The sequence below is a fragment of the Pecten maximus genome, chromosome 8, assembly GCF_902652985.1.
Source record: "Pecten maximus chromosome 8, xPecMax1.1, whole genome shotgun sequence".
NCBI lineage: Eukaryota > Metazoa > Mollusca > Bivalvia > Pectinida > Pectinidae > Pecten > Pecten maximus.
In genome coordinates, this window is record NC_047022.1 from 31,704,607 (window position 1) to 31,947,712 (window position 243,106).

Here is a 243,106-nt window from a genome sequence, read left to right on the forward strand (position 1 = left end):
ATGACCTATCTACACTGACGTGGTAAATGTTAACAAGTCTCCTCGTCTACACCATGACCTATCTACACTGACGTGGTAAATGTTAACAAGTCTCCTCGTCCACACCATGACCTATCTACACTGACGTGGTAAATGTTAACAATACTCCTCGTCTATACCATGACCTATCTACACTGACGTGGTAAATGGTTAACAATTCTCCTCGTCTACACCATGACCTATCTACACTGACGTGGTAAAGGTTAACAAGTCTCCTCGTCTACACCATGACCTATCTACACTGACGTGGTAAATGTTAACAATACTCCTCGTCTACACCATGACCTATCTACACTGACGTGGTAAATGTTAACACGTCTCCTCGTCCACACCATGACCTATCTACACTGACGTGGTAAATGTTAACAAGTCTCCTCGTCTACACCATGACCTATCTACACTGACGTGGTAAATGGTTAACAATTCTCCTCGTCTACACCATGACCTATCTACACTGACATGGTAAATGGTTAACAATTATCCTCGTCGACACCATGACCTATCTACACTGACGTGGTAAATGGTTAACAAGTCTCCTCGTCCCCAACATGACCTATCTACACTGACGTGGTAAATGTTAACAATTCTCCTCGTCGACACCATGACCTATCTACACTGACGTGGTAAATGGTTAACAATTCTCCTCGTCTACACCATGACCTATCTACACTGACGTGGTAAATGTTAACAATTCTCCTCGTCGACACCATGACCTATCTACACTGACGTGGTAAATGGTTAACAAGTCTCCTCGTCTACACCATGACCTATCTACACTGACGTGGTAAATGTTAACAAGTCTCCTCGTCGACACCATGACCTATCTACACTGACGTGGTAAATGTTAACAATTCTCCTCGTCGACACCATGACCTATCTACACTGACGTGGTAAATGTTAACAAGTCTCCTCGTCGACACCATGACCTATCTACACTGACGTGGTAAATGTTAACAAGTCAATCCAGCTACTCTTTGTTTATAAACTGGGTATTTGTCTGATGAAGTCAAGGGAGTACGTAGTCGCCGAAAAGTCAAGCTCTTTTTAGAAACTTGTGATTGATACGTCTATTCACTTTTTAATTATGATTTTGATATATCAGGAGAATCGGTCCTTAATTAATACAACAAGACAAACAAATCAGTACAATAAAATATATTTAATAAATTATGGCCTGATGTATGAACACATTTGCATTGGTATTAGTAAAACAATATCCGCCAATTGAATAGAGAAAAGATTAAAATATCACAATAACAGTAAAACGACATTTATTACTTCGTTACCTGATCAAGAAAATACTTACAACGAACCAATATTCCACATTACTACAGATAAACAAATAACAATGCGACCAGTCTATGACAAAGGGGTGACTAGTAATATCAATAAATGGGTGTATTATAGACATTCTGTTCTTACTGTTAACCCGTACTTTATGGAGCTGGAGGACTGTAGATTACATTTTAATGACTTACCCATTTATACGAAATATGTTAGCTGCCAATGTTTATCAAATGCAGAACAGGCGCCTTGGTTTTAACTTCATAATTAAATTATACTATTGAGTTTTCTCATTTTAAGGTACGTGTTAAAATTAGTTTTAGTCTCATCGGCAAAATGTGGCTAGCTGTCAACATTTTAATGTTTTAAATATGAAATAACTTTTTGGTTATAAAGTGATATTGATTTATGGCACTTTTCTTGTCCTATATAAATTGTATCATAACTACATACATGTACATGTATGTCAACATGGGGAAAACAAGGTCACATATATCTATAGGATTGCAATTGGTTAGTGATTACTCTGTGCTATTTTTAGAAACAGCGACCTTATTGGCTTTACAAATGTGTTGCCACTATTATATGTCTTCATTTGAGAATTGACTTGAACATGATTTCAGAATTTAATCTCTATATGGATATAAGAATATTGACGAACGGACAACACATGTACACAGACCGACATGTTTAAAATGATTAAAAAAAGCTTTCTCCATTTTTCACTCCCCTTTGGCAGTTCTTCTTCAAATTAATGAAGTTGGCCAAAACCATATAGACATATAGACATAACCATATATATCATTCATGTATGCATACCGTGAATACTACAAAGTGTAACAAAAATAAGTATATGCAATCCTCGGTAATTATAAGCAATGGCTGCAGCAATGGCTGCTGGGACGTATAATATCTATAATAACATAATATCTATTCTAAGTCTCTGGAAATGGTTATACTATGGAATGTTTAAAATATGATTAATCCCCAACATGACACATACTTATAGACTATGTGTATAAACATACTGATCAATTACATGTATTACAGTTATTATCAAAAGATATATATACCAGCTTCAGATAAACCATATGAGTTCTCTAGATAAAAGAGTATACAAAGTTCATATATATTATTATTATTTTAGTATGAGGAATAAGAAATTTAAAAAAATGTGTGTTAATCCATGACTGGAATTCTAGTGAGATTTAATAATCGTAATATCATTACATTAGTTCTAGTCAAATTTCTCTACTTCCGTCTTTCTTCTAATTCATGTGTTCTATTAACAAGTTTTGACACATAATAATTGCTGTTTTTTTTGTCCCAAACTGAATCGAGGCCTTCTAAATGCACTTAGAAAAGCTCTGTATTAAAACTGTCTTAACAGCCGTAAAATGGATGAAGTAGAACTAGAAACCAAAGCAAACCAATACCAACATCTGACGACACATGCACTGAATCACTAAATACTAAATACTAAAAACAGAAATAGTGATAACAAATGTTATAATTAGTACTGTCATAGACCAAGACGGACGTGTCAACTAATTATTATAAAAAAATGAAGATGTACATCTATGGACTAAGGGGACCTTATTGAGAAAGGGCATGGAAGTATTTCTCTAGAAATAACTGGAAATCACAATGATTGTTAACGGATGGACAACTCACAGACGAAAAGAGATTGGAACCATATACAGAATTTAACTTTGTAAAGGTCATCATGGTATGCACAGTTTGTCTATTTGTATAACATTTTTGCGTATATCTTTATTTCTATTGATGACATATATAAAAAAATTATGTAAATAAACTCTAAAAGATACAAGGGATCAACAAAGGTAAGTATTTGTTCTATTTCAAATGTCACATCCAATAAAAAGCACCATATATCACCAATAAAATATGTCAAAAATTCCGACAATATGTATGAATAAAATCTGCTGTTTGCTACAACCAACATCTTATCGCCATTATGGGATAAAGATCGTAATTTGTTTATGCTCACATTTCAATATTTAATGAATTTATTTAAGAAGCCCAATGACTTACTACATGTAACATTAAATACAGTCAACAAACACACATCAAAGTGACTACCTACCAATTACCAATTAACTTATTTACATGAATTTGAACATACTTAATATGACTCAATCCAACATTACAGGCTACAATGGAAAGTGACTTCACACAGTGATGAGGACAAATCAGTCCCCCAAATTGGTGAAAGGAGCTCAGAAGCATGAACAAAGACTTTATATTTCCTGGTGGATCTATGACCCTGAAATAGCCTATTAAGGTAAATTTCAAAAACATTCCCAGAATACAAAGATTTTGTACAACCTGTAAGTTATTTGATGGTGAATCGCAGTTCTTTTTCCACTGCCCATTAACCAATCATGATCAGTTAGGTCCGATTTCTAGCTCTAGATCTAGATTTCTGATATCTTTAACCCAACCTGATAAGCGATTACACAAATTTTACAAATATCTTGTCGTTGTCAAATACGAAGATCATTCTTTTCGTAGACCTGTTTCTTTATTAAACAGTCATTAGAGCTGAGAAAGATAGGCCTGCATTTAGTTTGATTTAGTATTTCTTATAATTTTCATTGTTATTTCAATTTTGTTCATGTAAGTAAGCTATCAAACTTCAATGATTCAAAGTTAATTTGGAAATTGTCACTTCATCCATTCTTATTTGCAGACGTGCCATTTTATGAGTTTAACCTAAATCTATGTGTTAATGAAGCAAAAGATGCTTTTATTTCCTTTCTGGAAAAAAACTGGACTTACATTTGTTCTTCTTGTACTTTTTCAATAAAAATGAAATAAGAAAATGCCATTCCATCATTTTGTGGTGTTTGCATACTTTGTATCCATTAAGGCAATGAACAGTGGTTTTAATGTTGTTATAGTCGATATGGCAGCAAGATGTATGGTGGGCAAATGACATGGGAATCCGTTAGGGTTACCATGCTACATTTGCCCACCATACATCTTGCTGTCATAACGACTATAACAACACTAAAAACACTGTTCAATACTTATATTTACATTGTCTTACCATTTTCATCAACTTTGAAAAAAAACTAAACCAACACAAAAAAATCCTGCCTTTTTCAATGTCCGAGGCACTTGGTGTTATAGGCGTATGGTGGCAACTACCTCTTAGCATTGTGTCAATGGGGAAATGCGGAGCAAATGTAAATATAACTTGATATTTGATACATCAGTGTGACTTCTGTTCAAACACTCAATGTCAAACAAAATTACTTTCATCTAAATACATGTAGTATATAGTTGTTCTTATAGTTTTTACCAAATTTGACCTTATAGTAACATAATTTAGATTCTGTATTATTTCTGACTAGTAGCACTCACATTTTAACAAATCCCTATTGCCATTTTACTCTCAATATGAAATTGTTCAAAAATAACTTTTTCTTGTTGATGTTGATATCCTGACTTTTATATCATATATTTGTTTGTGTTCATTTCAGGTATAGTATACATGTATATGATTTGTCTCAGTAAATCAATATGTATGAAACAAAGGAAATTAAAAATTAGGATAACATACACGTTATCAAAAAATAAAATTCAGACACATATAGGTCATGACATCCAGCTGACCCTTGCTATTTAGCAATTTCAGAAGTCAATTCTCTATTTCTCAGAAATGTGAAGGGTTAAAACCTAAGTCAAATAGACTTTCTATTGTGTCCTGGATGCCCTGTACATGTAGGTATTGTAGTATAGTATTGGGATATTGCATCCATTTGAGCTTCCAAAACATCAGAAATTAACAACTAAATGTATAACAATTAGCACCATACTAACAAACATATTGGGTATTGCTAAGCAATACAAGTCCCCTATAGCTACCAGCCCTCACTAAAAAAGTGAGTGACCTTCACCCTTTACGGACAAAAATAAGTGTCCGCTGTCCGAATTAGGAAGGTGTCCACTATATACATGATATTCATATAGTGATGTTCATTGGGGATTCCTGAAACTGTCCGTTATGGACAGGTGTTCGCTATATAAAGGTGTCCTATTACAGGTTCGACTGTATGTTATTCCAGTAATATCTTTATTATGGCTAATTTCAACAAATCTATAGTAGCACCATTAAAATGTTAAAGTTCAACTATTCTATTCACTTGTGTTATGTTGCATTTCAGACTTTTTGACACAAACCAGTGTCCCCATTTCTTGGCTCTGGCGATTTTCTTTTTGTTCCCTCTTACCCAATTATTATTGATGATAAGTGGCTTCATTTCTCTTCTATCTTTCTCTGTGAAATCAATATACCATTTTCCATCCACTATTTTCTTATTTGAAAACTCATATAATTTAATCTTTTTTTCTTGTTCCACAATAGTGGAGAAAAATACCTGATCATTTGTTTCATCAGCAACAGTTTCTTTGTCTTTGAGATTTGTTAGACTATTATGAAGCTTATACATTCTCTCTGACAACTTGCCCCACACTTTCAAAGTTGTCTCTTCAGGCATCAGACACATGAACCCACCAAGATAGCCATGCTTGTGTGTTGGCTTGACGACCAAAATGTCATGATTTTTAACTGCCTGAACAATCTCAGGAATAGGGTTATGTATCCATAAACAATCCGTCTCAAAAAGAAGCAGTGGGATTTTGTTTCTGAGCAGTAAGTTTATTGCCTGTGTCCTTAGGTTCATCATCTTTACATACCCTGCTTTACTATATTCCTGGTCACCTTTGAAATCACCAACAGCTAGGTGGATGGTATGAACTTCTGGCCAGTCCCGCTTGAGAAGGTCAGTAGAATTTGTGTCCATGGTAAGTAGAAGGACACTAGCATGGATTCCCATAGGCTTGGTGTTACACAGCCAGCTGTATGTAAATGGAATATAAGCCTCATTCAGCATCCCAAACAACACCACATCTGATTTCTTCATAATATCATGTCCATGTCTTACAATCTCCTGAGAAAATGTTTGTTCTTCAAATCTGTTAAAGTAAATTTCATACGACCTTTCATGCAAGTGTTTGGCCCTGACTAACATACTGGCAGATGTGTTTTCAAGAGTAGCTGGCTGGACTGACCATTGTCTGAAGAATATGTACAATGCCAATACACAGATTACCAGTAATGGCACGATCACTCTCCTCATTTTGAAGTTTATCTTGTTCATATTCATGAACCTGGAAATAAACCAAAAAAAGAAGTAAGTTAATACCAAAATAAAAATACATTTTAATTTGTACTCTTTCGGTCAGCATCATTGTTTTCTTATTATAAAAGTCAAGGAACACTGTTATACAATGTAGCTACGTACTGGAAACCTCTGACTCGGTGAAAACGTCATCATTTAATGTCTGAATTACACATCACAAATACTTTCAATATAAAAGAAATACGTTCACGTTTAGGACAAATTCACTTTTCACAACTATGATCCACTAACATTTATAAAAAGAGTACTGTGAAACACTATATTATGCCTTTACACCAAACGCAAATGTATTATAGTATCAAAATTAATAGGGTCATATACACAGACAGGATTAAAATACTGAAATAAACAAATGGTAATAATGTTTGTAAAAACTAAACAATGAAATTTCTGCTCTGAAAAACACTTGTGTATCATCATTGAATATGTAGCAGATCTCCAAACAAAAAAATTAGTTGTTCTGCAGAACTTATTTGTTTACTGCTTGTGTTATATCACTTTGACAACAGGTAGAAATCCCCCCCCCCCCCCCCCCCCCCCCCCACAAGCTCCAAAAAAACCCCAAAAAAACAAGATTTTCCATCATAAGACCACTGTTCATCGAAGATGTAAAAAAAAAAATTTTAAAGTCATCTCAGCTCAATTTGAAATTAAAATACAAAAATTGTATTTGATAGTTGCAAGCCAGTGTTTTTAAATTCACAACACTGAATTGTTCAAAATATCACAACCACTTAATCTATCAAATGGTTGATATATCATCTTAAAATTGGGAAATCACTGCTCTGCCTCAGCATACTCCAATTCAGGGAATGAATATGAGTTACTTCCCTTTATACACTAATTGACTTGACATTAACAGTTATTATTAATGACATTATCTGACTAATTAAAAATATTATGATTTTATCTTCAAAATTTTACTGAACTACTTAAACTTACCTGGTGATCTGTGTTCACCAAGACATGCATTTATGCAGCAGACTCATCTGAAAATAGAAGTTAATTTCTAATATCAAACTCTGACATAATTACAATTGTATTTATAATTATCAAACAGTAATTATGCAACTGTTTTTCTTATCCTAACCCCGAGATGAAAAACCTTCAACTTAATATAACCCTTAGACTTTCTTATAACTATGTTGATCTTTCAATTGTTTTTATATGTTTTTTTGTCCTCAAAAAATGAATTACATATAACAATTATTTCAATATCTTGATTAGAAAAGTTCAGGGTTAGTGTTGGAAAATTCGATTAGGTTGCATAAAGCCAAAAAGTGCAAAATGCATTTTTAGTAAAGGGTTAAAACTAGACTTAAAAGCTTTCTGAGGAGCTCCCCTAACCCCAAGGGTTATTTTCTGAACATTTACCTTCCCTAGCCCCCATCAAGGACTCGGTGGGCACTGGGGAAAAAAATTGACTATTGGGGTATACATGTATGTCTGAGGGCCAAAGGTCCTTCTGATCGCTACCAATTTTTTTTATGTGTTATTAGATAATTTTTTTTCCCTAGTTCAATTGCATTCAAACTTGTCAGGAAGTTGCTCTGTCTATTGATAAAGAAGTGTGCATAAAATCAAAGCTCTAGCTTTGCTAGTTTTTGAAAAATCGAACAAAAAACTTGCAACCATCTTTTTTGGACATTTTTGGGCCCTTTTTCAAACGTGTTTCGACACAGCCGTATTTTTAAACATTCTTATACCAAATGATACTGCACTATTGTAACATTTCTATCCCTGTCTCGGTAACAATGTAACTTTGGGAAATGAATGTCCTATAATTCTCACATGATTACAGACATATTTACATTTTGTTTATTACAGCCCAATAATGTGTGTTATTCAATTTTTCTGGAATCGTGTGAATAAAAATTGGCTCGCGCCTATGGCGCTTGCGTTATCACTAATTTTCGAAAATCCTGGATCCGCGCATGATCCCGAATGATTGCAAATGTGCTATATTCATTTTCTGGAACCCCCTACCAGGGTGCTACCCTGGACCCGCTGGGCGGCCCCCAGACCACTCGCAAAAAGGAAAAAGAATCGGCTCGCGCCTATGGCACTCGCATTATCACTAAATTACTGGAACCCCCCCCCCCCCCCCTTTTTTGAAAATCCTGGATCCGGGAATCGTGATTCATGTTTTACTATAAATAATATATCCTGATTTGCGTATTTGCGTAAATAACTTATTTTGTACTACATAAATTATCATGGGGATGTTGAAATGATAAGTATTGGCTAATTTTGAGACGGCATACGATTTGTTTAGTGTGTAAACTTTAAGGTTAAAAAAAATATATTGCCTCCCCACACACTTTTTGACGACTTCCTATGCCACTGTATCTGATTATGTTAAAAGTTTGTAGGATCATTTTTATTAATTGTTGGCCTTTGTTTGCAAGATTGAATCATTTTTTACAGCAGTTAGCCTAAGGAGGTGAAAATAAACGAAGAGGATTCTTTTAGAAATCTAGAGTGATTGTTTTGTGTATTATGTAATAAAGTCGTAGGCAAAATGGCTGCTGTCAACTATCGAGAACAGACAAGAGTAGGAAGACATGCTGTCAACTAGCGAGAACGGACAAGAGTAGGAAGACAGAGATATCCAGTAAAATAACAATTTTATCATCATTTACAGTTTTTGCCACAGTTGTCTACCTTTGTATCGATTTTCTGAAAAAAGAATCAATATTGTATCAGGAGATGAGAATCGACAATGCATCAATATTGTTTGTAATGTTACGATGACAGCTCTAGTGTCCCGCGGGAAAGGAGATCTGAATGATTTCTCTCTCGTCGAAACAAAAAACTGAAAGTCAGTTCAAATTACTTAATTCTTGAAATATCCACACAACCCATGTTAAAGCCTCAAAGCCCTCATTCCTTTAAAAGTTACCATTTCTATTTTTCCCTTTGACTGACGAGGTAAACGTATTTGGCAAATTTGATTGGATTGAGATATTTTGTTGGTTACCTAAATCGGAACCCGAATTCAACATCAAAGATTATGCCACTGATTCCTGCGCTTTCTCAGCACATATATTTTAAGAATTTTTCGTCTTCCAGATGTCTGTGAAATATGTAATATTTTAAGGGAAACAATTCAATATCTTCTGTATTTTCTAAGTGAGTATTAGTCTGTATAAACTGCAGTACTTAGTTGTTGCATTTTTTTTATCATAAAATTGTATCAAAACTTGCATTTTATTAATAAAATTTCATAATTAAAAAATCTTACTGTGTCAACCTCTTTACACCTTGACCTTAAATTACTAGATATTATGATTAACAAGGCATCATGATAAAGTTATCATTGTAAAGTGTGTATCAAAACATTTATGTGAATGAGGGCAGGTTCCATTCTGTTTGTATTATAGAACTTTCAAAAATCTATGTGATGTTCTATCTATTACAAACTTCCACATTAGTCATTATAGTTCTCATTGTTTAATTATAGCATACAGTGAGGACGTTAAGTATACCAAAAATTCCCAGGAGTAAACAGATTTTGTAATTTGTTTCTTTGTGTGGAAAATGAAGCCCGTTTTCATTACTTGTCCAATATGCACTGATCACTTCAGATTAAAAACCTGGATGTTTATAACGTATCTCAAATAATAGTCTAAGTGAGTGATTCTGCTTCTTATATCCTTCAACCACAGACTTACATATACATACTGATATTATGTCCGTGCTTCAATAAAAACAAAAACAAAACCTAATTAACACATACAAAATCACAGATAATATGCATATATACGTCGCAACTTTTAATTGTAACTAGTTTATATAGTGATATGATTGTCTTCTAGCTTCGTGCTAGTTCCCTTTAGCTTAGTCGGTAAAGCAGCTGTTCAGTAAAGCCGGGGGCCGCGGGTTCGATCCCGATGGAGGCACACTACTTGCTTTTCTGTTACATTGGTTGACCACTCCAAGTGTAAGCTATGTACATGTATATAGGAAAATGAGAGGCTTCGTTGGGGATAAAACCTCGGTTAATGTGTGTTCGGGATGAACACGTTTGAAAAGTGAGGAATAGTGGGCAGGTTTAAATTGTAAATAGTGTACAAAGTGATATGGTCGCCTTGCTTCTAGTGGGAGATTTACCCTTTATCTCAGTCGGTAGAGCGGCGGACCAGTAAGCAGAGGATCGCGGGCTGGATCCCCTGTGGAGGTACACTATATTGGCTTTCCTGTTATATATATCATGAAAATCTTGTTGTATCGTCTGCACTTTTACGTTGTTACGTAGCATATGAATGTGGCAGTAGAATACTGATGTCATTATGCAGGGCAATCACGGATATGATATGTACGACCATCTGGAATCCGACAATGCAAAGTGAAGACAATGTAAGTCACATCAGGACAAACAATAAGAATTTCAGCCGATATACGTATATAGATGTAATACAATTTCGGAATTTCCAACTCCATTTCGGTCATTACCATATCCGTGTGATACATAGTTTATGTTACAAGGTGTTTTACATGTTAAGATTTTTTTTTTTTTTTTGAAACGGGGGAGGGGGGGGGGGGGTTATAATCTACAGTCTATATGTATTTGGATTAGGAACTACTATTGGCTAGTTCTTATATTTTGCAGAGACGCGGTGTGTTGTTGACTGTTGTACATGCCACATCTGGTAGAAGTTGGAAATAACAAACCGAAGGTGGACAAACCGTCCACCTTCTGATTGCCCTGTCTCACCTTTTCCTCTTCACCTGATTGATGCATGGGGCTTAACGTCCTTGTTCCGGGCCTAAGACACACATTTCCTCTTCACTTCCTGATGCTACAAGGCCTAGTCTAGTTGATGTTGATCAACAAAAATTTCTCAAACATACTAAAGATCCTGATGCGCTTGTTAATTCCACCAAAATATAAACTTAAAGACGAAACCGGAGAACGTGATCCGGAAGAGGCACAGTCAGACCCCTTACTATTTTCATGACGTACTTCATCGCTAATCAGTATAAAAAGATGGTTTACATACGAAAACAAAAGTTACTATGTATTCATGGAATATCATTAATCCAGTTTCTTAACTTTTCATGTTAAATGGGTTTATTTTTACGAGAAGCTATACCAGTATGTTATATGTTTCTGAAGCTATCAAAAAAAAGTTAACAAAAAAGTACACTGGTATTAAAAAGAAATATTTAAATGAAAGCAAATTAAAGGGACACTTAGCGTTGGTAATGAGAACTTTCGCAAGATTCTAGTGTTTTATTACATACTTATCGACGGGATATCAATAAATCGATTTATGGATATCAATAATCATTTTTTTATTTCCATAAATAAATTATGGAAATCAAAAAATAATTATTGATATCCATAAATGAATTGTGGAATTCCATAATTCGATTTATGGATATCAATAAATTTATATTTTTAGAAATCAATAAATAGGCACATTTGTTAATATCAATAAATGATTAGTCTAATTGATATCAGAAAATGATTTATGCAAATCCAAAAATGAATTATTTTATTACAAAGCAACTAGAATGATCCAACACAGCCTTGAATAGAAAATTTTGTTCTTGGTATAGCCAGAGACGTATATATATATATCTGATATATACGTCTCTTGTATAGCGGGAGGTCTCTATTTCTTGCATTGCATATTTTTTTTTTCATTCATGCTATTAAAGACCACATAATTTGTGATTAGATAGTTTCTTATTTATTAAGTTTAGTATACTACTAGTATCTAATACATGTACATTGTATATGAATCGTGGACTAGGAACCTTCACCTGTACTCTATCTAACCTCGAGTATGCCAATGTTTAACATCAGTGTGGGAAGGGAGATAGCAGTTATCTCCCTTCCCACACTGATGTTACAGGTGAAGGTTCCTAGTCCACGATTCATATATATGTATTAGATACTACATGTATAGTATATCTTTTCCTAAACAGGTTTTCCCCGAAACGTCTCCCCTGACACTGCCTCACTCTTTACCATATGTTTGGAGGTTCGCTTTTGTGATGAAGGTAATTATTGGTTCTGTATTGTACGGTATACAGGTAAATCATACTTCGCACATTGTTAGGATAATGTAACCGGTTTTGTGCAAGTGTGACATTTCAGTATGACAGCACTATAAATCACATCCATCAGTGACATTATGATTCGTCGATAACGTCCTTAAATGAACTTAAAGTTTAATTAATAGGAGGCAAACCAATACAAAATCAAATTAAACCAAACACACACTCCCTGTAAGGAAAGTCATGTTAGTCAAAAGACATGATTACAGTAGGTAAACTTTGAGCCGGGATTGACCGGATGTGACTCTCACACACAGCCGGTTTGTTTCTATAATGTACAAACATAAGAGGACACCGATATCAAACAAGAAAAGCCTTCTATGTATATTTACTGTATAATTCCAACTTGGAACAGGAAAGTAACCCGATATAACAACGAAGACACATTTATTCCATGTTGATATCAATCCAGACATGAAATCAATGAATGAGTGAAAGGTACAACATGGATTTATCACCGAGAACGTTTTCTTTTCTCAATACAACAATTAGTTTTGGATTTGGTAGTGCATGACTGGGGATTTTATGAGAATACAGTGCACAGGTAAGGCACTCTGTAACAAAGCCGCCCTTTCGTAATACCATACACACATTGCACGTGCACAATGTGAGCACCAAAGATACGACCATTCGCTCCGTTGTCCTAGACATACACATGAACTTTTTGCGTTTGACATTTCCCTAAAGGCCACAGAGCTGTCATTTTCAAGGCGGATTTACTTTCCTTTAAAAAGTAATTTTGGTTCTTTTTAGATAACAGGGAAAGGGATTTGAATACGTATCCAGCTCTTTACTGAAGCAATCTACCAAAATATCTAAACGTCATTTTTGTTTAAAATAACAGAAATTAATTTAGACTATTACTCATAAACGATCTTATACCAGAATGATATTTGTGGATGTTTTTCACTCCCGTGTCTGTCTTACAGCTCGCAAAGGGACTACTTTAGCAGACATACCTAAAGAATTACTAAAAAACAAAAACAGAAAAACTCAGAGACGGAAGAATGCTATCAAAATATTTCTTAAAGATAACCAACATTCGTGTATAGTGCACAAGTGTCTCATCAGCGTTCAATTTTCTTTCTCGACTGAGTTGATCTCCTGGCCAACAATCAGTGTCATATTGAGGCGGAGTATTCTTGGTGCAGAAAGTGCTTACATCACTGAAAAATATACGAGAGGCCAGACGTAATCTATCAGAGAAATTGGTTTGAAGTATCCTGCCTGAGGACACCATAACAACAGAACAAGGCCACAACAATAGAAAATGACAACAACCACACAACCGGACAGCACCACACACCAGGACAGCAACCACGGAACAGGACAACAACCACAGAACAGGACAACATCCACAAAACAGGACAACAACCACGGAACAGGACAACAACCACAGAACAGGAAAACAACCACAGAACAGGACAACAACCATATGAACAACAACCACGGAACAGGAGAAAACAACAGAACAGGACAACATCTACGAAACAGGACGACAACTATGGAACAGTACAACAACCAAAGAACAGGACAACAACAAAAAAAAAAAAAAAACCAGGACAACAACCACAGAACAGGACAACAGCCACGGAACAGGATAACAACCAAAAAACAGGACAACAACCAAAAAACAGGACAACAACCACAGAACAGGACAACAACCAAAAAACAGGACAACAACCACAGAACAGGACAACAGCCACGGAACAGTACAACAACCAAAGAACAGGACAACAACCACAGAACAGGACAACAACCACAGAATAGGACAACAACCAAAAAACAGGACAACAACCACAGAACAGGACATCAACTATGGAACAGGACAACAAACACAGAATAGTACAACAACCACAGAACAGGACAACAACCACAGAACAGGACAACAACCATAGAACAGGACAACAGCCACGGAACAGTACAACAACCACGGAACAGGACAACAACCATAGAACAGGACAACAACCACAGAACAGGACAACAACTATGAAACAGGACAACAACCACGGAACAGGACAAAAACCACGGAACAGGACAACAACCACAGAACAAGACAACAACCACAGAACAAGACAACAACCACAGAACAGGTCAACAAACACAGAACAGTACAACAACCACAGAACAGGTCAACAAACACAGAACAGGACAACAACCACAGAACAAGACAACAACCACAGAACAGGTCAACAAACACAGAACAAGACAACAACAACAGAACAGATCAACAAACACAGAACAGGACAACAACCATATGAACAACAACCACGGAACAGGAGAAAACAACAGAACAGGACAACATCTACGAAACAGGACGACAACTATGGAACAGTACAACAACCAAAGAACAGGACAACAACCAAAAAAAAAAAAAAACCAGGACAACAACCACAGAACAGGACAACAGCCACGGAACAGGATAACAACCAAAAAACAGGACAACAACCAAAAAACAGGACAACAACCACAGAACAGGACAACAACCAAAAAACAGGACAACAACCACAGAACAGGACAACAGCCACGGAACAGTACAACAACCAAAGAACAGGACAACAACCACAGAACAGGACAACAACCACAGAATAGGACAACAACCAAAAAACAGGACAACAACCACAGAACAGGACATCAACTATGGAACAGGACAACAAACACAGAATAGTACAACAACCACAGAACAGGACAACAACCACAGAACAGGACAACAACCATAGAACAGGACAACAGCCACGGAACAGTACAACAACCACGGAACAGGACAACAACCATAGAACAGGACAACAACCAAAAACAGGACAACAACCACAGAACAGGACATCAACTATGGAACAGGACAACAAACACAGAACATGACAACAACCACAGAACAGGACAACAACTATGAAACAGGACAACAACCACGGAACAGGACAAAAACCACGGAACAGGACAACAACCACAGAACAAGACAACAACCACAGAACAAGACAACAACCACAGAACAGGTCAACAAACACAGAACAAGTACAAACAACCACAGAACAGTCAAACAAACACAGAACAGGACAACAACCACAGAACAAGACAACAACACAGAACAGTACACAAACACAGAACAGGCAAACAACACAGAACAAGACAACAACCACAGACAAGACAACAACCATAGAACAGGAAACAACCACAGAACAGGACAACAACCACAGAACAAGACAAACAAACCACAGAACAAGACAACAACCACAGAACAAGACAACAACCATAGAACAGGACAACAACCACAGAACAGGACAACAACCACGGAACAGGACAACAACCACAGAACAAGACAACAACCACAGAACAGGACAACAACCACAGAACAGGACAACAACCACAGAACAGGACAACAGGAACAGGACAACAACCCAAGAACAGGACAAACCCACAGAACAGACAACAACCATAGAACCGGCCAACAACACGGAACAGACAACAACCACAGAACAATGACAACAACAAGAACAGGACAACAACCACAGAACAGGACACCAAACCACAGGACAGAGACAACAACACAGTAACACCCAGACAAACAACCACGCAACAGGAAACAACCACAAAACAGGTAGAACCAACCACAGAAACAGGACAACTACCACAGAACAATGACAACAACCATAGACAGGACAACAAACACAGAACAAGACAACAACCACAGAACAGAGTCAACAACACAGAACAGCTACAACAACCACAGAACAGACAACAACCACAGAACAGGACAACAACCACGGAACAGGACAACATCCACGGAACAGGACAACAACCACGGAACAGGACAACAATCACAGAACAGGACAACAACCACAGAACAGGACAACAACCACAGAACAGGACAACAATCACAGAACAGGACAACAACCATAGAACAGGACAACAACCACAGAACAGGACAACAACCACAGAAGAAGACAACAACCACAGAACAAGACAACAACAACAGAACAGGTCAACAAACACAGAACATGACAACAACCACAGAACAAGACAACAACCATAGAACAGGACAACAACCACAGAACAGGACAACAACCACGCAACAGGACAACAACCACAAAACAGGACAACAACCACAGAACAGGACAACAACCACAGAACAGGACAACAACCATAGAACAGGACAACAAACACAGAACAAGACAACAACCACAGAACAGGTCAACAAACACAGAACAGTACAACAACCACAGAACAGGACAACAACCACAGAACAGGACAACAACCACGGAACAGGACAACATCCACGGAACAGGACAACAACCACGGAACAGGACAACAATCACAGAACAGGACAACAACCACAGAACAGGACAACAACCACAGAACAGGACAACAATCACAGAACAGGACAACAACCACAGAACAAGACAATATCCACGGAACAGGTCAACAAACACAGAACAGGACAACAACCACAGAACAAGACAACAACCATAGAACAGGACAACAACCACAGAACAGGAAAACAACCACGGAACAGGACAACAACCATAGAACAGGACAACAACCACAGAACAGGAAAACAACCACGGAACAGGACAACAACCACAAAACAGGACAACAACCAAAAAACAGAACAACAACCACAGAACAGGACAACAACCACAGAACAAGACAACAACCATAGAACAGGACAACAACCACAGAACAGGAAAACAACCACGGAACAGGACAACAACCATAGAACAGGTCAACAAACACAGAACAGGACAACAACCACAGAACAAGACAACAACCATAGAACAGGTCAACAAACACAGAACAAGACAACAACAACAGAACAGATCAACAAACACAGAACAGGACAACAACTACAGAACAAGACAACAACCATAGAACAGGACAACAACCACAGAACAGGACAACAACCACAGAACAGGACAACAACCACAGAACAAGACAACAACCATAGAACAGGACAACAACCACAGAACAGGACAACAACCACAGAACAGGACAACAACTATGAAACAGGACAACAACCACGGAACAGGACAACAACCATAGAACAGGACAACAACCACAGAAGAAGACAACAATCACAGAACAAGACAACAACAACAGAACAGGTCAACAAACACAGAACATGACAACAACCACAGAACAAGACAACAACCATAGAACAGGACAACAACCACAGAACAGGACAACAACCACGCAACAGGACAACAACCACAAAACAGGACAACAACCACAGAACAGGACAACAACCACAGAACAGGACAACAACCATAGAACAGGACAACAAACACAGAACAAGACAACAACCACAGAACAGGTCAACAAACACAGAACAGTACAACAACCACAGAACAGGACAACAACCACAGAACAGGACAACAACCACGGAACAGGACAACAACCACGGAACAGGACAACAACCACGGAACAGGACAACAATCACAGAACAGGACAACAACCACAGAACAGGACAACAACCACAGAACAGGACAACAATCACAGAACAGGACAACAACCACAGAACAAGACAATATCCACGGAACAGGTCAACAAACACAGAACAAGACAACAACCATAGAACAGGACAACAACCACAGAACAGGAAAACAACCACGGAACAGGACAACAACCATAGAACAGGACAACAACCATAGAACAGGACAACAACCACAGAACAGGAAAACAACCACGGAACAGGACAACAACCACAAAACAGGACAACAACCAAAAAACAGAACAACAACCACAGAACAGGACAACAACCACAGAACAAGACAACAACCATAGAACAGGACAACAACCACAGAACAGGAAAACAACCACGGAACAGGACAACAACCATAGAACAGGACAACAACCACAGAACAGGAAAACAACCACGGAACAGGACAACAACCACAAAACAGGACAACAACCAAAAAACAGAACAACAACCACAGAACAGGACAACAACCACAGAACAAGACAACAACCACAGAACTAGACAACAGCTACAAAACAGAACAACTACTACGGAACAAGGCTTTCTAAGATCTGAGTTCTCCAAGATTACAACAGTAACCCTCTTGAACATTTCCAACTTACGAACATTTCCAACTTACGAACCACATCTGAATACCTTGTTATGGGTTTCAACTTAATATGACTATTTTGGAGACGGTCTACAAAAACATGGAAGCTACGTGTATTAGTGAGATAATTACTGGCTGAAATACCTTATTGTTACCGACAATTTCAAGCTTATTGGGATAAGTCAAAGCACAGTAATATCTGTGTGTGTTGGCCATCCGTGTATGACCAAAAGACTACATTTAACAATACCTCGTACCCTATATATTGAACTGCTGCTTATAGTCACTTTTGAAAAAGTTTGATCAAGCACATCGTGTTATAATGTTCCAAAAGGATGTATCTGTAAGGAGGGGACTACAATACACAATATTAACTCCTAATTATCCTACAATAATGCAGGAGACCTGGGACATTTACATTTAAGTAAAACAAAAGGCGTGTACTTTACCAAATCCAGTACAGGTATAAACTTGTTAACAACCTCTTCTGACAAAACAAGTTTTTAGATGATGCTGTTGCTTTTGTAAATAACTGTATGTTCGTGAAAGTAATTAAAACATTTCCTGGTCATTACAATGTATAAATGTAAATGGATGCGATTCGGTTCAGACACGACACCTTCTGTCGCTGTATGTTGATTATCAGGGGAAGAGGGTCATGTAGTTGATATTTATTCAATTTTAATGGTACTATGCACAGGCAGGACCAGGTGTATGTAAGTGTTGGAACATTATCACAAATTAATTACAAATGGAAAGTAAACCCGATCACCTTTAGTGTTATTATTCTTTATTTACCCAGATTTTAGTTCATTACATCAGCTTTAACGACATTGAGTTAGCAGCACGCGCCAATTTGTGCATTGTCAATAAATTTTAGTGTAAGATAAACAAAAACCCTTTGAATATTCATCATATCAAATCTAAATCTATAGCACGAGCTACAGTCGTAATTTGTTTCAAATATACTATAAGTACTACATGATTTTTAAAATGAAATAAAGAAAAAAAAAAAAAAAACTACAACAACAAAACTGGACAATGTAAGAGGTATAATCTCGAAAAACATAACATCACTACTCTCTCCTATTTTCGTAGGTGACACAATCTTCTGCCTTTTCATACTCTCTCACTCAAGTGATCATGTTTTCTGTTATTTTTACAAAGCCTAAAGAGGGAAACCAGATCCGGAGATCCGGAACACACAATATCAAATCAAATAATAAAAAAATCATAGAGGGGATTAACACAGGGACAAGTAAACACTAAACAATAGAGGGGATTAACACAGGGATAAATAAACACTAAATCATAGAGAGGATTAACACAGGGAAAAATAAATACTAAATCATAGAGGGGATTAATACAGGGGAAAGTAAACACTAAATCATAGAGGGGATTATTAACACAGGGAAAATAAACACTAAATCTTAGAGGGGATTAACACAGGGAAAATAAACACTAAATCATAGAGGGGTTAACACAGGGAAAATAAACACTTAATCATAGGGGGATTAACACAGGGAAAAAGTAAAACCCAAAATTATAGATAGTATTAACATCTGGTATAGGAAACGTATCACAAAGCGAGAGACAAAACTTTGAACAGGGAAAGCAAAAGAAGGATAATTAAAAATGAATAAATAAAAGGACCATAAGCGCCACAGAAAGTCACAGTACCTGAAACAGTTAACATGGCATCAAAGGAGACAATAAAGGAGACCAAATAGGGATACTACATCTACTATGTATAGACACGAACTACACGTGTACTCTAACAGGGCAACATGGAGTCGGAATACAAAACTTATCTGACACGCAGCTGAACAGGGAACATAAAATATAATGGACACATGAATCTGGAACAGGGAACATAAAATCTAATGGACACAGGAATCTTGAACCCGGAACATAAAATCTAATTGACACAGGAATCTAGAACAGGGAACATAAAATAAGGGGAACAGCAGCTTCAATGTAAGACCTACCAAAGAATAACGGATGGATTAAAGATGGAAATACGTCATCAACAAACTCTGGAACATCCAGCCAAAGGCAGAAACACTATACAGAATAGGGGACATCGAGCGGACATGATTGACATTGAGCGGACATGATTGACATCGAACGGACATGATTGAGATTGAGCGGACATGATTGACATTGAGCGGACATGATTGACATCGAACGGACATGATTGAGATTGAGCGGACATGATTGACATTGAGCGGACATGATTGACATCGAGCGGACATGATTGACATCGAGCGGACATGATTGACATTGAGCGGACATGATTGACATTGAGCGGATATGATTGAAATCGAGCGGACATGATTGACATTGAGCGGACATGATTGACATCGAGCGGACATGATTGACATCGAGCGGACATGATTGACATTGAGCGGACTTATTAACAGACATCTAAAACATGACACCACATAAAGGACGACAGTGAAACGGCCGCTCGTAAGAGCTGCAAATGTACATATTTTAGTGGTAATCCTATTTTAACGCTTTTTACGCTTAAATATATTCCGTTATATTATTGTGGTCCTTATTGTCATTTATTTATATTATTTTCTACGGCAAACACTGTGAACGCACCATTTTATAATCATTAATCTATCTAAATTCACTTATGATCGAAAAAAAAAGGATTCGGCAAAATAACGGTTTGGCAAACAACTAAAACAGGATAGGAATATTAACCTCATTATAAAATCAAATCTAATGACCAATAATGACATTCATACGTCAATAATTAAGATATTAATTTGAGGAAAATTAAGTATATGCTAAAGCGTGAAGCTCTATTAAGAATTTATAAATCATTTATATTACCTATCCTGGAATATGCGTGTGAGGTTTGGGACGGTTGCTCTCTGGTAGATTCAGAAAAGTAAGAGCGGACTCAGCGCGAAGCAGCTATAATGATAACTGGTTTACCTTGTTATGCGAAAAATGAATCTTTATATATTGAATCAGGACTGATAGAAGGGCCAGAAGAAAACTACAATTATTATACAAGATGAATAGTTATTTGACTACAAGATATCAATTAAATTTATTTATAATATGTTCAAAGTCAAACGTCAAAGTCAAGTCATAAGTCAATAATGATAATATTGCATCTTCCGGTTTTTTGTTTTTGTTTTTATTGTTTTTTTGTTTACTTTTTTGTTTCCTTTTTTGTTTCCTTTTCTTTTGTTTGTTTGCTTGTTTTTTCTAATTGAACTCTGTGGACAACCCGGTAATGTTGAAATCTGGTCATGTTGGTGTTTTTCATCAGATAAGACTGCATGATGTAAATTTTATGGCATTTTAACAGTTTCACTTCACATGTATTGAAGATAAGATCAGACATGTTAAGACAACGAGATATATCTTAATCCGAGAATTACGTGACTTGATTACGTTTTATATATTAGTAGGGAACTAACAAATCCATCCATGGAGTCCAGACTAAAGATAATCTAAGGTGTTAGAATATTGATTAATGCTTATTTTGATCAAGACTGGGTGAATGATTTTATGTTTTTTATCATGTTTTAAATTATTTATGGTATCGTTTGTTTGGAGTTTGAAGGGAAAACACTTATCGGATCAGTGCTAAGAGACCTGCATTGAAAGTTCGGGATTTAACAATGAATGGACTGGTAATCAATATATAGTACACCTGTCACCGTTGCATACAAGAGTATTGGTGATCGATGTTGACACACAAGATCAAACATCATACTGAAAACTGTGCTTAATGTAAAGGGTGGCCACACTTGTCACCTGTGGGTCAGATGACGGTCACTGTTTCTATATATATAACTTGAGGCACGTGCTAGAAAACGTTTATATGGATCTTCTTTCAAAAGAGTTTCGAACTATGAACCGCGTGTATTGGAGGTTAAGAATTTAGTCACATCATCTACAACAAGACACACCCCACTGTATCACAAGTTAGACTGATATACCTTAATGCCAGGACAACGACAGGATTTTGCAGACTTACCTAATGTCATTAATATTTGAGGAACATTTGGACGGACTGTTAAGTACATGTACAGTATATTGATTTCTGTTGTCTCAACGATGCTTGCGTTAATATGTCGTTTAAACCGAGAACATTATGGACAGATAAGGTTCAGATAGAGTAATTAAACACACAGCTTCTTCCCAAAGAGAGGATCACATCAAATTAATAACTTTCAATGGAATATGCTCCAGACTTATAATATCGTAAAAAAAAAAACCTATTGGATTCTGACATATGTTTAATTCCCCAAGGCGTAGTTTTTCATTTTTTTGGGAACCGTCTAATTCTCTGATTCTTCATGTTGTAAAACACGCAAGTCTGATCAGTATGAAATATAAGTAGTAACATGGAGACGATCCGGAAACCAATCAGTTCTATTGTTTACATACATCGACATCTGACTTACCGTTATAACTGCAAGCTACAATCAAGCTGTCTTAATATCTTATGTATGTGATGTATATCTTATCCCGACCAACAGATGTTGATATTTTGAACTTATTCCTTTTCTGATATTTCCGTTTTCTCCCCCAGATATCAATAGTTGCTGGAACATATGCTGTATCGAAACACAATTCCCAGCTGAACATTTCACCTTTCTCCTTCTAGGTTGTGAAGTGGTTTTCATGGAAATCAAATTTGTATACAGACTAAGATTTGCCTATTTGCTTTGTTTTTTATATTGATATCCCAAATTTACTTGGTTTTCTTGTCATGTTGCGCGCTCCTATTTTTTTCCTAACAGTTTGGTGCTTTCCTTATAAATATTTTGATATGGTCCCTCAACAATGTCCTCTTTGCAACCATCTCAGAAAATGGCGCCTTTAAAATGCCATCTTGTTATCGGGGACGTAAACTAAGAATATTGTCACGTTCGTGTGGACATGAAAACAAAGATGAAATAAAGAAACAAATTAGCTTCATCCATTACAAAAACACAAAGAATACTGAATATTAACGACACTTAAATGGATAAAGGGAGAGCAACATCTGTACAAAAATATATATTTCCATGGAGACCGTGATAAAATACTGGGATAATGAGACCAGGTATTCCGGAAATACTGTGGTATTCCTATTGACCTTAACCCGGTCGCTTTAGTGAAAGACAAATGTGCTATACACACGCCATTCACAGCCTTCAAAACAATCTTGACACCAGGACCACACATACATGTTTCCTGTTTGATAAACAAATCACCACAAACCAACCAATGATTTCCCTTATATCATCTCGCATTTGTCTCTTTTTCTGATACAACACTACAGCAACCACCCTGGCAGTGTGTGAGCCATCAGTATACGGTAAACCATTACGGTTGCATATTTCTGCCATCGAACAAGCTCAATTTTCTTTACTGTATTATGTTGCTTTATTGGGCAATTGTCACGTCAGATAGACGAATACATTGTTTTATTGTTTAGTGACGAAATGAGGATAGTATGTGTGTAATCTTATAAAATTAAGCTGGACTTGATGACGTGTACAGACGGTGAAATTAATGCGGAAACGCGTAATCATTATAAATCTCAAGGGCATTCATTGAAATTGATTGCAATTAGGAAACACGTTCACATATAGTACGTAACATCGCACGTGCTGTTTCATGTAAACTGGTGAACTGATGTAATTACAATTAAATTTCCTTGGAAACATCAATGAATATACGTTATTGAGAGAGACCCTAACCATGACGCAAATTACTGTCTGTCCTTGATTGTTGATGGCCTTCTGATATCGGTGTGTGAGCGAGGCACATTAAGCGGATTGTACAAGAAGCTCATCGATTTTGTTATTTGTTAGGTTTCACATTTAAAACATATTATTCTCTATATAAATATGGATATTTCTTTGATATGAGCATTTATTCATTAATTATCACATTCAATTGTCCACATAAAATTTGTAGATCAGTTCATGCGAGCACACTTAATACTATCAAGGGGGAAGGAAGCGCTTGATTTGATAATTTTAAACGTCACAATATCAATCGGTACAGGTAATAAACATTTTCAAAAAACACACAAGAAAACACCTTTCAATACAGTTTGTGAGTTAGATATAGTATAGTCGAAAATAAATAAACTGCATCACAAAGCTGTTTCGTCCCTCTAGGACTCATCGGAGATTTACTGTCCACTCAAATAAGATTAAAAGAAAAAAAGACACAGAGGTGCATAAACCGCTATTCTACCATGTTTGCTATGTAACGCCGGTTTTGATTGGATTAAAACCATGTATTATTTTCCAATAACCCACGCTCGTGCCAATAATACACGGCCGTGAGTCACGGCTGTCACAATTTTAAATATCTAATATTCACCCGTTTCATAAAAGGTTACTATAGCCGAGTGGGCTAATGGGATAGTCTTTCAATATACTTTTATCACGACGCGAGTTCGAATCCTACGGAGGCCCTCCTTTTTTTCTTTTTCTTTTCTTTTTTTTATCCCTTTTTTTTTTAATTTTCAAAATCAATGCCATATGATAGATACTCTTGATCGTAGTACTGTATTGTCTGTATATTTCATCAACAAATAATACAATACTCAAGAAATAAGGTTTTCCCGGGGTTTCTTTGCTGTTTTTCTATTAGAAAGAGGTCGATCTCAGAACTAAACAGTACATTGTAGAATAGAAATAATCAACTTTGACTCGTGTATTGTTGCAGGATATACAACTCGGACTCGGATATTTTGCAATTTTAATTAATAACTCAAGTCTGCGGCCTTCGTTATTAATTTAATTGCAAACTATCCTCGTCCTCGCTGTATATCCTGCAATAATACACGAATCATCGTTAATTATTTCTTAAATAACGTACAGAACATGCGTATAATTATGACTTAGAAAGCAAACATATGTTATTGGCATTTGTGTTTGTAACAGGTGCGAGGATCTAGCGAGAAAATGGCGTCTTAGAAATAATATACATACGAGTCCTTGACCTTACTGATGAATTACCATGAAGTCCATTAAGGGCAGTTTAAATCTGTGCTATATTTAGACTGTCGTAAAGTCACATAAGAAATATACACACTGCCTTACCGACTCCGTGTAAGGCCTAAAGTGACCATTTAACTAGGCATAAAAAAACATGTTTGAAAGGGTGATGCAACGCTTAGTTCTTAGTGTATTCATAGCGAACGTGATACAGGGCTTGTCAGCAAAGACCGTAATTACGACAATGACATACACGCACTCAGATTTTAAAACGTCTGTACCGAGGTTACGTAAATGATGGATTCCCCTAAATGTGATTTTCTAGAGCGTAGTAAATACCTGTAAAGCAGAGAAACATGTTTTTTGTTAGCAAACCATTATGATTTTACATTGTAAATATCAATGTTTAAATAAAACATATTGTATGTATTTTTCATAGAAATAAGGTAAGCGACTGGTTTAATATTTGGACTTGTTTCAAAGTCTGAAATCCTGTAAATACCGGTACTGAAATAACTTCATCATGGAAAGAGGACAAATCAAAACTGATGGGGCACACGTCACATAATTTCCAATAGATCTGCTTAAGCGAAAACTATTTTGACAGCAACTTAACGTCAAAGATTGTTAACTTGAAAGGAGATTATGGAAGTATATGATGAAGAGAAAACAGTATTTCCACACAACCCAGTAAAACATCTATAAACCGGAATTAGATAAACTGACTCAAATATGATAATTAGATTGGACAGTTATTATCTAATGTCCAGAACTTTACCAGATCTTTTAATTGTGGTATAAATATAACTCCTTCTTTATATATATATCTTCAAGATTCCACTCTCCCTTCCTTCTGGACTTGTATATGTTTGGTCCCTACATCACTGATGCGTCCTAGGCTGATCAATCAATTATATCGTGTAGATTTATGTATTATTAGGCATATCCTTTATATATTACTTAATATATATATAAAGGCCTGTTTAATTGAATGTATTTTGTATAGAAACCGTATATTCTTATATTACGAAATATGAGGTAGAAAGAAGACGATGAAATATAGATCAGTTCATGATAAAAAAAAAGGAGACAAAGTCCTGTCTGCTGTACATATGAGTATTCAATGTGTTGGGGAATGCTATGAAGGACAGCATAAGCCTGATTGACTGATCGCCTGATGGAGACCATTAAACACCGATATATCAAATGCTCAATGGTCAGTTTCAATGAATACACCGATACAAACACTTCTTAATTTGATGTATATGCACCTTACTGTAATAAGCACTATAGCAAATATAGTTGGCATCTATTTATGTAGCAATCTGGATAAAGTGTTCAATTTAAATTATTTTATTAGATGTATGATATAATGCATATATCATATCTTATATTTTTGTTTACTAAGTATGTTATATAATACTTTTCTGTTATAAATATTATTGTATGATTATATTTTTTCTTCATAAGATATCTCAGCTTTCTCATTAAAGATCAATATACAGGTATACAATACATTTGTGGGGATTTGAAAACAATTACTGACAATAATCATTACGTTCGATTTCAATTATCTTATCAAAAATATTCTTTTGGACATAGAGAATATTTTAGTTTAATAAATAAATAAGCTATCATATTACAATTATACATCTTTTAAAGTTTATATTCTTTTTTATCATTGACTGATGTATATACTATAACCGGGGTCTGTATTATAATAGTCTAACAACAGGTCAGTTGTCCATCAAACATGTGTGCCGTCAGACAATTACATGTGTTATAGGAATCCACAATGACTATCAAACAAGGTAACCCCCCTATGCTGTTGTCGAATTCTGTGTGTAATAACAGAATTCCTCTCCTCGTAGAATTTTTAATGTGTACACAAATCACAAATGTAGCTATAAAAAGATTTAATGTGAGTAAAGCTGAACTGTAGTGCTATCAATATAAGGTCTCTAAACTCCCGTGTAGTTCAAACTGATTAAAACCTGCATGTACTAATCAGTATTGGGCGGTAGTTCTTTAGGAGTGTTTGGGTTGATTGACACTGCCTGCAGTAATTAATCCCACTCGCCTTACAGATCATACGGTTTCAGTCGTGTGTACTCTCTGGGTTTTTTTTAATTTGTTTACGAATTGGTGTGATTTTGTAGCAATGGTTTTTATTTTCAATTCTTGCTATCCGTTTCTGAAACAATATACGCTGAATAGGTACCATGCTTGTAGTAAAGGGAAAAGGATAATGAATCGGTTAAGATGTATTTTTAAGTATTAAGTGTTTAGATACATATTATAGGACTAAAATCAGGTCGATGGCAAAAAGGAACGTGAACAAGTTAAGAAACTGCTAATCGACATCGTACAACTCCAGAAACCTTAGTTACACTCGAGGGCTATTGTTTTGCACTGGATATGGCAGAGTATAAACGAGGTTTTGAATATGATGATTTTGACACGGAATAGAAAATATACTCGGAATAACCTCGTAAACATGCAACGTGTTACCGTAACCATAGTAACATATCAAACAATAGACCGAGTGGAGGCCGTATTTGTCGGGGTCATTACAATTGTTCTTTTACATTCGAATTCGATTTTATCGAGCAGGATTTCTTCTCTAAATGCTGACGATTCAAGCAGGAAAAAATGTTATTCGATCTTTACTTGACTGGTTGAAACAATACATTTTCTTTAAATGATAAATTGAGGTGAAAGGATTTGAAAATAAGCAAATCGATTACGTAAAACAACTCCAGTTCAACTAAAGATTTAGTTTTGTTTGCATATCTTGTCTTCTGGTGCCACGTGAAATGTCACTCCTCTGGTAGAAGTCGGCTTTGTAACCAATACCAAACATGCATGATAGCTTCCGCTCTGTGTTGATATTTCACCTTGAACAATTCCCCTTAAATCTAAAATCACCTGAATAAACAAGTTCTGAGGCCGAGCTGTGATATTAGCCAGGTTTGTGGGGATTATATTATCTGAACTGTCTTTTTACTGTTAATCAGTAAAGACTTTAAGTTAAAATTTCTTTGTATCAATTCATCAAACTATTCATGTTTCAATAAAGTTGCCTGTTGTTAATATTTGACTGGAAATATTGAAAAGCCATCATATATAAATGATAATAACAGAGTAAAATAATGCCCGCTACGTTGCCTTCTATAAAAGCGACTTAATACAGGAATATGAATTATGACACCATAACAGTGAAAACATTGCATGCCCAGTATCTAATCCATTACGGAGGGAAAGAATTAAAATGGCATTTGGGTCATTGTAATAATAGGGGATTCATATGAATTTGATAATCGTTTATTTAACATTACATGAACGTTCGGTTAGATCCTCTTTGTGTCATAGGGACTTGACCTTTAGTATGCTCTTATACTTATTTCATATACCAAAAAAGGAAATATGACGTTACACCCTTAAACATTGGCCTACAGCAACAAAATATGATAGTGGTGCTATCTGTCAACAATTCTAGTTAAAACTATCTTTGTTAGGTGGCTATATCTCCCAACGCGTCATTGTCATACATATTGGAATTACTCCCTTTCTTGGTCAACCTGTTTCTGTTTTATTACACGAAGCAAAATACCTTAGGAGCCAAAACATTTAAGCGTCCTATAATTCCACTGTTGCTGATATACAAAATGTATATGAAATCACGGACACAACAGGGTTTTCTACATCAGCTACTTAATTCCTTTTAATTTCAAATTAAACAGCAATATTAAGGACAGTTATCTATTAAGCATGACGAATATATTCGCCCTTCTTTCCATTTCTTGCTAGTAACATCCCTACTCTCTCAGCCCACGTGAGTATTGCCCGGATTTGGCACAGATTTGCCTGATGTCTTCGATGAAGTAAATGACGATTATATTTTTACATTTCTATTTCAAGATTCTCATATATGTAAATCATAATGTTAAAATATTCCGCGTTTCGTGGCTTTTAAGTTAGAATCATGATCAAAGAAGAAAGTCGCCGGGACTCTAAAGAAATTTCACCAAAATATTCCTGCGACTTTTTCCACTCTCTAATTTTCTATGAGAATGACCTTGCTTTTATCGTCGGCTACCGTCCATATATGGTTACTGGTCACAGCTATATTTTCTATGGAAGTGGGTTGACAGCCATCAGTCCATAGAGGCTGGCCCCACATTTATTTTTCACAGAGATGTAATCTCTGGTATTGATGTTTTATTTTCATTTGATTAGGAACAGTATGCTGTTGATGTTTATAGTGATCAATATCTTTACGTAAGCTTATTGACATCACGCGCTTGTGTATCGTCGGCAACAATATAATTTCCTTACCTCTTGTCTACCATAATATAAACTTCTGTCATCTATCGAGGATTTACAAATTGTAAATAAACGTTATCTCCTGACAATGGTATCGTGTATTTGATATCACCTAGAGCAAAGACAGTCAATTCTCATAGATTTATGACAGAACTAGCCCAGTTCTCAATATCTGTATGTGGCCTGTATTCAATATGACGACAAAGGCCGCCGATAAGTCTTATGTATATTTATTCTTTGTGTGCAATATGTCGGCTTTGAAATGAGAGTTTAAGAACACGGCTTACAAAGGTGCAACTGATCTGACCTTCTAACTCTATATATAATTAACATTTATATAAAGATAATTGTTTGTATACAATGTTTCTTTGCAAACAGGATGGGAAGGTCGAGTTTGTGATGTGAAGCCCTTAGCTTTTGGGTCTCTAGGTAATACATGGGGTTATATTGGAAATACCAGCCTTGCTTTTTGTCGTGTATGTCTGCATTGTGAATATCTGTAAAAGTAATGACGGTGTTAACAAATATAACATATATGTTTGACAATCCATGACCACACCTTACATGCTCTCAGAGTCCATGTTAAGCAGTCACTGGTAATACCTATGGTTTGAACAGCCAGGGTCATTTAAGGACGTACCAGGTTTTCGAGGTGGAGGGAGGCCGGGGAACCCGGAGAAAAATCACCAACATACGGTCAGTACCAGGCAACTGCCCCACTTAGTTTTCGAACTCGCAACCCAAAGGGCTAGTGATAAAGTGTCGAGACACCTTATCCACTCGACCAACATTTCACGCAATAACATTCCTAAATTATCTAGCCATAACATCTGCATTTTACTTTAGTTTATTATGTTTTACTGTTTACTGTTACAGTGGTCAACTGTTGTTTACTGTTGTTTACTCTAGTCTGCTGTGGTTTACTGTTGTAAACTGATGTTTACTGTTGTTTACTGCACTCTGCTATGGGTGATCTCTGGTTTATTAGAGTGGATTCGATAATCTAAAAAGTTGGCTGAATATCATGACTTTTGTTACGAATACCTTACTTGTAAGTAGAGATTTGTTTACTACGTTACTCATGGTGTCCATCCTTCCTGCATTGTTTCTCAGAGAGTACCAGTTCTATTTTAATGTATTACTACACACTGTGATGATGTCAGTAAAGTTATGAAAGGATTTTACAAAAGACATACTAGAACCATTTTAAACACAAAAGAGAGTTTGATACAGAAGAGCCAAAACTACTGCCCAATACAGCTGGTTTGTCCTTCTCGGACTCGTGGAGGAAAGCCGGAGTACCCGGAGAAAAACGGTCAGTACCTGGCAACTGCCCCACGTAGGTTTCGAACTCGCAGCCCAGAGGTGGAGGGCTAGTGATAAAGTGTCGGGACACCTTAACCACTCGGCCACCGCGGCCCCTGTAAAGTGGTAAGGCGCTGATGTACGTAGGAAAACATCAATTTATTCATTCCTTGTTTTATGTCATAGTTTGTATATACTATGAATCTTCTTGTTTGTTCGGAAATCGAAAATTAAGTCTCTTCATTTAATTCTATTATGGATTTTATTTAACATTTATTCGAGTGCAATCAAAGCAAAATATAACTGGGATTTTGACCTTTTCTGACCCGGAATTTTAAAAATACTCCTAATATGACTCATCACCGATTGCAATAATTTGAATGACTTTAAACTACGTCATGGAATTTGATAAAAGTCGCCTGTAAATACGATAATCCATCATGTACATGTATCTATAAAAAAACATCGATAAGAATCACGGAAGATTTAAAACAAAACCCATAGTTACCTAGCTGACATGGTGGTAGACCGGAAGTGAACTGTCACTCAGAGTCACCAGTTGCCGAAATGTTGCCGAACACTTATGTCGCGAGGATCGTCACAAGCTGTCAAATCAGCAGGCTTTTCCCTCTCATGATATCCTTATCGATCTGAAGGGCCCCTTAACCAAGGAGATTAGATATAGTGTACAGGTACAGTAGATAGCCAAAGTCATACCGCCAGACACATCACAGACTCATCAAAGATTATTAACTGATACATTTTTAGTTTTTTCTAACTCTTTAATATACACTATCTGATTTATTAGATACATCGGATACTTAATTGTCTATATATCTACTGTTGTGATGTTTATGTTGAACTCCACACGAAGGGCTACATTAATGGTGAGGGGTGTCCGCCGACCTGTCACATGTGGACATCACTTTGACCAAGCCGATGTGTTTGACAGGAATATACTTGTCTGTACATATCAGTTAGAATGTGGTGATTTTTGATGATCAAACATATATCATTGGCTGTCAGCCCCATGGACAGTATAACGACAGCTTAAATCAGCTGACAATTAACAGCTTGAACCCTCAGACAATTGACAGATATGATAGCAGTGTATACTATTGTACCACTTAAAATAACAGTTTCACAACTGGAATACGGTTATTTGTGACAAGTCCATCTCACACACTCTAGTTACATGATTTCCTACTTACTTTGGGCCAAACTCACCCAGTCAGTTAGGAGGGGGCGGTCTTCTCAAAGTCAACACCCGAATTCGCGACACCTAACCGATAACCTCCCGCTTGCTGTCTACTTTGGCCTCCATTCGAAGGTCTGTTTTGACGTACGTCTGGTATCTTTTCAATTTTTATCTTTTTCAATAACAGAGAAATACTTGCTGTCGCATTTTTGGAGGTTTGTTATCACTCCCTGTGTGAAGGTGTTTGTGACGGCCTAGTACGTTACTGTTGTGACTTAACACTAGTGCGCTGGTCGGTTCTGAGGTGTCGCGAGCATTTGACTTGCATATTTATATTTAAATGGCCTTTGAGAGACTTCAAACAAAATGTCCATCCCGCTAGTCTATCAATCACACACAAACTGTCTCAACTTGTGCGCTTAAATTACAGGACACAGATTAGTGAGGCACAGGTGACACTGTATTGCTACATTCTGGTGGAGGAAGGGTACTGATAACGAAGTTTGTTATTAGCCGGAAGGAAATCGTATCACTCAAAACATGTAACAATTATATATTATTACATACAGAAAATAGCTGGCTAACATATAATGACCTACAATTAACATTTGGACTACCATAACAGGATCTACAAACTCTGTATATCGCCGATAAGTGGTAAGTAATTTACTGTTATTTAACACATTTATTTTTCATTCGAATATAAACAAATTGTTTCGATTATCATGTAATCAGAACCTAACATTAATTCACAGGTAGTGTACGTGAATTGAGTAACACTTTAATCTGAAGCTGTCAGAATCCTGTCTACCCCCAGTAAACATTTTATTATCAGACTGTGATACATGTTAAGTGACATTTGCGATGGGATTGTAATAATGTCAGTTATTAGTAATTAGAGAACTTTACCAAGTATCGGTAAACATTGTGTTGCTTTAAAAAGAAGTATTGCTACATGTATTGTCAAAGATCGGTGTGAGTACAAGGTATCCAGTTTACTCTGTGACTCTTCTGTTGTTACTTCTAATAAGCCTGTACCTTTTATGTTGTTATTTCTAATAAGCCTGTACCTATTCTGTTGTTAATTCTAATAAGCCTGTATCTATTCTGTTGTTAATTCTAATAAGCCTGTACCTATTCTGTTGTTAATTCTAATAAGCCTGTATCTATTCTGTTGTTAATTCTAATAAGCCTGTATCTATTCTGTTGTTACTTCTAATAAGCCTGTATCTATTCTGTTGTTAATTCTAATAAGCATGTTATCTATTCTGTTGTTAATTCTAATAAGCCTGTATCTATTCTGTTGTTAATTCTAATAAGCCTGTACCTATTCTGTTGTTAATTCTAATAAGCCTGTACCTATTCTGTTGTTAATTCTAATAAGCCTGTATCTATTCTGTTGTTAATTCTAATAAGCCTGTATCTATTCTGTTGTTACTTCTAATAAGCCTGTATCTATTCTGTTGTTAATTCTAATAAGCATGTTATCTATTCTGTTGTTAATTCTAATAAGCCTGTATCTATTCTGTTGTTAATTCTAATAAGCCTGTACCTATTCTTTTGTTAATTCTAATAAGCCTGTACCTATTCTTTTGTTAATTTTAAGAACTTGAAACAATCAAATTAAGGAAGTGACTTTATGATGTTAACTTTCTCAAGTTTAATATTGGCTCATAAGAGCTATAAAAACGCTATATGACCAGAGAGTACCGCTTATAAATACTTATTGAAATTTCAAACACCTACAATTCAAATTGTACATGTAATATGACCATTACTAAAATAGTATTTGAAATACTCCAAATCTACCATCCTCATTTGTTTTAAACCTTTTACACCTATAATACCAAATAGTTATGATATTAAGCGATGGACGCAGTCAACATTTGTGATACTTGCTGTGAACATGTAAACCTCCCATAGCTAACTGTCGCCCACCGCTGTGTATCACACACGCGAGTATATCTATCAATCTGCGTGACATACGACAGACACACATCAGATCGGTAAATGTCGAAGTTGAGCTGTTGCAGTATTGTCCCAAGGTCTCGATCTATGATGATTGATATTCCCGCTAATCCACTAGTCAGCGTCCCGAACGAGAATCTACTTACCTCTGTATCACTGTCCACAGTCAGTGTACAAACCTCTGTACCAGTCTCCACTGTCTCTATACAAACCTCTGTACCGGTCTCCACTGTCTCTGTACAAACCTCTGTACCAGTCTCCACTGTCTCTGTACCGGTCTCCACTGTCTCTATACAAACCCCTGTACCAGTCTCCACTGTCTCTGTACAAACCTCTGTACCAGTCTCCACTGTCTCTGTACAAACCTCTGTACCAGTCTCCACTGTCTCTATACAAACCCCTGTACCAGTCTCCACTGTCAGTGTACAAACCCCTGTACCAGTCTCCACTGTCAGTGTACAAACCTCTGTACCAGTCTCCACTGTCTCTATACAAACCTCTGTACCAGTCTCCACTGTCTCTATACAAACCTCTGTACCAGTCTCCACTGTCTCTGTACAAACCTCTGTACTAGTCTCCACTGTCTCTGTACCAGTCTCCACTGTCTCTGTACCAGTCTCCATTGTCTCTGTACAAACCTCTGTACCAGTGTCCACTGTCTCTGTACCAGTCTCCACTGTCTCTATACAAACCTCTGTACCAGTCTCCACTGTCTCTGTACAAACCTCTGTACCAGTCTCCACTGTCTCTGTACAAACCTCTGTACCAGTCTCCATTGTTTCTATACAAACCTCTGTACCAGTCTCCAGTGTCTCTGTACCAGTCTCCACTGTCTCTGTACAAACCTCTGTACCAGTCTCCACTGTCTCTATACCAGTCTCCACTGTCTCTATACAAACCTCTGTACCAGTCTCCACTGTCTCTGTACCAGTCTCCACTGTCTCTGTACAAACCTCTGTACCAGTCTCCACTGTCTCTATACCAGTCTCCACTGTCTCTGTACCAGTCTCCACTGTCAGTGTACAAACCTCTGTACCAGTCTCCACTGTCTCTGTACAAACCTCTGTACCAGTCTCCACTGTCAGTGTACAAATCTCTGTACCAGTCTCCATTGTTTCTATACAAACCTCTGTACCAGTCTCCATTGTCTCTATACAAACCTCTGTACCAGTCTCCATTGTCTCTATACAAACCTCTGTACCAGTCTCCACTGTCTCTGTACCAGTCTTCACTGTCTCTGTAGAAACCTCTGTACCAGTCTCCACTGTCTCTGTACCAGTCTCCACTGTCTCTATACAAACCTCTGTACCAGTCTCCACTGTCTCTGTACAAACCTCTGTACCAATCTCCACTGTCTCTGTACCAGTCTCCACTGTCTCTGTACCAGTCTCCACTGTTTCTGTACCAGTCTCCACTGTCTTTGTACCAGTCTCCACTGTCTGTATACAAACCTCTGTACCAGTCTCCACTGTCTCTTTACCAGTCTCCACTGTCTCTATACAAACCTCTGTACCAGTCTCCACTGTCTCTGTACAAACCTCTGTACCAGTCTCCACTGTCTCTGTACAAACCTCTGTACCAGTCTCCACTGTCTCTGTACGAACTTCTGTACCAGTCTCCACTGTCTCTATAAAAACCTCTGTACCAGTCTCCACTGTCTCTGTACCAGTCTCCACTGTCTCTATACAAACCTCTGTACCAGTCTCCACTGTCTCTGTACAAACCTCTGTACCAGTCTCCACTGTCTCTGTACCAGTCTCCACTGTCTCTGTACAAACCTCTGTACCAGTCTCCACTGTCTCTGTACAAACCTCTGTACCAGTCTCCACTGTCTCTATACAAACCTCTGTACCATTCTCCACTGTCTCTGTGCAAACCTCTGTACCAGTCCTCACTGTCTCTATACAAACCTCTGTACCAGTCTCCACTGTCTCTGTACCAGTCTCCACTGTCTCTGTACCAGTCTCCACTGTCTCTGTACAAACCTCTGTACCAGTCTCCGTGGTCTCTGTACAAACCTCTGTACCAGTCTCCACTGTCAGTGTACAAACCCCTGTACCAGTCTCCACTGTCAGTGTACAAACCTCTGTACCAGTCTCCACTGTCTCTATACAAACCTCTGTACCAGTCTCCACTGTCTCTATACAAACCTCTGTACCAGTCTCCACTGTCTCTGTACAAACCTCTGTACTAGTCTCCACTGTCTCTGTACCAGTCTCCACTGTCTCTGTACCAGTCTCCATTGTCTCTGTACAAACCTCTGTACCAGTGTCCACTGTCTCTGTACCAGTCTCCACTGTCTCTATACAAACCTCTGTACCAGTCTCCACTGTCTCTGTACAAACCTCTGTACCAGTCTCCACTGTCTCTGTACAAACCTCTGTACCAGTCTCCATTGTTTCTATACAAACCTCTGTACCAGTCTCCAGTGTCTCTGTACCAGTCTCCACTGTCTCTGTACAAACCTCTGTACCAGTCTCCACTGTCTCTATACCAGTCTCCACTGTCTCTATACAAACCTCTGTACCAGTCTCCACTGTCTCTGTACCAGTCTCCACTGTCTCTGTACAAACCTCTGTACCAGTCTCCACTGTCTCTATGCCAGTCTCCACTGTCTCTGTACCAGTCTCCACTGTCAGTGTACAAACCTCTGTACCAGTCTCCACTGTCTCTGTACAAACCTCTGTACCAGTCTCCACTGTCAGTGTACAAATCTCTGTACCAGTCTCCATTGTTTCTATACAAACCTCTGTACCAGTCTCCATTGTCTCTATACAAACCTCTGTACCAGTCTCCATTGTCTCTATACAAACCTCTGTACCAGTCTCCACTGTCTCTGTACCAGTCTTCACTGTCTCTGTACAAACCTCTGTACCAGTCTCCACTGTCTCTGTACCAGTCTCCACTGTCTCTGTACCAGTCTCCACTGTCTCTATACAAACCTCTGTACCAGTCTCCACTGTCTCTGTACAAACCTCTGTACCAATCTCCACTGTCTCTGTACCAGTCTCCACTGTCTCTGTACCAGTCTCCACTGTTTCTGTACCAGTCTCCACTGTCTTTGTACCAGTCTCCACTGTCTGTATACAAACCTCTGTACCAGTCTCCACTGTCTCTTTACCAGTCTCCACTGTCTCTATACAAACCTCTGTACCAGTCTCCACTGTCTCTGTACAAACCTCTGTACCAGTCTCCACTGTCTCTGTACAAACCTCTGTACCAGTCTCCACTGTCTCTGTACGAACTTCTGTACCAGTCTCCACTGTCTCTATAAAAACCTCTGTACCAGTCTCCACTGTCTCTGTACCAGTCTCCACTGTCTCTATACAAACCTCTGTACCAGTCTCCACTGTCTCTGTACAAACCTCTGTACCAGTCTCCACTGTCTCTGTACCAGTCTCCACTGTCTCTGTACAAACCTCTGTACCAGTCTCCACTGTCTCTGTACAAACCTCTGTACCAGTCTCCACTGTCTCTATACAAACCTCTGTACCATTCTCCACTGTCTCTGTGCAAACCTCTGTACCAGTCCTCACTGTCTCTATACAAACCTCTGTACCAGTCTCCACTGTCTCTGTACCAGTCTCCACTGTCTCTGTACCAGTCTCCACTGTCTCTGTACAAACCTCTGTACCAGTCTCCGTGGTCTCTGTACAAACCTCTGTACCAGTCTCCACTGTCTCTATACAAACCTCTGTACCAGTCTCCACTGTCTCTGTACAAACCTCTGTACCAGTCTCCACTGTCTCTGTACCAGTCTCCACTGTCTCTGTACAAACCTCTGTACCAGTCCCCACTGTCTCTATACGAACCTCTGTACCAGTCTCCACTGTCTCTGTACAAACCTCTGTACCAGTCTCCACTGTCTCTATACAAACCTCTGTACCAGTCTCCACTGTCTCTGTACCAGTCTCCACTGTCTCTATACAAACCTCTGTACCAGTCTCCACTGTCTCTGTACCAGTCTCCACTGTCTCTGTACAAACGCCTGTACCAGTCTCCACTGTCTTTGTACAAACCTCTGTACCAGTCTCCACTGTCTCTATACAAACCCCTGTACCAGTCTCCACTGTCTCTGTACCAGTCTCCACTGTCTTTGTACAAACCTCTGTACCAGTCTCCACTGTCTCTATACAAACCCCTGTACCAGTCTCCACTGTCTCTGTACCAGTTTCCACTATCTCTATACAAACCTCTGTACCAGTCTCCACTGTCTTTGTACAAACCTCTGTACCAGTCTCCACTGTCTCTATACAAACCCCTGTACCAGTCTCCACTGTATCTGTACCAGTCTCCACTGTCTCTGTACAAACCCCTGTACCAGTCTCCACTGTCTCTATACAAACCCCTGTACCAGTCTCCACTGTCTCTGTACAAACCTCTGTACCAGTCTCCACTGTCTCTATACGAACCTCTGTACCAGTCTCCACTGTCTCTATACAAACCCCTGTACCAGTCTCCACTGTCTCTGTACCAGTCTCCACTGTCTCTATACAAACCTCTGTACCAGTCTCCACTGTCTCTGTACCGGTCTCCACTGTCTCTATACCAGTCTCCACTGTCTCTGTACCAGTCCCCACTGTCTCTGTACAAACCTCTGTACCAGTCTCCACTGTCTCTGTACCAGTCTCCACTGTCTCTATACAAACCTCTGTACCAGTCTCCACTGTCTTTGTACAAACCTCTGTACCAGTCTCCACTGTCTCTGTACAAACCTCTGTACCAGTCTCCACTGTCTCTGTACAAACCTCTGTACCAGTCTCCACTGTCTCTATACAAACCTCTGTACCAGTCTCCACTGTCTCTGTACGAACTTCTGTACCAGTCTCCACTGTCTCTTTACAAATCTCTGTACCAGTCTCCACTGTCTCTATACAAACCCCTGTACCAGTCTCCACTGTCTCTGTACAAACCCCTGTACCAGTCTCCACTGTCTCTGTACAAACCCCTGTACCAGTCTCCACTGTCTCTGTACCAGTCTCCACTGTCTCTGTACAAACCCCTGTACCAGTCTCCACTGTCTCTATACAAACCCCTGTACCAGTCTCCACTGTCTCTGTACAAACCTCTGTACCAGTCTCCACTGTCTCTATACAAACCTCTGTACCAGTCTCCACTGTCTCTGTACAAACCTCTGTACCAGTCTCCACTGTCTCTGTACCAGTCTCCACTGTCTCTATACAAACCTCTGTACCAGTCTCCACTGTCTCTGTACAAACCTCTGTACCAGTCCTCACTGTCTCTATACAAACCTCTGTACCAGTCTCCACTGTCTCTGTACCAGTCTCCACTGTCTCTGTACCAGTCTCCACTGTCTCTATACAAACCTCTGTACCAGTCTCCGTGGTCTCTGTACAAACCTCTGTACCAGTCTCCACTGTCTCTGTACAAACCTCTGTACCAGTCTCCACTGTATCTGTACAAACCCCTGTACCAGTCTCCACTGTCTCTATACGAACCTCTGTACCAGTCTCCACTGTCTCTGTACAAACCTCTGTACCAGTCTCCACTGTCTCTGTACCAGTCTCCACTGTCTCTGTACAAACCTCTGTACCAGTCTCCACTGTCTCTATACAAACCTCTGTACCAGTCTCCACTGTCTCTATACAAACCCCTGTACCAGTCTCCACTGTCTCTGTACAAACCTCTGTACCAGTCTCCACTGTCTCTGTACCAGTCTCAACTGTCTCTGTACCAGTCTCCACTGACCCTGTACAAACCTCTGTACCAGTCTCCGCTGTCTCTGTACCAGTCTCCACTGTCTCTGTAACAGTCTCCACTGTCTCTATACAAACCTCTGTACAAGTCTCCACTGTCTCTGTACAAACCTCTGTACCAGTCTCCACTGTCTCTATACAAACCTCTGTACCAGTCTCCACTGCCTCTATACAAACCTCTGTACCAGTCTCCACTGTCTCTGTACAAACCTCTGTACCAGTCTCCACTGTCGTTGTACAAACCTCTGTACCAGTCTCCACTGTCTCTGTACAAACCTCTGTACCAGTCTCCACTGTCCCTGAACAAACCTCTGTACCAGTCTCCGCTGTCTCTGTACCAGTCTCCACTGTCTCTGTACCAGTCTCCACTGTCTCTGTACAAACCTCTGTACCAGTCTCCACTGTCTTTGTACAAACCTCTGTACCAGTCTCCACTGTCTCTATACAAACCTCTGTACCAGTCTCCACTATCTCTATACAAACCTCTGTACCAGTCTCCACTGTCTCTATACAAACCTCTGTACCGGTCTCCACTGTCTCTATACAAACCTCTGTACCAGTCTCCACTGTCTCTGTACCAGTCTCCACTGTCTCTATACAAACCTCTGTACCAGTCTCCACTGTCTCTGTACAAACCTCTGTACCAGTCTCCACTGTCTCTGTACCAGTCTCCACTGTCTCTGTACAAACCTCTGTACCAGTCTCCGTGGTCTCTGTACAAACCTCTGTACCAGTCTCCACTGTCTCTGTACAAACCTCTGTACCAGTCTCCACTGTCTCTGTACAAACCCCTGTACCAGTCTCCACTGTCTCTATACAAACCTCTGTACCAGTCTCCACTGTCTCTATACGAACCTCTGTACCAGTCTCCACTGTCTCTGTACAAACCTCTGTACCAGTCTCCACTGTCTCTGTACCAGTCTCCACTGTCTCTATACGAACCTCTGTACCAGTCTCCACTGTCTCTATACAAACCTCTGTACCAGTCTCCACTGTCTCTGTACCAGTCTCCACTGTCTCTATACAAACCTTTGTACCAGTCTCCACTGTCTCTGTACAAACCTCTGTACCAGTCTCCACTGTCTCTGTACCAGTCTCCACTGTCTCTATACAAACCTCTGTACCAGTGTCCGTGGTCTCTGTACAAACCTCTGTACCAGTCTCCACTGTCTCTGTACAAACCTCTGTACCAGTCTCCACTGTCTCTATACAAACCTCTGTACCAGTCTCCACTATCTCTATACAAACCTCTGTACCAGTCTCCACTGTCTCTATACAAACCTCTGTACCGGTCTCCACTGTCTCTATACAAACCTCTGTACCAGTCTCCACTGTCTCTGTACCAGTCTCCACTGTCTCTATACAAACCTCTGTACCAGTCTCCGTGGTCTCTGTACAAACCTCTGTACCAGTCTCCACTGTCTCTGTACAAACCTCTGTACCAGTCTCCACTGTCTCTGTACAAACCCCTGTACCAGTCTCCACTGTCTCTATACAAACCTCTGTACCAGTCTCCACTGTCTCTATACGAACCTCTGTACCAGTCTCCACTGTCTCTGTACAAACCTCTGTACCAGTCTCCACTGTCTCTGTACCAGTCTCCACTCTCTCTGTACCAGTCTCCACTCTCTCTGTACAAACCTCTGTACCAGTCTCCATTGTTTCTATACAAACCTCTGTACCAGTCTCCATTGTCTCTATACAAACCTCTGTACCAGTCTCCATTGTCTCTATACAAACCTCTGTACCAGTCTCCACTGTCTCTGTACAAACCTCTGTACCAGTCTCCACTGTCTCTGTACAAACCTCCGTACTAGTCTCCACTGTCGTTGTACAAACCTCTGTACCAGTCTCCACTGTCTCTGTACAAACCTCTGTACCAGTCTCCACTGTCGTTGTACAAACCTCTGTACCAACCTCCACTGTCTCTATACAAACCCCTGTACCAGTCTCCACTGTCTCTGTACAAACCCCTGTACCAGTCTCCACTGTCTCTGAACCAGTCTCCACTGTCTCTGTACAAACCTCTGTACCAGACTCCACTGTCTCTATACAAACCTCTGTACCAGTCTCCACTGTCGTTGTACAAACCTCTGTACCAGTCTCCACTGTCTCTGTACCAGTCTCCACTGTCTCTGTACAAACCTCTGTACCAGTCTCCACTGTCTCTATACAAATCTCTGTACCAGTCTCCACTGTCTCTGTACAAACTTCTGTACCAGTCTCCACTGTCTCTATACAAACCTCTGTACCAGTCTCCACTGTCTCTGTACCAGTCTCCACTGTCTCTGTACCAGTCTCCACTGTCTCTGTACAAACCTCTGTACCAGTCTCCACTGACCCTGTACAAACCTCTGTACCAGTCTCCGCTGTCTCTGTACCAGTCTCCACTGTCTCTGTACCAGTCTCCACTGTCTCTATACAAACCTCTGTACCAGTCTCCACTGTCTCTGTACAAACCTCTGTACCAGTCTCCACTGTCTCTATACAAACCTCTGTACCAGTCTCCACTGCCTCTATACAAACCTCTGTACCAGTCTCCACTGTCTCTGTACAAACCTCTGTACCAGTCTCCATTGTTTCTATACAAACCTCTGTACCAGTCTCCATTGTCTCTATACAAACCTCTGTACCAGTCTCCATTGTCTCTATACAAACCTCTGTACCAGTCTCCACTGTCTCTGTACCAGTCTCCACTGTCTCTGTACAAACCTCTGTACCAGTCTCCACTGTCTCTGTACAAACCTCCGTACTAGTCTCCACTGTCGTTGTACAAACCTCTGTACCAGTCTCCACTGTCTCTGTACAAACCTCTGTACCAGTCTCCACTGTCGTTGTACAAACCTCTGTACCAACCTCCACTGTCTCTGTACCAGTCTCCACTGTCGTTGTACAAACCTCTGTACCAGTCTCCACTGTCTCTATACAAACCCCTGTACCAGTCTCCACTGTCTCTGTACCAGTCTCCACTGTCTCTGTACAAACCTCTGTACCAGTCTCCACTGTCTCTATACAAACCTCTGTACCAGTCTCCACTGTCGTTGTACAAACCTCTGTACCAGTCTCCACTGTCTCTGTACCAGTCTCCACTGTCTCTGTACAAACCTCTGTACCAGTCTCCACTGTCTCTATACAAATCTCTGTACCAGTCTCCACTGTCTCTGTACAAACTTCTGTACCAGTCTCCACTGTCTCTATACAAACCTCTGTACCAGTCTCCACTGTCTCTGTACCAGTCTCCACTGTCTCTGTACAAACCTCTGTACCAGTCTCCACTGACCCTGTACAAACCTCTGTACCAGTCTCCGCTGTCTCTGTACCAGTCTCCACTGTCTCTGTACCAGTCTCCACTGTCTCTATACAAACCTCTGTACCAGTCTCCACTGTCTCTGTACAAACCTCTGTACCAGTCTCCACTGTCTCTATACAAACCTCTGTACCAGTCTCCACTGCCTCTATACAAACCTCTGTACCAGTCTCCGCTGTCTCTGTACAAACCTCTGTACCAGTCTCCACTGTCGTTGTACAAACCTCTGTACCAGTCTCCACTGTCTCTGTACAAACCTCTGTACCAGTCTCCACTGTCCCTGTACAAACCTCTGTACCAGTCTCCGCTGTCTCTGTACCAGTCTCCACTGTCTCTGTACCAGTCTCCACTGTCTCTGTACAAACCTCTGTACCAGTCTCCACTGTCTTTGTACAAACCTCTGTACCAGTCTCCACTGTCTCTATACAAACCTCTGTACCAGTCTCCACTATCTCTATACAAACCTCTGTACCGGTCTCCACTGTCTCTATACAAACCTCTGTACCAGTCTCCACTGTCTCTGTACCAGTCTCCACTGTCTCTATACAAACCTCTGTACCAGTCTCCACTGTCTCTGTACAAACCTCTGTACCAGTCTCCACTGTCTCTGTACAAACCTCTGTACCAGTCTCCGTGGTCTCTGTACAAACCTCTGTACCAGTCTCCACTGTCTCTGTACAAACCTCTGTACCAGTCTCCACTGTCTCTGTACAAACCCCTGTACCAGTCTCCACTGTCTCTATACAAACCTCTGTACCAGTCTCCACTGTCTCTATACGAACCTCTGTACCAGTCTCCACTGTCTCTGTACAAACCTCTGTACCAGTCTCCACTGTCTCTGTACCAGTCTCCACTGTCTCTGTACCAGTCTCCACTCTCTCTGTACAAACCTCTGTACCAGTCTCCATTGTTTCTATACAAACCTCTGTACCAGTCTCCATTGTCTCTATACAAACCTCTGTACCAGTCTCCATTGTCTCTATACAAACCTCTGTACCAGTCTCCACTGTCTCTGTACAAACCTCTGTACCAGTCTCCACTGTCTCTGTACAAACCTCCGTACCAGTCTCCACTGTCGTTGTACAAACCTCTGTACCAGTCTCCACTGTCTCTGTACAAACCTCTGTACCAGTCTCCACTGTCGTTGTACAAACCTCTGTACCAACCTCCACTGTCTCTGTACCAGTCTCCACTGTCGTTGTACAAACCTCTGTACCAGTCTCCACTGTCTCTATACAAACCCCTGTACCAGTCTCCACTGTCTCTGTACAAACCCCTGTACCAGTCTCCACTGTCTCTGTACAAACCCCTGTACCAGTCTCCACTGTCTCTGTACAAACCTCTGTACCAGTCTCCACTGTCTCTATACAAACCTCTGTACCAGTCTCCACTGTCGTTGTACAAACCTCTGTACCAGTCTCCACTGTCTCTGTACCAGTCTCCACTGTCTCTGTACAAACCTCTGTACCAGTCTCCACTGTCTCTATTCAAACCTCTGTACCAGTCTCCACTGTCTCTGTACCAGTCTCCACTGTCTCTGTACAAACCTCTGTACCAGTCTCCACTGTCTCTATACAAATCTCTGTACCAGTCTCCACTGTCTCTGTACAAACTTCTGTACCAGTCTCCACTGTCTATATACAAACCTCTGTACCAGTCTCCACTGTCTCTGTACCAGTCTCCACTGTCTCTGTACCAGTCTCCACTGTCTCTGTACAAACCTCTGTACCAGTCTCCACTGACCCTGTACAAACCTCTGTACCAGTCTCCGCTGTCTCTGTACCAGTCTCCACTGTCTCTGTACCAGTCTCCACTGTCTCTATACAAACCTCTGTACCAGTCTCCACTGTCTCTGTACAAACCTCTGTACCAGTCTCCACTGTCTCTATACAAACCTCTGTACCAGTCTCCACTGCCTCTATACAAACCTCTGTACCAGTCTCCACTGTCTCTGTACAAACCTCTGTACCAGTCTCCACTGTCGTTGTACAAACCTCTGTACCAGTCTCCACTGCCTCTATACAAACCTCTGTACCAGTCTCCACTGTCTCTATACAAACCTCTGTACCAGTCTCCACTGTCTCTATACGAACCTCTGTACCAGTCTCCACTGTCTCTGTACAAACCTCTGTACCAGTCTCCACTGTCTCTGTACCAGTCTCCACTCTCTCTGTACCAGTCTCCACTCTCTCTGTACAAACCTCTGTACCAGTCTCCATTGTTTCTATACAAACCTCTGTACCAGTCTCCATTGTCTCTATACAAACCTCTGTACCAGTCTCCATTGTCTCTATACAAACCTCTGTACCAGTCTCCACTGTCTCTGTACCAGTCTCCACTGTCTCTGTACAAACCTCTGTACCAGTCTCCACTGTCTCTGTACAAACCTCCGTACTAGTCTCCACTGTCGTTGTACAAACCTCTGTACCAGTCTCCACTGTCTCTGTACAAACCTCTGTACCAGTCTCCACTGTCGTTGTACAAACCTCTGTACCAACCTCCACTGTCTCTGTACCGGTCTCCACTGTCGTTGTACAAACCTCTGTACCAGTCTCCACTGTCTCTATACAAACCCCTGTACCAGTCTCCACTGTCTCTGTACAAACCCCTGTACCAGTCTCCACTGTCTCTGTACCAGTCTCCACTGTCTCTGTACAAACCTCTGTACCAGTCTCCACTGTCTCTATACAAACCTCTGTACCAGTCTCCACTGTCGTTGTACAAACCTCTGTACCAGTCTCCACTGTCTCTGTACCAGTCTCCACTGTCTCTGTACAAACCTCTGTACCAGTCTCCACTGTCTCTATACAAATCTCTGTACCAGTCTCCACTGTCTCTGTACAAACTTCTGTACCAGTCTCCACTGTCTCTATACAAACCTCTGTACCAGTCTCCACTGTCTCTGTACCAGTCTCCACTGTCTCTGTACAAACCTCTGTACCAGTCTCCACTGACCCTGTACAAACCTCTGTACCAGTCTCCGCTGTCTCTGTACCAGTCTCCACTGTCTCTGTACCAGTCTCCACTGTCTCTATACAAACCTCTGTACCAGTCTCCACTGTCTCTGTACAAACCTCTGTACCAGTCTCCACTGTCTCTATACAAACCTCTGTACCAGTCTCCACTGCCTCTATACAAACCTCTGTACCAGTCTCCACTGTCTCTGTACAAACCTCTGTACCAGTCTCCACTGTCGTTGTACAAACCTCTGTACCAGTCTCCACTGTCTCTGTACAAACCTCTGTACCAGTCTCCCCTGTCCCTGTACAAACCTCTGTACCAGTGTCCGCTGTCTCTGTACCAGTCTCCACTGTCTCTGTACCAGTCTCCACTGTCTCTGTACAAACCTCTGTACCAGTCTCCACTGTCTTTGTACAAACCTCTGTACCAGTCTCCACTGTCTCTATACAAACCTCTGTACCAGTCTCCACTATCTCTATACAAACCTCTGTACCGGTCTCCACTGTCTCTATACAAACCTCTGTACCAGTCTCCACTGTCTCTATACAAACCTCTGTACCAGTCTCCACTGTCTCTGTACAAACCTCTGTACCAGTCTCCACTGTCTCTGTACAAACCTCTGTACCAGTCTCCGTGGTCTCTGTACAAACCTCTGTACCAGTCTCCACTGTCTCTGTACAAACCTCTGTACCAGTCTCCACTGTCTCTGTACAAACCCCTGTACCAGTCTCCACTGTCTCTATACAAACCTCTGTACCAGTCTCCACTGTCTCTATACGAACCTCTGTACCAGTCTCCACTGTCTCTGTACAAACCTCTGTACCAGTCTCCACTGTCTCTGTACCAGTCTCCACTGTCTCTGTACCAGTCTCCACTCTCTCTGTACAAACCTCTGTACCAGTCTCCATTGTTTCTATACAAACCTCTGTACCAGTCTCCATTGTCTCTATACAAACCTCTGTACCAGTCTCCATTGTCTCTATACAAACCTCTGTACCAGTCTCCACTGTCTCTGTACAAACCTCTGTACCAGTCTCCACTGTCTCTGTACAAACCTCCGTACCAGTCTCCACTGTCGTTGTACAAACCTCTGTACCAGTCTCCACTGTCTCTGTACAAACCTCTGTACCAGTCTCCACTGTCGTTGTACAAACCTCTGTACCAACCTCCACTGTCTCTGTACCAGTCTCCACTGTCGTTGTACAAACCTCTGTACCAGTCTCCACTGTCTCTATACAAACCCCTGTACCAGTCTCCACTGTCTCTGTACAAACCCCTGTACCAGTCTCCACTGTCTCTGTACCAGTCTCCACTGTCTCTGTACAAACCTCTGTACCAGTCTCCACTGTCTCTATACAAACCTCTGTACCAGTCTCCACTGTCGTTGTACAAACCTCTGTACCAGTCTCCACTGTCTCTGTACCAGTCTCCACTGTCTCTGTACAAACCTCTGTACCAGTCTCCACTGTCTCTATACAAACCTCTGTACCAGTCTCCACTGTCTCTGTACAAACTTCTGTACCAGTCTCCACTGTCTCTATACAAACCTCTGTACCAGTCTCCACTGTCTCTGTACCAGTCTCCACTGTCTCTATACAAACCTCTGTACCAGTCTCCACTGTCGTTGTACAAACCTCTGTACCTAGTCTCCACTGTCTCTGTACAAACCTCTATACCAGTCTCCACTGTCTCTATACAAACCTCTGTACCAGTATCCACTGTCTCTATACAAACCTCTGTACCACACCCATTTTGCTTTCAGTCTCTGTACGCCTAACAGCACCGACCCAACTTTGTAGAAGATTGATGCCACTATATCATTAGTGTTTGAACACGAGGACTGACATCTTAGAGGGGTATATCACATGTACTGTAAAATGTTCACCGACAATTGATGGTTATTTATTGTTCAATTTGTTGTTTCTAGACGGTGTTCTCTGATCTCAAATATTTGACCATTTTAGACGCCTATACTGTTTTAATACCAAGCTGGGTTTTAATATAAATTGAAGATCTGGTTTTTATCCTCTTGGTTTAATATTGGTGACGTTTATATGACTTACATCAAGCTACTACTCGCGATGGACATTATCAAAAACAGTAAGACCACTTGTATCAAAGATGTTACTGGCATGCCATAAATATTATAGTTGTTTTGGAACCAGTAAATAAGAGGAATATATCATTATCGTCTCATTGTTAAAACTTGTTAAATATTGTTACAGAAATTGTATCCTTTTATTATATTAATGTGCTCGTATTAAAACGTATCGCAAGGTTGAATTCGAATGCTATATACAATCAATACGTAAGCTATATTAACTTCAGTAAAACTCGAACACAACGAACTCGGCTTTGACGAATTTTCGCGTATAACGTAATAAAAACCAATCCCCCAACAGCAGCACTATATAATATTAATAATAGAACCACTTGTACAACCAATTTTACATAACAAGTTTTTTTTATTGTTCAAAATTGCAAACACGTATAACGAAAGTTGTGTCAATATTTTTCCATTCGTTTTATCGATTAACGAACTACTAGTATAGCAAATTAAATTTCCAGGTCCCTTGAAATTCGTTATAAACGAGTTTTACGGTATATGGAACTAATGAAGGTAAAATAAATATATTAATAACCCATCCACATTTATTGCCGTAGGTTTAACATAACTTTGTGTTTTGTAATGATTTTAAACATATATGAGGAAGTCACCTAATTAATTCCTACGAAAACATAATTAATTATAAACGCGCATATGTACATGTATGTTATTTAGCTGGTGAGAGGCTAACCTTCATGTGACTAGTAGTCTCTAACTATAAAATAACAAATCTTCTACTAATCCTGCTAGTTCACATTTATACACGGGCGTTCATAAACTTGTGTTTGAGTGCTAGTCCTATAATTACATACACTAGAGAGGCCCTATGGACTCACTAAATTGTTATTAGAATTTAACTTGGTCTGTTGGTTTAGGGGCGCATGACAGCACTCCAGGGCACGGTATCTAGACAATATTTGGTTTTAGAGGGTTTAATAGACCCCGGTGACTTATACGGCAGTCTGCAATGAAGAGTAAAACTGTTGATATCTCAGAGATCTTGTTTAATTCTCAGTTTCAGTAGAATCCAGACTCTCATTTTCCTCACTGCGCTGAAGAACTTAAGACATAGAACAGTTCTCCATGTGAATCGTTAACATGGTTCAATGATAGAATAAAACAGAACAAATATCCTAAACCATGTTCGTGTCTCTGGAACACCTTGTCTTCACCTTTTACACTGGGTTCTAGGTAAATCAGTCATATGTTGCCTCCAGTCAACTATATATTTAAGGGGTTAAAAGCGGAATGACTCGGGGTGACGAATTCTTAGTCATCATCATATTTTTATATATATGGTTCTCCGATATGTCATTATAGATAATCCCAGTAAAATGGTAAAAAAATAAATTGAAATATCTCCAAATCTATTTACTGGCTTGTAATTGAGAAACTGTATTTTTGTATAAACACGCTGGATATTGCTGACCTATTACGGAATTTCAATAAAGGGGAATTGTTGTAAAGATATCTGTTTGCCGATGCTGGCGACAAAACGTTCTAGGAAAAATAGATTTCTTTCGGTGATCTCGACTAGAAATCTAGAAGAGAGATGTTTGCCAGTGAAGGTGACAGACATTCCAGGAAAGATAGATTTCTTCTGGTGATCTCAACTAGAAATCTAGAAGAGAGAGAGGTTTGCCGGTGCTGGCGACAAGGCATTCTAGCAAAGAGAAATGTTTGCCGGTGCTGGCGACAAGGCATTCTAGCAAAGAGAGATGTTTGCCGGTGCTGGCGACAAGGCATTCTAGCAAAGAGAGATGTTTTCCGAGTTTTAAAACGAGTTATCAGGAACATACGACTAGAATTCCCTTTAAATCCAATAATTATTAATTCTAAATAAAACAGTTATCTCCGACTGACGAGCCAAGTTCATAAACGGGGAAAACATGACTGTTACTACTAAGAAAATGTAAGTTTGCGACCGTAAAATAAAAAATTATATGTTTGTTAAAGGGCTGTTTAATAAGACAACAATTTCTCAAGTCTTGAGTATAAAATCAGTTTGGTCAACACACTTGATAGAGTTTAGAATGTGTCTACCAAGAAAACAATATCACTAACTGTCTTTCCTCTTGTCGTGGTTCATGATGTTGCCGTATCGACTTCGAGTTCTTTTTGATGCGACATTTGTGGTTTGTTTACTTTTGCAATCAAACGCACAGGGTTTTAACTAAGTCATGATGATTTTGCTGCGAACGGTTTAATTGATCCAGATTATGTATTATCGTAGAAAATACAATATATTGTTTACAAATGAACAGCTGGATCAAATAATGTACAGTTTCTACCTTGCCTCAATGGAGACAACAACTATTTATAGATTAGGTACTTATATACAGACTGCACACACGCAGAGGAAATGGGAGATTTTGTGATATTACATTGAACACACAGTACATGTCGAGAGTGTTGACATTCACTACTGGAATGCTTTTAAATATGTAACAGGAAACATATTTAATGCGTTCACTATTCCGACTGATTCTCCCTTAATTCCATTAGCCATCCAGTAAAATCAAACCCATCGCAAGAATTGATCTCTCTCATACTAGATTTAATATTCACGCGTTTGACTTTGATACAGATGAACAGATAGCACATCAGAATGAATTATATAAGGTATTGCATGACGTACAGCGTTACGGACACCTGCACGAAGAGGGTCTGACACGGGGGACTTACAGCACGCCGTCACGCACGACACGTGTGAATGCGCGTGTTAGGAAGAGTAAAGACGGTGTAAACATTACTGTAGGTTTTGATGTCCCGACGGATGTTTGGTACTTTTGTCCTGTTGACTCTTGTGTACATCCATATAATAATTGTAGTACCCAGACTGCTTCTTCTCATGGAGGTTCAATTACGCCGTCTGGAGTAAAAAAAACTCACAGAATATACAAACATCTTAAATGGGGTCATATTGTTTAACTTCTAATTAACTATTGATTTTACTTACTCTACCAATTCAATTAGATTCAGGAAAACTATAGAAATCACAATTTGTTTACGTCAAACGTCCAAAACACGAGCTCCGTACTAATTATTTACAATGTACCTGATATTAGTCTCTCCCTGTACGAGTCAATACGAGTAGCACTCTTCAAATGGTGTTTCGCAATAACGGTATGTTGAGAAATGAAATCTTGGAAAAATGCACAATATCCCAAAACTACAAATTAATTTGACTAGACGCAATGTGTGACTTTAGCAGAATGAAATCGTTATAAAAACAGAAATAGCAGATTTACACAATATATCTGACTGATCATATTAATTATGTTTGCGGCATTTCAATATGGACAGATGATTATACTGAAAATATATATATACAGTTTAGGTAATAGAAAAAAAATATTTGTAACGACTCCCTGCTGTACGGGAATGTGGCTCTTAAATATCTTTTTTTGTCAAATGTCCGACACATACTGATGTACGTCGTCAAGATTCGATCAAGTAAATGTAGATTATAAATGACGTATTTGAACAAAAACTTAGGCGTTAACACTAAATAAAATGTGATAAATGTCATATCCGTATTTAATTTGAAACTGATAGGACGAAATACTTGTTGTCAATAAGAAACTGTACGCGTAAAATATGGGGCGCCGTTTTACTATTTATTCCCTTTTGGTGATATCACCTATTCGAATAGGTGATATCACTGATTGAATAGGTGATATCACCAAAGTAAAAGGCTTTGTGAGCTGTTAGTAGCTATATATATATAGGCCTTGTATCGGTACATTGGTCAGCATCATGTGTGTAAATTTGTCTTTTCTTCTCACCAATAAAGAAGAAAATAACATTATCAGTATCTAAGTCCTAGGAGATTAAAGTAACGTTTCATTCAATGTACTGGATTCTAAACATTTATCATTACAGATAAACATTCTGTGTCTGATATGAACATTACTTGCTGACGTTTTGTTAGTTTGTATATGTTTTTAGTTATTTATTATTTTAATATTTATTTACGATTTTTAATAATTAAATAATCATTTGATTAATTTAGTAATAAATTTGTATCATCCCTCAGATAATTCCCTACACACACTACCTTACCTAATCCCAGTATATGATACATGATACAGTATATTTCAATAACCGACAGGAATTTTTATTTAATCACTGGGGTTTAACCCTATTTGTTTTCTGTAGTCGATAACTAGGTGCATGACACATTCTGTAAACATAAAATGACGTCAGCATTCTGGGCGGAAATAAGTTTCGTTCACGAAATCAAATATATTCCTATATGAGCAATGTTGCCTGGGGATAGTTCTAAAATGGCCGATGACCTTGCCATTGCACTTGATTGACTAAATCACGTGACTGTGTATACATAAGATGTAGTCACACTGACATTTAACAAAGTACATATCTCTGCTAGGTGTTCTTTTGACTGTTGTGTGGGAAAAAAACATGTTAGTATACTTTACTTGTTGATGTTTTGTTAGTTTGTATACGTTTTTAGTTATCTAATATTTTCATATTTATTTAAGACTTTTTTTCACTATTTTTCGTTTCATAATTCAGCGCATTAGGCATCAATGAACATGTTGTAAACAAACTAAAAATAAAAAAAGAGATATCATGCTTCATTTGATTTATCATAAACTACGTGGTGTCACACAGAAACAGACATCCCAGTCAGCTGAAAACGTAAATTCTTTTGAATAGTGGCACAGCTCAGAATGTACATTTGCATATATAATTCTTTTAACTGTAGCTAATATCTAAACTTTACTAATGGATTAAATAATGGGGTAAGTGACCCTCCCATTCTGAATTTTGTTTTGACCTGAGTTTCCGTCTTGATTTCCACATATATGCTCCCTGTCATCACTGCCGAGTCTTAGAATGACGGAACAGCTCAAGGGCTATTCCTATTATCACTGCGGAGTCCTAGAAGGACGAAACAGCCGTATGATAGTTTCATATCACTCCATTAAATTATTAATATGGTATTCGTTTGTGTGTATTTTGCAAAATCTCTATACAGAAGTGGTTTCTGAAAATGATTAGACGACCATACTGGCCACAGAAATTTGTTTCATGGAGCCATAATGTTTTGGGCAAAGTTACTGTGCTATCAATCTATTTAAGACGTTTTGACAATTGACTAAGTTATTAGATGAAGACAAATATGTTTTGACATTAGACTTTGGTATTAGATGAAGACAAAAACGTTAGCACTATCTACCTATATTTCAACTTTGATTGCGTTGTTCATATAGAAGGTCAAAGATATTTGTTAAATATGACGAAATATTACTATTGACCTTGGAAATTACGTAACAATAGGTGGCGAACTGTTAAAAACTCGTCAATGACCTACTTAGCACAGTTAAAGCATAATTATTTATTGCGTTAGTGTCAAGCACTATAAACTTATACCTATCGATCAGAATTGACAATGATTACAAAGGGATATAGACTACGTTTGTACATGGACCAGCGGATAGGTTATGAAGCCGAACCATTTAATACACATTTAAAACTGGCCCCGTGGTGACTTAAGAGCAGAGCGAAACCCACAACCAGGAGAGATGCATCCGGCGACATTAAGAGCAGAGCGAAACCCACAATCAGGAGAGACGCACCTTGGTGACATTCAGAGTAGAGCGAAACCCACAATCAGGAGAGACGCACCTTGGTGACATTCAGAGTAGATCGAACCCCACAAGCAGTAGAGACGCACCTTGGCGACATAAGAGTAGAGCGAAACCAACAAGCAGGAGAGACGCACCTTGGCGACATAAGAGTAGAGCGAAACCCACAAGCAGGAGAGACGCATCTTGGCAACATTAAGAGTAGAGCGAAACCCACAAGCAGGAGAGACGTACCTTGGCGACATAAGAGTAGAGCGAAACCCACAAGCAGGAGAGACGCATCTTGGCAACATTAAGAGTAGAGCGAAACCCACAAGCAGGAGAGACGCACCTTGGCGACATTCAGAGTAGAGCGAAACCCACAAGCAGGAGAGACGCATCTTGGCAACATTAAGAGTAGAGCGAAACCCACAATCAGGAGAGACGCACCTTGAATATATCAGAGCAGAGCGAAATCCATATTTAGAAGAAAAGCACAAAGGTCGAAATATTAAAGTACACTAAATCATGTTACTTATAGAAAGGATTGTACAAAAAGAACACAAGTGAATTTTACTTTCACGTATTTATTAAGTACTAATACATTATATTACGAACTATGAGAACAACAACGACGTACCTCCTCATCTTTCTGGGTCTCGTCGGTGAGGGCCATAAGTCTAGAGGAGGGACAGTCTTTAAAATACCGAGAGGAATGTCACTACCACATTAGTCACTTTATTAAGATATGGATATTGGATAACTTTGAAATATCGAAATGCTGGGTACATGAATGAAGACATGTTTATGTGTCTGTATAAAGATCAATACTACTTCTGTGGGGTCATCACTCTTCATGAGAGACAGAACCACAATCATAGGTGATAGATTTATATAAGTGTCTATGACACTTGTTTCTATTTCTATTAATTTTTTATTGTATGCAATGTACTTATCTATTTGAATAAAAGAAAGTTTAAGCTAAGCAACAATCGAAATGCTAACTTAGAACCGTTGAGAAAGTCTGGATTGTAGACGGCTTAGGTTGGTTGATTTATTCAAAAACTTGAAACGTCAAAAGAAACTGAGCTTACCCTACCATACCATACCGTACATAAGTCGGAAGTCTTTTCTTAATTCAACTATATGGACTGGACATATATGTATATTTGTGTATAACGAAGCACTCCAGAAGCTAAAATTGCACAAGGATGCAGGTGTCTAGTATAAGAATACACAAATGAATAGTTGTTATTATTTTTATAGATACACTCATGTGACGTTAATAGGAACACTGAGACAGACGTCATAGAGCGAAACATGACATCTCCCTCGGTAAATATTAGATTACCTGATTAACGAAATATCTTGTTATCTGTAAAGGAAGGATGATTTTATTAGTATCGTAGGTAATATGTCTTTAGCTAACGAACGCGTATACAGCAAGGGAATATACCCTATCCATAGTCCGCTCCCAAATGGACGACCTACACCACCTTATCTGGTCTGCACAGTTCTAGGAGGAAACGCCGCTTTAAAATGAATCAGTTACATAAGACAAAGAGATTACAGCAATTCGAACGAAAGCTTAGGTCTAACTCAAATTCGATAAAAGGAGATTGAGGTATATGAACAGATATATAAACAAATATATGAACAAATATATAAAAATGGAAAATTGACGGAAGAAGATGCTATATCATGCACTAATGTTTTCATTGTATTGGGTCCTCAGCTGCATGGTAATATACACATACACACACATCTGTATGTATATATTTATATAAAAACCAGTGAAAAAGAACAAAGACCAGACGTTCTGGAAGAGTATGCGTCTCTGCTTCATCAACCTTATCCGCCTTGAAATCTGCAAATTGACTTTACACCGGAACAATGATTAACAATAGCAGATTTCATAACCATTTCAGATTAAGGACTACTTAGTGAATGTTTGATCCTTTTATTTATTATCATTATTGACATAAACAAAATGTTCACACAAATAGGTAACTTAGCAAATATCGGAGAAGCTATTCGAAACTCAACATTACATTAAGTAATATACATGTATCAATGTCTTTTGGAAAATTACGGTCATATAGTCACTATACCAACCACGCTGGTGAAAGTATGACATTGAGGCTAATATCATATACTCGCTGGCGAATGTTACTATCATAAAAGCGCTGGTGAAAACATAATAATGCTAATGATATCAATTGGTGCTGGTGAAAATGATGATAACGTGATTATGAAAATATCAAAATCGATTTGATCAATGTGTTTGAAAGAGAAGACTGTCAATTTGTGTTTTACAAGTGGTTGTTTTATAAACTTCATTCTACGTAAGCTAGTGGTCAGAATGGAGAGAATTCAGATGGGAAATACAATATTATTATTAGGGACATACATTTAGCGTTTAATATCTGCATGGAATTGTATATTTTCTTCAATGACAATACCGCGCCTAAGTTTTGCATGCGTGATAGTTGAAGCGAGACGGATTGAGTGGGAGTCTTTTTTAACATCCTCGCCATTATGACTTGCCGATTCTCGATAGCGATGTTACACACTATTGAAAGTCATCGTCAGTGAATGTTGTTTTCACTGTCCAGAAAGCCATCAACACAACGGCATTAAATACATTAGGAGATACCAGATGGCCTCAAAACGATATTTTACAGAACCGTGAATTATATTAAAGTCAATAATCGGATTCCATCCATTATAAATCAGAGGCAATGGTTCAATCTGAGGTCATCAGTTGACCTCCCTCTTGTAGAATGCATTGACACTGACGTAATCCGTAGGAATGCTAATTTTAACATCCGTTATTTGCCACAGGTGTTTGGTTGTACAATGTACAACACAGATGTCCTCGAGATTCCATATAAACAGTAACCACAATTGACTAATCTGGCCAAAGTCCACCACGGATGACCGATTTTGTCACTTTTGAATGACCTGTCACTTCTTTTAATCGATTTTTTATGTCATAATTTTCCAATACTTTGCAGCGTAAAAATACCGCCTAAGAATTAAGTATTAGTAGATTAGTATTATTTATGTGATGTTGAGCCTCCGTCTGACTTTATAATCGATAATTTGTCTGGCCGTTTGCCTGTTACAAATTTCTTTACAAATAAGCAAGATAATGCATAACTTTAATTAATTACTAGACTAAAAAAAATAATGCATACATCGATACACTTGTGACAGACATTGATTTCCTTAGCCTTTGATATATCACATTTGGTCTATAATGAATCAGATTGGCGAGGACTGTTTGAAGAAGGAAATCTCAATATATCCTTATCAATAGGCCGTTGTTTATTCTTGCATATACGTAAAGACTTATCTACTTAGCTAGGCGTCTGAACATTGATATTTCCCTGGTTAAACGTAGTGTGTCTGTGCGGTTCACACCCCTTGTACTTCAATCTGTGCTCCGCAAAATTAATCCTTTGCATTGTAATTCGAGATCCCTGTCTGTTTTCTATCCTGTAATCGGACACCATAGCATTTCAGTCATATATACCATTATAAAGAAAAAAATAAATGCATTTTGTTTATAATGTTTAAGATGTGCTAGCGTGACAATTTTTTTTTTTTTTATTTCGTATATTTTATTCAATTAATAATGAATGTCTGGCAGTGTGTGATCCGAATTTATACGGAGCTCGTTATCATTATACTTTAATTAGTAGCTATCTGCTAAATATCTCCCAACATCGCCTTTTCTTCAATCACGCTATTCCACAATACGATCATTGAAAAAAGGGGAAAAGTCCATACGTTCCGGAAGGGTAAGTGTATGCTGATTTAGCGATGACAAAAGACACAAGCAAGTTTATAATATGCAAAATAAGAACTGATGAATGCTGTTTATTTGTATCTACTTGGTATATCTTAATTTGTGTTGGGACGCTCTTTTGATTATGAGTCTACATCCCAGGAACAATGAAACTATTCTTTCGTACTGCCGTGATTCCCTCATACCGAAATTATAACACCAATAAGTGGGTACTTCCTTTATTCACTGTTCAATATCCCCTTTTAGCTTTGTTTTACAATACGATTTAAGATAGACGAATTTGACTATAACAACAAACTAGATCTCCAAACCTACGAGATATGAACAGCGAATGACTGCAAACCCAGCAACCATTGGCATAACAGATCCGTTGGCGATAACATTATTTGCACAAGTTCGTATTTTATTGTAATTAAATATCAGATCATGAATATGATTTTTCTTTATCATTATGATTAGGAAACGGCGTGATAACGAAATTCAACGTTCCGTGAACCATAATTTAAGTATCGTACCGGATAAGCAATAGATTCACGTGAGTTTCAAAACGACATGCACAAATGTAGTATTTTCTCAAATCAATAACCTAAATCTTTGATCAATTGACTTCTTTAATTTGCGGTCGATAAGTCAATATGTTGTTTTTTTTTGCCGGACAGGCGCACTAGTCTTGTCTCGCTCGTGCTAGCCATAACATACATTTACAACAGAAGTTAATGGTGGTCGCTCTATCAGGGTCCCGGTCACCGAATACTAACTTTAAACAATACATATGACGCGTGGTACCTCTGTATGTGATCGCACCTCTCGCCACCAGACTTTCGATGGACAATGGTATTTGACCACTCGAAACGCAGACAGGGAACTAAGTGTTTTTATTGTTATAGATTAAACCTCCATAAATGCAGAGCATATCTGTATTCAGGTTGGGCGCGTTCGGTTTGTGTGCCCGTTGCTAACTGATGAAAAGATTTATGAAATTAATAGAAAGAAAACACTCGAACCTTAATGACGAAAATAGAAACTTTATTATCAATTCCGTGCAATTCAATAAGTTTACCGGGCAAACATTGATCTCTTGTCCTCATTCCTTACACTCGACAGCGATAGATAACCTGTCCATTTGAAGTTTGTTGTAAAGCTGTCCAAGCCATGATAAATATGTGTTTAACATGCCAATTGTCGAGTGACGTATCTTAATCTCTACCTAGTTAGCTGTGAAATTCGTAACTAATCTCCGAAACACACTTCCTAATCTAGTACCTTCGCGTTCACGTCCAGTCCTGATCCTCGAAGTGCTTGTACACGCACAGGTCTTGTCAGTAGCTTATTAATAGTCCACATGCATTGTTTACCGGACCTGCCTCATCAACAGTGACGTCACGAGTTGTTTTTTGAAAATAATTAAACGCCACCAGAGTGTCGTCTCCTATACAATTGTTACATAGCATACTCTATAAATAAGTTTTTTGCTGAATTTTCCCTTGGTGTACTAACCTTACTCACCAGTATACGTGAAAGGTCGGAAAGGTCAAAATGTCTTTTTCTATCATGTGTACATTCAGGAAGTGAAATGCATTTGTTTCGGGTACAGTATAGATTTTTCTATTTATGTAATTTTAAAGGCTACGGATAAAAAAATAAGAATCAATGGTAAGAATTGACCTTTCCTACATGCATCATTAAAACACACAATAAAAACTCAAAATCGATTAAGTAAGGGCAAAATATAAACAACAATATACATCTGCATTTACACTCCTGAAAATGTTCGAGATGAACAAGAGCAGGTGCTACGGTGTATTTCCTATCCTCCAAACGTATACTTACAAGGTACGTGTAACTTAGAATAGCCTCGCTAATATTTCCAGACTTTTCACCTCAACGACATGAACCTATGTTCAAACTCAATACATTCTATGACGTAATGTCCAGTACATGTCTTTCTAGTTGCCTTGTTCTTGTTTCATTTCTCTTTACGTAGAAAATGCTAGCAATGTTTGAAATTTCAATTCAAGTCTGCTGCTATGAAAGAAAGAACCAAAGACGCAGATGGAGATAGCACATTTAAACGTCAATGTGTGACTCGAACTGCATTGAACGAACTGTTGTTTTTGTCATTCACTGGGACAGTTTGCACTCTTCACCAAACGTGTGGTAGTCCTCAAGGGTAATTAGGAAAAATCGAAGTAGGCCTGTTAAATGTTAAATTAAAGAAGGCGAGGTTTATTGATATCCTAGTTTGGTAATGTTTGTGTGAACTTTTGGCTTCATCGTCCTTACCCTTCCGAAACACCTGGTCTTTTTCTTGTACTTTTCAGGGGTCTCCATGCAAGTCTATATTTTGTGTTCGTAGTTTTTCTCGGGTTTTTTCTTCTTCTTTTTTTAGTTTGAATTAAATTTCGTTATTATGTTGGTAAACTTTATTGGTTATATCAATCGTGTATTTGGCTCTTCATTTAAAATTAAAATAACTAGTGATTCGATTGGCTGCTTTGGTATTGAAGTTTCTGAAAATGTTTATGTACGGGGTTGCAAATGTAAATAGTTCGGCGTTGTGGTAGTTTCATGTCATACAAGCTCAATGTTGACATTTAAGCAACGAGTATAACAACAATTTGTAATATGGTACTATAACGCACATTGCCATTACTGTCTCATTACATAAACCTCGGCCACAGTATTCTCATTTTAGTCGACCGAATTTTAGGTACTAAATGTTTGACCCTTAGCACCACTGACGAGTCCTAGAAGGACGAAACAGCTGCATGATGCAGTTTAGTTTATTAACTCCAGAGAATCTAATTTTCAATTTGTATCTTTTGAGTTTTTGTATAATCCTCTGATAAGGCTGTTATCAGGTCCTGATATGATCTTTTCATGTTATAATAGTATTCGCTACTGATATATAATTTGTAGAATTATATCATGTTTCGATTAGTTATTTTATTCTCCTGATGTCTGAGGTTGTTGTTATCAGTCTAATGTGTGTGGTCACCATGTGATATCTAAGTCTACCTAAACCTACCACAAACACCACATTGGTATTCATCACAATGGGTTTGGTTTGTTTTTGTTTAACGTCCTATTAACAGCCAGGGTCATTTAAGGACTTGCCAAGTTTTGGAGGTGGAGGAAAGCCGGAGTACCCGGAGACTACGGTCAGTACCTGGCAACTGCCCCACGTAGGTTTCGAACTCACAACCCAGAGGTGGAGGGCTAGTGATAAAGTGTCGGTACACCTTAGCCACTCGGCCACCGCGGCCCCTTCTCACAATGGAAAAAGCAGAGCAAATTGTTCAAAATAAATGTGCATAAAATTCTAAATTACATAATAGCTTTTGGAAACCCAGCTAAATGTCTGCTTTATTACAGATATAGCTAGGTAACAAGTAGCTTGATCCATATTTGAATTTTAGTATCAAATACTACAAGGATTTGTGAATATAGAAATGGATGCGGACATCGTAATAAGCAGTATCATGTAACTTGCTAGCAACGTGGCATTGACTGTGTCAACAACAGCGGGGAAATGGACGCTACAAAAATTAGGGACATCACATAGATGGTGAGAAAAATACAAGAGATATAAAAGGTACTGATATCCAATAACGGAGTCATGGAGGTTACCAGAATAACGAAGAAATAAAAGGTTCAAAAACAAGAGGAACATGGAAAGATTCAAGCTAAGAGCACACGAGGGACATCCAGTAGCGGAAACATGGAAGTTGCCAGGATAACAGAAACATTAAAAACAATCCTAGGTAACGGGAACATAGAGAGTGCCAGAACAACGGGCCAGGTAAATCAATAAATCGTGTGAATTTACAGAGGGTGCCAACACAATATCAATAAGGAACTATCAAACCAACGGAAACATGGATGATGCAAAACCAACAAATACATGAATGATGCGAAAACAACGGAAACATGGATGCTGCAAAAACAACGGAAACATTGATGCTGCAAAAACAAGGGAAACATTGATATTGTAAAATCAACGGAAACATGAATACCGCAAAAATTAAAAAACAAAATTAAACAAAAAACAAAACAAAAAAAAAACGGGGACGTTACAAAATAACTAGAAAATTGAAAGTACCAAAGTAAAGGCGGTAGGGGTGTACTAAAGGTGCCAAAAGAACATCGGTTTGAAAGATACAAAGACAACTGGAACTGTATCTATTATGGTATAGTTCTCTGTTACGGCCTATTCTTATTATTGTGTATATGCTTGAGTGAATAATAATTTGACATATTTTAAATTATTCTACAGCAGAGTCGTGCAGGCTATTATATTCCATAAATTTGATCTTTCTCTTTCTCCAAAACGTGTGGTGCTTTGGTTTGCTGTCAGTCCGGGTTTAAAGTGAATGGCGAATGAATTGTGTAGATTTTAAGAGGTCAGAAGCTGGGACGTACAATATTCTAAAGCAAAGTATACAGACAAGCAGCATCAATAGAAATACTTCTGATGTCTAAAACACCATAGCAACAAAAGGCCAATTTCTATGCACTCTTTATGCCCGCGCACTCTGGCAGTCCGGTATCGTTAGCGTACTTTTCATTAAGACCGCCAGACTCCATCATTTGTATTTAGACAGCTCGCTCCACACATTTGACAGGCCCTCAAGGTTACAGTTTATATATTACTCACGTAAAACTCTTATTAGATACAGTTCGTAACTGGGCACCAAAGTCCGACTGAATTCTTCCTACTGTTAGACGTACGGTGTAGGTTGGTAACGAATACTGCCTAATACCAGATTACTTTCGAAGGTTTTAAACGAAAACGTTTTGTTGGTCTTCATATACTAAAAGTTACGTAGAATTGCAATCAATCATGATTGTTCTCTTTTGGTTCAAATTTCGTCAGCCATTTGCGTTTTGTCCTAGAATAATATATAAACGACCTTAATCAATATTATATATTTTTCTAATTTAATACAAGTGTCGGTGCGTCCGTAATTGTAAGATTATCATTTAATTTAATGAATAAGGAACTAATTGCTTCCTTCGTGCTCGTTATTGCCTGGTGGCTGGTGATATGTGTATTGGGCAGACCTATTGACAAGTGGATGTGTTTATGTACGACATTGGTGTGATGTTAACATATTCCGGTCTGTAATTCTAACGACAGTGTCTCCGGATGTCTCGCTAACACCCTCCGCGAGGCGCTACTTTGACAGACGTGTTATTGGTTCGACAATAAATCAATATTTAAGTCCGGCAAATGCTGTCTCCCAAGCTGATTGACGGGAATGGCTGATACGTAAACATAGGTAACTCCCTGTCCGGACACCAGAGCCGTATTATGGAAATGTTTCACACCTATCCGTTAAATATAGGGGTTAAATCGAGGTCACCCTTAACTAAATTTTACCAGACGTATTGAGTGGTCGGCTACCAACAGACAAAATAAATTACGTCAACCAACAATTAGCAATTTATTTTTCGTAAGCCCCCATAGCAATCGCACTTTAAAATGTGTATATTGTACTTTGTGGTGAGGACAGAATTTGTTCAAAGTGTTTAAAGTGTACAATATAGTTCATTATGGTTAAAATACTGGTGTATAACACTCTTAGAAGCAAATTTGTGTATTTTGGAGGTTTTTTTTGGTATTGTTTTGTTTAAAAAAAATATTTGTACTTGTTCTACCGTAACTAGACTTTTCGTTTAAAGAGAATTTGTTTTATTAATATGTTCACAACACCACCGTTTTATAAATATAACGTCCCTGTGTTATAAGTATGATGGATATTATACTTTTATGGACGGCCGGATGGCACAGCGGTAACGAACGAACTTGCCTTTTTTTCACTACAATTTTGTCTATTATCGTCCAAAACAGAATGTTACTTTATTTTCAAAATATTTTGAAAACTCCAATCCATTTGTTCATGTTTTTGGGTCTGAGGTGAGAATACTACTGTGGTTTCTATTGTCTAAATGAATTGATGACTTATAAGAACTTGAACGATAAAATGATCGGGTTAATAATATATCTTAGTCATATGTTAATGGACTATTATATTGTTTAATCTAATCATTTAATTAATTACTTAAGTATTGTATACTTATTAATCAATTTGTCTTGACTGTTGTTGATATGTAGCTTTTACAAAGCGTATGTTACATTCAATCTGATTGGCTGAAATTCTGATAGCAAAATGTGATGAAGTCAATCAAATAACCCCTATTAAAACGATGAATTTTCACTTAGTTTCCCACGGGTGATAGGTGTAGCGTAACATACTGAAATCAACCGTGAGTATCCGACGATGACGATGCAACAACAATAATATAACAATATTACATACATTAACATTCATTGTATTTATATCAATGGTTCAAAAACAACCACAAAAACAGCGAAATTTTATGCAAAACGTTCCATTTTTATAGTATTTATTGAATGGAATTGATAATTTAGTTGTGATACACTATACCACTGCTGTGAACCTAAGCAATTATTGAGTTTCAGGCCTATATATCTTTTGGTGATGTCTCTTAAGTGTTTGATTATGTTCTCTAAGAAGAGAAACCCGTAATATAAAATGTATAACATTGTGACCTTGGTAAACTGATTGTTTGGTTGTCTTATATCACATGACAACACACTCACACATCATTCTCGTACGTGTAACATGTATCTATCAGTAAACCTCACCAACTGGTTCATCTTCTAAGACACGTACTTATTCAAGCTTACGTAATTAGACTTATTTAATTACAGAAGAAAATCATTCGGAGACTAAATAAATAATGACTAACGAAAAGATGTGGGTGGAAACGGTTTGGCATGGCTTTAACTCTGAAAAATACACGAAGTGAACCTTTCTCCGTGTGTTATATATTGCGCTACGAGAGTTACCTTTGTCTTACATGTAGTTCAGTCCGGATTAGTGACAAAAGATGCCTATAGGTAGTATGTCTCCACTTTCGTTGTCATATAAGTACTTTCCAGAAACATTACCGTAGTCACTCAGCAACACAGGTTACGTTTTCACCAACTTAAGGAAACCCCTTTACAAAAAATTGTCACAGGAAAGCATTTTTGCAGTAAAGAAAATAACATGATAGTAAAGGAAACTTCCTTTTATTACATTTTTACCAGTGAAATATCGAATAGTATTCATTCTATGAAAAAAAACATACCCTTTGAGCCAAAATATCTTCTTTTTCTTATGTGACCGGTCAAAACACTTCTTACAAACGACAATGGAGAAAATTGAAGCTGACCCGGTATATTTTGCTATAAAATGTAATAAACAGAATATCTAACAGTTTCTTCACTAATACCCTATATATTCCCTCGTGTAGCTGATATTTTGATATTTTCCACTCATGCTGCGCCGTAGTGAAAAATAGCAAAGTATTAACCCCACTCGTGAAATATATTTGGTATTACTGAAGACTATAGTTTATGTAGTGCCTTCCTATGGACAATTTTAAGTTAAACAAATTCCTTAATTAAAGGAACATTGTTGAAACTAGGACTGGATTTCTTAACACATTAGCACCATACCCATTTCTGTTATGATCTTGACACCATACTAGTACTTGCTCTTTAAATGACCTTCACATTCCCCCGGTAAGATCTTTGCCAAACCTTGTTACTACAGTAAAAAATATTAAGATTAAGTGTCAAAGAGGCCGATGTCAACGATCTCATGGAGACATGTAATAATCATCCAGCAAAGCGTATAGCTCAGATACATCAACTGATGACAAAGATGTTAATCATCATTTATGAAAGTCATATGTTTTATTTATATCCCCCGTTTATTTGCGTTAATTTGAAAGGAAATCTATGTTAAAGTACGTATAAGACCGATGTACGACCTAATGTACGTCTAACGCCACCCTGACACGACAAGGGGACGGATAAAACTGATAGGAAAACAGACGAGATATACATAATACATAAACGCCAATAGGCACGACATCCTAGATGTAAAATGGAGAACCACGCACAGATCTGACCCGGATGTACGTTTGACAGAAAAAGAATGGGACAAAATCAGGTCAATAGAGCTGCAATGGAGGCAACGTATTTGACTTCATTGTCAATGGAGGCAACGTATTATCTTCATTGTCATTGGGGGCAACGTATTATCTCCATTGTCAATGAGGGCAACATATTTATTGTCAATGGGGCAACGTATTATCTTCATTGTCAATGGGGGCAACATAGTTATTGTCAATGGGGGCAACTTATTATATTTATTGTCAATGGGGGCAACATATTTATTGTCAATGGGGGCAACGTATTATCTTCATTGTCAATGGGGGAAACAATTTGTCTTCATTGTCAACGTAACAAGAAAACCCTCGTCCTTTTAGTCGCATCTCACGATCAAGCTTTTTGATGTTGAATACTGATACTGCTATCATTAATATGTCTAATTAATTTTCAACCATTATTCGCCAACATCTACATTATTGTCTGTGTGGTCAGTACGGAATATCAATAGAACTACTACCAACGTACAGCCCGCACGTGTCGAATCCCAGATCGATCCGCGAACATGTGCTGCACTGACTTCTGCTAACAATATATAATTCAATATATATAACTCATAAACAATTTTAAGTCGAATAGATCTGGCCTTTGAACGTCTAACGTAAATCACAGTAATGAGTATTACAATCAAGGTTTGATAATACTAATCCACTTACTTCTAAGATATTCCATAAACATTCACCTCCCGCTTAGAAGAAAATATTGATCAAAAATTGTATCTGTCTTTATGTACAAGTGTTTTTCAATAACTTTACTGAATAATATATGTCTACTGTTTTTAGATACGGACACGAGGTCTGGCACAAGAGTTTCAGTGTACACAGCTGGTGTAATAATATATACACACACACGTATCGTATAGGATTTACAAATGTAACAATGTTACATACTGTACATAGTTAATGATAAAATAGTAGTATTATATAACATTGTTAGGTGTATGATGAAACCAAATCATATATTTACATTTACACTACAGCCCCACTATATAACTTTACCAAGCTCACTTGGAAGTTATGAGTCCATAACTTCCAAATCTTTAATATGACGTCATTATTATAGTGACGTCATAATTGTCACGTCGGCGATAACGAAATATGGCTGTTGAAAAGGCTGTTCCGTCTTTGACGATAATAATTTGTTCATTCATTATCAGAGTAAAATTCCTGGATATAGTCTTTCATATTCGTTGTCAAATGTAAATATAAGCATTGAACTGCTTTCATTTGGAAGTTATGGGCTGATGAATGCCAACTGGACAAAGGCAAATTCAACATGAAGCGCTAGCGCGCTTCATTAAATTTGCCTTTGTCCAGTTGGCATTCATCAGCCCATAACTTCCAAATGAAAGCAGTTCAATCCTTAGATAAATGCGCCGACTGTTGAATATATATATTTTATATTCCGGTCGTTTGATTGGTCAAGAATTCGAACTTTGACCAGAGCTGTAATTGTTATCAACGTCATCAATAATGGAATGAAGTCACATCACCGGGTCTCGGCCGTCACCTGTACACCTTATTTGCATACGCGAAACAAGACTTGGCCACGTTTCCCTTTGATTCAAACCGATATTATTGTGGTAGAAACAGGTCACACGACTCGTGATGTTTTGGATATGGAATTCATTTCAAACTATTATTTTTTTTCAAGATATTTCTTTTTAAATTACAAAAAAAATGGTGTTTTTTGAAACTTAAAAAAAGCTTTCCCCAGTGAAATAAATTCCATATCCAACAACCCCTATTTATATACTGTAAAATATATGGTCAAGTGTATGAAAATGTATTATTGCATGGTTAAACACGCACAAATTGAAATAACACTTTGTGTTATGCTTTTTAACTAAGGGTGTTCTAGACGGTTACCAATAAGGAAAACATAATTGTAACAAGAAGAATCAAAAGTAAGAATTTCAGACTACTTTCATGAAGTTTTATTTGTCTTTCTCATACCTGATGTACCAAAATAACTAGATTTTGTTGGTGTATCATAATACCTTTGAATGTTCTCTGGGTAAAAGTGTGGTCATAAACGTCCTTCTGATAAAGAACCCTTACTTTTCACATATGGTTAACGAACTCTGAAATCAATAACAACCCTACTAAAATATATTTTTAACAATTGTTCTTTCTTTTCATTTCCCTATTTTTAATATTTATTGCCGAAATATTACAAGGGAAATAGCCATAATATATTACAACTTGTAGATGCTCCACAAAAAGGAACTTTAACTTTGATTACGCAGCTGGCTACCAATGTAATTGTCATGTGTATTTATAGTGACGCAATGCGTGTAACAGACTTGACGAACGCACTGTTCAACGCTAATCAACACTGGAGAGAATCTATCAACTGGTCGAGGTAAAGCGCCAGTTATCGTTATCTATAGAAATTCTAAATCAGACGAATGTCTGATCGATCAAAGGGATGAATTTTAACAAATTTCAAGGGAAGATCAAGACCTCAAGGTGGAATGTATAATTGTTCAATCGTGTGCACAAGCACGCCTCGTTAACAATACAAGTGTCGTTTGTCACAGTTCCACGAAATACAAAGACATGGGTGACATTGAAAAATACTATCCAAGACATTGTTCAACCACATTGTGGTAGTTTTTTTACCAAGCTGTAGAAATCACCTATATATTCTGAACATACACAGGAACATCTAGAGTACTGTTACTTTCTAATTATGATAAACATAGAACTGTGGAATCACCATATTGTATTGTTAGTATCACGCCGGTGAATATCACGTCTTGGCCATATACCAATCAATATATTTTTTCAACTGTTCACTTGACCATTTTAAATCGGAAATGAACAGGATCTGCATTAGATAACTTATTTTCAGCCAGCACTTATCCATGGTACATTTATTATGACACCTGCCGCCATTTTACTTGTGTTTTATCGTCCTGCATACACATCACGCCTCTTTATCATGATATTATATATATAAATCTTACACGAGAAGCCTGCAGAAGGGCGAAAGCAGCTCGTAAGTTACTCGTCGAAGGTATTTTTTTCTATATGTATACGTTTGTTTTAATTTTACAACATTGTGTTCAATTCTGTTATTGGTCCTTTGGGTCTGTTGATATGAAGCTGAAATAAATAAATAAATGAAATAGATAAAATCTATTGTAAATTAATCAGTTATAGGATGATGTAAACGGCGAAAAATAGATAAACTGCATCATACAATGTTCGTCGATAACGAATCGCCTTGTTGTCAGAGGCAAAATGTTGGAGAATCTACAAGGGTCGAAATAGACATTAAAAGTTTATCGTTATAGACGACCACATTGAATCTCATTCATTTACTCTTCTAAGATACATCTGTAGGCTTGCAGGTTAGAAACACTATTGATTCTCTACCAGAGATTAGTACCTCTGGTCCTTCTGCTGCTGGCCAGTATTACTAGGGACCTGTTGATAACTAGGAGACAACAGCGAAAACTCAAAACAGATCACAAGAAATGTCAAATCCGGGGAGGTTTAATAGCCCTATAACTCAATATATTTCATAAAGATAATTTTTCAATTTGAAAAAATATCAAACTGAAACGTGAAATTTATTTCTAAGGAATCAAACGAGACACGCATGGTTTGCTATTGTACCGATTAATTTTGCAGGTTATATATTATTCTACAGTAATTACTTGTCAAACTATAAAAGAAAAAAAGTATCTCAAAATATTATAAATTATTGTATTTAGTTAACATGCAACACTTTACCTCCCCTTCCCTATTATAATGTACAAGTGTATGATTGCAATTTACTGGTTGTGATGACTTAGATTGGTCTCCATTTCCAATATCTTTCTTTTGTCTTTAACACATGCTGAAATTAAAATTTAAGAAATGGAATTGAAGAGTAGAAAACATTACTGTTGGTACTGTTGGCCTGATGCCGACATATCATTAGGGGCTAGCTACACACTGTTTATCTGGATTGTTTTCTCTATCAGCATGAAAAAAGAGAATAAATGTAGCATAATTGTATTACCGTTTAATGTTGATTTACGATCATTACTTAAATTGTTCGTCCATTTATAACAAATCATTTAATTGTTATCTGCATCTCATCATCAGGAAAATGTAATTAAACCTGTCGGGTCAAAACTCCGTGCAAAAACAATTTCTTCATACCCTTTACTGTCCGTGTACCTACTGGTATGGGTTGTTGTGTCTTCAACAGTCTCTAAACAGCCTACTCTAAGCTCTATGTTATGGTAGGACTGCTGAATATATTAAAGGAGATTACGTCCCTACTCATAATAGGTAATACCATACCTATCTACATGTAACCTACTGTGTGCCTAAGGACTATTGGTATTCCTATCAATGAAGTACAGCTCGGAATTACTGATCGTGGGTCGTCCAACGCAGAAATCATTCACTTTGAAATGATGTCTTTTCTTCATGACGTTTTATATAAATTGTCCACATGTCGAATCCAGGTCGTTCGTGAAAGGTACGTGCATCACTGTCAGAGCAAGAGAATAGTAATAATGGTGTACAGTGGTGTACAATGTCGATTCCAGCGTCATAGCTCCGCCATTTCACTTACTAATTAGTGTATCAGTTTAAAATTCAGTGTCGCTCTCAATGACTTATCATCGGCCGCCATCGAGACAGATGTCAGATCGACGCTTTATTAGGAATACGTTTACCCTTATCTTCAAATCTTGAATATGAGCAGGCCAATTAAATAAATACGTTTATGATAGAGGAACAGGCTACTCCGAATAAGCGTCCGGTATTTTTTTATAAAAAATAATTGATCAATTTAATCGTTAAAGTCATAAAACAAATACATTATGTAGACACAAAGCCTTGCTTTTATAGATACATGTATAAAAAAAATTAAAGATTTTTTTTTAAATGATGGACACTGAGAAACTATGACGCTTTTCAACGAATTAGGAGTTAGTATTTTGGGTTTGCTATTAATCTTAAAACAGGATAGCAGTTGTATGTTTGTAGATGTTGGAGTAGATATGAGCTAGATAGGCTCGAGATATAAGCGATTCCAAAATAATGAGAGTCTGACTAAGGGAAATAGCTCTATATTCTGATCTTGTTCAAATTAATAGAAACGCCAACTTTCCACTACACTAAGTGTTTCATGCCTAAAATATTTCTCTCTTTATCATACAATATAATCTATGAATCATTGTGTGATGTGGTGACGTCGTCGTTTAGAATCTTGGATAGAACACAAGTTTTAAGTATTTGATATAGGATCCCATTAATACAGTGGTAACGTATTACCATGCTAAAGTGTTATCTTGGTCAGACCCAAACATGGTATCTGCTTTAACTTATCTGTGACCATGGGGCTTCACTCCTGCCGGCTAGCCGTAAATCTCGAAGAATCCATCCCTTTTGTCACGAGAGAGAAATTCTATTCTGACAAGATTGGTGAAATAAATAAAACGTGATAGTCGGCAAAATTGACGAATAAAGTTTATGAATTGTCAATGTCAATTCACATTCGTACCGTCATCTGTAACAAAACATTGAAAATTATCTTGTGTAGTTCTTTGACTGATAGAATACGACGTCGATTTTAGTACAAAGGGAACTCTTCATGCATGTTAGGGACTTTAAGCTGTAAAGGCCGGTCAACGCAGTTCAACAGTATGGTCTTATGTGTGTAGGGGTTTATGGAATGGCGATTTTCGTCTTTGAAGGTTTGGAATTCACAATAGGGCGTCTTGTCCGTGAAAATAGTTGAGTGGTATCGTTGGTGAATATCATGCATCTATCTCCGGGGGTTTCGTCTGCGAAGGTTTGGATATATATCAACGTTTGACTATGCATATTTGTTGTTTTCCTCATCCCCTTACTATTGGCGCTAAAGGAATCTCAAGTCGCCCTCTTTATCCCCTACGCTACTTGTCTGCTATCATCGGTTAGTTGTTGTTAGACTGTTCCAGTGTGTCCAAGTTCTTACGTTTTGTTGGGCGGCTCGGTATCCATCACACAAGTGTTATAAAGGAATATTTGTTCTACGTATCGAGGGTAGATGAAAACAGGCTTCAACACTGTCTACCTGATGTGGAAAAAGTAATGTTACTAAACAAATTGATAAAGATGAGACTATGAATGTGATACTGCATTGTAACATATTCAGATTGTGAATGTTTCCTATATCGTGATGTTTATACATACCTTTCTTCGAGAACAAGGTGACCCTTTATCTTGCATTTTACCTACATTTAAATTCGGTGTCATTGTAGAAGGAAAGGGCGCTTAACCTCTCGAAACGCATGTGCATGGTCTTATTTCTTTGTAATGTCTCAAGACACTATGAGTCAAGTATTTGTTCATGCTTTACTCTAAATTTCATCCATTTTAATTTTAATTTGTTCATACTCTGGTATTCTCTCATTGTCTGTCCGTTTCATTTAGCATTTTTCTCACACTTAGTATATTGAATACTGTGAACAGAAATAAATCTCACAAGTATGATTTTACTAACGAGATTTAGACGTATCACTCTTTTGATAAAATCGTTAGTTCTCAAGTTGTATATAAGGGCAGATAAAGTCCACGTGATCTGATGAATGACTACAGCACAACCCTCCAGGCCACTAACCCATCTTTTATCATCAATTTAACTTGGTGATGCGTTTCCCAAAATCGAAAATATAACGACTACAGCATACACCAGCTGCCTGTGCACATCCTAAGATTCTTTATTCTTATTACATAGATAACAGTACATCAAATACCTTTAATACACTGACACTATCTTTGTTCCTAAAACCAGTGTACATTGGTGGTCAATGAAAGAGTGCAACGCCCTTCAGCATGCATGTATGACCGTCACTAGCGTTACTGTGTTGAGGAACCGTTAACCATTGAAACATATATCTTCATTTGGAGACCCCCTTGTCTGTAGGCTAAGCTTCAGTTATACAAATAAATGTGTCTCTGTGACAATTTTCGTTGCCTGTTGCACAACAGGTATTGAATTTTTGTCGCCACCTATTTTGATTAAAGCTGCAGTAGTGATACACGTCACAGCTATAGGTATATAACCTACCATCCGTACACTTAATTAAACATGCTTTCAAGTTCTAGTACAAACCCCACCGACCGACTACAGTCGTAACCAACGCTAGCGGCCGCCATTATTCATTTTCGGTCTGTGAAATTGCCAAATAAAGACTAAACGCCAAGAGTGCAATCAATTCTGTCAAAAGGCTGTAGCAGTGTTTCTGTAGGTGACCATGTAGGTCTTGTTTCTGTAATAAAGTCACGTCGGACAAATTCAATATCCAACCGTGCCTGTCTTTCATCACATCCCATAATTCCTGATAAATTAGTTAACCTTTGATCTTTGACATTGTAGATACCCGGATATCGATAAACTAACCGCCAAACCCGGGATTATTTGCCATGTGATAGGAAATGAAGATTTTCGTGGTAAGTACCCTACTATTCATTTTTTGTTTTGTATTTGTTAACTAAATGTCACGTGATAAAAATACATATGCATGGAGACATCATTCCGACAAACGGTATCTACATTTTCTTTATCACTTTACAGTCCCTGAGGAAGAATGTTGTTTTGTCATTTATCTGTTCTGTATTGAACACGTGCTATAAGTGTAATATACGTCTATGTGACATTCATCTTTTCTTTTTGTTTTCTTGGTTTTTTTTTTTTTCTCTTAACATAACACAAGCATCATAGCAGGATATGTAAATAGTGTTCTACATTGTACACATATATGTACAGAAATTAATTACGCTTACTCATCCAGGTCCTGTACATTTGATCGTTTCAAGGCAACATGATAATGTCAAAATTATGTACATCACATCTCAATTCCTTTCTTTACCTTCAGCAAATTAAAAAACACCATATGTGGATTAAAGGAACACAAGTCCACTGATACATATGTTGTATAATATCAAAGCAGATGCCAGATAATTCCAAATTTTATGAACTTCCCTATTTTGATAATACTACTGTATATATATATATATGTGCGGTGTCTATTATACTAAAGTATTGATTTACATTTTACACACCGATATGTGTCAATACAACATCCATATGTAAGTATTAGCAGTCTTCCCGTGGGAGGTCGATGACTTTTGTTTTGGTTAATTACAAAATACGTATCCCAGTATTGGCATTTATGAAATCAAGTTGTGTTCTTAAATGGCTTAAACATTTGACAAACAATTTTAGACATGTTTTGTAGACAAATAAAATCTGACGTACAAAATAACGTCTACGCTCTTAAAGATTCAATCATTGGAATATACAAAACCTGAATGTCCTTCCTCGTATGATTTGTAGTAGTGGTCTACACTGGTGGTGTTGATGTTTTGGACATATGCTCATCATCAGAACACAATACGTGTTAGCTGAATGAAGATGTGTTAAAGGTGTGTATCTCTTGAGTGTTATTGGAATATAAACACTATTAGGATTTCCCTTCAATTACTAAATTATTCATGTGCAATTCGATGTTCAGAATATGAAAATTTCATCACTGAAAATGCACAGGATTATCTAATTTCATTAATAAACTATACATAAGGTATTAATATTTCATTTGATAAAATAAAATGTGTGTACAAAATATAATCATTTTATCAATAGAATATACACAGAATATAATCATTTCATCGATAAAATACACACAGAATGTAATCATTTCATTAATAGAATATACACAGAATATAATCATTTTAATGGTAGAATATATACACAATATGCACAGAATGTAATCATTTCATTAATAGAATATGCACAAAATATAATCATTTCATTAATAGACTATAGACAGAATGTAATAATCTAATTGATAGAGTATACACAGAAAATGAACATTAATATAATATCCCCCGCGAACCTGTATCAAGGGGCCGCGATAGCTCAGTTGGTTAAAACGCGGCCACGATATCTCAGGTGATAATCTGAGGTTTGTAAACTGGACAAATAAATGTTTTGTAAATTATGTACCCTACTATTATGACGCCATAAAACAATGACGTCATAAAATGATGTACCGAATAAAATTCTTAATCCCCTGAAGAGCGGCACGATATAGCCGCGAAAGTACTAGGGAGACAGCAGATCTGTGTTTGACTTTTTATTTTATTATTATTTACCGTCACATGGATATCGCGCGTGGGTTGTAGCAATCATGAGCAAAACAACACGCGCATTGACGTCAGTTTTAATGTTGATAATTATTATGGTCTACAGATATATTTATCACAAATTATCTCTAAATACTGATTTCTAAAAACATAAACATTCGCTTAGCATCCATCATAATGTCGCTAATACAACAACATTTACACGTGTAAGTTGATAATTTTAGAATGAAAGATTCAAGGATATGTGGGGTGAGGAATCCGAGTAAATTAAGGCTATATAAGCAGGATAGGGTGTAAATCAGCACGTGTATAATGGTACAGTATATCCTAGAGCACGTCACAGGGACATAGCCTAGTCGACATATGTCATAAATGACTAACTCATGAAACCAGTGACCAATTTGTGAACGCTTGTTTGAAAATATATCATAAGGTTGGATTAACGATCGGAAACATATATAAAACACAATTTTAAAAACACTTTTATTGTTTTTAGAGTTTTCTCTTCTGGTGAGTTACTACCCTTGATACAGTATACGTTGTAATATACGGGGCCGTGATGGCCGAGTGGTTAAGGTGTCCCGACACTTTATCACTAGCCTTCCACCTCTGGGTTGCGAGTTCGAAACCTACGTGGGGCAGTTGCCAGGTACTGACCGTAGGCCGGTGGTTTTTCTCCGGGTACTCCGGCTTTCCTCCACCTCCAAACCTGGCACGTCCTTAAATGACCCTGGCTGTTAATAGGACGTTAAACAAAAAACAAAAAAAACGTTTAAATATATATGATACCTGTTTCAATGGATGATGGGTTGCCAAGTCCTTGTTGGGTAAACATGTTCATTTGGTTTACACTCCATCAGAACAACTGACATGTACCTATATGGTCTGCTGGAACGTTTACTAAGCTATGTACCATTGTAATGATAGAAACGTACTACATATAAAGGTTTGGCTTATATCAGAATAAGGAGATATATCGGTATTTCATTCGGTAAAATTTAAAACGGAACATTGCCATAGAAATATTACCCTTAGAATAGAAAACGTCTTCTTTGCATTCTGTATAACCTATATATCCGTAACATCACATTTTACACGTATAATCAGATTTTTGAGGGTTGAAATCAGCCCGGAGTAAAAACGGGTTGAAATAACACATTAAAGAATATTTTCTCTGAGTAAATTAACATAACAAAAAGAATACGAGGGAAATCCCAATCCTGATATTTACATGAATGACGTGAACCGCTTATTGAGTGGTCTGATAACACACAAGTATGCAATGATCAATAATACAGCCGCATCATCTGATATTTTTTTAAATATATCATATAAAAATCGAAACAAAGAGAAACATTATAACCATATACTGTAAACGTGGTTATTTTCGCGGTGGGTTAATTTCGCGATTTCGAAAGTGTAAACTATACGCGTGGGGGTGTTTTTCGCGATCGATCCACCTTCGTTTGTAGTTCGAGATAACGCAAACTGATTGGCGGTTAATAATAAGCGTGGGGGAAATTTTCGCGATCATAAGGACTCCACTTAATTAGCGTAAATTCCCCACTCGCGTAAATGTCCACGTTTGCAGTACGTTTCATATATACACTTGCATATTAAATCCCACTTGGTGTTCAGACGTAACGTAAGTTTTCAAGCAAATGCCAAAAGTAATTTGCTTTGGAAATTGCATAAATAAATTAATAATCCCACCAAGCTTAATCGAGTCACGCTTGTTCAATGTTCAATGTTTATCAACCTTAAGCCTTGCGGCTCATAAGTATTACATTTATACAATTGGTTTAACGTCCTATCAACAACATAATATATACAACACACATTAATATACAGTTAATTAAAGAAATGGTGAACTAAAAAAAGTATACGTGTAATTAGCAAGCTTCTATCTAAGAATTAAGACGGGCAATTGATTGCTACTATACCTAATAACGGCAAATGCGACAGAATTGTAAAGAAAAAAGCATATGTATATCATTATGATCTCTAATAAGGCTGAAAAATTAAAATCAATGTGACATAGAGAAGCCGGTTTTTACATTAGCAGGAATTGACCGACTTAATACATTTGAAAATTACGTTAATCATGATGCGTAAAAATGTAAAGTGAAACTAAGTTTTAGATATTTGCCTCAGTTGCAAAGGTCCTTTTTATTTTGAACAGTTAATAATTTAACCAGTGTATAAGATGATGGCCGATTCCAGTGATACTTCAAAATATATTTTTAAGTAAATCATGATAAAGAGGACAAATAAACATGACATAAAATTCATCTTCTAACAAATGTTGATTACAGTGAATGAAATGTTGATTCAGTGAATGAAATGTTGATTACAGTGAATGCAAAATCTGCCCTCTCTTGGAATATTTAAGGATCTGTCTTATTCATTGTGATGTTCATCTCTAACTCAAACATTTTACTTTGACTTAGGTTGACCAGCAATGAGGACTACTGTGAGAGGGATCGTTATCTAATCTCTCTGTTTTAAGAGATTAATAAGAATACTGTTTGTCTTCGCATAACGTTAGATATCGGATGGCAAAGAAATCATACATTAATTAAAACTGTGGATTTGAATTATTTCCTGTATGCATGACAGGAAGTACGTGCACTCTTACGTATTGGACGTACCCTTTTACGACTGAAAGCTGTGATCGAGGTAGGCGAAGAGATGACCTTTATCCCGCCCCTTGGCGAATGTTGTACCTCTGGTGCCAGGGGGTTAACAAGGTTGGACAAGCTCCCTATAAATGACTTGGTACGTCATACTCGAGGGTCGTCGGCCCGCATTCCTATCATTCTTCTTTTGTCCGACGCCGCTGCCGTCTGTTCGACTCTTACTTTATTTAGTTGATTAGTTACTGTTTACCAACAATGTAACTCCGCCTTTTACTAGGTTTCGTCTTACCGACTATATTCAATATTCTGTCGGCGTACTACTTTTAGTAACGTAGATACATTTGGTAGTCCATGTGACCACTGGAGTCTCGCGAGATCTGTTGACGACCTGTAGATCGACATGTCTGCTACCCGAGGGACGTAAATGTCATCACCTGGAAAGGACTTGCACTAGAGTGTACGTTATCGACCTGTCTCGGTCTGGTCGGTAACATGTAAAATAGAAAAAAAAACTTGCGCAACCAAGATTTTTAATTAACATGTAAGAGGATTGGTCTCCAACGTATATAGAATGCTTAAACTTTGATAAAGCATAAACGTTATTCGGACTCAGAGAACGGTCAACTTAGGGTACCGATATTTGTGTCAAAAATATTTGTGTTTTTCTCAATATTCTCAGTAATACTCTGTATTGAATACAGACATTTGTTTTACAGAGACTTACAGAAGTCCAGACAGTTCTTGATGGATAATTCGGCATTCAGTTTATTCCCCTGGTTTATTCGAGATAATTGGAAATTCTCTGTCGTAAATTGTATACTCGAGCAATATAACACATATAAACAGTGTTAGGGGGCAACATAAAAACAGGAAAAATCTGTTTCAGGGCAATATATATCGTCCACACTATATTATTGAAAGGATTCCTGCTGAGAAATGATGAGGAAAACGTTGTCGTAGACGAGTTCTTTGCTGAAATGAAAAGCGCGCTTTTATATGAACATATTGTGGAACTTCAGAGTTTAATACTTTTACATGTTCCCTTTTTTCACTGACAGCCTATTATTAAGAACAAACAAGATTACGTTAATTTGTCATTAGGTGAGGAGTCGATACAAGTTAATCCTGAAGAGTTACGATGTATCTAGTACCTTACACGTGTCGGTACAGGTAGGCAATTTCACACGTTCGTGTCGTGACGACTGACGCTGTTCCGAACGTCGAGTTACGACGTTGTCTGTTAATTACCCTCACGAAATACCCATAGGAACTGTACTTTAGCGCCAACGTTTACCACCTCGGACGCTCCGTAGTACTCTTACCTGCCTCACAAGTGCACGTGCTAAAAACAGCCAATAAACTCAATTATCATTACTTTGTATTTTCGTCACAGACCATATGTAATCTAAACAAGGCATACACAACGTACACTACTTTCTCTTTTTATTACTACTTTTAGAAATATGTTTTTTTAGATTTTTATTTTCAGTTTGAACTGAACAATGTTTTTGTTCATTCCTTATAAATGTCTAAGAATCATCTTCTGTTTGAAATAATGCCTTCTCCTTAGGGGTGTTCTGCAAATCGATGCACTCAGGACGCGCCCTCTGTCGGAGATAACAGGGGTTAAATGTACAGAGTACAAGCCTGTGTCACGTGCTCCCCCTCTCAGTTTCTCTAGTTTTATTTGTGATTAGAATAAGAGATTAGTGAAAAAAAAAACAAGCAGTAGGAAATTCCTACAAGCCACCAACATTATTTATCTGACATTGGTTGCCATGCCTTCGCCAAGGGAGAAGATAAAATACTGCTCATCGTATTTTATCGAATTTCTATGGATTTGTCTTGCGGGGGTATCACACTCCCAATGTCACATGGTTGTCATTGATGTCCCCTTTAGTCCGGACATACCTATGATAACGGGTTGATTTCTTGTCACAAAGTGCATTCTATTCACTGAGATAAACCTCTAAGTATCGTGCTGTTCTTTTAGTCGTGGCCGTCGATTTCATTTTAACCAATTTTATTGACATTTGATGGTATTTGTCAAAAGGATTAAATTACAGACCAAGCCTACAAATGTATATAAATTCTCTCCTATGGTGGCAAGTGGATTGTCTAAATATAAAATTAGATATATAAATTTACTATGAAATGAAAAAAATACATGTATAACTAACATTTAAGGGAGGTAACTCAAACATTCACACATCATTCGTACATTTTGATTATATATACATGTATACATAATATTTGATAATGAAATATTTGATATGAACTATATCTATAAGAATCATTCATTGACAGGCATTGACCAAAAGTCCATGTGCATGTATGCACAGGTCGTGCATGTCAATACTTAAGCGAAAATAATATATATAAATGTAAGATATTATATTATAAATTTTCAGAGAAATTACCAATCAAAATGTTTAACAGACGCTATACTTAACATATATACAAGACTTAGCATACTCAACTGATGACACATGTGACCAATGAGGATGGAGGGATCTTTCAGGACATGTATACTTATGCATTTTTTAGTTAGAAAATGCAACAAAAAATGAATGTATAAAATTACTATATAATATACTATATTATATCATATATACCTTATATTTTATAAAAATATAAGGTATCTATAATATAACACAGTACAATATAATATAATAATATATAATATCATGGCTTATATATCTAAAGCATATAGAGATTAAAGCGTCACGATTTACCAATGAACAATTGAACGTCATTTGGTATTTGTATATTTACAAGTTTATCACAGTTAGGGCAACCTTGCAATTAAGTGTTAATATTAGAATGATTATGATTTGCATAACTATATATAAACTATCTACTGAAGTAAACAGAGAATGTCTAATATCATTATACCTAGGACATTCAAAGAAATAATGTGAAGCACTTTCATTTTCAATATCAAAGGCACAGGTGGGAGAGTTTAATAAATGATCATTAAATAAATCAAACTTTAAATTGCTACATGAATTTCTAAGCTGACAGATAATGATATTGGCCTTTCTATTTCCTTCAAATTTGAAAATTTGCAGTGAGTCACATTCAGCATTAATATGATTAAGTTTGCATTTAAAAGCTGCTAGAGAAGAAGAGTTGAAGAGGTCAGGATTAGCATTGTTAGTTGTTCGGCACATTTGGGGGAAGAAACTGTCAAAGAACTGTTAGCTCTGTATAGAGGAGGATTGAATAGTCGTGATTGTCTTAGGGGATACGGGTTATCATTTTGGTTGTTTGTAAAAGGAATAAGGATATCTTGCAAGTATTGGGGTGATTAGTCCATGAAGTATTTTGTACATCATTATGTGTTTGTGTTTATTTCTTCTATCTGACGGAGATTCCCAGCCAATTTCTTCATATAATTTAGTGTGTGATGTTCCTGATCCGAGTCCTGTAATGATTCTGGCTGCTTCTAATTGAACAGATTCTAATAATTGTTTTGATTGTGTGCAGTTATCCCAGATTATGTCTGCATTTTCTAAAATTGGTCTTTTAAATGCTGTGTATATTTTGATTAAAGACTTACGATTCACTTTAAATTTTATATATCGAAGAATATTTAATCTACTGTAGGCTTTTCTATATATATTAAGGATATGTTGCGTCTTCTTTTAGTGTAAGTCCCAAGATGTTTGTGAGATGCTGTGTCTGTAATTTGTCTATTTTGGAAAGTTATTTGAGGATGATTTTTGTTGTGTTTTCTTGAAAAGATTACTGATTTAGTTTTGTTAGGGTTAAAATTAATGTCCCAAATGGCCATCGATACCCCCTCCAGTCCGGACATACCTCTCAGTACCGAGTTTATTTTTAGTCATTGTCATCGATATTCCCTCTAGTCCGGACATACCTCTTAGTACCGAGTTTAATATTAGTCATTGCCATCGATACCCCCTCTAGTCCGGATATACCTCTTAGTACCGAGTTTATTTTTAGTCATTGTCATCGATACCCCCTCTAGTCCGGACATAGTTCTCAGTACAGAGTTTGTTTTTAATTATGGCCATCGATAACCCCTCTAGTCCGGACATACCTCTCAGTGCCGAGTTTATTTTTAGTCATTGTCATCGATATTCCCTCTAGTCCGGACATACCTCTCAGTACCGAGTTTGATTTTAGTCATTGTCATCGATATCCCCTCTAGTCCGGACATACCTCTCAGTAACAAGTTTATTTATGGTCATGGTTATCTAATCGATATCCCCTCTAGTCCGCATGCACCTCTATCGAGTTTATTTAGTCACGGTAATCGATATCCCTTTAGTCACATAGGGTTTGTTTTTATTGATATTCCTTTTAATCCGGATACACCTCTCAGTGATAGATTTATATTTTTGTAGTTGTCACCGATATCACCTTTACTCCGGTTGTATTTACATTCTGTGTTGCATTTGTCTATACCAAATTGCATTAATGAGACTGTATACTACAATTTACAGTGATTCGGTCAGAGCAGGAATACAGCTCCAGGTGTTGTAGGTTAAACAATGGCCGCCAGTTACTTTCGGTCTAGACAGCTTTGGAATGCTAGCATTTACAGCAACGTCACAAGTTATGAGAGTATTATTTTATGATTAGAAAAATGTAGTCAACACGAAATTACTATAAGTGCCATTCCTGATCTATACGAAATATGATCAAATTGTCAATGTCGTCACACTCACAGGGGCTCGTTCCGAATTTTCAGAAGTGCAAGACACGACAACAATAAAAGTAAAGAATTTATAAAAAAAAATATCGGGAGTATCGACATGGTTTCCGGTTGTATATGTGTAGGCCTACTGGATTTTAGTTTTGTGGCTATTAACTGATGTCAAAGGCCTACGTTACAAAATCGAGCCCCTGTGAAGTTGAAAATCGTCTGCTAAGTTAGCGACACTGAGTTGACCGGTTAGACTGGAATCTGTTTCGAACGAAATATCCTTGGAATCGTTTTCCCCTACTGTCAAGACGACTTTCATTTAGAATTGAAGAGCTGATATTCTTCTTAAAATAACGTAAATCCAGTCGATAGAAACATAAGTGTTTCCGAGGAATCGAGTCTGTCCTGGGCAACGCCCGTTCAACGCCGCATCACTTCTAAATGTTAACTGTATGTCATTGCGCAGAAAAAAAAAACGGTTTCGATTTTTAAACAATCAGAAATTATGCAACTGTGAACAAGTTGACGATACCTACAAACGTATATGAAATAAAAAAATAAATCCAAATTTGTACAAAAACGATCGTATGTGCTTGCTATTAATAACGTCATCAGGGACTATATTATTCCTTCTGGAAATTTCGGCTGTTCTGGTATTTGAACTTGATGACGTCAGTGATAGGGTAAGCGGCAAATTTAAACGCGTCATAACCTACAGTAAATTTAAAATCTTTATGAATGTAAATATAAGCATTTAACTGTTACCAAATTGTAGTATACAGTCGATATGAATACAATTTGGGTGACAGATAAATAGAGTGTTAGGGCGACATGAAATATTGATCTGTCACCCAAATTGTATTCATATCGACTGTATACTACCATTTGGTAACAGTTCAATGCTTAAGTATCTCCAATTGTTGCCATTTCCTGTAATCCAGAGGTACCTAGCTCTTTGTAAGCGATTGATTAAAGCATATTTAAGGGTCTAAAAACAACGACAAACAACAGAGTAACCTTTTAATTTCGAAAATACCAAAGTTGTCATCGATATCCCCTCTCCCAAAGATGAACCCTGTGGCAATTGGATCATTTATTCTATATAATCCAGATATTTCATTGGTACATATATATATCGATTTCAGTACACCCAATATTTCACCTGCGTGCAAATAATGTCCGTAAGGGGAAAGTACGGTCATCTTACGTCCGTAAAAAGAAAGTACACGTACGTGTATCTAACCTTCGTTCGGAGAAAGTACGTGTATCTTACGTCCGTTAAGAGAAAGTACGTGTATCTAATGTCCGTAAGGAGAAAGTACGTGTATCTAACGTCCGTTTGGAGAAAGTACGTGTATCTTACGTCCGTAAGGGGAAAGTACGTGTATCTAACCTCCGTCAGGAGAAAGTACGTGTATCTTACGTCCGTAAGGGAAAAGTACGTGTATCTTACGTCCGTTAGGAGAAAGTACGTGTATCTTACGTCCGTAAGGGGAAAGTACGTGTATCTTATGTCCGTTAGGAGAAAGTACGTGTATCTTACGTCCGTAAGGGGAAAGTACGTTTATCTAACCTCCGTTAGGAGAAAGTACGTGTATCTTACGTCCGTAAGGGCAAAGTACGTGTATCTTACGTCCGTACGGGGAAAGTACGTGTATCTTACGTCCGTCAGGAGAAAGTACGTGTATCTTCCGTCCGTCAGGAGAAAGTACGTGTATCTTACGTCCGTTAGGGGAAAGTACGTGTATCTTACGTCCGTTAGGGGAAAGTACGTGTATCTTACGTCCGTTAGGAAAAAGTACGTGTATCTTACGTCCGTAAGGAGAAAACATGTGTATCTTTCGTCCGTAAGGGGAAAAGAAGGGAAAGTACGTGTATCTTACGTCCGTTAGAAAAAAAGTACGTGTATCTTACGTCCGTCAGGAGAAAGTACATGTAACTTACGTCCGTAAGCAGAAAGTACGTGTATCTTACGTCCGTAAGGAGAAAACACGTGTATCTTACGTCCGTAAGGGGAAAATACGTGTATCTTTCGTCCGTAAGGAGAAAACACGTGTATCTTACGTCCGTAAGGGGAAAGTACGTGTATCTTTCGTCCGTAAAGGGAAAGTACGTGTATGTTACGTCCGTTAGGAGAAAGTACGTGTATGTTACGTCCGTAAAAAGAAAGTACGTGTATCTTACGTCCGTTAGGAGAAAGTACGTGTATCTAACGTCCGTTAGGAGAAAGTACGTGTATCTTACGTCCGTTAGGGGAAAGTTCGTGTATCTTACGTCCGTTAGGGGAAAGTACGTGTATCTAACGTCCGTAAGGAGAAACCACGTGTATCTTTCGTCCGTTAGGGGAAAGTACGTGTATCTTACGTCCGTGATGGGAAAGTACGTGTATCCTACGTCCGTTAGGGGAAAGTACGGGTATCTTACGTCCGTTAGGGGAAAGTACGTGTATCTTACGTCCGTAAGGAGAAAACACGTGTATCTTACGTCCGTAAGGGAAAAGTACGTGTATCTTACGTCCGTAAGGAGAAAACACGTGTATCTTACGTCCGTAAGGGGAAAGTACGTGTATCTTACGTCCGTAAAGGGAAAGTACGTGTATCTTACATCCGTTAGGAGAAAGTACGTGTATCTTACGTCCGTTAGGGGAAAGTACGTGTATCTTACGTCCGTTAGGAGAAAGTACGTGTATCTTACGTCCGTCAGGAGAAAGTACGTGTAATTTACGTCCGTAAGCAGAAAGTACGCGTATCTTACGTCCGTTAGGGGAAAGTACGTTTATCTTACGTCCGTAAGGGGAAAGCACGTGTATCTTACGTCCGTTAGGGGAAAGTACGTGTATCTTACGTCCGTAAGGGGAAAGTACGTGTATCTTACGTCCGTTAGGAGAAAGTACGTGTATCTTACGTCCGTTAGGAGAAAGTACGTGTATCTTACGTCCGTAAGGAGAAAGCACGTGTATCTTACGTCCGTTAGGGGAAAGTACGTGTATCTTACGTCCGTTAGGAGAAAGTACGTGTATCTTACGTCCGTTTGGGGAAAGTACGTGTATCTAACGCAATTAAGTCTGTCTTGTTTGGAAATAAATACCTTCAGTGTTCTTCAAGACAATAAATACACTTATTTGAAAAAAAAGTATTCCAAAATCGTTTAGAACGATGAAAAAAAACTGTTAAATATGTAAAGACCAAATTGATATTGGATGACTAGGCAAACAATTAGTAGAACATGTACTAATTAAAAGCTTTAAAGTAAGAGCGAATTGTGTGTGTATTACGTGGGAGCAAGGGCACGGAAATTGACAAGTGCGGCAGTGATATCGATTTGAGAGAGCAGGCTTACATGGTAATACTATACACACCTAAACCATCTGTCTCGTGTTGACATAGGGGTCCACACTAGTCCGCGGTATGTTTATACCGCAATACTAACCAGCGTTTATGTCCCGACAAATACTGCTGCCGCATCTCTTGACTTATCCCAAGTTTTATTAAAGAGACACACGTCTTCCGGAAGCTTCCGGATGACGTACACGACAATGATTCGCGGGTTGGACATGGGTTGGCGTTATTATATAGACATACCCACTTAACTTCCTGTCCAATATAAGTGTATATACATCTAAACCACATTCTTGCTCGACTGTATATGTGTCAGAAGTCTTTGAACATTAAAGTAAGTCCTTGAACAATAGATTTGAACTTCCGAACTAACACAACAGTGTTTGTATAATGACACCTTTCTAAATGTTAGCTTCCGGTGTCATACTTGTGACGTGTGGCGCCCCCTATTATGTCCAGTCATTGTCAGCTGTAGTGTGAAGACAGCGGCACACCTCAGTTCACAAGTTATACTTTTTTCGTTTTTAATCAGCGGATGATGAATCTTATATCAATCGGTACACGTCCGTCTCAGTAAGTGTTTTCTCTACCAGAAACGGACATGCGCATGCCTTATATAGCTCTGCCATGACAATATTACACAAACATACGCGTATACACTCTTATTTTAATGGCGTGTCAATGGAAGTATTTGTTCGTTAAGTTTTTAAATGTCTTTTTAAGGTAGTTTTCCTGATAAAACATGACTTGTGTTGCTATATGTTACATGCCAACAGCGAAAACCCGCGTGGGTCTGGGCGTGGTCTTGAACGACCAGTTTGGTGGGGGGGGGGGGGGGGGGGGGGGGGGGGGGGGGGGGGGGGGGGGTTGTGGAATGCTCAGTGAGAACCTACAGAAAAGTGTTTTTCTTCTTTTTTTTTAAAATGTATTTTATATATTGTATATTCTTTTAAATTGTGATTATCGAGATCATTCTGCTGCTCCATGCAACATTTGGTACATGTACATAAGTATGTGTATATATTGATGCTTCCCCCCTTTCTTTCAAGTCCAGTGTTATGTCTGCGTTTTGTTTGCTCCTTCGATGTCTCGGAGAGACCCGTCCTCAAATGACCTTGGCTATTTCGAGGAAACCATAGATAAACATATATCTGACATACCCATTCAATTTATCAGCAGTATATAACATACACTGCGTACAAACGAAGACTATACATTCTGTAATTCAATGCAAAGTACAAACGCCTTAGAGACATTACTATTAGAATGCTCATTTCCTCGTCTTTACCTACATAACGCCATCTCTTTTAAAAACAAAACCGGTTTTATTTGTTTGTACAACCTACATAAAGCTTATGAACAGTATGTAAATCGTGCACTAATGTAGCTAAACAAACATTCATCTTACCTTTTTATTTAATTATGACAAATTGAATTATGACGTAGACTCAATCTTACCGACCTACTTCGGCCTAAATGTGTTCTATAGGTACGCATACCCGCCACTCATTTATCGTTACAAATTTTGAAGAACTATTTGCACTTTCACTAGTCAGTAAAATTAATTGTGTCGATATTGTTGTATAGCTATATTTGTCCATTACTTATGTATGATAACTTTATACGCTTTTAATTTCAGAATTCTATCAATAACGTCATAAACATATTCCCTTACAGAACAGAATCGCAATTTGTATGAAAACTTCTGGTAGCAATGACCCTGCCACCCCTATTATCGTTCAAGGGACTCTGTATTCAACTGATCCCGAGCAGTTCAATAATAAATATGGGTTCGGCAGAAGTTAACATTCGGTCTCGATTGAAAGTGGCTCACTGGAGCTTTTTGATGAATTGGATAGGATTTACGAGGGTTTTACGGTGTTCGTTATCTAAGGGGGGTGTAAGCACGCCCTCGAGAATACCTCTCTTACTTCTGTTGGTATCTATAAAAGGCAGGAATTCCATGTATGTAAGTACTATATATACACGTATATCCCGGATATGACGCCTTCATTTAGACAGACCTTGGGTGGATGTCTTATTGGGGCTCTAGGCTATCACATTCCACACCTCAAGGTCACACAAAGGGCCACACCCTGCGCGTTCTACTTACAAATGTGAATTACCCTACAAGGAGAAGTCTAATATTACGGACTTTTCTCGTGTTCTGATAATATTACAGACCAGTCATTATCTATACAAGCATGGTTTTACACAAGACATTATCAAATGACAGTGAGTTTTACTTCCGCTGCTATAAGAGGCGCTTGCCCGTATATACAGGTCTTTTATTTCTAACTTTCTTTTTCTTGCATTTTACGTGGATTCCCAATATGGAATGGACATTCAAACTGCGTGACATACTTGGAACTTTTTCATGCCGGAAAATAATGTTCAGTATCCGGATAGTCACACTGGCGGGTCCGGTTTTGTAACCAAAATCTTTTCTCGTACACTTCTTTTGACCCCATACTATAATTATTTTTTCTGTCATGTTCTACCAAAGGAAAATGAAAATGAACATATTCAAAAACATTCCTGAAGTCTGGATGTAAAGATATTTCAACGGAAGACACATTGATTTAAAATGTAGCATTCAAAAAGAATTTCTTATTTAAATGTCACCGTACCACTATACCATGGGGAAAACCGGGAAAATGTCAAACATCATCACAAATGCCATGTAACTCATTATATCCTACCGCATAAACATAAATGTAAATTATGTTGAAAAACAATTTACATCAATATATGTACATATCTGGATATAGCTAATTTAGTCACGATAAATAGTTAAGTCTCTTTTTAGATATACATGTAATGTATAAAGTAGACATAATAGAAATAAAGATGATATTTATGTTAAAACGATATACTATTATTATTTTTTTTTTAATTTTAATCCATGAGAATATAAATTGAACATGTATACTGCATATATATCTTTAAAAAAAAAATAGCAGTAAACAGAACATAGCAAGCAGTAAACGGTTAACATAGAACACTGTCGTTTACATTGTAATTCGCACCAATAATCAAATGCAAGTGAAGCGTCACAGTGAAATGATGAAAATGTCGTCATAACCAAATATATGTAGTCACGTGTTATATGTTAAAAAGTCTCTCAACAATAACAAATATTATCACTTGACGAGCAGTGTACAGATAACCACGTGTTAGTCTGTGTGTCAGTGTAGCTGGTTATCATTTTACGACATTAAGCGTCTCGTCTACCCAGGTAACTGTTCCCTCATCACCTACAACATGTAGACCTCAGGGCTACTCAGCATTACCTGTACAGGTACGTGTGTCTTTAACATGTCAGTGATCAACATCGTTCTCTCTATAACGTTTAATCTTTCATTCATTTTAAACTTTTATTTAAAAATTAACAAAATATCTCCCTGTTTTAACAGTGATCTACAGCTATAATACAATGAATATATTATTTGCGCATATGAATTGGTGACATTATTTCTGTGATCGAGTGTAGTACACCAGATACGACATCTCCAGAATAAAGGAGTACATTGTATAATCATTAAACTGTTGTACTCCAAATAATCCCGATTTTCACCTGACCTCAACACCGACTTGTGTCAATGCTTAACGTTTAATACATTTGTACCTCGTACCTAAGTTCAGAGCAATAGTTAAAGAACATATGACGTCAAACTGACTTTGAGCTAACAATATCCCGATCAATGATGATTTACCAGTTATTCTACCATGTTTGGTATGCAACGCCAGTTTTGATTGGTTTAAAACCATGTATTATTTTCCAATAACACACGTTCGTGCCAATAATACACGCTCGTGAGTCACGGCTGTTACAATTTTATATATCTAATTTTCACTCATTTCATTTAAGGTTACTATAGCCGAGTGGGCTAATGAGTTAGTCTTTTAATAAATTTTTATCACGACACGAGTTCGAATCCTACGGAGGCCCCCTTTTTTTCTTTTTTTCTTTTTATCCTTTTTTTTTTAAATTTTCAAAATCAATGCCATATGATGGATGCTCTTGATCGTAGTACTGTAGTGCCTGTAAAGAAATGTATATTTCATCAACAAACAATGCAATACTCAAGGAATAGATTATAAGGTTTTCCTGGGGTTTCTCTGCTGTTTTTCTATAAGAAAGAGGTCGATCTCAGAACTAAACAGTACAAGGTAGAATAGAAATAATCAACTTTGACTCGTGTATTGTTGCAGGATATACAACTCGGACTCGGATATTTTTCAATTTTAATTAATAACTCAGGCCTGAGGCCTTCGTTATTAATTTAATTGCAAAATATCCTCGTCCTCGTCATCCAACAACAATAAACTTGGAAGTCTACCTTTAACAAGCTGTATTTGTGACTCGTGTAAACAAAATGTCGATGACATTGTTATACATTTATTAATAGACTGCCGTGTATATTAGTAGGAAAGAGACATACTTCAAACTTCAATTGTGAATGATGATGAAAAACTTGTAAATTTTCTTCTTGGAGGAGATAATGATACGCTTGATATCAGTCCTGACCATTGGAAACTGTTGATGATCGAGTCCCCAAAGACATTCTTTCAAATGAAATCAGCCCTTGTACATTGGCTATCCCGCCTGTAGTGTTCTATCACAAGATTGGCGAACTGTGTTAAACAATAATCAGCTCATATGACTTCGGCGAATTTCAGTCCATGTACTGAGTTTCGATATTAATCTAATACATACATAATATCAAATTAATGTCTATTTAATCAATGTACATATGTTCTCATTTTCATATTTTCAATATTGTCGAATTGATCTTCACACGTTGGAGGAAATAAAGATATTCAATTCAATTCAATGCAATTCAATTCAATTTAATTCAATTCATTCATTCAATTCAATTCAATTCAATTCATGTATCAGAGAGGGAAGGCTATTTATGATTACCTCCCCTGTTTTCTTATTGTTTGTAAAACAGTTTGTTTGTTTGTTTGTTTGTTTATGTTTAACGTCCTATTAACAGTCAGGGTCATTTAAGGACGTGCCAGGTTTTGGAGGTGAAGGAAAACCACCGGCCTACGGTCAGTACCTGGCAACTGCCCCACGTAGGTTTCGAACTCGCAACCCAGAGGTGGAGGGCTAGTGTTAAAGTGTCAGGACACATTAACCACTCGGCCACCGCGGCCCATTTTGTAAAACAGAGTAGGAGGTTGTAAGTAGGTAGTAATTTTATTGTCCTGATAACACAATAAATCAGCGACTTCTCGTACAAATACGATAGCATTGTATTTTACAGCGAGTCATATAAATAATTGGAAAACAGCTCGATGTTTACTTGAGGTGTATAAACTACGTATATTTCATAGTTACACAAGTAGTTAGGCTTAAGATGGGCGACATTTCTTTATAAGATATCTTATCTCTATATACTTACACTTATATATGTCGTGTAATCAGAGGGCGTGTTCCGATTGATATCATTAGTATAGAAACAATTGGAATTTATGACTGTATTTGAAATTAAAATTTGAATTCGACATCGATACAGCACAACAACATAACCCGATGAAATGTCAATTGAACGATATCAATCTTTTTCTTAAATAATAGCATGATCCATATTCAGATTCTTTTATTTCTTTGTGTTTTTCAACACATCAGAGAGAAGACATTACAAACATAATACAATGTAATATAGTATGACACAATACAATGTAATATAGACACAATACACAATTACAAAACAATACAATGTAATATAGACACAATACACAATTACAAAACAATACAATGTAATATAGTATGACACAATACACAATTACAAAACAATACAATGTAATATAGTATGACACAATACAATGTAATATAGTATGACACAATACAATGTAATATAGACACAATACACAATTACAAAACAATACAATGTAATATAGTATGACACAATACACAATTACAAAATTACATGTACATTACGCTTAATAGTCTAATATACACATATACATGATGTATGTATACGTACACTTGCATGTAAGTATTACTATATGTTATAAAAATGAACATAACGTCATTATGACAGCACACAATAGTTCATGTACATTATAAATAGCCTAACATATAGTAAATTAAACAATTAAATGGCGTTATTACGTTGTTTTGTCGCTAAATTAAGAAATTTCCCTAGCTTATTCAATTCCGAAACATTTTGAACACTTAATAATTGTATAGTTAGTAGTCTAAATATTAATAAAATAATAATAACATAAATAATAACACAAATCATAATATTTAAAAAAAAAAAATACCATAATTAATATCATAAATAACTAATATTAATAAAAATATAGATAAAAACATAAATTATAACATAAATAATAACATAAAAACCAAGGTAGATCTAGGTGTCCCGGGAGGGTAAGCATGTCCTGTGTTCACCAGGTAGTCTCATATAGGAGAAGTGTTCATACGTTTTTTTTTCAGGAATAGAACGGGCCTACGTGACAATCGTTAAGTAGGTCCTAATGCAGATTGAACTCGTTCTTGTAGTTATATTAACCATTGAATAAATGAATTGCTATCGCAATTTCTTACTAAGGGTAGAAAATTAGCAAGTATGTCACTTTAAAGGGACCAGCAGTTGAAGATTTACAAATCAAAGTTTGTTTGGTGGATGGACGACATTACGAAGTTTAAAAAGAATCGTTTGTCGTGATATGGACATACAACGTGATACCGTGTTTCTATTTTTACATAAAAACGTGAAAGAATGGTTAAACAATGTATCCAACCATACCATGCATGGGCACGTGTATCAAATGTGTTCGTTTAGGAGGTGAAGACAACTATAACAACATTCCATAGAACGCCCCCTGTCGGCCAGACTAAATGTACACTGATCTATATTTAGACCAGGCGGGGATTAGGTTAATCCCTTTTGGGATGTCGGGGCTGTATTTTATCAGGGTGGGAGAACACATATTCGTTTTGCATGCCGATGTAAACAAACACTAAAATAATTTCAGTGACACAGACCGTCACCTGTATACGATCTACAGAAGGAAGCCTTTTATCTGTTTGATTAAAATTTGTTTAATCCTGCTCTGAAATGGCTATGTCGCGACCAATGGTAAGAGACTCGTATGATTATGACAAGATTGGAGTCGTTTTATCTTGTTCATTGTCACTGTTTCAAAATCTGATACGATTACAAATCGTTCAAAGTAATACGACATGTCGAAGTAATAACAGATCACGTGATCCTGGTCATTCCTGTCCTCCGCATACTGCCTATTGGAACATCCCACTTCCGGTTTCAGTATCCTCACTGTTGCAGTACATTGTAGATGCACTCACTGGTTTGTCCGTTCGTCCGAGATACTAGTCCAGACTATAACCTTTGTCTCGCAGAAGAGTCTACCAATTTGAGTTCCGTGTTCAAATTCATGTTCATGTTGTCATGGAAATAATTTCTGATTCGGCGAACGTCAATGGATCACACAATTTGACTCCTTTGTGCATGTTGCGTATATGCACTTTTCATTTTCTTTTCCTTAAATGCTTAATTTATCATTTTCATGAGTAAAATCCATGTAACATTCAAAGAGATAAGATATCAAAACAATGAGCGTTGTTTATTTTATAATTCAAAACTAATGAAACATCACCATACTTATCTGCTATAGACAGGCATTATATAAGTTTGATAACTTGTGCCCAAATCCCATGTATATATTAAGATACAATAAAATATGTTTTAATCAAATAGACAGGCATTCATCACCAACCAGGTACAGTCACGTGATGTAGAGTTAGAATGTCACCTTCATGTTTATCGTGTGGTTTTGATTGTTGTTATTTATGATAAACGACAATTCTGATAGATTGCAATGTGACATCTAAAAATAACCAGGTAATGAGCATGAACATGATGCACACACAGTACAATTAAAAGTAATTCGGAATTAATGTAAAGATCGGAAATTGGAATGATTCGGAGTAATTCGACTCTCCGCCAGAGCTGCGCTCCGCTGCAACGTTAGGAAGGTAACCGAGGAGAGCGGCAGTGAACTGAATTGTGCCGAGAACGGTTTGTGTAAAGAGTGCACGTCGGTTTTTCGTCACTATACATCGGTTGATCGGTAGATCAATGTATAGTCTACAAGTTGTTCAATCCTTAGTATTTCGCTTTAAAACGAAACTTGAAAACTTCTATTACGAAAATAGTATAATCAACAATCAGTGTTTTAACAATGGCGGCAGTCGAAGGAATATCTTCATTTTAATATCTAGTATGGTGTCCGGATTACAGCATAACAAACGACATGTGAATGGCCAACAATTATTTTTGAAAAATATTTGAAAGATATAAGCAGACGATCGCATTTAAAACATTTTTAAAAACTAATGTGTCTTTACAGACAACTATCCGTTATGTTCTGACGTCATCAAGACACAAGTGTCGATCCATCATGGAAAATACATTTTAAATAAACCAGTGAGAGTAAAAAAAACCACATAACAAACAAAATTAACACTTATTACATACATATATTATATATATTTAATACAATATATATATAACATAGTAACACAAATGACGAAGGAAGACAACTTTTTGACTCGTGCCCTTACCGGGCCTCGAACTTACGGTCTACGGCACCCAATCGCCTACATAATAAACACTAATTGAGTCAGAACAAAAAAATACTACACATTTTCATAAATAAAAACCCAAAGATATTTGAGTTTCGATCCAAATGTACATTATACATTGGCATATTGTAGGGTACAAGTGTCACTGAGTGAGATTACGATAAGATCTTTACTAAATTGTGTAGACATTCAGTATGGCCTTGGAAATCAAAGCATCAAAATCATAACAAGTAACACTTCGTTAAGTACAGAGATACAGATTTCTGTTAACCAGCAGGTAATCAGTCAGGGTTATTAGTTTACACCCGCAGGTAATCAGTCAGGGTTATTAGTTTACACCAGCAGGTAATCAGCCAGGGTTATTAGTTTACACCAGCAGGTAATCAGCCAGGGTTATTAATTTACACCAGCAGGTAATCAGCTAGGGTTATTAGTTTACACCGGCAGGTTATCAGCCAGGGTTATTAGTTTACACCAGCAGGTAATCAGCCATGGTTATTAGTTTACACCAGCAGGTAATCAGCCAGGGTTATTAATTTACACCAGCAGGTAATCAGCCAGGGTTATTAGTTTACACCAGCAGGTAATCAGCCAGGGTTATTAGTTTACACCAGCAGGTAATCAGCCAGGGTTATTAGTTTACACCAGCAGGTAATCAGCCAGGGTTATTAGTTTACACCAGCAGGTAATCAGCCAGGGTTATTAGTTTACACCAGCAGGTAATCAGCCAGGGTTATTAGTTTACACCAGCAGGTAATCAGCCAGAGTTATTAATTTACACCAGCAGGTAATCAGCCAGAGTTATTAGTTTACACCGGCAGGTTATCAGCCAGGGTTATTAATTTACACCAGCAGGTAATCAGCCGGGGTTATTAGTTTACACCAGTAGGTAATCAGCGAGGGTTATTAGTTTACACCAGCAGGTAATCAGTCAGGGTTATTAGTTTACACCAGCAGGTAATCAGCCAGGCTTATTAGTTTACACCAGCAGGTAATCAGCCAGGGTTATTAGTTTACACCGGCAGGTCATCAGTCAGGGTTATTAGTTTACACCAGCAGGTTATCAGCCATGGTTATTAGTTTACACCAGCAGGTCATCAGCCATGGTTATTAGTTTACACCAGCAGGTTATCAGCCATGGTTATTAGTTTACACCAGCAGGTAATCAGTCAGGGTTATTAGTTTACACCAGCAGGTAATCAGCCATGGTTATTAGTTTACACCAGCAGGTTATCAGTCAGGGTTATTAGTTTACACCAGCAGGTTATCAGCCAGGGTTATTAGTTTACACCAGCAGGTAATCAGTCAGGGTTATTAGTTTACACCAGCAGGTTATCAGCCAGGGTTATTAGTTTACACCAGCAGGTAATCAGTCAAGGTTATTAGTTTACACCAGCAGGTAATCAGTCAGGGTTATTAGTTTACACCAGCAGGTAATCAGTCAGGGTTATTAGTTTACACCAGCAAGTAATCAGCCAGGGTTATTAGTTTACACCAGCAGGTAATCAGCCAAGGTTATTAGTTTACACCAGCAGGTAATCAGCCAAGGTTATTAGTTTACACCAGCAGGTAATCAGCCAGGGTTATTAGTTTACACCAGTAGGTAATCAGCCAGGGTTGTTAGTTTACACCAGCAGGTAATCAGCCGGGGTTATTAGTTTTACGTCTGATACAAATATCTGGAATATAATCACTTATCGCATGCTGGTATTTTAAAAAATAATTGTGATTTCAAACATTCATTGTCGGGTCGAGCCCAAGGGGTTGGGGACCTGAGGGTTGGGGACCTGAGGGTTGGGGGCCGGAGGGTTGGGTAACCGAGTGTTGTATCTGTGTAGATTCACGTCTACATCAGTACATGTATGTTTAGGTGTCACATGTTAACACATGTAATGATGTTTATATCTCTATTGAACTTTCTACTGAAATATTTAGATTCGTTTCAAGGCAGTTCTCCAGATCTTTTTACGATCGGTCGAATATATACTGAATCCTCGACCAATCAAAACGCATGACTGACATGCGCCAAAAGGGCGTTAAGAGGACCTCTTTCAGAAACAATGGAATTTCGCCCACGAACCAATTTGACAAAAACTAGATGTTCTTTGTTGCAATATTAGAGACAACACACGATGAATTTTTAAAAAAAAAAAAACAATCAAAAGGTGCCGCGTGGTCTCGTGCTTTGGCCTACTAAGTGTTGCCCATCAAAAGTGATGACACGGCTCACTTTCTTTTACATTCTCAGATAAAAAGTAAATTCATTCACATTAAGTCCAAATACATTGTATAACAAATCGAAAATTCGATTGGATATTGAAGTTCCTTATCTCAAAACCGTTCTCTTCATTTCATGTCAATGTATTAGTATAATCTTATTACGAAAAGACATAAATATCAATAACGTTACATCACGTTTTCACAATACAACATGTTTGAATAGGGAAACATCGATTTACAACTGCCGTCATGAAGTTCTTTACACTCCGACCTGCTCCCATATGCCTTGAGGTACCATTGACATACTCGTGTACGCTCCCTGTGGCTTGAGGTACCATTGACATACTCGTGTACGCTCCCCTGTGGCTTGAGGTACCATTGACATACTCGTGTACGCTCCCTGTGGCTTGAGGTACAATGTACCATTGACATACTCGTGTACGCTCCCTTGTGCCTTGAGGTACCATTGACATACTCGTGTACGCTCCCTGTGACTTGAGGTACCATTGACATACTCGTGTACGCTCCCCTGTGCCTTGAGGTACCATTGACATACTCGTGTACGCTCCCCTGTGACTTGAGGTACCATTGACATACTCGTGTACGCTCCCCTATGACTTGAGGTACCATTGACATACTCGTGTACGCTCCCCTGTGGCTTGAGGTACCATTGACATACTCGTGTACGCTCCCCTGTTCCTTGAGGTACCATTGACATACTCGTGTACGCTCCCCTGTGGCTTGAGGTGCCATTGATATACTCGTGTACGTTCCCCTGTGACTTGAGGTACCATTGACATACTCGTGTACGCTCCCCTGTGGCTTGAGGTACCATTGACATACTCGTGTACGCTCCCTGTGGCTTGAGGTACCATTGACATACTCGTGTACGCTCCCTGTGGCTTGAGGTACCATTGACATACTCGTGTACGCTCCCTGTGACTTGAGGTACCATTGACATACTCGTGTACGCTCCCCTGTGGCTTGAGGTACCCTTGACATACTCGTGTACGCTCCCCTGTGGCTTGAGGTACCATTGACATACTCGTGTACGCTCCCTGTGACTTGAGGTACCATTAACATACTCGTGTACGCTCCCCTGTGGCTTGAGGTACCATTGACATACTCGTGTACGCTCCCTGTGGCTTGAGGTAACCTGGGATTGGAGAGTAGTCTTCGTACCCAATTACCAAACCAGATGAATACGTTCATCTCGCAATCAATTCGACTTTAACGAAATTTTGTCTAATAAGCCATGTTAAAACATTTTGTAATTATTTCTGTATGTTTTATGGCCACAAAGGATTGGTTGGTATATCTTTCCGTAATTCTGACGAATGTTTTCAAAAACAATTTTGATTTGATATATTTTAACTTCTGATGCGATGAGACCTCTGTTATATTTACGGTTTTAGGAAGTATGTCCATTTGAAAACGCTATCATGTTGATTGGGTACTGCTTATTAGAATACACTATCAAATTAAATAAACTGCTATGTTCAAATCATTTATTGTATGGAACGCACTCTTATACTCGCATTACAATTAAAATCTTCTCTACGCTTCTATACGTTACGATGACTCTCTCCCCTATTCTGCATTACAACGACCTTCTGTCCTTTTCAACGTCACAATGACCCTCTCCTCTCTTCTACGTCACAATGACCTTCTCCGCTTTTCTACGTTACAATGACCTTTTCCCCTTTTCTACGTCACAATGACCTTCTCCGCTCTTCTACGTCACAATGACCCTCTCCCCTTTACTACGTCACAATGACCTTCTCCGCTCTTCTACGTCACAATGACCCTCTCCCCTTTACTACGTCACAATGACCCTCTCCCCCTTTTTTACGTCACAATGACCTTCTCCGCTCTTCTACGTCACAATGACCCTTTCCCCTTTACTACGTCACAATGACTCCCTCCCCTTTTCTTCGTCACAATGACCTTCTCCGCTTTTCTACGTCACAATGACCCTCTCCCCTTTTCTACGTCACAATTACCTTCTCCGCTCTTCTACGTCACAATGACCCTCTCCCCTTTACTACGTCACAATGACCTTCTCCCCTTTTCTACGTCACAATGACCTTCTCCCATTTTCTACGTCACAATGACCCTCTCCCCTTTTCTACGTCACATTGATCCTTTCCCCTACGTATCGATAATTTGCCAGAATTTACGCTACAATGGCCTCCCCCCCCCCCCTCCCCCCCCCCCCCCCCCCCCCCCCCCCCCCCCTCTCTCTCTCTCTCTCTCTCTCTCTCTCTCTCTCTCTCTCTCTCTCTCTCTCTCTCTCTCTCTCTCTCTCTCTCTCTCTCTCTCTTTATACGTTACAACAAGCACGGCCCCGAAACGTTTAGCACCATATCACATGATAATTTTACATTGCTGTTCGCAAGATTCGTTATATAATTACTTGATGTATTATATCCATTAGTAAACACATCTCTATATAGATGCTGGCTCCCAGGTTCACATTTGTAAATATCACTTTGTCAATGAGTTTTTTCATTAATTGACCAATAACAACTGTTTTAATAAGACGCATGTACAAATGCACCCTTAAATAAAGTTATGAAAAGTGCATTATTTAATATATGGTAGCTATCTAATTACCATAGCCAGGTATTCCTTGTTTAATTCGTAAATAACACCAGGATGAAAGTGGTATTAGTTACCATACGTAGGGCTGCATGGTAACGTATTGTCCGGATTTATGGTCCGCAAACAAAATCAAATTATACCCTTCTTACAAACCGGAAGAAATATTTTATTGAGGATATTGGGTTTGTGTAGCGAGCGACAGTTGGAGAGTCTTGTAGTCGAGATGTCGACGTGACGTCATGACCTATGAACGCCTTCTTGCTAAATTAAGTGCTAATGAAAGCCAATCGAAAGCTTAGTCGTCATTTCGACAAAGTTATTGTTCTTTTATTGATTGAAAGTGAAGCTTTGTACCCAATAATGTTTGGATTGTCTTTTAACGAGAACAGGATGTAAATACCCTATACGAAATGCTCCTTGATCAAGTCTTTTGATTTTAAACAGTGTGCCAATCTTGTTGAACTACCGATAAACAAATACGCAGTAGATATGTACATGTATTTTTTCGCAAAGACAGTCTTTTTTTCGAATTATTGCATAAACTTTGCAGTAGTAAAGTAATATATTCATATTATTCTATGGTACATCAATTCAGTTACTTCCAAAATTGTTTACAAATAAATAAAAAAGAGGCTTCGTGTACTTATTGCATCATATCGTAGAGGAGCGGAAATTGTAAAGCATGCCTAATTCCCGGAATAATATACGGTTTGTAGAGGAACTTCATTATTTCATATCTGATACTAATTGAATTCAGTCAGTGAAATCTACTAAAACCAAGTGAACTTAATGAGAAACAAAACGTCTGGCAAGTAGGGCTTATCACACGCTATCTAGAGCGCCTCCCAATAAATTATATTCAGCAAGCTTATCCTTTTTGAAGATAAAGATAAACCAGTTCAATCAGACAGTTTTTTTTATATTAATTCACAGAGTAATACTGTACATCAGTAAAATCCCGAGCATACAATGAATATTTCATTCATGATTCTCCATCAAGTGCCGTAAAGGATTTTTATTACTGTCCACAAGTACCGATTACGACAATCGTAAAACAAACCGCCTGTTTCCACATCGATCTACCTTAGTCGAAACTCCTATGTGATTTACGACACTCAATCGGCAACTCGAAGTTTACGACATCCCCGATATTGCTCTCATTCTCCTCCCTACCTGAGTATCTTTGAAATCCCCCTAACTCTCTGGTCTTGCTGCTAGGAAGCACATAACATCAAATTAACGTCATACGAATAAAGCATCCCATGATCACGTGTTAATTACTCTGACTGACTTCTCATCACCCTCGAGAACGTGCGTGATTTGACAATGAAACAGTATGAAGACCCTATGCTGACTCTCAATTAGTTGCAGTGTTTGCTGTTGGTGCTTGTCCCGACAAGCTTCGTCGTAAACTAAGCCATCACAGCAATTGTCAGCGGAGACGAGGTTTTATTATCGACAGTTTGGATTGTCAGACAGTCTTTTACATTATATTTACTTGTTACCTAAAATGACACCACTTGTTGACTGAGTATTTAAACATAACGAACAGCTGATGCCCAGGTACGGTGTAGCATTATGACAACTGATGCTACAGACTGTCTGGATAACACGTGCCGCTTTCCATGTAGGGCACTTGCTCTATGACACTATAAGTGCCTGTGGATAAGGGTTATCTAACTTTCATATAATCACCATATCTGGTCGCTCTTACAAAATATGTATATCTTGTAAACAAAGCTATAGACCACGTGAACGTCAAATGGTATGGTTTATACATCTATATATTCATTTCCATTTAAACCGTGCAAATTTACTTTTTATTCAAAACCAGTATAAGTTATACTCGAAGAAAGCTTGATTTGACATAAATATGTTTTCAAATAAAGAGGTTATTGATACTTTGAATTCACCTTATTTTCACTACATATTTATATTTATACTGCAGTGTTGTGTTACATCATCATTGATCACACCTATCCAACATGGCTGCCAGACAGGCCAATGGCAGCAATATGTTCGGCAATGCTTATTTCGTCCCCGTCATTTCTCAAAGCCACTGGATATATTTTTCAACACAATATCATATCCATGTAAGGTTTTGGTCCATTATATGATATTAAATATAAACCATTCCTTGATATGAAGCTGTTTTATTGTGTATTAAAACAGCGTAAGGAGAAAACTAAACATGTGTAATGCTTGGTGGATTGTTTGGGTGCTGACGGAGATAAGGATGTTATCTGAAATACACACGATTTATTTGATTTCTAAATAGTACGTTTACAAATGTTGCGTTAGGAATGACGCACAAAGATGTTACCAAGTTAAATTAGAAAATTGAATATATTGTATATTTAGGTACAATTGATGCACTCAAAGCATATCGCTTAGACACTTCTCGAGTGATACATTAACCAGACAAATTCTCAGGTGAGAAAACACGTTACACGTGACAATAGTTATCACATGTGTTTGATCAAATACTCGGTAATGTGTTTGTAAAAAAGTTTCTTCAATTTTCTTTTCTTTTAAAATAAACACAATTTTAAGTTTGATCTATTTTTCTTAAATTATCTCCATCCATTGATGGCTGGATACGAGGGTCGATTGATAGGTGTATATTTGATACTGAAAGGGGGTTATGTTGAAAAATAATACAATATGTCCGGCAAAATCAAAATCCTTCAATATGAGGCTCACAACTTATCGATCAGCCCTGGTAACACATTTTTTGTAAGAAATTACTTAAGGTTAAAAAATCAACAAATGATGTAACAGTTTACTGGGAACTTGGTCGTTTGCCCTTAGAATATACACGCAGATATAGAATTATTAAATATTGGTTCAAACTACTCGACACAAAAAACTGTATTTTGAATACTGCATATGTTTTTTTATTAAGTAAAAACACTGGTTTATGTTTTAATTGGGTACACGGTGTAAAGGAGTTATTATGCTCTTTAGGTTTCGGCGAAATATGGTTCTGTCAATCATCAAATAACTCTGAAACTATTTTACCTTGTATACGACAAAGAATTTTTGACCAAGCCCAACAGTATTTGAGAGATGCATTAGAAAAGTCCTCGAAATGTGTTTTATATAAACACATTGTGGATAATTTTTCTATTCAGTTTTATTTAACTAAGTATATACCTATGAAATTCAGAATATGTTTATCAAAACTACGCATGTCTGCGCATTCCTTAGCAATCGAAACTGGCCGCTTTAACAATATTGATCGAAATTTGAGACACTGTTTAATTTGTAAATCAACGACTGAGATAGAAGATGAATACCATTTTGTATTAATATGTAATAAGTATACCAATTTAAGAAGACGCCTCATTAAGAAATGCTATTGGCAAAAGCCTTCAATGTTCAAATTAATACAGTTATTAAGTGTACAAAATATCAAAGAATTAAGTCGCTTAGGCAAATTTATATTTGAAGCAAACAAAATCCGATCTTTATATCTTTAATCCGTACTCCACTTTGTATTTGTACTGTAGCATTGCTGTTCAATGCCATTATCATGTATTGTTTTGTTTATAATATGTACTTATGGGCCGTATGGCCTACAGTCAATAGATCAATTGAAATTGAAATTGAACACAGGAAAGTTGAATTTTTTGCTTGAATGTATGCTCACCACGAAAAGATAATAGTTCATTGTACTCCTGTAAGGTCATTGTTCTCCTGTAAGGTCAATGTACTCCTGTTAGATCATTGTTCTCCTGTAAGGTCATTGTACTCCTGTTAGGTCATTGTACTCCTGTTAGGTCATTGTTCTCCTGCAAGGTCATTGTTCTCCTGTTAGATCATTGTTCTCCTGTAAGGTCATTGTTCTCCTGTAAGGTCATTGTTCTCCTGTTAGGTCATTGTACTCCTGTAATGTCATTGTACTCCTGTAAGGTCATTGTTCTCCTGTTAGGTCATTGTTCTCCTGTTAGATCATTGTTCTCCTGTAAGGTCATTGTACTCCTGTAAGGTCATTGTACTCCTGTTAGGTCATTGTACTCCTGTTAGGTCATTGTTCTCCTGTAAGGTCATTGTACTCCTGTAAGGTCATTGTACTCCTGTTATGTCATTGTACTGTAAGGTCATTGTACTCCTGTTAGGTCATTGTACTCCTGTTAGGTCATTGTTCTCCTGTAATGTCATTGTACTCCTGTTAGGTCATTGTACTCCTGTTAGGTCATTGTTCTCCTGTAAGGTCATTGTACTCCTGTAAGTTCATTGTACTCCTGTTATATCATTGTACTCCTGTAATGTCATTGTACTCCTGTTATGTCATTGTACTCCTGCTAGGTCATTGTTCTCCTGTTAGGTCATTGTTCTCCTGTTAGGTCATTGTACTCCTGTTAGATCATTGTACTCCTGTTATATCATTGTACTCCTGTAATGTCATTGTACTCCTGTTATGTCATTGTACTCCTGTTATATCATTGTACTCCTGTTAGGTCATTGTACTCCTGTAATGTCATTATACTCCTGTTAGATCATTGTTCTCCTGTTAGGTCATTGTACTCCTGTTAGGTCATTGTACTCCTGTTAGGTCATTGTTCTCCTGTTAGGTCATTGTTCTCCTGTTAGGTCATTGTACTCCTGTTAGATCATTGTACTCCTGTTATATCATTGTACTCCTGTAATGTCATTGTACTCCTGTTATGTCATTGTACTCCTGTTATATCATTGTACTCCTGTTAGGTCATTGTACTCCTGTAATGTCATTATACTCCTGTTAGATCATTGTTCTCCTGTTAGGTCATTGTACTCCTGTTAGGTCATTGTACTCCTGTTAGGTCATTGTTCTCCTGTTAGGTCATTGTTCTCCTGTTAGGTCATTGTACTCCTGTTAGATCATTGTTCTCCTGTTAGATCATTGTTCTCCTGTTAGGTCATTGTACTCGTGTTAGGTCATTGTACTCCTGTTAGGTCATTGTACTCCTGTTAGGTCATTGTTCTCCTGTTAGATCATTGTTCTCCTGTCAGATCATTGTTCTCCTGTTAGGTCATTGTACTCGTGTTAGATCATTGTACTCCTGTAACGTCATTGTACTCATGTTAGATCATTGTACTCCTGTTAGATCATTGTACTCCTGTTAGGTCATTGTACTCCTGTTAGATCATTGTTCTCCTGTAAGGTCATTGTTCTCCTGTAAGGTCATTGTACTCCTGTAAGGTCATTGTACTCCTGTTAGGTCATTGTACTCCTGTTAGGTCATTGTTCTCCTGTTAGGTCATTGTACTCCTGTTAGGTCATTGTTCTCCTGTAAGGTCATTGTACTCCTGTAAGGTCATTGTTCTCCTGCTAGGTCAATGTTCTCCTGTTAGGTCATTGTTCTCCTGTTAGGTCATTATACTCCTGTTAGGTCATTGTTCTCCTGTTAGGTCATTGTTCTCCTGTTAGGTCATTGTTCTCCTGTTAAGTCATTGTTTTCCTGTTAGGTCATTGTTCTCCTGTTAGGTCATTGTTCTCCTGTTAGGTCATTGTTCTCCTGTAAGGTCTTTGTAAACCTGTTAGGTCATTGTACTCCTGTTAGGTTATTGTTCTCCTGTTAGGTCATTGTTCTCCTGTAATGTCATTGTACTCCTGTTAGGTCATTGTACTCCTGTAAGGTCTTTGTAAACCTGTTAGGTCATTGTTCTCCTGTAATGTCATTGTACTCCTGTTAGGTCATTGTTCTCCTGTAAGGTCTTTGTAAACCTGTTAGGTTATTGTTCTCCTGTTAGGTTCGTTCTCCTGTTAGGTCATTGTTCTCCTGTTAGGTCATTGTACTCCTGTTAGGTCATTGTACTCCTGTAATGTCATTGTACTCCTGTAATGTCATTGTTCTCCTGTTAGTTCATTGTACTCCTGTTAGGTCATTGTTCTCCTGTAAGGTCATTGTTCTCCTGTTAGGTCATTGTTCTCCTGTTAGTTCATTGTTCTCCTGTAAGGTCATTGTTCTCCTGTTAGGTCATTGTACTACTGTTAGGTCATTGTACTCCTGTTAGGTCATTGTTCTCCTGTTAGGTCATTGTTCTCCTGTAAAGTCATTGTTCTCCTGTTAGGTCATTGTTCTCCTGTAATGTCATTGTACTCCTGTTAGATCATTGTACTCCTGTAAGGTCATTGTACTCCTGTTAGGTCATTGTTCTCCTGTTAGGTCATTGTTCTCCTGTTAGGTCATTGTTCTCCTGTAAGGTCATTGTTCTCCTGTTAGGTCATTGTACTGCTGTAAGGTTATTGTACTCCTGTTAGATCATTGTTCTCCTGTTAGTTCATTGTACTCCTGTAAGGTCATTGTACTCCTGTTACGTCATTGTTCTCCTGTTAGGTCATTGTACTGTTAGGTCATTGTTCTCCTGTTAGGTCATTGTACTCCTGTTAGATCATTGTACTCCTGTTACGTCATTGTTATCCTGTTAGGTCATTGTACTCCTGTAAGGTCATTGTACTCCTGTTACATCATTGTTCTCCTGTAAGGTCATTGTTCTCCTGTAAGGTCATTGTACTTCTGTAAGGTCATTGTTCTCCTGTTAGATCATTGTCTCCTGTTAGGTCATTGTACTCCTGTTAGATCATTGTACTCCTGTTAGGTCATTGTACTTCTGTTAGGTCATTGTACTCCTGTAAGATCATTGTACTCCTGTTAGATCATTGTCTCCTGTTAGGTCATTGTACTCCTGTTAGATCATTGTTCTCCTGTAAGGTCATTGTTCTCCTGTAAGGTCATTGTACTCCTGTAAGGTCATTGTACTCCTGTTAGGTCATTGTACTCCTGTTAGGTCATTGTTCTCCTGTAAGGTCATTGTTCTCCTGTTAGGTCATTGTACTCCTGTTAGGTCATTGTTCTCCTGTAAGGTCATTGTACTCCTGTAAGGTCATTGTTCTCCTGCTAGGTCAATGTTCTCCTATTAGGTCATTGTACTCCTGTTAGGTCATTGTTCTCCTGTAAGGTCATTGTTCTCCTGTAAGGTCATTGTTCTCCTGCTAGGTCAATGTTCTCCTATTAGGTCATTGTACTCCTGTTAGGTCATTGTTCTCCTGTAAGGTCATTGTTCTCCTGTTAGGTCATTGTACTCCTGTTAGGTCATTGTTCTCCTGTAAGGTCATTGTACTCCTGTAAGGTCATTGTTCTCCTGCTAGGTCAATGTTCTCCTATTAGGTCATTGTACTCCTGTTAGGTCATTGTTCTCCTGTAAGGTCATTGTTCTCCTGTTAGGTCATTGTTCTCCTGTAAGGTCATTTTACTCCTGTTACGTCATTGTTCTCCTGTAAGGTCATTGTTCTCCTGTTAGGTCATTGTACTCCTGTTAGGTCATTGTTCTCCTGTTAGGTCATTGTTCTCCTGTTAGGTCATTGTACTCCTGTTAGGTCATTGTTCTCCTGTTAGATCATTGTTCTCCTGTTAGGTCATTGTACTCGTGTTAGGTCATTGTACTCCTGTTAGGTCATTGTACTCCTGTTAGGTTATTGTTCTCCTGTTAGGTCATTGTTCTCCTGTAATGTCATTGTACTCCTGTTAGGTCATTGTACTCCTGTAAGGTCTTTGTAAACCTGTTAGGTCATTGTACTCCTGTTAGGTTATTGTTCTCCTGTTAGGTCATTGTTCTCCTGTAATGTCATTGTACTCCTGTTAGGTCATTGTACTCCTGTAAGGTCTTTGTAAACCTGTTAGGTCATTGTTCTCCTGTAATGTCATTGTACTCCTGTTAGGTCATTGTTCTCCTGTAAGGTCTTTGTAAACCTGTTAGGTTATTGTTCTCCTGTTAGGTTCGTTCTCCTGTTAGGTCATTGTTCTCCTGTTAGGTCATTGTACTCCTGTTAGGTCATTGTACTCCTGTAATGTCATTGTACTCCTGTAATGTCATTGTTCTCCTGTTAGTTCATTGTACTCCTGTTAGGTCATTGTTCTCCTGTAAGGTCATTGTTCTCCTGTTAGGTCATTGTTCTCCTGTTAGTTCATTGTTCTCCTGTAAGGTCATTGTTCTCCTGTTAGGTCATTGTTCTCCTGTTAGGTCATTGTACTCCTGTTAGGTCATTGTACTCCTGTTAGGTCATTGTTCTCCTGTAAGGTCATTGTTCTCCTGTTAGGTCATTGTTCTCCTGTAATGTCATTGTACTCCTGTTAGATCATTGTACTCCTGTAAGGTCATTGTACTCCTGTTAGGTCATTGTTCTCCTGTTAGGTCATTGTTCTCCTGTTAGGTCATTGTTCTCCTGTAAGGTCATTGTTCTCCTGTTAGGTCATTGTACTGCTGTAAGGTTATTGTACTCCTGTTAGATCATTGTTCTCCTGTTAGTTCATTGTACTCCTGTAAGGTCATTGTACTCCTGTTACGTCATTGTTCTCCTGTTAGGTCATTGTACTGTTAGGTCATTGTTCTCCTGCTAGGTCATTGTTCTCCTATTAGGTCATTGTACTCCTGTTAGGTCATTGTTCTCCTGTAAGGTCATTGTTCTCCTGTTAGGTCATTGTTCTCCTGTAAGGTCATTTTACTCCTGTTACGTCATTGTTCTCCTGTTAGGTCATTGTACTCATGTTAGGTCATTGTTCTCCTGTAAGGTCATTGTTCTCCTGTTAGGTCAATGTTCTCCTGTTAGGTCAATGTTCTCCTGTTAGGTCATTGTACTCCTGTTAGGTCATTGTTCTCCTGTTAGGTCATTGTTCTCCTGTTAGGTCATTGTACTCCTGTTAGGTCATTGTTCTCCTGTTAGATCATTGTTCTCCTGTTAGGTCATTGTACTCGTGTTAGGTCATTGTACTCCTGTTAGGTCATTGTACTCCTGTTAGGTCATTGTTCTCCTGTTAGATAATTGTTCTCCTGTTAGGTCATTTTACTCCTGTTAGGTCATTGTACTCCTGTTAGGTCATTGTTCTCCTGTTAGATTTTTGTTCTCCTGTTAGGTCATTGTACTCCTGTTAGGTCATTGTACACCTGTTAGGTCATTGTACTCCTGTTAGGTCATTGTACTCCTGTTAGGTCATTGTACTCCTGTTAGATCATTGTTCTCCTGTTAGGTCATTGTTCTCCTGTAATGTCATTGTTCTCCTGTTAGGTCATTGTTCTCCTGTAATGTCATTGTTCTCCTGTTAGGTCTTTGTACTCCTGTAAGGTCATTGTTCTGTTAGGTCACTGTTCTCCTGTAAGGTCATTGTTCTGTTAGGTCATTGTACTCCTGTAAGGTCATTGTACTCCTGTAAGGTCATTGTTCTGTTAGGTCATTGTACTCCTGTAAGGTCATTGTTCAGTTAGGTCATTGTTCTGTTAGGTCATTGTACTCCTGTTAGGTCATTGTACTCCTGTTAGGTCATTGTACTCCTGTTAGGTCATTGTACTCCTGTTAGGTCATTGTACTCCTGTTAGGTCATTGTACTCCTGTTAGGTCATTGTACTCCTGTTAGGTCATTGTTCTCCTGTTAGGTCATTGTTCTTCTGTTAGGTCATTGTTCTCCTGTTAGGTCATTGTTCTCCTGTAAGGTCATTGTTCTCCTGTTAGGTCATTGTTCTCCTGTTAGGTCATTGTTCTCCTGTAAGGTCATTGTTCTCCTGTTAGGTCATTGTTCTCCTGTAAGGTCATTGTTCTCCTGTTAGGTCTTTGTACTCATGTTAGGTCATTGTACTCCTGTTACGTCATTGTTTTCCTGTTAGGTCATTGTTCTCCTGTTAGGTCATTGTTCTCCTGTTAGGTCATTGTTCTCCTGTAAGGTCATTGTTCTCCTGTTAGGTCATTGTTCTCCTGTTAGGTCATTGTTCTCCTGTTAGGTCATTGTTCTCCTGTAAGGTCATTGTTCTCCTGTTAGGTCTTTGTACTCATGTTAGGTCACTGTAATCCTGTTAGGTCATTGTTCTCCTGTTAGGTCATTGTTCTCCTGTTAGGTCATTGTTCTCCTGTAAGGTCATTGTTCTCCTGTTAGGTCACTGTACTCCTGTTAGGTCATTGTACTCCGGTTAGGTCATTGTTCTCCTGTAAAGTCATTGTTCTCCTGTAAGGTCATTGTTCTCCTGTAAGGTCATTGTTCTCCTGTTAGGTCTTTGTACTCATGTTAGGTCACTGTAATCCTGTTAGGTCATTGTTCTCCTATTAGGTCATTGTTCTCCTGTTAGGTCATTGTACTCCTGTTAGGTCATTGTACTCCTGCTAGGTCATTGTACTCCTGTTAGATCATTGTACTCCTGTTAGGTCATTGTACTCCTGTTAGGTCATTGTACTCCTGTTAGGTCATTGTACTCCTGTTAGGTCATTGTACTCCTGTTAGGTCATTGTTCTCCTGTTAGGTCATTGTTCTTCTGTTAGGTCACTGTTCTCCTGTTAGGTCATTGTTCTGTTAGATCATTGTACTCCTGTTAGGTCATTGTTCTCCTGTTAGGTCGTTGTACTCCTGTAAGGTCATTGTACTCCTGTTAGGTCATTGTACTCCTGTAAGGTCATTGTACTCCTGTAAGGTCATTGTACTCCTGTTAGGTCATTGTACTCCTGTTAGGTCATTGTTCTCCTGTTAGGTCATTGTTCTCCTGTTAGGTCATTGTTCTCCTGTTAGGTCATTGTTCTCCTGTAAGGTCATTGTTCTCCTGTTAGGTCATTGTTCTCCTGTTAGGTCATTGTTCTCCTGTAAGGTCATTGTTCTCCTGTTAGGTCATTGTTCTCCTGTAAGGTCATTGTTCTCCTGTTAGGTCTTTGTACTCATGTTAGGTCACTGTAATCCTGTTAGGTCATTGTTCTCCTGTTAGGTCATTGTTCTCCTGTTAGGTCATTGTTCTCCTGTTAGGTCATTGTTCTCCTGTAAGGTCATTGTTCTCCTGTTAGGTCACTGTACTCCTGTTAGGTCATTGTACCCCTGTTAGGTCATTGTTCTCCTGTAAAGTCATTGTTCTCCTGTAAGGTCATTGTTCTCCTGTAAGGTCATTGTTCTCCTGTTAGGTCATTGTTCTCCTGTTAGGTCATTGTTCTCCTGTAAAGTCATTGTTCTCCTGTAAGGTCATTGTTCTCCTGTAAAGTCATTGTTCTCCTGTAAGGTCATTGTTCTCCTGTTAGATCATTGTACTCCTGTTAGGTCATTGTTCTCCTGTTAGGTCATTGTTCTCCTGTTAGGTTATTGTACTCCTGTTAGGTCATTGTACTCCTGTTAGGTCATTGTTCTCATGTACTGTCATTGTACTCATGTAAGGTCTTTGTACTCCTGTTTGACCTCTGTCAAACTTCTCATGCTCTGATATTTTCTTCACTCTTGTTTTATAACAGTTAAACAAACAAAATGTTGAAGTAGTTAATAAATTATATAACTCTGATATAAAATGGAGCGAAACCGGATTTCATATTTGTGTTCCACACTCAATCTTCCAGGTATATCTATATCAGGTATTGACCAAAACGTGCGATATATCGATATGTAAAACCAACAACACATAACATACAGTAAATATATATACTGAAACAAATTGTAAATCGTTATACATAGAACTACTTCAACAATAGAATTCCAGTTTCCAAACATTGAGCATGTCGCTGTATCATAAGACACGGTTACTAAAGTCTGTTACCTTTCAGTTGTCGTTACTTGACCAATATTAGACAGGACAGAAAATACTATACAGGTGTTTTCAGGAGCACGACAATAGTGAAAACCATTATGTTGACTTTAGAATGGAATCGCTGTCTAATATCAATGCATATGGCTTCGATCGTCGGTGTAACACAATACTTAAATGATACGAGAACGGCTAAATTAGTTTGGGTGGGAACCTCCAATGGGGTAGATACATTGTAAGTCACCGATAATAACCCTTCCTCTCCCACAGGTAACCAATTATATAGAGCTGATGAAATACAATTGTATAACAGGTGTGTAAAGTGAACGCAATCCTTAATTCCTCCTGTAAAAGGTACACAATATAGCACAATACATCCTTAAGAAGAGGTTGCCACAAAAACTCACTCGAAATACAAGACATATAAGTAACGATCACAACGATCACAATAACTGAGTGAGTGAGTAAATGTACTCTTTTCGCGTCTCAATTGCTTACTTAACGTACTTCCATCTGTAACAAATAAATATTTACCGTCGTTTTGTGAATTTATTTCCTTTGAAATGATGGATTTGTTACGAAGGTCTGTATGTGATGATTGATGTGATCACGGCATACCTAGCATGCATATCTAACATAGCTTATATCACATTGAGTTTTCTAATAATTATACAGTTAATCATTTATATCATTTGTTATATATATCTTTAATGTTTCATTTATTTACAAATATATATATAATTTACATAAATAATGTATATTCAAATTACCTAGAAATGCTCACATACATATATTCACCCTTGCGTTTTAGATTGTACGAAACTCGTTTAATCATAAGAATCGTTCCATCCGTTATCTGTTTTATGTTAGGGTTTATCAGCATACGTTTGTCGATAGTCTGTGGATGTCAGTCCGTCCGAAATACATGTACAGTATGCAGACTTCCGTCCGTTCGTCCGTAATATGTAAATGCTCAAGAGTCCGTCCGTAGTTTCTGTGTTTATAAATAGTAACAATACACCTATACATAGAATCCTCTATATTTAATTAAGTTGGCAGACAACTACATGTACATGTAACAGAGACACGAACTATGTAGATACATAGCCGTATCTTTATCCATCAACTTTCATTGTCGCTTTCATAATTGAAGTGTTACATATATGTCTGTTGTAATGAACAGGAATTGATTCTTTGATGAATTCTTTTCCATATCATTTGAACTAATCTGTATGATGTCACGGTTTATTTTCACCTAATGATATCATTCTAATGTATATGATAAGCTAACTGGTAATTTTTATATAAGTAACTTCTTTCGTCGTCTATCTATTATGTATTAATATCTAGAACAATGTTCTCTCGCTCACCAATAACGACCTCAGCAGCAGCGTTATAAGTAGGGGGCGTGTTCGTTACGATTTCTTACAATTCTCTAGGACTGGTCGTATTCGAACACAACGGAAAATGTGTCGCTGCTACCATAAATACAACCATGGATTGGCTGTATATTAACTATGTTTAAACCCAATGACTGTGTGTTCTATGGACGCCGACTAAAACCGTCGTCGACATCATTCCATTGATTGTATTGGACCAGTTTACTCGGATTTAATTATTGATAAAACCAGCTCCCAGTCACTGGTATTAGCGGTGTCAGAGTACTTGGGTGGAACCTTGAGTCAGATGGTTCAGCAGTACTCGGGTAGACTCTGGGAACAGATGCTGTGACTTCATAGTCAAAGAGGACACGGAGACTTATGAACACTGTGAAGTAAGCTTCAACAAAAAATCAGAAGACGCATTTATTTATGGGATTTTAATTCGTCCCGGAGAGATGAAATTAAGTTGTGCAAGCGCAGCACTAAGAATGTTGTCTTTTAAAAGTATGTCAAATTGGACATATTCAAACCTCTTCGGTGAGCATCGAGACCATTTCGTGTCGGCTAAAAAGGCAAGAATGTCCAAATTACTGTGTGCAATGCTTACTCTAAAACATATGTCTTCATTATTTCATGATACGGATAAACGCTCCGGTACATCGGGTATAATGGGAAGTGCTGCATACTCCGTGTTCGGTACTCCTCGGGAAGTACGATAGGCGGAACATACTCTGTGTTCGGTACTCCTCGGGTAGTACGATAGGCGGAACATACTCCGTGTTCGGTACTCCTCGGGTAGTACGATAGGCGGAACATATTCCCTGTTCGGTACTCCTCGGGTAGTACGATAGGCGGAACATACTCCGTGTTCGGTACTCCTCGGGTAGTACGATAGGCGGAACATATTCCGTGTTCGGTACGCATCGGGTAGGACGATAGGCGGAACATACTCCGTGTTCGGTACGCATCGGTTAGAACGGTAGGCGGCATATACGCCGTGTTCGGTACGCCTCTGTCTGTTAGGTCGGTATACGAAACATAGTTAGTGTCCAGTACACCTTGGAGAGAACGTTAGGCGGGACATGCCTCATGTTCGGTGCACCTCGGACAAAACGGTAGCCGAAACACATCTCGTGTCCGGTACACCTCGGAAAAAAACGGTAAGCGGAATATTCCTCGTACCCGGTACATCTCGGGAAGAACGATTGGCGGAACATATCTTGTATTCAGTAGACCTCGGAAAAAACGGTAGGCGGGGCATCCCTCATGTTCGGAACACCTTTGGTAGAACGTTAGGTGCATTATATACTGCGTATTCGGTACACCTCGGTAGAACGGTAAGGCGAATATACTGTATATTCGGTATATCTCGGGTAGAACGGTAAGCGAGACATGCCTCGTATTCGGTATATCTCGGGTAGAACGGTTGGCGAAATATTCTGATTATTCGGTACACCTCGGGTAGAACGCTAGGCGGCATATAAGTCGTGTTCGGCACACCTCGAGGAGTACGGCATGCGACTCAATACTCAACGGCGTTAATTAAAGAATACAGGATTGTACAAACAATGTAATCGTATGATAACTATCCCGTACCTACCTCTAAAATGATAGTAGGTTATAGTGTTAGTTGTCTCGATTCATGCTTACCCTTGTGTATCTCGGACCTATTATTAATAGGTAGGTGTATTTAGAACAATCGTGTGTAATTTCATTCAGAACACCTCGAATAGGACCTGCGCGGTATGGTCACATTAGTGATAAATGAACGAGGACACTAAGCAACGAATAAAGACAATACACTCGCGCATAATGAGGCAGTTATTAAACCATTGTAATCAAATGGGCCCAGCGCATTACATACTGTCACCGCGGGGAAGCTGTGAGCAATCACGCTCTCTTACTTAACTTAGGACTTACTAGCAGTCACTGTTCAATAAACAACGTGACTTGTGTAACGTTTCCGGTATAACGACAGTTCTGCCCTGGTATTACAAGACCAGCCATACTAGTATAGTTATAGACAGAGAAAAAGTAGACAAGTATTTTACTTTTACCTATATATCGCCGCACGTGGTGATGAGTCGATAAGAAATCGTTTCATTGACAGTAGTGATACGTAGTGGGCATCCCTCACGCGCTGTGTCCTCGCGTGATTATTCATTAGTGTAAGTATGCAGGTGATGTTGCGGACACTCAGTATGAGGGTTTTCTTTTTCGTTTCTTCCAGGATAGAATGTCAGAGGACGTGGAACCATATCTGTAAACAACTGATGGAAACATATTAACTAGTGTTTTTTTCGCGTGAAGAGGAAAGATATTTTATTTGACATTTTCCCACCAATCTACATTTCTGGACGGGTTGATTCTTTCATTTAAAGGTAAGTCAAAGTTCGTTTGTAAAGCCTTATGTTTCTCTTATATATAACTGTGTGATATGAATGTGATTAACCACTGGAGGGAAGATAATTTCATGGTAAACCCCTGATACTGGACCTACACCATACAGATGTTTTGGTACGTTTTATAAGTAAACAAGGCCGTTTTACGGTGGAAACATAGTTTTATATTTATGTTATCTACAACAGTTGTTTCAACAAACAAAAAACATCAACAGGCAAATACAAACAACCGCTTCCTTACAAACACGCAATACTCGTAATTACAACTAACGTGGCCAGAACGGCCCGTATCGCACAAATGTAAAAGAATGGTATTAATCAGCGATTTATTTCTCCATAACTGCTGGTTTCATTGGCGATATGTAAAGGTATGTTGTGTTTCTCTAGACTACAGAATGCTACTCTCGCTCAATAACAGACACACCAACAATCGCCTGGCATCATAAAAGGTGCGCGTGTGTAGTGTGAAAATCATGATGAGAGATCTGGCGGTTGACGGGAATTTAAACTCTACCAGGTGCTTTATATTAAATCAAATTTGTGATGTTACAACTGTGTTTTATTTTTACAATTTCGTGATCATAGATCAGTTTTTCCGTTTTAACGACATCAAGTTCGCCATGTCCGCTAATCCTTTGTATAAGTAAGTTACATGTAGTAATGAATGCAATTTACTACATTTATAAATAATGAATGTATGAACGAGGTTATTTCCTTCCACGTTTTCTTCACATCGGACCAGCATGTACAGTGCACGTTCTCATGCGCGTGGGAATACGGCAAAGAAAACAAATAATGGACATGCACGTGTTGTTTTTAGGTCGTTTCACTACAACATCGTATGAACTTATGAAGTATCGGCTGTTTATAATTCACTCACTCTAGGTCTAAGATACAAATGCTCATAATTAGATTAAAATTCATCTAGGTTCAATGAGTTGCCATCCGCATTTTTTTATGACGATAACACCGATGAATAGATTTTTGATTGACATTTACGTGATACACGATTTATAAACAAAAGTTGTATAACTTTTGCCCAATCCCCTTGCTATGAAAAGGCAATAAAATATGTTTAAATCAAATGAAATTAAACAAAAAAATCCGCCTCGGGGAAGTTCGAGATTATTGTCACATTTTGAAATAAACACCAATAAGAAATCTGGTGTTATAGATATATTGTAATGATATATATATATTGATCATACTTGTTATAATACATGTAGCTTGTATTAAAAACAATCTATCATGTTCTCAGTGATCAAAGTCAGAAAACAATCCGTTATATTAACAGTCATCAAACTAGTAGCTTCGAAATGTTTATCAGGTATGCCTTCCGCCCACTATCCACGATAATCCAATAAATTTCAATCCTCCTTAGGAAACGAATACATATAATATGATTTCTCATTTAAATAGTCTGCGGAAAAAGGGATTATTATAAAAAAAAATAATAAAAGGTTTGCGTCGAATCCCTAAGGATTTCTTGTTTTGAAAATAGAATAATACGACGTAAAAATATGATTTAACTAAAGTTGGGTATGTATGGGTGCAATCTGTACAGTAAAGTATGGCATTTCAATTTCAATCTCGACTGAGTTGTTAAATATATTTCATGAACACGGGTCACGCTTTGGAGGCCGGTGATGGGTTGTGGTCCCCCTGACCCCATGGGCGGTGTTTAGTACACGAGGAAATGCATTAGCGGTTGTCGTCTAGGTGATAGATTCGATATTACTAACAAGTATCATAACGGTACTTTGATGTAGGAAACATATTAAGCGTTGAAATAGATTACGTTATCTCAGTAAATGACTTATTGAAAAGGATAACTTATTTATTTTTTTTTTTTTTTTCGGAGAATTAAGTATGATAAAATCTCTCGGTGCCGGGTTTGAGGATGGTCTGACTGGACTTTCATGGAATTTATGATATCGTGAAACATTATTTTTGACCAGACATGTTCTATGGAAAAATAAGTACATTTTATAACAAAAGATCAGCTGTAGTTGTAGAAAACAGGCCGGATTTTATACATGATGTGAAATCCAGCAACTGAAGTTTGTTTCTATTGAAAATCATTACTTCATGTTATTAATTACTCCAGAAATATTCAACAACGAAATACGTTAGGAATTCTCTCCAACAAAATACTCCGGAAATACTTTCCAACGTAATACTCAAGAAATACTCTCAAACGAATTACTCTAGAAAAACTCTCCAAACGAATTAATCTAGATATACTCTCCAACAAATTACTCTAGATATACTCTCCAACGAAATACTCCAGGAATACTCTCCAACGAAATACTCTCCAACGAATTACTCTAGAAATACTCTCCAACAAATTACTCTAGAAATACTCTCCAATGAATTACTCTAGAGATACTCTCCAAAAAATTACTCTAGAAATACTCTCCAACAAATTACTCTAGAAATACTCTCCAACGAATTACTCTAGAAATACTCTCCAACAAATTACTCTAGAAATACTCTCCAACGAATTACTCTAGAAATACTCTCAAACGAATTAATCTAGAAATACTCTCTAACAGAAGAACTGGGACTTACTTTATTCTGATTATACACATATTAACTTCATATAACAAACAAGGTTCTAACATAATATCAACCTCTTCATGTTACCAGAGACATACATACATCTATATATGTCTCTGATGTTACTTAGCTGACGAATAATCGTTCTGTAATTACAACCCACTCTCCTTGCCTTACCCTTAAGTTAATTGCTAATGGTTGGACAAATAAAAAACACTGTTTGGGTTTAGAAAAGAGTTTATTAATACACTGCAGAAATGATAGCATGCTAGTTTATATTTGTAATGTTGATATATTTCTTCTATAACACATTTTAGATCTGAAAGAATATTGAGAAGCATTTGTTTTAATTAATACATTTATCCATACACATGTATTGTATTAATACTACACAGTTGATTAAATGAAATACATTTTATAACATATCAATTGAGATACTTTAATTAAAAAAAAATCTTCAAACTGTCGTGTTAACTCGCATCACGTAACCTTTCTGTGTGCGACAGCAAGTTTAACTAATAAACAAGCCAAACATAGCTCCCCGGAAGTGACGTAATTGTTTGTGGAAGTGGACACTTGACACGAAGTGGTGTCATTTATTCATAGGCCCACCTTTCCGATCATTATCTCTTCTCGACAGATTTTATCTCGATAAAATACTGTTTTCTCCAGTACACAACTGATCACCGTTAGCTTATGTGTGTACAGTTGTCAGCTCATTGTACCAAACGTCACTTTGGAGTCCAATGTTCGCCACAACATGGAGTGTCGTTCGACAATTTCAAACGGCTTGTTACTTTGCAGTGGTAATAGACACTTCTGAATCAACCCAATCGTCGGTCGCTTTGAAGACAGAAGATTTACTTTTTTATCATAAAGTAGCCTCTTTGCGGAAGACTAGATTGATCCAATTCAATGGATGACTTGCTGCTTTGTGCAGTGACCTGATTAATTTGTCGCCAGCGTAAACACAAAAAACTATTATAAGCTAACTATTTGCGCTTTGTGATGACAGATATGTTCTATACCGATTTTTGTTATCACTTTGCGGAGTTAGGAAATTATGACCGAGACAATCGTTGGTCGCTTTGAAGTCAATTCGTTTTAACGGTTTCGTAAAGTTTAACAACAGTTCAGAATAAATCGGTTACCGCCATGTACGTTTTTTATGCGCCTGTTCATTTTAAACGTGGTACTCCCGAGGCCATATTGCTAGTCGAATTACGCAATTCATCGAAGGCGGATGACACCACTGTGGGTCCTTACGAAAATGGTTGATTTCCCTAACCGTCACCAATTCTCCCCCTGATTCAGTTAAAATTGAAATATGTTGGAAATTGTTGTTGTATAAAACACTTGTGTTCATTATTGCTGCCTGTGATAGAACCACTTGGCGCTGATTGGTTGTTTAGCGGTTAGTATAAATGGTATGATGTGTTCCAAGCGTCCTAACGCAGGTCGATATTAAAAAAACATAAATTCAATTCTACATTTTTATTACTTGTTTAAGTGACGTCTTGCCCCGAAGCTTGCCATTTTAATAGTGGATAGAAATTTCGATAATGTAGACATGCTCTTTAAGGTTTTGACTTTTGTGTCACACTTAAGGGGAAAATGTTTCTGCCACACAACACTAAATACAACAAGGGCACATTCATCACGTCGTAAATTCAATAATTTGTCTAAAACTTAAAAGTGTATGACTAACAAGCAATCCCTTTATCTAATATTTGAAGCTAAAATAATAACACAATTTATCCCTGTTCAAGCTCCAGGATATCAAACCCTGCATTACAGTGAGAGCCGTAATGATCGAGATGCCACAATGATGGTTGATATTCACGTTACGTTACGGATAGTATAGTAGGCGCCTACGTGGCTGACGATATAAATTCAATTTTCGGTTCTTATGTATCTCGCTCTTACCTTGTATTGGAATGTACCAATACTTTGTGTGTGTCTCTCTTATAACCAATTGATCAACCCTATTTTATTTTCTAAAAGTTCGTTTATCTGAGAAAAACTTGTGATTTCTTACAGCAATACTTGATATTTCTCTTTAACGGTATACATCTTACGAACTACTCATTGTTATTACGAGTTCGACTGTCAAGGCGATCAAATATTCGCCCCACCCCTTCCAGACAGAAAGGGTAAAGAACGGTACATTAGTGGGTAAAGAGCCGTACATGGATGGGTAATGGCCATACACGAGGGTTAAGGACCGTGCATGGGAGTGAATGGCCGTACAGGAGGGTAAATGGCCGTACATGAGGGTGGCTGGCCGTACATGAGGGTAAATGGCCGTACATGAGGGTGGCTGGCCGTACATGAGGGTGAATGGTCGTACATTAGGGTAAATGGCCGTACATGAGGGTAAATGGCCGTACATGAGGGTAAATGGCCGTACATGAGGGTGAATGGCCGTACATGAGGGTGAATGGCCGTACATGAGGGTGAATGGCCGTACATGAGGGTGAATGGCCGAACATGAGGGTGAATTGCCGTACATGAGGGTAAATGGCCGTACATGAGGGTGGATGGCCGTACATGAGGGTAAATGGCCGTACATGAGGGTGGATGGCCGTACATGAGGGTAAATGGCCGTACATGAGGGTAAATGGCTGTACATGGGGTAAATGGCCGTACATGAGGGTAAATGGCCGTACATGAGGGTGAATGGCCGTACATGGGGTGGATGGCCGTACATGAGGGTAAATGGCTGTACATGAGGGTAAATGGCTGTACATGGGGTAAATGGCCGTACATGAGGGTGAATGGCCGTACATGGGGTGAATGGCCGTGCATGAGGGTGAAAGGCCGTACATGAGGGTAAATGGCCGTACGTTGCTTGTATATGGCCGTACGTTGGTGGGTAAACGGCCGTACATGGGGTAAATGGCTGTACATGGGGGTAAATGGCCGTACATGAGGGTGAGTGGCCGTACATGGGGTGAATGGCCGTACATGAGGGTGAAAGGCCGTACATGAGGGTAAATGGCCGTACGTTGTTTTGTATATGGCCGTACGTTGGTGGGTAAACGGCCGTACATGGGGGTTAAGGATCGTGAGTGGATATGCGTTTTAAGGCTGTCTTTACACTGATAAAAGCTTACACAGGCTTGTCTCTGATTGGATATGTACTTACACAGGCTTGTCTCTGATTGGATATGTACTTACACAGGCTTGTCTCTGATTGGATATGTACTTACCAGGCTTGTCTCTGATTGGATATACACAGGCTTGTCTCTGATTGGATATGTACTTACACAGGCTTGTCTCTGATTGGATACATACTTACACAGGTTTGTCTCTGATTGGATATGTACTTACACAGGCTTGCCTCTGATTGGATATGTACTTACACAGGCTTGTCTCTGATTGGATATGTACTTACACAGGCTTGTCTCTGATTGGATACATACTTACACAGGTTTGTCTCTGATTGGATATGTACTTACACAGGCTTGTCTCTGATTGGATATGTACTTACACAGGCTTGTCTCTGATTGGATACATACTTACACAGGTTTGTCTCTGATTGGATACATACTTACACAGGTTTGTCTCTGATTGGATATGTACTTACATAGCCTTGTCTCTGATTGGATATGTACTTACACAGGCTTGTCTCCGATTATGTATATACTATTGGATGTTTTAAGAATCATATGTCTTATTTTGAATTCCTGACGAGTTTATCATTTATATTAAAGATTGTCAACATTAGGTGTCGTTTTTAATAGTCATATGATCATCATCATTGAGAGTTGAACGCAGTTACAAATGCAGTTTCAATAATCAACTGGAATATTTTGTTCTCCAGAACTATTCATGTAGCAGACTATTGTATTCATGTTTTCTTGGTAAAACGTGATATTTAACGAAACAGGACACCTTCAAATGACAACTACATAATCATGTACTACTTGTGATGATCAATATCACATATCATTAATTATTGGGTCGCTCGGCACCTTCGAGGACCTTTATATAGCACGTGATATAAACGATTAAAAGAATCTCTAGGGATTAATCATCAACTCATCACTACTATTATAAAATGTGTCATCATTGATGACATCAGATTTGTTTAATATCATCTCTAGTCTCTGATGATTTAACTTTTCGTTTTGACCGACTTTTCTGTGAAAGCGGTTACTTTGCTGCATATTTATTGCATATTTACTGCATACCACCCCGGTATGCTGCGGGGTTTAACCTAATGCATAACTGATATCACTTTTGTATCTGACATTACCAGTCACGTTGGAAATGAGCAGTCCTTTCAAAAGGGCATTGTCTTGTTGTCAAATTCAACGGCAGTAGTTTGTGGGTTTCTATTTTTTATTTATTTATTTATTCATTTATTCATTAATTTTTGTCTCTTATGTCCAAATATGATTGTTTCTTGTTGAATATCAAATATCTAAACCGTAGACATGGTGGAGCGAAAGACGCCTACTCTTCCCAAACGTCTGGTCTTGTTTTATTGCGATGCTGTACGTGTAAATCAATGTCAATTTTGAATTACGGATCGGCATTTTATGGTTTCTTGTACTAAAACAATATATTCAGGATATTTTCTCAAATACTTTAACCTATCACAGAAATCTAAGTTATTGATACTGTACATTCTTTTTCATGTCTTGAAGAAAATCAAGGTTATCGATGTTGTTTTTAAATTAAACAACATCATTTTAAAAAATTTCCTGTCAATGTAATTGACTCATGCAACGCAAGGTTGGTCATACGTGGGAGTCGCATACTAGGACACAGCTAGTTCTTAACCAGCCAACCACTTGAGCGCCAAGTTAGACCAAGTAACACTTCTTAATTACCGTGTTCGTTTAAGAATGCCAATGCTAATTTGAGTGTGCTATCGATTCTGGGTGAACGACAAGGATCCGTTTGTTTACCAATATGTTGTGAGTAAGGGGCGCGTATCGGGGTCATATACACGTGTTGACATAGCAAGGAACATACATACAATCTCAATCGGCGCCCATTGATCATACCACATGGCGCTATTTAATTTACCTTTTGTCAAATCGTTGTCGAGGCGTTTACAAAATTAAATGTGTTCAGCGCTAATCATTTTCTCACGACAAAGGCTCTCTTCATCGGGTATGGACGAAATGACGGATGCTCAAAGGGTCTTATGGAACTCGGAACTCTTTCATCATTTGTAGGACCCTTATGTCATAAAAGAACCTGTTTTGCAAACATGAATAATTTATCGTCTACTTATAAAACTTTTTGTTACAATTGTAAAAGAAAAAGTCAACATATGTTCTTAATGTGTCTTGATTGAAAAGTAATGAAGAAATGTCAGGCTAATGCCTGTATGTGAGAGATGTATCCGGCTACAAGTGCTGTTGTAACTATTTCAGCCTATAAGTAGGTAAACTTACTGCTATATCCCTTTCATAAAAAGAGGTTTTGTAGCTTTGAAATTAAAATTAATTATGTTTTACATCAAAATGTCTCCTCCACAACTCTCAAGCGAAAGTGATGACGATAACAACCATGAATACATTTAGAAACCCAAGCATTTCCTTCACCACATGTGACACCAGGCTTGATGTCTCATGTCACCACATGTGACACCAGGCCTGATGTCTCCCTTCACCACATCTGACACCAGTCCTGATGTCTCCCTTCACCACATCTGACACCAGTCCTGATGTCTCCCTTCACCACATCTGACACCAGTCCTGATGTCTCCCATCACCACATCTGACACCAGTCCTGATGTCTCCCTTCACTACATCTGACACCAGTCCTGATGTCTCCCTTCACCACATCTGACACCAGTCCTGATGTCTCCCGCCACCACATCTGACACCAGTCCTGATGTCTCCCGCCACCACATGTGACACCAGTCCTGATGTCTCCCTTCACTACATGTGACACCAGTCCTGATATCTCCCGCCACCACATCTGACACCAGTCCTGATGTCTCCCGCCACCACATCTGACACCAGTCCTGATGTCTCCCGCCACCACATCTGACACCAGTCCTGATGTCTCCTTCACCACATCTGACACCAGTCCTGATGTCTCCCTTCACCACATCTGATACCAGTCCTGATGTCTCCTTCACCACATCTGACACCAGTACTGATGTCTCCCTTCACCACATGTGACACCAGTACTGATGCCTCCCGCTACCACATCTGACACCAGTCCTGATGTCTCCCATCACCACATCTGACACCAGTCCTGATGTCTCCCTTCACCACATCTGACACCAGTCCTGATGTCTCCCGCCACCACATCTGACACCAGTCCTGATGTCTCCCGCCACCACATCTGACACCAGTCCTGATGTCTCCCTTCACTACATGTGACACCAGTACTGATGTCTCCCTTCACTACATCTGACACCAGTCCTGATGTCTCCCATCACCACATCTGACACCAGTCCTGATGTCTCCCTTCACCACATCTGACACCAGTCCTGATGTCTCCCGCCACCACATCTGACACCAGTCCTGATGTCTCCCGCCACCACATCTGACACCAGTACTGATGTCTCCCTTCACCACATCTGACACCAGTCCTGATGTCCCCCTTCACTACATCTGACACCAGTCCTGATGTCTCCCATCACCACATCTGACACCAGTACTGATGTCTCCCTTCACCACATCTGACACCAGTCCTGATGTCTCCCATCACCACATCTGACACCAGTCCTGATGTCTCCCATCACCACATCTGACACCAGTCCTGATGTCTCCCATCACCACATCTGACACCAGTACTGATGTCTCCCTTCACCACATCTGACACCAGTACTGATGTCTCCCATCACCACATCTGACACCAGTACTGATGTCTCCCTTCACTACATCTGACACCAGTCCTGATGTCTCCCATCACCACATCTGACACCAGTCCTGATGTCTCCCGCCACCACATCTGACACCAGTCCTGATGTCTCCCTTCACTACATCTGACACCAGTCCTGATGTCTCCCTTCACCACATCTGACACCAGTCCTGATGTCTCCCGCCACCACATCTGACACCAGTCCTGATGTCTCCCATCACCACATCTGACACCAGTCCTGATGTCCCCCTTCACTACATCTGACACCAGTCCTGATGTCTCCCATCACCACATCTGACACCAGTCCTGATATCTCCCGCCACCACATCTGACACCAGTCCTGATGTCTCCCGCCACCACATCTGACACCAGTCCTGATGTCTCCCGCCACCACATCTGACACCAGTACTGATGTCTCCCTTCACCACATCTGACACCAGTCCTGATGTCTCCCTTCACTACATCTGACACCAGTCCTGATGTCTCCCTTCACCACATCTGACACCAGTCCTGATGTCTCCCTTCACTACATCTGACACCAGTCCTGATGTCTCCCTTCACTACATCTGACACCAGTCCTGATGTCTCCCATCAACACATGTGACACCTATACTAGTGTCTTCCGGCATAACATACATGGCAGCCATAATGTCTGCTGTCACCACATATGTCAGCCATTATATGGTACCCATCATCCATACTGATCTGTCATAGAAAGACACGTGATAGGTTTAGTTTAGTTTAAACATTTTTTTGGACATTTAAAATGACAAAGGGATAAGTAAGTTTTTCCTTGTTGGTACCTATATGTGTGGTAGTGTGGTCACGTGTTTGGAGTTATACAACACTTATTTAAGCATTGAACTGTTACCAAATGATAGTATACAGTCGATATGAATACAATTTGGGTGATAGATAAATAGAATGTCGCCCGTTAAACTTCACAGGGACTCGATTTTGTAAGGTAGGCCTTTGACACCAGTGAATAACCACAAAGCTAAAATCCAGTATACATTCACAACCGGAAACTATGTCGATACTCCCGATTTTTTTTACAATTTTTTTTTTTTTTTTTTTTCTAAATACATGACTTTTAATGTTGTCGTGTCTTGCATTTCTGTAAATTCGGAAACGAGACCCTGTGAGTGTGACGACATTGACAGTTTGATCACCTAATTTCATGTTGACTACCTTTTTTTTATAATTATAAAATTATAATCTCGTAATTTGTGACGTTGCTTTATTTTTCGATGTGGCTTCTGTATATACATACTAGCATTCGAAAGCTCTCTAGGCCAAAAGTAACTGGCGGTCATTGTTTAACCTACAACACTTGGAGCTGTATTCCTACACTGACCGAATCACTGTAAATTGTAGTATACAGTCTCATGAATACAATTTGGTTTATTAACGACTTAAAGACAAATGCAACACAGAATGTAAATATGGCTATGGTCATGTTGGGTGATATATTGTGGTTGGTCGGGTGTTGTGTTATATATGGGTAGGCTATGGTCATGTTGGGTGATATATATTGTGGTTGGTCGGGTGTTGTGTTATATATGGGTAGGCTATGGTTATGTTGGGTGATATATACTGTGGTTGGTCGGGTTTGGGTTATATATGGGTAGGCTATGGTTATGTTGGGTGATATATACTGTGGTTGGTCGGGTTTGGGTTATATATGGGTAGGCTATGGTTATGTTGGGTGATATATATTGTGGTCGTGGTCGGTGTTGGGTTATATATGGGTAGGCTATGGTCATGTTGGGTGATATATATTGTGGTTGTGGTCGGTGTTGGGTTATATATGGGTAGGCTATGGTAATGTTGGGTGATATATATTGTGGTTGTGGTCGGGTGTTGGGTTATATAAGGGTAGGCTATGGTAATGTTGGGTGATATATATTGTGGTTGGTCGGGTGTTGGGTTATATATGGGTAGGCTATGGTTATGTTGGGTGGTATATATTGTGGTTGTGGTCGGGTGTTGTGTTATATATGGGTAGGCTATGGTTATGTTGGGTGATATATATTGTGGTTGGTCGGGTGTTGGGTTATATATGGGTAGGCTATGGTCATGTTGGGTGATATATATTGTGGTTGTGGTCGGTGTTGGGTTATATATGGGTAGGCTATGGTTATGTTGGGTGATATATATTGTGGTTGGTCGGGTGTTGAGTTATATGTGGGTAGGCTATGGTTATGTTGGGTGATATATATTGTAGTTGGTCAGGTGTTGAGTTATATATGGGTAGGCTATGGTTATGTTGGGTGATATATACTGTGGTTGTGGTCGGTGTTGGGTTATATATGGGTAGGCTATGGTCATGTTGGGTGATATATATTGTGGTTGTGGTCGGGTGTTGGGTTATATATGGGTAGGCCATGGTTATGTTGGGTGATATATATTGTGGTTGGTCGGGTGTTGGGTTATATATGGGTAGGCCATGGTTATGTTGGGTGATATATATTGTGGTTGTGGTCGGGTGTTGGGTTATATATGGGTAGACTATGGTTATGTTGGGTGGTATATATTGTGGTCGTGGTCGGGTGTTGGGTTATATATGGGTAGGCCATGGTCATGTTGGGTGATATATATTGTGATTGGTCGGGTGTTGGGTTATATATGGGTAGGCCATGGTCATGTTGGGTGATATATATTGTGGTTGTGGTCGGTGTTGGGTTATATATGGGTAGGCCATGGTTATGTTGGGTGGTATATATTGTGTACCTGGCTAGCACAGAGACATTCCTCCGCCTGTGTTTCCTGGCAGTGCTCGGCTCTGTGATAATTACCCGTATTATCAATACACAATCCACCCAATTGAATCGCTACAATTACATCAGCGTGACCCGTTTTATCAAACCATTCGATTGCTCTCCTGTTCGCTAATTATGGAACGCTCATTTAAAATACCTGATTTTTTTCGATGTTATCTGGAAAATTCGAAAGTTAATCCCACTTTCGTTTACCTTAAACAATTACAAAACATCTATTTTGATAGTGAGATTTTATCAGCAGGAAGTCAGAGGAAACGAATGATTTTTTTTCATTGAAATATTGACTTTTACGAAATAATTTTGCCGTTTCTGATTGACATCTCGCCGGTGTGCTCACTGCCAGAGTTTATCGACCCCCTCGTCTCTGGTCAGAGAAGGCTGCCATCAAGGTCTGTTGAACTTTTATAATATTTGTGACACAGGCCCTGGTGTAGCCGGATGATCTGTAATACTTCCTTGGGGGACCTTTTAAGTTAAGAAATGTCCTTAGCTAATGAACGTTGATGAAACTGAAGCCAGGTGTTATTGATTTCCCCTAACCTGTAAACCTGGTCAAATTAGGAAACAGTTTCTGAATCGTCGCAATACCCAATAATTATGGCAGCCCCAGCATACACACCCAAATGTACAAGTACCGTAGCTTGTTAGGATTCCTATCAAATGTACAAGTACCGTAGCTTGTTAGGATTCCTATCCTATATCCAGTTTTGTAAAATAATGTCCATTACATAAAAAGACACCTATCGTACATCTTTGTTACATATCTGAAAAATTGACCAGCTGTGATGGCGGCTTTTCGTTGTTTATAACCGATACTTATGGGTCAGGAAAAGCTGTTGCCAATGTGTTTCTTGAGAATGCGAATTAAATGACATTCATCTTCTTCTTTTTTTTTTTTTTTTTTTTCTTTTTTTTAAATAATTGATGTTCTGTAGCATTAGTATTAAAACAAACTATGTTAGTTATCTACACAGTTATGAATGTAAAATATCATATACTGTTGTGTCATTAAAGAAAAAAAACGCCACCGATGTTAGGATGGTGTGAAAGCTAGGAGGAAATACATTAAATCAAAATGACCAATATTATTTTTATTAAAAGAGGAGTTGTATTATACCGAGAAAAACAACCGTCCATTTACAGTTGTTTGCCCCAGATTGACTTACTGGTAGGTAACAACCATTACTGTATACACGTGCTGCTCCTCAAGGGGCGGTACAGTCTAAAGTAGGACATGGTCAAAATTAAACGTGAAATCTTCTTCATCTCTGCTCTCGTCAAAATCTTGATATAATTTCAAATAAAACAAATGTAAATCAAAATGGATGACGTCATTATAATTCATACTACTTTGTACTACTTAATGGTTATCTGTGTGCTATTTTACATGCTTCATATTTCTGGAAATATCACTGGTTGATTCTCTATTTTACATGCTTCATATTTCGGGAAATATCACTGGTTGATTCTCTATTTTACATGCTCAATATTTTTTGAAGTACAATTCTTTGAGATAGATTTATAGATCTTTCATTGTTAATTTAGGAGATCAAGATTTCGACAAAAAATCATTCTGAATAAAATCTCGGAAATGATTACTGTTAGTTTACAGTATATGCTATTGAGAACGAACAATGTTCACTACAATATTATTCAGGTGTTATGACAGCAGAAGGCTGTCAAACTTTCTCGTCACACTAATCCCCTACCAGCTGTTGGCAGCGTTAAGTAGGGAAAACTTATCAACAGTTATATCGCTTATTTATATCTAGGCTATCAGCTCTAGTAATCTAAGTATATAGTGTTTCCAATATACGCCTTTACGTTTCCCTAGATCGAATATTGCCTGCAGATCTGGAAAGTTCAGCCCCGAGAGAACCATAAACACCAAAGCAGCTATGATTGTCTTGATAAATTATTTATAATAATCGTCCTTAGTTAGGCTTGAGGCTTTCATAATTCATACTTCTTTACACATAAATTGCTATTCTATTCGTACATCATATTCACACCTCTGACAGGTAAAAATGAAGAGATACCCGTCCTCGGATAGTATTCGTAGTGTTTATACGATTGATATCTTTACTTTTGATAAATGAGGTTATCATAAAAATTAGCATTGTGTTACGATAATTCTCCTGATGACCAGACCCGCGTTTTCGGGAATATCGAATCCGTCCAGACTACTTTGGCAAATTAAGGCATGTTGGTTTCGTCTTTCATTGACATGATGAGGAGAACATCCAGGCATCAATACAATAAGGTTTTGTATGATACATGTGTAGCACAATACCCACAACGGCCAATCAATGCACAGCATGTATGCATGTTCTGGGCCAGAAGACAATTAAGTCATAAATGGTCACATGTACTTGGAATATACTGGCAAACCAACATATGGATAAGGTCACAGAGGGTCAAAGAGGGTCACTTAAATACCAAACCTACATAATAGTAAGGACATGGGTATTCAAACATGATTATGGTATCAGCATATAAGAACAGTATATCAATGCCATACAGGGCTGTACTAGGTAATGTACCAAATAAGGTCGTACAGGCCCACATAGGGTAATGTCATACGTACAAAATAATGGCCACACAGGGCCACACTTATTAATTCAAAGGGCACACCATTACTATGACACGGTCATACATGTCAACATATAACATAAATAAGAGCATACAGGGCCACACATGGCCCTGTTGACACATCCACCCAAAGTAAGGTCATACGGAGTCACACAAGGTAATCTTTTCGACATGCCAGGACAGTGATGATACTGAAGTTCGCTACTGGTTACTATTGGACAGGAGTGATACCTCGCCTCTTCCTTATTGGTGTCACTGGACAGGAGTGAGACCTCGCCTCTTCCCTACTGGTGTCACTAGACAGGAGTGAGACCTCGCCTCTTCCTTACTGTGTCACTAGACAGGAGTGAGACCTCGCCTCTTCCTTACTGGTGTCACTAGACAGGAGTGAGACCTCGCCTCTTCCTTACTGTGTCACTAGACAGGAGTGAGACCTCGCCTCTTCCTTACTGGTGTCACTGGACAGGAGTGAGACCTCGCCTCTTCCTTACTGTGTCACTAGACAGGAGTGAGACCTCGCCTCTTCCTTACTGTGTCACTAGACAGGATTGAGACCTCGCCTCTTCCTTACTGGTGTCACTGGACAGGAGTGAGACCTCGCCTCTTCCTTACTGTGTCACTAGACAGGAGTGAGACCTCGCCTCTTCCTTACTGGTGTCACTAGACAGGAGTGAGACCTCGCCTCTTCCTTACTGTGTCACTAGACAGGAGTGAGACCTCGCCTCTTCCTTACTGGTGTCACAGGACAGGATTGAGACCTCGCCTCTTCCTTACTGGTGTCACTGGACAGGAGTGAGACCTCGCCTCTTCCTTACTGGTGTCACTAGACAGGAGTGAGACCTCGCCTCTTCCTTACTGTGTCACTAGACAGGAGTGAGACCTCGCCTCTTCCTTACTGGTGTCACTGGACAGGAGTGAGACCTCGCCTCTTCCTTACTGGTGTCACTGGACAGGAGTGAGACCTCGCCTCTTCCTTACTGTGTCACTAGACAGGAGTGAGACCTCGCCTCTTCCTTACTGGTGTCACTAGACAGGAGTGAGACCTCGCCTCTTCCTTACTGTGTCACTAGACAGGAGTGAGACCTCGCCTCTTCCTTACTGGTGTCACTGGACAGGAGTGAGACCTCGCCTCTTCCTTACTGGTGTCACTAGACAGGAGTGAGACCTCGCCTCTTCCTTACTGGTGTCACTGGACAGGAGTGAGACCTCGCCTCTTCCTTACTGGTGTCACTGGACAGGAGTGAGACCTCGCCTCTTCCTTACTGTGTCACTAGATAGGAGTGAGACCTCGCCTCTTCCTTACTGGTGTCACTAGACAGGAGTGAGACCTCGCCTCTTCCTTACTGTGTCACTAGACAGGATTGGGACCTCGCCTCTTCCTTACTGTGTCACTAGACAGGATTGAGACCTCGCCTCTTCCTTACTGTGTCACTAGACAGGAGTGAGACCTCGCCTCTTCCTTACTGGTGTCACTAGACAGGAGTGAGACCTCGCCTCTTTCTTACTGTGTCACTAGACAGGAGTGATACCTCGCCTCTTCCTTACTGTGTCACTAGATAGGAGTGAGACCTCGCCTCTTCCTTACTGGTGTCACTAGACAGGAGTGAGACCTCGCCTCTTCCTTACTGGTGTCACTAGATAGGAGTGAGACCTCGCCTCTTCCTTACTGGTGTCACTAGACAGGAGTGAGACCTCGCCTCTTTCTTACTGTGTCACTAGACAGGAGTGAGACCTCGCCTCTTCCTTACTGTGTCACTAGATAGGAGTGAGACCTCGCCTCTTCCTTACTGTGTCACTAGACAGGAGTGAGACCTCGCCACTTTCTTACTGTGTCACTAGACAGGAGTGAGACCTCGCCTCTTCCTTTCTGTGTCACTAGACAGGAGTGAGACCTCGCCTCTTCCTTACTGGTGTCACTAGACAGGAGTGAGACCTCGCCACTTCCTTACTGGTGTCACTAGACAGGAGTGAGACCTCGCCACTTCCTTTCTGTGTCACTAGACAGGAGTGAGACCTCGCCTCTTCCTTACTGTGTCACTAGACAGGAGTGAGACCTCGCCTCTTCCTTACTGTGTCACTAGACAGGAGTGAGACCTCGCCTCTTCCTTACTGGTGTCACTAGACAGGAGTGAGACCTCGCCTCTTCCTTACTGGTGTCACTAGACAGGAGTGAGACCTCGCCACTTCCTTACTGGTGTCACTAGACAGGAGTGAGACCTCGCCACTTCCTTTCTGTGTCACTAGACAGGAGTGAGACCTCGCCTCTTCCTTACTGGTGTCACTAGACAGGAGTGAGACCTCGCCACTTCCTTACTGGTGTCACTAGACAGGAGTTAGACCTCGCCTCTTCCTTTCTGTGTCACTAGACAGGAGTGAGACATCGCCTCTTCCTTACTGTGTCACTAGACAGGAGTGAGACCTCGCCTCTTCCTTACTGTGTCACTAGACAGGATTGAGACCTCGCCTCTTCCTTACTGTGTCACTAGACAGGATTGAGACCTCGCCACTTCCTTACTGTGTCACTAGACAGGAGTGAGACATCGCCTCTTCCTTACTGTGTCACTAGACAGGATTGAGACCTCGCCTCTTCCTTACTGTGTCACTAGACAGGAGTGAGACCTCGCCTCTTCCTTACCGTGTCACTAGACAGGAGTGAGACCTCGCCTCTTCCTTACCGTGTCACTAGACAGGAGTGAGACCTCGCCTCTTCCTTATTGGTGTCACTGGATCCTTACTGGTGTCACTGTACAGGAGTGAGACCTCGCCTCTTCCTTACTGGTGCCTCACGATCTGTGTTGGAATGTGTTCGGCTTCGTTGGCCTGTTAGTACTTGTGCTAGACCTAGTCTGTCCTTGCTGGTTATACTTAACCGAATACAAATCAGGAGGTTTTTTACTATGATATACCCCGTGATCAACTGCGTCGGCCGACGTACCGAGTACACCAACTAGCCGGAATGTTGTTTTAAAGATATTGGAGAAGGTCAGCCTTCAATGTATACGATGTCGAAATATTATAATTGTAAATAGATATCGCTGCCAGTTATTTTGCCAGTGTTTCAAAGACCGTTTCGAGTAGTACATTTTTACTGCATTCTACACTTGTGTTATTCAATGAGAGGCTTTTATTGAAACATAATACAGTTGTTAACATTGAACGGACGTTGATGTAGTGAACAGATGTAATTTAATGCCCGTACTTGATAGAATGTTTACATATTAAGCAAGGAATTCATTAAAGACCTTATCAAATTGCTCGAGAGGTAACCTCAAAACAAATGCCCAACGTTAGCCTCTTAGTCTATACAGTGTTTTAAAACATAGAACTGGTTCGTGTAACATTTTATTGATTTTCAAGCAGGTTATTTAACAAAGAGAAAGAGTCAATTTAATTCACACATCATGGCTTACCAAGACGTTTTGATGGTAACTTGACCTCAGAAATAACATCCTTGATTGTAATGATGTGTACCGTCATTATACAATTACAGAGACAGTTCTATTGTAGACGGAGTTAAGAGGGTGAGTGGAGATTCGGTTAGGAATTCGAACGAAATTGGAGATTCTTACAATTAATTATCTGAAAACACACAAAAAACTGAAAATGAGTGAACGATAGTGGAAGATACTGCGTCCGTATTGACCCAGGGCTAAGTACATGGATAAGCAGCGCTTTCTCTTTTTTCTGTGTCGATTTTAATTGCTTAAGAAAGGTTTGTCTGTTTGTCACGGTCGAGTCAGCTCCATTCCACCCCTCAGCGTCAGTAACAAGTACCCCAGCAGTACCATCAACTCATACAATCCTATTGACGTGTTCCATCCCATTGTTCCGATCTCCTCAGTCATACTTCGCTCCCTTGGTGGACGATTGGTATGCAAATATCAATGAAAAAGAGAAAAGATAAAACGCCAGCAGAGACGAGTGCTGCCCATGTATGCTTAGATTGTGTTCCCAAAAAATTGTCGAGTAGGAGCATATGGACTTTTATTTACAGACATATTGTTTCCTAATATGGTTTTCGCATTCTTACTTCTGGTATCGTTTTTCAGAAACACTGATTACGGCGCAAAATGTCGCTCGTCCAAAACCAAGAGTTAGGTATGATGAAGACGGAAACAAAGTTCATTAATTGATTTTGATGTTATGCTATCGACAGTTTCGACTAGGCCTAACAAATGTCTCACGTGTGTGACTTCAATTAAGTAATTCCCTAATTCATTTATCCTTGAGGACGGGACAAGCTTGTTTACCTCCTCACATCAGGGAAATGTAAATAACATTTACTCTAATGAAACAGGTGCTAGACTCTCGTGTTACTGTAGCTGTTCGATGTTACTCGCGTTTTATTGGTGATCACTCACAAATTTGCATGATCCTGACAAAATTATAAATAAGCATTGCAAGCTTCAAAATCCGGTTTCAAACTGTCGCAATGGTAGGAAGAGTCGTGATTAGGATGATTGGAGTGACGCGAAACAAATTTATCGACGTCGGTATTATCTCTTAAGGACGGAAACTACATACATTTTTCAAGAAATACATAAGTATTTATAGAGGCGGTATATTAACCTGGTACGATACAGAACAGACATGCATGACATAGGTCATACCACGCGACATGCGTGTCTTCCCTCACAAACACGCACGTGCACACAGGGGATCTCAATCAGAGAGATAACCCTTGCACGCTCCAGGTTTCAAAGAACACGTGCCCCGTAAAACAGCCGTATCGTCCGCTTTTACCGTATCATGAGTGTGTCAACACTTAAACTCCACCCTGAGGATTTCTAGCCATACGCATATAAGATCGTCCCCCGCACTACCAAGACAAGGACGGAGCACGTACCGTCGGAATTTGTTCTGTCTAATGGATAGGAGTACGCGGAACTGTCGCGGACCGCAAAGTTATGTCCTAGATAAAGGAGCGTCCGGATTATCTTCAAATGGCTGATAGTCTAGCTCTACACGTCATCCCAGGCACCAATCGCTGCTTTTGAAAGTTCCGATTCCTGGGAAACTTATCTCTAACCTGTAAATGGTATCGAGTTTTCTGAAGGCTGCCTATAAGCAACCACGAGTTGGACATGTGAATAATCTGTAACAATGATCAGATAACTTTGGATGACAAATCGAAAATTAAGTTGGAGACAGTATCGTACGGTGTTGCCTACTCTTTGAACGCATACGCGAAATACGGTAAATGTACATTTACTTGTCGGAATCAAAGTTTCCATCTTTAGGAGTAATTCTGATTCCTGACAGACGAGATGTACTTGATATGGGATTTCAGTTTAAAAAAAACGGTTTAAGATATATAAAATACGCCTTAAATCAAAGGATTTTTGATGAGGCAGATAGATGGTTCTATAGAAGAAAAAGCATATTGATGAAAGAGACGAAGTCATCTTTCTTTAATTTTTTCTTTACATTTTTGTTGTAACAACCATGTATCGACGGAAATTAAAATTATATAATTGCTTTAATACTATTCTTGATGTTGTTGAAGATGGGGGAATGGGGATGGGTTGCTTGAAAGAAAAAATTAAATAGTAATACTTCATACTAATTTGTTTCAAGAAAACCAATTTAAGTTGATGACCGAGTCGAATATAAAAGTAGGAAAATGATTCTATCACAAATCACACGTGTATTGTAATATGGATATATACGTGGACAGTATTGTGTACATTTAGTTATTGGCCATCTAAGTACACTGGATAAATGGCATACCTGGATAACAGTGTTACACTGATAGTAGATAACATTGTTTTTCCCTGTCTCCCGTCCTCCAAATGTCGCTGAATACCATTTCTGTACAGTGGTCAGGTGGCATAGTGGCAACACATTTGCCTTTCACTTAGCGGACCGGGGATCGATACCTAGGTCTGATGCGAAAAGGTACTGGGTCACCTGCCAACAACGTGGGCCCCCTGGTACTCCCTGTTTCCTCCCACACTAAATCCTCTCGCGCGCGTCCATCCAGGCCAACAAGCGTGACTGATATAGGTTGATGGTATAACATCTATCGCATTTTTTGAAAGATAAATTAAGTTAATTAATTTACCACTTCTGTGCACTAAAATTATAGAATTCATGTATATATGCGTGACAAGAAAGAAAGATAAAATCTAGAAATTGTTTCATCCAATTCTTAAAGAGAATAGCGTCAAAAACCGTGTGTTCATTTCTAACTGTCAGGTAAGATCTAAAGAGTTCGACAGCTGTACGCCCAGTTGTTAGTCGTATCTTCATCGAGATGTTGTCAACACACTCTTCGGAAAGATTAGAACCTAGGTTAGACAATGACTTCGCCATCTTTTTGTTGTTTTTGACAAACACGTGAAGAAGGATATTTAATAGTTCGTAAATTTGACTTATTTGGATATTGCCTGCAAAAGAACAAGAGTGTCCACGAAATAAACCAAACTTCTTCAAACAAAAAAAATCTGTTTTCGTTAAACTAAACATATCATTGACAGCAAAACATGACAATCCTCGCCAGCATAGGATCAAAACCTTAACTCCTTCATGTTTACTCGAGCTATCTTCAACCTAGCCTAAACCTTGTTATGTGCCATCGAGGAACCACATTCACACCTTTGAGTTGAAAAAAATAAAGATTGAAAGCTGACAGCTCATCATTTTGGATCTTGGAAAGCAATGAGGAATATGTTTCTAGAGAATACCATCTGTCTCCTTGGTGGAAAATTCGACTTTCATAAAATGCCGAGTTGCTGAACAGATAGGCACAAGAATTGTCCGTCATCATCAATAGTTCCATGGCGTCAAAAATCACCAAAAGCAATCTTGTGAGATATTCGAAGTATAAACAGAGAAAACCAACACAAAATAGGTCAAAATATACAAATAAGCCAGTAGCTCTTGGTTGAATCCTGTGGGAACACATGAATTGATAGAACCACTCAAGATAAAACATGTATACTTCCATCACGTCAATTAGCGAGGGAATAAGTGTGGCCTTGTCCGTCTAGGCCTACCAACATCTATTATCCTCAATCGTAGCTCATATTTTAACTATAACGAACAGGAAGGAATTATTCCGTTTGTCAAATCCCACTTCACACCAGACACTTAATTCTCTTATTTGTGTTACACTGACACGCCTCTGTCTAAACATGTTTTGTTTATATATTCACAAAACAAAATATCTCTCTTTAATGTGTGAATGTAGTATATATGTTGACCCACATTTAAAGATTAATTCATCTTTGTAGGAGAGACGACAGATTGTGAATGAAATCCTGTTGTCTCGATGGTGTCTCCGAGGACGTAAGTCTTGACTTCAGGTGTCAACTATGGTACCCCAATTGTATACCGTCAATAGAAGATGTTTGTATTGTCACAGTATTCTTGGAATGAATGATTAACGTCAGTGTTAAATGTGTTTCCAATACGTTTGAAGTAAAGGACAAAACGGAAAAAATACACCTGGCGAATTGTCCTTTACTTTGGTTGGGGCTAGGGTGTTCTATGTTTGAGGTTTTTTTTATTATTTTGTGTGCCACTTGTTTGTATGTAATGTCAATACAAAGATGTAAGCTTCGTGAATACTGGTTACATCTTACTACAGCAAGACATTGGTCTGTGTTTTGGATACGTTGGTTAATGGTATCGTCCCGGGTATACGTTTACTGATGGGCATATTAGACTACATTAAATTTGTATATTTTCTACATTATTGCGGAAAGGGCGATTATTTTAGTTGCAATAACTTGTGCCCAATTCTTTTGTTAAATCTTATACAATAAAATATCTTTAAACTTAAGTACTTTCCAAGGACTATCTCGTATACCTCGAGCAGCCATATTGTATATAATACTTTCCGAAAATACCGCTTATCAGATGACAGATTGGCGCCTTAATTAATTAAATACAATTACAAACCATACCTATTAAAATCGTTCTTTTAACCAATCATTACACCATTATTGAAAAGATTTTTTTAAATTAACATTTATGAAAAACATACGTTAAACGTGATATGTGATGATGCTTTCCAATGCCTCAAATATCCATTTCCCGCTTATTTACCTATTTTAATTGTAGATTGTATTTTATTGAAGCTTATTTAATTATTGTTTAAATTGTTACAGATTTCAGGAATTGCGTTGTCGTCGTCAATATTATCCCTATCGTAATACAATCGTCCCAACAAGCTCAATCTGATACAGTAGTGGGAAGTGTTTTAATTAAGTCAAATACCGAATTACCTATCTATGTTTTCAGTAAATATCGGGTGAGGCAGACACAGACTATCACAATTAGTAGCGAGTACATTACATTCCGTGAAATGGAGTTAATATGGAAAAAACTTATACACAATAAATATTCAGATCCAGTTTCCCTACTCCATGTTTTGAACATGGCTCGGAAGTATCTTTCGCTACACATAGCAAATCTAATAATTAAGTGTTTTAACGTTTAATCCATATTGATAACTCTAATATCGAAATCTGATGTTTAATACAACTTGTCCAACCAGGGACTCGATGACATTGTGCCAGAATCACCATTACCAGCGTAACCGCCTTCCTCAAGGGACAGATAAGATGGCGGAACAGTGGCGCAACTATTGACTCTAACAAAAGAGAGTGCTGTGGTGGTTACCGACCCTGGGTTATGGACGTTTTAAGTCATTTTTCTATAAATGGGAATTAACAAAAAACTGATTAATCTTTTAAAGTGTGTGGCATTTCATCTCCAATCCAACTCCCTTGTTGAGTGTAAATTACCATCTTAAGTGAACTCGGCCTAATATCAGCCAGGAACATAATACATATCCAGATCGGCTGTCTGCCGGTTTTTATTCTGTGTGACTACATCCTGTATTGGCAACAGAGAATTTAAAAACCGGCATACATGAGTTATACCTAATTGATGTGTTATAGATATCTCAGAGATTAATTCATCACTCCTACTTTATATGTCCCTTCTGTACAAAAAGCTGCACTATGTTGGACCCGTAAAAATTCATTTTACGCCCAAGCGGCCTTATGCATCCTAATGAAAGTTCGCTATTCAATAAATATGTTCATCAATTATTGTATAATATGGGTGTTGTACAAGAACAACGAAGTTGTTTTTCTTCAGAGTGTTGAAATTTTCACTCAAGATATAGGGCTATGTCTTCTCTGACTAGAAACAACTACGAGCTTGTAATATTTTCTCAACTTGTGTGCGTTGCAAAAGTCTTTACTTGAAATACTGGAGCGGTAGTGTAGCGGAACTGGACCAGGCCGACCATCGGCAAACAGGTAGCTCAATTGGTAGATCATCTCGCTAGAGTTCGGAGGTCCCTGGGTTCGAACCCCGGTCTGGCCATGCATTTTTCAACTCCTACTATATTTGGTGCATTTGACCAGTCCTTGTTTTAAGTGAGGTGAATACTTGACAAGGGGATACCCGAACCCGGGTAGTGAGTTTTAAAGTCTTCGGGGTCGTAGACTTTAAAAGGAAGGGAAGGATGTAGCGGAACTGGACCGGGTCGATCATCGGCGACTAGGTAGCTCAATTGGTAGACAATCTGGCTAGTGTTCAGAGGTCTCGGGTTCGAATACGGTCTGGCCGTGCATTTTCCCACTCCTACTACAGTAGTAACTGTATATTCATTACGAGAGGGTGGTGGTGGGGGAGGGGATTGTTAAAATGAAGATGCGTTATTTGTGAACTCATGCTAACTATAATTTTTTGATTTTCAGGAAATACTCGATAGTGAATGTCCGTCCATGAAATGCTCAATAATAAACGTCCGTCCATAGCACTTGATTGTGAATACCTGCCTATTCGTTATCATTGTCTGTTTCTAGAAATATTTGATGGCGGATGTCCTTTCAAAATCGATATCCTCCGGAGAATATTTAAGCCATTGATAAAAGTTTAAACAATACTTAAATTGTTTCAAACCTGAAAAGTACTGTTGTAACACGTCGGCAATAAAAACAAGTAACTAGATCGTGATAATGTAATGTTTTCTAGTGAAAAGCGTATATCAGTTCAACTTAAAATTATTCTGTCCATAAAAATATGGGTCGCCCGATTAAAAATACACACACACCTCCTCACAAACACATATACATTTTGTGTATGTATATATATATTGTGAAAACTAGTCGATTGGATTTAGACAATGATAACTAAATACCATCGTTAAAACGGACTGATATATATCTAAATATAAGTAAATTGATTAATATGACCTTGGTGATCCTTTTGATATGTATTCAGCCAATCACCTCATCCATCTTGTATTACAATGAAAGCATTGCTTTTTATGTTAATATAGTACAGAATTCCGTGTTCTTTAACCAGGTGAACTAAATAGAGCTACCAGATCGTAGATGATGAAATACGTATTGGGAGGTTAGAAAGTTAAATGTCAGATATTGTTGATGAGCTATTTTATTATAGTGAGTATCTCAACGCCTTAGCGAGAGTACCGAACCGAACACTTTAACGAGAGTACCGAACACTTTAACGAGAGTACCGAATATTTTAGGGAGAGTACCGAACACTTTAACGAGAGTACCGAACACTTTAACGAGAGTACCGAACACCTTAGCGAGAGAACCGAACACTTTGACGAGAGTACCGATCATTTTAGCGAGAGTATCGATCAGATTAACGAGAGTTCAGATCAATAAACTAGAATACCGAACACTTTAGCGAGAGTACCGAACACTTTAACGAGAGTACCGAACACTTTGACGAGAGTACCGAACACTTTAACGAGAGTACCGAACACTTTGACGAGAGTACCGAACATTTTAGCGAGAGTATCGAACAGTTTAACGAGAGTTCAGATCACTTAACTAGAATACCGAACACTTTAGCGTGAGTACCGAACACTTTAGCGAAAATACCGAACATTTAACACTTTAGATATAGTGCCGAATACTTAAAACAAGAGTACCGAGCATTTAGCGGAGGTACCGAACACTTTAACGAGAGTAACAAACACTTTGGCGGGAGTACTGGACACTTTAGTGAGAGTAGCGGACACTTTAGTGAGAGTAGCGGACACTTTAGTGAGAGTAGCAGACACTTTAGTGAGAGTAGCGGACACTTTAGTGAGAGTAGCGGACACTTTAGTGAGAGTAGCAGACACTTTAGTGAGAGTAGCGGACACTTTAGTGAGTGTAGCGGACACTTTAGTGAGTGTAGCGGACACTTGGGCGAGAGTAGCGGACACTTTAGCGAGAGTAACAAAGACTTTAGCGAGATTACCAATTCTTAACACTTTAACGAGAATACCGAAAATGTAACGAGAGTACCTTTAGAATTCACGTAGTAAGCGTTAGATAAAATAATTATGATGTCTGGAATCATTAAAATGTTAAGACAGGGACATATGAACACACCGATTTGAAATATTTAGTTGGGAAACTGCGGACATCCGAAATATATTTTCTTAATTTTATTGAATGATTTTGAAGTGAATGCCCTACCCTGAAAGATCTGTAGAAAGCAATGCGTCAAACACGACGATTTGGAAACACTGTTGTATCAGGAAATAGTTTCACTATTAATTTCATACAGGAAATTATCAATCATTTTTCGAAATATTCAAACATCTAAATAGACTATTCACTAATTAATTCTAGTGACTATTACCCCTACCCGACAAATTTCCGTTTTGATCTCTGAAATAACCTTTGATGAAAAAAATTGTGTTAGTTAAATAGTACCTCGGTTCAATCTAGAAATAATGTGTTGATATAACTACCCGATCAACACTGCCCGATGTTTACCCTAAGTATTTGTTATTAAACTTAGTGGCTTACGTGGGCAGATAACATTTCCACAAATATTGAAATTGGCCATTTTTGGTCGTGTCACTTTGATTAGTGCGGTCACTACAAACTACCTGTACATAGACAATCAGCCAAACCAAATTCACAATGCTTGTGTCTACAACACTGCCTACTTACCGTCATCAACGCCACAAAATTGACTGAAAATTGCAAGCAAACACATCCATCTGCTGTTCTCCTGAAGGTCACGTGATCACGTCATGCCACAGATATCGTCAGCTTAACATTCTACAGGAAATAGTTTTTGTATGGTATTGAACTGGCGAAATAAGGTATTGGTAGATAATAGAAAACTGTATGGATTCTGATGTTGGTATCTTTTGTATAAATGGATAAATTGTGATAAAGATGACTTAGAAAAATAATTTCAAATCTGACATAAACATTTATGGTTTAACTTAGATACACACATAGCTTTTGTGTTAGAGGACTCCTATGTTAGAGGACTCCAATGTTCGACCATAGGGATATATAACATTCCATTCGGTGATAAAATTAAAGATCTTAAGCCCCCGATACCTATCCAAACAAACCCTGGTAGGGAAGTCATGTAACAGGGCAAACTCTTCTTAATTTCGTCTCCGACAAATTGGATTTTAATTACGTCGTTTCGCAGAAGTGCCCGTCGTCCACACAGGGTTCCCCTGTAACGAGTACTTGATCAGTAGTTGTAATTAAATGGTGATGTATCTCCACGCTGGTTTAAGGCTGATGTACGATAGGGGGCGCTGTTCCTCTTGACAACGTCTATAGAGTAGATCGTAATGTTTCTAGTCATATACATTGAAAACAACAAATTATAAAAACGGTGTAATTTTAAGATGTATTTCAAATTATATTTGATTAGTATAACCTGAATAATTACGGCGCATAAATAATTTATCAAACTATACAATTCTCTGACATTTATCAATAAAGATATTTGAATTTCTTTAAATTTCTCAGGACTGAATATTTACATGTATTTCATGAAATCGGAGATAATAAATGTAAATGAACACATCTATAACATTAACATTGTTGTCGTATTGGTACAGTTGGCTCTATGATTAATGAGTACTGTTTAGAAACAATTCGTGTAAACGTCATTTAAATGTTTCAGACATTCTATCAAAGGTCAGGTCATATATACTGGAATATAGATGGCGCTGACGCATACAGAATAAATCGCGTGCACATTTTGTAGCCGTAATTTGTTGTTATTTATAGTGCTCACATCGTACCTTATCAGATTTTATTGTGAACATGATTATAGTTAATAAATTACGTCGTTTACATAAGCGATAACATGGCGTCGCTTGTATAATTCATAATTCAAAAATAAATGACTCCATCAACAGCTCAGAAATGTTTGAATGGCAGGGTGTGTGGAGGTTAATCTATAAAAATTTCGTTGTGTGATGAAGTACCTCGTTAGTACGATCTCTCTGTGTGTATATGTACAATACCATCGTCACTCTGCACTTTATAACAAAAATGTCTCAAGTAAGCTTTAAAATGGTAGCGAAGTACTTCTGCTTCCAATTCTAAGTTCATGTATAATATGGAATTTGCATTTTTAGCAATTAATCACACGTACAAATGAAGAAATGATGACATTCTTGATAGTCGTCTAGCAAACATTAACCTGGATACAGCACTCCTATAACCATTCAGGTCTGATGCCAGAAATATTCACTTACAACAATTCTTCCATAATTCTATGATCATTCGTGCTATTAATAGACAATTCTATATAGGTTGCATTAATATACTTCCGAATTCCTGCTTCCGCCTAATTTCCTTAATTTCACGGTAGTTGCTCCACTACTGCTCTCGAGATAAGGTGGTTCACTGCGGACACAATACACACAACGCCATTCAATCTACATGCCATCTCAATTCAGTAACATTATACAAGCATTGTAAAGCATTAAAAAAACTTACAAACAGAATAAAAGACAGCAGCGTGTTGTATCCCTAAGTACATTTGGCCACCTAACCAACCTCGTCTTCTATATCTAAATACTTTTTTTTAGGATTTAGATTTTCCCGGTTTACCTTCTTGATCTGTATTATTTTTGTCCCGACTAAGCTGTACGGTGTCGCTTACATCACTTACGAGTCATAACAGGACAAAACAGCTGTATGATGTCCCTAACATCACTGACAAGTCCTAGAAGGACGAGACAGTTGTTTGATGCAGTTTTGTTTCCAATATTCGGTATTTACTGCATCCATACTGTACCATCGATACATATGGTCAAATTGTAGAAAACCAGCATTATCTAATTTAGAAGTGTTGCCATGGAAATCAAAATAGAACCATCACCAGAGATATCACATATGAAAGCGAAGTATAAACTTTAATTGTACCGCACGTGTCAAACGTAGTGCGCGTGCATTGTCTGCAATGCCTGATGTCCATTTCGTAGACTGCTGATCTGTTAAGTGACAAACCAGGACATATCTGTCTCGTACATATGGTAATGCAACGCATTTGTAAACATTTTGGTATTTGTTTTACAGAACGTATTTGCTTGACTTAAGAACACTGGAAGAACAATCAATTTCGATAATAGTTTTTAAATTAAATACATTTAACAGGTAGATTAATTACAATAGTGATTTCTTTTTGTGATGTATAGAAGCTCACAAAAACCCGGAAACAAACACGGGTATCTGGGCGACGTATCAAATAGGCCTGTTTAATATGGTCACACACGCAAACACTCGCCTAGTGCTTTCAATAATGGATTAAATAGTTTCCTTTTAAATCAATACCATTTTGTACATGATTGGAAATCTCGGAATCGAGAAATAAAACAGAGGGGAGTAGTGAAGGGAAAAATGTAGATTATGTTGGAGTTAATTGTGTATCAATTATTCCTGGACTAATTATCGTAATCAATGATAATTAACAATGGCTTATTGGTGCGGTGTATAATCACCCTGAAGGAATTTTTTTAGCAAAGTGCCATTTCATCTGTCTATTTTTGATTAAGGGAGTTTTATCTAGATAACAGCTACCTGCTTTTAATTATCAGTGTTTATTTAGGTTTAATTTAAGACTGAAAAGTGTTTCTATTGTTTAAATATGCATTGTGTTTTATTTATTTGATAATGTATACATAATGTATAGTATGCTCCCCCTCGATTTATGATATTGTATATTATAATATATATGCATATAATTATGTTCGTTGTCAAATAAAAAGAATTAGTAGAAGCACAACAGAAAACAATGTAAAAGATCAAATTGAATAATGTATAAGACAGAAATTAATAAAGGATATCTGAAATAGAAGATACAATATCTGAGTAAAAAAATAGATAATAACACTGATTTAAATACATCATTGAGTATAGATAATGTTATTTTTAAATATAATCATTAGACAATTAAACGGTTTGGTAAATTAAAACAATAATACATAGAAACATGGATCACATGCTATAGCATAATAAAACAAAATTAGGTACATTTAAATAGAAACATTTATGTATCCAATTTCATACAAGTAACGCATGTGTCGAAGTGCCAACAGGAGATTTTTAAAGGTGAATTTAACTGTTGGCACCGAGACTAATTTTAGAAAAAGTCCATAATCCCTATTAAAGCAAACTGCCCTCCAGGGAAATCAAAAATGTTGGCCCCCGTCTCTCTAGCAGTTTGCCTGTATCTGATCGCTCCTTACTCACACTAGCTAGTGTGTCAAAACGTTACCCATGTGTCTGTTTTACTACATTGATTACAACAACGGGTAAATAGGTACAAATAGGATTAACGCTTGTAAGATTTTACATTAAATTCATTAATTGACACAAAATAGATAACAAAAATGATTGTCATTAAACATGTAGCATGTAACACTGTCAGTGTTAGGGCGATATTATCGGTGATATCCGATGAATCAGCCTGCCAAACTTCATCAGCTGTCCATACTGACGTCTGTAATGAGAGTTTACCAATATACGCTGTAAAATATAATAAAATATTATGATTAGGTGTTTAATCAACGAAACAAGCATTTCACTTTAGCTGTCAATCAGTATCCGGAAACAATAAGTATAGTTTAAAGAAACGCCAATAATGTTTAAATCACAAATAATATAAATTTGACACACACCTTTTAATATTGAAGTAATTAGCACATCTCCCTATATGGCTAATTGGATTATTGGCAGCTGTCAAAATGTTACACTATATATCTATATATCTTATTTGAGTGCTGTTCTCCACACCGCCCCTCTCTTAAGTACTTTCATGGTAATATAAACACACCTATCATGTCGATACACACTCACTCACCATTTGTGTAACCAAACAAACAACACAATATAATGTATCTGTGTGGGATTTGAATGCGACCACATTTTGGCAAATCTATGTCGATATTTTTCTGTGTTTTTTTTTTAATTGATAAATGATATTTCTTTCAGAGTATATCTAACACATGATTAGCCAGAGTTAACGACTTACTCAAATGAGAAATTATCAATGGACGTCTTTAAAATGGAATTATGTGGTCTGAGATCATTAAACAAAGAAAGGAATTGAAGAAACATAGAAACCCAAATTTCATAATGTAACACTCTACCTCCAAAACATAAACCATAAATCAGCACCAAACACCGATCGATAGCATTGTTATTCCAGAAGTATCTGTCTACGGAATTGATAACTTGAAACAGCTGTAGCATAGAATAACATAAAAGAAAACTCTTTTTTTGTGTGCCATTGGAAGACACTCTGTCTTATGCAGTAATTTATCTCGCGGCTATCGCGTTATTAAGATTTTTCAGATGCAGTTTCTTTATTAACTGAAAGCCCTTAAGCTAAGAGGTCTGTGTTGTACATATATAATGCACATAATGCGATAAGGTAGATGGCCAAGCGAGCGACATACCAAAATATGTTACTCCATATAATTACTACCTGGGAACAGCAATAGACATTATTACCATAATTGATTATGGACGTACCTAATTCGTTCTATACAAACAATTAAGTCATCAATCACGTCTGTTTGATTTTAGATATAGGTATTTACCTAGATTGGATGGCTCGCTAACATTATGTATATTTAAAAGGTAATTTTTTTTAACATACAGTCTACTCTAACGCTAGTAGTATTGTTTGGGAAATATTTATCAATCTCAAATCACTATAAAATGGACATATGAAAAAATGGAGTTCTTCGTTTCCGGTTCTCAAAGTACATTTGATACCTATTCTGTTTCTGAGTACAATGTTTTGATGTCTACCCACTTCTTTATTCACATGAAATGACAATCCAGATTCGGGGACACAATATTACTTTAGTATGTCAGTTGCGGTTTGACATAGCGTCCTGTAAGCTTGGAGCCGACAGCCATATTCGCATGCTGTTTTCATGAAAGATAAGGGATATGCAAGAAAATGGTGCTACTGAAGGCTTGAAATGTATCTGAAAAGTAATTACACCATCTTAAAATCAATTTTTCACAAGTATTCACCTCAACCATGTTCGTTTCGATTGAGATGAATAGAAATCAGTAGAATCAAATAGATTGAACACATCCCTATATACTTTCATCAATCTTACATGAAATATCATAACGTCCAATAAACATTATTTAAGGAATGAAATTTATCTTTTCAACATTCATGAGGTCATCACAACATTGGCTTTCTGGACATATATACCTATTTGTTCCTATTTCTGTAAATATTCCAGAAAGCCAATGTTGTTGTTGCCTCATGAATGTCGAAAACATAAATTTCATTCCTTATATTTACTTGATGTTTATTTTCTATTTTATCTGTTAAAGCATCCAATGATAAAAAAACACACCATTTATTCTTGTTTTTACCTGGGAGTGACGTCGGAGAGAGAACTGCCATTTTCGCAGGAAAGTGTCAGACAGTCCTTGGCATGGTCTTAGCAAACGAAACAACAACATTTTTTTTTTGAGTTATTTTTTTCATATATAAATATATATATTTTGAACATTTAGGAGACCGTAACAACATTGGATATATGTCAATATAACATGCATCGTGTTTATTTAAAAGAACACGAGAAGAAACAAAAATGAGGCCAATGTTGTTATGAAAAATGAATACAATTTTCGCCAATGCATTCAAGCATATTGAATGTAAATTCAAAGAATTGAGTGAGGAAAATAAAGCAGAGAAGCAATGAATTTTTGAAATGACCGCCTGTACGTTTAACCAGACTGTTTATGAAACGCAGATACATGGAATGTATATAAGTATCTATGAATTATATAAGTACCTTAATATGTTATATTAGTACCGAAATGGGTTATGTAAGTGTCAATATAAGTATCTTAATGGATTATAAAAGAATCTAAATGGGTTATGTAAGAACCTAAATGGATTATACAAGTACCTAAAAGGGTTATATAAATACCTAAATGGGTTATATAAGTACCTAAATGGGTTATATAAGTACCTAAAATGGTTATATAAGTACCTAAAATGGTTATATAAGTACCTAAAATGGGTTATATAAGTACCTAAAATGGTTATATAAATACCTAAATGGGTTATATAAGTACCTAAAAGGGTTATATAAATACCTAAATGGGTTATATAAGTGCCTAAAATGGGTTATATAAGTACCTAAAATGGTTATATAAGTACCTAAATGGGTTATATAAGTACCTAAAATGGTTATATAAGTACCTAAAATGGTTATATAAGTACCTAAAATGGGTTATATAAGTACCTAAAATGGGTTATATAAGTACCTAAAATGGTTATATAAGTACCTAAAATGGTTATATAAGTACCTAAAATGGTTATATAAGTACCTAAATGGGTTATATAAGTACCTAAAATGGGTTATATAAGTACCTAAAATGGTTATATAAGTACCTAAAATGGGTTATATAAGTACCTAAAATGGTTATATAAGTACCTAAAATGGTTATATAAGTACCTAAAATGGTTATATAAGTACCTAAAATGGTTATATAAGTACATAAAATGGTTATATAAGTACCTAAAATGGTTATATAAGTAACTAAATGGGTTATATATGTACCTAAATAGGTTATATAAGTACCTAAAATGGATATATAAGTAACTAAATGGGTTAGTAGGTAGCTAAAATGGTTATATAAGTACCGAATTGGGTTATATAAACTTAAAGTGGAAACATTAGTACTTCAATTGGTTGTATAAGTATTTTACTTGGATATTTAAGTTACGCGCTATGAACTATGTATCTGTATATCAGTTAATGCAAGGAGGAGAGTATAGGAGTTATCGTTCTTCGGTCAATGACATTCAACACGTGCGTCACATTGCCAGTATATAAAAAAGTGGTAATCTCGTCCCGGGTGTTGTCTGTATATACATGTAACTTATCCCCCCTACCGTTATGTACAATGTTGTCTGTATATAACTTATCCCTCCCTACCTTTATTTACAATGTTGTCTGTATATAACTTATCCCTCCCTACCGTTATGTACAATGTTGTCTGTATATAACTTATCCCTCCCTACCGTTATTTACAATGTTGTCTGTATATAACTTATCCCTCCCTACCGTTATTTACAATGTTGTCTGTATATAACTTATCCCTCCCTACCGTTATTTACAATGTTGTCTGTATATAACTTATCCCTCCCTACCGTTATTTACAATGTTGTCTGTGTATAACTTATCCCTCCCTACCGTTATTTACAATGTTGTCTGTGTATAACTTATCCCTCCCTACCGTTATTTACAATGTTGTCTGTGTATAACTTATCCCTCCCTACCGTTATTTACAATATTATCGAGCATAGTACAGGTGTGGTAGGGTAGACGATTAATGATTTCCAACATATGTCTGACAGCTGTGTATCAAAAATACCGGACTTATACCATGCATGTATGTATACAGCTTCACGTATATCTGATTTAGCATTGCTATTCTATTTCTGGCTACATTCTACATTTCGTAGTTTTATCTTATTTAGCATTAATTTTGTTTTTCTGGATACATTCTACATATCCTAGTTTTATCTGATTAAGCATTTCTATTCTATTTCTGGATACATTCTACATATCCTAGTTTTTATTTTATTTAGCATTGCTATTCTATTTCTGGATACATTCTACATATCCTAGTTTTTATATGATTTAGCATTGCTATTCTATTTCTGGCTACATTCTCCATATCCTAGTTTTTATCTGTTCATCTGTCATAATGAGGAAAAACCGTGTGACAATGATATTAAAACTACAAAAACATAAACTTCACAACTGGTTATTTAAGAAAAGTTTGTGATTTTCTGACATGTTTTAATATTTATCATTATCAACATTAGATTAATGAATTTTGAAAAATGTACAGGAAAGCTTCAATAATATTAAAAGGTCATCTGTTATTTTACAAATGTTTACATATACCCAGCGTATTTTGCTTTGATTAATTACTTTTCTTTCCCCCTTGTTTGAGACAGAACACTGTATTCGGTAATACTGTTACGTCTGCCTCAAGTAAAGGTATTTCGTAATCAGGTTTAGATATATCGGCATTTATAATCCCACCTATATAGAACGTGTATAGTGATCAGTTGTTTAATCTTTAGGGCTATCTACATTCGTTTTTTATGGAATTGTAGGGAAATATACGTTTATTTATCAATGTTACGTTCTACACTGTGTTTACAGTGAAGGGCACCCGTGGGGTGACTATAGGGCATTGAGTGTATCGGGTAACGTGGCGCGAGGTGCACGTCCTTTACCTGTGATACATGTGCAGTAAGCGGTAGTCTAGACACAGTGTGTTGAGTTTTATTTGATAATAATTTATGTTCGTTTGAACTGGTGAATTAGAACATAAAGATAGAAAAAAATAAGTTTATATACATATACAGTGGACCCTCGATAATCCGAACACCTTCGTTCCCAGTCCAAACCGTCCGGATTACGAGTTTTCCGGACTGCCGAATTTCGTGTACCAGGTCAAAAAAATTGTCGTGTAAGAGTTATCTCCCTTGATTATATACCATCCGGGACGTTTCATAAACACGTCTAATTGTCAGACTTTTTAACAATAAATATACTTATGTTTCTGATATGATTCTTTTTGTTTTGTTTTGTAGAAAGTAAAAAATAAACTGTTTTTAAAAGAACATGTAAAGTGAAAGTTGTTTTATTTATAGCGGGCATATGTGACCTACAAACAACACACATGTGTCACGTCCCGGAGGTTCACAAACAAGTAGAAATTACAAACGTTAAATTTTTAATGATTTTTACGTACCAGAAACCCCAAGCTATCTATTTAAAAGTACGCGACACCAGCGAGAACTACCCAAGATGTCCGATAATTATTCAACCCGTATTCACTTAACAATGTGACTCTTAGTTAAGTATCAGAAGACTATTGACTAATTTATGTGTAAATTTATGAGTTTTCCGGACTATCGGCGTCCGGATTATCGCGGGTCCACTGTATGTATAGAGATAGGAAAATATAAGTTAATATACATTTACATATGTAAGTTTATATACATTTACATATATAAGTTTATATACATATATGTATAGAGATAGGAAAATATAAGTTAATATACATTTACATATGTAAGTTTATATACATTTACATATATAAGTTTATATACATATATACGTATGTAGATAGGAAAACTATATCACATTGTCTGATATAATTTGTATTGAATCAGTTTTTCTCGATTGACAGGTCCTGGTGTATTTTGTCTCGGACACCAGCTAGAGTTGTTCCCCCTTCTTCAGTTCTTTTTATGCTGTTATATCAGCATTATGTTCAAAATATATGTTTCACAGTATTATGATCATTTACATAAATGTATAAATGACACAGCTAAAAAAGATGCATTTCATTTTTTATTGTTATTCCTGATCAATCTTTAAAACAAATAGTAGCAATGATAATCTATAAGTGATTAAAAAAAACTATACTTCTGTGAGACTGTCTATAAGTTAATCTATAGGTGATATTAAAGATTCAGATTCGTTATAAAAAAAATAGACGGTGTTTGGCCTCGGGAAACAGTTCAACAGGATGGTCCCAACACCGTGAGGGAGAGTTTTGACTGTTGACTGATAAAGCATGACACAACTGTTTTGTTACATGAATAATCCAAAAGAATCAGATATAGGCTATTTTATTAAGCTGAGCTCTGTGTAAAAAATCGTCAGTAAACTGTTAATTCCAGTTTTGGTGCATTTTCGAACTCCAAAGATGGTTTCCCTTTGGCCTCGCAGTATGCTGTAACAAATATTACAGACTATGCTATGACATTCCGTGGAAGCCGAATCCCTGTTTCCTGACAAATCAACAAACCTTGATCGGGTATTTCTTCAAACCTTTCTGACTTGGAATAAGCAGCCATCGCTAGGCATTGCTAGAGAAATTGTTTACAAACCACGATAAGGAAGACGCTTCATCGTAACCATTTAGGTGTTTAGGCGCGTGCTGGCGTTCCTCGCGTGAACAGTTAAAGTATTGACCGGTCAACAGCCGAATATACTTAATTTACATTTACATAGAGAGTCAGGTAACAACATTATATATATTCCCCCTTCCATGGATTGTTTTTTTTTTTTTTTTTTTTGTAGAAAATAAATATAAATACAATACATCTTCTCTCATTGTAGGTTTTCGCCATAAAATATATTGCTTTCCGATAATTATCATTGGAATTTGTCATAATGCAGACCAACCAAGTGATTAAATGTGATTGACGTTCCGCGTCAGAAGAGGTTCCCCCAACTGTCTTTTAAAGTAGATAATCAGCTACATTCAACAGGCAATCTACCAAATTGCTTTACACGTGAACATATTCTGATACAGTCACTGTGCATACAGTTTATGAAGTCAGAAATTTTACAAATCAGCTGTTTACCGCCAGTTTTGTCCCAGGGCAAATATTTTGAACACTAATTGTGTATGTGAGTTTATAGAAGACCTCGCTGATATGATTTTGTGAAACAAGGCCGTCTACGCTTCCCATCATAACACTCGAAACAAAACGGAGATTTCTCTTCGCAAAAAGAATTAACGCCCGTTCATTGGTCGTGTACAAACGTAATGGAACGGAAAATAAATAGCGTATCCCCAATTGAAAACATAACTGTGTTCTAAATCGTATTACGGAATAATAGTAAAAACTACTGACAAAGCCGACAGGCATCCGTTGTCCACGTATCGGGCCAGCAGTGTGATCGATCCGGGCTTTAGTGTTGGCCGGGCGGGCTTCCATTCGACCCTAGGCTCCTTGACGTATTTAGCGCCCCCTAATCTTGTTTTCCACCTCATACATTTGAGTAAGTGTGTTTCACTTGTCTATGCTCATCTCACCATAAAAATGGATCTCAATGTTTCTTAATAAAACAGTCAGAGGTTTGTCAAAAAGGATTGTTGTCGCGACAATTCAAGCCAGTTGCGATGTTTGTCCCTGGAGTAATTCTAGCTAATATTAGTTTTTAATGACATGGAGATCACATCTCAGCCACGGTAAGTACCATTTTCCTTGGTAACATCTCAGTAGAAGAGTATGTGGTATTTCATGGTCTCCATCAATTTATTTCGGAACTGCAAACCACTGATTATGATACTCGTAATACAGAAAACGATATAACGTTAATTATAATCTATGTTGAGATAACTTCAACAATACACGATATCCGATTTATATGCTGGAACTGGTGATATACCTACGTAAAGACAACAATGGAAGATATATAAAAGGATATATGAGAGGATACTAAGTCACACGAATTTTACAGACTATCATCAGGCGCGGATCCAGGAATTTGAAAAGGGGGGTCAGTAATGTATAGTGGTAATGCGAGCGAGCGAATTTTTTTCGCGAGGGGTCTGGGGGCCAAAATTTCGGGAAATGAAATAATTACAGGACCCCCACCCTAACCCCTTGATCCGCTAGTGATCATATCCCAGCAAAAAGGTATTGCTAATTGGATTCTAACACGCATATTGGTCAGAAGATTTTGCATCAAGTTCATTCCAAGATAATATTTTATTGTTTAGTTTGAAGTTTGAAGAACACCTATATATAGGTTATTGGTTTGGTGTAGTTTGAAGTTTTAAGAACCAGATATATAGGTTATTGGTTTGGTGTAGTTTTAAGAATACAGATATATAGGTTATTGGTTTGGTGTAGTTTGAAGAACACAGATATATAGGTTATTGGTTTGGTGTAGTTTGAAGTTTTAAGAACCAGATATACAGGTTATTGGTTTGGTGTTTCATGTTCGGTGTTTAGAAATATATCTCATCGTTAAATTAAAACCTGGATTTTATTAGGTTCATAATTATTATTTATGAAATTATTTTTGTATTTTGATCCTTTCTAAGTTGTAAAAATCCTGTCCCGAGACTCAGAATTTTTATGTAGTTAGCAATTAAATCGGTGCTTCATTTATTAATTTTTGAGCTCAAGAAACTTAACTTAACATTGTTTTCGTAAAAGCAGGAAGAGATAATTGGACTTGTTTTTAAATGTGGAAAGATGGAAAGACTAACCGATCATTTATAACGCTTAATTGTCATGACACGCCAAAAATAGCAACCCGGTTTAGGATATGAGTCATGCTGTTGTTACAACAAAACATCATTTCTTAACACGCAACACGCGTCTCTAGAAATATCATGTTTAGTTCTAATATAACCAATTGGTTTCATATGAAGATGTCAAGCTTTTTAGAAGACATTTTAATCATCGCGGATGTGTGGTTGACACAGAGCCACACACTTGTTCAGTACAGTACGTCGGTCAGTTGGCCAGCATTATAAAGTAGTAATGACCGACTTACGTAATTTCTTTCGAGGTAAATATAGCTTATGTTTTACTAAATTATTCGGCTGTGCCAAAACTAACTGATATTTTTATAAACTTATTGTCGAACATCTGTTTATCTCTCCAACTGCATTCCGTGGATCGGTAACCATATTTGATGTCTGTGACATCTGGTCAGTGTTTGTTAGTAATACTTAGTATTACCTAATCTATACTGATGCTGTATTAGTTTGGTAACCGGAGTATCGTTCGCTGTTTTCTGCACGTGAAATGTACACCCGATATCGGCTACGGAACCGCCTATCATATATCAGACAAAGAATTAACTTAACTTTATAAATGCTTTTTTTAATTCTATTGATTTTCAGGAGATTATGTTTGTCAATATTTAAGGTATCTGACATATATCTGTAAAGTGATATTGGATGACACGAACATGGTAACAATATACAACAAGCAGTTGTAATCAAATAAAATGTTGTCTTGAATCCGCAACCAGTCGATGATGGATTTCAAATTATTCTTAGTTTAGACAGAGACATATATAGACAAGTGGTGGCTCCCTTTATTCGTGACCACTCAAGCATATCCCTTATCGAGAGCGCCTTGTCCCCTATCAAACACACGCGAGCACAGGTAAATCGGGCTTTGCGCATGGGTGTATCGATGTACTGGAACTTATTCGACATGTTCTGGTTAATCCGCCATTACGTCAGACCAAAACATCGTCAATTTTCAAATACACACAAAAAGCACTTAAGCATTGATGTCATTTTTTTTAGTTTCATCGGGGTATGAAACAAATTTTGTTTGCAAACTGTATGAATCCGCGTAGCGGATTCTTGCAGAAGTTCGCAAACAAAATTTGTTTCATACCCGATGAAACCAGAGACGTGTATATCTGGTATATACGTCTCTGATGAAACTAAAAAATAATTGACATCAACGCTTATAATTAATTTTTGAAAATGATTTTCTAATTTAAAACATGTTTTATGTACAATTTTAAACGCACACACAAAGCACATCGTTTTATTTAGGCCACTACAAAAGTTACTACATTATCCAAAAACTATCATACTTATGGGATATGGTCTTGTTTATCATGCACATTGTTGTCATTTATCCGTATTCTCGAAAACCCCATAGGGACCATTCGGAAATTGGAGATTCCCGCCGATCTTTCCCTGTGGTGTGATTGACTTTCATACTCAAAATACAAACACTTGGACAGCAAATTGTGATATATTTCATATTGATGACACTTCTGCACTTTGATATTAATAAAATTAAAACACATCATTGGATCTTGGTGATGATTTCAAATAGAAATTATCGATAATTATGTGTCTGGTTTTCAAGTTTTCTCCAATATGGCGTCAGGAGAAGACTGAACCGAGCGACCGCAAAGGATTGTGGGAAGGTCAGGGGCCACCACGTAGACATAAGGGCAAATAGAGAGCTACCAATCTCTCTATATATGTCTCTGGTTTAGAGGACAACCGGCTCTAACAAGTAGTAGCAAACATTTGTCCTGCGCCTGATTAGTATTTGTAAAGGATTAGCCCCTACTCCTACCATATCATAATGGAAATTGGGTGTGAGCTTCGATTCAGTTTGATTTTAAGTTCATTCCGACTAAAATATCAAACACAAAATTCAGTAACGTACCTTGATTTAGAATCTTTAACTGTCAATGCATGTTACACTTTTTCGTGTGACAATGGTTTAAAGATGAGAAAATGGACCAAACGCAATCGTGATAGCTGAAGACGACTGTAGAACGGAAGTATTCTCTATATTTTGGAGAGGTTTTGCAACGGACAATCTGATTGGTCGACAGCTCTGTGAACAATACTAACTATGATTGTCGATCAATCAAATTGTTCGTTTAAAAACCAGTCCTAAGATATAGTAAGAGTTTAGGGGATACTTTTTTTTTACTATAAATAGTAAATCCTCACCAGATGCAGACGCCTGTGGTCAAAGTGTACAGTTTCAAACAGCAAGAAGCCGGGTTGTAAGTGAAGATACTATCTGGCAAAATGCTTAATTGACTCGTAAGTCCATACCTTACTATAGATTCATTTAAAGCGACTATAGTGGGGTTTCATACTCTTTAAACGGCGATTTCTTTTTTAAAATACTGAATTTAGTTGAAGATACAGCTATGCACGAGCATATACAGTAAAAATGTTCTATAAATATGTGTTTACGAGTTATAAAACACTGTTTCCTTCGGTTGACGATTGTAAAGTATATACGAGTATGTTACACGGAGAAAGCCGAACAGAGTCACGTGGTGCGATTTCAGATTTCAGATTTATTTATTTACACTCAGACACATGACAATGTGTTACATGAGGTACATTTATAATGAAATTCTTTGACATGACAGGATGGACAGATATAATATATAAATTATTACACTTTTATAGTTACAAATAGCAGTGAAATGCTGCAGAAGCTTATATTGCAATACACATGAGGTACATTTATAACGAAATTCTTTGACATGACAGGATGGACAGATATAATATATAAATTATTACGCTTTTATAGTTACAAATAGCAGTGAAATGCTGCAGAAACTTATATTGCAATACACATGATGTATATGTTTCCTTAATTACCAGTAACAACTTATTAATATGATAGAGAGGACACATATAATATACATGTTGTATAAATCTTTCATAGTCCAAGTCAACACTTTACGATAGTTACATATATTACAGCAAAATAATACAATCACTTATACACATACGGTTTGTTAAAGCTTCATAATAAAAGAGATATTTTTTTAAGAAAAATGGACAATCCGTTTAGAGCTCGTTTGTTACATACTGACAATAGGCCTTTCATTTTCATCTCATTTGGATTTGTACGAAAATAATTTGGAATATATTTATTTTGCAGATTTTTAACTAGCTCATTTTTACAAGAAAACAGATAGTGATATTCATCTCCAATACTTTCTAAACATAGGTTACATATTCTTTCTTCTTTCGGGATTCTTTGCCATCTACCCGTTTCAATAGGGAATTTAAAATTGCATGTACGTATTTTAGTTATATATAGTCTATTATTTTCTGACAATGCTGTCAAATATTTTTCAAGACCAAATTGAGATTTACATATTGAGTAAAAATCGCCTCTTGAAGAGTTATCTATTTCTGAGAACCACTTTTGGATCAATTGATCTTGGAGTCTCTGTTTCAGTTGATTTTTAAAGAACAATTTATTCATGCTATATCTATTTTCAAAAATAAATGAAAAACCAGATTCATCATATATGTTTTTAACTTTGTTGATCCATTTAAAAGAAAGAGTTCCGGCGTCATGCAGTTTAATTGCTAATTTAAGTAGAATACTACTAAGTTTATTTTCATTACAAAGAAGACTGTTCCAAAAACGAGCCATTCTAAGTTTAATATTCAGTTCTAGTGGGAAACGACCCAGTTCACCATATACCATAAATGATGGAGTACTTGATCTCACTTTTAGCACTCTTTTGCAAAATTTGAGATGGATTTGTTCCAATGCACGCAAGTTTTCAAATCCCCATACTTCGGATCCGTATAACAAGATTGGTTCAATTACAGTGTCAAAAATATGGAGTTGTATATCAATAGGAATAGCATGATTACGAATTTTTTTATACAATGCATACAATGACTTTTGTGCTTGTTCAAGTAATTTATCCCTTGCTTTTGCAAAATTTCCATTATAATTAACTACTACACCAAGATATGAAAAACTATCTACAATTTCAAGTGTTGCATCCTTCAGACGAAATTCAAGGTTTTGGTTACATTTGCGTTTACTGAAAATCATGACTTTTGTTTTGTCAACATTTGCTTTCAGTTTCCAAATTTCACAATATCTCTGGAAAATATCCAGTGCTTTTTGTAGCCCTTCTGGAGTTTCTGCAAAGATTATGGTATCATCAGCGTATAGGAGTACAAAAATTTCAACAAAAAGATGTAATTCATTTGAAATTTCATCTGCGATTTTGTGTAACGGATCACTTTTCATAGATTTAAAAAACATTTCTAAATCATTTATAAACATAGAAAATAATATGGGGGAAAGATTTTCCCCTTGTCGTACCCCAATTAAACAAGGGAAATATTCTGATATTTTTCCATTGTATTTAACACAAGACTTGATATTTTGATACATATTTTTTATAACTTTAAGGCATTTACCTTTAATATGACATTTTTGCAATTTCGTCCATAGCCCAGCTCTCCAAATTGTGTCAAACGCTTTTCTGAGATCAATAAAAGCACAGTAGAGTTTCTTACCACTATTCAGGTATAATGTAATCAACATATGTAAAATAAAAATATTGTCAATTGTTGAATGATTTTTCCGGAATCCAGCTTGGCTAATTGAGAGTACATGATTATGTTTAACAAAATTATTTAACCGATTATTTATAATAGATGTAAATAGTTTCCCTAAAGAACTTATAAGGGTAATTGCTCTATAGTTATCGGGATCTTTTGGATTCCCCTTTTTTTTGTAAATTGGTTTGATTATACCAATTGTCCAGTTTTCTGGGATAATTCCCGTATCCATGACAATATTAAAAAGTTTACAATATATAGAAATCAACTCTGGGGATGAGTGTTTCAAGTATTCATTTAATATATTATCTATTCCTGGCGCTTTACCATTTTTCAGTTGTTTAATTGTTTTTCTAACTTCATCTTCTGTAATTACGCTATTTAATAAATCATCATCATCATCATCATCATCATCATCATCATCATCATCATCATCGTTTAAATCATCATCATCATCATCATCATCATTCAGAGCCTTGAAATACTGGTACAGTGAATCTAATGGTATATCAACCGTCTTATTCTTCACTGATGAGAATTTGTTAATAGTTTTCCAAAATTCTGTAGAGTTGTTTTTTGACAAAGAACGAAGTTTCTTACAACACTTTTCTTGGAATTTCCTATAGCTTATTCGAAGCTGTTTTCTGTACTCGCTACCTTTTTTATTCATATCAGTTTTATTAATGGCTGACTTGTTAGTCTTATATTTATTCCTACTTTTGTTAAAAGCAGTTCGTGTCAATCCACATTCTTTATCAAACCAGGGTTTACTCCTGTTTGTTTTTTGTTTATGTCTTATCGTCTGAGACAGAAAAACTTTGTTGGCCGCCCCTGTCAGAACTTGACAAATACCGGTGACCACATCATTGATTTGGTCAATATCAACCTCATCATTGATAACCAACTGGTCTATAGAATTTTGAACTGCACGCAAATTTACATTTTCATTCAAATTTAAGGCTTCTACAAATTCGTCTTTTTTAGATAAATCAAATTTAACATTTTTAACTGTGTAATACATATCAGTATCATTTACTATCGCATTGGCTAAGCACGACATATTCAGAATACAATGGATTTGGTTATGTACATCTGAAAATAAAGGATTAAAGTCACATATTACAAATTCAGAGACTAATCTGAAGGCCTGACTACTTAATAGGAGATAATCAACTACACTTATGTCCTTACATGTCACTCGGCCTACGTGTTTATCTTTACCTATTCGACCATTGGCAATATAAAGAGACGATCTTTTACAGAGTTCAATTAAGAGATTACCATATCTATTTGGTCTGGCCTTGTCTTCACTATATCTTTGTAAGGAAATATTTTGTTCAATCAATTCGTGTGCAGAGTACAAATTATCTACATCATCGGTTCTCTCCATTACATTTAAAATATCAAATAATCCTTCATCAGGTAATATATAATCAGGTATTGTAGAAGTTCTACCATTAAAATCTCCAAACAACATCACATTGTTTTTACCATTCCCATAATTAAGAAGCTCTTCTTCAATTTCTGTAAAGGCAGTTTCTGATGAATAAACAGTATTTTCCGGTGGAATATACGTACAACCGATTAAAATATTTGAGCTAACATTTGCTATCTGTTGAGTTATTTCACACCATTGAACAAATTCAGAATCAGATTGATAAAATTGTAAAATATTTGACAAGCTGGATTTATATATTATTACAATACCACCGGACTTTTTCTTACATTTCTGTCTGTGTTTAGCATGGAACATATAACCATCTGGTAAGTTAATATCATCAAATACATCAGTTTTGGATTCAACACATAATATTAAATCATATTCAGAAATTAAGTTGTGAAAATCTGGATTAAGTAATTTAGATTTTAAACCACACACATTTAAGAAGCATAAACTTAATTGTTTATCATTAATTGGTTCCTTAAGAACAGTGCCTGAGTGACTGTCCTATTCACGATTTACTGGCGGTCGAGGGTCGTGGTATGGTCGAGGCGCGTAGTGGGGGACATTGTTTATATATAGCGTATCGTAGATCAGTTTTGCTTTTTCACCCCTACGTTTAGCTTCCCTTAGCTGTGGAGTCAACGCAGATCTTCTCTCGACGATCTCAGGAGGAAATTGTTGAAACACCATGAAATGTCGTTTATCGCGGAGTTTCTCGGGTACGGCCCTCAGCACGCGCTCGCGATCTGAGTACTTGGAAAACCTGGCGATTATCCCCGGGGGTTTACCGTCGTTTCTCCTCCTCAACCTATGGACATTTTGAAGTGGAATGGTCCCCGCGTCATCTATCCCCAGTTCCTGATTTATAAAAGTTTTTAAGACCTGCTCGGTGTCTTCAGGTTCATTGCACACGATCCCATTAAAAATCAAATTATACTTCATCGAGTGCGTTTTTAATTTAAGGAAATCTTCCTTCAAATGGTCGTTCTCTTCCATTAGTTCCCTGTTTCTATGTTCAAGGGCAGTGACTCTATTTTCGATGTCATAATGGTGGCTTTCCTCCTTTTCCAGTACACAATCATGTTTTTTGACAGTTTCTTTTAACGAGTCACTTGCGACATAATGGTTTCAATTTTCCTTTCCAAATTCACAAATTTGCCATTTATAGACTCCAAAAGATCAAGTTTGGGTAATTTTTCCCCTATAAATGAGTCCATTTTACAAATTTTGTCACTCAGAATGTTAATATGTGTAGTCATCATCTGGAAAGCTAGGTTTGGAATTTGAACAGGGGCGGGAGCTGGAGGCACCGCCGCTGAAGCAGACTGTGGAGGGGGTGGGGACGGGAAAGGTGGGGGAGCAGGACACCCCGGTATCATGTTCCCCGGTACTGCGAGTGACGAGTCCGTACAGCGTTCCGCTTACGAGCGGTAACTTATGCATTCTTACTACCGAGTTACAATGTTATTGCTTTGTACTGATTGGGGTGTTAACAACACATGATTACAGTACTTTAAAGTTTTATTATATATATATATAAATATTGCGCCTGGTGATATTTTTCAACTGCTCTGTAGCTTTAATGTTAATTTTTGTGAAGACGAGTATATGTTTCAAACCAATACAGTGTGCCTCTCTGCCGCCCGTTCTCATCCAACTCAACCAATCCAGGGGGCTCCTTAATTGTAATATCGCGTGATGTATTATATCACTATGTATCATATTGTCTATTGTATACTTTGATATGCACTTAGAAATCAATGACACTTCAGATTTAGCTGTATGCTAAGAGAATGATGTCTTCAATTTACCAGATATCAATTTTACATTTCTTGTTAATAGCATCCCTACTTCTACAACCTACACTTGATAGGAAAATCGAGGGCTTGTTCTCAAGTAATATATGGCTATTAAATCTCGTAATGAAGAGGTATATTTCCTTGTGTGATGTTGACTCTTCAGGAAGACATGTTCATATTCGCTTTTACTTTTTTTTATAAACATCTCCGTGCAAATATTTTATTCATATTTTGACCTCATTTTATAGAATCTGAGTAAGTTTACCAGTCATGATTTTATCCGAGTTAAAACCTTACACTGTTGTACAGTGATTACCGTACGATAACCAAGACTACGTATTGCATTATGCACTTTTATTACTTATTGCATTTACTGTTGCCATGGCTACTTATACATGTAATCTTTAACTGTATCCATAAAAGCTGTTATGTGTTGTATTGATGATAAACTATTACAGGAACTACTGATTACAGTACAATGTTTCCATGGTTACATGTATTAGTTAACTCGTACAATGCTTGTTGAAGTAGATCATTACCAGTTTGTGGTTGGTGTTTTAGTCAGTGACAGCTATAATGATACCACTAAGGGTCATTCAAACAGACATAATTCTTTATTATCTTATAATGGTATAGCTGAAACGCCTTTTCAACTATCATGATATTATAACTTTTAAACTAGAGTCTTATATTTGGACTGCAATGAAAATACTATCAAAGTAAATATAGAGCAGTTGATAATTATCATTACGGAAAAAAAATCAAAGATTACTACAATGAGTAAATACAAAAGTCAGAATTAACGTCAAAACTTCCTAATGACTAGAGAGAACATATATATCTTTCCGTTTTGGTAGGTGGATAAGGGTTTTCACATCAGGCGGAAACCGTAACGTTTTTACTCGAGTTTGCAACTCATTGTAGCGCAGTGAACACTGACGTGCATTGTATATGGGTATTCTGAAATAGGGAATATGACTGAGTCACGTACTGTACTTTCGATGACCTCGTCTGACCTTCCATTGTCGCGACTAACATTGACTTGTCATGTCTGACCTTGTCCTAAACCTTGTGACGTAATTCAGATGATCGATAGACTTGCCTTCCAAGATGATAAATTAGAGAAAATCATAATTCGATTAGTAGTAATCAATTCCACCAATCAAAACGATGCCCTCCAGTTAGTCTACGACAACTAGTAATTTTAATGATTGGAGTGTTGTCGTGATAGGGCCCCGAAAGATCATTTTACTTGACTGTTAGCGAGTAGTTTTGATGTTACCAATACGATATTTCAAATGTTAATCGTGACAAAGTGGGTTTGTGTACAAAATAAAGTCCATCAGGTTTCCAAATTTATCAAAAGTATTCACATTTCACCATACAGGTATTTACGTATCGATGTACAGTTTGTCGTTAATTGGATTTTATCTACTCTAAGAAAAAGTAGCGTTACTGACCATAATGTCTGTCCTCGCGTTGTTGGAATAATCTGATACGAAAATAATAGTACACGGACCGATAGGTCGAGGTAAACACGGGTCAAAGGTCACACTGACGCTGACAGACGTAATTGCATCAGTGTGGTGGGACAATCAGACCTCTGTATGCTGTGTGTTTACCCTGAATATCAATGCAATTATTGCGGTGACATATCATATTGACAAATATTTGCTAATTAGGGAGTTTATTGTAATAAATGAATATGCACCTCTTAACAAATTGGACCTGTCGTGTGTAATATTGAACTGTGTCGCCTCATACTTGTCCTCAACAGACACCATACTATCACTCGGCTCCTGAGTTAACTTTGTTCCATACTATTTATGTTTAGTATTGATAACTTAATGAAACAGTAACATGACGGAGTCGGTACCATATGTTTACAGAATAAACGTAATTATATGTGATTCTATCAAAATCATAAGTTTACGATGTTTAATCGAATTTCAATATTCAACAAGGACTCCAGTAATTTCTATTGAACACGGACTTTGATTTGTACAGAGTAACAATGCCTTCGGTAGTTTTTAACTGAACAGTTTGTGATTCAATTCACTCATCAGTATGTGAACGCGTTAGCTGCCTCTTTATAAATTACAAACATGCTGAGGAATGTGATGGTATCCTATGTATCAGTGAATGGGGTTCCGAAAGGTACAAACATTCAAGTGAGTTTGATGTAGATTTTTTTCCTTTTCTGTACACACAAACAATAAGTTTGTTTCCAGTACAACCTGATTATGGTTCAAACGCACATTTTCTCTGTTAAAGTACAAACAGTCTAGAGAGCTTGATGTTCTTGTATCAGTATAATCGTACAAATCTATCGAATACAGCTTCGATCTGGTCAGTGGTGACGTCACGATTGACCGGATATTGATTGTCAGGAGTCTTAGTCTAATAAGAGTGTGTTGTTATGTCCATAAAAAATTTACACAAGTTACACAGATGTGATCCAAAGGAAACGTCAGTGAAAGTTGAGATCTCGTTCTTTTTTATTGATATAAGTCCACGTGTAGAAAAAGATCGGTTCGCTTAACCGCCATCTTTGAGTGAGTACAATTAACGATAAGCTCGAGATTATTGATAGTATATTCGTGATCACTAAAACGATTGATGACTCTCACGAGCCAAGAACGTCTTTGTGACCAGGACTAACTAACGCATTCCGTATCTGAAAAAATTGAACGCTATTGGTCCTTTCCATTTTGTGGACATATGAATAGACAATTCCGTACCAGCTCAAATTCTCATGGTACATGTATACCCATCGGGATCATATATAGTAACAACCATGAAGTATAGCCCAAATTATCATAAAGGGTGTCCTGATAGCTCAGTGGTAACGCGCTTGCCTTTCAACTAGGCGGCTGGGGCTCGATTCCCCGATCGGATGTAAAAAGGTTTGGGGTCACCTGCCCGACCACGTGGGTTTCCCAAGGGTACTCCAGTTTTCCCCCACAGTAAGATCCCTCGCGCGCTTGCAACCGGGCCATCAAGAGTGATTAATCTAAGTTAGTATGATTTGTTCCGCAATTGTTGTAAAATAAAGTTTACATTTCAACGAAAACTTTCATCTCTCACAGAGAAAGCACCATGCAATTGGGAATTTAAATTCATTAAACCTTATTTTTCATGCTAATGTTGGGAACAAACATCCAGTTTCCACATTGTCTATATATATGTTTTGTTAACAAATAACATTACATCATCGGTTACATCTACATGTGAAACTCGTCTATACGTTCAGCGTCATATCAAAATAAAAATAAAAAGCAGAAATCATGTCGACTCAGTCGCATCGTCATAGATAGTGTTCATTGGTATGTCAAAAACAATAATCTTTAATGGGCTGATAATCCTTACAATTCCGTGCTGGGTATACCTCATTTCTATCTAAGTCACTAGAAATACTTGAGCACACACACACACTCCGCTTAGAAACACAAATGACGAAGGAAGACAACTTTTTGACTCGTGCCCTGACCGGGCCTCGAACTCACGATCTACGGCACCCAATCGCCTAGCCAGAAATATCCGCAGCCTATACCGCTGCGTTCTTAAAAAAAAGAACGTTTCAATGGCGCAGTGATGGTCGGCCCGATACCCTATATATATATATATATATATAGTTTATAGCAATATAATCATATCGACGTCGGTTTCCTTAGAAGAAACTCTCTCGTTACTAGATATGATGCGTCATTCGAGCTAGGGAAGTGAGCGTAACAGTCAATTGTTCTTGTAACATATACGGGTGTATCGTGAACAGATGGTTGCAATTGATTATAAATGAACATATCTTTTCATTTCTTCAAAATCCTTTGTTGAAACAATTATTTCAGTTCTGAAGTAATTAAGCGTGAACTTGAATACATTTTTGTGCGTGTGTGTTATAGCTCTATTACATAAAGATATCTTCACAAAAAATCTTAATATGAAAACAGGCATTGTCTGAAACTAGCACAGCGTCTACAATACACGCGTAGAAAAAGTACAGCGAAGTTGTCTTTTTAAATAACACTATATAAACTATTACATGTATTTATCTTATAAGTTTTACCACGGAATTATCGATCAAACAGTTCGGTGTAAAACAAATAGTTATTAGAATACATAATGTATAAGCATTCGAATGAATTATGCATTTCAGAGGAAATACAAATTCTTTTGGACCCGTTTGTGGCCTCCGCGTACAGAAACGTCATTGAATAGTAAGGCCCAGCTAAGAAACTTCATATTTAAATGTATTGTTTATCGAACATAATCTATACTATTAAAATTTAAGTCTATCGGTAATCAAATTTCGGTTATTTATACCGTCATGGTATAAGTAGAATCGGAGTAGCCGTTATATATCATGATTTCAAGACGATTTGGGGGTTTACTCCCGGTTCGGACAGTGAGAAGTTTGGGGGGGGGGGGGGGGGGGGGGTGGGTTGATGTTTTTTTAGGATGCATAGATTTTACATATCATCAGTAAAAAACACATACAGCAGAGATTTTCTTTCGAAAGTGTGGTAAGGTTTTTAAGCATTGTAAAATTAGGATCGCGGAAATGCTAAACGCCCGCTATTTCCGTGACAAAAGATTTTGGAAGCATAGTATTTCGCCGCTAATATGATTACAATTGTTCGTATATGTTACCGGAAAAGACCATTACAAATAGTTTAATTTACTATATACAATCTCTATGGAAGTCCACTTTTATGGACGGACTCTTTTCTGTTAGAAATTATTACGCCGATATATCAGCCAGTCAAAAGCGACGTGTCAAACGGCGTCTTGTTTACGTTAATGACTGGTAACACGGACTAGCCAATGGAAATGCTTGTTACAAGCAAAATTGAATCATTCACAATATAGCTTTTACCTAGATTTATAATGCGAATGGCAATGAGAAGTTTGTATGCATAAGGCTTAGTTGCACTACCGGTGAAAATAACATTTCTACGTGGTTTATAACAGTTTGTAAAGTTTGAGAATCCTTCCTCTTTAGTTATCCACAGAACACAGTTCTTTTTACGAGCAAGTTGAACTACTAAATGTTGGCAAGCAGACAATGGAAAGTTGCCTGCCTTTTCTGTCTATACAGCAACAAACTTTTGTTTTGTTATCGGACTAAAGATACAACAAGCTCTTTTCCGGATTTGTAGCCGTTTCTGTTCAGGGTAATGAACCTATGCATCTTATCCATTCTTAAAGGAACCCAATGTAGCATGCTGTCGTTTTCCCCGAGATCTGGTTTATACATAAGAATCTTTCATTACAACCTGAGAGTTGTTTCGTCCTTCTAGGAAATTTAGTACTTGTTGTATCTATCTGGTATATCATTACATTGATAACTGGTATGTTTTGAACATGGATAACAATAGTAAATCGATATTTATTTTGAATTCTCCTTTGTCAGTCTGAGCTACTCAGTTGTATTTTATGTACAGAGAAAGAAGTTGCCTTGCTACTACAGTTTGATGGTTTATATCCGTGATTTTCACGAAGTTTGGTGGATCTTTATTATGTATCTTATGATCACAATATCGTGTCTAATATGCTTTTTTTTCTTCCTTTTCCCCCTCTAGGTTCTTTTATTTAGCTCTTATGCATATACATAATGTATGTTAGAAAAGTGTGATCCTATGTTAATGTTTGTAAATAAAGCAATTGGACTTGATTGAATTATCTAAAGTGTGAATAAAGAGGACATAGTTACTTTACTTTTTCCGGGACTGCCCATAGCCTCCACAGAGACACCAGTACCTATAATCAGTGTACAGTGTACTAAGTGGAGATGTTTTCTATGATAGTACAGGTTTTCTAGAATATTTACAGCCAGTATAGAGGGATCCGAGAGGTTTAATGATGCATTGTACCAATTATTGACTGTTTTTGGTTCATTGCAGAACGATGACACTCGCTTGTTCTCGTGACTGTATTCGTCAACATATATCCCTCCACATAGCACAGACTCGATACCATACACAACAACCGGGGAGTTTAACATGTACAGAAAAATGTTCTAGTTCGTAAAGTAGCATAAGAGGTTATCATTTTCAACAGGTATTGCGATAGGAATTCCTCATTAGCAAATGATAAATCAAGATATGTCCGATATTTAAAACAAATGGGTAGGATCGATTTTCAATGGTGTCGCCTATACATAGTCAAAGCTTTTTTTTAAGAGAAATATACATTATCATATCAGAACTTCGAACAGTTTCAGATATATTTTCTTAAAGACAATACTCATCTCACAGCTTAACACAACACCATAGGTATGAATAGTCGATTATTCGATCATGTTTGCAACACAACAATATTCCTTATTCGCAGACGTATGTTTAATGTATAGATGGATTTGTGTACATAACAAACAAATGATTATACATTCTTAAGAAACTAAGCAAAGTATGAATGTAATACGTATAACCGTATCATACAAATTGATTCGGTCACTATTTTAATTATCCTCTTTGTTCTAAGTAGTTCTCGTTGCACGGCCCTTACTACCTGATAAAGTCGCATGTCTACTGTAGCCAGACATCAATAGCATTGTATTATCTATGTCTACAAAACAAGTTTCTATACTTTAATGTTATCCCAGAAACATGTTTGAAAGACTAATTAAGCAAATGCTCATCAAATGATTTTGAAAATTGCATCAAAATGCTCAACATCACTTGAAGCCCTGACCGAAAGTAATAAACATCCCTAAACTTAACCCCTGCTGTTTGTTATAACACTTTAACATCACACACACACAAGTCTACTGAAACAAAACTGGTATACACACAGATTTGATATAAACCTAACTACATGGTGATTATCTACTAAATAATATGTGGCACTACATAATCAGCATAACAGTTTTAAACACAGAACAACACGTCCCGTGAAGAGTGTACTCGTTAACCTGACCAGTTACGCACCGGACTCGTGTTGATATGAATGTATCGTTAATTGTCAGAAATATGAGGTTACGTGTTACATCCATTCTGATTACGATAGAAAATATACCGAGGGTAACGTTCCCGTTTCCATGCCTACCGATACATGCGTCGTACCAGTACACGTGTAGAAAAACGGAATAATACCTCACTTTAAAGTCTTTTAGTTTGAATCGCCTCTTTGGTTTTGCTTGTTGCGAAATAAGTGAAGCAGTCATTTCATATCTCCCATTCGACTTTATTCTTTTATTTATGTTGTTCGAAACAATATACTTCTCAAAGGCATTCCAATCAGTTAATTTTATACGTGAAATGTTGAGTGGTTCCCCGTAATTCATAAAACGGTGTACGCCCGATAGAAAATAGAAACCCTATCTACACAGGCTTGTGATCATCGAGAAGGATAATCTTCACATATTGTTCATTTTCGTTTCGTTTAAACACATATTTTGTAAATTCGTCAAACCATTGATTAGCTTGGATTGTGGGAGGTTGTAAGAACATTAAAAGGATATTTATTCTCATATTCCGTCTATAAAACAAATACCGCGCTTTTCAATAATGCATGCATAGACTACACAGATTCATGTTTATAGTAGGGTCGTGGTGCCTATGTTTATCGAATGGGGATTTTAAATGTCTGTAGGGGTGGGATGGGGGTAGGCGTTGTTGTGCCGGGGTTTCTAATAACAACTAGTTCCTAGTTTTCTTTAATTTGCCCTAAGAACAATAGCAATTAAGAAGAATAGATAAATGTGTGTTTTTATTGTTCGTTGGTATGAGAAAGCAAATCAACAACCTGTTTTAATTATGAAAATAAACACTCGTTATCTAACCTACGCAGAGTTTTATAGGTAGTATAGAGATCTCTGACCTACGTACGTGTACGTGTTATTGAAGAACATACACTTAATGTAAACTTTATTTATTTTACAACAATTGTGAAACAAGTCATATCAACTTATATTAATCACTGTTGTTGGCCCGGATAGAAGTGTGTTACCACTGTGCCGTCCGACCACCTTACATACACTTGTATACGTGGTAGCTATATATGTACAGGATACCGGCGCTGTAAATTAGGGCCGGTAATTGGTGTACTTCACTATGGTTCATGAAAGTGACGGTGATATGATATTAATCTGATTAACTTTGATAACATACCAGTCTTGTAGTCTAATTTGACTTTTTATTAGTGAATTGTTATTTAAAAAAAAGGATTGATGTGTAAACTGTCGATGAAACAATGTCAGCCATATGTAATAAGTAACATAATTATCAAGGTTTACAGATTGATATAAAAATATGTTCGTGCTCCAAAACACAGAATTATTGATTGATTGATTGGTTGGTTGGTGTACACCTAGACTCCCTAAGTCAACAGGAATAGTCTTACCTGTACATCTAGACATCCCTGGATAAACAGGAATAGTCTTACCTGTACATCTAGACCTCCCTGGATAAACAGGAATAGTCTTACCTGTACATCTAGACATCCCTGGATAAACAGGAATAGTCTTACCTGTACAGCTAGACATCCCTGGATAAACAGGAATAGTCTTACCTGTACATCTAGACATCCCTGGATAAACAGGAATAGTCTTACCTGTACACCTAGACATACCTGGATAAACAGGAATAGTCTTACCTGTACATCTAGACATCCCTGGATAAACAGGAATAGTCTTACCTGTACACCTAGACATACCTGGATAAACAGGAATAGTCTTACCTGTACATCTAGACATCCCTGGATAAACAGGAATAGTCTTACCTGTACATCTAGACATCCCTGGATAAACAGGAATAGTCTTACCTGTACATCTAGACATCCCTGGATAAACAGGAATAGTCTTACCTGTACACCAAGACATCCCCGGATAAACAGGAATAGTCTTACCTGTACAGCTAGACATCCCTGGATAAACAGGAATAGTCTTACCTGTACAACAAGACATACCTGGATAAACAGGAATAGTCTTACCTGTACATCTAGACATCCCTGGATCATCAGGAATAGTAAATAGTTTTACATGCAGAAATAGACATCTCTGGATCAACAGGAATAGTAAATAGTTTTACATGCAGAAATAGACATCTCTGGATCAACAAGAAATATTTACACACGGGATAAAGTGTTAGCCCTTTGATACAGTTCTGTCAGTTTTTAACATTACTCTAACCTGTTACATTTTGCGATTTGCACTTTAAAGAAAGTTTCTGATTACAACCAAGATTCTCGTGTATACAATTAATAGATTGTACAGATAGTTAATTACCTCACCAGTCGCGTTCTATTTTACGTGACCAACTCTGTACGTCTATCATCTCCCAGTTCCCATACGACAATTTGTACGTACACACACCGCCATAGATCGCGTCTCGCGTGTGAGTACTCGTGTAAAATGGCGTGTCGTTACGTGATAGAACGATGGGAGATGGGCAGCGACACGAATAAGCTCTCTGGTTTGTCCTATCTACATACATGTACGTATTTACGGGCGAAGACATTGTCTGGTTGAGACAGGCAACACTTTGCCAATTGGTCTAAACGTGCAAATTCATATAAAATTAAAATACATTTGTATTGTGTATTATTTATGTAAGCCTGTGAATATGACTCTGCTATAAAACAAAATGTCACACGAGTGAATTTCAATATACAAAATGTAATATCAATTCTATAATGTGTTGAAAGCACAAACATTGTCTGCCCTGCAGGTAGGGCGTACGAATTGTACCTGCTGCCCCCATTGCATGATCGTAAGAGGCGACTAAATTAGGGATCTTATCTTTTCTCTTCTTTCTTAACAACTTTTTTCTTCCTAACGTCTCCCTTGACACTGCCTCACTTTTGGCCTTTAGTTGAGCGTTCGCCCCTGTGAGGAAGGGTTTGGATTCTGACCCCTGGCCGAGACATACATGTACCAGAGTCTTTAAAAATGGTAGTTGCTGCTCCTGCTTAGCGCTCAGCATACAAGGAGTGGGACGACTGGTTCGCCCGTTGTCAGTATAATGTGACCGGGTGGGGTGTCCTGCTTGGTGTCTTCGGCAGTATGCTTCAGTGAGGAGGCACTATAAATTGGCAAAAGTTCCGACCTATCACAAGGAGACTTAACACGAACATACCGCAGCCTCACAAAACACACTACGCACTCACCACACTCATGCATGTCGCACGCACGAGAGGCCGTCCTTAAATGACCTTAGCTGTTAATAGGACGTTAAACAAAATAAACCAAACCAAACCAAGCACAAACATTGTTCCTTAAGTGCAAAGGCTCAATCACTCAACACAGATATAAAGGAACCGTTGCACTTGTAACATACATGTTCATGTTTTGAAAAACGAAAGCTTATTCTTCGATTTTAAAGGTTGAATAAATATGTTTGCATGTTTGGTGACTAGCTTTATGAAGAGATTTTTGAAAAAATGAAAGAAAAAAGGCGTCATTAATATACAATAAAATGATATCTTATGTAGATAGTCGTGTGGAAAAGTGGCCAGTAGTACTGATATATAAAACATAGAGACATGGTACAATTCTCAAATAATAATCAATGGATATGTACATATATATTAACCGGGGGTCGGGCATCTATACCAAGGTCCTGTGATTTTTCTATAGATTGTGCTGCTAAGATAGTTAATTAGAGGTGAGAGTTATAAAGAAAGTTATATTCAACCTCAACAAGCGCATTGCATTCCTTTGTTTGCGCCGTGACCATAATAAAGAGGGGAGTAGGTGAAGGAGGATGGGGGGGGGGGGGGGGGGGGGGAGGCAAATGGTTCTACCCATCCATGTCCTCCCGTTCCGTCGTTTACTGTCTCGTTCATATTCTGGTGATCATAAGTCAAGGTCAAAGGGTCAAAGGTGCCAATTGACCTCTTTTGTGATCTTCGACACCCTCTATACAATGGCACGGTGTTCTGTCCCGTTCCTATTCAATGTCGTATCTTGGGAAACTCTCAACACGCTTGGTTCGTGTTTACACAATAGCATCATAACACAATAGAATCAGGACCATTCATGTCTAACAGACCTTTGTTAGTTTCTGCATTTTTTCACTATGACAAATGTACAATCGCCTATCATTGTATTTCATACCCTGAAGACAAAGTTAGAATATTGTGACAACGACAAAACAGATTGGTATTTTTTTCTTATATACTTCTGTCTTAATATAATTTAGATAAATGGGTCATGTTTTAATGATCTGTGATGTGAAGCTGTATTATTTTTTGATTTCTAACTAATTTTCTATTCCTGAATACATCAGTCAATACCTGCCCCCAGGTTTAACACTGTCTATCTATTTCAATTTTTGTAATCCTGGAAAAGAGCTTGATGGATGTAAAGGGTAAATTTCTAATGCGAAGCTATCCTGTTATAGCCCATGCACACGCTATAAAGAGACGGCAGTCTGTCACTGGCTTCTCCGTGTCAGCCTTGGTACTGACGTCTACTTAGCAGCAATTACATATACAGTTACTTCCGTACTGCTGTACAGAGGGATCAGCGATTTCCGTACTGCTGTACAGAGAGATCGGCGATTTCCGTACTGCTGTACAGAGAGATCGGCGATTTCCGTACAGCGGTACAGAGAGATCGGCGATTTCCGTACTGCTGTACAGAGAGATCGGCGATTTCCGTACAGCGGTACAGAGAGATCGGCGATTTCCGTACTGCTGTACAGAGATATCGGCGATTTCCGTACAGCTGTACAAAGAGATCAGCGATTTCCGTATCGCTATACAGAAAGATCGGTGACTTCCGTATCGCTTTACAGAAATATCGGTGACTTCCGTATCGCTATAGAATGATAGAAATCTTACGTATCACTACAGATAAATCGGTAGCTTCTCTTTACCGTTAAGGTAAACAGTGATTGCTATCTTCATCATCCGTACAATATATACATATATCCGATATAAATATCTATGATAGATATGATAGGTATGCTAGGTACACAGTGATTGCTATCTTTCTCATCCGTACAATATATACATATATCCGATATAAATATCTATGATAGATATGATAGGTATGCTAGGTACACAGTGATTGCTATCTTCCTCATCCGTACAATATATACATATAGCCGATATAAATATCTATGATAGATATGATAGGTATGCTAGGTACACAGTGATTGCTATATTCCTCATCCGTACAATATATACATATAGCCGATATAAATATCTATGATAGATATGATAGGTATGCTAGGTACACAGTGATTGCTATCTTCCTCATCCGTTCAATGTATACATATATCAATATCTATGAATGGATTTTCAGGCTTTTTTCTTTGGCATTCATAGGTCTGTACAGAGAATGCAGCGTTACGTTTATGGAAATCGACATAATCCTTGTTGGTTTCTTAGAGATTATCGTAGAGAAATAAGAGTGATCCATATGCTTCAACATTTCTCATAGACATGTTCAAAATATTGTTTTAACTAAGCCAATACCACTCCTGTATAGCACATGCTTAGAGCATTCAGTGGATTTCCGAATTGTTCCCCGCACTGTTGGTTTTTTTTTTATTTTTCGTTTGTTTTCGTCCACCATGCCTAGGGGATCAAGTCTTTCCCATAAAAAGACTCTCTATTTCGGCACTCGGCAAAAAGTCTGAACTATTTTGACGGCTTTCGTTTAAGAATAGCCAGAACCTATTGGCGTAGATATATATAACGAGTTGGGGTTGGGTAGTAACAAATAAGCGTTATTAAGTTAAAGGTGTGAAATGGTACATAGATGTATTGGCGAAATGGCATATATGACAAGTTCTTTAATCTTTGACATCAACCGAACTGGTCATAATTACATTTGCTGTTAGGCCAAAGGGGGATTGTTTGGAACATTTCTTCTACGTCACAACCGGGCATATAAAGGCAAGATCGGGCCAGTGACTGTTGGAGTTTGACCGACGGAAATCCACAGACGTCCTCATTGGACTTTCCCATATAATAATACATGTCATGACGACACCCGCCTGCCGACATGTCTTGGAATTTTCTCCTATTCATAAAATGTTATTAACAATACTTGTTTCTGGATTATCGTTTACATTACTACGTGGTGTACACATCGCTTTATAGTGTAAGTACGCGGAATTGGACATCGAAGAATTTCAAAAGTGACATAAATAAAATAATCCCGCATATATAAATAATACACCATTGTCCAGAGTGTGGATTATCGCGAGGCAAACTTTATTCAATCATCCGCTTTTGTGATTATTGCGAAATATTGTGTCATTACATTGAGTTCACTAGATGTACCCTATTCTTGTACAATGCGCTCATTTTACTTTGACCAGGTTTGATTAAGACATTTTCAAACTCCACGTGTTTTGTGTTTGCCAATATTGAATACTTATTGTGGAAATTGTAGAGGATTCTAAAACACCAGTCACTTTTTGATTGGCAAGGTAGTGATATAGTCTAACAAACATCTAATTGTTCATGTCGGTGACTGCTAATATATTATCGGACGTATTATTATTCATATTTTTTCATCAAATCACTTTAATGAAGACTGTGAAGAATTAATATGATCTTAATATATTACTGTATTGTATGTCAGTATATTACTGTATGTTAGTATATTACTGTATTGTATGTTAGAATATTACTGTATTGTATGTTAGTATATTACTGTATTGTATGTCAGTATATTACTGTACTGTATGTTAGTATATTACTGTACTGTATGTTAGTATATTACTGTATTGTATGTCAGTATATTACTGTACTGTATGTTAGTATATTACTGTACTGTATGTTAGTATATTACTGTACTGTATGTTAGTATATTACTGTATTGTATGTCAGTATATTACTGTACTATATGTCAGTATATTACTGTACTGTATGTTAGTATATTACTGTGTTGTATGTTACTATATTACTGTATTGTATGTCAGTATATTACTGTATTGTATGTCAGTATATTACTGTACTATATGTCAGTATATTACTGTACTGTATGTTAGTATATTACTGTATTGTATGTCAGTATATTACTATACTGTATGTCAGTATATTACTGTACTGTATGTTAGTATATTACTGTACTGTATGTTAGTATATTACTGTATTGTATGTCAGTATATTACTGTATTATATGTCAGTATATTACTGTACTGTATGTCAGTATATTACTCTATTGTATGTCAGTATATTACTGTACTGTATGTCAGTATATTACTGTACTGTATGTTAGTATATTACTGTATTGTATGTTAGTATATCACTGTACTGTATGTCAGTATATTACTGTATGTTAGTATATTACTGTACTGTATGTTAGTATATTACTGTATGTTAGTATATTACTGTATGTTAGTATATTACTGTACTGTATGTTAGTATATTACTGTACTGTATGTCAGTATATTACTGTACTGTATGTCAGTATATTCTGTATTGTATGTTAGTATGTTACTGTATTGTATGTTAGAATATTACTGTATTGTATGTCAGTATATTACTGTATTGTATGTTAGTATATCACTGTACTGTATGTCAGTATATTACTGTATGTTAGTATATTACTGTACTGTATGTTAGTATATTACTGTATTGTATGTCAGTATATTACTGTACTGTATGTCAGTATATTACTGTACTGTATGTCAGTATATTACTGTATGTCAGTATATCACTGTATTGTACGTTAGTATATAACTGTACTGTATGTCAGTATATTACTGTACTGTATGTCAGTATATTACTGTATTGTATGTTAGTATATTACTGTATTATATGTCAGTATATTACTGTACTGTATGTCAGTATATTACTGTATTGTATGTCAGTATATTACTGTATTGTATGTCAGTATATTACTGTACTGTATGTCAGTATATTACTGTACTCTATGTCAATATATTACTGTATTGTATGTTAGTATATTACTGTACTGTATGTTAGTATATTACTGTATTGTATGTTAGTATATTACTGTACTGTATGTCAGTATATTACTGTATTGTATGTTAGTATATTACTGTATTGTATGTCAGTATATTACTGTACTGTATGTCAGTATATTACTGTACTGTATGTCAGTATATTACTGTACTGTATGTTAGTATATTACTGTATTGTATGTTAGTATATTACTGTACTGTATGTTAGTATATTACTGTATGGTATGTTAGTATATTACTGTACTGTATGTTAGTATATTACTGTATTGTATGTCAGTATATTACTGTATTGTATGTCAGTATATTACTGTACTGTATGTCAGTATATTACTGTATTGTATGTCAGTATATTACTGTATTGTATGTCAGTATATTACTGTACTGTATGTTAGTATATTACTGTATTGTATGTCAGTATATTTCTGTATTGTATGTTAGTATATTACTGTTTGTCAGTATATTACTGTACTGTATGTCAGTATATTACTGTACTGTATGTCAGTATATTACTGTACTGTATGTTAGTATATTACTGTACTGTATGTTAGTATATTACTGTACTGTATGTTAGTATATTACTGTACTCTATGTCAGTATATTACTGTACTCTTTGTCAGTATATTACTGTATTGTATGTTAGTATATTACTGTATTGTATGTTAGTATATTACTGTATTGTATGTCAGTATATTACTGTACTGTATGTCAGTATATTACTGTACTCTATGTCAGTATATTACTGTATTGTATGTTAGTATATTACTGTACTGTATGTTAGTATATTACTGTATTGTATGTCAGTATATTACTGTACTGTATGTTAGTATATTACTGTATTGTATGTCAGTATATTACTGTATTGTATGTTAGTATATTACTGTACTGTATGTCAGTATATTACTGTACTCTATGTCAGTATATTACTGTGTTGTATGTTAGTATATTACTATACTTTAATTTGTTTATTAAGTATTTATATGCTTTACGTATATTGGTCCTTTAAATGTTGTCCTTTCTCTGTTACAGACAAAGTTATGGCTGACTTGACTGGACTCAGCCAATCATGCTGTGTATAGTGATTAGTGACGGTACCTGGTGTAAGGAAAGAAATTAATCGTACGTAAATATAACACCAACAATGGAAACCGATTTACCCAACCGCATTCGAGTTAAACTTTTTAAACGTCACGAGGATGGCCTAGGGTTTCTGATCAAGCCCCGCACACAGAAACCGTTTGTGGCAGTATCGGCGTTGGTAGCTGGGGGGCTAGCCGAACAGAGCGGATTGGTCCATATAGGTGATACCGTTATACGTGTTAATGAAATCGACATATCGGAAAAGAGTTATGATGACGCTGTTGAGTTATTGAAGGCTCTTCCCGTTGACGCCCCCGTTGCATTGATACTTCGTGGTCCTGATGGCTATTCTACCCACCTAGAAACTACCTTCCGCGAGAACGGTGTGCCGAGAACGATCCGAGTCACTCGGAAGATTGTCAACAATGACTCTATTGTAAGCAGAATCAGGCGGACCTTCTCTAGAGCATCGTCTGCTTCGCCGAATAGGAATGATCAGCGAAGCGTCAGTCCGTGCCGGAATAGGACCAGACGGTTAGAGGATAAACGTACAGAAGGGTGCTTTGTTGATAACCAGTGCTGCATTTGTGATATTGACCAAAATTTCCCAATTGTTCCAAACTGCAATGGTACGTCGCACAAAAATCAGAAATTCCAGGTGAAAGACGCGGAATCGCAAACAAAATCAAACTCGCCAACAATTATGAGTAAGAATAACTCCAATCAATGTGATCACTCCCCAACCATCGTGGTTACTCGTCCTGCGAGCCAAGGCGACTCGGACGTTACGGACGCTGACGTCAAATTACGCGGCAGATTATCGAACACGGACCGGCCAACGACGGCGGTGACATCTGGTGGCCATATCGACCAGCATGATAATAAAAAGATTGAAATTCGTCAAAATACTGAGAAAATTACGGTGGTGGTGAAGGAGAACGGGGATCTGAGTAAAAACCACAAGGGAAGTATGTCTACCGGTAAGGAAAATGGCGTGATTGAAAATAACAAATTACTGAATAGTGTAGTGGATAACAAGTCCACATTGATAACAAATGGAGAGCATATTGAGGACCGAGCCAAGCAAAGGAGGGACAGTTTCAGCAATATCAACTTATACAGTCCTACATCTCAAAGGAGGCGTTCATCCATGGCCGCGGTCAGTCCCAAAAAATACGTAAAACTGAGAAATTACGCTGATGAAAAACAAGTATTCAATGATACACTCCACACCAAAGTATCCCAGGTAAGTAAGGCTTATTTTTGGATAATGTCCACACAATATGTTGTGTACGTTAAGTTAGTTTGATAAATATGATATGTATATAACAGTTGTAACACGGGGACTGCGTTCGATACCTATAATCCCCTTTGACATATCAGCTTTAGAGCTACATCATTGAGTATATGTGTTATATACATAAGAATGTGAGAGTCGATAATATATGTTAATATGAATTGCTTTCGATTTCGTTGAGGCTGTAGAATTAATTTACAAGTTCCAAATCGAAACTTGTTGTTTTACACAAGCTACTTTAGATATCATGTAAATTTGAATCGTTTATACACAAGACTAGGTATATAACTTATAGTTCATTTAGGTTGGTCTCTACGACGATCACAAATAACTGCTAACATAATTCGATATTTGCCGGAATCTTTAGACCGGTCGCTGGTGCCTCATTTGTAAATGACTTATAGGAAAATATCCAAATTCCCCGATTATAGTTAAGTGTAACAGATGCTCCCAGGAGTTAAAAGCATGGGTTACAAATACATGTACACAGGTAATGAACTGTAAAGGGCATTGTGTACACGTGAGAAACTGCACGTACAGGTACAACAGACGATATCAACATAATATCAAACAAAAATAAAGTATGTAAGTCAGTCCCTGTGTCAAAGTTGAGACCCGATTCCTGATCAGGAGCACCGAGATGACCTAAAATTGTGACTAATCCAATCATTCCGATAACAATAAAACATTTCCACGGGCTCAGCTCTCTGTTTTGGCTTTTGGGAAAACTATGACCATATTCAGTAAGATTTTTTTTTATACAATTGATATTTTGTAATATCTTTCGTTGTACAATTGGTGTTTAGTTTACGTAATATGGATAAAAATGTGAACTTGAGGTAAAATGATTTTCAATAAGAAAATCATTTGATCGGTATAATGTTTTGCTTTAAAGTTTCATTTTTTTTTCTTTTAAACTATTGCCCTATAGGTGTTAAATCTTCACTGACTTCTGTAGCCCTTGTATGTATTGGTGTTTCCATATATGTAAATGGTACATTCTGTAGTTTGTATCTAATATCTACAGAGGACATAGTTAAGAAGCTTTTATGAAAATGAAATTTATGCAATATAATACAATAATACAAAAGTCCTATTCCAGCAGCAGGTCAACTATCAACAGTACACAGCTGTTATATAATTATAGTTAATTAGGTTTAATGTGTCTAGTTTAGATCTGTGTGACTCAGTACATGTACGTCCATTTACGTAGACAACGATTTATGATCAATATACCTGTAATACAATGTTTATGCAGTAGAGAGTCAAAGTAGCAAAATTATTATAAAAGGTAATGAAAAACAATAAATGAAGATAAATAAGTTACTGATGACTATAGATAGACGTTTCGCGGGCTGTAGGACGCTCGGTACCCTCTGTAAGACAATGAAAACGAACACATTTCTGTCATTGTTGTTACACGTAACATTGATTAATTTCCATATTTTTAATTTCATTTTACATCATTATCCTTGCAAATAACTAAATAAATCGCATTATGGACGAAAATCGATGAACAGACAAGCCTTCCTCAAAGAATTTCACATCCAACAGTACAGGTGTAGCTATCACAACATTACGACAATCTAGGTCATGTTACACCTGGTTCTAATAAAATATTAGAGAAAACAACTTTCATTGTCTCTGTCTCTGTACCTACAGTACAACCTTCACTGTGATAACAACCTCAATATATTACCGAAAGTACAACCTTCACTGTCATAACAACCTCAATATATTACCGAAAGTACAACCTTCACCGAGTCGGTCACGACAACCTCAATATATTACCGAAAGTACAACCTTCACTGTCATAACAACCTCAATATATTACCGAAAGTACAACCTTCACCGAGTCGGTCACGACAACCTCAATATATTACCGAAAGTACAACCTTCACTGTCATAACAACCTCGATATATTACCGAAAGTACAACCTTCACCGAGTCGGTCATAACAACCTCAATATATTACAGAAAGTACAACCTTCACTGTCACAACAACCTCAATATATTACCGACAGTACAACCTTCACTGTCATAACAACCTCAATATATTACCGAAAGTACATCCTTCACTGTCATAACAACCTCAATATATTACCGAAAGTACAACCTTCACTGTCATAACAACCTCAATATATTACCGAAAGTACAACCTTCACTGTCACGACAACCTCAATATATTACCGAAAGTACAACCTTCACCGTCATAACAACCTCAATATATTACCGAAAGTACAACCTTCACCGAGTCGGTCATAACAACCTCAATATATTACCGAAAGTACAACCTTCACTGTCATAACAACCTCAATATATTACCGAAAGTACAACCTTCACTGTGACGGTCACGACAACCTCAATATATTACCGAAAGTACAACCTTCACTGTCATAACAACCTCAATATATTACCGAAAGTACAACCTTCACCGTCATAACAACCTCAATATATTACCGAAAGTACAACCTTCACTGTCATAACAACCTCAATATATTACCGAAAGTACAACCTTCACCGTCATAACAACCTCAATATATTACCGAAAGTACAACCTTCACTGTCATAACAACCTCAATATATTACCGAAAGTGCAACCTTCACCGTCATAACAACCTCAATATATTACCGAAAGTGCAACCTTCACCGTCATAACAACCTCAATATATTACCGAAAGTGCAACCTTCACCGTCACAACAACCTCAATATATTACCGAAAGTGCAACCTTCACCGTCATAACAACCTCAATATATTACCGAAAGTGCAACCTTCACTGTTACAACAACCTCAATATATTACCGAAAGTACAACCTTCACCGTCATAACAACCTCAATATATTACCGAAAGTACAACCTTCACCGTCATAACAACCTCAATATATTACCGAAAGTACAACCTTCACTGTCTGTCATAACAACCTCAATATATTACCGAAAGTACAACCTTCACCGTCATAACAACCTCAATATATTACCGAAAGTGCAACCTTCACCGTCATAACAACCTCAATATATTACCGAAAGTACAACCTTCACTGTCTGTCATAACAACCTCAATATATTACCGAAAGTACAACCTTCACCGTCATAACAACCTCCATATATTACCGAAAGTACAACCTTCACTGTCACAGCAACCTCAATATATTACCGAAAGTACAACCTTCACTGTCATAACAACCTCAATATATTACCGAAAGTACAACCTTCACTGTCCCAACAACCTCAATATATTACCGAAAGTACAACCTTCACCGAGTCTGTCATAACAACCTCAATATATTACCGAAAGTACAACCTTCACCGAGTCTGTCATAACAACCTCAATATATTACCGAAAGTACAACCTTCACCGAGTCTGTCATAACAACCTCAATATATTACCGAAAGTACAACCTTCACCGAGTCTGTCATAACAACCTCAATATATTACCGAAAGTACAACCTTCACCGAGTCTGTCATAACAACCTCAATATATTACCGAAAGTACAACCTTCACCGAGTCTGTCATAACAACCTCAATATATTACCGAAAGTACAACCTTCACCGTCATAACAACCTCAATATATTACCGAAAGTACAACCTTCACTGTCCCAACAACCTCAATATATTACCGAAAGTACAACATTCACCGTCACAACAACCTCAATATATTACCGAAAGTACAACCTTCACCGTCATAACAACCTCAATATATTACCGAAAGTACAACCTTCACTGTCATAACAACCTCAATATATTACCGAAAGTGCAACCTTCACCGTCATAACAACCTCAATATATTACCGAAAGTGCAACCTTCACCGTCATAACAACCTCAATATATTACCGAAAGTGCAACCTTCACCGTCACAACAACCTCAATATATTACCGAAAGTGCAACCTTCACCGTCATAACAACCTCAATATATTACCGAAAGTGCAACCTTCACTGTTACAACAACCTCAATATATTACCGAAAGTACAACCTTCACCGTCATAACAACCTCAATATATTACCGAAAGTGCAACCTTCACCGTCATAACAACCTCAATATATTACCGAAAGTACAACCTTCACTGTCTGTCATAACAACCTCAATATATTACCGAAAGTACAACCTTCACCGTCATAACAACCTCAATATATTACCGAAAGTGCAACCTTCACCGTCATAACAACCTCAATATATTACCGAAAGTACAACCTTCACTGTCTGTCATAACAACCTCAATATATTACCGAAAGTACAACCTTCACCGTCATAACAACCTCCATATATTACCGAAAGTACAACCTTCACTGTCACAGCAACCTCAATATATTACCGAAAGTACAACCTTCACTGTCATAACAACCTCAATATATTACCGAAAGTACAACCTTCACTGTCATAACAACCTCAATATATTACCGAAAGTACAACCTTCACTGTCCCAACAACCTCAATATATTACCGAAAGTACAACCTTCACTGTCATAACAACCTCAATATATTACCGAAAGTACAACCTTCACCGAGTCTGTCATAACAACCTCAATATATTACCGAAAGTACAACCTTCACCGAGTCTGTCATAACAACCTCAATATATTACCGAAAGTACAACCTTCACCGAGTCTGTCATAACAACCTCAATATATTACCGAAAGTACAACCTTCACCGAGTCTGTCATAACAACCTCAATATATTACCGAAAGTACAACCTTCACCGAGTCTGTCATAACAACCTCAATATATTACCGAAAGTACAACCTTCACCGAGTCTGTCATAACAACCTCAATATATTACCGAAAGTACAACCTTCACCGAGTCTGTCATAACAACCTCAATATATTACCGAAAGTACAACCTTCACCGTCATAACAACCTCAATATATTACCGAAAGTACAACCTTCACTGTCCCAACAACCTCAATATATTACCGAAAGTACAACATTCACTAACCTATATAAACTTCCAATTGTGTGTCTGGTTGTGTGTAATCAACATTTTTGAATACTGACGCGGAATTCCTTCTGTTGCGCAGAATCAGATCATCTCTTGTCGTTGAGAAGCATAATGGATTTGTTTCCAATTTATTTCGTTTAAGAAGAACAGGAAACGATTGATATAACTTAATATGAATCAGAGAATAGCGAAAACTTTCTGGTTGAGGTAAATATTTCCATATTTTGTTTAATTCGTTACAGAACACCTAATATCATGCCATGGCATGCCACAGTGTTGAGCCATTGTGTAAGCGTGCGAGGGGATTAACAGGGCATTTTTTATTCTACATTTCAGAGATAAAAATGTTCGGTATTTCGCTAATTAGGTCGTTTTCGTCAATGTATACATTATACAGCGTTAAACACACCTGCAGTAGTGGTATTGTAGACCGGGTATTCAGATACAATGTTAAATGTTTCGATGGTATTCTATGAATATGTGATAAAGTATTTTGGTGTTAATTCCAACTTCAAAACAAAGGAGTTTTATTGAAAGCATAATCTTAAACAAAGTAGATAGTCACATTCATCGACGTTAATTTCCCGTTTGAATGGAAATCAATTTTAAAAAAAAAATTTAAATACATGCACTGAGCTATATGTAAAACCATAAAATTTGGTAGTATTCGCCATTGCTTATTCCGGAAATACAGAGAAAAATCAAAATATTTGTAAAAGGATAAAATTCGGAAAAACGAATTGTCTTTGTGCATATTAGTTATTTTAAAGGTTTATAGTTAGCGATAAAGAAAGAGGCTTCAGATATAAAAATATCGGGCATTAATAATATAAATATTGCCTGATTATTACTGTCCGTTTGAATTGAAGGTCTTGACCCCAGCGCGTGACGCGATAGAAACACTAATATAATTATCTTATATATGTTTATAAAAGCAGTGCACGTCTCCCTGATAAACGTACCCATACAAAGTGAATAAACTCGGTTTTCAAATGAAATAAATACATACGTATACCGAAATGCTTTACGTAATCATTACTTTTATATACATGTATGTACTTTGACCCAACAGTTTGTAAGGAAGCCCATCAGCTGACTCAATCAACATAACGCCATCACCGATTGATAAAAATGATGGCTGGTCTAAATCCTTGATAAACTGTCACAGGGAATGACGGATGTAAAATTGTACAAAAGTATACATTAGACTATTTTAAGCTATACATTTTAACTCAACCGGAAATACACAAAAGTCAATATCATATCAACTGTTTAACACTCACACAAACCTTTTGAATCCCTTTCTACTTTTTAAGAGCACATACTCTCGTTAGACATAACTCCACCCATTATTGAATTTCGTCCGATTTAACCTGATGTATACAACAATCGAGTATAGCCCAGAGTGATAAGATATTAGGTGTATAATTATACCAAACGTACAACCGTGACGTAAATGGGATATCACCGATCCTCTGAAGCAAAAGAGTGTTATTTTCTTACTGACTTAAAAGTAGATGAAGTGATTTAAAAATACAACGAAATGCCAAGTTTGTTCAAATATCGTCATTTGTAAAATATTTCCGTGCACAAAGCGTCAAATTCAAATTTTGAACTGAATTAAGTTTAAAAGGAATGAGGCCAACTTCCGGAAATCGTAGAAAGCAGGACTAGTTATCAGTTCAGACAATGACATTTTCTTATACAATTAGACCAATTCTGATTTCAAATACGTATATTGAAACAGAAACAAAGATTCACTGCCATAACATAGAAGGGGGTACAGATTTTATAGAAAATGAATGTACAACAGTAGTAGGAAGATAATCGAAAAATCTTGGTTGCCAACTTATAATAAAGTTGTCCTAAATAAGTCATTACTGCCCAAATCAAGTTATGACTTAAGGCTCTTTAATTAAAAAAAAACGAAACACGACAATCATGTGGATGATTTCCTTGTAGGATACGAGGTGAGACACACAATCGTGATTGTCGAAGGCGGTGCGTGCTACTTTCCTTGACAAAACGTCTTGCGTTTTGAAATTCAAAGAACCCATATGTAGTTTTCATTGTGCGAGCATTTAGTTTGTATTGGATTTTAAAAATCGTTTATTCTACAAATGTTGAATTAAGCGCTAGTAACAAATGCATGTTTGACAATTGACTTTACCAGAAGAGAACAGCGACATGTACAAGGAACACTAATTTATAAGGACAATATGTATAAACCAAACACATATTTACACGGAGGTCCTTGAAAAACAGCAGAAGGATAAGTAAACCAGGCTTTTCGTGCCCCCAAGCGTTTTCTACTTCATTAAAAGCAAAATATATGGAAAGAATCCATAAGATTTAGGTATCATCATGTTCTTAAAATGGGAACCGTGTGTATTACATGTTAAGAGTATCAGATACCACAAAGGCTTGCACAAAAGACATAAAATATTAACACCTTTCTAAACAAATGAATTAATAGATACATGCACATTAGAGCCAAAATGAATTAAGCTGCACCATACAGCTTTGTATTGTTCCGAGGACTCGTCAGTGATACAAACGGCCTGAAATTGAACTGTTGATCACAGGAGTCGACCAAACAAATCGAAATATGTCGAAACAAATGTCAAAATTTGGATTGGGATATACTAAAGACCATATCAATTAAATAAATTTCATAATTCTAAATACTTCAGAAGAAAGTTAGATACAGGTTCCAGTTGATTATATTGTACATTTTAAAAAAATATTCAAGTAAATGTGGAAAAGAAAATGTATAGTGACCTATATTTCATCTTAATGATATCCTATTGACATGATTTTGTTTTGCAAAGACAATATATTTAAAAATGACACGGCAACATCTTGGTTACCTGTTCTGATACATTAAAGCAAAAATGTCGTCCCAGAAAAGTACACAGTTATCTACCACTAATTAAGCCAATACTATGTTGGAGGATCTTGCCATCAAGCACAGTAAATGGATTGTCTTCCAAAATTCAATCATGCCCACAATAGCACTATGTTATGACAATGTATATCGTAGTTATACAATGCAGTACATTATGCATGCTACTTTTGCTCAATTCTGAAATACATTACGATTCGACATTGTATTGTAACATTGTACAGAAAGGAACCACCAAACCATTATACTAGTAGATAAATATAGGAAATTATAATCGATTAGAGGGCCCGTTAAATTATTGTTTTATCACTCGTATCACCGATAACAATGGTCGTGGCCAGTCTGATAACCTACTTGCCACGACATTGTGGAGTTTTACTAAAGAACGGCGAGAGCATGAAAACTCTAGTTTACGGCTTCATTTGGCTAGCCAATGGAGTGTCTCGTGCTGTTTGTAACCCAGACCGGCCAGGTTAGACTTGAGGGGATACTGCACAGGAGATTTTATTCATGACCTGTCCTTTACTTAATTGTCAACTATCGGTGTGATCCCGACCTCAAACTCATACATTTCGCTCTTGAATTAGTAATTACCGGTTTGTTATGAATTAAATATGTACATGTCAAACAAGGAAACATCTCACTCGGATGTCCTGTTGATTAATTACGATCTAGGGAATACAATTTTTGAAGTAATTAGTACCGCTCCCGTTTATTTTGATTATGCGTCACACGAAGGCGTTGAAGAGAGCAACCTCTGTCAGACCGGATAAAACTGAACAAACACCTAAAACCCAAATGGAAATTGAATACCAGCTTACATTGAACATACTGGAAGGATAGGGAAAGGGTCAAATGTGTAAACAGGAAGTTAGTGATAGAGCCAATGTGTAAACCGGAAGTTAGTGATACGGTCAAATGTGTAAACCGAGAGTTAGTGATATAGTCAAATATGTAAACCGGAAGTTAATGATAGAGTCAAATGGGTAAACCGGAAGTTAGTGATATAGTCAAATGTGTAAACCAGAAGTGAGTGATAGAGCCAAATGTTAAAACCGGAAGTTGATATGTATTGGGCCTGAGCCATTTTATTATTATTATAAAAGAAATTGTTCAAACGGAAGTGTATAAAAGAACAACATTCTTACCTAAGTGAGATATTTCTCAAAAGAACAATACCTTGATAAACGGTTATTTATAGACACAATTTGTCATGAAACAAATCTTTGAATCTATTCATTTAAGTTGTTGAAAAGTTGAGATAGTACAATTGCGAATGTCATATGATTGCTACCTTCGTTTCTACCCAATAAAACCATAGAAAGCAAAAGCCGGATTAGTTACAACGGCAGTTTACTGAAGTCATATGTCTTAATAACGTCGAGTATTATCCCGCTGTCCAATGAACATTTAAATGTTAATCTAGGGGTGAGAAAGTGCACCAATAAGTAACATACATTGTAGTAGAAAGGACGTGTTGTAGGTACGTCGTTATCTTATAACACACGGCTTACCATAGTTAATTCCAGACCATAGGCTGTTCTAACCGGCATTATTAACATGATGACAGGGAAACGAAAAGCAATTTATAAGGTTTCGAAAATATTGACGTACTAACTTGGCCCTCCACACCTATCAATTACTTGTAATTGTTGTTCCAACACTAATCCATGTACACCAAAGATAATTGATAATGTTGATATTTAAAAGATGACGTTTGTAGCATTTAAATAGTTAGATTGGTACAATATATATAAGTAACTGTTAAGTAAATATTGTTTTTTAATTAAGTATACATTCTATGTATAGTATGTAATGAGCTAAAGGATTGAAGGTTGCTTTTGTAGATTTCATGCGGTAATAAAGGCGAGAGGGCTAGAGATCAATTTAATTAACTTCAAGTTTTGGGAAGTTTCTTAAGACGAAATCAATTAATTGCCCAGCAAAATCGACCAAATATCACTTTTATCTAGAGATTGTGTTTACTTGTACATTTAAATATATTGCATACCATTGTTCACTTAACACTGAGGCTTGTGCAAATCTCTCAAATCAAAAGTAAAGTGCTTGCTGTGAAGTTTTTTTTTTTACCTAACAGGTGTTATGAATATAGCCTGACTGGTGTTATAAGAATTGTTGACCTGACCGGTGTTATAAGAATTGTTGACCTGACTAGTGTTATAAGAATTGCTGACCTGACTGGTGTTATAATAATTGTTGACCTGACAGGTTTTATAATAATTGTTGACCTGACCGGTTTTATAATAATTGTTGACCTGACTGGTGTTATAAGAATTGATGACCTGACTGGTGTTATAAGAATTGATGACCTGACTGGTTTTATAATAATTGTTGACCTGACTGGTTTTATAAGAATTGTTGACCTGACTGGTGCTATAAGAATTGTTGACCTGACTGGTGTTATAAGAATTGATGACCTGACTGGTGTTATAAGAATTGTTGACCTGACTGGTTTTATAAGAATTGTTGACCTGACTGGTGTTATAAGAATTGTTGACCTGACTGGTGTTATAAGAATTGTTGACCTGACTGGTTTTATAAGAATTGTTGACCTGACTGGTTTTATAAGAATTGTTGACCTGACTGGTGTTATAAGAATTGTTGACCTGACTGGTGTTATAAGAATTGTTGACCTGACTGGTTTTATAAGAATTGTTGACCTGACTGGTTTTATAAGAATTGTTGACCTGACTGGTGTTATAAGAATTGTTGACCTGACTAGTGTTATAAGAATTGTTGACCTGACTGGTTTTATAAGAATTGTTGACCTGACCGGTGTTATAAGTATTGTTGACCTGACTGGTGTTATAAGAATTGTTGACCTGACCGGTGCTATAAGAATTGTTGACCTGACTGGTTTTATAAGAATTGTTGATCTGACTGGTGTTATAAGAATTGTTGACCTGACTGGTTTTATAAGAATTGTTGACATGACTGGTTTTATAAGTATTGTTGACCTGACTGGTTTTATAAGAATTGTTGACCTGACTGGTTTTATAAGAATTGATGACCTGACTGGTTTTATAAGTATTGTTGACCTGACTGGTGTTATAAGAATTGTTGACCTGACTGGTTTTATAAGAATTGTTGACATGACTGGTTTTATAAGTATTGTTGACCTGACTGGTTTTATAAGAATTGTTGACCTGACTGGTTTTATAAGTATTGTTGACCTGACTGGTGTTATCAGAATTGTTGACCTGACTAGTGTTATAAGAATTGATGACCTGACTGGTGTTATAAGAATTGATGACATGACTAGTGCTATAAGAATTGTTGACCTGACTGGTGCTATAAGAATTGTTGACCTGACTAGTTTTATAAGAATTGTTGACCTGACTAGTTTTATAAGAATTGTTGACCTGACTGGTTTTATAAGAATTGTTGACCTGACTAGTTTTATAAGAATTGTTGACCTGACTGGTGTTATAAGAATTGTTGACCTGACTGGTGTTATAAGAATTGTTGACCTGACTGGTGTTATAAGAATTGTTGACCTGACTGGTTTTATAAGAATTGTTGACCTGACTGGTGTTATAAGAATTGTTGACCTGACTGGTGTTATAAGAATTGTTGACCTGACTGGTTTTATAAGAGTTGTTGACCTGACTGGTGCTATAAGAATTGTTGACCTGACTGGTGTTATAAGAATTGTTGACCTGACTGGTGTTATAAGTATTGTTGACCTGACTGGTGTTATAAGAATTGATGACCTGACTGGTTTTATAAGAATTGTTGACCTGTCTGGTGCTATAAGAATTGTTGACCTGACTAGTGTTATAAGAATTGTTGACCTGACTGGTGTTATAAGAATTGATGACCTGACTGGTTTTATAAGTATTGTTTACCTGACTGGTGTTATAAGAATTGTTGACATGACTGGTTTTATAAGAATTGTTGACCTGACTGGTGTTATAAGAATTGTTGACCTGACTAGTTTTATAAGCATTGTTGACCTGACTGGTGTTATAAGAATTGTTGACCTGACTGGTGTTATAAGAATTGTTGACCTGACTGGTGTTATAAGAATTGTTGACCTGACTGGTGCTATAAGAATTGTTGACCTGACTAGTTTTATAAGAATTGTTGACCTGACTGGTTTTATAAGAATTGTTGACCTGACTGGTGTTATAAGACTTGTTGACCTGACTGGTGTTATAAGTATTGTTGACCTGACTGGTTTTATAAGAATTGTTGACCTGACTGGTGTTATAAGAATTGTTGACCTGACTGGTGTTATAATAATTGTTGACCTGACCGGTTTTATAAGAATTGTTGACCTGACTGGTGTTATAAGAATTGTTGACCTGACTGGTGTTATAAGAATTGTTGACCTGACCGGTTTTATAATAATTGTTGACCTGACTGGTGTTATAAGAATTGATGACCTGACTGGTGTTATAAGAATTGATGACCTGACTGGTTTTATAATAATTGTTGACCTGACTGGTGTTATAAGAATTGTTGACCTGACTAGTTTTATAAGAATTGATGACCTGACTGGTGTTATAAGAATTGTTGACCTGACTGGTTTTATAAGAATTGTTGACCTGACTAGTGTTATAAGAATTGTTGACCTGACTGGTGTTATAAGAATTGTTGACCTGACTGGTGTTATAAGAATTGTTGACCTGACTGGTGTTATAAGAATTGTTGACCTGACCGGTGCTATAAGAATTGTTGACCTGACTGGTTTTATAAGAATTGTTGACATGACTGGTGTTATAAGAATTGTTGACCTGACTGGTGTTATAAGAATTGTTGACCTGACTGGTTTTATAAGAATTGTTGACATGACTGGTTTTATAAGTATTGTTGACCTGACTGGTTTTATAAGAATTATTGACCTGACTGGTTTTATAAGAATTGATGACCTGACTGGTTTTATAAGTATTGTTGACCTGACTGGTTTTATAAGAATTGTTGACCTGACTGGTGTTATAAGAATTGTTGACCTGACTGGTGTTATAATAATTGTTGACCTGACTGGTTTTATAAGAGTTGTTGACCTGACTGGTGTTATAAGAATTGTTGACCTGACTGGTGTTATAAGAATTGTTGACCTGACTGGTTTTATAAGAATTGTTGACCTGACTGGTGTTATAAGAATTGTTGACCTGACTGGTGTTATAATAATTGTTGACCTGACTGGTTTTATAAGAGTTGTTGACCTGACTGGTGTTATAAGAATTGTTGACCTGACTGGTTTTATAAGAATTGTTGACCTGACTGGTGTTATAAGAATTGATGACCTGACTGGTTTTATAAGAACTGTTGACCTGACTGGTGTTATAAGAATTGTTAATCTCGCTGCTGTTAAGAAGTGGACACCGGATACTTGTCAGAATTGTTAATTTGACTTGCCTTATTAGTATTGTAACTTGACTGATGTTATGGAAATTGTAAACTTGACGTCCGTTATAAAAATTGTTAACCTCGCTGCTGAAGTGGAAACCGGACACCTGTAAGAATTCAGTTAGAATTGTTAATCTGACTTGTCTTATTAGAATTTGTAACCTGACTGGATCAGTAAGAATTGTTATCCAAGGTTGTGTTATCGACAACCTTTGTTGTATCACATCTTCGTGATAACATTTACTGTGACGAAAGCCTTGAGACATTGGTATTTAGGGTGATCAGTAACTGATGCGATTTGCGTTATATATAGAGATCCTATCTGATTTGAAAGTAAATTACGGTAAAGAGTGCCCTGGCAACCGAGCAGGTACACAGCACATGACATCGACTTGAGTGTTTATTGACTCTGGTAGGGAGACTCTGGGAATAATAGTATGGATAGCTACAGGGGACTTAGGGACGTTCGCCATAATCTTCGTAATGCTTCAGCAAGCCTCTTCTCATCGTTACATAATAATTAAATCTTAAAAAATTAAAACTATCGACAAAGAAAAATGACGATATTTCTGCCATGTTGTCGCGTGGACGTTTCATCAATGCTAATATGACGTAAAAACAAACACAACATTTAAATATATAAGTCATTCTTGACATTGGCGCTTCACGTCCCTGCAACTGCAGTGGTCTTACGAAGACGATTGGTCACATGGACAATAAAACCACGCATAGAGAACAAAGAAAGGGAAGGATTAAATAATGCTATTAGAGACAGCAGTCATATTTTAGTCTCTTCAGTAACTCATGTTTGACCCTACCACACCAATGTTGATTATGTCATGTTTAGACTAGCGTTTTCATGCTTGGTAGAGATAATGTACTTTTTGAGAGAGACACGCGCTTTCGTCCCTGATGTACTAACTTTTGCATGATATGAAGTCGGACGTGTTTGATGTTTCCTGATATACCGGTAGGTTCCGTTGTCATCATCCTAATTCCTATTTTGATAATGTGACCTTTTCCAGAATTTTACCTAGCTTATACATGGCGGGTGTCGACAGTGAGGCAGAATACACTTCCGGAATTCCTGGTCCTATTCTGCTTGACCTTTTATCATGGTCTGATCTGTTTGATCTTGGCCCCGGGATTTTTGAGTCAGACTTACGGTGTCATTAACATGTCGGTATTCCCCGACGTGTATGTGCTGATTGGTGTATTGTGTGACGATCTGTTACGATACCAACATTTACAGGTATTGAAGTATCATTGTGCTTGCTGGCCTTGACTCTTACTTATAGTATTGTCAAATATATCATTGAAGTTTACACTCTGTAGAAATAGTAAGAAGGAATGTGTCAGTGACTGTATTTTACAGGATACCATATATTATTATCTAAGTTTAAACTGCGAAACATTACCGATTTCGTGTACTGTATGTTCTCACTTCCTCTTTAAGTCAGTGATCCTTTTCTGAAATGCTAGTAAATGTATTGCAATTAAACATACGTATTTCATACAGCTTTACAATTGATCTATGTATAATTACTTATAGATACCACTATAAACATATCTTACGTTCGTTCCATGTGCATTGTTGTTCGGCTGGCGCCGGCAGCAGAAACATCATTTTGTTCGTACTATTGGTAAAAAAGATGAAACAAGCACCTGTTAACGAACACGTTAAAACACTTAATTGTTTACTGCAGTGAATCAGTTGAAGTATATTGTGGTTATTTATTTATAAGCCTTCTCCGGAACGAGTTCCACATTGCTATAAAGAGGGCCGACTTTGTGATCATGGCATCAATAATAAAAAAGAAGTACAGTAACACAGACAACCTTTCCAGCTTCGTAATAGCAAAAACGCATGGGGTACAGAGGATCAGCACTCAGATTTACAAACCAAAATCCGACAAACCTTCTGGATTATAAATAATAAACTACTCCTACAATGAACATTGTATTTTGATCCCATCTGATTCCAATATAGATTATTTGTGGACATGTATTTTGACCAAATCTGATTCCAATATAGATTATCAATTCACATGTATTTTGACCAAATCTGATTCCAATATAGATTATCAATTCACATGTATTTTGACCAAATCTGATTTCAATATAGATTATCAATTCACATGTATTTTGACCAAATCTGATTCCAATATAGATTATCAATTCACATGTATTTTGACCAGATCTGATTCCAATATAGATTATCAATTAATTCACATGGATTTTGACCAGATCTGATTCCAATATAGATTATCAATTAATTCACATGGATTTTGACCAGATCTGATTCCAATATAAATTATCAATTAATTCACATGTATTTTGACCTTATTCCAATATAGATTATCAATTGACTTGTATTTTGACCTTATTCCAATATACATGTAGATTATCTTAGGACTATGTAGCTAAAAGATCAAGCTGTGGAAGAGATTTTAGCTGTTAATAATATATAAAATACGTTTGTGATCAGATTGTGACGAAAAGACAAATTTACACGAAGGAAGAGACAAATGATATTCATAAAGTATTATGTACAGATATGTATTTGTTTACCTGAGAGGATGCGTGGGTGCAGGGTGTGTTTGTGTGTGCTTTCATGCATTTCCCACAAGAACGGATTTTTAGTTTTGAAAAGAAAACGTGAATCCCATTCGATGGGAGTATTAATCTGATAAACAGATAATGACAACATAATATGCGCACAATATTAAATCATGGACTGTTTTGATAATGGATTAGAGTACATCAGTTGGTGATATAAAACACATTACATTGTTTTACGTAATATATACTAATATGAGTAGATCTTATCTACAACATACTTATTATCACATTTAATAACCGTGTATGTAACGGAGATATGTAAGTGTCAACACAACTACACATCTGTAGTACAGCGAGAGAGCATCATCTCTAAACAAAACAAGGGGCAACACAAACTAACCATCTGTAGTACAGCGAGACACCCGTCATCTCCAAACAAAACCAAGGCAACATAAACTACACATCTGTAGTACAGCGAGACACCCGTCATCTCTAAACAAAACAAGGGGCAACACAAACTAACCATCTGTAGTACAGCGAGACACCCGTCATCTCTAAACAAAACAAGGGGCAACACAAACTAACCATCTGTAGTACAGCGAGACATCCGTCATCTCCAAACAAAACAAGGGGCAACACAAACTATACATCTGTAGTACAGCGTGACACCCGTCATCTCTAAACAAAACAAGGGGCAACACAAACTACACATCTGTAGTACAGCGAGACACCCGTCATCTCTAAACAAAACAAGGGGCAACACAAAAGTAACCATCTGTAGTACAGCGAGACATCCGTCATCTCTAAACAAAACAAGGGGCAACACAAAAGTAACCATCTGTAGTACAGCGAGACACCCGTCATCTCTAAACAAAACAAGGGGCAACACAAACTACACATCTGTAGTACAGCGAGACACCCGTCATCTCCAAACAAAACCAGGGGCAACACAAACTACACATCTGTAGTACAGCGAGACACCCGTCATCTCTAAACAAAACAAGGGGCAACACAAACTAACCATCTGTAGTACAGCGAGACATCCGTCATCTCCAAACAAAACAAGGGGCAACACAAACTATACATCTGTAGTACAGCGTGACACCCGTCATCTCTAAACAAAACAAGGGGCAACACAAACTACACATCTGTAGTACAGCGAGACACCCGTCATCTCTAAACAAAACAAGGGGCAACACAAAAGTAACCATCTGTAGTACAGCGAGACATCCGTCATCTCTAAACAAAACAAGGGGCAACACAAAAGTAACCATCTGTAGTACAGCGAGACACCCGTCATCTCTAAACAAAACAAGGGGCAACACAAACTACACATCTGTAGTACAGCGAGACACCCGTCATCTCCAAACAAAACCAGGGGCAACACAAACTACACATCTGTAGTACAGCGAGACACCCGTCATCTCCAAACAAAACAAGGGGCAACACAAACTACACATCTGTAGTACAGCGAGACATCCGTCATCTCTAAACAAAACAAGGGGCAACACAATCTACACATCTGTAGTACAGCGAGACATCCGTCATCTCTAAACAAAACAAGGGGCAACACAAACTAACCATCTGTAGTACAGCGAGACACCCGTCATCTCCAAACAAAACCAGGGGCAACACAAACTACACATCTGTAGTACAGCGAGACACCCGTCATCTCCAAACAAAACAAGGGGCAACACAAACTACACATCTGTAGTACAGCGAGACACCCGTCATCTCTAAACAAAACAAGGGGCAACACAAAAGTAACCATCTGTAGTACAGCGAGACACCCGTCATCTCTAAACAAAACAAGGGGCAACACAAACTACACATCTGTAGTACAGCGAGACATCCGTCATCTCTAAACAAAACAAGGGGCAACACAAACTACACATCTGTAGTACAGCGAGACATCCGTCATCTCTAAACAAAACAAGGGGCAACACAAACTACACATCTGTAGTACAGCTAGACACCCGTCATCTCTAAACAAAACAAGGGGCAACACAAACTACACATCTGTAGTACAGCGAGACATCCGTCATCTCTAAACAAAACAAGGGGCAACACAAACTACACATCTGTAGTACAGCGAGACATCTGTCATCTCTTAACAAAACAGGGGGCAACACAAACTAACCATCTGTAGTACAGCGAGACACCCGTCATCTCTAAACAAAACAAGGGGCAAAACAAACTACACATCTGTAGTACAGCGAGACATCCGTCATCTCTAAACAAAACAAGGGGCAACACAAACTACACATTTGTAGTACAGCTAGACACCCGTCATCTCTAAACAAAACAAGGGGCAACACAAATTACACATCTGTAGTACAGCGAGACACCCGTCATCACTAAACAAAACAAGTGGAGAAACTGTCCCATTTAAATGCTGCCTCATCGCCATTCTGTAAAATCGACGTATTCGCCTGATCGAACTGGTCAACAGATATTACGCCCGAGAGAACTGTTCGACTGATCCATGTATTACCCCGTTCCCACAAATGTGGCCTTAATATTTTATACAATTTGATAGAATTATCTGTATAAATAGTCGAAAAAAACACACTGGAACATAATATTCCTTTTTTAAACATATTGAACTTGTCTTTTAATCATATATGTATTATTCGTACTCTATTCAAATGCATATCCGGACTTGGCTATATCTTACTCTCCAATGGGCATGCGTGGTGGGGCCTGCGGTCGGCCAGATTAATCCCTATATACCCAGGGGGTTACCGGGAACGGGGGAAATTTTATTCATGACCCAACCTTATGCTTAGTCATGACGTTTTGGCAGAAAACCTTTCCCTCGTGAATTCACTTTACGCTCTAATTGACAATTATGTTATGAATTATATATATTCATGGCAAAACAATAATGTTCCAACACGGATGCTTGGTTGAAATATCGCTATCTTGAGAGTACATTTTAAAAGCAATTAACACCATTCGAATATATTTTGTAGGCGTGGCTGAGAGCGATATCTGTCAGGCCGAATAATGTGGCCAACACCTTAGTAAAACAATAATGGAAATAAAATGTGAAATAATATGAAAATATAGAGAGTAGAGATATACAGTGACATGATTAAACTGGAAATATATATAATTTGATATATTGCAAACATATACAGACCTTTATAATATTGATTGGAATTAAGTGTACCCTGGACGAAAATTATATTTAAATATGTTATTGGTATTGGTTAATAAACAAGAATGCAGAAAACAGCATCAAAACCGGCCGACCCATTACCGAGTTATTGTGATTTTTCTCGAAAACACACCTGAAGCCCAAAGCCGAATACCTCGTCTTGGTGACCTTTGACCTGTGACGTCACAGGTTGAACACGATCGGAGCCGCCATATAGGAAATATATAGAAACAAACGTGAACACGTGTCTGTAATTAATGCGAATAAGACAACAAAAATGGAAAGTGCTGAATAAACTCTCTGAGTTATATTTGTGAATTAGTTAATAGCAAGTGCTACCGAAACCAGGGACATATAATTTTCTTTTTAAACGGTGCCATATATAACATGTAGCATCTCACTAATTTTCTCTCATAACGAGCCATATACAACATGTAACATCTTACTAATTTTCTATTATATCGGGCCAAATACAACGTGTATCATCTTATTTATTTTCTATTATAACAGGTCGTATATAACAGGTATATTAAAATATTTTATTTGTATTTTTTATTTTAACGGTTCGTTGTAACATGTATGACATTTGAATAACGGGCCGTTTATAACGACTTACATCATATAGCCTTTATTATGGGGGCATGACAGGTTTGTTACATACAAATGTACCAGTATTGATTTCGGTTATAATACTTCTAGTAATACAAGTTTAAAATGCAATTCATTGAAGATGTGAAAAAAATGCTAATCATTTTGATATTTTTATTAGCCTAAACAGAAATTATACCGTCATTTGTGATTTTTGGGTAATTGTCCGCAATTGATAAAACGTGTCCATGAAAGATCAGTAACTCCCAGACAAGATTCATAGAGTAAATTTTCAACATCATGGGTATATATATATGAATGAAGTAATTTAGGTTAATTATTCTATAGACAAACCTTTGAGATATGATTTTTTTCGTTTGTATGGAAAACGAAACTCACTGAATTCCAAAAATAATGTGTTTGATTTCAACAACTTGAAAATGTATTCCCTATAGTATAAACGCAATTCTTAATAAAATTCAAGCTCAATTTATGTACAACCTGTAAAAGCATGTCTTCGGAACTCCTTTGAAATGCACAGAAACCAAACGCATGAACTCACAAGCAATTATCGGCGTGTGCCGATTAGAACACCCGAAATCACGGACACCTGTGGTGCAGTGACAGGTGTGACGAGCTTATGGACCGTAATTTCACACCTGGTAATTGTTTAGCGGTATACCAGAGACATATATACACTGGTATTCATACGGGAGAGAGATTTAGTATACGGTAGATCATGATGATTATAATATATTACTTTCTAAATTAAGTGTCCTTCATGACTAAAGCGGGTTTTGTATAGAATATAACGCATAAATTTACTGTACGCGTGTTCGTCTTTTCTCACAAACCAGAGCATCCAGAACTGTTGTATTGTTGGTATGTTTATTTGAATATTAATTTGCGAATGAAATGGCACATTATTTTAGTTAAAAATGTTGATGCTATGTTCCTTTCTTTGGTAACGAGTAAGAAATGGTAAACACATAACTAATATACATTTATTGGTGATTGACCGATTATTGCACCAGTCTGTGTTAATCAAGCGGTCATTTTCAGAGTCAATTTCACTATGTTATTTTTTTTTTTTAACTCAAACTTATATTGTTGAATTCCGACTTCTCGTCGGCAATATTCGCCAAATTCAACATCCTCAAATCTCATGTCCAGATCGCATTCAAACATATTTGTGCTGATACTGTTCACACTGTCCTCTATGCTACTGGCCACCATACCAGTCACTCTGTTCAACCTGTGACGTCATAGACTGAAGAGTTCCAAATCAGCGTGACTGACTTCATGACCGATACGCTGATTAGCAGTCGACCGACAGGTGCAAATCGCGTACTTCGATGTGCGATATCTCGGCACTCGGCCAACCGATTTTGATGCGGTTTGCGACATTCTTCTTTGGTGGTTACTAAGAATAACATATTTGATTATCGTTTTTCGTTCAGGGTACACTTTAAGACATATTGAATAAAGAAAGAGTTGTTCACTGAACAAAGATTTAAATCAATGGGGAGATGGAAACTAAAATGGGAGAGATATCTGTATACTCCTGAATCCTTCATACGTATGTGTTCAATAAAGGCAATGTACGACGAGGAGAAGTAAAATGCACGGTTTCTGGTGTTTGATCACTATATAGTTTTGTAGAATAGCAATAAAGTCAAAATCCATTTTAACATCCAACGATTTTCTCTCGATTACCATTATAAGTCTGAAATCCGGTTTTAATTGCGAAACTATCTCTATAGACTTCTATCTCTAACACCACTAACGATATTGTGTATATACTACACATCATAAAGGTACGTTACATCAGGGGTAGACATTAACTCCGTCACCTTGACACTGGCCTGCAAGGTGTTGAATGAGGCAGCATAGACTGACTTAAGCATCCAGACAGGGGGATCAGGGAGCATGTTCTTTCAAACCCTAACCCCAGCATTGGGAAAAGGTTTAAGAATTCTTGTATTCCGGTTCTTTCTGGGCATTATATATCAAATCTCACAGTATGGGGTTATTGTTAAAAGGTTTTGGAAAATAACATTATTGAAGTAAAGGAAGAAAACTGGGCTGCTGGTCTGGACATTCTGGCAGCACGACCAGATTCCAGGCAGTCCAGAGCTGTCGGGCTACCATTAGTGTCTTAATTGATATTTAACGTTTGTCACATTAAAAAAATTATGGAATAAGGCAATAGCTGAACTTGTGAACCTCTACATTCAATAAGTTTTCATTTAAGTAAATACCAAATGCAACTGTTAAACTTTGGGAAGACAACACAGAAATATGTTGGTTAGAGTGACTGAGGTTGTGTTTGAGATATATAGACATTGATAAGATGGTTTGGGTATTTAAAATGACGGATGTAAGTCACCCTGACCATATAGGAAACTCAATATATATACACGTGTACTATGGCTTAGATCAGACATGATGAGTGAATATTCCGGTCAAAAATATCACAACTACTTTTCATTATGTACATATGTATTTCTATGGACCATTTCTATAAACTAATCATGTTTTCCTCGTCTATTTACAAATTATCAGCTGACGGACAAGTGTAGACAGTAATTCACCGTTGTAGTTGTGTATAGCTTCTATTCATCGCCTCTATAATTTGTAGTAACGGTTGATTGATTATTGATTGAATACGGTTAAGGGAGAGAGAACTTATTCACATTTCATTTTATGACGGTACATCAATTAGGAACTTACATTCAAGCCTGAAAACCAACATTATGACACACCAACACTTTATGATTTGGAAAAAACATTTACGTAGAAATGATTTGAATCCTAATGAGGCAAATTATTTTTCGGTTTTGTGTCTATACAAAGAGGATTTATTTAATGATGACTTGCAGAATAAACATAAATGAAATTAATAATGGCCTTACGTTTATGAGCTTAATGATAGATGCATGATTCTGAATTATATCTGTACATTCCACAGAAGACAATATACTGACCCTTTGTTACTGTACATGTATGTGGAATGGAAAACAATAAAGAATACCGACCTAATAACCAAACCATAATACTTACTCAATATCTATATAACGATATCAACAAAATTATGCGAAATTGCATGGAAACATTGGAAAAGTACTAAGATGATAGGGCCAAGGGCCCCGGAGGAGTAAGCGCCTTCTGCTCCATCGACGAAACCCGCCATATAAACTTAGGTCTAATTCGGCCTATGGCCACAGTCTCAAAATGAGAACTATTGTTGTGAAAACAATATCTCGTCAAGTATTGGTGATAAAAACACACAAAGAGGATAATCCCTTATCTCATGGGTGTGATACTTAAATCTTTAATGGCAAATACTAACCAATTGAATTATCTCGTAAAGGACGGGCGGTGGTTGTGAGATTGATCACCTTTACGGCCAGGTACAGAGGCTTTGTTATCTAGATCGTCACCGTGGGAAGGTCCTAACCATCCTGAATCGTCACACCAATGAGAGTTACAATCTTACTCGTCACCACTGCTTTATGCTGCCGAGTGTCGTTTTGTTTAGTCCCAGTTGATTAAAGCTGCAGTCACTTCTGTCGCCTGTCACTCGTTTTTCAGTACAGATTGCCCTGTGTCAGTCCGGTATAACCGTCCATTATATCAACAACACAATCCATTATGTCAACAAAACAAACAATGTCAACATTTCAATTATAACAAATGCAGCTGACCTACTACGAGTTTAGAATAGAAGAACATTAAATGATATGCCTTGAAGCGTTCTTGAAAACAAATTGAGCGTCCTATATTTAAAATCGAGCAATAAGTGGTAATGTTTACGGCGTATTAGACAACAAAGGCGCCGTCTCATTAATATTATTGTTAAATCGCGTCTTATGTCTGAAATGTTTGTTATCATTACTACGGGCTGGTTGGTGGTAGCTATGTTAATCGGATTTAACATTTTCTGATCACATTTGTCAACAAACAAATACACCACCTTAAACCATGCACTTTATCAATGGTACATGGAATGATAAGATTTTTTTTTAATTCTCGAAGTTCATGAAATAGAATTTGTGTTAATGCAATTACATACGGAGTAGGGTTTATAGGGTTTGAATATCCCCATCCTTACATGACCTAACATCCTTACATGACCTAACATCGTTACATGACCTAACATCCTTACATGACCTTACATGACCTAACATCCTTACATGACCTTACATGACCTAACATCCTTACATGACCTTACATCCTTACATGACCTAACATCCTTACATGACCTAACATCCTTACATGACCTAACATGACCTAACATGACCTTACATGACCTAACATCCTTACATGACCTAACATCCTTACATGACCTTACATGACCTTACATGACCTAACATCCTTACATAACCTAACATCCTTACATTACATAGTCTCTTAATATCACCGACGATTTAATATAATTCGCCGGGATAACTGCTGGAAGAAATCGGAATGTTTTCAATAAATCTTCTCATTTTCTGGTTGGAGCCTTAAATGTTTACTGACGCATCATACTTTCTATTTCAATTCTCTTCAAAATGTTACTTCTATCGTCCCTGTTTTATAGTATTTTTAAGTAAAATTGCATTTAAATAACTTTTTCAGGACTGTGGAGATGTTGACAATTAGTAATAGGTTTCCCTTTCTTTCCACAGTCAGTACCATGTGGAAACTCCAGATGTTTAGGTTCTATAATGACCCATCCGCCCAGTCGACCCATCGGAGAACCTCGTCCACAGGAGGAGCTGTTGGCGCAGGCAAAGGAATTTATCGACGAATACTACACGTCCATCAAAAGGTTTACTTTGAATTGTGTTATTAATTCAATAATCTCATTAATGTTTTACTTTGTTTGTGTTATCTTGTCCATGTTTGTCTGTACTGGACAGGGATTCCGTCATCAAAGCGAATTTGATCTCGTGATCAACTATTTGACATTGAACAGTTAAGAACATTCAAATGGAAATTACCATCAAATTAATTAATTATTTTGGAGGATGGTTATAATGTGTTTGATTCAATTTTAATTGTTAGTTTTTTTTTTTTGATACAGTGTGTTTATGTTATATATAGAGAGGCGCTCAAACTTGTCACTGGCGTTTCTAATACACATGCTGCAGTAGCAGTTGATACGATTGTCTAGTGTATATAATTAAAAGGAAACCTATTTCAAAGAGAATTACTAAACAATTTGTCTCTTTTCTTTAAGATGACATTTCCTTGGCATTCATTTTGCAAATAAAAATAATAGCCTATCTTTCGAGCAAACACAAAAAGAACTAAACACAAAAATATCATTAATGCTACTCACCGTTTTCATACTTGGTTTAATATGTACACTTTTTAAAAAGAGATTTAATCAATCTGCAATCAGCTAAGCGAGTTTCCATGGTAACGTGTCAGGGAGATGACACCGGGTGATGTCATCGGTAACCATATCATCGGGCAAGTTGTCAGAAAACAACAAATAACAGTTTAAGGTTACTGAACTAAGTCAACAAATAATGTTGATTAAACCAATTGCCACACAATCGTGTTATTTGGAGAAATAACGTTCCGAGCAGTTGGAAAAGTGACAACAGACAGACATTGCCGTTCGTTACCTCACAATGTATCGTGTTATATATTCAATACAGTATCCTTACGTACTGACAGTAAATACAAAAGTAAAATCGTTACCTTACTGTTCTTTGTTTTTGTATCACGTGACACTAATCGTATGACGTATCTGCATGAGTGTCTGGTGAGACACGGGAAACAACAGGATTGAGATTCCAAAAACTACTTCAGTTAGAAAACTCTAATAGCCTGTAAATTTTTCAAGATGTCGTATAGGGATTTATTAGAAAACACGAGACAACAGAAATATATCTATCTTCTGATTCCGAATTCGGCTGTTACCATGAACTTCAATCTTAGTTATATCTCGTAGTTTTTTTTTATTCTGACTTGTGTGTTTAAATTATTCACAGAGTCCGGGATACTAGCCATTTCACAGATAATTTGGATTTATACCTGGAAAACCATCACCCCCGCAAATCACAGACCATTAAACAGCCCGTTGATGAATATTTTATATTTTACATCTGCCTATAAAAGCATGACATGAGATCAAGTTCATGGTGAAAATAGGCAGCTATGATAGAAATAACAGATATTTGGCTTTCTAAAACAAAAGAATTCCGAAACTAACCCGCAATTATAAGTAAAGACGAGAAATCATGTATCATCATTTTATGGTTTTACGGAGATATAAAAGAATGCTTGATAAAATCTGAAATTTTGCATTAAAGACATAGAGAAAAGTGAGGCATCAGGTGTGAAGGCATTGAGAATTGTAATAGTCGTTATTTTCAAATACTATTAATCTGTCTGTAAAGTTTCTATTCAGTAGTCTTTAGGTTTTTTACCATAAGAAAGCGAATAACAGCTCGATAAACAACCATCGACTCCTTTTAGTAAACGATTATCGTTGTTGAAATTGTCATGAAAAGCGACATTTCTGTGTTGCCTCCCATAAATTATACATGTTGATATACTGAAATATGTTCTGGAAATCAGATTAAACACAGAGGCCCACCAGAAACGATGGCAGGAGGTGGAGTCGAGTATAGAGAAAAGGGGCACATATGAACTGGCTACAAACGAGTTAACATATGGAGCGAAGACTGCATGGAGGAATGAGGCCAGGTGTATTGGGCGCATCCAGTGGAATAAATTACAGGTGGGCCAAGTTTATGAGTACATTCGACGAATGAAGAGAAATAAAGTACAGCTAGGTCAATATGCATAATGAATTCATTGAAGTATATTTACCATTGTATGGCACTGCCACTATATAACCCTACCAATTCAGTTGCGAGTTCACCAGCTTATGAACTGCTAACTGAAATTTGAATTTGAAAATTTCAAAAAAAAATCGCACGACAAATAAAAAATCGGAGATGGTAAATATAAGCATTGAACGGCTTTCAGTTGGCATTCATAGTCAATATGAATGCCAACTGGACAGAGGCAAATTCAACATGAAGCGCGCTAATATGAATGCCAACTGAAAGCCGTTCAATGCTTAAATATTACTGGATAAATTATATAACTATACAAACAATATGAACGTTAATTGTTAGTGACATATTATTAAAGAAAGTTTTTTTTCCTAGATTGACTAGAATTATGCATGGTTATATTGTTTGGTATTTTAGGTATTTGACGCACGTCACATAACAACGGCACGTGGAATGTTTGAGGCTATCTGTAACCACATCAAATACGGCAATAACAAAGGCAATATCAGGTCAGTCAAGACGATTGGATAATTTTACTCCACAAATCATTTGATTGGTTGGTTGACTTTACTAGACTATCTGTGTTGGTCCTTTCCGTTACTTATTACCCTGTCCTTACGTTAGTTGTATATTTCTTATTCAACACGTGACTTCGATTAAATGTATTTATTTTATTATGGAACTTTTGTAACAGTGATATTCCTTCTTTTATCAAATTTTGCTGAATAACCCGAATAGCAATATTTCAGCATTGTTTTGAAGACATTTCGGACAACAGATGCCTCTGCTGTCGCTAAATATATGAACTGCTTTTTTAATACTATTTTTTTTTTATTGCACATCAGACAAAATCCAACCTGTATATCGATATTGACATTTCCGTCCTTCAAGTACAATATTAATTGTAAATAGTGCTGTATATTACGTAGATCGTGATCTATCTCGCAGTCACCAGGTTCTCCGTTTGACACTCCATTTCAACTGCTGCTAAAGCAGTACTACTCCCGCGTTTAACATGAAATTTCTTAGTCATTGTTGTTTTTATTTAAAGCCGTTTAATCATTTACAGAGAGATGGTGTTAAAGGGTCACGTCTCCCATTGTTGATAAATGTCAGAAATGAATTATTATTATGTCTTTAAGAATTTGATGTCCCTTTTCTTCAGAAATTGATTAAATTTCTTCCACGCTTTAGATCGGCCATCACTATTTTCCCGGCCCGGACAGACGGTAAACACGACTTCCGGGTGTGGAATTCCCAGTTGATCCGGTATGCGGGCTACAAGGAGGCTGACGGGTCTGTGATAGGAGATCCAGCAAGCGTCGAGTTCACAGAGGTATTTCCGGTACCATTTGACCGGTTTCAGTTTGTGCTGTAGTGATTGGATAATAATAGTGTGGGGATGTGAGGGAATGCGTTAGATGTGTTATCGCGAGGTGTTATGTTTGCAGAGATAGGGATATAGATACAAGTGGTATGTAAGGTTTGAATAAATGGTGCAAAACTGGGTAGACGTCACGCACTACGAGATATGAGTATAAGTGTTTTGAATAAAGCGGTTTGGTAAAATTCTTAATGAACTTATTGTATCAAGTGGCTTAGTATTGCTTATTTGTTGGTTGTGACTTATTCAGCTACAAGTCATTAGGTTACGACTAGACTTCCTTGTTCTGCCGCAGAAAACGATTTTTAACTCACAGACATTATTTTCCTGGATTATTGATGAAATATTTAGCGAAATGCCATAATCTAATCAGTTAGATTGAGGCCCGTAATGGCCTATGGCTATGTTTAAATCCAGCTATTACTATTGACAGTGTACCATCGTGTTGTCATTCTAGAACCAATTATAATGAGAACACAAAGTTAATGACTGTATAGTATGTTTTATAATTTGATTTCACCTACACGTAAAGGTTGTACAAATATGAGAGACAAGTTAAATGATTTAAGTCGTCATTTAGTTTTACGTTATGTCGATTAATTCATAAAATATTTCTGGATCGGCTTTTCGTTTTTTGGTTTTGTGTAGCGTTAAGGAATACATGTGTTATTGTTAACATTTCCCTTGGCATTGTATACTATTGTTTAACAGTATGTGTTAAATCATACTGCAAATGTCTTTGAAGTTTTTATCGGTATATAGCTAAGTAATTTTTGTTCAACACTGTGTTAGAATTCAAACGTTCTGTATATAGAATTATATTATCACCAGTCGCATTTTGTCTGCTAGGTGTGCCAGAAGATGGGATGGAAGGGCAGAAATGGCATGTTTGACGTCCTGCCTTTAGTACTTCAAGCTAATGGACTCGACCCAGAGTTGTTCGAAATTCCTCAGGACCTTGTTATGGAAGTTAATCTTAAACATCCCAAGTATGAAATATTCAGATTGATCAAATCCTAATATCTTTTATCCTCAGCCTATCCTTATGCTATATGTCTCAAAGTTAAAAGCTTCAATGTTTTACTAGGATCTTTTATTATCCGAGAAATGTTTGGCCTCATCAATATAATCAGAAATTAAATAAAATTGATTGTTTTGAATGGTTTTTTATATGAAATCCCCTTAATAAAACGTGTTTTCATATGACTTTATGTATAATTTACAAAAATTATATATTTGATTATGGCATTATACTCTGCGCAGGTTCCCGTGGTTTGCCGACATGGGTCTGAAATGGTACGGGTTGCCTGCCGTTAGTTCCTTACTGTTTGACTGTGGTGGGTTGGAGTTTACAGGCGCACCATTCAATGGCTGGTACATGGGCACAGAGATCGGAGCAAGGGATTTCTGTGATGCTCAAAGATATAACATGCTTGAGGTAACATTACACTATATGATGTTGTAGTATTTTGTTTTTGGTGAAAATTTAATTATACATGTATTCCTTTTCTCTTCTAAAGGACTGGATGAAAAAACATAAATAAGTCCCATTAGTATCAGCTGCCATAATATGAAATGCTTTGTTTTATAAAAGCTTTGATGCAGGCCTCCTGGGTATTTTACTGTGTGAGGCACAGAAATATAACAACATTTGTGGGTTTGGTTTGGTTAAGTATTGTTGAACGTCCTATCAACAGCTCTGGTCGTTTAAGGACGGCCTATCCTATGTGTGCGTGTTTTGAGATGCTGCGGTATGTGTTTGTTATTGTCTCCTTGAGAAATGCAGAATGCTAAGCAGGAATAGAAATTGAATCGGCTTGAAAGCAGCGCAAAGCCTTCCTCACAAGGGGGAAATCTCAACCAAAGGCCAAAAGTGAGGCAGTGTCAAGCAGACATTAGGAAGAAGAAAGATATGAAGAAAAAAAGAGAAAAGATAATATCCTAGATTAAATTTAGTCACCTTTTACGATCATGCAATGGGGGCAGCAGGTACAATTCTTACCTCCGGGGGAGAAAACATGGCTGTATGATATATCTATCCTTTATTCTCTTCATAAAGTCAATTTACACTGAGATACAGAGAACAAAGGAACAACACATGCATTAACTAAATCATGTTTCGGTCCATAGGTTATTGCGACCAAAATGGGCCTGGACATACGTAAGAGTTCCTCGCTGTGGAAGGACAGGGCCCTCGTGGAGATGAACATATCTGTTCTTCATAGCTTCCAGGTAAGCAGGGAGATGGCGAAATGTGTTTTTTATTGATTAATTATCTGAAACATAAACTAATACATTTCCCTGACCTGTAAATAATTAATTAGCAAACCAATGCCTTTAGTCTTTGTTATTCATGATAATGCCTTAAAAAGGAACGTTAGCATGTTCTTTTCTACAATAATTTGCGTTATCTGTCGTGTATGTAACATGATCGTAATTTCTGTATTATCAGAGTATCGGGTGTTAACATACCGTGTAAACGTAATGTATGTCCCTGTGTTATAAGTTCCGTGTGTAAACGTAATGTATGTCCCTGTGTTATAAGTTCCGTGTGTAAACGTAATGTATGTCCCTGTTTTATAAGTTCCGTGTGTAAACGTAATGTATGTCCCTGTGTTATAAGTTCCGGGTATAAACGTACTGTTTGTCCCTGTTTTATCAGTTCCGGATGTAAACGTGTTGTTTATCCTAGTAATTGTCCTGGCATTTCAGTATTATCAGCTCCAGGTGTAAGCGGACTGTATGTCCCTGTAATATTAGTTCCGGGTGAACTCAATATACATTGTAGCATGTATACATATGTATCATATTCTAATTCCAGTCCCAGGGTGTTACCATCACTGACCATCATGCTGCTTCAGAGTCGTTCGTAAAGTTCATGGAGAATGAACAAAAGAACCGAGGTGGCTGTCCGGCGGACTGGGTGTGGATCATACCTCCGATGAGTGGGAGCATCACTCCTGTATTTCACCAAGAGATGCTGCGCTATAAAATCAAACCCTCTTACGAGCCCATGGTACATTTGCATCAAAGTTAAACATAAATTGAAACAAAGAATTTCTATGACAATAGTGTAATTTTGTTACATATTACTTGTAAATTAATAAGCATACCCCAACTCATTCCCTCATTATCAAATTTTGTTTATCTATAGTTTACGTTTTCCTGACTTTCATTGTAGAAATTACTTAAGTCGGATTCAACGGTGTCTAAATACTAATATACAATGTTTCCCAAATAAAAACATATCGTACGTAATTCTGAAAAAAAAATCACCTAATCAAGCAATTCAATTTTTATTACTTCAACCATTGGATATTGGATCATTTCAATAGAAAAAATAAACGTGTTTTGAAACATCTTGTAGTTGCCTTTTTATGCCAATAACACTGATATATGTATTTAGTTTAGACGTCGTATCCGGCTTATATATCAGTGTCACGTGATGTCGCCTCATCATTATGTCTTTTGATGTGAGTTAGATTGTAATCATAACACAGCCATACTTTCTTTTCCGTGTATATAACAGGAAGATCCCTGGAAAACATATGTCTGGAAAAAGGACCGGGACAAAACAAAATCTCTAGACCGACCAAAGAGGAAATTCGGATTCAAAGAACTCGCACGGTAAGTACTAGTATTATATAAGGACAATTGTAAAACAGCTCCTTTCTGCTATTGTTTCACCTGTTGTATCACGGGGCTTATATTTTGCGGATGTTAAACCAAGTAAAACCAATGTCACTTATAGCTTGATAAAGTAGAGGCATGGCCCATTCAATAATTTGAGTCGTTCGCTGTTCTTGAACAAACGTGGAGGTGAAAAGCATAAAAATGGACAACTTATGGCGACCTCAATGAAGTCAATATTCATATGGTACAACATGACAAAGCTTATATCTGTACCAGATAATGTACGAGCACGGGACACCAAAGTCAATATCGGTATAAAAAGTAAAGATATCCTCGTGTAATACATTGTTAATTTTAGTGTAAATTGATATCACTCTACCTTTGAATGTCATGAAGGCGACGAAATGTCAACAGCGTTATTTAAACAACTGACATTAATTGATCAAGCCTGTCGCAAACTGTAGTGTTGAAAGATGAGACAATTGTCAATACCGCCATCATCAGAACAACCCGGGCGCTCTCATTATCGGCATATTTTGACCTGTCAAGTGGTATTGGTTCTGTACCTGATAGGTTACCGTTAGGGCGCTCTGTCTGAGTGGCTGCAGTGATAGGTTACCGTTAGGGCACTCTGTCTGAGTGACTGCAGTGATGGGTTACGCTCTGTCTGAGTGACTGCAGTGATAGGTTACCGTTAGGGCGCTCTGTCTGAGTGTCTGTGGTGATAGGTTACCGTTAGGGCGCTCTGTCTGAGTGACTGCAGTGATAGGTTACCGTTAGGGCACTCTGTCTTAGTGGCTGCAGTGATAGGTTACCGTTAGGGCACTCTGTCTGAGTGACTGCAGTGATAGGTTACCGTTAGGGCACTCTGTCTGAGTGACTGCAGTGATAGGTTACCGTTAGGGCACTCTGTCTGAGTGACTGCAGCGATAGGTTACCGTTAGGGCGCACTGTCTGAGTGACTGCAGTGATAGGTTACGCTCTGTATGAGTGGATGCGGTGATGTTACTGTTAGGGCGCTCTGTCTGAGTGACTGCAGTGATAGGTTACCGTTAGGGCACTCTGTCTGAGTGACTGCAGTGATAGGTTACCATTAGGGCACTCTGTCTGAGTGACTGCAGTGATAGGTTACCGTTAGGGCGCTCTGTCTGAGTGACTGCGGTGATATGTTACCGTTAGGGCGCTCTGTCTGAGTGACTGCAGTGATAGGTTACGCTCTGTCTGAGTGACTGCAGTGATAGGTTACGCTCTGTCTGAGTGACTGCAGTGATATGTTACCGTTAGGGCGCTCTGTCTGAGTGACTGCAGTGATAGGTTACGCTCTGTCTGAGTGTCTGTGGTGATAGGTTACCGTTAGGGCGCTCTGTCTGAGTGGCTGCAGTGATAGGTTACCGTTAGGGCGCTCTGTCTGAGTGACTGCAGTGATAGGTTACCGTTAGGGCACTCTGTCTGAGTGACTGCAGTGATAGGTTACCATTAGGGCGCTCTGTCTGAGTGATTGCAGTGATAGGTTACCGTTAGGGCACTCTGTCTTGGTGGCTGCAGTGATAGGTTACCGTTAGGGCGCTCTGTCTGAGTGACTGCGGTGATAGGTTACCGTTAGGGCACTCTGTCTGAGTGACTGCAGTGATGGGTTACCGTTAGGGCGCTCTGTCTGAGTGACTGCAGTGATGGGTTACCGTTAGGGCGCTCTGTCTGAGTGACTGCAGTGATAGGTTACGCTCTATCTGAGTAACTGCAGTGATAGGTTACCGTTAGGGCGCTCTGTCTGAGTGACTGCAGTGATATGTTACCGTTAGGGCACTCTGAGTGTCTGCGGTGATAGGTTGCTGTATTAACATGCTCTGTCTGAGAAAAAGTGTAATAAGGTTACCACAAATGCGCTTTTTGAGAAGTTCTTGTGGGAAAGTTTACCAAGATGTCGGTTTCCGTCTAAGTGGTTCTTGTTGCGGTAGAATTATCATGAGGTTAATATCGCTGTTGTTGTGATTATAGATAACCATAAGATAGATAACCATAAGATAGATAACCATAAGAGCACCTTGTGTCTGATTAGTACTTGTGGGACTCTGATATCATACAGATTTCTGTTTTGAGTAGGGGGTAGGTTGCTATCTGTCTAGACAATTCTGATGAGGGTAGGACTACCTTATGCGTGTTTCCTACCGTGGGTTAATCTAGTGTGATTCTATGGGGGCTTCCATTGGTAGTTCTACTACATTGGTAGTCTTTACTCCATTGCGTTTTAAATGATTTGTGTTGGTATGTGGGCGAGGAGTAAGTAATAGGTTTTCCGTAAGATCGAGCGTCCTTCATGTAATGATACCTTTAGGGGAATCTGAGCAATCCTTACTAACAGTTAACCCTGACGAATTCCTCTATGTATGAAGCAGGGGGGAGGGTAAATAAAAAAAGGAAAAGATATTCAGATGAATTATATTTCATATAGAAAACGGGTGGCATAGTATTTACCTGCATAAAGGCTATGACCTACTGATAAAGGCAATCATATACATTTTGATGTGTAAAACTGTACGTTTGAGCCATTTACAGCAACGAGTTATTATGACTTTAATAAATGATTCTTGCTTGCCCAAATAAAACTGAGTACTATTCCGAGTATCATGAACAAACCCACGTGGTCAAGCAGGTGAACCTCATTGCTTTTCACGTCTCATCGGGGAATCGAACCCCAGTCTCCTAGGTGAGAAGTGAGTGTGTTACAACAGCGCCAACCTACCACCCCACCGAATCGATAATATATATTACTTAGTAACTTACAACGTAGTGTTTTAAGTACCGGCACAAAGACGATATTGATCATTTGTATATCGGAGACAAGCTGCAAACTAACATGGGAACGTGATTATAAGACTTCATATTGACGTAATTAACGTATATGTAACGTCATCCTATGAAAGAGCAGACCTTCCAGAATAAACATTGTGAAGTAATAGCATTAATTGCACTCTGTACTTGATAGGAAATCGTGAGTTTACTTGTTCTACCAGTTAAGTCTACACCCTACCTAATAACGATTATAACGGCCAGTGTGGACTTGTTTGAAATAGTGATTTCATACCATATCGACCATACGTTGAATAATTAAACATTGCATTGTTCTTTTCTTGTAGAGCTGTGAAGTTTTCAGCCAAATTAATGAATAAGGCACTCGCACGGCGTGTGAAGTGTACCATATTGTACGCTACCGAAACGGGTAAATCCGAAAGGTTTGCAAACACCCTGTGTGAGATCTTCAAACATGGATTCGATGCTAAGGTAGGGCATTGATTTCTTTAACATCATTATTTGTAGTGTTCCTAAAACAATGGGCTTGGAAATCTCTCCACTTATCGGGAAGGTCATTGTTCTATGTGTATACCAGGTTATTACTGTAAAGATCCAGTGGTATGTCTTGAGAGTGTCTATGTTGAGATTTCTGTAATGATTAGAGATCTTGTGGTACGTGTTGAGAGAGTGTCTATGTTGATATTTCTGTAATGATAAGAGATCTTGTGGTACGTGTTGAGAGAGTGTCTATGTTGAGATTTCTGTAATGATTATAGATCTTGTACGTCTTGAGAGGGTCTATGCTGAGATTTCTGTAATGATTAGAGATCTTGTGGTACGTGTTGAGAGAGTGTCTATATTGACGTAACTAACGAATGGTTAACTATTAATATCGTTGTTTTTTTTTTATCTAAAATTGAAATGTCAATCAACTGGAATAAAAGTTTACCTCCACTGCTAATCTGGATGTTATACCTTAACACATATTAAGATAGACATTTTCAAAAGTTTCCTATATCATAACCACACCACACACATTGAATTCGTATATTAAACATTTTAAATGTTAGGTACATGTACATTGTATGTCTCAGCCAAACCATACCCATTTATGTATCCTAACTATTCTAACCACATGTTACGTATATGATACATCTTAACAAAATCTTACACATTATATATCAACAAATGTTTAGAGTAGTAGTACAAAGTTCATCGCTAATTACAAACTTACAAGCAATCACAAAAATGCAAAAAAAAAGACCTACAGAAAAACGGAACAAAAACAAAACAAACAAAAAAACAGAAAAAATATGGGGTTTAAAGGACAACTTACTCTTTCCAATGTAAGAAGAGTATTTTTATTCAAAAACGACTTTGTTAAAGAAATGCATTAAACTGATTGATATATTACAATAGGTTATTGTATTGTTCTAACCGCAGGTCCTCAGTATGGATGCGTACGACATCATTGACCTCGAACACGAAGCACTTGTCCTATTTGTCTCTAGCACATTTGGTAACGGCGATCCTCCTGAAAATGGAGAGGTAATATGCTTATACTTATTGTCTTAATTTAAATAACATAATTATATCATCCTCATTTTATACATACTTTTGGTTTAAACAATTAAATACCGGGATTCTACAACAAGAGTACTCTCTTATTTTAAGCCATCTCCCTGCAGTAAATGAGTTGCGAATGTGTCGTACAAATTAGTTAGTCTAATATATGAAAAAGATACAATAAACATTAAGATTATAAGATTATATAACAAGACCAACTAAAATAAGTATGGTGATATTGATATTTGTAGTTAAAGAGATGAAAAAAGTATTTATTTCATATAGATACTTTAGATACTTTTCAACTTTTCATTTGTATAATTTTTATATAATGACCATACAATACAATCATACAAGTCGGGTAGGTATGTATCGAATACCGAAAGATGTTCGATAACTCTATTATGATTCTCTTTCATCGTTTTCCTCAAATTGACAGTCGTTTGCCAAGAACCTGCACGACCTCAAGAGCCCAAAGAACACAAAGAAGTAAGTGTCGTGTTCATTAGAAATAGTTTCAATTTAACACGAAAATAAAGAACTACTGGACAGAAATAATACCTACATCTTGTATTAAATTTATTTAAGATGACGGGTTGTTTAACCAGCCGTTTATTTCAAACGAGAAAAAATCCATCATATTAGCATGGTTGCTTGCATTGTAGTGAAGTTATTGTTCCACGTCATCCATACCCAGGGACACATTCAATGTTAATAATAAAGCCTAATTAGAACAAACTAAAGACAGCTAAAGAATAAAAGAAATGAGTTCCTCCTCAATACAAACCGGTTAAAACCAGTCATGGTGTAGTTGTATGTATACCGGTAATGGTAGAAATACGGTGTCTATGGCGACAATAAAAAATGATAACACTGCCTTATAAAGAATAGTTATAAACATGCTGAAAAAATGCTTACTTGAGAACAACTTATTCGCAGTGGAGAGAGTGTGTCCATGTCCTACTTCCGGATGAGCACGGCTAGCGACTCGGAATCGCCGATCGAAAACAAAGAGAAAGAAGATGATGATGATAATTTGAATGCAGAGACAGGTCCTCTCAGCAACTTACGTTACTCTGTGTTCGGGCTGGGATCTCGGGCCTATCCAAACTTCTGTGCATTCGCTCACTTTGTTGACAATATGCTTAATGCCCTTGGAGGCGAACGGATCAGTAAGATGGGAGAGGGTGACGAGCTCTGTGGACAAGAGGAGTCCTTCAAACTGTGGGCACAAGATACATTCAAGGTTTGTGATAAACAGATTGTCTCTAGTTTTATATTTATGTACGGAACTTTAACTTTGAGATGTAGATGTTTTAAGATAGGTATGATTTATTGTGGCACAGAAATATATTGATTTTAAAGTTTAAATGACTGTATATTTGTAAGATACTAAGCAACAAATGAATTTGTAACTATATTGCTCAATCTGAAAGACTTTTTATCATGTCACTTCAAATATAAGTGTGATTTTAATCAAATTTTCAAAACACAGTACGACTGCCTTGATTCTACTGAACTCAGAACGGAAAGATTCAAACAAAAATTAGCATAAACTATGTTTTTCGTATTGGTCACATTATCATGATTTCGAATGCAATATATTTATAGATGGCATGCGAAACATTCTGTGTTGGCGACGCTAATGCCATCCAGGAAGCGACAGGTGCTCTGTCCAATACAGACTTTTCGTGGTCCCCTGGCAAGTTCCGACTGACACCGGAGGATAATGACAAAGAGATAGACATCACCGGATGTAAGACATTGTCTTACTGTTGTAATTTACATTAGTCCAGATCTAAACAATTTTGTAAAGATTTTAGTAGCAAAATCTTCTGAAAATAGTTTTAATAAATGTATTTCTATGACAGCAAAATTTTCAATTTTATCAAAATGCAGCATTTATTACTAGATATTACAGTAGATTTTAATTACATTTATTTTTGTCTTGATATTTAGATTTTATGATATAAAAGTATACTATAGTGCTAGGTAAACACTTGTCTTGTGTGGTTCGTTTTGGTTCCTTGTGTGGTTCCTTGTGTGGTTCCTTGTTTGGTCCGTTGTGTGGTTCCTTGTGTGGTTCCTTGTGTTGTTCCTTGTGTGGTTCCTTGTGTGGTTCCTTGTGTTGTTCCTTGTGTGGTTCCTTGTGTGGTTCCTTGTGTGGTTCCTTGTTTGGTTCCTTGTGTGGTTCCTTGTGTGGTTCCTTGTGTTGTTCATTGTGTTATTCCTTGTGTGGTTCCTTGTGTGGTTCCTTGTGTGGTTCCTTGTGTTGTCCCTTGTGCGATTCCTTGTGTTGTTCCTTGTGTGGTTCCTTGTGTGGTTCATTGTGTGGTTCCTTGTGTTGTCCCTTGTGTTGTTCCTTGTGTGGTTCCTTGTGTTGTTCCTTGTGTGGTTCTTTGTGTTGTTCCTTGTGTGGTTCCTTGTGTGGTTCCTTGTGTTGTCCCTTGTGCGATTCCTTGTGTGGTTCCTTGTGTTGTTCCTTGTGTGGTTCCTTATGTTCTTCCTTGTGTGGTTCCTTATGTGGTTCCTTGTGTGGTTCCTTGTGTGTTCCTTATGTGTTCCTTGTGTTGTTCCTTGTGTGGTTCATTGTGTGGTTCCTTGTGTGTTCCTTGTGTGGTTCCTTGTGTGGTTCGTTTTGGTTCCTTGTGTGGTTCCTTGTGTGGTTCCTTGTGTTGTTCCTTGTGTGGTTCGTTTTGGTTCCTTGTGTGGTTCCTTGTGTCGTTCCTTGTGTTGTTCCTTGTGTTGTTCCTTGTGTGGTTCCTTGTGTTGTTCCTTGTGTGGTTCCTTGTGTCGTTCCTTGAACCAAATAACTGATACAGCTTCGTGTTCTTTTTGCAGCGTTGACAAAGCTACACGGCAGACAAGTACAATCGTGTAAACTGATATCGACAGAACAACTACAGTCCAAGGACTCCAGGTATGACGTAGTCAAGTTTTCTTAGTCAAATTGCTATCCCATGGTTAGATTAACAACTACGATGAGTCATCTCAGACGGTGCTTTTTTATTCTGTGAAAATATTTCGATGTTAGTATATCTGTATCGGAGTAGCTTACCAAAATACTCAATTTAAAAGAATTACTTCAATGATCCGAATATGTTTCTGTTCGATTTACATCATATACAGAACGAAAAGTAAAATACTGATTAATTCTTAACATTTGATTATTACTTATTTGAAATCTTTCATCAAAAGTCTTTTAATAAGAAATAATCAATGATGATGTATTCACATATAATAAGCGAATGTGTATTGTTCTTCAGTCGGGAGACCATGCTCATTAGGTTAGACACTATGGGTGCAGAGGACCTCAACTATGCTCCCGGGGACCACATTGCAATATTCCCTGCTAATTCCACGAAGCTGGTGGACGGGGTACTGTCCAGGCTACACAATGCTCCCCCTCCCGATCAGCTGATTAAGTTGGAGGTTCTTCAGGAGAGAACCACACCACTAGGTACATATAATGCTATTATTGGCTGGTTGGTCACGTATGTAAGTCGACGTGTTCAATATTGAAATTATATTATTTAATTCCAGACAAATAATGACATCGCTGCATATCATACAAACGCAGTCGTGTTCTGTGACAATGATCCAATACCCAGAAAATACTAACCTCGTCAAATCATGAGTTAACGCACACTACCCCTCCCCCATAAACAATCCAACAACCCCATACCACCCCATCCGTTTTTTGTTTTAAATATTTGTTTAGACCAATTTGTATTGCCACTCTTCATCTTTTCATCACGACTGAGTCCTACAGAGAAGAAACAGCCGTCTGATGCAGTTTCTTTTTCTTTATTTGGTCTATAATTTGTCATTTTCTAAAGACACATTTAAAGTCGACAATAACTGACCTGTGTGTAGTTCACTGACATCTAGCACTATGATACTACATGTACCAAAACACTACGATACGGATGTTTCAGGAACTACGAAGAGTTGGTGTCACTTTGAAAGGATCCCCGTGTGTACGATGCGCACAGCCTTTGCACACTTCCTTGACATAACCACGCCCCCGTCCCAGGCGTTCCTGCACCTGCTGGCCACACAGTCGTCTCGAGACGTAGATAGGATCAAACTGGAAAACCTAGCTAATGTAAGCATTATGCATATACCAGACAGACTATTTGAGTAAAATCGGTGTAGTGTCATATTTCGGTAAAGACTGCTTTAAGTTATCAACGGTAAAATATTTTTGTGATCAGGATGATTGCATCGATTGGTATCAAATGCATTCAAAAACAAATTCTGAAACATCTGGAAATTAAACTAGGTATTCAATATGATAACACAAAAGTATTAAATTCGAAGTCCTCCAAACCATTCAACAAGATATAACTTCTATCTTGCTGTTTATTGATGTGAAGGTTAGAAACATCATCCACCTTTGTTTACGCGGAATTGAATCCTAATTAAGTGTTATAGCGTCCAGTTTGAAGGACGAGTAAGGCCTTGTTGTTGCAGTCAAACAACTTAATAGCATATTACGTCTAATTAACGACGCATGTATTACTATTAATTCATGTTTGTGAGATACAAACCTTCCAAGTGTCAAAGGAAGATTCATTTGTTGTATGTACGCAGGATATCCACGCTTACGAGGACTGGAAGGCGGATACTCAGCCAAACCTGGTGGAGATTCTAGAGGAGTTCCCTTCGGTCAAGGTCAACCCGTCCTTACTGATGACACAGATGCCTCTGCTACAGCAGCGCTTCTACAGCATCAGCTCGTCCCCACAGGCTTACCCCGGGGAAATCCACGCCACAGTCGCCATTGTTAGATACCAGACAATGGGTACGTTTACAACTACAATTCATTGAAACCTTACCGTATATCAATGCAATGCATATATACAGTGAAAATCATATTGCATTTGCATGCAAACTCCAACGCCAAGGCAAGACTCTTTTCATTATCTCAGCTTTTGAATAGAAAAATAATATTATATTACTTGTATTGTACAAGGTTTGAGTGTTTAGTATTTTATTACTTATCTTTAACAAACTATTTCAACGTACTAAGGGAGACAACTTCATGAAGAGTAAATATACACTTTCACACCCAATACAATATTACTTCGTTCAGCATAACATATTAACTGTTTTAATTTAATAGAACATGATGATATTAATCGATACAGGTGGCGTCGGACCGGAACACGAGGGGGTGTGTTCCACGTGGCTTAGCAGACTACAAGTAGGGGATATCGTGCCTTGTCTCGTTAGAACGTAAGTACTCCTGACCAATAGATTCAGATCTTACCCAACACAGTTCTCTCCCTTGTACAGTATCTGTTCAAAGTCCTACAGTTTTCACCCATGCACTACCATTTATACCAAGCAGACTTTGTTCCACTGACCTGCTGTAAGATGTGAAGCCTTAGGATAAGTTCAGATACTGTATTACATGGGAGGTTCGTGTGTACTTTCTTTCGAGGTTCGGATCTTTATTATTTCGTGGTTAGCTCATGCAGCAATGATATAACAATAATATATATATATACTGTATATATTCATCTCAGTACAACTACGACAGGAAATTAAAAATTTTATCTTTGGATCACCAACACATAATGTATATGATACATTGTCATAATAAATAGATATATAACATAGTAACACAACTGACGAAGGAAGACAACGTTATGACTCGTTCCCTGACCGGGCCTCGAACTCACGATACCCGCAGCTTATACCACTGCGCCAAATCGACGTTCGTAAAAAGAACGTTTCAATGGTCGACCCGATATCCTGACATGATAATAGTGGAAGTCGTCTATAAGATGATATGAATTCCTGGATCGCAATGTATTTACATACATGGATGCAAATTGTACACATATTATAAATATTCATCACAGTACAACTACGACATATATATATGGGACAAAGAAGTAATTCTAACAGCGAGGACAATGAAAAATGGCAAATTTTCGATATATAACAATATTCGTTGCATTCAAATTCGTGGTTCCTTACTAACCACGCAACACATGAAAGTTTATGCACATGCAAAAACATTAAAAAGGACACATACCGCTGGACAAGCTTGATATTAAATATAATATGACTATACAGTTACTAGAAACTGGAATACAATCTAGTATCCCTAATGATTTGTAAATAACAACCAAACCATTAACACACCCATTCTGTTTACAGATATAGATACATGACAAACTGTAATATCTTTGTTCCATAGCTTATCTTTCTGATTCTAACAAATCAAATCTATCGGGGGCTCTATCATCTCAATGTAATCAGGATTTCATTTCAGTTTCATAGCCGATGCTCTCTGATTCACTTAACTTGTAACTTCTTTACAATGTTACGATTTCTTAAGACTTTTCAAAAGTACACAAATTACCTTCATTTATTTGATGATCAGGGCCCCTCAGTTCCACCTGCCGGAGGATGCCACACTGCCGACCATCATGATAGGACCCGGTACCGGAATAGCGCCGTTCAGGAGCTTCTGGCAACAGCGGAAGATTGACCGGGATATGCTGCCGGAACCAACACGTATGGCCTGTTGTGTAATGTTACATTTGTTGATTCTTTTCCACGCATTTCCAATCAGTGTTATGAAAAGCTGTTTTCTCGCAGTATCTATTATTGTAAAATAGATAAGGTTTACATTAAGATACCGATGTTCATGTTACAGATGGAGAGAAGAAAGGATGGGGAGACATATACCTTTACTTTGGGTGTAGGCAGAACAACGTGGACCATATCTACAAATCAGAGTTAACCCAGGCGGAAAAAGACAAATCTATCACCAATGTGTACACAGCACTGTCCCGGGAGCCGGGGGTACCAAAGGTAAGTAAGTCGTTACAATGTCCCGGGAGCCGGGGGTACCAAAGGTAAGTAAGTCGTTACAATGTCCCAGATCCGGGGGTACCAAAGGTACGTAAGTTCATTACAATGTCCCGGGCACGAGGGGTACCAAAGGTCAGTAAGTCGTTACAATGTCCCGGGAGCCGGGGATACCAAAGGTCAGTTTGTCGTTACAATGTCCCGGGAGCCGGGGGTACCAAAGGTAAGTAAGTCGTTACAATGTCCCAGATCCGGGGGTACCAAAGGTACGTAAGTTCATTACAATGTCCCGGGCACTCGGGGTACCAAAGGTCAGTAAGTCGTTACAATGTCCCGGGAGCCGGGGATACCAAAGGTCAGTTTGTCGTTACAATGTCCCGGGAGCCGGGGGTACCAAAGGTAAGTAAGTCGTTACAATGTCCCGGGAGCCGGGGGTACCAAAGGTAAGTAAGTCGTTACAATGTCCCAGATCCGGGGGTACCAAAGGTAAGTAAGTTCATTACAATGTCCCGGGCCGAGGGGTACCAAAGGTCAGTAAGTCGTTACAATGTCCTGCGAGCCGGGGGTACCAAAGGTAAGTAAGTTCATTACAATGTCCCGGGCACGAGGGGTACCAAAGGTAAGTAAGTCGTTACAATGTCCCGATCCGGGGTTACCAAAGGTAACAATTGTTACATGTCCGATCCGGGGGGGGTACCAAAGTACGTAAGTTCATAACATGTCCCTGGCCGAGGGTACCAAATGGTAACGTAAGTCATACAATGGTCCGCGAGCGGGTACAAAGGTCAGTTTGTCATTACAATGTCCCGGGAGCCGGGAGTACCAAAGGTCAGTAAGTCGTTACAATGTCCCAGGGGCCGGGGTACCAAGGGTAAGTAAATCATTACAATGTCCCGGGCACGAGGGGTACCAAAGGTCAATAAGTCGTTACAATGTCCCGGGCACGAGGGGTACCAAAGGTCAGTAAGTCGTTACAATGTCCCGGGCACGAGGGGTACCAAAGGTCAGTAAGTCATTACAATGTCCCGGGAGCCAGGGATACCAAAGGTAAGTAAATTATTATAATGTCCCAGGGGCCGGGGGTTCCAAATGTCAGTAAGTCATTACAATGTCCCAGGGGCCAGGGGTTCCAAAGTTCAGTAAGTCATTACAATGTCCCGGGAACCAGGGGTACCAAAGGTCAGTAAGTCGTTGCAATGTCCCAGGAGCCGGGGGTACCAAAGGTAAGTAAGTCATTATAATGCCCCGTTTATTATAACCATGTCACAGTTTGGGGGGGGGGGGGGGGGTACCAAAAGTACATTAATCAAAGCAATTCTCCTGCCTCTGACAACCAAATGGTAACATGTCGCAAGAATGGCCGTCAGCTGGAAAAGCATTGAATCCTCAAGTGGGAAGCCGGGGGAGGGGCGCGGGAGTGGTCGCGTGATCTACAATAGATCTAAGGCTTTTGTATTCTATCTAACAGGTGTACGTCCAAGATGTGCTGAAACAGAACGGGAAGGAGGTGTTTGAGCAAATCCTTCGTCGTGGAGGGCACGTGTATGTATGTGGTGATGTGCAGATGGCGAACGACGTCTCAACAACACTTTGTAAAATCATACAAGAGTATGGGAAATTATCGGCGGAAGATGCGAAATTCGTCATGCTGAAATTAAGGGTAAGTTATGTAGAATAAAGCTGGTGAGTATTTTATTATCAGAGTCAGATAACTATATATCACAACTTCCATAATAATCCTGAAAAATGAATTCGACCAATAAAAATGGTATTGGTTAGGATGACAACTTCGCCACTAATTGGGCCGTTTTACATTTATCGCGGTACAATCGGTTGGATTGGTTGGACCGGAGTAGTTCGTCTACGAAATTATGACGGACCTGGTGATTTTATGATGCTTTGGGAAGTCTTATATTAACATCTGCAGGTCTGTCAAGATTTATATTTGAAATGTTACAATTAAACACGAACAGGCCAAAGCTGTTTCATATCAAATTAAACGTTCTAAATCAACCGTTAAATTAGTCGACCGGATCGAGAAAGTGGGTTAAGAGTCGGGAGACGGCTGTACACGCTGTACACACATGATCAAACGATACTGGTTTCTTTGGTCCTCGCTTCAAGAAAGAGTAATTTATTCAAGAGTCATGATAACCATGATTTACGACAGTGGATAAGTTCATTATTGTCTATTTCATGGTTGATAAAACATTCTGGTTGTCCCAGTACTTATCCAGCCGGGCCTCAAATATTCTCAGTGTCGATGATGTGACGACATCATTGGGTAGAGACTTCCAATATCTGACAATTCTTTCTTTAACTGCGTATTTCCGTACGTTAAGTTTATGCGTTCCTTTCTCATGTTGTAGACTATGACTTCTGGTTATTTTGTTAACATTTATATTGAGGAATCCTTCCGTTACAGGAGTGCCGTTGTACCCGTGTGTTAGTTTATATGCTTGTATCATTTCCACCCTCTGTGCTTCAGCGTTGGTAACTTTAGTTTCCTTAATCTGTTCTCATAGCTTGATTCCTCTTATCCAAGTATTTGTTTTGTTGCTCTGTGTTAAACTTTTTCAATATTGTTAATATCTTTTTGTGTGAACGGATTCCATATGCTTGCTCCAAAATCCAGGTGTGGCCTAACAAGTGCTGTATGCAAGTAGCTACATATAAAAGTATTTTCATCTAAATACGTGTATGTTCTAAATGTTCCCATTATCCTGTTGGCTTTATTGACTGTTTCATATATGTTGTCCGTAAATTCAAGTCTTACATAGATGAAATTTCATTACAGAACAAAATAACGCCTACGTTTGCACCATATGTACATGTAAAAACAAATCTTCGCGTCAGTCATCATATTTCGTCTTTAACCCTTATCAATTTACTTGTAAAGTCATATTCTTTTAATTTCGAAATACAATATATACATGTATATTAATGATTAAGTATATTTGTAATCCAAATACTTGCCAGATGTGCCAAGAGTATGCGTGTGTCTAAAGATCAGTTTCGACTCTCTTTATCAATATCTGACTCAACAGTTTTATTTTATAAAGTACATGTATCTGTGTCGTTGGTTAAAGTGACATTGTTAAATGTTAATTAGATTATCGAAAAACAGAAAATGTTCTGATATGATGATTTAAAATGGTCAAAAAATCATACATTGATCAGTCGATGTCGTGATCGAAAATCAAAGTGCAGTCCTTACGTGAAGTGGTTTATGGTTTATTCCGAATGTATTGAGGTATTCGGTCTATAATCTATTATCTCGGCAAAAGTTCAAATAAAGCCCGGTCATGCGAGATTTGTTTGATAATGTGTCTATATTAACTTTTGCTTTGAAAATGAAATATTTATCATACATCTGCACAAATCAAAAATTGTTTAAACAGAAATATTACAAGGACCAAGTTAAATTGTTTATGTTACTTTGAGGTACGGTGGTAGGACGCAGGGCTACATAGCCGAAAAGTCACTAGTTGGAGTCCCGATTCGGGCACTATGTTGTATCGTTGAACAAAGTACTTTACTGCGTATGTTTCAGTCGGCTGTAAATGAATACATTGTAGGGCAGTGTAAGAAATGTTGTGTGTAAGCTGTTAGATGTTTTACGTGGTAGGGCAGTGTAAGAAATGTTGTGTGTAAGCTATTAGATGTTTTACGTGGTAGGGCAGTGTAAGAAATGTTGTGTGTACGCTATTAGATGTTTTACGTGGTAGGGCAGTGTAAGAAATGTTGTGTGTAAGCTATTAGATGTTTTACGTGGTAGGGTAGTGTAAGAAATGTTGTGTGTAAGCTGTTAGATGTTTTACGTGGTAGGGCAGTGTAAGAAATGTTGTGTGTAAGCTATTAGATGTTTTACGTGGTAGGGCAGTGTAAGAAATGTTGTGTGTAAGCTGTTAGATGTTTTACGTGGTAGGGCAGTGTAAGAAATGTTGTGTGTAAGCTGTTAGATATTTTACGTGGTAGGGCAGTGTAAGAAATGCCGTGGCTGTTAACGCCGAAATGGCAGGTCCGGGTGTATGTTTCCATGGTGATGAGAAAGACATTGACTGGTTACTAAAGGCCCAATAACCACGGATAAAAGATTTGTAAACCGCTTTGAGACGGCCATGTTGCTGTGATATAGCGGCATGTAAAACTAATTAAAGTATTAATTATCATTATTGACTGTTTCATATATATTGTCCGTAAAGTCAAGTCTTACATAGATGAAATATCATTACAGAACAAAATAACGCCTACGTGTGCACCATGTGTTCACGTTAAAAACAAATAAAAACAAATCTTCGCGTCAGTCATCATATTTCGTCTTTAATCCTTATTAATTTACTTGTAAAGTCATATTCTTTTACTTTCGAAATACAATATATACATGTATATTAATGATTAAGTATATTTGTAATCCAAATACTTGCCAGATGTGCCAAGAGTATGCGTGTGTCTAAAGATCAGTTTCGACTCTCTTTATCAATATATGACTCAACAGTTTTTTTTGGGGTTTTTTTTTATAAAGTACATGTATCTGTGTCGTTAGTTAAAGTGATATTGTTAAATGTTAATCAGATTATCGAAAAACAGAAAATGTTCCAGTATGACGATTTAAAATTGACAAAAAACCAAACATTGATCAGTGGATATAGAGATCGAAAATCAAAGCGCAGTCCTTACATGAAGTGGTTTATGGTTTATTCCGAATGTATTGAGGTATTCGGTCTATAATATATTGTCTCGGCAAAAGTTCAAATCAAGCCCGGTCATGCGAGATCTTTTAGATAATGTGTCTATATTAACGTTTGCTTTGAAAATAAAATGTATCATACATCCGCATAAATCAAAAATTGTTCAAACAGAATTAATTAGTACCAAGAACAAGTTAATTGTTTATGCTAGTTTGAGGTACGCTGATAGGATGCAGGGCTACGTGGCCGAAAAGTCACTAGTTCGAGTCTCGACTCGGGGACTGTGTTGTCTCTGCAACATACATTTTTGTTTGTTAATTGTAGGAGGCCAATCGGTTCCATGAAGACATCTTTGGTGTGGGCGTTAAGTCAGAGGCTACGGCTCGTGACCAGGCTAAACGCGCGTGGAAATACATCAACGCTGCGAGCAAGCCGACGTCAAACAAAGAAGTAGCCTCCCCGATACCTGCCGCTGTAAGTAAAAACAATTTGTAAGCTAACCCAATTTAAATGTTTTAACATATATTGACCTTTTATCTTAAATTATTTAAAGCATGTTGTTTTATACTTTACAAAATATATTTATTAATGTGTTTACAGTTTTAACACAATCCCTTGTCAACCTTGTGATGTTATACCATGAAATTGCTTTTAAACAAACGCATATAGAATCTAAAAAATATGCATCGTCCGTTTTAATTGATGTAAACATAAAATGTGTAGTGAAAACGTATGAACTTTCTTTTTACCTTGTATATTACACGAGAAATGCGACTTTTGTATGTTGAAAATCGATAGGTATTTATGAAGGTAAGATAATAATGGGATGGCGGAAATCATTCGTCAATATCCCCTTAATTAGATGATGAGATTGAAAACAATCAATTTAAGGCATGTTTTTAATTCATTTATTCAGCTTGAAAGTCTTGTCCCTTAAAAGCGGACACATGTTTTTCACATAAATATCGTAGATCTTATGACTTTAATGTTTCTAGATCAGACGTCCATCCAACAGAGCAAAGTTGCAAAGTGTTTAACTAACTCGTAACGTGTCAGTGATTGTTTAAGTATACTTATCACAGGACTAACCAACTAACTGAGCAAATTAACAATAAGATAATTACGTATCCTATCTATACACAAACATAATATGATGATCTAGAACATAACAGCCCTACTAAAACATATGTCAATTGAACTTAAAAAGATCGGCTGGTTCACATGGATGGTCGGAATTTGAGGATATAAGTAGGGAAATTCACACCTGTCAGGACATTGTTGTTTAGTTACGTAATTCAAAGGAACAATGCAATTAGATCAAACGGCTGGCCGTTTGTGTCTTCGTTTTTCCCGTTTAAATGGAAAGATACGTTATTAATGGATTTCATTAAGTATTGAATTTGTGAAAGAAGACATCAACACCGGTGTAAGCATAGTTAAACCAAAGTGAATATGTAACTTCAGTAAGTTCCCTGGTTATTCAGTTTTGTCTGCTTGCTATTTAAAGCCTACAATTGTGAATTACACTGGTGTAAGGGTCCAATACTAACATTCAACTTGGTATGAGTGCGCCTTGTTTTGGTTTAATTGTTCCAGCTTAGAAATGTGATCACGTGATCCCTAGAAAACACTTCACCGAATCATATAAAATTCCTACCAATTACATAACGATACACTTTGCTCGAAACACACGAAGTTAAGGAAGTATTTTGAATGTATCAAGCAATAATTAATATTTCAATTTTCAGGGCATATGTTGTTTATTCCCGTTTTTGAAAACAAGGTTGTATAGCACGATATTCAGGATTGTACCAATTCTTCACCATATAGCTATGCTGACTGTATACAATATATTGTGACGATATATATAGAACATAACCTTTTGAATATTATTCCTTAACAGTCAACATCTTATCGTTAATATAATCTGAATATACCCACTGACTTACAGAAATTATATATCGCCTTTCCACACGTCTTTTAGTTTGGCGATGTTTTGTGACGTATTAACCGCTGATGCTCGTGAAAACGCGCATTCCTTGTGAATGATTTAAAGGTCATCAATTGAAATTTTCTCTTGATAATCAATAGCCATATCAGTGCAAAACATATATTGGTATGGACAAACAAAGTAATACGTGCAACACAAAAATCAATTTTAACTGCTAGAGAAAAAATACATAAATAGTGACCCCTGGTATCGCTCTAGGAATTAGTTTATTTTTTTGATATTACATGCGATTTTCAATCTTACAACACAGTTAATTACTGTTCATAAAATATCACCAGAGTTCGAGACGAAATCAAACGTAAGTCGAGCATCAATGGTACAATGTATCATCGCCAGCTACTAGAGAGTGTGTGTAAACGCTCAATATATTGAGGAGAGTATTCAATATTACGATATGTAGATATTTAACGCTAGACTAACAAGAACATAACTGTGTGCACCAGAAACAAGACTTGTGTCGTTGTGGATCCTATCGCAATTGACATGTTTATCTCAAGTCTAACTGGTGAAATAACGTTCTGCTTCTACCAAGACAACTCATTACATGCTTTCTACCTATTTGATCTATAAGTACAATGTAACAATATGTAACTATATTCTATTTAGCCTGACATTGCGGAAAGCTGAAGATGAAGGTATATGATTCACGGAAATTAGCTACACATAAACTGTAGTTATTTATTGTATGTTATAATTTGGTGGGGTTTTCATTTATGTAAATATTCATTTTTTTTTCATTTCGTTTTGCTTTCCAACCGTTTGACCGATTGTTGATTGCATATATTATCAATTAATTGGCATTTAGTGTTAGATTAGAGGTTCTGGTAAGCCATCCCCATAAAATGTCGTCACTTACTTTTGCATTCTGCAATGACTTCATTACTATGAAGCTAATTTTACACCTCTTATATACCCTTTTTATGAATTGATTTTTGTATTATTTAATAACTTAGTTCCTTTCGTAAAAATGGCCGGGGAGTTTATGTCGAGGTGCAGTATCTGTCAGTCTATTGTCCATCAGCTAAATCCCAACTAAAAAAGACGGGACTTATTTTTTATGGCCAATTTGTTCAAGAAAATTGTAGGTCAATAGAACGACCATAATTGTAAAAAAAAAAAAAAACTTTTTATTAAACTTTAAAATGTGCAACAGACACACCAGGTATCAAAACCTTTCATTACGAATTTAGAGTTAGAAAAGTGCCAAAATGAATTCATCAACTAGTTAGTGTCTTTCTAGGAATCGTCAGTGATGGTAAAAGCTTACAGTGTCGATACGTTCTAGAATCTAGATTGGGATGTACAATATTAACCGTATTATCATTCATAATGAATTAAACCGTAACATACAGGTTAAATACTAATCATCTCGCATAGATGAAGAGATATAAGACAGACTTGATCCAACCATATCTAACCTTAGATATAGAGGGTTGTTACATTCCTATCATAGAAACCCCCAAAAGAGATGAATACGCGTATATTTTAAATCTTTCTCCTTGTAGCCGGCGGATTAAGAGTTAAATTCATCTAGGACATCTTTGCATGGATGGATTCAATTGTTGTATAAAGGCTGATTGTAATAACAATTCCAACATGTGCAAACAGACGTACCGAAGTATATGTGGGATCATTGAGCTCCCCGTTCTGCAATCGTACGCATTGCTAGAAATGATCAGATGACTACAACCATGCTACAGGGATATGTCCCTTTACCCTGTCCTGAAGCTATGTCTTCAAATGTAATATCAAAAAATATGATAGTTCTTACTTAGAATAAGATCTTAGAAAAATATTTGTAGCATAACTATTTATGAATTTTTTTTTTTTTTTTTTTTTTACATTTTTGCTTAACTATCATAGTGAACGACACAGTGTTTCTATACGCATGTAGTTTTGATTTTGTTTTCTGTTTGCGTTCAATTATTTCATCACGTGCTTGATTTCTGAGCTATTAGACCTTAGCGGCAGAATTAACTATTAACTTCCTTGTTTATGAAATTCCTAATTAAGTCAGTTAATTGGCGCAATTGTTAATTCCACATTCTATAGCATATAAACAGTGATTCAATACTAACGTAACGCTCAGAATGAATGTTGAGACACATGGTGGAGTCATTTCTAACGTGTCAAGGCTGGAGATATCTTGGTGAAGGATGAATGCATTTTCGGTGCTGACACTGCAATCGAATATATCATATTTAAATGATACCGATTGTATCTAAGCAATAACGAAATGTGTAAAGTCACAGAGGAGGCATTACATAAAGACAAGAATTAATAATGGGCTTATATCAGCAAGTTTATAAAGTGGAAACATAAATTAAAGATCATGTTATTTGCAAAAATGATACATTTTTTTTTATTAATATTTTGATTTGCTCAGCAGTGTTGATCATGTTTATCCGTAAAGTTCACTTTTGAGTGTATATCCTCACTTTCTACACTGAAGTAATCAGTAGCTTTTTATATCTTTATTCGTCGGGATTTTGCATGCTTTTACCCTAGTTTTTCTCTCTGTTAAATAACACTCATGTACAGTATATATCACCTCTATGCTATTAAAACACTTTATAATATATCGATTGCAAACAGAGGTTTGTAAGCAGTATATAAGATTTAATCAATACTCAATCATTCGTTATATATATATATATATATATATATATCATGACTATTTATGTACAAGAAGTTATAACAAAAAAAACTGTATATTGCACGACACTTTGCATGGTTAAGCAATAAATCAACGACATTTAAAATATACAGCAAAACAAATCATCTCAAGTTATTTAGAATAACAAAATAAAATGCTGTAAAATGTCATCAGCATTGACAAAATATTTCTTTTTTCAGGACAAGCGTACACCCCGTGGAAAACCCCGACCCCCCTTAAGACGAACATCCATACAGCTGACATCACCAGAATGACTGTATACAACCAGGCGTGTTACAGGAATTATCGCAACAAAGACGAAAACCATCATAAACTAGTTATCTAGTGCTTCATATTGAAAAATCAATTTAATCACGTGCAATGATTTATTTTGGTCGTCTTGAAATATATGAACGTTTAAAACTTGTGTACAACAGATTGTATTTATCAATGTGTGTATGTGACGCACATTTATTTTATTTAATAATTAATGTTAACTTTGTCTGTACCAGGTAAGTAACAGAAAAATATAATCTGTGCGTCAAAATTACCACCTCTTGTCTTCTGGTCCCGATCTTCACAAATGTTGCAAATATACAACACTTAAGTCTCCCTTCAAATATACACAACACCAACAGATATATACAACAATTTGTGTCCAAAAAGTGTACACATCTGTAGTTAATATACAACAATGTGTGTCCAATAAAATCTACACAACTGTCGTAAATATGCAGCACTTAAGTCTCCCTTCAAATAAATACATCAACAGCAAAACTCGGTGTATCTACTAAAATATACACAACTTAATTAATATACAATATGTTTGTCGCAAAAATAGCTCACATGAGCTAATATTCTTTGTCAATATGTGTGCGACGTTATATAAAGTTTCTTATCTTAACATTTTTTATCTCCGTTATACCTAAAGAACAGGGTCCAGTTGTTAAAAATGTGATTAGCTTAATCACTTGATTAGTGAAAAATTCATTTCTCATTTGTTGCAAAACCTGTGAGTGTATCATCTTTAAATTATGTCAGCTGGAAGAGAGGAAAGAATTACATAATTTCATAAAGTTTTGTCTGGTAAGTTCGACCAGAAATTTTTATATCAGGATTTGAAAAATGTTGTTAAAATGTTATTAGCCTACTCACCTTTTGAACAACTGGGCCCAGATGTGAATATCCAACGTTTTTTGTCTCCTGTTGTATCTACAACAGAAGGAAATATCTAACATTTTTCCTCAAGTTAAATCTACACAACAGCTGTTATAGATACAATCACGTTTTACCCCGTTAAGTAAACACAAACGTTACCAATATACAACATTCTTGACTCTTATCAAGTAAATAAGCAATAACTTTGTCTGCTATGATGTCTACTACAGCAGTAGAAAAAAATCCAATACTGTCGTCTCTAAATTTGACAACAGTTCAAATATACACAACAGCAAAGGCAGAAAATATTCAACCCTTTTGTTTCAATCAAATATTCAACACTCTTTTGCCATCAAATATACACAACAGCAAAGCAGTAAATATTCAACACTTTAATTTCCATCAAATATTCACAACAGCAAAGGCAGTAAATATTCAACACTTTTATTTCCATCAAATATACACAACAGCAAAGGCAGTAAATATTCAACACTTTTATTTCCATCAAATATTCAACACTTTTATTTCCATCAAATATACACAACAGCAAAGGCAGTAAATATTCAACACTTCTATTTCCATCAAATATTCAACACTTTTATTTCCATCAAATATACACAACAGCAAAGGCAGTAAATATTCAACACTTTTATTTCCATCAAATATTCAACACTTTTATTTCCATCAAATATACACAACAACAAAGGCAGTAGATATTCAACACTTTTGTATCCGCCAAATACATACAATAACAATAGATATCAAGTACCGATCTGTTACTTAACAGCGTAAACCCAATACTGTATTTCAACATCTTTCAAATACGTTAGATTTATATATTTCAACATTCACACAAATGCAAATAAATTGGTCCTATTAATGGCACACTGTATAGAATATAGCCCTGTCTTTTAGACGCTTTGAAAACAGGACATGCGCGTGACTTAATGCTGGTTTTTGTAACAAATTCAATTAATAAATAATTAGATATAAAAGTTAGATTAACCTGTTATGAGGAGAATTGATGTTTTGTTGTAAACAGAGCGTAATTATCGTATTATATAGTCTACTGTTGTTACAGAGAATCTGATACATTCGTCCATCAGTAGGATGGTCGATATACCAGGATTATAGACAGAGTTGTCTACCAACAGAGCTGTTGGTGTAGAATTGGTTAGAATGTTTCGTTACGTTTAGAGCTGTTGGTGTAGAATTGGTTAGACTGTTTCGTTACGTTTAGAGCTGTTTTGTTCAGTAAAACAATGTAGCATTTAGATACAGGTATCGCGTGCAATGTTAGCAATATTTTGGATGTGTATATCGTGTGGTTTTATTTTCTATTTTAAGTGCCAGTGTTTAGGTCTCTTGTCATGGTAGCTTATTTACCAGCAATATCATTGATATGTTTACAATGTATGTTTTTTTATCATTATTGTTATAATTATAGACAGGTTTTAATCTTTCTCTCCTGACCTAAAACTTTAATGTCGTGACTTGTTTTAAGCTGTTCTATTTAACAAAAGGACAGCGTGATTGTGAGCTAGGAAAGTCAGTAGTAATTACTTGGTCGAATATGGTTTTAAATCAAAAACAATATATTTTATGATGAGTGTTAATATAGCCACGCTTAACCTTTTTGCCACTTTGTCTTGCAGTCAATAACGTTTTTGACCATGTAATGCAAAATACAGACTTTCGCTTTATAAACTGCCACGCTGAGTTGATAATTTTAACATTTGAAACGTGGTATAGCAATACTTTATCACTTATAGCTCATTAAGATTCTGTTATAATTCTGTGCTGGTTGACGTGGAGCTGTTAATAATGTATCGTATAAACCTATTAGAGTTGTGATTGATACAATTAACGGAAATATGTTCTGATTATTTAATTATTTATTCAACAAGATAAAATCTTATATGTTGTTACATAACCAATGAGGAACTATCAATACCTCCTCGATCGCTAAACATTGATATCAAAACCACCCCCATGTTTGTCAACGTAGCGCGACATTTCAAAACGTTTCTGTGTTGATTTACACTTAACGATGTCAATGAATATAAGCACATCTAGAGATGTAGACGTCAGTATCTCAAATATAGCTACACGTGGCTATGCTAATGCTCTCACATGTTGGAACACTTGGCTGTTTTAGTACCCTACATTTTGGAACACGTAGCTATGTTAACACACGTGTCAGTACATGTTGCGATGTCAATACACGTGTCGGTGGGTACATGTAGCGATGTCAATACACGTGTCGGTCGGTACAAATAGCGATGTCAATACACGTGTCGGTGGGTACATGTATCGATGTCAATACACGTGTCGGTCGGTACAAATAGCGATGTCAATACACGTGTCGGTGGGTACATGTAGCGATGTCAATACACGTGTCGTTGGGTACATGTAGCGATGTCAATACACATGTCGGTCGGTACATGTAGCGATGTCAATACACGTGTCGGTCGGTACATGTAGTGATGTCAATACACATGTCGGTGGGTACATGTAGCGATGTCAATACACGTGTCGGTACATGTAGCGATGTCAATACATTTTACGTCAATACACTCCTTGTAATATACACACCCTGTTCCTTAATTGGTGTAAATCTTTGATTTCTAATTATATATTTTTACATAATTCATAATCAAATGAAAATATTTTAAACTATATCATATTATTCTTGTTGTGTGAATACATGAAATATATTTGTTCAAACTTGTGTATAAATATAACTTTTTTTCTGCTCTAGAAAAATAACAACTTGTATAGAGTAGCCCGGCGTACGACTGTTTTGTTTGACAGGTTGGATAGATCATCAACATTCTTCGTAATCAGATTATTATTGTAGATTTATCATCTCAAATGCTGTCACAAGAATATGTACCCTACCAGCATTTGGGAATTTGATTTTTCCATTTCATTAGCGTTACCATTGACGATCAAAACAACTTTCATATTTCGCAAAAAAGAAGTTATTTATTATCTATTTAACATCTCCACAGAATACCTTAGAATGCGATTTAGTCCCTAGCCAACATTTTGGAGAAGAAACATATCTTGATTAACGTCTGAAAAGTGTTTTGCGCAAACGAAATACTATGGCATGAAAAAAATACTCAACTTGTAATCTATTCGACAATAGCTAGGGTTTTGTGAAATAACATTAACGGATAAATATCTGTCTGATAAAACTAGATAAAATGTATAGCATACCGTCATTTTCTGCTGGTGTTTTACGAACGATACAGTCATTAATACGATACCCCGGCGATTGTTATGTACCCAAAGGGACGGTTTGTAACAGAATATCCTTGTAAATACAATATCTAAACAGAACTGTAACCGGACATTTGATGCATGGTGGTTTGATAAATATTTTTCTTCAAAAAGAAGTTTGTGACAAGATACATATATATATATTTGTTGTTACTCAGAATCTCTACTTTCTTGTTTTACATGTTTAAGATGCTGGGTTAAACGCTTTGTTACTTGGCTTGCGTGATTAACATGCTTAACTGAAGAAAGGTTTCTTATTGAAAAGTTTCGCCAATCTTGAAATTATTAGATATTATAATCGGACAGTAGGGCTTTTTTGTTCTAGAAACACTGCAATAGTCAATAAGGATTTATTAATTAACATGTACCTAACATGAACCTAAAGTACTCGTTTTGAAACAGTTCACCGGGGCCAATTAATCTTAAGTGTACCGAAATTGGTTACAGGTTTGAAATAACTAAATATATTTATATAATCTATAATATTACACTGAAATGACGAAAACTGTAATACAAATTTTCCATGTTATCGCTTTTCATCAGAATAAGGGCAAAGGAACTTTTCATGGAAAAATAAATCATTTATCTCGTATAGAAATACCATTCATATACTAGTCATTATGACTGAGCTTTGTCCGATCAGTAATGCTTGTTAAAAAAGACATGATACCGATTATTGATACAAAGGAACCTATACGACAAGGAAATGTTGTTAAATCGAGAATTTTTCATCTGTGAATCTCCTGTCTTTGTTATATACGTAAGCAAACTTCTTTCAACAAATTAAAATAAACTCTTACTTCATGAGGATTGTCTTGTCTTTATATTGTCAGTTGTTGGAGTTATACATCTTTACACTGCACTGACGTCTATCGCAGGCAGATCAAGTGATATCTGTCACTCATCTTAAACCAGTAACACAAAGGGAACCATGCATACTGTAGTGTAAAACTGAGAGGCGAGCTAAAATATAAGTCCCTGCCAACAATTGCTCAATACATCGCATCCCTGATAACTGGTGCTCAAAAATGGTTTATCATGCCCATGTTCTCGACAGAGGATGATGAAAATGGTTGTAGTCGTCATTTCTCGGACACCAAGTGCTAAAAACTTAATGGTTTCTCACCTTGATAGGTTAAAAGAAAATGCTTTGGAAATGTCTCTCGATAAATCCCCTAAAGCAGGTGGCGTTTGTCTTGTATTCTACTAGAGACGTTAATTTCGGTCTTTTCCTCTCTAGCAATCTACCGACTCAATATATACGTTAAACAAAAACAAACCAAACCAAACATAGGTTAAAACAACGAGAATTAGAATAACGCACAGAAAGTGGTAAGCATCATTGCAGGGTAATACAAGATGTAAAGTAAAACTATGTGTTCCATACTTAACAGTTTTAGTTCGTGGCGTATCTAAAATACTACCGTTCCTGAAAGAGTATGAAGACTGTTTACGATGGATAAAACTTTTTCTACCACAACAGAAGGGTGATATTCAACTCCCAAGGCATGGCAAGTCATTACAACTGCTGAATAGCATTCAGTTTATACCAGACGTAGGATAAATTCTATATGAGTTTGATTGGTTAACAGGGTGACCTTTGACCGGGAATATTTCAATCACGTGATGCAATGCGTTTTGATTGAGGTCTCACGCAAGTAAATCAACTCCTATATTCTATTACTAATGAATTAAAGCTATAAATAATTAATTTGAAGTTTAATTCAAGTCAGCAATGGTTGAAGTTATAGACACAAACCTGTTACACAATTTAAAACCCTAAATGTTGACAGGTTTAAAGCCATCTAAGGATCTGACAGGTCCCTGTGCTGTATTACCGGATGTTTACATACACAACCGGTGCTATTTTGGGAAAATACCTGGTCATTGTGCACCTTTGTGAATCCGCCATTATGTACATCTCTGTACAACAAAATCAGTATATTCTGACAGTTTGGAATATATACTTCAAATAAATATCAGATATGTCAACATCACACCTTAGACATTTAAATCAAAATAACATTTAAATGAGGAACTTCATTTTCTTACCAGACTACTTTAAAATACAACACTTGCTGATTGGCTGATTTGCTTGCGTGAGACGTTGAATAACGCTCTTGAAGACCGCTTCACCAGGTCCCGGAAATGATAACGCAAAAGAAGTAGCTCGCAGTTGTCTTTAGTTATATTTTAAATTTTGATCTATACGAGTATCAAGTTATTACTTTGAAAAGAATAAACTTGCTTGTTATTTGTTACGATTTGTAAGGAATGGTAAAATTTCCACACATTCCCGAAAATTGTCAGAAATTGTCAATTTTGCATATTAATTGGCGGTATTTCACCTTAGGCCGTATCCTTACATCCCAACTGATATTGTGAAAAAAAAACACGTTGACATAAAACAGGCTAATTTATCCTCAAAAGAGCTTTTCCTTTCGTTGTAGAAACAGGTCACACAAACTCGTAGTTGTTGTATATGGTATTTATTCCACTCTCGTTATTATTAAATAAAGCTCGTGTTTTTGTAACTTTTGAAAAATACCTATCACGAGTGAAAGAAATATAATGTACAACGACCTTGCAGTCGTAGTGTAACCTCTACGTAGATAACAGGGGCCTTGTCCATTTAAAATTTCCACGAGTTCTTTATAGTTTTAGTTGAAAGTCCGATATATAAGTTAAAGTGCACTGTACTTAACCCTTTCGAGTTTCTTTGTGTTCTGTTGTGAACAAAAATGCCAAATTAGTGGGCAGAAATTAAACAAAACATAACAAAGAATGGCATATGTCCTTTCGGCCCTCTAGAGTAAGACAGCTCCCAAGGCATGACATATGACCTTCCGGTCCTCTACAGTAAGACAGCTCCCAATCATATGGCCTTCCGGCCCTCTGCAGTAAGACAACTCCCAAGGCGTGACATATCGCCTTCCGGCCCTCTACAGTAATACAACTCCCAAGGCATGACATAAGGCCTTCCGGCCCTCTAAAGTAAGACAACTACCAAGGCATGACATTAGGCCTTCCGGCCCTCTAAACTAAGACAACTACCAAGGCATAACATTAGGCCTTCCAGTCCTCTACAGTAAGACAACTCCCAAGGCATGACATATGGCCTTCCGGTCCTCTACAGTAAGACAACTCCCAAGGCATGACATATGGCCATCCGGCCCTCTACAGTAAGACAACTCCCAAGGCATGACATATGGCCTTCCGGCCCTCTACAGTAAGACAACTCCCAAGGCGCGACATATGGCCTTCCGGTCCTCTACAGTAAGACAACTCCCAAGGTGTGACATATGGCCTTCCGGCCCTCTAAGGTAAGACAACTCCCTAGGCGTGACATATGGCCTTCTGGTCCTCTACAGTAAGATAACTCCCAAGGCAAGGTGTAACCTGGACGAGCACGACTAGCAGCGTTGATGTAAAGAATGGCACAAATACCCAATATACACTATATACATGAGTTTATTACAATAATGTACATGTTTAACAGTCACATATACAATTATAGCAATATATACAACTTTCTCACAACTAACAACCACATACATACACTCTGGATCAGGTGGTCTGTAATCCACAAATACTTCCAATGACGGCTGACGTATAGTGTCTAACGTATAGTGTCCACATAGAAAGTTGTTACACTCCAGACAAAGGTTGTCAAGACAAGTTTATGTATCTGTCTACAAAGGACTGCTCAACGTTGCCACATAAATGTAGATATAATATGCCCACACAGGACATATGGAAATATGGTTGACAACAAAGGTCTGTATAAAGTTACTTCCGCCCACACAGGACATATGGAAATATGGAGATATGGTTGCCCACAAAGGACATAACATTAAAATCTGCCCACACAGGACTTCTTACGATGCATATAGCTGCCCACACAGGATAGCTCACCAATAGTTGTCAACTTAACATCTCACCAACAGCTACCCACACAGGACTGCAATCAGTTAGTGATAATGGTGTTTGTATTGCCCACATAGGACTGGAAACTATGGTTACTGAATACCATGTCAGTCTCAATTGACATCTGCCCTCACACCATCATAGGTTAAAACTGTAACGACATATATATGAATATCTAACTAAAGGTTTTACTACACTATGCAAATAGCATAATGATATAGTATTTATCTACATCATAGTTCTATCAACATACACTTATTTATGTAAACGACACATTATGTAATACTAATTCAATTGTACTCTTATAAAAGACTGATATAAAGAAAGTAAACTAGCGATATACCCGCTATATATATAGTTATACATATTATATAAGAGCTAATACGATAACTAAACACATACACGTTTAATACTCGTAAGACCTGCTAATTCTACCAAATAAGTTATGAATTACCGCAAATGCAACAATTCTAAACATATATTATACTTTACATCAAAAATCATAGCTCAGTTACTTCAAATATTAGCCTCATAAACATTACATTCACAGATCTAGACCTATGAACTGTACTCATCGGTACGCATTACGATTAGAAAATAACATGTTATACTTCGGATATAAACGCAACAGATTTCGGGGTTTAAAAACCAACACATTGGTGTATAAGAAATATAATATAACTTACCGCAAACTGTATTTTGCGCTTGTTTAACCCATGTATACCTTCCAAGGTCACACAACCGGTTCGCCCGTTTACCCGTGCGAATATCTCTCTCACACTAATTTACTCGCTATGAACCCGGGTCCGGAGAATCCGTATTTATAGCAAATAACAAATAATTACCAAAACTAAATATAAATTACACAATAAAATAAATAGAAATTCTACCGTATTATAATTGTACAAGCAACATAGAAAATGTCCACTTCCTGGAATATAATGGATATGTATATAGCAAAATATGGTTGGGACTGTGACACAAGGCGTGACATATGGCCTTCCGGTCCTCTACAGTAAGACAACTTCCAAGGCATGACATATAGCCTTCCGGCCCTCTACAGTAAGACAACTCCCAAGGCATGACATATGGCCTTCCAGCACTCTATAGTAAGACAACTCCCAAGGCATGACATATGGCCTTCCGGTCCTCTACAGTAAGACAACTTCCAAGGCATGACATATAGCCTTCCGGCCCTCTACAGTAAGACAACTCCCAAGGCATGACATATGGCCTTCCAGCACTCTATAGTAAGACAACTCCCAAGGCATGACATATGGCCTTCCGGTCCTCTACAGTAAGACAACTTCCAAGGCATGACATATAGCCTTCCGGCCCTCTACAGTAAGACAACTCCCAAGGCGTGACATATGGCCTTCCGGTCCTCTACAGTAAGACAACTCCCAAGGCGTGACATATGGCCTTCCGGTCCTCTACAGTAAGACAACTCCCAAGGCGTGACATATGGCCTTCCGGCCCTCTACAGTAAGACAACTCCCAAGGCGTGACATATGGCCTTCCGGTCCTCTACAGTAAGACAACTCCCAAGGCGTGACATATGGCCTTCCGGCCCTCTACAGTAAGACAACTCCCAAGGCGTGACATATGGCCTTCCGGCCCTCTACAGTAAGACAGCTCCCAAGGCATGACATATGGCCTTCCAGCACTCTATAGTAAGACAACTTCCAAGGCGTGACATATGGCCTTCCGGCCCTCTACAGTAAGACAGCTCCCAAGGCATGACATATGGCCTTCCGGCCCTCTACAGTAAGACAGCTCCCAAGGCATGACATATGGCCTTCCAGCACTCTATAGTAAGACAACTTCCAAGGCGTGACATATGGCCTTCCGGCCCTCTACAGTAAGACAGCTCCCAAGGCATGACATATGGCATTCCGGTCCTCTACAGTAAGACAGCTCCCAAGGCATGACATATGGCCTTCCGGTCCTCTACAGTAAGACAACTTCCAAGGCGTGGCATATGGCCTTCCGGCCCTCTACAGTAAGACAGCTCCCAAGGCATGACATATGGCCTTCCGGTCCTCTACAGTAAGACAACTTCCAAGGCGTGACATATGGCCTTCCGGCCCTCTACAGTAAGACAACTCCCAAGGCATGACATATGGCCTTCCAGCACTCTATAGTAAGACAACTCCCAAGGCATGACATATGGCCTACCGGCCCAATACAGTAAGACAGCTCCCAAGGCGTGACATATGGCCTTCCGGTCCTCTACAGTAAGACAACTCCCAAGGCATGACATATGGCCTTCCGGCCCTCTACAGTAAGACAGCTCCCAAGGCATGACATATGGCCTTCCAGCACTCTATAGTAAGACAACTCCCAAGGCATGACATATGGCCTACCGGCCCAATACAGTAAGACAGCTCCCAAGGCGTGACATATGGCCTTCCGGTCCTCTACAGTAAGACAACTCCCAAGGCATGACATATGGCCTTCCGGCCCTCTACAGTAAGACAGCTCCCAAGGCATGACATATGGCCTTCCGGTCCTCTACAGTAAGACAACTTCCAAGGCATGACATATGGCCTTCCAGCACTCTATAGTAAGACAACTCCCAAGGCATGACATATGGCCTACCGGCCCAATACAGTAAGACAGCTCCCAAGGCGTGACATATGGCCTTCCGGTCCTCTACAGTAAGACAACTCCCAAGGCATGACATATGGCCTTCCGGCCCTCTACAGTAAGACAGCTCCCAAGGCATGACATATGGCCTTCCGGTCCTCTACAGTAATACAACTCCCAAGGCGTGACATATGGCCTTCCGGTCCTTTATAGTAAGACAACTCCCAAGGCATGACATATGGCCGTCCGGTCCTCTACAGTAATACAACTCCCTAGGCGTGACATATGACCTTCCGGTCCTCTATAGTAAGACAACTCCCAAGGCATGACATATGGCCTTCCGGTCCTCTACAGTAAGACAATCCCAAGGCAAGGCATGACATATGGCCTTCCGGTCCTCTACAGTAAGACAACTCCCAAGGCATGACATATGGCCTTCCGGCCCTCTACAGTAATACAACTCCCAAGGCAAGGCGTGACATATGGTCTTCCGGTCCTCTACAGTAATACAACTCTCAAGACATGACATATGGCCTTCCGGTCCTCTACAGTAAGACAACTCCCAAGGCATGACATATGGCCTTCTGGCCCTCTAGAGCAAGACCCCTCCCAAGGCATGTAATGACATTTATCAGTCTAGATGCCCTGTTGTGGAGTGCTTGAATATGTTTATCAAAATTTAACATTGAATCCATAGTAACAACCAGTGGTTTAACAATACTAACAATGAATTATAATTTCACCAATTTTAAAGGATCTGATTTCTTCTTCTGATTTCTTCCTAATAGCCAATCTTGAACATTGTGTGGGTTTGCTCTCATTTCATTAACTGTAAACCATTTAATCCATGTTTTACTCTGGATTTCTAATAAAAACTGAATTTTGTAATGAATAGCTGAGAGTGTTGTCGTCTGCATAGTTATATGATTAAGCACTTTTGTGAAATGGAAAACATCAGTAATAAAAAATTGTGGAGCCCAATATTGAACCCTGTGGGCCTCCTTTTAGCACCTTTTTTCACAAAATTTGTGCGATTAGCTATCTTTACGCATTGCCTTCTTTTTGAGAGGTAGATTTGATAAATTCAACAGCATCATCTCCAACACCATATACCCTCAACTAATCCAATAACAGTTCTGTTGGAACACAGTCGAATGCTTGGATAGGTCCATTTAATGGCTGTCAATGGAGACGGACAGCTACATGCTCGCCGAAAAATGGTGAGACAGGGGTTTAAGATGCTGCTTTCGGTAGTAGGTCTAGAAAAGTTCCACTTTGCAACATAGAATTTACTAGTTTAATGATTGGACTAATGATTATACTTTTAGTCATATTAGTTGTTCTGTGACTTTTTCATCTATCTATAATAAACAAAGCTCAGGGGAAGCTTGGTACTACTGCTTTATAGCTGGAATACATAAGGATATTGGGGTTGTCTTGTCCGTCAGGTTGAAA

At 37.6% G+C, this 243,106-nt stretch overlaps 3 protein-coding genes across 5 annotated transcripts; 2 read left to right on the forward strand and 1 right to left on the reverse strand.

The window, feature by feature from the left end:
- Positions 1 to 4,533: 4,533 nt before the first annotated feature.
- Positions 4,534 to 11,407, reverse strand: LOC117333510. The gene is made up of 3 exons (XM_033892832.1): positions 11,272 to 11,407; positions 7,497 to 7,543; positions 4,534 to 6,522 (listed from the first exon to the last, which is right to left on the reverse strand). The coding sequence occupies exon 3, from the start codon at positions 6,516 to 6,518 to the stop codon at positions 5,472 to 5,474; it is 1,047 nt and encodes a 348-aa protein (XP_033748723.1). The 5' UTR covers positions 6,519 to 6,522; positions 7,497 to 7,543; positions 11,272 to 11,407; the 3' UTR covers positions 4,534 to 5,471.
- Positions 11,408 to 15,263: 3,856 nt separating this feature from the next.
- Positions 15,264 to 18,398, forward strand: LOC117332273 (GATA zinc finger domain-containing protein 14-like). The gene is made up of 4 exons (XM_033891158.1): positions 15,264 to 15,366; positions 16,998 to 17,396; positions 17,544 to 17,719; positions 18,114 to 18,398. The coding sequence occupies exons 1-4, from the start codon at positions 15,264 to 15,266 to the stop codon at positions 18,396 to 18,398; spliced, it is 963 nt and encodes a 320-aa protein (XP_033747049.1).
- Positions 18,399 to 32,797: 14,399 nt separating this feature from the next.
- Positions 32,798 to 235,943, forward strand: LOC117333205 (nitric oxide synthase, brain-like). 3 transcript variants are annotated; one of them, XM_033892380.1, is made up of 29 exons: positions 32,798 to 33,145; positions 73,357 to 73,430; positions 114,363 to 114,513; positions 177,439 to 178,735; positions 202,998 to 203,140; positions 204,904 to 205,066; positions 205,545 to 205,636; positions 206,322 to 206,463; positions 207,361 to 207,500; positions 207,775 to 207,949; positions 208,642 to 208,743; positions 209,333 to 209,527; positions 210,041 to 210,138; positions 213,279 to 213,423; positions 214,378 to 214,482; positions 214,940 to 214,989; positions 215,440 to 215,746; positions 216,112 to 216,256; positions 217,342 to 217,420; positions 217,767 to 217,960; positions 218,439 to 218,608; positions 219,097 to 219,307; positions 219,654 to 219,741; positions 220,901 to 221,034; positions 221,177 to 221,334; positions 222,800 to 222,991; positions 226,347 to 226,496; positions 227,771 to 227,805; positions 230,890 to 231,044. In XM_033892380.1, exons 4-29 carry the CDS (start codon positions 177,551 to 177,553, stop codon positions 230,927 to 230,929), a joined length of 4,638 nt encoding a protein of 1,545 aa, XP_033748271.1. In that variant the 5' UTR covers positions 32,798 to 33,145; positions 73,357 to 73,430; positions 114,363 to 114,513; positions 177,439 to 177,550; the 3' UTR covers positions 230,930 to 231,044. The 3 variants fall into 3 exon arrangements, with proteins under 3 accessions (XP_033748271.1, XP_033748270.1, XP_033748269.1); XM_033892379.1 differs by lacking the exons at positions 32,798 to 33,145; positions 73,357 to 73,430; positions 227,771 to 227,805 and adding an exon at positions 88,997 to 89,078 and having other exon boundaries at positions 230,890 to 235,943; XM_033892378.1 differs by lacking the exons at positions 32,798 to 33,145; positions 73,357 to 73,430; positions 227,771 to 227,805 and adding an exon at positions 112,411 to 112,524 and having other exon boundaries at positions 230,890 to 235,943.
- Positions 235,944 to 243,106: the final 7,163 nt, after the last annotated feature.

What these genes read in the sequence shown, in the direction of transcription:
- LOC117333510 (XM_033892832.1), bottom strand. Translation starts at nt 6,518, where the DNA reads ATGAATATGAACAAGATAAACTTCAAAATGAGGAGAGTGATCGTGCCA.
- LOC117332273 (XM_033891158.1), top strand. Translation starts at nt 15,264, where the DNA reads ATGGAACAGGACAACAAACACAGAATAGTACAACAACCACAGAACAGG. An exon ending in AGGACAACAGCCACGGAACA is followed by an intron (nt 15,367 to 16,997) that starts GTACAACAACCA and finishes ATCACAGAACAG; the next exon opens with GACAACAACCACAGAACAAG. An exon ending in AGACAACAACCATAGAACAG is followed by an intron (nt 17,397 to 17,543) that starts GTCAACAAACAC and finishes CAACAACCACAG; the next exon opens with AACAAGACAACAACCATAGA.
- LOC117333205 (XM_033892380.1), top strand. Translation starts at nt 177,551, where the DNA reads ATGGAAACCGATTTACCCAACCGCATTCGAGTTAAACTTTTTAAACGT. An exon ending in AAAGATATAACATGCTTGAG is followed by an intron (nt 207,950 to 208,641) that starts GTAACATTACAC and finishes TTCGGTCCATAG; the next exon opens with GTTATTGCGACCAAAATGGG. An exon ending in TATGCTGCCGGAACCAACAC is followed by an intron (nt 221,035 to 221,176) that starts GTATGGCCTGTT and finishes TTCATGTTACAG; the next exon opens with ATGGAGAGAAGAAAGGATGG.